A 240,524-nucleotide genomic window follows, 5' to 3' on the forward strand; every position below is an offset into this window, starting at 1 on the left:
GTCCCAGTACCGATCCTTTGCTGTCTGTGTATCAAAACAGACGCAGACTGACGGAAAGCGTGTATACCAGTTTAAGCTGCCGCGATGATAAAACAGTGTTTAATTGTTCTGTTTTCGGTTAAATATCGCCTGTAAAATGCCACCTTACCAACTTTTTTTTACAATGTCTCATTATCTTGTTTTGAGTGTGTACTCATTTGAAATATTGATATTAGTTGAGTAAAAATGCTTTGTTTAAATTCTTATAAAAATTTAATAAACCTTTAAAGTATTTTTGTTTGTTTCATCGTTTAGAACAACGCCAAACAAATACTTCTTTGAAGGTGAGAAATACCTTTACTCCGTGAAGATTTCAGCCTGAAATCCTGTCTGATCTATGTCAAGTGGGTCACGCGAGTTGTGTATCGTGTTATTTCTTAGAAGTTGACCCAGTATTTGTAAAAATATTGCAAGACATTTACATTTCCAGAAAGGAATTTCATTTATGCGTTGAATAAGACCGAAATCGTGAAAATCGCTGCAAAATTGGCGAAGTAATGGCTGTTCAAAGCGATGTACTCTGTTTTCGGTTGATTTCGAGTTGAATACCTTGTTATATATATATTTGATAGTGAAATTTGTTTTCAGAAAAGTTGATTTTTCGTTATAATATGATTATTTATCATTCAAAATGATGTTTTCACTAATTAATATTATAGCCACACGCTAATCACATGTGGTTATAACTTGAGAATCCATGGTGGTTCGAAAAAGTTCAGGAGCAATGAGCACATCAAACAATAGACAAATCGGCTGTACACTGATTATGCAAGCAGAACAATTTCAAAATACATCACCAAATTCTGATTACGGAACATCAGATCTTTCCAATGTCAGGACCCCAACGAACGCTGATAGCAGAATGTTTGCAAATGCTAATGATAGAGCTTCAGCAAATGATGTGCCTGATGACGAAATATCAGCAGCCGCTGCTATTGAATGCCGGAACAGTAACATATTGCAAAATCAGTATAACACCAACAAGTGTAGTATTTCCCTATTGATGCAAGTGTGGAGCATGAAACACTCTAATAGTTTAGTCTGTAGATTATCGTGGCTTTTTCCACATTCGATATTTGCAAGCGACACAAATCTAATACGTAAATTGGGGAAGCATTGAAACGGTTCCGGATTAGCAGAAAAGGTTTGTACAGCGCATTACCATTAGCCGGTCTCGGGAAATGACCTTTCGCTCGGGTGTCAACATTGCGATGGCGTGTCATATTGACCAGTGCTTTAAGGAGTGGTGACCAGAGAGGTACCACCTACCACCAACAGTTCATTCTGGGGCAACGGGAGAATGCAGCAGGCTCGAGTAAGCCGCTCTTCCGAAAATTGCGAAAAGTTATTTGATTGAAGAAACAGACCCGTTTCTTTTATGCCCCCTTTTCAATAAAATAATTAGCTGCTGTTTCCCTTTCGCTGAAGTTACCCTTTCTCCAGTGGCGTGCCTCAATACATTTCCATACACAAAATGACGTCATTAGTGTTTGCATCATCCTCCGCCGAAAGAAAAAGTCCAATATATTATAGTTTACGAGTAAACAAAGCTGAAAGGTTTTAACATTTTATTGCTCTTGCTTAAATAAGCAAACAAAGTTAAGCATAAAATACTGCTAGTGTAACAACAAGAGAAGTAAATCTTGATATGATAATCTAAAAATAGAAAAAGTAGTTTCACAGGTGAAAATAACAATTTGTTTAATTTCACCGCTGTTATTTCACTACAGAAATGTCATAGTTAATCATTTGGTATAAAAGAAAGATACTTGATATTGAAATTATTTGACGATGTCTGTTTTTTAATAATTTAAACACATTCTTTATTCAATTAATATACCATGTGATTTTCATGTTGTTTTCATTTTGTGTACATGATGAGAATGCTACATTTGAAGATGCAGCAGGTAAGTTCTTATGCAATATTCCTTTTTGCAAACTTTAATAGTAATCAAGCTATTGATGTTGCGAATTAAACAGACTGGGGTTCAATTACTGAATATTTAGCCTGATCGGACTATATTTCATTAAAATGAACAAGATTTGTTAGTTTTAATGATTTCTCTTTAAAAATATTTTACCATATAAGTAAACACCACCAAGTAACATACTTTTAACGAACATTCCTTTATACAGGTGGCTTCTATGTACATTTATATAAGGAATTCCATGTGTCGTATTCGAAAATTTAATATGATAAAATAGTTGTAAAGTGTATTATTAAAACTAACAAAACTTGTACATTTTTATGAAATATATCTTGATTGGGCTGCATTCAGCAATTGAACAATGCAGCCTGTGTTCAAGTACAACTTAATTTCAAATACAATATTACAGCCTGTATTAACCCTGCATTAAGATTCGTTTCAATATGTTTGTAAATTTTAAGTTTAGTATCAGTAAAAACAAATCGGGCATTATCATAACTATATCATTTCCGAAGTTAATAAATCACATTTTATATGCAAAATCATTGATAATCATTGTATATGTTAAATTATTTCAGATTTGCTGCAAATATCATAAGAATGAAATTCGCAAGGACTTTTGAATTGTTGAGTGTTGAAAACTGTGATAAAAAATACATATATTGTGAACACTTTTTTTACTTTTTAAAACAGAAAGATAATAGTGTGAGGAAATGTAATGTAAAGAGAACACTAAAATGATATAAAGGGGGAATAGACACAGTTTGCGGTAGTGAGGTGGTCAGTGTACAATCTATAATCAGGGACCTATGTATAGGTCCCTGCTATAATCAAATATATATTTGATTGCACAGAATCTTGAACATAATGTAAATTACTTGCCATTTGGTGTGAACAGGAGCTTGTGGGAAATCAAAAGAAAAACGAAGGTACAAAAACATAGTTTGACCTTTACCAGAAAATAGCAAAATTTGATATCAAACAAAAACAATTTCCAAATGAAAATATCAAAATAGAAGAGTTAATAATAGAAACGTAAGTAGAACACCATAAATCATCATTTACATCACTTGAGTGGCAAAAGTAATGTTGGTTCGAATACCACTTTATAAAATCAGCAAACTGTATATCGCGTGAGTATGAAGACGTTATTTCCCTGAAATGTTATAAGTTTGAGTGTACATTGGTATCAAAGTTGCCATGGCATTGTGCATTGAGGGTAACGCTTTCGTTCCAAAATGTCAATATATTCAACACCACACGGTACTGAATACAATAATCAATTCGCCAGTATACAGAACCGCACTACTTGGTCAGTCATGGAAGGGTTTCACTTAATAGTGATGTGTATGTGGCACTCGTGAAAGACCTCTATTCGCCCAAGAAGCTGCTATCAAGCCAATCTTCATTCGACGAGGTTCGCGCATTTACCATCGGCAAAAGGACAGACTCATCAGGAAAGATTGTTACCAATGACCCCAAACGATGGTTCCCACTAGCATCGTCATTAAAAAGACTGGCGAAACTTGTTCAACTACAGATTAACTACGTAGAAGGGACAAGCACGCACAATGCCAGTCTACCAAACTTTCTTGTAAGTAGTTGCTTACAAGAAAACAACTCTGGAGAAATAGAGTATAACTTCGGAAGTGATGCTCACTTCGATCACCTCTAAGAACTTCCAGTCATCCCCAGCAGAAAAGAAAACAAGAGGATGTTAGATACAACACCTCAGAAAGGTGGGCGCAAAAAGGCATCAAGGATACATGCATCAACACCGAAAAAAGTTACTGTGCGTAGTAGAAAAACTACTAACCTCAACCCCGAAGACATCCCAGCAATAAAATCAACTGTGCGTTTGGTAACCGCGTATTTTATGAGATTGTGCCGAATTGTTTTTACATGTTAGTTTTTAACTGAAGTAGTGTTACTTTTTACTGCTGTTGACAAACGGGTATTCAATATTTTGTATTTTACATAAAAATGATTTGATGATCTTATTTAGTTCAAGTCATATGAGAGGTGTTCAACATTTATCGTAACGATTTTGGAACCTGATTATCCCATAACCATATTTCTCTAGAAGAAAGTGATTCTTGTTTATGGTTCAGGGATGTCTTGACATGAAACCGGATGATACTTTTTTTTCAATTTTACTTGCAAACAATTTGAAAAAAAAATGCGTTTTTGGAAAGGTTGTCAAATAATTTTTTGGAGAATTTAAAACCCCTGTAAAATCTCGACTTCGGCTTATAAAAATAAAAAGGTACCATATTGATTGCATTTTGACGCCATTTTAATAAGAAAATATATATTTTCAAAGAACACTCTAATAAATTACCGAAACCTTGATTTCTAGATATGAGAAAATTGCATTATATTTTGTTACATTTTACAACAATGAACGTCATTTAAGGGCTTTTTAATTTACGCACAAAGAGGGGATTGTGCGTGTTCAAACTCTCAGACACACCATTGCTGGTCAAAATGTCCCAGCATGGACGCTATATGGCATTAACAAAACTAGTCCTACAGAAAATATGTTTTTAAATTGGCAATGATTATTAAAACATGCAGTTTTAGCATTTTGCAAATAACATGTCACTCTGCAAAATATGTCCATTTTCAACGATTTTCAAAAGGTTGTTTTCTATTGCTGCTTATTATGATTCAAATCCATACATGTATAGCACGTCTGCGTCCGCAGATATTTCAGATCAAAATCGTCACGATAAATGGTGAACACACTTCGTACAAATATTTCAAAGATTGCTGAATACAAGTGCTAGATACATGGCCAGCAAACGTTTATACATGAGAAATTAATGTGATTGTTAATTATTGTTCCTGAAATATGTCGCAATGTAAAATGTTTGAGGTATGACATGGAATGCTTTGTTTTGTCGAGATTATGTAAATAACATTGTTTTTATTTGCCAGTAATACATACTTGTGTACATGTATCTATACATTTGTATTATACATTTTGTATTGCACATGATTAATTGGCACCAGAGAAAAAATATTTGTATTCTCTCATCTGATTTTGAAAAAAGTAGATCTATTAGCGGGAAGGGCAGCTTTTTTTTGTAATTGTCAAGACTAAAGGATAAGGATGGACGTAGAAGGGGCCGTTTAAGTTGGTGACGCTAAAAAAAGTTCTTGCTCGCTTTATATGAGATGTCAAACGTTACAGTGCAGTCTCATTTGTGTTCATTTAAGACTATAGCGAATTTTGTAAATTTATATCGTCAATCACCTGTTATGTATAACTCAATCACTTTTGTGATATAATTTGGATTGAATAATGAACTACTAGTAGCTTGGAAAAATATTTGATAATATGGCACAGTGCATAGGTTAATATTGTGTGGTCTTTGCTAAATTCAGTTACTCTTACAACTAATTATAAAAAAAATTATAAAAAAAATTCAAACTGAAAATATATTTCACATTTTTCACTTCTTATGAACTAAATACAAGTAATCAAAACTTTTTAAATAATATGATGACTTTATTATTTATTACTTTGATGTTTTGAATCAATGGCTATATTGTCATTTTCATAATTATGAAACTGCACGTGCAAAATATAAGTTTTAATTATACTATAAAAGCAAATCTAAAAGCGCAAGTTTGATCATAAGATAATAAAACCAACGTAAATCACGAGTGCGTGATAATTACTTTACAAAATAACATGGAAATTAATACTGAGCTTTTTAAATAAAAATAACTTTACAGTAACGTACACGGAAATCGATGCGTCTACGAGAAAAACACTTGTTAATTGACATGTCTTACAAGCAACAGAGCGATAACATACGTATGTTTAATGTTGAAACGCAAATCGCTATTTACAATCACGAAGGTATATACATTACTCACTCCATTGTAAATATGCTGGAAAGTGTTTTACTTGTGCTTTTTTCGGTGTGTTCTACCTGTTTCTAAGTAAATTATTGTATATTAGGCCACGACTTTTTTTTTTATTGGTTTACAAAAATTATTTTGAAAATGGTCCATCGGGCGGTCGAAAAAAAAACAAAAAAAAACACATCATTGGAAAAAAAAGTTAATACTAATAACATCAGAACAAAGACAACATATCTTTTATAACCTTAACACAGAGACAAAAAATCAAATTATGCAATGAAACACATCTATATCTTCAAATGAAATGAGTCCTAACAGCACCTTATGTAACACCAGGCAATTTTAAACACTCCATTACATGACATGCGTTCTTCTCCCATTAAAACGAAAAACTGCGCTTCATTTCCAAAATTGGATGCGCACCATTACGCAATGCGATGCCCGTTGCATAAATCTTATATAAGATAAACTACTCATACACAAATTACCCGGTATGTGTTTGCTCTTACTCGACTTATGAGATCGTACATGAAAAAAAAAATCGAGGTAGATCGATCCATGCGTCGTCGCGGTAATGTTTGTCAAAGTTGTTGTTGTCATGAAAACTCGTTGATTTACAACGCAAAACGTCTTATTTGAACTGACGCGAATTAATTCAATCATATTTGTCAACTTCGCTTTTGCTTTATTTTGATAATTTAATCCAAAGTTTAATGTTAGCAAGTGTTTTTTTTTACTGGAATTGTAAACAAGGAGTCAGTTAAAGTCTTCCGAAAATGTGCAGTCTGTGTGAATTGACAGTTTGACGTCATCAAAGGAAAGCCGCTTTCTGTCGGAAGCAATTAAGCGACAAATTTCGCGCCGAAAAAATTGGCTTCCTTTGTCTAGCAATCAACATGCCGAACCAAGCGTGTGTTTGTTTCTCAATTGCAATCCTCCAATTTAATAAAAGCACGTGCATAGCTCCGCCTTCGAATCTTTTGCAGAGAACGGAGGCGGAGTTTAACGGTTAATTGAGCTAGTGTTTTACACAAGTTGAGTTCCGATTTGCCGAAATTACTCGGCCCTAAGCATTGAAACGACAAATACATTTATCAATGATTTTCCGAGATATACCGATTTGTTCCGATTTCCAAACTTTCTGTACAGTTCCTATAAACTATGGCGGACGTGTTTACAAAATTCCTAAACACATATATCGTAAATAATGGCAGTGTTTTATTGGATTATTTATACTAATTATCAAATACTATCGGGTTTGTTTAATATAATTAACATGTTAAACAATATAGTTGCGTCACAGACACGGAAATAAATTTTGATGGGGTCGACATTTGACTGACGCTGATTTTCTTATTGTCTGTAATTTTTACCCGAAATAAATTTTGAGAAGTGCCCATAAAAGGACTGGTACATAATGTGTCACATTGAAAAATATCCCGATCTCTGCAATATATGTGAACCAATGGTTGATTGTACTTACTTGATTTTATTCGCAACCGTACTCAAACCGGATCGTTTTTTTTCTCGTTTCGCTCGTTTTGCAGTGCGGTCGGGAATAAAATATTTAAAAAAAAGACGATTTTCCGATTTTATTTTTTTTCCCCATTTTCCAAAAATTAGGGTCGGCGGTTTTGTAAACCAAGAAATATAAAAGTCGTGGCCTTATATAACTAACAGTAATTTATGTTTAAACAGGTAGAACCCACTGAAAAAACACAAGTAAAACACTTTCTAGCATATTTACAATGGAGTGAGTAATGTATAAAACTTCGTGATTGTGTGTGTGTGTTTGAGATTTATTTACAGGTCGTCCAGCGTCTTCGCGACTACAGATGTATCGACCTTCCCCTGTGACCCTTCAGGGGAGAAAATTAGGTCATATTATACATCAGAGCACGAAGGCCAATGCGACCTTAATGTGTCTAGATGCTTTTTTTATGGATTATGTAGTGGTTTGCCTTTTATCGAAATGGTTTTTGCAGTATTCCTTTTATCTCTTGATTAGCATTATCCTTATTGGCATTAATGTTTATTCCTTATAGTTTGTGTGTGGTTTTAGTGCTCTCCGCCCCAAGAGGTGTTAGTGGGGGTTCGAAAGGGATACAGAGGGCGCCCCGATTCCAGAGGCGCCCCTGGTGTACAGCACCGATACACTGCACCCCCGTTTAACGTCCCTCGCGGAGGACTGGTTAGTACATAAACATAGATTAGTACAGATATTACTCTGCTGCCCTGTGTCTTGGTGTAAATTCACATGGGCTCTCTCTGTTGTGCTATTGGATATTGTCAGGTGTTTTAATGGTGTTGCAAGGGTAAGACTAGTTTTTAAAGGTAATTTAGTTTAATATAGTAGTAAAGGGGCTGCGTTTGTGTGGTTGGACCGAGATGCCTGGTTGTTGGGGGAACAGGGAGGACAATTTCTGGTTCTACACTTTCTTTCTTGGGGAGACAATTTTCACGCGCCTTTATATTGGTTTGTTTTTGAGTGATTGTAAATAGCGATTTGATATTTATGTATTGTCCTCGGTGGTAATGAAAAGGTCATAGACCGGACGGACTCGTATGACTTGAAGGAAAGAACAAACACAATATTGTTGATTGAAAACGGGCATTTATTATAAAATGCCATAAAAAAGATAAAAATAGAAAAGATTCTTTCCAGAAAGACATAATGGGTGGTAAAAACACGCCACACGCATATACACATACAAAAACATGAATTTGTGAAGTTGAATGTGATGACGGCGGAAAAAACACGCCCAAAATAAGTATAAAAGAAAAATATTTGATGCGTATAACAGTAAAATAAGAAACAAATGTGTTTTACACACGGGTAAAAACATATACGTAGTACGGGAGTCAAAACCTTATGGCGGAGAAGGGGTGGAGGTGGGTTGTTAATTTCGACCATATTGGATTGCCACGTTAGTCTAGAATGATCCAAAGGGCCACAATGGCCAACACTTAATTTGATTGGTCAAAAGAGCCCATGTGACCCCACACTGAGGTTATACACAAGTAATTAAATATAAGGCTTGAACCAATATAACGTTCAACAATTAAGAAATCGTACAATGACATAAAATCTTTTATGTGTGCATAAAATATTATTTATGTATTGTCCTCGGTGGTAATGAAAAGGTCATAGACCGGACGGACTCGTATGACTTGAAGGAAAGAACAAACACAATATTGTTGATTGAAAACGGGCATTTATTATAAAATGCCATAAAAAGATAAAAATAGAACAGATTCTTTCCAGAAAGGCATAATGGGTGGTAAAAACACGCCACAAAGGGGACCGGAACGGGAACCCCGCCGCCCATGAAGTTTTCACGCGCCTTTATATTGGTTTGTTTTTGAGTGATTGTAAATAGCGATTTGATATATATACCAAGCTATCGTATGCATGGTTTGTTGGGAAAAAACAATAATAAAAGCACGAAATATATATTTAGCACATGTATTGCACATAGGTTTGTCTTATTTCATGTAGAAAACACACGTGTATTTCAATGACCAATATTTATAGAAACTTAATAAACATAAACACGATGATATAAAATTTGTTAGTTGTTGCTTCATTGCAATCGGATATATATTTGGTTAAAACATATATAAATATAAGATAGAACTTAATAATAATACACGTACATTATTATTTAGCATGTTAGACAAATACTTTGTTGTTTGGTAATTGAATGAATTGCATTACACAATATAAGTCATTGAGACGCAATTTAGCATGCTAATTATGCGATCTTTACAAGTATATCAATGCTCCTGAAAACGAACTGTGTCTATGAAAATCAGTATACAACATACTGGACGAAACTGATGATTGCACCCAGATCTGGTCTGACACATCAGCCTTAACGAACACTTGCATGGTCACACACTGGTGAACGCTACTCCTGTCCTGGCATTTTCCGAAAACGTATTAATAACTCGTTAAAAATGAATTGCTGCGAAAATAAACACACATTCCATAGGGACATAATATGATTTGGGTGTAAATCGATTGCATTGTTATTGTTGTTTGATTCCATTATATCGTAAATGTTAAAAGCAAGTCCCGTTTCCGAGATCATATACGAGAATTGCTTCGATATGTTAACTGACAAGTACAATCACTGTTTTTACAAACGACACGTGCTTATCTAAAGTTTGTGTTTCGTAATACACAGGATATTTGATTATCGGTGCTTGATTGGGCAATAAAACAAAGACGCAGTCGGCGGTCTTCAATATGCCATTTGTACTGACCATCATAATAATGAATAGCACACGTGCTTATCTAAAATTTAGGGTTAAGAAACACGGGTTCTACACACTTTGTGCTTTTTTGGGTCATAAAACGCAATTCCGATGGATATTATCAGTAGCAAACGTGTTCAGAAACTAACGAGTTCGAGTAATAAAGCACAGAGATTATGATCTGAAAACTGCATGGAGCAATGGAACAAAATGACGACAAATCAAAAAAATATATCTCCTTCAATTAAGTCCTTCAACACCTCATTGAAAGAAACGTTTTATTTATCACTCGTATTTTTCTTGTTAAATGTCTTATTATTTATTTCTTTTATTTCAGAAAGCAGTACTTTACTTCAAACCCACATTGTTTTCTTCCATACTGCCGAATGAAAAGAAAGCATGGCTATGAGTGTATTTATTTTATATGTGTTGATTGTTGAAAAAAATATAAGTATTATAAACGCACGACTTTTTTGTTGTTTGCCTGGATCGCAAACGTATTTCTTTCTTTACGTGGCGAAATTAAAAAAATTGCACGAAGAATGTCATGGGAATGTGTGTTGAAATTAAAAAAAAAACAATACTAGTATTTTATTCATCCTTTTATATTTACAAAATTAGTAATTGCAATGCAAGATATCAAAGTTGTGATAGGAAAGTTATGCTATGTATAAAACATCGTTAGCATTTTTCAATACAAATTATATATATCGATTACCGGTTTTGAATATCGTCTAAACTCCACGCTCTAAATCGGGGACCACGCACACTTCTCTACATAATTATTAAATGTATTGGAACGTTTGGAACAGTGCATGAGGCGTTCATAAAATTCCATTATTAAAATTATAATGAAAATGCTCACGCTTTCCAGGCGGATAACGTGATATTACACAAGTTATCTTTATTTTCGCGAAAATTCTAAGAGAACTGCAGATTTACAAGTGTATTTAATTGTCACAATAATGATACTCTTTTGCGTCACAATATTATTTTGGTAGTCACATTTATGCCGCGTTTAATATTTCTATACATTGCCCGATATTTCCGTTTATTACGACTGCCATTTTTTAAAAGCAAATTCTGTCAATATTGCTGAACAGTTTGTTAAGACAAACGTTTTTCATTTTCCATCAAACGAATTGTACATGCGACTGTTTTATTTAATGGCAGACTAATCGATACGGCGGTATTCTCGGCTAACATGCGTATATCACCTGATGCAATGTGTAAATTTAAATTTAGATGCAACATGTACATGTCCATTTTTGAAAATCAGGACTAAGTGAAAGTAATCATGTTTAAATATAAACGAACATATGTTTTTATTAAAATTGTCAACATTATTTATATTTGTTTTCTATGTGTATAGTTGTTTGGTTCTCATGTGTATTTTCGCAAATCTTATGAAAATCAATCTTTTGTTTTCGATGTTTAAAGCAAGTCTCGTTTCCGAGATCATGTATGGGATTAAACAGTGTAAGGTTCATTGATATGGTTATAATGACCTACAAAATCATTTTGTATGAAGTTCCGTATGCAGAGAAGCTGACGAAAGGTTTACACAGTCACGCAGAAGTAAACATATCAACGTATTATTTGTATCTGTTTCTAATAATCGTTTATTTCAAAATTATTTAACATTTGTTATAGTTTAAAATCAATATTTGTATATTTTTTTCTCGGCGAACCTCCGCGTGTAAAGACGCGGCGTGATGCCACGGATCGATGCCGAGGCAGGAACAGACGCGGCGTAACTCCGCGAATTATCGCGGAGTGCCTCGGCATGATGCAAAGGGAATACTCGTTGTGGATGCGGAGTAACTTCGAAAACAAGAGTGTGTCCGCGGATTTTGTTGGTTTTGCGTGAGCTGTACTGTACACACGCTAAAAAAGGCGTAATATAAACGCCAAACTTAAAGGCGTACAAACGCTAAAAAGGCATAAAACGCTAAAAAAGGCGTACACACGCTAAAAAGGCGTAAATTACGCCAATTTCAAAGGCGTACAAACGCTAAAAAAGGCGTACAAACGCTAAAAAAGGCGTAAAAACGCCTTTTGTACTATATAAAGTGATGACTTCTTTGAAGACATTAATTCGAACCAAAACATTTAAATACAGTTTAGTTTATTGGATTTAAAGGGGCCGTCCAACGGACGGTAAATTGACAAAATAAAAAAAAGTTGTTTCAGATTCGCAAATTTTCGTTTTTGTAATGATATTTTTGAGGAAATAGTAATACTTACCATTTACCATGCTCTTAAATATTCATTATATGCATCTTTTGACGATTTGAAAACCTGAACATTAATAAGCGTCGTGCGAAGCGAAACGATTGAATAATTTGGAAAGTTCTGTTGTTGTCCTTATATTTTATATATTACTACGAGGAGTGCTTATATATGTAAAAAAATACATCCGCTCTAAGCATGGATGGTCGAGTGGTCTAGGCAGGAGACTTTTTACTCCAGGACTCCAGGGGTCAGTGGTTCGAGCCCTGTTGAGGGTTACTTTTTTTAGATTTTATTCTTGTTTTTTTTAATGGAGATTTTTAGGTTAAATTTTTAAATTGATCAATATAAAGCATTTAATGACATGCTTCAATACATGCCAAAATCTGTTGGACGGCCCCTTTAAAAGACAAATTCAGTCGTTCTGGAAATTGTCCTTGAAAGCAAGAATAGGCAACCTACATTTGTATGGAATCCTGTTAGTGCAATCGCTTATGAATGGGTCAATATTATTCGTATTACTCGACAGAACGACGATGTTGTTAGAGTAACAATCCACATAGGAAGGCGAAAGTACGTGAAATGAAGTCACATGCTCGGATGTACACGTTTGAATAATTTTTCACCCATGACTGAGATATTCAAGTTAAAAAAGTGTTGCATTAGAAAAGTCTCCAAGTGTACCTTTACGATAACTAATTTGTTTAGGATTAAATCGTCTATAACAATATGTGAAACCAAATATTGTGACGTGAAAACACTTTATTTTCTATTACAAATCTTTCTTTTTTTTGCCCACTGTTAATAAATTCAAATGTTTGTAATAATATGATACCTTTGCAAAGTATTAAACAATATTAATCAAAATATTAATTGATATGTTATATTATAGCTATGTTCCTGGATGAATAATTTAGAAATATAAATAGTGTTTCTTTAATTGGGCGTAGCTGTTTAACATCACGTTTGACGTAGATGACTGGCGATAATTAATGCAGCAGGAGCACTGAACACTAATCGAACAAGGAAAATGTTTGCACAAAACACAGGGTGATTAATATTAATATAAGACACGTATAATCGAGCTAGCAGTTACACAATTCGTGTTTTATACGAGACAAAAGACCTTAATGCTATTGGGTTGTTTTTGTTTGTTTTGTATGCCTCCGGATCGAATGATTGGGGGTATATTGTTTTGGCCTGTCTATCTGTCTGTCTGCCATTGTATGTGTGTGTCTGTCCCAAAACTTTAACCTTGGTCATAACTTTTGCAATATTGATGATAGCAACTTCATATATGGCATGCATGTGTTTCTCATGAAGCTGCACATGTTGAGTGGTGAAAGGTCAATGTCATCCTTCAAGGTCAAAGGTCAAATATATGGCTTCAAAGCGGCGCAATAGGGGGCATTGTGTTTCACAAACGCAGCTCTTGTTGTTTTTTTGAAAAAAGTGTCCATAATTATGGTTTTGTTAAATGCATCAAAATACTAAAGAGCACACATTTACATGCTGAACATGTGTATGTTAAGTCTCATCCCTCTAGCAAAACTACTTTTCGAGTTACGTGGTACATAGTTTAAAAGTCCGTTTTCGCTAAATATGTGCCACAACTGTGCATACGTACAAATGAACCAAAATTTTCAGAGATCAAGTGTACATGCTGGTTAATATATGTTTATACAGTCTGTTGCTCTAGCAGCATTACGTATCGTATTACGAACGACATAAGTCCAAATTGTATTTTAACTGTAAATGGGTAATCTTTATGTTGAACAAGAAATACGATTGAACGGGTTGATCTTAAAGGGATCTTTTCACGCTTTGGTAAATTGACAAAATTGAAAAAAGTTGTTTCAGATTCGTAAGTTTTCGTTTTAGTTATGATATTTGTGAGGAAACAGTAATACTGGACATTAACCATGCTCTAATATAGCCATTATATGCATCTTTTGACGATTTTAAAACCTAAAAATTATAAAGCGTTGCAACGCGAAACGATTGAATAATTTGGAGAGTTCTGTTTTTGTCGTTAAATTTTGTGAAACTACGAAGATTGCTTATATAAGGTATAAAATACATCATGAATGTGTATTGGCGGAATAGCTCAGTAGGCTAAAGCGTTTTTACTTCAGGACTCTGGCAGGACTCCAGGGGTCACTGGTTCGAAACCTGCTCCGGGCAATGTTCTTTTCCTTTTTTTATTTTTTTTTCTTGATTTTTTACTGGAGCTTTTATGATCCAATGTTTACATTTATCAATATAAAGCATTTAATGAATAAGTTAAAAAAATGCCAAAATCTGTGAAAAGGCCCCTTTAAACGCAATACTCGATATTACTACGATGCAAACGCGCAATCACGATAATGGTAGCTCGATTGCCATACCGAAAACGCGAAACTACGACGGTACGATCTCGATAATTAATGCGAAATTACTTTGTGTTGTGACCATTGTCTGTCGCATTTTTACCATCATAATGTCGTATCGCGTTTCCATTATCGTACTGTCGTGTTATCATCATCGTATTACCGTGATATTGCATTTTCATTATCGTACTTTCGCGTTATCGTCATTATTCTGACGTGTAATCGACATCGTACTGTCACCTTCCGGTGTGGATGGTTACAATAACAACATCGTCACACTATTGAGTATTCCGTATAAAACCAATCCATTCATAGGGGATGACAATAAGAGGATTCCGTACGGATGTGACTGTCGGTTGCCTATTCTTGCTTTAAGAGACGATTTCCAGAAAGACTGAAATTGTCTTTTCAAGCCAATAAACTCAAATGTAATTATAACGCTTTGGTTTGATTGTCTTCAAAGAAGCCGGGACTATTTCCAGAAAGACTGAAATTGTCTTTTCAAATCCAATAAACTGAAATGTAATTATAACGCTTTGGTTTGAATGTCTTCAAAGAAGCCATCACTTTATATAGTACACACGGCGTTATAACGCCTTTTAAGCGTTTGTACGCCTTTGAAATTGGCGTTATTACGCCTTTTTTAGCGTGTGTACGCCTTTTTTTAGCGATAATACATTCCTAACTAAATATAGTAACAAATTTGTACAGTTTTTCATGCCCGTATCACATATCGTTACTATAAATAGTAACAAAATGACGTCGCGAGCGGGCCGTTATTCATATCCGGTGGGCCGATATAAATCATATCAGCCCGCTTAGCCGGGCCGATTTTTTATATCAGAAAAGAATGGGATCGCGCGGCTAATTAATACTGAACAATATGGCGTCCACATTCAGTCTTAGCCATAAAGAAGTAAAACATCATCTACTGGTTATTGTTCTACTCACCAAAGTTGTGTTATAACCATGTTTATTTTCGTGAAATTTAATTTGCTTCCATGACGAAGTAAATTCTGGACACATTTCTTCATCACAATCCATCTTTTCCATTTAAAAGGACTGGATGTAAGCAGGCAATTCTTTGAGGATAGACATTCTTTGATCGACTGACAAAGGAAGGACGTATTCATCAAAGAAATCACCCTTTTAATTCAACATCGATTTCCTTCAAACAGTTAAAGAACCATTCACTGACGCTTATCTTAAATTTAGACATAATCCATCAATTGTTCAACAAAACATCGCGTTATTCGAGTCGACATTTTAACGAAATCGAAAATGCAGTCTCACCAGTTTCATTCCAGTTTTATATCCCAACACTGTTATTCACATTTATAATATTATATTAATCCATCGTAAACACACACACTTATCGTTCGATGCTTAACAAAATATTTAACTGTTAAATAAAACACTCCAACTTCCAAGTCCGATTTGTTGTTGTCCTAAAATCCAGAGAGTCATTGAAATGACGTCACATGAGGTACGTCATAAACTGCGTAATCAATTGAATGAAAATAAAAGTATGGAAAGCTGTTTCTGTATAAATTTTCGTGAAGGACCAAAATAGTATGATATGTGATATAAACGATAACACACGACAGAGCTGGGCCGGGCGTCTACAATCGACCCTTGCCGAATAATGGCCCTCGGGCCGTTATGTCGGCAGCGGGCCGATTATAGACGCCCGGCCCAGCACTGCCGTGTGTTATTGTCTAATTACCACCGTTGCAAGGTCATTATAAATATTCGGCCCTAGGGCCGATTATTTAGCATCGGCCCTCAGAATGTGTGCGCGTGACGTTCAATGGCGTCCACATTAAGTCTTAGCCACAAATCAACGAAAAAATCAATCATAATTAGATTATTTAATGACAGGAAGCACGCAATTTGGATAGTTCTAATACAAATATCGATTGAAACTGAAACTCTGCTTCACATCAGCATGATTAGCCTCTATTTGAGCTTTAACAGGATTCACAGAACAGCAAAATTCAAAAAGTAAAAGACACTCTTACCTAATTGACAACTTTAATCCGATACTTATAATAATAAAATAATAAGATGTGCAATCCGTTTTCTGTTATTATATCTGTTTATCTATATTTATTTTGAATCACAATTTTTTAAACGACTGTAGTCTGTAGCAAATGGTAACTACTGTCACCAAAAACACGATTTACAAAATCGAATGACTTGTCGGAGCGATAACAAGAATTTTATCAATGCTTCCAATGATGCACGACAAGTTTACACTCCGAAATACGTTTTTGTTTTCGTTCGATGCTTCAAAAATATTAAATAAAGGCCTAAACCTTTCACGTCCGAATAGCTAAAACTTGTGTTTTCGTCACAGATATGACGTCACACAAATACGTCATAAATTGCGTAATCAATACGAAAATACAAGTACGGAAAGCTGGTTCTGTAATAAATTTTAGAGAAAGAACAAAACAAAGATAAACAAAGCAAAGTAAGATATATATTATAGACGTTAATACATGGCTGAGCCGGGCCGGGCAGTGATAATCGGCGTTATTACGCATTTTTAGCGTTATAATGCTTTTGCTTGCGTAATTACGTGTTGTTTGCGTAGTTATGCATTTTTTCGCGTTATTACGACTTCGAACTATTTTTTTTTTTTAAATTTAAGTGGAACTAATAGGCTTTCTTAGTTGGTGACCTATTTCTCTCCGATTACAAAAATGTTTCCCATTTCATGAGTGTGAGATAGGTGTGTTGCATTTGTTTTCGTTTTCATTGATCAGGATGCAGGATCAACTGGGCTTTCAGCGGTTTACACACGGGAAGGAAAGAATGTAAACACACCGTTTCGAACTGTATCTTTGCAAGTTATTTCTCACGTTATTGAAATACCTTTGCAAAAATGTGCCGTGAATACCAGTTATGACACAAGCATGGTTTTGTTGATATTTCACCATGAACTATGTGTACCTCCTCATTTTGCAATGCTTTAAATTTGGTAACTAAGATTTGAGGCCCGTTTAGCGTATAGGCCGGTATGCACACTTCTTTTTTATTGTTTCCGTAACACACGTTTTGGTTAGGCTCTGTGAATGTTCAGACCAAATGTCACGAAGATGTGGCAAATAAATGTGCCTAGAGGGTGTACACAAGCTTAATGTTGACGACGCATGACTCATGACGAACGAATGACAAAAGCTCACCATAAGAACGTCGTGCTTATTGATAAAAGGAGCTATCACTTATATGTGCACGTTAGGTTATTATGATTGCATAAGAAGAGGGTCATCATAGACCTGAAGGGATAAATAAAGCTATACAAGAGCACTGCCTAGCGGGTGCAGAACGCTTATCTATTTTCTTTTTAAAGGACATGTGAAGGGACCTATCTTATCTCAATACTTCAATCAAAAAGGGTGGTAGGGGTAAGGATGGGTGTGGGTGTAGTCTGGGGTGTGGGCATTTATTACATTATCTTTCTAAAAATAAGGGAGAACAAGGGCTGTTTGTAAAACATGCATGCCCCCTATATGGGCTATAAGTTGTAGTAGCAGCCATTGTGTGAATACGTTTTTTGTCACTGTGAACGGTGGTGGTGGTGGTGGTGGTGTAGTAGTAGTAGTAGTAGTAGTAGTAGTAGTAGTAGTAGTAGTAGTAGTAGTAATAGTAGTAGTAGTAGTAGTAGTAGTAGTAGTAGTAGAAGTAGTAGAAGTAGTAGTAGTAGTAGTAGTAGTAGTAGTAGTAGTAGTAGTAAAAGTAGTAGTAGTAGTAGTAGTAGTAGTAGTAGTAGTAGTAGTAGTAGTAGTAGGTGGTGGTGGTGGTGGTGGTGGTGGTGGTGGTGGTGGTGATGGTGGTGATGGTGGTGGTGGTGGTGTAGTAGTAGTAGTAGTAGTAGTAGTAGTGGTAGTGGTAGTAGTAGTAGTAGTAGTAGTAGTAGTAGTAGAAGTAGTAGTAGTAGTAGTAGTAGTAGTAGTAGTAGCAGTAGCAGTAGCAGTAGCAGCAGCAGTAGCAGCATTACAATACCAATACTTAAGAATAATCAAATGGGAAAAGGTAACCTAGCACTGGCAGTAAATATGGGGCTCATTTACAGGTCAGATTTGGAATCTCTGCTGTAAAATGAGATTTTGAATGAATTAAAGGGAGGCGAATCTGTAATAAAAAGAACATGCATAAACCGTAGTTGTTTCCCTTGTTTGAACCATGCTAAATCCTTAAAATGCCTATTTCCAGTAACTGTGACCTTCACCTGTGACCTTTGACCTAGTGACCTCAAAATCAATAGGGGTCATATGTGAGTCATGATCAATGTACCTATGAAGTTTCATGATCCTAGCCCCAAGCGTTCTTGAGTTATCATCCGGAAACCACCTGGTGGACGGACGGACCGACTGACCGACCGACATGAGCAAAGCAATATACCCCCTCTTCTTCGAAGGGGGGCATAAAAATAAAAAATAATGCATTTTTTTTGGGGGGGGGATGGGGAGGGGGATTCGTGGGTGGGATGGTTGGATGGTTTCACAAATAAAATAATAAAAATAAATATTTTTTTTGTTCTTTTTTCTTGGGGGGGGGGGGGGGGGGGTCAGGGGGGGATGGGAGTGTGGTTTGAGAGGGGGGTATAGTGTGGGGCTGTGGTCATTTATTAGATGATCTTTCAAAGATAAGGAACAAAATGAAAAACAAGAGGACCGTGATGGCCCTGAATCGCTCACCTGACTAACCTTGCTACATCAACTTATATTTTACCATAAACAATCCCAAGACAGATTTCATCAATTAATACATTCTGACAAAATTTCATTAAGACGTGATGAAAACTGTGAGCTCTTTCATCTACACAAGGTTTTACTAGAATTGGCCAGGTGACCTAATTTTTGACTCCAGATGACCCATATACGATCCAAAATCAGATATTATCAAAATAAACATTCTGACCATATTTCATTAAGATCAGATGAAAGCTATGACCTCTATTGTCTATGTAACCGGGTTGAAATATTCATTTCAATTATTCTGTTCTTTTGTTCTGTTTAAATGTTCTTATTTCCCTTTATTTCATTGTGTTAACATGGTTTATTTATTAAGCTGTTATCCTGTGGCCAGTCTAAAGAATTAAAGTCAGTCAAGCATATGAGTATGTTCAGTTTAGGTAATTGTCCAGTCAGGCTTGACCAGTGATTTTCCCACTCTATTCTTATCTTCTGGTCACTTTCAACTTGGCCACAGAACTGTTCAGATCTACTTTTAATAGTTGCCATTACTTCAAAATAAGGTAAGTTCTATTTCTACCTTATCCATTTACCCTTTCTTGTATTTGCACTGAGTTATATTTATGTTGTGAGTTGATATAACTCATATTTGATAAGTAATGAGGTTAAATTCAGAAAAGCAGCATTGTCATCCTAACGTGCTAATGATTCCTATAATTCACAGTTCCCCATACTCTTCACATTTATCATTTTATTTGCAGCATAAGCACAGCACCCGCAGAGATTGTTCCGTACACATTCCACAAATGGTAAGCGAGAACGAGAAAGCGTTAAGATATAATGTATTTGTATGTTTATGTTGTATATGTACCATTTGACATGTTACCAGATCTTTTATTTATATTTCATTGTAACTTGTAAAGGCCACACATGATATTTTTAATATATTTGTTTCTTTGCATATACTGACATAATGTCTGATACCATGTTTATGGAATTCATATAAATACACAAGAAAACATATATTCAAGTGGCTGTTTTTAGCCGGGTACTGCCCTTTAAATAACCACAAAGTTTTTCTATGATTTGACCTAGTGACCTAGTTTTTGACCCCAGATGACCCAAATACAATCCCAACCCAGATTAAATCAAGATAAACATTCTGACCAAATTTCAAAAAGATTGGATGAAAACTGTGACCTCTATTGTCTACACAAGGTTTTTCTATTATTTGACCTTGTGACCTAGTTTTTTACGCCAGATGACCCAAATACAATCCCAACCCAGATTTCATCAAGATAAACATTCTGACTCAATTTCATAAAGATTGGATGAAAACCGCGACCTCAATTGTCAACAATAGGTTTTTCTATTATTTGACCTAGTGACCTAGTTTTTTTACCTAGTGACCTAGTTTTTAACCACAGATGACCCAAATACAATCCCAACACAAATTTAATAAAGATAAACATTCTGACCAAATTTCATAGAGATTGGATGAAAAACTGTGACCTCTATTGTCTACACAAGGGTTTTCTATTATTTGACCTAGTGACCTAGTTTTTGACCCCAGATGACCCAAATACAATCCCAATCCAGATTTCATCAAGATAAACATTCTGACTCAATTTCATAAAGATTGGATGAAAACTGTGACCTCTATAGTCTACACACGGTTTTTATATTATTTGACCTAGTGACCTAGTTTTTTTGACCTTGTGACCTAGTTTTTGACTCCAGATGACCCAAATATAATCCCAACCCAGATTTCATCAAGATAAACATTCTGACCAAATTTCATAAAGATCGGATGAAAACTGTGACCTCTACTGTCTACACAAACAAATTGTTGACGGACACACGCACAAGGGACATCATACGGTCACATAAGCTCACCATGTCACTTCGTGACAGGTGAGCTAAAAATGGGGAGGATTCTGGGGTGGAGCGTGGGGGATGGTTTGGGTGGAGTCCATTGTGGTATGTCAGGTAGTGTTCTTTTGTCAAAGTATGAATCAAATCTGTTCATAAATTAAGTTATGGCAATTTTAGCAAAATTTAATAATTTGACCTTGAGAGTCAAGGTCATTCAAAGGTTAAGGTCAAATTCAACTTGCCAGGTACAGTACCCTCAATCCCTCATGATAGTTAGAAAGTATTTGAAGTGTGAAAGCAATAGTCTTGATACTTTAAAAGTAAAGTGGATCTAAACATAAAATTTAACCAAATATTCAAAGTTACTAAGTCAAAAAGGGCCATAATTCCATCAAAATGCCAACCAGAGTTATACACCTTGTCTTGAACAGTCCCCTTATGATAGTTAGCGAGTGTTCCAAACCTGAAAGCAATCAATATGATAAATTTCAATTTTCTAAGTATCGAGGGGCCATAATTCTGTCAAAATGGCAGTCAGAGTTACATAACTTTGCCTGCACAGACCCCTTATGATTGTTAGTAAGTATTGCAAGTATGAAAGCAATAGCTTTGATACTTTATGAATAAAGTGGACTTTAACACAAAACTTAACCAAATGTTCAATTTTCTAAGTATAAAAAGGGCATATAATTCTGTCAAAATGCCGGTCAGAGTTACATAACTTTGCCTGCACAGTCCCCTTATGATAGCTCTTAAGTGTTGCAAGTATAAAAGGAATAGCTTTGATACTTTAGGAATAAAGTGGACCTAAACAGAAAACTTAAGCAAATTTTTAATTTTCTAAGAATAAAAAGGGCACATAATTCTGTCAAAATGCCAGCCAGAGTTATCTTACTTTGCCTGCCTAGTCCACTCATGAAAGTAAGTGTGCCATGTTTGAATGCAATAGCTTTGATACTTTATGAGAAAAGTGGACCTAAACACGCTGCAGAAGCTCAGGAGATGACAATAACTCATAATTAAGAAAAAAAAGATGAGCTAAAAATGAATTCAACATACGTCAATTTTCCAAATTTTGGGCCATAATAGACCTGAAGAGATAAATAAAGCAACAAAATGAGTTCAACGTACATCAATTTTCCAATTTTTAGTATTGAATTCACATGTAAAAGTCTTTATTAGTATATTTCTGAGAGTTTCAATGTTGACATTGTCTTTGAACCAATCATTTGCAATACCAAGTTTCATTAAGATTGATTCATAATGTGACTTAGCGGTTACATGTACAAGATGATTATAAGATTAGACCTGCACGACCCGGCGATCTTGTTTTACATCCCACTTGTACTAGGCCAAGATTATGTAAAGATCTACACATCACGAGTACATCTACTGTATTGCAGGTTTTTCTTACAAAAAGGGGTAACAACTTTGGTGCTCTCGTGAGCTCCTGTCCATTATCAACCTGATGAGTTCATTAATGATGTCTCCACTGTGTCTGTTGACCCATGAAGTCAGTTTTTGTAATTTCTTCACGACAATATTCTCAATAGCTACATGTATTGTGTCTGTATTTAAAATTGTTCAAGATCTTTTACCACTCAAAATGCGCAGCTCCATGAGATACACATGCATGCCAAATATCAAGTAGCTATCTTCAATATTTAAAAAGTTATGGCCAATGTTAAAGCTTTTGGACGAACGGAATATTTGACATTTGATCTTGAAGGATGACCTTGATTTTCACCTGTCACCACTCAACATGTTAAGCTTCAGGAGATACACATGCATGCTAAATATCAAGTTGCTACCTTCAATGGTGAAAAAATTATGGCAAATGTTAAAGTTTTCGGACGGACCGAATATTTGACATTTGACCTTGAAGGATGACCTTGACCTTTCACCACTCAAAATGTGCAGCTCCAGGAGATACACATGCATACCGAATATCAAGTTGCGATCTTCAATAGTGAAAAAGTAATGGCCAATTTTAAAGTTTTCGGACGGACGGACGCCATATATTAGACATTTGACCTTGAAGGATGACCTTGACCTTCACCTTTCACCACTCAAAATGTGCAGCTCCATGAGATACACAACCATGCCAAATATCAAGCTGCTATGTTAAATATTGAAAAAGTTATGACCATTAAAGTTTTCTGACGGACGGACAGATTGACATACTGACAGTGCAACTGCTATATGTCACCCTACCGGGGGCATAAAAAAGGCTCGTATGTTGCGCATCTTGTCCCATCCGCAATATTTTCTAGAAATACTTTATATGGTATTGGAAATTATTAACTACTAGTAAACATGCTAACACATTTTTTTTTCAATTCCTGATTATGATAACTACAAGACAATTGCACATTAATTTAAAAAATGAAACAGACATAACATAGGTTAGGTTACCTTACTAACATATGATGTCAGAGTATTTGAAGGATGTAACAACAAATATACTAGTTATGTATTTTTCTGCATAAAATGATGTTACAAACTTTTTATATACTTAACAGATAAAATAAGCACATACAAACAAAGATATTATACACAATGTATAAAATATTGCAATATACATTTGTATATATTTACATGCATATATATAATGTTTTCTTTGGTATTTTCGACAAACACAAAAGAATACATAATGGATATAAGTTGCTTGTTTGACATGTGTGTCCCAATCCCAAACTTACATTGATATTAAAATGATCTAAATAAGCCTAACCCACCGTTAAACTCAAATATGCAATCATATAATCAACAAGATAAGTATTGATGCAAAGGATCAAAGGGCGTCGGGAATTTCAGTGTAAAAGGCACTCAATGAAGTTACATGGAACGATTTTTTTTTACTGTAAATATTAATATATTGGCGGATTATTTTAAACAAAATAGAAAAAGATACTGGTATAACCATTATCTATAATTTGTGTTATAACCCCCAAATAACCATTATTTATGATGTTGTGTTATAACCCATAAATAACCATTATCTATGATTTTGTGTTGTAACCCCCCAATATTTCAAAGTTCATTTTATTTACATTGGTTTCCTTTTTTTTACTGGCATCCGTGTGCAGTTTTCATTAATGGAACAGAACTGTGTAGGTTTAAAAAAATCTGCTTCATCTTGTAAGCGTAATTTCATATTTTTCTCAACTTCAAGGGGAGATGATTCTGAACTTATTCTTACGTTGCTCATTTACGATAGGGGTTGAGTACTCATTGATAAAAACACTGTAAAAGTTTGAAAAAAATTTGAATGAAAACTGTAAATTGCATAAAGAAGCTGCATTTCACAATACTTTGAACTTCAGTAAAAGATCATAATAGATTTATTGCTCCGATAATCATCATTTTCAATAGGGTTCGAGTAATACTGATATAAAAACACTTAACAAGTTTGGAAAAATTCAGACGAAAGTTGTGAAATCTTTTAAACAAGTGGAAATTGTTTATTTTGTCAAATCTAATAGAAAAAATTCTGGACTTATTGTCCCGATGTTTCTCATTTTTAATGAGGGAAAATGCTCATTGATATGAAGACACTGTAAGTTTGGAAAGAATCTGATGAAAAATGTTGACATAATCACCTAACCAAGCAGTTTTTCACTTTTATTTTTAAATTAAGAGACATAATTATGGACTTATGGTCCGATATTGCTCATATAGAGAGTTTGGGTTGGGTCCTCATTGATAATAAAAAAACTGTGCAAGTTTGGGAACAATCGGATGAAAATTTTGGACTTCGATCAATGATTTCAAAATTTCTCAAATTCTAAGGAAGATAACTATGGACGTAATGGTCGGATAATGCTTCGCGCTTTATATGTGGGTCTTAAAAAAAACTCAGAGGAGTGCTTGACTCTAGGGAAACGGGTTGCTGGGACACAGCTCCTCCTTGATAAGCGGCTGCTTCCTTTATCGCAACTCATTGTTACTATCAATAATACGTGTCGCGCTTCGCGCTCTATACGTGGTAGGGATAGTACTTAGGGCCTATGATAGACAACCATAACAAAAAAGGAAAATAGATGTGTTGTTTGCATTTATTTGTTAATATAAAAACACGTGTATTTTTTATAAGATATTTAGGTGATGTAAGAAATGTTAATTAACGTTGTCACCACGCGGCATCCGTTAATTTTAATAAAACTGTCCAATTGTAGTAAAATGGATTTAAAAATGTCTACATTAAATAAAGCTTTATTATATTTATGAACCTGACTGAAAAAAATTGTCAGCCACCGAACTGTTCCGTTCGTGCCGGAACCCGGGATTGAACCGGGGGCCTTAAGATGATTGTTGCGTAAACAACTTCAGTCTTACGCTCTCCCAACTGAGCTATTCCGGCTGACATCATTTATGTACTGCTATTTGGTGAAGTTGTGTATAGCGATCGTAATTATATGTATATTAATAAACTAATACATTGTACGTTTTCGTACCACTACGCCTTCCAATAAACTTGCTTGCGCGATAGGTCGTCAAATATGGTACTACATTGATTCTCCACTAAATAAGCAAATTAGAAAAAACACAAAATAAATATATTTTGATTATGTTTTGTTTTTATACAACACCAGAAAGTTTCGCGTATTTGCCCAGTCCATGTGATCTTTCCCCTGTGATCAGTTGTGGATCAGTTATTAATTAAAACAATTAGCTTTGCATTATTGGCAATAAATGTTGTTATAAATGTAAAGGGGTAAAAATGCAGTACTTATTTACACTAATTTACACAAAAAATCACCACTATGCAAGATATTCTTAAAACAAAAATATATACATTGATCCGTTTTATAACTTCTCCTCCCATGAGCGAAAAAAAAATGCATTACATACTTGTCGCCGCTCTCCAGAGCGACGCCAATAAATGGATAATTACATTTGCCCCAATATGTTTTTGTGAACACCATGTTATACAGAATGTTTCTTTTCTGCAGACAGTACCATAATCTATCCAATAAAAGGACCTAATTAGGAATGTGGTGTCAACTGTTCAGATAGTGTTTTATCACAATGTAAAATCTGCCTAAGGAAGGGTTATAATGAGTATTAACGTTACCTAAAACTGACTGTGGTACATGGTTGTACATGCTAAGCTTCATGTGGATAATACCCTGTTATCTTGAAATAAGACCTGTTGACTGCAAAATTGATAGGCATCTTAGTTTAACCCTAAGTAATCATATAACCAATTTATTTCGACGATGGCAGGTTTAAGCATCCTCAGGATATCAAGCAGAAACAAAATGGTCTATAGACTGACTATCCAATTGATAGACAGACCGATGGATAATCCCCTGTCTTGGAAGGGGGCATAATCATCAACACTGGACGTGATGAGATGTCCTTGAAACATGGCACAAACACAAAGTGTATAATAATAAAGTGTTACGAGAGGACAGACCTTAAGCGCGGCAGCGCAGGTCCCTGTGTATGTCAATATATGCACAATTAAAAACAGAAACAAATATTCTTTAACAACTTCTGTATGCAGATGGTGTTCCAAAAATCACTAAAATTAAACCATCATTAAAAAACATACAAATGTTAATACATTCATATCATGTAATTAATCATTTGTAAAAAGGCTCGGAAAAAAATCACAGTCAAATTACCTTTACAATATACCCATGAGTTGGTAATAACAGCAGAACTTTTAATCATTGTAAAATTCTCAAAATCCTGTCTCAAAAACAAAAGGAAAACAATATTGTCAAAAATGGCGAGACACGATCACTTTAACAAATAATAAATACAATAGGGCCAAGATAGCCTATGAGCAGTGAGCCCAAAGAACAGCAATCGGAAAACACTTGGCCTGGTTTCCTTGTTTTTTGTTCAAACCTTGACATAGTCAAGAATAAAGTGTTTACCATGTGTATCAAGAGTGGTTAAGGTGGCCTCCAGAGCATGGGTTTACTTAAGCAGATGCTGGTCAAACATGTCTGTATTTATAAATTGAAATGAAGGACAGATCCTTTTATATAGACCAGCATTGCTACACCTAAACTCCATGTAATTTAGACAACCTATAAAAGTCATTCATGTGTATTTACTATTATATAAACAATATCAACATGAATAAAAAACAGTACATTATTAATTCTACTGTGACCTTCTAGGCACTTAATTATGTACAAATAAATATGTGTTTTTTTATATTCTGTAATATGGAACAATTATTGCTAGTTAAACTCCTAAAAAATAAAATATGTATTTTATAAAAATACCATGTATTGTCTAAAACACATGCACTATTCTGACTTTCAGAACTATACTTGACAACTAGTTTGGTTTCTCCCTTCTCCATTCCTTGTTACGAAGCTCTACTCTTCTTATTTTCCCACTTACTGTCTTTGGAAGACTGTCAACAAACTCAATCTGAAAAAAAGACCTATGAATAGAATAAATTTTCATGTGTTTGCCCAAGGCCATACATGTGTTATTTGCAAATGACATGTATAGGACTAGTATAAAATACTACACATGCCAAGTGAAATCAAAACATTTTGGGTAAGGGCATTGCTGTGTCAGAAAAAAAAAAAAGTATTTTTTTAAATTAGGTACCCCATACCATCCATTTGACCCTGGAGCACAAATAGACTGAAGGGAAACTTCTTGGTTGTGCAATAGAATGCAATAGGCCATGACAAATAAGATGCAGATTCAGAGCAGACCAATTCAACAATAAACTAAGTGTTTCCATTTCTGTAGCTTGAATTTGGTGATGATAAGAGTTGAAAATGAAGAACCTCAAGACAATCAACAAAAAACTATTTTACAGTCTATTTATATGTATAAAGTATAACCCAGTTACTTGTGGATGTTTGGAAATATATAGCTTTGAACAGCATTATTATGTCATGGGCACATAGTGTTAATGTGACCATAGAATGTTGTCAAATAGATAAATTGGTACCAAAGGCAACCTTTCTCACTTAATCCTTAAATATTATATACAAGTATGTACATATTTCAATGGTCGCCGTGGTGTAATGGATATGGTGTCCGCCTAGCGACCGGGAGGTCACGGGTTCAATCCCCAACATGGGAGCGTTCTTTAAATCTCCCCCAAAGACACTAAGTTTTGGTTCTAGGCCCAGGAAACGGACTCGAGAGCGTTTATATAAGCCATAGGCTTTCGATGCAATCGAGCTAAAATAAATAGGTTTAAAACTACATATTTCAGCTAAAACATAATGTTTTTAAAAATAATCTTACCATACTATCCTTACGAAGACCATATTTTAATACAAAACATACAGTGAGAAAATATTTGTAAACACTTAACACAACATAAGAAGTAAGAAAGCAGATGCATAGCATGTTTGGGATGGCTTTGGTAGACCATGTAGACACTTGTAGACAGTACACGAAGGATATGACAAAGTGTTTTGTACATCTACATTTAAATGGTGATTACATTGAAAAGTTTTTATTGAATCGCTTGAGAAATGTTGCAGTATGTTTGTTTTCTCCACTAACTGAGAGAAGTCATATACACCCTCCCTGAGGGTGTAAATGTTAAGCTATACGGTACCTTCCTTGGGTATTTGTAAGGAGCCGTGACACGCTTTGTGTGCTCCTGTAGTTCAAAGGTCAAGGCCTCTGTATCAGCATTCCTGAACGCTTCTGTCAGTATCACAAATGCTTTTACAACCTACAATAATTGAAATATAGTGGAATTGTATGGCTGCATAATGAGTGTAATTATAACATGATAATGCTTAGATCAATTGTTTAATTCAGGACAAAAACATTCTAGCTGCATAAAGAAGCACCTTTAATGAGCCACATGCATGTGGATGTACAGTTGACATAATACAGATAGTGAATGTCAATCATTGAATTTTTGTTACATGAGAAAACTCTTTGATAATACGAAGGCACTATGTGTTGTTAAGTCCGCAACTCTTGTTGTTCATGAACTATTGGTCAACTGTTATAAGTTATGGTCAATCTCTATGTGCAAAGTACTCAGTACCTGTACATTCACAACTGTGCTAAACTGCTAACTGTTCATCCAACTATTATATGAAGCTTTCTCAGTGATAAGGGGGTTTAATGCATGTGCGTAAAGCGTCGTCCCAGAATAGCCTGTGCAGTCCGCACAATCAGGGACAACATTTTAGTCTTTTATTATATTTATACTTTAAAGAAAGACTCTTCGTGATGAAGATCCAGTTAAGTTGGAAAGTCTCTTATCCTTGTGCAGTCCGCATAGACTTATAACGGATGACACTTAACGTACATGCATTAAACACCTTTATCACAGAGTGAAGCTCATATGTAGCCATGTATTTACCTCTCCCCTCAGTTTGTCTGGAGAGCTTACTACCGCTGACTCCAGCACAGCCGGATGCTCAATCAACGCACTCTCCACCTCAAATGGACCTATCCTGTAGCTGAACACAACAAACATGTACACGTATGTATTATACTAATACTGTCAGCATGTCTACATGTTGGATATATGACCTTTTGGTGGCACACAAAATCCGAGTATACTTCAGTATACATGTACTGTTAGTTCATGTTGTTTATATAATTTTCTGAGAACTTATATTTAAAGGGTACTGTAAAACAATAATGTTATTATTCATGTGACTCATATTGTAATGTATTCTCTGGTTGGACAGAACTTTCAATTTAAGTGTCCAATTATAGCTTGGCTGGCTATTTTTTACAGGGGCCAAATCTGTGTGCTCACCTAAAGCAGGAGCCAAATCTGTTTGCTCTCCTGAAGTTTTCTAGGATGCATACCTACAGAAACATAATATAACAAGATCTCTAGCTCCCTCCCCCCACACCCCCTCCCCTCCCTCCCTCCCCCCCCCCCCTCCCCTCCCCTCCCTCCCTCCTTCCCTCCCTCCCTCCTTCCCTCCCTCCCTCCTATCATGTTTTAATATTAGCTCAACTTCAATAAATTTGTGTGATCTATAAATAGGGTATACATGTATGTCAAATTAACACCATATTTCTAGTATAATACCCCTTATTTTAATGCTCTAAAACTTGGATTACCCTTTTTTTTAAATACTTGTGCAGGTAATGCTTAGGGGTTCAAAACATAGAGGCAATCGTAATTTATCGTTACCCAGAAGTGAGGATTACGTCATCATTGCGGCCCATAAACCACACATAGCCCTCATCATCCATAGTGGCCTTGTCCCCAGTCAGGTAGTAATCTCCACGAAGCACTGACTGCATACGGGCCTCGTCATCCTACACAGAAAAACATGTCAGATTGCACAATGGACAAATTAAGCTCGACTAATATCAAGAAAGGCCTTAGTCAGGTAAGTTCAAGTGCAACTAATTTAGAAACGCGTGGAATACTAAGCATGTAAAAAGTGTCTATACTTCGTGGTGATGACATGTTTTAAGTTTCAATTTAATCATTTGAGAAATAGGGAAGAACTTTGCTCAACAGATATCAAGACCGACAGACAAATCATGCAAACAAACTTCAATACATATATACCTCTTCCCTCTTGTGATAATGGTAAAAGGGGAATCACAGAGGCAAAGGTACATTTTATTTTCTTTCATATAACACTTTTTAGCCCTCAGGGGTGTGATTTAAGAACCACTTCAGGGGAGAAAAATGCCCTAACCACCTCTACAGGATTCAACAAACCTCAAATTACTATACAGATCGATAAACTATTTTAAAATTATTTAGAAATTGAAAGGGACGAAATCAACTAAAAGGAAGAGAAATCACTCCCCTGGTTCTTATGATTAATACTATGTTGTTATGACACTGAATAACATACCTCTAAATCGTAAAATAAAAACAACAAGAGGGCCTGAAAGGCCCAAGGTATCCCCCGCAACATATGCTTTGTTTGAGGATGGGTGCAAATTGGACGGATGAACATAATGATAGATGGACGGACGGAGGACAATAACACAAAACTAAGACAAAGGAAGGTTCTTAAGCCTTCACAATTTATTTAGCAAGTTTCAAAGAAATCCGCCAAAGCGCTTCCAAGATATGGCTCCTGACACAAAAATGCCTATAGTAAAAAGCATTTTTTCAAGATACAAAGGGCCATAAGTCTGTTTTTAACAGATGGTGTACAATGCCATTTGGCGTGCATCATCCTCTTATGCATATATATACTCATACCAAGTTTAAATGAAATCCGCCATAGCACTTCCAAGATATGGCTCCGGACACAAAAGTGCCTATAGTAAAAAGCATTTTTTCAAGATACAAAGGGCCATAAGTCTGTTTTTAACAGATGGTGTACAATGCCATTTGGCGTGCATCATCCTCTTATGCATATATATACTCATACCAAGTTTAAATGAAATCTGCCAAAGAACTTCCAAGATATGGCTCCGGACACTAAAAAGCATTTTTTCAAGATACAAAGGGCCATAAGTCTGTTTTTAACAGATGGTGTACAATGCCATTTGGCGTGCATCATCCTCTTATGCATATATATACTCATACCAAGTTTAAATGAAATCCACCAAAGAACTTTCAAGATATAGCTCTGGACACAAAAGTGCCGGACGGACGGAGGGACAACGCCAAAACAATATCCCCCCGCCTCTGGCGGGGGATAAAAATTAAAACTGATTGAAAGCGTGAGCAAAATCTCCATAACAATTCCAAAACCTAATTTATACAGCATGAGAAGTGTATCTGACTGTAATGACTCTGTTATTTGCAAATTACATGTTATTGCAATTCAGATTGCTTCTTTTAGCTTTTAAATGAATATTGTATATTTGGTAATGCTGCATAAAAATAATATAACAGCATTAAATTATAAACAAAATAATTACAAAATGCCGTGCTAAGACAAACACCAATTGAAAACAAGTTGGTGTCTCTTGCAACTCTTACTAATAGTACATCTATAACATTTCAAGCCTTAGTGTATACTGTTAAAGGACTGATAATACCGGTAATTAATAATTATTTTCATATTTTGTAAAAGTATAACATTGTAAATCTAAAATGCAATATTTCAGATTATTATAATAGCATATGTGTTAATTAAGCACACATTTCTGCTGATCAAGAACTGTATTATTTGTTGAATACTGAGATTACAGTGTGTTGTCATACACCTGATAAACATGCTCTACAAGTATTAAGACAAGCAAAACTCAAGAAATTAATGAAAACCCTATGATGCTGCCAAGATAATCATCGTCGCTAAAGCGTAATGAATTAAAAATACCTATAGTAGACAAGAGGACCTAAAACCTGGCAGGGTTATTTTCAAGATAGACATTCTGAACATGTTTCATCAAGATTGAGTCAATCAAGTCACTTCTAGAGAGGTAATATGATTTTTTACAGATTTGACCCGGTGGCCTAGTTTATAGACACACATGATGGAATGATGAATTTATTCAGATGTACTTACCTTTAAGCAAAATGTTAATTTTAGTCACTGGGATTTTGTCTCAAGCACATGAACATTAATGAATTCCAGCATAATGATAGATAAGAAATAATAATAAAATTTAATTAAAAAAATGCAGTGTTCCAATTAGCAATTTTAAGAACTGACTCAACAAATGTTTTGCGTCTACAGATACACTGTTTTTTCTTGATTTTTAAAAAACCAACATGTTTATAACATGTACATAAATATTTTCTGTAGATAATGACACATTTAACTCTGATAAGGTTGTTGAAAGAACAACTACCCCAAACTGCTGTTTCCATCACATCATTTGGTCTTGCATGCACCATTGTGCTATTACCTTATATAAGGATGGTTCAATGTACTGGTTTTGTAATTCAAGCCATGCCTTTCAAGGTCTCATACAGCACTGATAAAAATAAAACTTCCCAACGACAATCCTGGATTCATCCATCAGTGTTATTTTATATTTTATTTGACCATTGGAAGTATTATCAGAAATTGAAAATATATGACATAAAAATGTCCATTTTCCTAAGACAATTGGCAACTTTATTGTGTCCTTTGCGGTGTCTTCATCAAAATTAATTTCTTCAACAAATGTCAATACCAAAAAGTGTAACCAAACATGTTTGCAAACAAAATATCTACATGTATGCATTGGTGTTCACATTTGTCTTTAGTCTAGCTCTTTTCATCTTCGACTGACAAAGTTTCATGAAGATTAAACAATAAATGTGACTTCTAGAGTGTCAACAATGTTTTACAATACATTAAAGAAAATTGCCCCACCCTCTGGCAGCCATGTACATGTATTGTAACCAACCAAAACCATTTTCAAACCTATCCAAGAAACCATTGGAATACATGTTACTAAGCAAGTTTCATAAAGATTGGACAATAAATGTGGCCACTAGAATATTAACAAGAGGGCCAAGATGGCCCTAGTTCGCTCACCTGAGAGGAGTCGGTTCATTTAATCTTTACCAAACGTCAAACTTTACCTAGATATTGTCCAGACAAACATCCTGGTCAAGTTTCATCATTAAAACCAAAACTCTGGCGTATGGAGTGTTTTTGTTTTTGTAAGATTTTACCTGGTGACCTATATTTTGAGTTGACCCCCCTAACCAAACATCAAACTTTGCTTATAAAAATAAATATTTTTCATAAATTCATAAAATCTGAAACAAAATTGTGACCTCTAGAGTGTTTACAAGGATTTTGTATAATATAATGAAAATTTGGACAATCTAAGGTCAATAATTATGGCATTAATCATGTGATTTTGCTCATTAACAAACTTGACTGAGATCTTTCAGCAACTTTCATAAAGAATGCTTGAGAAGTGTGAATGCTAGAGTGTTTACAAACCAAATGTGGACGAACGGACGGCGGACAAAGACCAATTCTAAAACCTCACCTGAACAATCAGGTGAGCTAAAAAGTGTGTTTCACCGATCTGAGCCATTTTCCAACTTGTCCATGAAATCAATAAAACCAATGTATTGACTAATATTCACAATGATTAGGCAAAAAATGAGACTTCTATAGTGTTCGATCACAAGGTTTCTCTCTAGTCACATAAGGAAAACTCCCCCCCCCCCTCTGGCAGCCATGTTTTTTGACCGATCAGGACCATTTGCGATCTCATCTGAGATATATATAAAACACATCATTTCACCAAGTTTCATGATGATTGGGCAAAAAATGTTACTTCTAGAGTGTTCACAAGCTTTTTTTACTATATAAATATAAAAAAAACTGCCCCCCCCCCCCCGGCAGCCATGTAATTCAACTGACAGGAACCATTTTTTAACTCAACTCAAGGAAACAAATGTTCTGACCAAATTTCATGAAAATTGGACCAAAAATGTGACTTCTAGAGTGTTCACATGTTTTCACTATATACATAAAGAGAAAAATGCCCCGCCCACTGGAGGCCATGTTTTTCACCGATCTGGACCATTTTTGAACTCATCCTAGAAATCAATAAAACCAATGTTTTGTCCAACTTCTATGATGATTGGGCAAAAATTGTGACTTCTAGTGTGTTTACAAGGTTTCTCTATAGCTAAATAAGGAAAACTGCCCCACCCACTGGTGTTCATGTTTTTCAACGGACCAGAACCACTTTTGAACTCAACCAACATATCATTAAGACAAACATTTTGACAAAGTTACACGAAGATTGGGCATGAAATGTGACTTATAAAGTGTTTACAAGTTTTTTCCTTTTTTTGACCAAGTGACCTAGTTTTTGACCCGGCACGACCCAGTTTCGAACTCTACCGAGATTTGTTGAACCGACTTTTGTTTGGGTGACAAGTTGTTTTCCCAGTGAGACATGTACGCAGCCTTTTTTTGCTCGATATCCCCGATCGTCGACTTTCCTACCCCATATTTCTCCGACAGCATCTTGAGTGTAGGTTTAGGGAACATCACGGACTCTTTTATCAGTGTGATTTTGTCTTCTAAAGACAATTCCACGCGCCTTCGCTTAGAAGGAGGTTTGGACATTTTTAGTCTCGGTTATCTTAATATCTAAATGAAACTGTTTCAAGAACTCTGCAAATCACCCTTTTTATATGACACTAAATAAGCAATTGTAATAAACAATACAAAATTAAACAGCAATAAGATAAATAAAATTTAGCACGGCTTCCTATATCAAAAACAAAACACACTAAAGAACTCTATGTTTGTTATCAGTAATTATAATCAGTATTAACACCTCTATTGATCTATATGTACATCACAGGACAAGTATTTTTCAATTGTTTTGCTATTTTTACAGTTTGCACATTTTCAACCACCTTTATTAATTTCACGCATCTTAAATCCACTATTCACAACTTTTTGACACTAGGTCTGAGGTGCAATAAACCGACCCTGAACGGTTTAGAGCAGTACAATTACGTATGGAATGACCTAATTTTTATCCAAAGAATGACCGGTATTCGGAATTGAGGGGATTCCGGTTTTGAGGAGATATTTTACGCATGGTTTTATAGGGAAAAAATGGGACCGGACAATTTTTACATGTATCAATATAAAGCATTTAATTAGATAACTTCAAAACATGCCAAAATCTGTGAATCTGAGGCCCCTTTAATTCATTGAGAGAAAACTAGGATATATCTACATATATAATGAGATGGTCAGCCATTGTGACTGATAGTTAAAAAGTCTGCCTTGATTATAACACAAATGTGTGGCCCACCTCAGAAAACTGAAATACAGACTTTTACTAGAGTTATTCAATTTAGTGGTCAGGGCTGAGGTTTTCTAAGCTCTAAATTTAAATATGACATGGCAAATGGTATGGTCTTTCCCAATAACCACGTGTCCATGAAATGCAAACTTTCTAATCAACTTTATAACATAAATCAAATTATGGTTCTATAATTTAAAAGTGCAATTAAACAAATTTAGATAAAAAACACACACACAAAAACAAGGTTAAGCAATATATTGCTTAATTTTTATAAATACAATAGTTTACTTTTTCTTTTTTAACTAATCCAAATATAACAATTTTATAAAAACATATATTTATGGACATTTTTCTATAATCTATGAACAAGTCCCATCAAAATATTATTATGACAACGCACCCAGACAGGCGATCATATAGAGGGACCTCTTAATTGCTAGGCAGTGTAATTATTAGATTTCCAAAAACCTCAAGTACTATTTCTTCCCAGGAGTTGGGACTCAAGCATGCATACATAACATTTAGACTTATATAACTTAGTTTGAACTTACAATGTACCTGGTGAAGAGCCCTACAGGCCAGACAGGCTTGCACCGAATCCCAATGTTGCCCTCCTGTCCCCTAGGCAATACTGTTCCCTCATCATCTACAATCTGTAAAAGGGATCTGCACATTGTTCAACAAGAGACCACTTGATCTGTAGCATTTATAACGGGGATCTGCACATGGTTCAACAAAGACCACTTGATCTATGGCTTTTATTACAGGGATAAAAACATGTTTCAAAGAGGGGCCACTTCATATATTGGTTTTATAACAGGGATCAGCAAATGGTTCAACGAGGGGCCACTTGATCTATTGGTTTTATAATGGTGATCAGCACATGCTTAAACAAGGGACCACTTGATATATGAGTTTTAAATTGGTGATCAGGTCACGGTTCAACAAGGGACCAATTTTATGGTTGTTTTTTTACGGAATCAGCCCATGGTTCCACAGGTGGTTAGCGTGTGGCTATGATATTAATTCGTGAAAACATCATTTTGAATGATAAATAATCATAATATATCAAAAAATCAACTTTCCTGAAAAAAAATTCACTATCAAATATATATATATAACAAGGTATTCAACTCAAAATCACCCGAAAACAGGGTGCATCGATTTGAACAGCCATTATTTCATCAATTTTGCAGCGATTTTCACGATCTCGGTCTTATTCAACGCATACATGAATTTCCTTTCTGGAAGTGTACATGTCTTGCAATATTTTTACAAATACTGGGTCAACTTTTAAGACATAACACCATACACAACTCGCGTGACCCACTTGACATCGATCAGACAGGATCTAAGCTTGAAATCTTCACTGAGTAAAGGGCATTTTTCCTGCAAAGTTCACGGACCTCGATACCATAATTCAATAAAACGTATGAAAAAAACATTCTTAACGTGCTTGCTGTTGCATTATGCATCAAAACTAACTGTCCAGCGCCGTTTAAAACCTTTGTTTACATTCATTTCAACTAACTGACATTTTAAACACACAAGTGATTTCATTGGTCCAATGCGAAGGTGTGTCTTTACACCTGGAGATTTCATTCATAAATCCTGTCTGATTGCTGTTAAGTAGGTCACGCGAATTGTGTATCGTTTTATTTCTTAAAATTTGAACCAGCATGTGTAGAAATATAACAAGATATATACATGTCCAGAAAGGAAATTCATTTCTACATTGAATAAGACCGGGTTCATGAAAATTGCTGCACAATTGATGAAGTTATGGCTGTTCAAAGGATGCACCCCGTTTTCAGGTGATTTTGAGTTGAATACCTTGTTATATATATATTTGATAGTGAAATGTTTTTTTACTTAAAATTGATTTTTCGTTATAATTTGATTATTTATCATTCAAAATGATGTTTTCACTAATTAATATTATAGCCACATGCTAACCACCTGTGCATGGTTCCACAAGGGACCACTAGATATATGGTTTTTTTAACAGTGCAATAATTTCTTGAGTGTTGCAAAGTCAAATAATTGTGACAAAATGGCAATGTCTATTTTCATAATCATGAGCACTGACTTCAATTTCGAACAGAATGTTAAATACTGATATAATAAATATACACAATGACCATGAAAGCTCACCCTGGACTTCTTTTAATTTGAGGTCTTAGAGCTTCAGTTCAATGTTTTCTTTGAATGACAATGAACAATATCTACAGCCATTTCTGACCCTTTAACTGACCTCCACATCATACCCAGGTGCAGCCTTTCCCATGGAACCAGGTCGCTGTTCTATACTTGGGTAGCTACCACATACAAATGTCTGAAAGTGAAGAACATGACATAACCTTAGAGAAACAAAATTAATGAATATCATCTGTGCAAGTCCATCATAAGGGGGATGTTATAACAGTATATAATTTTGGACTTGATGCAATTATCATAAAGGCTCTTAGTTGAATTTTAAGAAAATTCTTAAATGGGTGTATGTTCAGGAAACTTCAAGTTAAAATCCTTAATCAATACCATCTTCTTTAAACATGTTTTACTGATCAATATAATATACCACAAACATATTTTACTAACAAATATATCTTCTTTAAGTATATTTTATTGATCACCATAACCTTCTGTAAGCATATTTTATTGATCACCATGATCTACTTTGAAAACATTTTAATGACCAATATTATCTTCTTTAAACATATCTTACTTATCAATATCAACTACTTTAAAAATGTTTTAGTGATCACCATGTTTTCCTTTAACATATTCTACATATGTAAATCAATTAAAAAAGACTGTCAGATCAATGTGATCTTCTTCAAACATATCTAACTGATTACTATGACTTACTTTAAACATATTGTACTGATCGTCATGACCTACTTTGAGCACATTATACTCATCAATATGATCTACAGTCAAACCTGAATTCAGCGGTCAGTCAAGGGAAATGATCAAAGTGACCGTTGTCCACAGGTGACCGTTGAATTCGGATCACACTTTTAAGAAGGTTGGTCAGTTGGTAGTATTACTACGTCGTTACCCCACCCAGTCGTTTGCATACAGTGTAAAACAAATGCTCATTGCATTAACAAAGCATAATAACAGCATTAACTTACGCGTGTACATTGAATAAAAGATAATAATATCTTTTAGATATACTTAAAAATACTTTACTATTGCACATGATATACTTTAAATATATTTTACTGATAAATATGATCTTTAAACATATGTTACTGATACAAATGATCTATTTTTAAAATATTTTACTGATAAATATGATATCGTTCAAACACACCTTATTGATCAAAATTATCTTCTTTAGCTTAAAACATATTTTACTAATCATTATGATTTAGCTTAAACATATTTTACTGATCAATATGATTAAGCTTAAACATATTTTACTGATCATTATGATTTAGCTTAAACATATTTTACTGATCAATATGATTTAGCTTAAACATATTTTACTGATCAATATGATTTAGCTTAAACATATTTTACTGATCAATATGATTTAGCTTAAACATATTTTACTGATCATTATGATTTAGCTTAAACATATTTTACTGATCATTATGATTTAGCTTAAACATATTTTACTGATCATTATGATTTAGATTAAACATATTTTACTGATCATTATGATTTAGCTTAAACATATTTTATTGATCAATATGATTTAGCTTAAACATATTTTACTGATCATTATGATTTAGCTTAAACATATGTTACTGATAAATATGATATCCTTCAAACACACCTTATCCATCAAAATTATCTTCTTTAGCTTAAACATATTTTACTGATCATTATGATTTAGCTTAAACATATTTGACTGATCAATATGATTTAGCTTAAACATATTTTACTGATCATTATGATTTAGCTTAAACATATTTAACTGATCAATATGATTTAGCTTAAACATATTTTACTAATCAATATGATTTAGCTTAAACATATTTTACTGATCAATATGATTTAGCTTAAACATATTTTACTGGTCAATATGGTTTACTTAAAAAATATTTAACTGATAAATATGATCTTCTTAAAACATATTTAACTAAACAATATGGTCTATTCAAAACATATTTTACTTATCAATATGATTTAGCTTTAACATATTTTACTGATTATTATGATTAAGCTTAAACATATTTTACTGATCAATATGATTTAGCTTAAACATATTTTACTGATCAATATGATTTAGCTTAAACATATTTTACTGATCAATATGATTTAGCTTAAACATATTTTACTGATCAATATGGTTTACTTAAAAAATATTTAACTGATAAATATGATTTTCTTAAAACATATTTAACTAAACAATATGGTCTATTTTAAACATATTTTACTTATAAATATCATTTACTTAAAACATTTTTTTTAAATAATCTTATGTCAGCATATTTAACTGATCAATACCATCAAATTGCACAATATTTTACTGATCAATATCATTAACCAGTTCTTTAAACAAATCACTATCTTCTAGTAAAACCTAACAATTATCTACGTTTTTTACAGAGCTTTCCAGAGACAAAAAGTTTGGTTTCTTCATCAGAAAGAGTTTAACTAAACAGTCTTTTTTTAGCTTTTTAATCTGAAAAAGCAATTATAAACAATCAGCTCACTGGGAAAACTTGGCATGCCCATAAAGTATTCTCCCAGATCATTGACAACACCATCTGCCTCCATTAGATTTTCATTTAAAAGTGACTTCCTTAAAATAAAAAAATTCCATAAAAGCATGGGCTGCACACGCTAATTGGAGACAATCCTTTAGGCACAAACATTAGGCCATGTTTTCCCAGAATGGGGCTCATATATTCACAGTAGTTGTCTGATGGTACTCACTGTGGCTCATATATTCACAGTAGTTGCCTGATGGTACTCACTGTCTCTGTTTGCCCATATCCCTCGTACAGATTCAGACCCGTGCCTTCAGTCCACTCCTTCAACATCTCTGGGTTCTACAGGGAAGAGATATATTCTCAACTCCAGATATTCAAAGTACCGTGAAAGTTGCAGATTTCAAACTAAGTATATATATAACAACTAAACATTTTGACCAATAAGAATTCTGGAAACTTGTTTCATATTCATTTAGTTTTTACTATTTTATAAAGATTATAACTCAAGTTTTGTTAACGAATGCCCCTTGGGTGAGGGTCTTGAAAAAAACGTATTAAAATCCTTTCAAAACAAGTACATATGTTATAAACTTAGTTAAATTGAATATTATAAGAGCAGACAAAACTACAGCTTCCAAACACAATCTTGTATTATAACTGGCAAACCTTTTGCATCATTGTTTAGTAGGAAATAATAAAGGGTACAACAAACAAGAGAGCCAAGATGGCCCTAAATCGCCCACCTGACTAACCTTGCTACATCAACTTAAATTCTATCAGACCCATATACAATCCCAAGCCAGATTTCATTAATTAATACATTCTGACAAAATTTCATTAAGACGTGATGAAAACTGTGACCTCTAGATTTGTTTTTCAAGATTAACAAGAGATGTGTTTGTCAAAAACACAATGCCCCCTATTGCGCTGCTTTGAAGCCATATATTTGACATTGACCTTTCACCACTCAAAATGTGCAGCTCCATGAGTTACTAGCAACCCCTGTTAAATTTTAAAATTTCTCATACATTAGTTTTATTAATTTAGCAAGATAGATATTTCAACAAGATATGTGTTTGTCAGAAACACTATGTCCCCTTCTGTGCCGCTTTGAAGCTATATATTTGACTTTTGACCTTGAAGGATGACCTTGACCTTTCACCACTAAAAATGTGCAGCTCCATGAGATACACATGCATGCCAAATATCAAGTTGCTATCTTTAATATTGCAAAAGTTATGGCAAATGTTAAAGTTTGACGCAAACACACAAACAAAGCAACAAACCAACAGACAGGGCAAAAACAATATGTCCCCCACTATAGTGGTGGGGGACATAAAAAGCTTTCCAACACAATTGAATTGTTAAAGTATCCCCACCGGAAGAGAAGTTATGACAATTTTTGTCATGGAAATTTTGTCGATTTATTGGAAAATATTGGTACTTATTACTACATAGTAAATGCGTTATATCACAGCACCTTCGCCTTATGTTATTACAGAGAAATTGACATAACTTTTGTTCTAAAGAAGATATAGAGTTCATATTTGGCAGTTTTATGTATTTTTTCATGCTCTTTTTATTTCTTTACTTAGTTTTTGCATAGTATGAACTATAATGAAGATAATGACACATTAATATCACAAAAAATATATTTCTATTTTCGACTTTTTTTCTCAAATAAAGACAAAATACAACAAAACAACACAACATGTCACTAATATAAAAAACTAAACATTCAATGTAGTCAAAGTCCATTTCATAGTGCAAAATCATGTTTAAATTTGCTAATTTTCTCATTCTGCAGATCACAATTGTTTATGTTCTGCTGTTCACAGAATGGTCCGGGGAACTCGGCCATTGTGTAATATCCTCAGCTGATCCTGAAAAGAACAATGAAATTGTGCTAAAATAAATATAACTTTAGTTTTTCAATGTTTAATCACAGAAGTTTAAAATTCTATCCATAAAGCTTATATTATGGCTAAATAAAAAAATATATACCTCTATATAATATATAGACTATACTATATAGGGGTATATTTTTTATTATTTAGCCATTAGATTGGCTTTATGGATAGAATTTCAAACTCATGTGGTTTAATGTAAATAAATATAAAATTCTAGGATTTGTTAAAAATAAATCTTTCAATGTAAACCATTATTTGTTTAAATTCCTTAACCACCAATTAGCAGTTACAATTACTTTGAACATACAAAACACTATAGTCAGTACCGATTCTGAATCAATGTATTAAAAAACAACAACAATTAAATAAAACTGTAACAAGGCATTATTCATTATTTAAAATAATGATTAACGTTGTTTATTTAATAAATATTTTCTAAAATAAAGAAAAAACGTTCGAGAGTCAACAAATTAAACTATAAAAAAATTAATGAAAACAAAAACACAATGCCAGTCAATGGTACGAACGTACCGAGTTCGAAATAAACAAATTAAATCAAGTATTTCATACACATTAAACATAACAATTATAGGTCATTTGACATTAAATATATACTTAGAAACGCATTAAAATACTTTGGTTGTGTTTATTTGCATTAGGTTTTATGTATTTTGCAACATAAATGCAATAAATAGAGGCATTTTGACAGCAGACTGTTGAAACTCGGTACGAATATCCACACGACCAATCTGAAAGAAATTTGATCATCTGTTTTGTAATGAATAAAGGGAAATCAACATAAAAAACGATATAATTAAAATAAAAATAACTTACCATTTGATTGCTATCGATTTTCTAGATTTATACTAGAGCTTTGTCACAGACGTGACGTATATCCCCACATGCCGCATTGACACAGACTATTTTGCATGCTGTCTTCATATTATATTCAATATATTATGCCATTATTATTTATGGCCATTGTGACCTTTGAATTCTTTAATTCTTTTGCATGACACGCTGTCCAATGACTGTGAACAAAATTAATGTACAGAGTCATTTTAAAATCTCACAATGAATGACATAGTTATGGCCCGGACAAGCTCATTTATGGCCATTTTTCACTTTTGAACTCCAAGTGCGACCTTGACCTTGAAGATATCGACGTAATTCTTTCGCAAGACACATTGTCCTATGATTGTGAACAAATGTACCAAGTGATTTTTAAATCTCATAATGAATGACATAATTATGGTCCGGACAAGATGATTTACGGCCATTTTTGACCTTTGAACTCACAGTGACCTTGACCTTGGAGATATTGACATAATTCTTTCGCGCGACACACCATCCAATAATGGTGAACAAATGTGCCAAATGCTTTTAAAAAATCTCACAATGAATGACATAGTTATGCCCCAGAGAAGCTCATTTATGGCCATTTTTGACCTTTGAACTCGAAGTTTGACCTTGACCTTAGAGATATCAACGTAACTCTTTCGCGCGACACACCGGCCAATGATGGTGAACCAATGTGCCAAATGATTTTAAAATTTAACAATGAACAACATAGCTATGGCCCGGACAAGCTCATTTATGGCCATTTTTGACCTTTGAACTTAAAGTGTGACCATGACCTTGGAGATATCAACGTAATTCTTTTCGAGCAACACACTGTCCAATGATTGTGAGTAAATGTGCCAAATGATTTTAAAATATCGCAATGAATGGCATAGTTATTGCCCGGACAAGCTCATTTATGGCCATTTTTGATCTTTGAACTCAAAGTGTGACCTTGACCTTGGAGATATCAACGTAATTCTTTCGCGTGACATACCGTCCAATGATGGAAAACAAATTTGCCAAATGATTTTCAAATCTCACAATAAATGATAAAGTTATGGCCCGGACATGCATTTGACCTTTCTTTGAACTCAGAGTGTGACCTTGACCTTGGAGATATCGACGAAATTCTTTTGTGCGACACACTGTCCAATGATGGTGAACAGATTTGCCAAATAATTTTTAAATCTCACTATAAATGATAAAGTTATGGCCTGGACATGCATTTGACCTTTGAACTCCAAGTGTGATCTTGACCTTTGAGATATTGACGTACTTCTTTCACACGACACACCGTCACATGATGGTGAACAAAAGAACCAAGTTTTTTTTTAAACGATAAATGACATAGTTATGGTCCGGGCAAACTTTCGCTTTAAAACACTTTAAGTGACCCCGTGACCTAGTTTTTGACAGAGCATGACGCATATTTAAACTTGACCTATACATCATCTAGATACAACTTGTGACCAAGTTTTGTGAAGATCGGATGAAATTTTCGGGACAGACAGACCGACAGACAGACAGACTGACAAAGTGACTAATATATAGCCCCCATTACCAGTAATGGGGGTATAATAAAGTAATTTTTGAAGAAATCACGGTTATCGATCATGCTATCAGCTTAATCAAATTTTCCAATATGACGCCGCTATTTCGACCTCGTTGAAAATTCCCCAACACGTGGTTTTTAATCATAAATGCGACATACTTAATATCGTTTCCTAGTTATACTTCTGGTACCAAAAGAAAGATCAGAGCTTATATTTTGTGATTTTCTATGTGAAATCAAAAAAATAACATTACTTTTTGAAGAAACGTTCATAGACGTTTGGACTACTTTTCGTTGCGTAGACTTAACATATCACAATTTTGTGAAATTCATCGGAATCGTTTTTCATTGGTGAACATAAATATATCAACATCATTAATGTTCAAATAACCTTGTCAGGTCACAAATGTGTTGTAAACAACTGGGGTCAGCGCAGATACTCGAAAATGCAGTAAACAAAGGAAATGGGACACAGACATTGTACTTGAATCCAATAAAGATTGCTAAGCAGCGAATATAAATTAAAGATTATTAAAATTTATATCATATTAAAGAGAATTAATTTTCTTTCAATCAACATTTTATATTAATTTGATTTTAATAAAGATGTTTTATTAAAATAACTCGTAATGGAACCACTATGCAGATTAGCTGATTTTCTTTGATCTTCCACTGATAAGATAAGACCTGCTGGGGTTGCTAGAGTTACACATGTATGCCAAATATCAAGTTGCTATCTCCAATAATGCAAAAGTTATTGCAAACCAAGGTTAAAGTTTTGGGACACACAATGAATGACAGACAGATCAGATTAAAACTATAACCTCTATTGTCTACACAAGGTTTTTCTATTATTTGACCTTGTGACCTAGTTTTTGACCCCAGATGACCCAAATGCAATCCCAACCCAGATTTCATCAAGATAAACATTCTGACCAAATTTCATAAAGATTGGATGAAAACTGTGACCTCTATTGTCTACACAAGGTTTTTATATTATTTGTCCTAGTGACCAATTTTGACCCCAGATAACCCAAATACAATCCCAACCCAGATTTCATCAAAATAAACATTCTGACCAAATTTCATAAAGATTGGATGAAAAATGTGACCTCTATTGTCTACACAAGGTTTTTCTATTATTTGATCTAGTGACCTAGTTCTTGACCCCAGATGACCCAAATACAATACCAACCCAGATTTCATCAAGATAAACATTCTGACCCAATTTCATAAAGATTGGATGAAAACTGTGACCTCTATTGTCTACACAAGGTTTTTCTATTATTTGATCTAGTGACCTAGTTCTTGACCCCAGATGACCCAAATACAATACCAACCCAGATTTCATCAAGATAAACATTCTGACCAAATTTCATAAAGATTGGATGAAAACTGTGACCTCTATTGTCTACACAAGGTTTTTATATTATTTGACCTAGTGACCTAGTTTTTGACCCAAGATGACCCAAATACAATCCCAACCCAGATTTTATCAATATAAACATTCTGACCAAATTTCATAAAGATTGGATGAAAACTGTGACCTTTACTGTCTACACAAACGAATTGTTGACGGACACACACACACACACGCACGCACGCACACATGCACGCACAACGGACGCCGGACATCACACGGTCACATAAGCTCACCATGTCACTTTGTGACAGGTGAGCTAAAAAAGACAGAAAATATTAATAAATAAGATTTGATTTAGTTAACAGATCTAATTATGAACGGATTCCATGGTAAAAAAAATCACACAAAGACACAAACTGGTAGTACTTACTAAACAATGATAAATGCTACAAAAAACGGTTTCAAGTGAAAGCTTGTGAGTCATGAATTGAGAACTGTCAAACAACATAAAAAATTAAAAAAAAGCTTTAAGTACAATTTATCAGAAATGCAAACAAACACATTCATGCATAATAACATTTATATACCACAGGTTCCCCGGCGCTCACACAGTGGAATAGAGCAGGAAATTTGTAGTTGTGCAGCTTCTCTTTGATCATAAATCGTACTGCTGTTGGTGGCGTGCAGAAATGTGTAATGGGGTTGCTTGCTAGTGTCTTGAAAATGATAAAACTGAACCTAAATACTACATAATTACAATCAGCAAACAAGTTAATTAGTAAATTAATATGCGTCTTTCTATGGCCTTCTATGAGATACCCAGTAAGTTTGTTAAAAAAGACGTATGTCTTTAGGGTACATAAGCCCCCATATTCCACAATTGTCGTAAAACCAATCAGTTTTATGGCCAAATTAATCTTTGACATTTGAGTGTGACCTTTACTTATGAGTTAGACAGGTATTACACGCAACAAATGGGCTTATAATGGTTGATATAGATAGGCTTATCAGGGACTGGATTTTCCACTATTATGATATTTTTCATTTAAAGAAAGTCTCTTCTTGGCAAAATCAAATTTAGGCAGAAAAAAACTGCTTTTCTTCACTTCAATTCCATATATAAGGACTGCAAACCCAATATAAATATCAATTTTGATAAATGATAAAAAATAGCCATTGCTTCAAAGAAATAACAAATGTAAATTTTGCTAACAATTTTCAATAAAGGAACATTGAATTCTAAATGAATTGGGAAACAAACCCTTTTTGTTTCAGTTTTAAGACCTAAAGTCCATTTAAACTATACTAACAGATAACACTCCTACCTGTAAAGTGCGGATGGGGTCAAACTTGGGAGCATCTTGAACAAACACAGTGGCCCCAGCAATCCAGGGGGCAAACAGACTGCTCCATGCACACTTGGCCCAGCCTGTGTCTGACAGGTTCCATAAGATTGACTTGCGACTCAGGTTGAGAAAATACCTGAAATATGACAAGGGACATGTGACATGTCTTTTGTCCCACGTGGCCATCCAAGTTCCAGTCTAGCCTGCGCATTTGCCCAGACCGGTCAATAGCTACCCAGTCCACTATAAAGTCACTCAAGGTTTGAATTCTGAAGCTACACTGGCTGTATAATGCATAATACCCATTTTTGCACGACCATCACTGACATGGATACCCCAAGACTTTTCTTTGCAAACTTGCAAAGGCCGTTTCATTAACATTCAATTTTATAAAACATTATAATTTGTTTTATAGTTTTGAATCTTAAATCTTGAATCTTGAAAAGTCAATGACAACCGTTTTATTCTTCCAACTTACTCTTGAACCCAACTGTGTTCTTCATATTGTCACTAATTGTTGTCACACTTTATTATTTGAGGCCATTTAATTAAAACTTGCCTAATAAACCATCGAAGTAACAGTTTGGGCAATCTTTAATTTGATCACCTTAGACCTTTGACCTCTGTGACTTACCTTCAATTTTGAGCACAGGACACAGTTGTCTTCACACCATGATCTTTTGTGTTAAGTCATTTAACAATGTCAGTTATGATTAATTTACAATTTGGAGAAGCATTCTGTATTTGAGCCTGGAATAGCAGTCTGTATTTGAGTGACTCAGTCATGTATTTAATCTCTGACAAGTGTGACCTTAATGTTTGGATACAGGCATGCAGTCTCCACACAGTAATTACTGGCACATTGTTTTACGTTATTGCCCAATAAAATCATGAAGTAACAATCCAGAAAATGTTCAGGGCCTTCTCATAGACAAGTGCATTGAACAATGCTTCCCACATCGTTAATTCACATAAAACAAAGTAAATCTGCTATCCAGCTGATATTCTCACTTTGCTGTTATGATATGCCCAAGGCCATAGCTGCTGTGCGTGTGCTCTGTCATCTTGGGGGAGCCAGTGGTACCGCTTGTGAAGAACACAGTCATCGGGTCAGTAGACAGCGAGTTGATACACTACAAATATACCAATTCACAAGTCGATGGGTCTCAATTTAAAAATTGCCAAACAATTCAGTTAAAGGTTAAAGTTCTGATATTGATGATGATACATCTTTAGTTGCCTTTCCCATGAACTTCCCGTTCACCAATCGTCCATGGTCTGAGCAGGATTCTAACCAATGACCGTCTGATTCCTAAACCAGAGTCATACCACTAGACCACTGTGACTATGCCACTCTTTGTCAGACACATTGGTGGCCTTAGAGCAGTATCATATGGGCTGATCAGTTAGTCCTAGATGGAGGGCGGTCAATATACATGAAGCATTTGTAATGAGAAAATTCCCTTTCCTGATCACTTAGTTTGCTAATATGATTGAGAACAGTTCCATCATACCATATAAAGATGGGAAGCAGGTACACTACTGTACTACATTGTTATGTATACCATGTACACTTGTGTACAACATTTTTATGTATACCATGTACACTGATGTACAACATTTTTATGTATACCATGTACACTGATGTACTATATTGTTATGTATACCATGTACACTGATGTACGACATTTTTATGTATACCATGTACACTGATGTACTACATTGTTATGTATACCATGTACACTGATGTACGACATTTTATTGTATACCATGTGCACTGATGTATGACATTTTTATGTATACCATGTACACTGATGTACTACATTGTTATGTATACCATGTACACTGATGTACAACATTTTTATGTATACCATGTACACTGATGTACTACATTGTTATGTTTACCATGTACACTGATGTACAACATTTATGTATACCATGTACATTGATGTACGACATTTTTATGTATAACATGTACACTGATGTACTATATTGTTATGTATACCATGTACACTAATGTACGACATTTTTATAAATACCATGTACACTGATGTACAACATTTTCTTCATTATATCTTAGGTCTAGTCTCAGACTTAATAGGGCAAGTGATTGGTGACACAATTACTGGTTCTTATATGCCTTTACATATAATTGCTTTTATGTCAAAACTATACTTGCATATATAACAACATTAATCAACATTTACATTAATTTGAATAACATCAATTGATTAATATGATATATTCCCAGATGTATAATAATTATTACTGTTTAAAATAATGTTCACAATACCCTATATCAACATGTTGAAAATATTAACACCTGTATGTTGTCTGTACTTCTACGGGTTAGCTCTTCATAGTTCAACCAGCCAGGCCTGCAAACAAATCACAGAGCACATCAGCATAGGCTGGAATTAATGAGTACACTTTGCACTGTGGCATTTAATTGACTGCCACCAGCCTGATATGGGTCTTTTGACCTGGTGCTTTAATCTGTTCTTGACCAGATAGAAGGCACAAACTCGGTACGTGAACCATAAAATAGGCCAAAATAAACAAGACATGTGTCAATAGGGCATGGATCAAGACATGTGTCAATAGGGCATGGATGCCACCACTTTCCGTTTGTTGTCTCAAAACTCTGCTTAGGTCAAACACAAGCTTATTTGACTTTTGACCTTGATCTTCAAGGACATGAATAGTGTGATATATGAATATGTAACACTCAGTTTCCTCATAGTAGTAATTTGTGGTATTAGTGGTCTTAAAATTTAATGATAAATAAAAACCTTACAATCTGGACAAACTTTTCAACAGCTGAAAATGACATTTGACTTCATGAAAAGCTGTTTCCTCATGGTTTTCGTAAGTTATAAGTTATCTTACAATAGTGTGATGAATGACAAAGATACACTTGATAAAGTATTTAAAGGCAAATTTTGATTTTGACCTGTAAGGTAGAGAGATGAGTTTAAAATGACACCGGGCATTTTATTAATAATTGCATATGTGCCAAGATATTTTAACTCCATCAATATGTGGCAAAGATAGGTCTGAGAAAGAAAATATCAAGCGGTTTTATTTGCTAAATTTGACTTGTGACCTCTAAGCATGAATAACAATAACACACAAATGAGAAACACAAGTAAACTGAACTACATGAATAACATTGCAAATAAAGGGGAGTAACTTGTGTACAACCTATATTCAATATAAATAAGAGTTGGCTAAGATGTTTATATATATATATATATATATATATATATATATATATATATATATATATATATATATATATATATATATATATATAATAAACTTTCAATTATTACTATCCTGATAACAGTTTTTCTAAGAATTGTCATAGGGACATTGTTTTTGAATGCACATGACACAAATGTTGTCAAGATAAACATTTTGACAAAGTTTCATCCTGATAGTCATAAATGTGTCCTCTAGAGCAGTAACATGGCTTTTCCAAGATTTTACCAGGTGATCTAGTGTTAAGATGCATCTGACTCAAATCTAAAATCACCATGAACAAATTAAAAATTATCATTCTAGCCAAGTTTCATCAACATTGAGTCATACATGTGGCCTCAAGAGTGGTAACACTTTTGTTCTTTTTTACTATGATTTAAATTAGGAAACTAGTTTTTTTTTAAACTTGACCCTTATTCATATTCAGTCAAGATGTTGTCCAACTAATTCATCAATAAGGCCTTTAGAGTGGATAACAGTTTTTTCTAAAATTTGACCTGGTGACCTAGTTTTTGGACAGCGGTAACTCTTATTCTAACTAGGTCTAGATTTTGGCTAGATAAACATAACGCCCATGTTTCACACCAGACACTGCATAACGAAGGACGCCAGGCATAGGGTGATAGCTCACAGGATGAGCTAAAAACAACTTGTTTATGGCAAAAGTTGACTTCTGACCTCTGACTGTGACCTTTCAGATAGATTGGTGATTGTCTGACCTCTGACTGTGACATTTCAGATAGATTGGTGATTGCCTGACCTCTGACTGTGACCTTTCAGATAGATTGGTGATTGCCTGACCTCTGACTGTGACCTTTCAGATAGATTGGTGATTGCCTGACCTCTGACTGTGACCTTTCAGATAGATTGGTGATTGCCTGACCTCTGACTGTGACCTTTCAGATAGATTGGTGATTGTCTGACCTCTGACTGTGACATTTCAGATAGATTGGTGATTGCCTGACCTCTGACTGTGACCTTTCAGATAGATTGGTGATTGCCTGACCTCTGACTGTGACCTTTCAGATAGATTAGTGAGCCTCCTTATGGTGGTAATTTGTGGTTAGTTATAATATGTGTCTTGTTCTGAGAAAACTGGGCTTAATGCATGTGCGTAAAGTGTCGTCCCAGATTAGCCTGTGCAATCTGCACAGGCTAATCAGGGACGACACTTTCCGCCTAAAATTGATTTTCGGTAACAAGGGACTTCCTTGAAACTAAAAATACCATTAAAGCGGAAAGTGTTGTCCCTGATTAGCCTGTGCGGACTGCACAGGCTAATCTGGGACAACACTTTACGCACATGAATTAAGCCCAGTTTTCTCAGAACAAGACACAAATATTGCATAATAAGTGACAAAATATAGGCTAAACTAGGTAATTTTTTTTACCTTTGACTTCTTAGTGTGACCTTGACCTTTGAGGTAGGGGTGTTACGATCAGCTCGCGGTTTTCTCACGGTTATCATAAGATTGTATTTTTTCAAAAGAAAGAATTAAAAAAGGGCTGTCTGTCAAACATGTATGCCCCCCAAATGGGCTGTCAATTGCAGTGGAAGCAATTGTGTGAATACGTAAGAAACCATTTTACTGCTTCAGGTCACTGTGACCTTGACCTTTGACCTAGTGACCTGAAAATCAATAGGGTTCTTCTGCCAGTCATGATCAATATATCTATGAAGTTTCATGATTCTAGGTCTAAGCATTCTTGAGTTATTATCCGGAAACCATTTAACTGGTTAGTCATTTTTTCCTTGACCTTTGAACTAGTGACCTAAAAATCAATAGAGGTTATCTGCCAGTCATGATCAATGAACCTATGAAGTTTCATGATCCTTGGGCAAAGCATTCTTGAGTTATCATCCGGAAACCATTTTATTGTTTTGAGTCACTGTGACTTTGACCTTTGACCTAGTGACCTGAAAGTCATTGGGGGGGTCATCTAACAGTCATGATCAATGTACCTATAAGGTTTCCTAAGTTGCCTAAGCATTTTTGAGTTATCATCCTGAAACCATTTTACTGTTTCGAGTCACTGTGACCTTGACCTTTGACCTAGTGACCTGAAAATCAATAGGGGTCACCTGCCAGTCATGATCAATGTACCTATGAAGTTTCATGATCCTAGGGCTAAGCGTTCTTGAGTTATCATCCAGAAACCATTTGGTGGACGGACCGACGACGGACTGACCGACGTGTTCAAATCAATATTCCCTCTCTTCTTTGAGGGGGGGGGGGGGGGGGGGGGGGGGGGCATAATAAAGCTAATAACTATCAGAGTGATCTTGACTTTGGTGGTTGGGAAACAAAAGTTACATGCACAACTTTGTCTCATCATAGTTTGCATTTGTGCTCAGTTATTATAATATCCGTAATTATACGGAAAAGCTATGACTGTGACAGGAATCTTTGACTTCTGGTGAGATTTGGTTGTGTATAGAACTTGGCCTCCATTTTATGCGAATAAGTATTTTTTTTAAAGATTGCTGACAATGAGATGATATCTTTCCAAGTAAGCGAACGAACCCGAAAAAGTGCAGATACACAGATGGGAAATGCTGAAACTATATGACTCCCTTAGCAGGCATAAAAACACTAAAAATATGAGTATTTAAGATTCTATGCACTTTGAAAAATATTTCCATAAATAAACAAATTCACATGGTTTTCATTATTCAGATATTCAAATATGTGGTGCTGTCCCTATTTGTATTTTGCTAAATATCATGATCTTCAAAAATGCATTGATATTACTCCAACCTTTTTCCTTCCTCCCCCACAATGACTTTAGTTTCAAGAGATGGGCAGTCTGCAGCAACCTGAAAACATATCAAAAATTAAACACCAGAAAAATTAATAAAATTATCACACTGTGAAACCATTTTATTTGTTGCTAAATATACTTTTTGGATTTTCATGGTTCAAATCTCCAATGAATTTAAATGTTTGACAAAAGTCATCTGTCCGAAATATATCTGTCCGAAATATATTCAAGAAGTTGTGACAAAACACTTAATGGGGGAATCTGTTTTGACATGTAGGTTAATATGTTGGCTTTCGTGATTATGATCTCATTGGGGAATAAGACCCTTCCAACTAAAATCTAAATTAGAGGATGTTTGAATAATAGCTAATTTTATGTATAGGAACGCCTTGTTGAACAAGAGTATAGGGTTGGAAAATTGTTATTTAAACATTAGAATAAGAATTAAAGCAATTACTGGCACATTGCATTACTAGTCTTGACTTAAATTAATTTGCTCTATTGTTAATTCTCTTACAATGTTTTCTTACATTTTTTCATCTAGAACAAACATATTGCGTTACACTGATTGGTACAGCTTGATTATTTGTCAGCATGTAATTGTTCACTGTTTGTTACCTTGTAATTACCATGCGCTTAACTGGAGTCATCTAAAACTATAAAAATAGCACAACTGCTTTTATTACAATAACACAAGACATTATTGCTACAACAATTTGAACTGTTAGTAGAAATGCTGGTTCATCACATGGATTATCTTGCTAGTTGGATGGTACAGTAGTCTTTAAAGATGACAATATCGCGATATTTAGACAACAAGAATCAGACACACATAGTTGTTTAAGCATGACTTCAGTGGGGGAATAGAGTTTTAAAATAAACAAAACAACATAGAAATTGCATATTAATATGAGATCAAACGAATATGCACAAAACTTCTCATAAATGAAATCAAATGAAACCACAGAAGATTTTTGTCTAACACTCAGTAAAAATATAAATGTATCAGTGATTTTTTTACCTGCGAGTCCTGGACTCACAAAAATCAGTGAGGATGCAAAGTTTCAAATTATGTGAGTCACAATTATGCATGGAGATTTCTAACAAAATTTAATTTTGAAGATTGCAGAATATCTTAATAATAATCAGTATGCCAGTTTTCAACAGCTTTAAGTGTAAAGAAGCCAGTTTTATTTCTGTAACAGGTTACTTTAATGTTTTTTATAAAAAAAGGTTGGACTCATTCTTTCCATTTTTGGACTACTTCATTTGCAAGTCATCAATTCCCAGGACTGGCAGTTTGTAAAAAAATCACTGATGTTAGAAAATGAAATAACAATCTAGGAATAGTCCTTAACACATGTGCTAATCATCAAACTAGACATCATGTATGTTGATGTCTCTCTATTACACTGATTGAAAGAAATCCATATGCAATTACTATACCCGAAGCAAAAGTTCATATGCTAATGAATGTGTCTATAAAGATTAATAACTCAGATATACTTAAAGAGTTTCATGCAAAGTCCAACAATGTTAAATATTATAACTGACATTTGCAATAATTATGCATCAAACCAACAAGGAACATAAGTAAATGAGCTAACAAATCTTTAGTTTAATTACTGTTGCACTAAAGCTGTAAGTACCAGGCAACAATTTGATGTATATTTACCCCTACATATTATTAAACAAGAGGGCCTGAAAGGCCCAAAGTCGCCCACCTGAGATAACAAGATATTATTGGGACAAATCTTCTGACCAAGTTTCATGAAGATCAAAAAATAAACCTCTTCAGTGTTAACAAGATTTTACTAAAGCCATATAAGGAAAAATGCCCCGCCCACTGGCAGCCATGTTTTTCAACCAACCGGCATCATTTTTTAATACTTCCAAGATGAAAATCGGACAGTAAATGTGGCCTCTAGAGTGTTAACAAGATTTTACTATAGCCGTATAAGGAAAAATGCCCCGCCCCTTGGAAGCCATGTTTTTCAAGCAAACATAATTATTTTCGAACTCATCCAAGATATCATTGAGACCAACCTTCTGACCAAATTTCATGAAGATTGGACAACAAATGTGGCCTCTAGATTGTTAACAAGGTTTTACTAAAGCCATATATAGCCATATCAGGAAAAATGCCCCGCCCCTGGTGGCAATGTTTTTAAAGCAACAAAAACCATTTTCGAACTCATCCAAGATTTCATTGAGACAAATCTTCAGACCAAGTTTCATGATGATCGGAAAATAAATGTGACCTCTAGAGTGTTAACAAGGTCATACATTTCAATATAAATTTTAAAAAAAGTTAAGAAGAACATGTGTCGAAAAATGCGAAATAAGCCCGATATTTAATTCTGAAATCAAAAATGTCTGTACAGTCGAATTCGCCAGAATGTATATCATGCATGTACGATGTGAATCTTAATTTAGTTAAATGGTTGTTTTTAAATTCCTGCAGTGATGTCTATTCATAAGACACACGAACACTTACTCAGATCCTAAAAAAAAGATGAAATCTTCGGTTATTGTAGGAAAATATGTACAAAATATCTTTGTCACCATCGGCTCAAGGCACTAATTTGTCGTTGCTGTATTTTATGAAATTCGTCTTTAATGTCTTGCCTATTTTGTGTTATTGTAATGTGTATTTATCAATTTATTTCAATTTAACACATATAAAAATCATATAGTCTCGCTTATTCAAAAGTTTGCTATCTTCCAGAATGTAAAACTATCATAAATAATTAATTCACCTTAATCTTCTTGTGCTTAAAAAAATATTTTAAAAAGGGAGACAACTCTGTTAATTCAACATAGTTTTTCAAAAGCCAATTTGCAGTTACTTCCCTTGACATGCTAAACTAATGTGTTCACAAGCTGTTTTTACTGTATAAATATAAGGAAAATGACCCCCCCCCCCCCCCCAGCGGCCATGCTTTTTTACCGATCCAAACCATTTTCGAAACCAATCGTCATATCCAGAAAACACATGTTCTGACCAAATTTCATGAACATTGGACCAAAAATGTGACTTCTAAAGTGTTCACATGTTTTCACTATATACATATAAAGAACACTGCCCCGCCCACTGGCGGCCATGTTTTTTTCACCGATCTGGACCATTTTTGAACTTGTCCAAGATATCAATGAAACCAATGTTTTGACCAAGTTTCATGATGATTGGGCAAAAATTGTGACTTCTAGAGTGTTCACAAGGTTTCTCTATAGCCATATAAGGAATATTGCCCCGCCCCCTGGCGGCCATGTTTTTCAACGGACCGGAACCATTTTTGAACTCAACCAACATATCATTTAGACAAACATTTTGACAAAGTTACATGAAGATTGGGCATCAAATGTTACTTCTTGAGTGTTCACAAGGTTTTTCTTTTTTTTAACCTAGTTACCTCGTTTTTGACCCAGCATGACCCAGTTTCGAACTCAGTCGAGGTATCAATGGGACAAATGTTCTGACCAAGTTTCATGAAGATCAGACAATAAATGTGGCCTCTAGAGTGTTCACAAGGCAAAATGTTGATGACGGACGACGCACGACGGACAAAAGGCGATCACAAAAGCTCACCATGACGACGTTGTGCTCAGGTGAGCTAAAAATTTATACATATAACATGTATATACCCACAAACCCATAATCAGTACTCTCCACAGTATTATGTCTAACCTCATCCACACTATCAGCACAGTCTGCATTGGTGATTAGACACTTGGCCCCAGATGCGTTCACTCTGTACTTGATGTCCCCTGGACGCAGCAGGGTCGTTCCAGGGCTAAGAATCACACCTACCATGGAGACAAACACTTGAATAGCATACGGCTAAATGGCATACATTTTATGGAAACAAATTCATACCTTAAAAAAACATGTTCTTTAATTTTGCATTTTTATTCAGAATTATTCTTAAGTTAACTCGGGCCTGAATTAACAAATCTATTCTTGGAATTGGGAATAGAGAATTTACTTCGAACCAATATATACAGGTTACAATTGAAAGTTATGTTGTTAACACAAAATTTTACTTAAAGAAAGGTGTACATAGAGGTTGTTTATGCCAAGTTTGACTCAAAATTAAAGCAATTCATGTATAGTCCAATTAAAAGAATATTTTTTATTCTCAGACTTTAATTGTTTGGTGAATAAGGGCCTTGGTACGATATTAAATTGACCATCCTGACCATTTACAAATTTGAATGAACCAATAGTGTACTTGTTTTCAGACAAGACACAAATAAGGACAAGACTATTGCCAAGCAATATATGTCCCCTACTGGCTCCATCATTGTCAGAATTATTATTTTTTGGTTGCCATGGCAACCAGAATTTTTGATGTAGGAACAAAATGAAATGATGCCCATAATGTCCATATTGCCATCTATCCATGTTTCAAGTTTCATGAAAAAATATGAAGAACTTTTAAAGTTATCGCAGGATCCAGAAAAATGTGACAAACAGACAGACTCACAGAGCGCAAACAATAAGTCCCATCCGGTGAAACCGGTAGGGGACAAAAATACAAGGTATGTACCTCTCTTACTCACAGCACTCACGCAGTGCCATTACGGCTTTGAGTGCTTTTGTAGCTGACACTCTACTATGCCTCTTCTATATATTCTATAGAGCCCTAACATATGTCCATACCTGCTCTGATTGCAGCAACGTTTATTGCCCACCACTGAGGAACCCTGGGAAGCATGACTATCACAATATCAGTGGGGTGTAGCCTGCATGGACCCAGCAACACATTGGCAACACTGGAAAAATGTTATTGAATATATAAAGATGATAAACACACAGTCTTCTTATGATGGTTATTTCGGACAATGATCATTTCTGGCCAGTTATTTTAGAAGAGAGACACGCTTTACAGATGACATGTTGTCTCATAATAGTTGTCATTACTGGTTAGTGATTTTAAATTAGCATGATGAATGACAAGTTTCAATCCAGAACAGCTGTTTTTAGAACAAATTTGACCTTTAATCTCTAAAATGAGACCTTGATGTTTGAGTTAGGGATCCCATCAAGTTGTCTTATGATAATTCAATGTTTAACAACTGGTTTTAAAATCCACTAATATCTGACAAAGATAAGGATGTGGTAGCAATTGCCAAGCTATTTTATTCCCAACTTTGACCTTTGATCTCCAACGGTGACCTTGACCTGGAAGTGAGATAGGTGTTACATGCCCAACATCCATTTATGATGGTTTCCAGTTGTGTCAAATTATAACTTGATGCAAACAAATAAATACTACACAATATTGGATGTAGCTTGGATTTACAACTTTTCAACACATAATAAAGACTTTGAGGGTTGAATGCAAACTGTTTTAAAGGTTAAACATTTCTTCATGAGATTCAATAGGCTCACACTTAACCAGTTTATTCACAGAGAGAATGAAATTATGTTAAAATCGAATAGAGATTGTCTTAGTTAATCATTTTAATCTTGAATTAAGAGGTTTGCACTCATGACTTAACCTGTATGTATCTAAACTTCCAGCTGTGGGGTATTAATCAACAAAGTATGACCTACAAGTATCATTTCTTTGATTATAATTAATTTAAACATCTTTGTCTGTATTATAGGCTGATATATAATAAAAAAAACATTTGGCTTATTTATTTGATGAAGATCTTTTTTACGGCAGACATATATTTGGTGAATGTGTTGTTTATGAAAAGTAATCAATGTTATTTACAACATTTAAAAAAGAATATCTTTACCTTTAATAAATTAAAACCATTAAAACAGATACTTTTGCCATAGAATAAAAAACAGGATAAGATGTAGTTGTAATTTTACGAACACAGATTTTAGTTTTGCAATTTTCTTATAAAATTGACTCAATTTATCAAGTGAATATATGCACAAAATGGAAAATGTTAATAACACTTTATAACCACTGATATATGAGCAGGTAGAAATATGATTGAGTATTAAAGGTACTTGGCCTTCACTTTATGCTTATTCACATATTCAGAAAGTTTGGCGAGACCACAAGTTAATAACAGGTCAAGTAAGAAACCTTGAGTTCTGAGACAATCAAGGTCCATAACTTCAAAGTTGCAGGTGTGATTTTGCTGTTATTGATATTTGCCATTTTATGGTAAAAATATCTTCAAAAATTCTGGCAACAATAAGATAAAAGAAGCAGAAACCAAAAAAGTGGGGACTCACAGATAGACTGGCAGACATCCAGTTCAGAAACTAAATGCATCCCTTTGGGGGCTTACAAATGTTGCATTGTAGAAAGAAACATGCATTGCTTCTTGAAAAATGTAAATCTTTATATGCTTATATGGGAGTTACATCTGTTTCAAAAAACCAAAGCTATAAACCTGCTTAATTGTTTGGGCACTAACTTAAAATATTAAAGGCATACGATAACGTACAGTTTTGACTGATGTGACACTTCCTGGAACGACCATTTGAGTTCCCTCCCTTTGTCATTCACCCACCAGAGTGCTGGGTTACCTCCACTCCTGCCAAACTATAATAACAAATCTGGTCATTTAGTCTGATTAACTTTGCTCATAGTTTTTATTGTTTGGGTTATACCTTCCGAAAAATATGAAATTGAATAAAAATAAGCAAATTTACACCAAAAGTGAGGAACTTATCAGACTTGTTGATAAAATTAGTTTGAAACATTATTTGGACAAGCGTTCTTACAAACTTTCACTTAGATTTGAATATAAATGTAGCCTCTAGAGTGTCAACAAGCATTTTCAAAATTTTGACCTAGTGATCTACATTATAAGTTAAGTGGCCCAGTTTAAAACTCAGCTGAGTTTTGACAAGCTTTTTCTTTACTTTGACCTGAAAAATATGATTTGACTCTACATGAACCAGTTTTGAAATGGTTGGAAAGTTTTATGAAGATATGACAATAAATGAGGCCCTATAGTTTTCCCAAGCATTTTCCTTAATTTGATCTAGATTTCTAGTCTTTGAACCAACATGACCTAATTTTGTACTGCAGCGAGATATCACTGTGACAACACTTCTGTTTAGGTTTCATAAAGATTACCATAGGCAATAAATATTGCTCTAAAGTGATCACAAGCTTTGGCAAAAAAATGTGACTCCTAGAGTAGTCACATGGTTTTACTATAGCCAATTAAGGACAACTTCCTTGCCCCTGGCAGCCATGTTTATCAACTGACATTTTCAAACTAAGTGGTTTGGATATAATTGGGACAAATGTTCAGAGTAAGGTTGATTAAGATAATACATTAATTAAAGCCTCTAGATTGTTCACAAGCCGTTTATTTAATTTAATCTAGTTTTTGTTTTTTGATCCCACATGACCCGACTTTAAACTGAAAGTCTGACAAAGTAGGATTGGAACAAACGTTCTAAGCAAGTTTCTAAATGATTGGGCAATAAATGTTGATTGAAACAAGGCGGATTGAAACAAGGCATTAGTTGAAAACTCATGATGCACAGTCTACATAAAAGATCACCTTGACATTGTAGTGCTCAGGCAAGCTAAAACAAAAGGGCAAAACAGAGTGAAAAGCAAAGCTTGTGAGAAATTCAGCACTTCAAGTTTGTGTTGATGACAAAGATGTATTAGAAGGTTTTTTTCTTAGTACATTTAAAAAAACTATTGAAGTGGATCACTTATGCAAGTTTGAAGTAACAAGACTTTTAGATGATGAATTTAGACTTGGATAAAGACACTCGAATACGAATCTAATTGACATATATCCTATGAATAAATGACAATAATAAAACATGTGCATACCTAAATTTTGATTTTGCCTTTCAACAAATTATTGAATTTCAATAGCATTGTTATTTAATTGTATTTCCAACATAAATATCATTAAAAATATTCAACGCTTGCTACAGTAATAACAAATCCTATTAATGATTTTCTATCACAGCTTTTGCCACAACCTTTTCAGTGTGTGCCCACTTGTCAATAACATCTCTGGCAAAGTTGAAGTGTTTAGGGCAGGTCAGTCGGAAGGACTTCTTCTCTGTAGCATAATCCCATTTGTCTGATTGATACGTAGCAAAGCTGGATGTGATTGGAGTAATTGACTTTACATCTTTGTTCAGCAAACGCAGTATACCAAGATACCTCATTTTTACCTACATAAAAACAATACATAAAAATAATTTTGTTGTCATAATTGCTTATGGACTTGCATTAAACAATATTGTGTATTGATTCTATTATGAAACATGATGTACAAAAAACAAAAATAACATGCTTAAATTTTTTTTAATCATCTATAAAGAAAAAGAACTAAATGTGTGTGAATGGCAAATATCAACTCCCACTTTACAGATGTAAGAAATAATTCTAAAAGGGATTTGTTCACAGTTTAGTAAAATGAAAAAAAGTCAAAATAATTGTCAGATTGATTCAAAAAAGAATGCATGCATTATGTTTCAACAAGCTAAATAACACTCTTTAAGAATTTATAAAAAATATGTGTGTGTGTTTTACAGAATGTGAAATAAAACCTTGTTGTAGTGAACATGGCAAGAACTTAACATGCAATAAGCTGAGGTAGGTCTGTTCTAGTGTTCCAATAGTAGATTCAAGAACCAAAGTGGGAAAACTTATCATCAATTTCTCAAAAAGACAGTTGAAACAAGAGCACCGCATAGCAGGTGCCAAATCTCGGCTGTGGGTGCAGAAGGGGTTTTCTGCCTATTTTGGGAAAAGGAGTCTGACAAAATTGAGAATTTTTTATCGACAAAATTGGCCATTTTGGGAATTTTTGCTTCAATGAAACGGCTCATTTGGGAAAAAATTGTGAACTTATCATGCTTAAATAATTTAGTGGTTTAACAAATAAATGTGTTTTTATTTGTTATTTTGTCTTCTTAATATAAACAGATGCAATATTTGGCATGTTCAACGTTTATTCAAGTACTGCAGTTTTGTTTTTCAGTTACAGTTACACTCTGAGATAAGAACTGAACAGTCAAAACCTTAATTATAGCAGATATTTTTGACAAAAAGAACACAGGTTAGTCACACAAGTTATAAGGCACTTCATTCTTAAATAATGTTTTTGGAAATTGGGATTTTTTTTATAATTTTGGTTTGGGATCGGGTCATTTGCTTTGTGAGTGCCTCCGTTTTCCGGAGGCGCAGACAGTGCTGAAAAACCCCTGGTGCAGTTTTAAATAAATGAAAGCTTGTCAGAAGAAAAGCACTTTAATTTTAGAGCCTAATTGTTAAAGTTTTATATTAGAGGTCACAGTGACCTTGATCTTTGACCTAGTGACCAAAAATGGTTGTGGCGTGTAGAACTGATGAAGGTGCATCTCAGGGCTCAACATTAACCTAAAAACCAACTTACCCTGCTGGGCAAGTACTTAGAAAATCTACTTGCCCTGAACATAATGCCACTTGCCCAAACATGAAATATCACATTAACTGTAAACCTCATATATTTTAATAAAGATCAAAATGATACACCAAAAAACTTTATTTTTTATTTTTGCACATTTTACAAAATGATCACAGCAATTAAAGTCTAATTAAAGTCTTAATCAAGTTAATGTCGATGTGTGCCATTGTTTGATTATTAATGAAAAAATAAGTCAATCTCCTCCAGGTCTTAGTCAGCAAACACAGGTCAACGTTGCCTCTGTCCTCCAGACTTACAGTTACTTCTAAACGCAAAGCTAAATAAACTAGAACTTTTCTAGTCTGCTAACAGTACTGTAAACAACACGTGAACCGTAACAAAAATGTGAATTGACGTAAAGCAGGTGAGGTATAAAACCCGGAAATATCCGGAAAACCCGGAAATCTTTTAGGTAAAACCCGGAACCGATATAAATGGTTATAACTTCATTATTATTCGTCCGATATTAATTATAATGGAACCGTTGTAAAGAAGATCCTCTACAGATTCTAACCTTATCAAAATATTTTATGGCAGGGTCGTAGTCGGCCTGTAAATCGCGGACAAAGTCGGCCTGTTTTAACGGTTTTTTTTTACACACGCAAATGCCGTAAAGAAAACCCGGAACCGATATAAATGGTTATAACTTCATTATTATTCGTCCGATATTAATTATAATGGTACCGTTGTAAAGAAGATCCTCTACAGAGGACTACGACCCTGCCATAAAATATTTTGATATGGTTAGAATCTGTAGAGGATCTTCTTTACAACGGTACCATTATAATTAATATCGGACGAATAATAATGAAGTTATAACCATTTATATCGGTTCCGGGTTTTACCTAAAAGATTTCCGGGTTTTCCGGATATTTCCGGGTTTTATACCTGCCCAAGCAAAGCAGGTGAGGTATAAAACCCGGAAATATCCGGAAAACCCGGAAATCTTTTAGGTAAAACCCGGAACCGATATAAATGGTTATAACTTCATTATTATTCGTCCGATATTAATTATAATGGTACCGTTGTAAAGAAGATCCTCTACAGATTCTAACCTTATCAAAATATTTTATGGCAGGGTCGTAGTCGGCCTGTAAATCGCGGACAAAGTCGGCCTGTTTTAACGGTTTTTTTTTACACACGCAAATGCCGTAAAGAAAACCCGGAACCGATATAAATGGTTATAACTTCATTATTATTCGTCCGATATTAATTATAATGGTACCGTTGTAAAGAAGATCCTCTACAGATTCTAACCATATCAAAATATTTTATGGCAGGGTCGTAGTCGGCCTGTAAATCGCGGACAAAGTCGGCCTGTTTTAACGTTTTTTTTACACACGCAAATGCCGTAAAGAAAACCCGGAACCGATATAAATGGTTATAACTTCATTATTATTCGTCCGATATTAATTATAATGGTACCGTTGTAAAGAAGATCCTCTACAGATTCTAACCATATGAAAATATTTTATGGCAGGGTCGTAGTCGGCCTGTAAATCGCGGACAAAGTCGGCCTGTTTTAACGGGTTTTTTTACACACACAAATGCCGTAAAGAAAATCCGGAACCGATACAAATGGTAATAAATGCATTATTATTCGTCCGATATTAATTATAATGGTACCGTTGTAAAGAAGATCCTCTACAGTTTTTAACCATATCAAAATATTTTATGGCAGGGTCGTAGTCGGCCTGTAAATCGCGGACAACGTCGGCCTGTTTTAACGGGTTTTTTTACACGCGCAAATGCCGTAAAGAAAACCCGGAACCGATATAAATGGTTATAAATGCAGTATTATTCGTCCGATATTAATTGTAATGGTACCGTTGTAAAGAAGATCCTCTACAGTTTCTAATAATATATATAATATTTTATGGCAGGGTCAGAGTCGGCCTGTAAATCGCGGACAAAGTCGGCCTGTTTTAACGGGTTTTTTTACACACGCAAATGCCGTAAAGAAAACCCGGAACCGATATAAATGGTTATAAATGCATTATTATTCGTTCGATATTAATTATAATGGTACAGTTGCAAAGAAGGACCTCCACAGTTTCTAATGATGTTAAAATATTTTATGGCAGGGACAGTGTCAACCTGTAAATCGCTGTGCGGTAAAAGTTGACCGAAAAATACCGTGTTTTTTTACACAGAACAATGTCTTGAGGAAAACACGGAAAAGCTAAAAGGGGTTATAAAAGCATCCTTTTTCCAACCGACCATACATTTTTGGTACCGTTGTTACGGTATTCTTCCACTGTTTCTAAATATGTAAAAAAGATTGTGAGAAAGCATAATATGAATTAAGGCGAAGCATCAAAGCGAAAATGGTTATAAATGCATTATTATTCGTCCGATATTAATTATAATGGTACCGTTGTAAAGAAGATACTCCACAGTTATTAACAATGTCAAAATAATTTATGGAAGGGTCAGAGTCCGCCTGTAAATCCCGGTCAAAGTCAGCCTGTTTTAACGGTTTTTTTTACACACGGAAATGCATCAAGGAAAACCCGGAAAAGGTAAACGGGGTTATAAAAACAGTATTATTGACTCGATATTAATTATAATGGTATTGTAGTACAGGAGAACCTCCACAGTTTCTAACCATGTAAAAATATTTTAAGGCAGGTTCAGATTCAGCCTGTAAATCGCGGTCAAAGTCGGCCTATTTTAACGTTTTTTACACGCGCAAATGCCTATAGGACTACCCGGAAAAGGTGATAAAACCATCACTTTCCCAACCGACCATACATTATTTGATACCATTGTAATGTAAACAATGCACCTATTCCTACAGCCGTGTTAATACCAATATGAAAAGATGCCATATCCATCCACAACCCCTGGGTAGGTAGATGGGCACCTTAGACCACTAAGTCACGGTAACTCCGTCTGTTACTGCTACTTTTGACATTGATATTACCAGTTAAATGTCAATTTGGTGACATGGTTCATGCAATACCCTGAAATTTTCCGGGGACACAGTAACAACAACTGCCAATTAAGGATACAATGGTCGCGATCACAGGTTAGTGCCACTTATGTATATCTGCTCTTGGCATGTTGTTCTTACTTACTGTCAATCGAAGATTTGTGTCTTGGGTAGATATACAGCTTGTTGTCAAACCGTTCCGATCCGAATACTTAAATAAGAAGTTTTTTGTTAAGAAAAAATCATAACTGCAATACAAGTCTAGCTTTGATCACGATATAAATCATATAAACATTTTATGAATCGATGTTGATATAAAGTGTGTTAATTGACCTTGTGTTCGAATTGTTGTGTTTGATTTTATTTACTAACAATGCCTTTAGTAGTGGGACATAGCCAGACAAAGTACTTGTCTGATTATTTGTGTAAGGGATCGTACACAGTGTTCTCCTATTCTGGATATAAAACGCTCCAGTTTATGTACGAGAGGGACGTTTTTGAAGTTGCGCCTTTCTTTTCGGTAAGTACCGTGCACAGTATATATAATTATATATATATATATAATTTCTCGCTATATATATGCAATATATCGTTTCTAGTGTGTGTTAACGGGTTTAATTAGTTAATTAATGGTTATATGATTGTATGTCTATACTACAAAATTGGATAAATATCGGCAATATACCGAGACCGAAATGCTTTTCCTATGAAGACCGAAATGCACTCAATTTCTAGCTATATATATATATATATATATATATATAGTTCCTATAAACGGATTTAAATTAAATAAAAGTTAAGAAAAAGATGTGTGGAAAAATACCAAATAAGCCAGATACTTCATTCTGATTTCGTAAATACTGTACAGATCTTAAATTTACGGATCATTGTAATTTCCTGCAACGATATCTATTCATACGACACACGAACACTAACACGGATCTTAATTAAGCAGACAAATGCTTCTGCTATTCACAAATTCACACGAGCCGCACTTTTATAAAGGATAATAACTGAATATACACTTATTGACAGAGATCAACGCAAATGTATATTATGTAACCTAAATGACATCGAGGATGAATTTCACTTTGTTCTTAAATGTCCTTATTATAATGATGTTAGGAATGCATTAATTCCGAAATATTAAAGAATCCGACCAAATATGTTCACGTTTATTAAACTACTTAATAGCACAAACAAAACTGTATTAAGAAAGCTAGCCATGTATTGTTTAACATGCTTTAAAATAAGAGAAAATGTCATATATATGTAGTGTTAAATAGAAATACATTTTTCACACAAAAATAAGGTCAGAAATATGTAACTGTATCTATATTTTTGTAAACCTATATGCATAACATTGTGTGACCACTGTGTATTAAACCCATCCATGTACCATTCTCACGAAATATGTTCACGAAATATATTTCGTGTTTATTTAGATTATTTATTCCTTAAAATGATGTGTGTTTTTGTGTGTACTTCAACGCATGCTGTTATTTATATGTATGTTAATAACGATGAGCTTCACATGCTTAAGTCAAAGTATGTATGTTAATAACGATGAGCTTCACATGCTTAAGTAAAAAATAAACTATTCTGTTTTGTTCTGTTATATATTTGCAAATGCAGCAGCATCATACTAAAACAATCCCAGAAAAAAATGAATATCAACCGACATAACCGACAGAAATGATTCGATGCACGATGTGAATCAAAATTTAGTTTAAGTAATACGACACAAAGAAACTTTTTTAGTTTACGGATCATTTCGGCTTAGAGTACTGAGACAGTCATGTAAAATATCAAATAAAATATATAGTTATAATCAACTGGTAGCAAGTTATAAATACATCGGCAATGTACCAACCGAAAAGCACTGCTGTTTATCATCTTATACGTAAATTGGTGTAAATGTTTTAAGTATTTCTAATTGACGTGAAACTCTTAAATAGAAATTGCAGCATGACTTTTAGTTAATGTGCTTTGTATTAATAATAGCGATTTTAATCGTTCCATTAAAAGCATTTATTGCGCGAGCATCGAGACACTTTTGAGTTATCGATGTTAGCACAATTCAAGGTGACACAATAGTATCAGTTTTTAATTATGTGTAATATCATTCGCACCTCTCGCTTAACTCAACGTTCAAAGGCACGCGCCGTCTTTAATCTGTTCTATCTCTATTTACAGAACAGATTGATGTGAACTTAATGAACACAATTATTTTAACTAATGCAAGTTTAGCTAGAATTAATATATGACTACTTGCTATACAATCATTATCATTCGAAAATGGATCTTATTTAATTGTGGTTCCTTCTTTGAACTTATGCTGTCCGCCGACATTTAGAATAGGTAGTGTCAGTAATAAATGTATTGCTTTAGATTCACGTGTTTGTTTTTTTAAGATATGAAAGATGCAAATGTGTCTAACTTATATTGTTTTCTGGTCTTTAAGCTATCTTATATATGTGACTACGTGCTATTTTGTTGGAGAAATGAAAGATTCAAATGTGTCTTATTTATATTCTATCCATGTATCATGTGTATTCAGTGTCATGCGAAAATATATCTTATTTCTTAATTTCCACCTTCGCACTTTATTAGCGCCGTCTTTAATTAGTTCATTAAATTAATTAATTTAATATACTGTGCAACGGTGAGGTGGATCAATGCTCGTTGTTAATTTAAATTACACACCACTTCAGCAATAAATGAAATCAGTTATTTTGGCTGTAAATCCAATTTTTTCAGTACAGTAGCCATGTTCCTGTTTATTGAGATGATAAGATCACCACAGCAAGTTGCTAATACACAGTGTAGACTTAAACGAAATTGGTTATTTTGACTGTAAATCCAATTTTTCCAGTACAGTAGCCATTATGGCCATGTTCCTGTGTATTGAGCTGATACACAGCAGGTTGCTAATACACAGTGTAGACTTCCCCTGTTTTATTGTCGTATTTGTTATTTACCTGCTTGGAATAAATGACGTGTATTCATTCGGGTCTGATGGCGTTTTGTTAAAGGTCATTTAATGCGAAAAGCTGGTTTTCTGACATAATTTTTCAATCATTTAAATTAAAAAAAAATGAAACAATGAATGTGTAATTTAATTCTCAACTCTCGCTTAACTCAACGTTCAATGGGACGCGCATAGTTCTGTTTATAAATTATGTACAAATATAATATGCTATACATTGTTGTTAATTTACTCAAGAAGTACCAGAAAGAAGCATTGTTATGTATAAAGCGCTTTACTTTTTCAAAATTCTACATTAAATAAAGAAATATCGTATTTTTTGTGTACGTGCTTGATATATATTCATAAAATAGCAGTTTTTTTAAACAATCGGACTTTAACCTTTAATTTGATGCAAATGAAAAGAAGAACTGCCTTTTTTATTTTTAAACTTAAATCAATATTTAACGAAGTCATTATTGACTTAATAAATATGTACATTTTTTCACTCCATTAAAATCGGCCCTTATAGTTTACTTTCATGTATATATAGAATAATTGAGTGCTTTTCGGTGATTCTATGCTGGCGCGATAGTGCTTTTCGGTTGCAAATAAAAATACTATTGTGCGTGATCTTTAAACTTAAATCAATATTTAACGAAGTCATAAATGACTTAATTAATACGTACATGTTTTCAATCCATTATAAACGGCACTTATAGCTTACTTTCATGTAAATATGAAGACATTGAGTGCTTTTCGGTGATTCTGTGCTGTCGCGGGAGTGTTTTCGGTCTTCATATGAAGTGCTTTTCGGTCGGTATATTGCCGATATTTATCCAATTTTGGGCATTAATACATCATAATAAACACAAGGTAGTATAAATATGCATGAAATATAACCATTTATATCTAATTTAGTCCATTTACACACAATAGAAACGCAATTTTTCATATATATAGCGAGAAATTGAGTGCTTTTCGGTCTTCACATGAAGTGCTTTTCGGTCTGTATATTGCCGATATTTATCCGATTTTGGGCATTAATACATCATAATAAACAAAAGGTAGTATAAGTATGCATAAAATATAACCATTTATAACTCATTTAATCCGTTACACACAATAGAAACGCAATTTTTCATTTATATAGCGAGAAATTGATTGCTTTTCGGTCTTCACATGAATTGCTATTCGGTCGGTTTATTGCCGATATTTATCCAATTTTGGGCATAATGTAGTATAGACATACATTCATATAACCATTAATAACTAATTAAACCCGTTAACACACGCTAGAAACGATATATTGCATATATAGAGAGAAATTGAGTGCTTTTCGGTGATTGTATGGACCGACTTAAATACCAATAGAGCGTGACACAAACACAGTACAATTGTTTATTTCGGCAAACATTTTGATATTATTTGCTTTTAAACATAGCTTTTAATGACCATTGATAGATGAATAATGTTATACTATTATTTGTAATTTCAAAACATGTTACTTGGTGATGTTATTCACGTTCAATAAATACATCAGTTATTCTAACCTGATGCCTGTTGTCTGCTACTGTTACAATACGACGCTTGAAAATGTGGATTGCATAAAGTTAAAGGTCAAATTCCGTTTGCACTATAATACTTGTAATAATGCATTATAAATATGTCAAGCATGTTCACTTTAACAAATACGATACTTCTTTATGTAATGTAGAATTTTGCAAAGGTAAAGCGCTATATATATGACAATGTTTTATTTTTTCTTGTTGATTAAAAACAAAAACAAAATATACCAATACATATAATATGTGAACATACTTTTTTAAACAAATATAATGAATCACGTGATGTTTTTATAATTTTGTGAAGCGTGCGTGGCATTGAACGTTGATTTAAGCGAGTTATGCGATTTAAAAACTGATACCACTCAGCTTGATTTATACTTCATGTTCCAACGCGCCAATGTATTTAATTAAATGGTTTCATGAAATTGTGTTTAAAAGCATAACGATTGAAATTATGTAAGAAACACAGTTTTGCACATAAAATGATCGCCAACAGACCCGAATTAATACACTTCATAAATGCCAATCAGATAAAAAACAATTCCAATAATAAAACAAGGGAAGTCTACACTGTGTATTAGCCACCCGCTGTGGTTATCCCTATTTATCAGCTCTATCTCAGGCACCTGGCTACTGTTAGGCCACAACAAATTGATTAAATGTTCGTCGGATTTGCCGCACCTAAAAATCTTAAAACTAAATAAAAATATTTTTATTTTTATTTCGCGCCCGCAGCAACAATTTTGCTCCGCATGTATTTGTTTACAGATTTAGTTTAATTTAGCCTACGTATTTTACGACTTTTATAACGCTTTGCGATAATAATGAGATTGGTTTATGGTAAAATAATGGCGGCGCTCGTCTGCATAGTCGTGTCGGCGAAAGACACCAATGGTAATTCATTTTTTTCTCCTGTGGCAATGTGTCACCGGATTACGGATGATTTTAGCGATTTATTCATCGCAGCCGCATCATCATCAGGCCTCGAAATGTCGCCCGAATGCGTGAATTCTGTAAATATCTGCAGTAAAGTTGGTAGTAGCGATAGAATAAAAATTTCGAACATCAACATGCAACTAAATGTCGCAGTAGAACTTGACAAAAAAATGGTCGAATATACAATTAATTCTTCACGACTTCCATCAACAAGTTCAAACTCCAATGCATTCACAGTTTTAATGAACAAGTCCAAGGTATACATTATGCCCAAAAAATATGAAGTAAACACAAGCTCAAAAGTAAAGAAACTTTCTGGTCCACAACACCTGTACTGCGACTTGATTGATTGGGCCCAAAGTACTGGGTGTGGATGGCCATCTAATATTGTCGAGGACAGTGGAAAACAAGCCCTAAAATCTCTCAGCAATGCCTTGTGGTACGTAGATCACTGCCATGCAAGACTGAAAGATGCCAGTTGTCATGTTCCAACTGAATTAAACAAATTTCAAAATTACAACAGCTACAAATTACTTAGGCACAGACCACCTATTGTAAAGGCAGCCAGACTTGGCGAATTGGTTGGTGATCTATACTCCGCCCTTAGTTTGCCATCATTGAGTGATAAACGAAACACAGTGTTAGCCAAAATCATGGGTGAATTAGCAGAATCTCTAAAACAATACAAAGACAGACTTGAAAATGATAACCAAAAACACCAAAACATAAGTCATAAAAGAGAAACAGCTAACTGCGGTGACTCGAACTCGGTTTGCATAGATCCTGTAACACCGTCCAATGTTAAAGAAGAATATAGTCATTTAAACCAGACAGTAGTGAAAACATCAGATTATACCTATGTGCACCTTGACAAGTTTTGTCCCGATAATCGTATTGAACGTCGCAAATTCATCAAAAACCTTCGTTTGTCCAAACCGATAATGTTGTATAGGGTTGCTTATGGAGGAAGCATAGGAACATTAAATTTCATTTGGAGTGTTCCAGTAGGTCAAACAGAAGACAAAACATCCCGCAACATGAAAGTTATCTCTCAAATTTCAGAAGAGCTCCGACGTTCTCAAGCAGGGCTATGAGACAAGAATTTATTGACAAGTTTATAAGTTATGTGAAATGCCCAAAGTCAGTCGTTAGACACATGTATTTTAGCCTAACAGGGCATGAAGAAAGTGCCAATTCTTCCAGTGAAAAAGAAATTAATGAAAGGGTGTCGAAGATCATAGGCGCAGATGACTCTCAGTTATTGATTGATTTACGAGCAACTAATGGCTCTGATACATATTATGATGCCTTTTTTGAAGAAATGGGAAAGTTTTTTGAAGAACAGGTTTTACAGGTCAGTGAAAGACGAAAATGTGATGAAATGTATTTGCCATTGGCAATTTCAATAGACACTTTAAAGAATGACATTTGTAAAAGAGTGCCTGATGGAACACCCATTCCTAGCAATGAAACGATCCGACTGCAGTTTTGTCCCAGTAATCCATTTCATAAGACTGCTTTAAGGTACACTGGTCAGTTCAATGTTAAATTCCGTGTGCAGACACGCCAGGCAAGAGTTTCACATCCTGATTCACACTATGCTGCAAAATACTTTCAGTATATGAAAGAATTTTGTGTGATGTTTAGAGACAGTGCTATGTTCTTATGCATGGACGACAAGGCAATAGTTCCAGTGGGAGAACCAGGAATCCCTATATCGACTGGAGTAAGAGGGCATAACAAGGTTCTAACACCTTCAGAGGGACCTGTATTAGTTGCCACTGACCATGATTTTCATCTTTGCGGTCTTGTTCCTTCAGTTGTTCTTGTCACAGAAATTCCTAGGGACTCGAAAGACAGCTTCTTTTCAGGGGACATGCATGTGACAACAAAAGAAAAGGTATTCAGCCCATCTAGCCCATTTAGACATGCTGCTCAAGTTATTGAACTCGTAAGATTAAATGATGCCTACTCTGCAGATGGATTAAATTTGAGAACCCCAATCATGTGCCTTTATACTGATGGAGGACCGGATCATAGAGTCACTTATGAAACGGTTAAGTTGTCGCTCACTCTTATCTTCATGCATTTAGATTTGGACATGCTAATTGCACTCCGAACGGCACCATCACATAGTTGGACCAACCCAGCTGAACGTTGCATGTCCATTTTAAATTTGGCCTTGCAGCATGTTGCGCTAGACAGAAATGAAATGGAAGAGAAGTATGAACAGATGGTTAAAAACTTGTCTTCTCTAACTGCAGTAAGAAACCAAGCCAGACTAAAAGATGGTCTGAAAGAGGCTTTCAAGAAAAGTATGGAACCAGTGGTTCATCTTGTGAACAAACGTTTCTCACAAATGAGCTTGAAAGGAAACCCTGTTAAAACTTTGAAAGGGGTATCAGATGAAGAGATCACATCCATCTTAGATATCACTGGTGTTGGCTTTGGAGTAGATAGTCCAGTAGCCACAGCTGACACAAAAAGCGCTGAATTGAAGAAAAGCAAGCATCTGCAGGTAAAACAAACTAAATTTATTTTTTAAAGAAAAATGCATAGATAATGTCCTGCTTGTCTGGAAATGATATAATAATTGTTGTTCTCAGTAAAATTATATTGATATAACTGTATATTGCCCTCTACTAAAATTGCTTATGGTCACTGGTTACATAATGCATATTTATATTAGTTTTTAATATGTCACTTCCAATTTAAGTATTTGTTTTGCATTAAATTAATATGCGCCAGTGCGTATACTATTATCTGACAGAAAAACAAATAAAGGTTTTTAACATTCAACCTTAAAATATGCATCTGGCACAGGCAAGCAATTTGTCTAGGTTATGGAAAGTTTAACTGTGTCGCTTTCTGAGAAAACTGGGCATAATGCATGTGCGTAAAGTGTCGTCCCAGATTAGCCTGTGCAGTTCGCACAGGCTAATCAGGGACGACATTTTCCCCCTATACTGGATTTTTGCTAAGAAGAGACATTATTTAAACGAAAAATTCCATAAAAGCGGAAATTGTCGTCCCTGATTAGCCTGTGTGGACTGCACAGGCTAATCTGGGATGACAATTTATGCACAAGCATTATGTCCAGTTTTCGCAGAACAATACACAATTATTCAATTTTAAAAGTTAAATGTTTACCGGGTAACATTATTCATTTTTTATTAAATATTGGATATTGTGAAGGCTATGCTGTCTTATTAACAATATTAATGAAAACGTGTGTTTATTATATTTTATAATGAAAAATCAACCTATGTATAAAGATACATCTTGTTTAAAAAATGGCAAAAAAACAACATGTTATTAATATGGAAGAGGGTCTATAAACATCAGTGTCCTTTCTTCTAAAGGATTTCTTTGAGAGGCATGCAGAATCCAGCCACTACTGCTTCCAGTTAAAGAAGTGTTCATCCGATGAATGTGGCTACTGCTCCGTCAACCCAGTCCGAGATCAGGATGTTTTTGACCGCCTCAGGTTCCTCCCTGAACCAAAGCCTGACGAAAATGGTGAACACTACCTACCATTCAGTGAGGTATATTTATCGCATTTGTATTCCATTATATGACATATTTATTGAATGGATGAAGTTGTGTAAATTACAAATATATTTTGGAAACTTACTTTGGCATTTGAAGGTTGTGTACCTGTGCAAATGGTCAATAGTTACAATTAAATTTGAATAATCAATTTACTCATGTTTACTTCATTGATCTGACAACATATTATGTTCTGCCTTTTGTTTAATAAAAAGGCATAAATATACTTAACTATATACCTTGTTGACATTTTAGTTAACTTAACTTGTCCAGCTGACATGTAGTTAATTTAATGATTTAAATGATAATGTGTGACTATTGTGTTTAGAAACTGGAAGCAACATTTGAGATAAGGTTTAAACATGCCAATTCAATTATATAAATTATAATAACATAATAATAATTCCAGTTGTTTGGGAAAGCCCTGACCCGTGACAAGTACAGACCCTCAACCAGACCATGTGGAACCTATGATGAGGAATTACAAAACCATGATAAAGAGAATCGAGAAATTTTGAGGGTAATGATAATTATAAAATTTTAGAAGCTCGCAAATCACTTAACACTTTATTTCATGTTTATATTATTATATTTAGGTCAAACTGTCAAACCTTATTGTAAGGTCGCCTTGGCAAAGTGGATATGGTGTCCGCCTAGCGACCGAGAGGTCACGGGTTCAATTGCCATAGTAGGAGCGTGCTTTAGATCTCCCCATAGACACCAAGTACTGGTTCTAGTCCCAGGAAAAGGACTCTAGAGCGTTTCAAAAAAGCCTAAGGCTTTCAATGCAATCGAGCTAAAATAAATAGGTTTAAACTAAACCTCATTGAATTACAACTGTGATATTAAAATAAAAATCAGAGAAATATTCCAAGTGCATTTTTGTTGCAGTATACATCCGTTCCTTCTTCCACCTGGCAATTGGCAACACCAAGAGAAAAAGTGATCATGTCAAAATGATATCATGTTGTCAACATTTTTGCAGGCTGGAAATTGAAGCGGGCATTTTGCCATAAAAAGCATTTTTAAAATATTTTTGCTTTCATTACACTATATCTTTCCATGTTGTTTTAGAATGAGAAGCTTCGAGATGCTGTCCTTTGCGGAGAATGTAGCAGGCCAAGATGTGTCTTCAGTCCAAACAAGCTTGACCGACAACAGGTAAACGTTTTGTAAAAATACAATCTACAGCGTGTTTCAACATTATAGGATCATAACATGTTGGTTACATAATTTTTAAGAGTCTAAATTAACATTTAAACATCACAGTTATACACAGTTTGGCAGGATTATAAAAAGACACGTATTGATCCAATAAATTGATATGAATGATACATATTTTTACAGATCAGCAAAAAGCTCTTTGGCTTGTTGGTTTGCAACTTAGAGCCCGAATATTTTTTGTTAATGTCTGATCAAACACGGTATGTGTTAATATATCACCAGATTGACATTGCAAAACATTGTTTTTTATTTCATACCATCAAAGGCCCATTCAAGATATAAATAGTTGTAAAACAAAAAATGCATTGGTAAATGATAATCTTAATATGAAGGAAATGCATTCGTTTTTGCTTTGATTTGAATAGGTTTCAAGTCTAATAATGCTGCAAACACAAAGGTTGGGAGGCAATTTATTGGAGTCACTCTGTCGGTCAATCCTTCTGGCAATTTGTTTGCATGCGAATCACCATGAAGTGTAGATTAACATGACACAATTTTCACACATATTGGTTCACTTATTCCTTAGTTACATGTATGTGCTCTTGAACTTATCCAAGACATAGCTGCCATCAATTCCATGTCTATGAAGAGGCTTTGGAGAAGTATTACAGTAATAGAAATTTAGTAATATGAGAAATTTTACTAGCCTGAGTCAGAATTTTCGAGCGAAGCCATTTGTGTACATTTTGTTCAAAATAACAGACACAATTTTTTTTAAATTTTATTTAATCCTTCAAATACATGGCAATTTTCTTCGTACTTTCATCTTTCTGAAAGTAAGCTTCTAATGGCAGTTGATTAAAGTTGCTTAAAGTTGCTCAAATTCTTTTTGGAAAAAAAAATAGTGAAAATAAAATTAGAAATTGTTTAATATCTGTTTTATGAGTTTTACAAGCACTTCAGGCTGGTAAAATTGGGAATTTCTATAAGCCTGAAAAAAAGACCATAGATTTTTTCTGTTTGGATAGGGCGAATAATGATGACTGTCAATTTTGTGAAAAGCTCCATAACATTTCACTTCCTTGCAGGAGGAATTCTTGCGGAACATTAAGGCATGCCATTTGTATATCTGTGGAGATCAGTTGGAAGATGCACCTGACCTGTATGTTCGGAGATGCGTGACCTGCAGCTCTGAGGTGGAAACAGCTTATTTCTCAGCCAAGTGTCGGCATTACCTACCACCAGTGTGCATCCACTGTGGATCTCCTGACTGTCTGTTAGATGACAACGATGCATATATTGCAGATTTGTATACAAAATATTCCATTGTCAGGCCAATTTGTGTGTCTTGTCGACATTCTGGAAAAGAGGCAAAAACATGGGGCGCCAAGAAGTTAAAAAAAAAACAAAAAGTCAAATGAACTCATTCAAGCCTTCAAAAGTTCTTACTTTGATTTGGTTTGTAAATGAGACCAAAGCAAAAGTATGTGTTTATGATGACCATCATCATCATGTTTATAAATGTTAACATGTTGTGATTGAAAATGAAAAATCATGGATTGGAATAAAGAGCAAATGCTTTAACTTTTAAAAATATTAGTGTTTCGTATTTTCCAGTTTAATTTCTATTTCTACAGATTTTAATTGTTTTGTGTTAAGATTAAAGTTGATACTAGTCATTTGTGATTGCACTTTTCTTGGAAAAGTATGTTTTATTGTAAATTGATGTGTTTTTTAAATAGTCACGCTAAATATTGTTCTACTACTATTGTTATAAATATATATTATAGTACTAGTCATTTAATAAATATACTAGAACTGATACTAGTCGTTTTATGCCCCCGGTAGGGTGGCATATAGCAGTTGAACTGTCCGTCTGTCTGTCCGAAAACTTTAACATTGGCCATACTTTTTGCAATATTGACTTGATATTTGGCATGCATGTGTATCTTATGGAGCTGCACATTTTGAGTGGTGAAAGGTCAAGTTCATGTAAAAAAATAAATATATATTTTCAAAGCGGCGCAGTAGGGGGCATTGTGTTTCTGACAAACACATCTCTTGTTTGGCACTCAAATTAGACAAATATATGTCACTGTGCTATGTTAAAATAAAGGGCTCCTACTAATCACATCTATAAATAGTTTTGATTAAAAGGCATGTGTTTTATATTAAAATAAAATAACTATCTGTTTCTTATTGTTCTTTCATTAGGAAGTTATGTTTTTTTTTACTTTACAAAACTGAAACTTCTCATTTCTAATTTTAACATTGCTAAACTAACCAAAGTAATGCATTTGAGTATAATGTATACTACTATAACCTATGATATTTAGAACTAATACAAATTGAAGATATTTCTTACGCTTGATGTTTAGCATATTATTTATTGTCATGCTATTTAACTTTCATTGACAGAAGACTGAGCTTCTTATATAACTTTGCTAGTGAAAAGTACAGTGTACCATGTTAACATTAAGTAGTCACTACCTGTTGTGAATAAGCAGAATAACTATTGGAGAATATTTTGTTTATCATACTTTAACAAACATTGGACTAGAGTTAAAATAAGTTAGTACTACTAAATGACCTTGTGTTTGTATTTTGAAGATATCATGCATTTATTTGGCAACAAATATCAATTTACAGAGACAATATATCTATTTTTTATTTTTCGCTCTTCGCTCGCCTGTGATTTTTTTAAAAATAGAATAAAAATTAATTTATTTTTATTTCGCTCGCTCGCTCCATTTTTTTTTGGCTAAAATCCGTAGAACAAATCATCAATTTGTTGTGGCCTTATGAACAAATTGGATTTACTGAAAATAACTGATGTCATTTATTGCCAAATTGTTATGTACATTTAAAATAAACAACGAGAGTGGACCCACATCATTGTTGCACATTAGTATAAACTTCACTGTAATCTGGGCGCCCCGTAATCTGTTCTTTAAATAGACATAGCCTTAATAAAGACGGCGCTAATTAAGTGTGAAGTTGGATATTAAGAAATAAGATCCATTTTCGCATGACCCTGGCAGTATAGCATGTAGTATTATATCAATAAGACACATTTGAATCTTTCATTTCTTCGAAAAAATAAGCACGTAGTCACAGGTAAAGAAGCTACATTAAGCGCAAAGATGAATTGGACACATTTGCAACTTTCATTTATTACAAAGCATGTGAATCTGTACAATACTTTTATTACTGACACATTATTCTTTAAGTCGACGGACAACATAAGAGGGAACCACAATTAAATAAGATCCATTTTCGCAGGATAGTTGTTTTTTAGAAAGTATTCACATATTAATTTTAGCTTGCATTAGTTACAATAATAAGTGCGCGTGCCATTGAACGTTGAGTTAAGCGAAAGGTGCAAATTAAAATCTGAAACTATTATGTCATCTGTACTAACAGCATTAACTCAATGGTGTCAAATCCTCTATAGTCAATTTAAGGGACATTTTCATTTTTTGAAGTAGTTAAAAACCAACTTGTAGTGAGTGATATTTTGATGCAACCAACTGAAACTTTTGACTTTAAATGACGAAAAATCGGATATGGGTACATTGTGTGTGCTATGTATAAAACATGACAGTCACTACAAAATCGTATATATAATATACTCTGTAAGAGACGTTACATATTATGACATTTCAAATTTAAACCACAAAATTGACAACTATCCAAAGATATATCATTCATTTTAGTGAAGGAATGATATATTATAATAACCATGAAAAGTTTTTCCGTTTGACTATGCCTTTAACGGAATAATTTTTCATAATAATATATATAAAATAAACGAGGTCAATGATACCTTCCTTTCATGTATAGTGTACATGGAAGACAAACAGATTCTTTCAATTCATCGCTGTCATTACAACAGTCTATTAGCATCTCATTCGCAATGAAATAATTTGCATTTCACGTGTGCAGAAATTGATTCATATTTTGGTAAAAGGAATTGTACTTCTTTTTAGCGTATCTTACAAAAGTATAAGCACGCATTGCAGAAAGCACTTTTTAGAACAAAAAAATCAACGAAAGACTGACTTGCCTTTCGCTAGTAGTAAAATCGTTTTAAACGTCTACTGTAAACAAGGCCACAAGCTGAAATAACTGCACAAAAATATGAGATTGTAAACGTATATTGCATTTAACACCAGAGAGAGACTTGAACGCTCCAAGGCTGCGGGTCAAAACTTGTACGAATTGGTCCAAAATCAACGAATTAGTATGCATAATGCATGTGCGTACAGTGTCGTCCCAGATTAGCCTGTGCAGTTCGCACAGGCTTATGAGGGACGACACTTTCCGCCTTACTTGTATTTTTGCTAAGAAGAGACTTCATTTAAACGAAAAATGTCATAACAGCGAAGAGTGTCGACCCTGTTTAGCTTGTGTGGACTGTATGTTAAATATTTTGAGGTTAAACTAGTTTTTTTTCGTCACTGAAATGACCACACACGATATACGTCACAAATCTCCTAATTTAATTTTAAAGCCACAAGGCAATGCAAAATTAATAAAACATTATCTTATGAAAATGAATGAAGATGTTTTGATTACAGATTTATAAATTTACAGAAAAAGATTTTATGTTAGTCAATTGTGTTTTGCTTTGAGCGGGGATTTGCGAATAACTGTAAACTTTTGCTGAGCAAGTCATTCATGCTATTATACAGAATTGCAGTTTACCTACATATTCTTCAAAAGGTCAGATAGCTTAATTGGTAGAGCAACCCAGGCCGGTATCATTAGATGGCTCATGGGTGGGTTCGGGTTCGAATCCCGATCTGAACTTCGTAGGTAAACTTGTGGTTGCAAGGCTGGAAACTGATAATGTTACAATTTGTTTTCGGCGGGGTTTTGGGCTAACCGTTCAGTTCATCAGTTCGTCCGGTCACATGAAACCGTTTAATATGGCCTGTTTGTTGTTTAATTGCTGATTAACATATTTGACACAAATCGTGCAGTTTCGCTTTAACTCCTTATTTATGTTGGCTATATTGCACTTTACCGGGACGCTGCCATCATGGATTCCGAAATTTGCGCAACTTAACACTAATTATAAGGGTTTGGGTTATAGTGCGTACCGGTAAAGTGCAATTGCCCCGGACTGTTTAGTTGCTCTTATCCGCAGTTGGTATTCGAACCATATGTACTTCAGATGTGTGCCGACATAAGGTGATTTTATCTATTTTACAAACAGCAGCTTTTGTGCGATTTTAAAACAAAAAAGTTACTTAGTTACAAGGACTGTTCTGTTGCTCTTATCTGCAGTTGGTTTTCGATCCATATATGTTTCTTCCAGATTTGTGCAAAATAAGGGTTTATATGAACTACACAGTCGGCAAATTATCACCATTTTACAAACGGAAGCTTTTGTGGGCTTTTCAAACATTGCCTCGTGTGACCTTTTGAACTGACAATATATCGTTCTAAATCATAAAACAATTTCAATGAAATGTACATGTAATTCTTTGGAAACGTTTTTCTATGCAAGTTAATCATGCTATTCAACAGAATTGCAGTTTACCCATATATTTTTCAAAATGTCAGAATAGCTTAATTGGTAGAGCAACCCAGTCCGGAATAATATCTTATTAAGATGGCTAATGGGTGGTTTCGGGTTCGAATCCCGATCTGACCTTCGTAGGTAAATTGTGGTTGCAAGGCTGGCAACGGATAGTATGACAATTTGTTTTGGGTGGGGGTTTGGGCTAACAGTTCAGTTCATTAGGTCACATGAAACCTTTTAATATGGCCCGTTTGTTGTTGAATTGCTGATTAAAGTAATAATTGAAAGTTCATTTCCTTATTTTTTATAACAGTCTTTACGAAGGTTCTTCTGCTAGGAAGTGCCTTTAATGATTTAATTCAAATATTATCTGTATATAAGTTGTGTGTTAGTTTCTTCACGGTGCGTATATTGTCATCTAGAGTCCGTGGTTTCTTCTATTACAGATTAATTGAGCTCGCTTTGATGCATCGCCTTCTCACAATTTTTTACATATTTAGAAACAGAAGAAGAAAACCATAACAACGGTACCAAAAATATATGGTCGGTTAGAAAAAGGATGCTTTTATAGCCCCTTTTAGCTTTTACGTGTTTTCCTCAAGACATTGTTTTGTGCACAAAAACAAAACGGTATTTTTCGGTCAATTTTGACCGCGATTTACAGGTTGGCACTGACCCTGCCATAAAATATTTTAACATGGTTAGAAACTGTGGAGGTTCTTCTTTGCAACGGTACCATTATAATTAATATCGAATTAATAATTATGTTTTTATAACCCCTTTTTCCTTTTCAGGGTTTTCTTTACGGCATTTGCGTGTGTAAAAAAACCCGTTAAAACAGGCCGACTTTGTCCTCGATTTACAGGCCGACTCTGACCTTGCCATAAATTATTTTATATATTATTAGAAACTGTAGAGGATCTTCTTTACAACGGTACCATTACAATTAATATCGGACGAATAATAATGCATTTATAACCATTTATATCGGTTCCGGGTTTTCTTTACGGCATTTGCGTGTGTAAAAAAAAAACGTTAAAACAGGCCGACTTTGTCCGCGATTTACAGGCCGACTACGATCCTGCCATAAAATATTTTCATATGGTTAGAAAATGTAGAGGATCTTCTTTACAACGGTACCATTATAATTAATATCGGACAAATAATAATGCATTAATAACCATTTATATCGGTTCCGGGTTTTCTTTACGGCATTTGCGTGTGTAAAATAACCCGTTAAAACAGGCCGACTTTGTCCGCGATTTACAGGCCGACTACGACCGTGCCATAAATATTTTGATATGGTTAGAATCTGTAGAGGATTTTCTTTACAACGGTACCATTATAATTAATATCGGACGGATAATAATGAAGTTATAACCATTTACATCGGTTCCGGGTTTTCTTTACGGCATTTGCGTATGTAAAAAAAACGTTAAAACAGGCCGACTTTGTCCGCGATTTACAGGCCGACTACGACCCTGCCATAAAATATGTTGATATGGTTAGAATCTGTAGAGGATCTTCTTTACAACGGTAGCATTATAATTAATATCGGACGAATAATAATGAAGTTATAACCATTTATATCGGTTCCGGGTTTTCTTTACGGCATTTGCGTGTGTAAAAAAAAACGTTAACACAGGCCGACTTTGTCCGCGATTTACAGGCCGACTACGACCCTGCCATAAAATATGTTGATATGGTTAGAATCTGTAGAGGATCTTCTTTACAACGGTACCATTATAATTAATATCAGACGAATCATAATGAAGTTATAACCATTTATATCGGTTCCGGGTTTTCTTTACGGCATTTGCGTGTGTAAAAAAAAACGTTAAAACAGGCCGACTTTGTCCGCGATTTACAGGCCGACTACGACCCTGCCATAAAATATTTTGATATGGTTAGAATCTGTAGAGGATCTTCTTTACAACGGTACCATTATAATTAATATCGGACGAATAATAATGAAGTTATAACCATTTATATCGGTTCCGGGTTTTCTTTACGGCATTTGCGTGTGTAAAAAAAACGTTAAAACAGGCCGACTTTGTCCGCGATTTACAGGCCGACTACGACCCTGCCATAAAATATTTTGATATGGTTAGAATCTGTAGAGGATCTTCTTTACAACGGTACCATTATAATTAATATCGGACGAATAATAATGAAGTTATAACCATTTATATCGGTTCCGGGTTTTACCTAAAAGATTTCCGGGTTTTCCGGATATTTCCGGGTTTTATACCTGCCCTTGTTGTCACAAAATATGAAATATATATATACCGAAGCTATTTGTTGTTGTTTTTATATAGTTATATAACTTAAGTAGTTTTCTTGTGACTGAAAACACCAACGATGTTATTTGTAACTTAATAGTAATAAAAAAGATAAACACAATAGCATTTGAAAGCCAACGTTTGGAATCCCAAGCCATTTACGGCGTTTCTAAAAATAAGTTTGGAAATGCATGTGCACCATGCGTAGTTAGTTTGGACTTCCGCAAACAACAATCGCCAAGGTAAATTCGTGCATTAGGCAAATCGTTCGTGATTATTTGTACTATTTAACCACAGAAACACATGTTTTTCTTTGTTTTTTTTTTTAACTTGTCCGGGCGGACAACTAGATTATAAAATAACTTGCCCGGACCCAATTTTTACTTGCCAGGGGCAATCGGACAACCGTTAATGTTGAGCCCTGCATCTACATATGAAGTTTAAAAGTTGTAGGTAGAAGCACTTTGATTTTAGAGCCTATGTTAAAGTTTTATATTTAAGGGCCACAGTGACTTTGAACTTTGACCTAGTGACCCAAAAATGGGCGTGGTGTGTAGACCTCATAAAGGTGCCTCAACATATGAAGTTTCAAAGTTGTAGGTGGAAGCACTTTGATTTTAGAGCCTATGTTTAAGTTTTATATTAGAGGTTACAGTGACATTGACCTTTGACCTAGTGACCCAAAAATGGGTGGGGCATGTAGAACTCATCAAGGTGCAGGTACGGTACATATGAAGTTCAAAGTTGTAGGTGGAAGCACTTTGATTTTAGAGCCAATGTTAAGATTTTAGCACGGCAGACAGCGGACAACGAGATGTCTATGACAATACCTCGGATTTTCTCCGAAAACAGCCAAGCTAAAAATAGCGTCAAAGATACAAACAAGAGGGCCATGATGGCCCTGAATCGCTTACCTGACTCATTAAGATCAGATGAAAACTATGACCCCTATTGTCTACACAAGGTTTTTCTATTATTTGACCTAGTGACCTAGTTTTTGACCCCAGATGACCCAAATAAAATCCCAACCCAGATTTCATCAAGATAAACATTCTGACCAAATTTCATAAAGATTGGATGAAAACTGTGACCTCTATTGTCTACAGAAGGTTGTTCTATTATTTGACCTAGTGACCTTGTTTTTGACCCCAGATGACCCAAATACAAGCCCAAACCGGATTTCATCAAGATAAACATTTTGACCAAATTTCATCAAGATTGGATGCAAACTGTGACCTCTACTGTCTACACAAACAAATTGTTGACGGACGGACGCACGGACACACGCAGGCACGCACAACGGACGCCGGACATCACACGATCACATAAGCTCACCGTGTCACTTCATGACAGGTGACCTAAAAATATGTGTCGGAGATAAACATGAACAGTTGTGGTTAAAATCCCATAGAAACAAGGGCTGTTTGTAAAACATGCATGCCCCCTTATATGGGCTATAAGTTGTAGTAGCAGCCATTGTGTGAATACGTTTTTTGTCACTGTGAATGGTGGTGGTGGTGGTGGTGGTGGTTGTGGTGGTGGTGGTGGTGGTGTAGTAGTAGTAGTAGTAGTAGTAGTAGTAGTAGTAGTAGTAGTAGTAGTAGTAGTAATAGTAGTAGTAGTAGTAGTAGTAGTAGTAGTAGTAGTAGTAGTAGTAGTAGTAGAAGTAGTAGTAGTAGTAGTAGTAGTAGTAGTAGTGGTAGTAGAAGTAGTAGTAATAGTAGTAGTGGTAAAAGTAGTAGTAGTAGTGGCAGTAGTAGTTGGTGGTGGTGGTGGTGGTGGTAGTGGTGGTACTAGTAGTAGTAGTAGTAGGTGGTGGTGGTGGTGGTGGTGGTGGTGGTGGTGGTAGTGGTGGTACTAGTAGTAGTAGTAGTAGTAGTAGTAGTAGTAATAGTAGCAGTAGCAGTAGCAGAAGCAGTAGCAGCATTACAAGACCAATACTTAAGAATGATCAAATGGGAAAAGGTAACCTACACTGGCAGTAAATATGGGGCTCATTTACAGGTCAGATTTGGAATCTCTGCTGTAAAATGAGATTTTGCATGAATTAAAGGGAGGTAAATCTGTAATAAAAAGAACATGCATAAACCGTAGTTGTTTCCCTTGTTTGAACCATGCTAAATCCTTACAAGTTTGGAAAGAATTGGATGAAAAATTTGGACTTTATTGCATAAACACCGTTTTCTCAATTCAAGGGGAGGTAATTCTGTACTTCATGGACCAATAATGCTCATTTTTTGTAGGGTTCGTGTCCTCATTGATATAAAGACACTGTGCAAATTTGGAAAGGATCGGACAAAAAATGTGGAAGATTTTTTAAAGTTTTCACAAAATAGGCAAAAACGAATAAACATGCAAAGTTCAACGAGCTCCTGCGGCCATGTTTTTTGACAAATCAAATTTCTTTGAACAACTTTTTCAGGGGAGCCTTCAAAGGTCATCCATGTGAAATTTTTTGAAAATCTGATGAGCGGTTTCTGACAAGAAGATTTTTTAAGGTTTTTACCATATATGGTCATGGCGGCCATCTTGGTTATTTGATCAAATTTTTTTTAACAATTCTTTTGTCCCATGACCTAGGGATGCTCCACATGAAATTTAGTTGAAATTGGCTCAATGGTTTAGTAGAAGAAGATGTTTACAAATTGTTTACAGACAGACAGACGGACGGACGGACGGGCGGACGGACGCCGGACGCTGAGTGATCACAATAGCTCACCTCGAGCTATCGCTCAGGTGAGCTAAAAAGTATACATTATGCTTAACAAGCCAAATAACAGTCAAAGAAAGATGTTACAAAAATTGGTTTCTTTATGGGTTATCATTCTTTGACACACTTTGAAAGTTTTCATTATGAATTTGAGAAACACATATTTTACACTTCGCTGATTAACACTGCATGTCCTGGGTTTGAATCCTGAGGAAGGCAATTTTTATTATTCAATCCTTTTTATAATTATCCAATAATCTGTAAAAAAGAAATTGTTTGTATTAAATTTATTCAATTACTTTTTAAAAATATGAAAATCTTTTAACAAGTCTCAATTTTTACTGTATAAAAACTATAAAAATAACAATTAATTAAGATGGCTTATTAATATTATACAAGCGAAATAGCCTTTCATATATATGGGTTAAATGGATTTGTTCACAGATTGTCACAATGACAATCGTCCAACTTTTTGTCACGATTTAAAAAAATCAACATCGGTGAACAAGTCCCTTTAATTCAAAATGACTTAATTTACTGTTTACAAAGACCTATATAAAAATACATTGTATAGGTCTTTGCTGTTTATAACAGACTGTCAAACACAAGTGTCAGTTTATAGTTTACTGTTTTCTTTTAAATAACTTAAAACTGCTTAAGTTAATGTTATAAGGTACAAATAAAGCAACATTGTACAAAACAAAACAACATAAGTAAATGTAAAAAAGGTATAAACAAAGCAACTTTGTACGAAACAAAACAGTCTCATACATTTAAGTTATAATTAGTGGTTTGTAACCTAAAGTAGACTTTAATTTCGTTTACTTAGTTATGCTTGTATGTTTACATTATAAATGCAAATTATCTTTTAAAAAATATGTACAATATGCGATGAAATATCTAAATTTAATTTTATTCTGCAATTTGAAAACAATCTTGTCTGACAACTTAACCTGTTCACTACAAAGAAGCCTACCGAAACTGTACCCTCTTCGCCAATCTCCGCGCAGAGTTGTCGTTCCTTGCTCTCACATACACTGTGATTCATTGTACGTGAATCGGCAAAACAAGGTTTTTCCTAGGGACATATACATCGTCCGGCGACCGTCTGATGGCCGGACGGCCTCCGCACGATGTCCGACGGACGCCGGACGGAGCTCGTCATGATACATGTACAACGAATACGATGTTGGGCGATCGTCGGGCGATAACCGGGCGTTGATCGTCCGATCTTCTTTCCATCTCTACTCGATCCCTTCACGGGCCCAAAGTCGGGTTAAATTTTAAGTGAGTCCTAAAATTACTCTGGACGCCACCCGATGCTACAAAATGACCCGGTGACCGTGCGATCATCGGCCAGGCGCCAGCCCGATAAGCGGAAAAAAATCGTTCGCTGATCGGACGGTGATCGGTCTTTATTTGTGACTGAGGTATTAAACTGTGACACTCATCGGACGGCGAACGTCTCCGACGTGTCCAGTCTTCCAGATGCCTGAAGATCGGACATATCGGCCGGCGACCTGATTCAATAAACCCGGTAAGCTCCCGTACACGCATGACCCACTGGAGTACTGTCTACCAGTGGGTACCATCTACCAATATTATCACAAACGTTCCGTATTTCTGCTCTTTTACTTCTTATGTTTGGTTTAAGTCTTGACCAATATTTTTTCACTGCAAATATTGTATAAAAGATCAACAATTTCCTTTATAATGATTGTATGGTACGATTATTTTTACAAAATATGGTCTTTTGGTCAAAATATATACACTGATTTTGATATAACTCCACAGTTAACAATCTGGTTTCCGCCAAAAGCATTCCTGTCTAACATCATTGATTCGCCTTGTAGATTCTTGGTTACAGTATATTGATTCTGGTCGCATGGTTGGTTTTCTGCCTCAAAGGCATAGTACAACCAGGAATAGTACAACCAGGAATATTTTCACTCTGTATTCACACCATTCATGATACTATTCACAGGTTTAGACTGAAACACAATGATATAAGATATCAATCAGATTCACATTCACACAATTATTTTAACGTTTAACCCTTTATATCAGTGACATTAATTTATACTATCAAAAAGAGTTTTCATTACATAAAAGTAATAATACTAGAACAAATGTTCAAAAAGCTTGGTACGTAACGTCACGTGTACGAAAACATCATCAAAACTGTAAAAATGACTTATACTGAATAAATATATGAAAGTGCTAATTTAGAATAACTGGCTTGGGGTATACAATAATTATACGTACACTGTTGTGGTATACAGCTTGTACAAACAGTATTATACGCCTGAAAAGGCTGCGAGACCACGCCGTTGAAGAACGGAAGCCAAACGATAAACTAAAGTTATGCCGAATCGAATTGACTCAACAAACAAGGTTACACGCCACTAAACTTAATGCGGTAAACCTCACACTCCCCGCCTGTTATTTCTCAAAATAACACTTTCATGAATGAATATTCTGCATTCTTACATACACAATTATCAGTTTAAGAACATAGTACATACATACACTCTAGACTTACAAAAATACAGCATTACACATGTAATCTTATGTTATATCCTAACAATTTAAATGCTAACATCTTATATGGATATACCTTATCCAGTAGTTCAATACACCTCAATATAACCATACTGTCAGTAAATGTTACACTTTTTCATAACTTGATGCTTAACTGGAGCCTGCACTAACAAGCAGCACCAACTCAACAACTGGTCTAGTATAAAAGACCTTCTGTTTGTCTTTAGCAACACAGACCTCCACTTTGCGGACACAACCATCTTGACTTGGAAATGTTCTCGTTACTCTGGCCATAGGCCAAAAGTTTCGAGCAACTTCTGCATCTCGTAGAAGTACGACATCGCCCACCCTAAGAGGGTCATGATCTTCATGCCATATCCTACGACCTTGCAAGGACTGGAGATATTCTTTTCTCCAACGGACCCAAAACTGATTAGCAAGATACTGCACTTGCTGCCATTGACTTCTGTACAAATCTTTAACATCCATGTTACCAAGGGACACTTGATCACACTCCAACTTTTGAGTGAGAAGAGCGGAAGGGCTTAACACATCAGGGACCTCAGGGTCATTTGAGACTGGCACTATAGGGCGCGAATTGATGATAGCTGACACTTCAGCCATCAAGGTCACAAGTACATCATGAGACAAGCTCTTCACTCCAAGTAACATTGCTTCTAAGATCCGACGTGCAACACCTATCATCCGTTCCCAGACCCCTCCCATATGTGAACTATGAGGGCTGTTGAATACCCAGACTGAACCAGACTTCTTAAGATATCCCTTTACACTTTCATCCTCTACATTAATGGCTGTAACTTGAATGTTATCAATGGCCCCAACAAAGTTAGTGCCACGATCCGAGCGATACATTTTGACCTTGCCTCGGACCGAAACAAACCTACGGAGAGCATTTGTAAAGGCTGAAGAAGATAAATCCTCTAAAACCTCAATATGGACAGCCCTTAAAACCAAACACGTGAACAGAACAGCCCATCTCTTGGAAGCTGCATGTCCACCCCTGGTCCGCCTAGCTACCACCTCCCAAGGGCCAAAAACATCAACACCTACATAGCTAAAGGGTGATGCTTCCTCTACCCTATCCTCAGGTAAGTCAGACATTTTCTGACATTCAAAACGTCCTCTTAGTCGTCTACATACTACACATTTCTGAATGACTGATGACACGAGACGTTTACCCCCAGTGATCCAAAGTCCTGCAGATCTGACTGCACCTTCAGTAAATGTTCTACCTTGGTGATGAACCAAATTATGGTGATGTTCTACCAAAAGTCTAGACAGGGCATGTTTACCAGGTAGGACTATTGGGTTTTTCTCTAGCAAAGGTAACTTGCTTCTACTCAGACGACCACCAACATGCAATAATCCATCAGAACCAAGCTTTGGATCTAGAGACAAAATGGTACTATCTCTAGGTAGGGCCTTACCAACTGAGAGACATTCAACCTCTTTACTGTAAAATTCAAGTTGGACATCACGGTACAATGACAGTTTGACCTCATTCCTTAACTGCACATCCTTAGCTGCAGGACAAAGGTGCCAACCTTTACAAGGCAGGTTCTTGTGGTAAGAAACTGCTATGTGTCTGAGAGTCGACAGGGCTCTAACTAACGTATCAAAGGTAGAGAACTTACTAACTTTTCTAGCAAGCGACTGCCCTACAACAACTTTGGTTGACCTGACTACCACTTCAGGACGAATTTCCTTATCGCAATCTGGTTCCATAAGAGGATAATGCTCAGGATTTGACAGACGTTCCTCTAGAAGGAAATTTGGTCCTACTAACCATGAACTCTGCTTTAGCTGTTCAACACTGGCTCCTCTACTCCCTATGTCTGCTGGGTTTAACTCGGTGGGAACATGGTTCCATTGATTTGGACTGCTAACATGCAAAATCTTTTGAACACGATTACTGACATACTGATAGAATCGTCTTGTTTTGTTACATATGTAGCCGAGCACCACCCTACTATCTGTGTAAAACACTACCTTGGTTAAACTGACGGCAAGCTGCTCCGACACACATTGGTACAATTGACAGGCTAACACTGCTGCACACAGCTCTAACCTAGGGACACTGTGACCATGCTCTGGGGCCAATTTACTTTTGCCCAACACGAAACCTATTTGTCTATCCCCGTTTGAGGCATTCCCTAGTACATACACCACTGCCGAAATTGCACTAACTGAAGCATCTGCAAACACATGCAACTCAAGTCCAGACATCTCACTTATTGAGCCCTCAAAGTAACTCCTACGAATGTCAAGAGACGTAACCTTAGCTACTTTACTAATCCAGTTTTCCCATTTCCTAGCAATGTCCTGGGGAATAGTTTCATCCCAATCTACCTTAGTAGATACTAATTCTCGAAGGATCAATCTTCCTTCAAGCACTACGGGGGCTAGAAATCCTAGCGGATCGAACAAACTGTTAATTGTTGACAGAATACCTCTCTTTGTGACAGCTTGAGCTGACATGTCTACTTTGAACATGAAACGATCATTTTCTATGCTCCACACAATTCCTAAGCTACGCTGAATTGGTAATTCACCACAATCAAGGTCTACATCTTTTAAACCTTTAGCTAAGTCATCATTGGGAAACTTTTTCAGAACTTCTGGACTATTTGAAGCGATCTTGTGCAAACGCAACTTACTAGCACTCAAATATTTTTGAGTTCTTTGAACTAGATCAACTGCTTTCTCTACTGTTGGCTGCGATGACAACCCATCATCGACATAGAAGTCTCTGTTAACAAACGATTTGACCTCACTATCAGACTCCTCAACAGACTTCCTAAGACAGTACGTGGCAATTGCTGGTGACGGACTGTTTCCGAACACATGCTTACACATACGGTATTCAACTAACTCTTTTGATGGATCATTGTCCAGGAACCAAAAGAATCTAATCAGATTTCTATGACTCTCTTCTACACTGAATGAATAGAACATCTGCTCTATATCAGCTACAATAGCTATCTTATCTTTCCTAAACCTGAGCAGGACCCCAAGCAAACTATTTGTAAAGTCTGGGCCTTGTAAAAGCACAGAATTGAGAGAAATACCCTCAAACTTGGCCGACGAGTCAAATACAACCCTAACTTGACTGGGTTTCTTTGGGTGATACACCCCAAATATTGGCAAATACCAACATTCTTCATTTGGACCTAAATCAGGGGCTAACTCAGCATGTTTGTTCTTAAACAACTTATCCATGAACTCAAAAAAGTGAGTTTTCTTACCAGGATCCTTCTCTAGACCTTTGAGAAGAGATTCTGTCCTTCTTACAGCCTGAGTCTTGTTATTGGGTAACCGAGGTCGGTCTGAACGTAAAGGCAAAGGCGCAACCCAACTACCATCAGAATTCTTATGGACTTTCTCATCCATGCAACTAAGAAACTCTCGATCATCAATCGATAGGGAAACCTTGTCATCTGAAGGGGTTCGAATGAACAACGGATCTTTCACGGACAAAACATGATCACAACAAGGCTGAAACAATGAGGTTCTGCCATCATCAAGTACATATGTCTTGTTTACATTTACAACAGTTGGTACATGCATTTGACCTAGACATAATTCACCAACAACTACCCATCCCAAACCTAAGCGCTGAGCAAAAGGTGCACCCGGAGGGCCAAGCACTTGATCGAACACATGGTGTGCTTCTATTACATCTCGACCTAACAACAACAATACATCAGTCTGAGCATCAAAATCTGGCAAATAATCAGCAATGTTTTTCAAATGATCATGACATCTAGCATTGTCTGGTGTGCAAATCTCATTTTTATCATTTGGTATGTCAGAACACTCTATAAGAGTTGGCAAAGTATAGGAACAACTACCATCAAGTGATTCAACAACAACATTGCTAGCCCTGCGGCCACTAACAACTTTGCTACCTCCACATGTTTTAAGCACATATTCATAATTGTCACCAGTAATGCCTAACAATGAGAAGAGCTCTGGTTTGATCAAAGATCTATTGCTTTGCTCATCAATAATACAATAACATCTAGTCATATGATCAGAATTGTTTTCAGAGTACACATTTGCAAGAACAATTTTTGAACATGATTTTGAACAAAACTGTGATCCACAGATTTCTATCTCTGTACATGAAGCAGACACTGTTGGCTTCTGCTCCCCGCCTTGGAATACTGAAGGTTGAGGGGTGACTCTTGGATTCTTGTCGTACCCTGATGCTCCTGAATTCCTCTTAATATCACTCTGATAGACACTATGAGAAAGATCTTTGCCACATTCTTTGGCCACATGTTGACTACTATAACACTTGAAACACAACCTTTTTTCACTGAGCAACTTTCTTCTACTTTCGTATGGCATTTCCTGAAACACTCTGCACTCTTGTAGTGTGTGTGGTGTTCTGTGTATGGGACACTTGTTTTCAGGAACCGATGTCTTCTTGACTGTTACTGGTGGTTTCTCGTGACGACATGAGTTTACGGCAGTAGACCTATTTGCAAACGTCGGACTCTCGGTCTCGTAATGGAAACTTGGGTCATTTCTTATCTTACTCTGTTGTCGAATGAATTTCGAGAATTCACTGAAGGGAGGGAAAGCAACATCGTTGACTTCTTTGTACCTTGTTGCTGCTGCGGTCCACTTCTCCTGAATGTTGTGCGGAAGTTTACACACTATGGGGTTGATACCTATCGCTGCATCAAAATATGATAATATTGTGGAAAACTTGGGGTTGGTTTTGAGTCCCTCTATCTCGGACAACAGATCCGACAGATCGTAAAGTAATGTTGGATTCCTTGGTGGTATCTTGGGAAAAGCTGACAGTCTTTTCATGGTAGCATGGTAGACACTTTCAAGAGAGCCAAACCTTTCATCTAGTCTTGTCCAAACCTTGTTAAGTCCTTCTACTGGATCAGTGATATATGCTGATTTTAGGGAAAGTGCTTGTCTTTTACTGGTTGGACCCAGCCACTTTATCAACATATCGATTTCCTCACTCGGCGAGGCACTAATTTCACTCATGACTGCTTTAAAAGTCTGTCTCCATGAATTGTAGTTTTCAGGTTGGTCATTGAATGAAGTTATTCTTGAATAGAGCAAGTCCTTTTTTAGCAGAAATTTTGTTAGATCACTTGCAGTTTCATTCACAACGTTTACATTATCTGGTAAATTGTTAATGAATTCCGCAGTTAGTTGTTTCTTTGTAGTTTCAGGAAGTTCAGGAATTTTATTAACACTTTCGCACTCTGCCTCTGTGAGTGCAGCCTCCCTTTTTTGTTGCAGAAGTTTCAAATCTATTTCCAGCTCTGCTTTTTGTCTTTCGACATCTGCTCTCTTTTTCTCTAAATAAGCTTGTTCTTCCGCGAAGGCCACACGTGCTTTAGCAGCTCTAAGTCTGGCTTGACTTGATGTTCTCGAACTAGACGATTTAGCGTCTGACTGATTGAGAGACCGTAAAAAGTCATTGGTTATTTGACGGTAACTAATTAATTTGTCTGCAATTTCACGATCTTTATCAATGCTTTCTTTCGTTCTTGTGTTTTCAAGAAATCTTCGAAATTCTGTGGCAATCCTATCAACTTCTCTAAAATCTGTCACAATTTGAGTCTTCAACGACTTAATTTGAATTTCGTCTAACTCGTCAATGTTTCCATTTTCTTCAATACTATCTGAGATGACCTTCCAATGTTTTTCAAGCTGAGATTCAAACTTGGTTACCTTCTCTTCGTAAGAACCCATGGCTTTCCACGTTAATGTTCTAACTCTGAAAGTCATTTAACTGAAATTACATCAAGTACATGTACCACTGTCATCTGGTCATCAGATTATTTACTTCGTGTAGGGATACACAGTTCATCTTCCTTGTACAAATTGTACGTGAACAGTTCTAAACTTTTCTGCCTCAAAGGCATAGTACAACCAGGAATAGTACAACCAGGAATATTTTCACTCTGTATTCACACCATTCATGATACTATTCACAGGTTTAGACTGAAACACAATGATATAAGATATCAATCAGATTCACATTCACACAATTATTTTAACGTTTAACCCTTTATATCAGTGACATTAATTTATACTATCAAAAAGAGTTTTCATTACATAAAAGTAATAATACTAGAACAAATGTTCAAAAAGCTTGGTACGTAACGTCACGTGTACGAAAACATCATCAAAACTGTAAAAATGACTTATACTGAATAAATATATGAAAGTGCTAATTTAGAATAACTGGCTTGGGGTATACAATAATTATACGTACACTGTTGTGGTATACAGCTTGTACAAACAGTATTATACGCCTGAAAAGGCTGCGAGACCACGCCGTTGAAGAACGGAAGCCAAACGATAAACTAAAGTTATGCCGAATCGAATTGACTCAACAAACAAGGTTACACGCCACTAAACTTAATGCGGTAAACCTCACACTCCCCGCCTGTTATTTCTCAAAATAACACTTTCATGAATGAATATTCTGCATTCTTACATACACAATTATCAGTTTAAGAACATAGTACATACATACACTCTAGACTTACAAAAATACAGCATTACACATGTAATCTTATGTTATATCCTAACAATTTAAATGCTAACATCTTTAATATATGGATATACCTTATCCAGTAGTTCAATACACCTCAATATAACCATACTGTCAGTAAATGTTACACTTTTTCATAACTTGATGCTTAACTGGAGCCTGCACTAACAAGCAGCACCAACTCAACAACTGGTCTAGTATAAAAGACCTTCTGTTTGTCTTTAGCAACACAGACCTCCACTTTGCGGACACAACCATCTTGACTTGGAAATGTTCTCGTTACTCTGGCCATAGGCCAAAAGTTTCGAGCAACTTCTGCATCTCGTAGAAGTACGACATCGCCCACCCTAAGAGGGTCATGATCTTCATGCCATATCCTACGACCTTGCAAGGACTGGAGATATTCTTTTCTCCAACGGACCCAAAACTGATTAGCAAGATACTGCACTTGCTGCCATTGACTTCTGTACAAATCTTTAACATCCATGTTACCAAGGGACACTTGATCACACTCCAACTTTTGAGTGAGAAGAGCGGAAGGGCTTAACACATCAGGGACCTCAGGGTCATTTGAGACTGGCACTATAGGGCGCGAATTGATGATAGCTGACACTTCAGCCATCAAGGTCACAAGTACATCATGAGACAAGCTCTTCACTCCAAGTAACATTGCTTCTAAGATCCGACGTGCAACACCTATCATCCGTTCCCAGACCCCTCCCATATGTGAACTATGAGGGCTGTTGAATACCCAGACTGAACCAGACTTCTTAAGATATCCCTTTACACTTTCATCCTCTACATTAATGGCTGTAACTTGAATGTTATCAATGGCCCCAACAAAGTTAGTGCCACGATCCGAGCGATACATTTTGACCTTGCCTCGGACCGAAACAAACCTACGGAGAGCATTTGTAAAGGCTGAAGAAGATAAATCCTCTAAAACCTCAATATGGACAGCCCTTAAAACCAAACACGTGAACAGAACAGCCCATCTCTTGGAAGCTGCATGTCCACCCCTGGTCCGCCTAGCTACCACCTCCCAAGGGCCAAAAACATCAACACCTACATAGCTAAAGGGTGATGCTTCCTCTACCCTATCCTCAGGTAAGTCAGACATTTTCTGACATTCAAAACGTCCTCTTAGTCGTCTACATACTACACATTTCTGAATGACTGATGACACGAGACGTTTACCCCCAGTGATCCAAAGTCCTGCAGATCTGACTGCACCTTCAGTAAATGTTCTACCTTGGTGATGAACCAAATTATGGTGATGTTCTACCAAAAGTCTAGACAGGGCATGTTTACCAGGTAGGACTATTGGGTTTTTCTCTAGCAAAGGTAACTTGCTTCTACTCAGACGACCACCAACATGCAATAATCCATCAGAACCAAGCTTTGGATCTAGAGACAAAATGGTACTATCTCTAGGTAGGGCCTTACCAACTGAGAGACATTCAACCTCTTTACTGTAAAATTCAAGTTGGACATCACGGTACAATGACAGTTTGACCTCATTCCTTAACTGCACATCCTTAGCTGCAGGACAAAGGTGCCAACCTTTACAAGGCAGGTTCTTGTGGTAAGAAACTGCTATGTGTCTGAGAGTCGACAGGGCTCTAACTAACGTATCAAAGGTAGAGAACTTACTAACTTTTCTAGCAAGCGACTGCCCTACAACAACTTTGGTTGACCTGACTACCACTTCAGGACGAATTTCCTTATCGCAATCTGGTTCCATAAGAGGATAATGCTCAGGATTTGACAGACGTTCCTCTAGAAGGAAATTTGGTCCTACTAACCATGAACTCTGCTTTAGCTGTTCAACACTGGCTCCTCTACTCCCTATGTCTGCTGGGTTTAACTCGGTGGGAACATGGTTCCATTGATTTGGACTGCTAACATGCAAAATCTTTTGAACACGATTACTGACATACTGATAGAATCGTCTTGTTTTGTTACATATGTAGCCGAGCACCACCCTACTATCTGTGTAAAACACTACCTTGGTTAAACTGACGGCAAGCTGCTCCGACACACATTGGTACAATTGACAGGCTAACACTGCTGCACACAGCTCTAACCTAGGGACACTGTGACCATGCTCTGGGGCCAATTTACTTTTGCCCAACACGAAACCTATTTGTCTATCCCCGTTTGAGGCATTCCCTAGTACATACACCACTGCCGAAATTGCACTAACTGAAGCATCTGCAAACACATGCAACTCAAGTCCAGACATCTCACTTATTGAGCCCTCAAAGTAACTCCTACGAATGTCAAGAGACGTAACCTTAGCTACTTTACTAATCCAGTTTTCCCATTTCCTAGCAATGTCCTGGGGAATAGTTTCATCCCAATCTACCTTAGTAGATACTAATTCTCGAAGGATCAATCTTCCTTCAAGCACTACGGGGGCTAGAAATCCTAGCGGATCGAACAAACTGTTAATTGTTGACAGAATACCTCTCTTTGTGACAGCTTGAGCTGACATGTCTACTTTGAACATGAAACGATCATTTTCTATGCTCCACACAATTCCTAAGCTACGCTGAATTGGTAATTCACCACAATCAAGGTCTACATCTTTTAAACCTTTAGCTAAGTCATCATTGGGAAACTTTTTCAGAACTTCTGGACTATTTGAAGCGATCTTGTGCAAACGCAACTTACTAGCACTCAAATATTTTTGAGTTCTTTGAACTAGATCAACTGCTTTCTCTACTGTTGGCTGCGATGACAACCCATCATCGACATAGAAGTCTCTGTTAACAAACGATTTGACCTCACTATCAGACTCCTCAACAGACTTCCTAAGACAGTACGTGGCAATTGCTGGTGACGGACTGTTTCCGAACACATGCTTACACATACGGTATTCAACTAACTCTTTTGATGGATCATTGTCCAGGAACCAAAAGAATCTAATCAGATTTCTATGACTCTCTTCTACACTGAATGAATAGAACATCTGCTCTATATCAGCTACAATAGCTATCTTATCTTTCCTAAACCTGAGCAGGACCCCAAGCAAACTATTTGTAAAGTCTGGGCCTTGTAAAAGCACAGAATTGAGAGAAATACCCTCAAACTTGGCCGACGAGTCAAATACAACCCTAACTTGACTGGGTTTCTTTGGGTGATACACCCCAAATATTGGCAAATACCAACATTCTTCATTTGGACCTAAATCAGGGGCTAACTCAGCATGTTTGTTCTTAAACAACTTATCCATGAACTCAAAAAAGTGAGTTTTCTTACCAGGATCCTTCTCTAGACCTTTGAGAAGAGATTCTGTCCTTCTTACAGCCTGAGTCTTGTTATTGGGTAACCGAGGTCGGTCTGAACGTAAAGGCAAAGGCGCAACCCAACTACCATCATAATTCTTATGGACTTTCTCATCCATGCAACTAAGAAACTCTCGATCATCAATCGATAGGGAAACCTTGTCATCTGAAGGGGTTCGAATGAACAACGGATCTTTCACGGACAAAACATGATCACAACAAGGCTGAAACAATGAGGTTCTGCCATCATCAAGTACATATGTCTTGTTTACATTTACAACAGTTGGTACATGCATTTGACCTAGACATAATTCACCAACAACTACCCATCCCAAACCTAAGCGCTGAGCAAAAGGTGCACCCGGAGGGCCAAGCACTTGATCGAACACATGGTGTGCTTCTATTACATCTCGACCTAACAACAACAATACATCAGTCTGAGCATCAAAATCTGGCAAATAATCAGCAATGTTTTTCAAATGATCATGACATCTAGCATTGTCTGGTGTGCAAATCTCATTTTTATCATTTGGTATGTCAGAACACTCTATAAGAGTTGGCAAAGTATAGGAACAACTACCATCAAGTGATTCAACAACAACATTGCTAGCCCTGCGGCCACTAACAACTTTGCTACCTCCACATGTTTTAAGCACATATTCATAATTGTCACCAGTAATGCCTAACAATGAGAAGAGCTCTGGTTTGATCAAAGATCTATTGCTTTGCTCATCAATAATACAATAACATCTAGTCATATGATCAGAATTGTTTTCAGAGTACACATTTGCAAGAACAATTTTTGAACATGATTTTGAACAAAACTGTGATCCACAGATTTCTATCTCTGTACATGAAGCAGACACTGTTGGCTTCTGCTCCCCGCCTTGGAATACTGAAGGTTGAGGGGTGACTCTTGGATTCTTGTCGTACCCTGATGCTCCTGAATTCCTCTTAATATCACTCTGATAGACACTATGAGAAAGATCTTTGCCACATTCTTTGGCCACATGTTGACTACTATAACACTTGAAACACAACCTTTTTTCACTGAGCAACTTTCTTCTACTTTCGTATGGCATTTCCTGAAACACTCTGCACTCTTGTAGTGTGTGTGGTGTTCTGTGTATGGGGCACTTGTTTTCAGGAACCGATGTCTTCTTGACTGTTACTGGTGGTTTCTCGTGACGACATGAGTTTACGGCAGTAGACCTATTTGCAAACGTCGGACTCTCGGTCTCGTAATGGAAACTTGGGTCATTTCTTATCTTACTCTGTTGTCGAATGAATTTCGAGAATTCACTGAAGGGAGGGAAAGCAACATCGTTGACTTCTTTGTACCTTGTTGCTGCTGCGGTCCACTTCTCCTGAATGTTGTGCGGAAGTTTACACACTATGGGGTTGATACCTATCGCTGCATCAAAATATGATAATATTGTGGAAAACTTGGGGTTGGTTTTGAGTCCCTCTATCTCGGACAACAGATCCGACAGATCGTAAAGTAATGTTGGATTCCTTGGTGGTATCTTGGGAAAAGCTGACAGTCTTTTCATGGTAGCATGGTAGACACTTTCAAGAGAGCCAAACCTTTCATCTAGTCTTGTCCAAACCTTGTTAAGTCCTTCTACTGGATCAGTGATATATGCTGATTTTAGGGAAAGTGCTTGTCTTTTACTGGTTGGACCCAGCCACTTTATCAACATATCGATTTCCTCACTCGGCGAGGCACTAATTTCACTCATGACTGCTTTAAAAGTCTGTCTCCATGAATTGTAGTTTTCAGGTTGGTCATTGAATGAAGTTATTCTTGAATAGAGCAAGTCCTTTTTTAGCAGAAATTTTGTTAGATCACTTGCAGTTTCATTCACAACGTTTACATTATCTGGTAAATTGTTAATGAATTCCGCAGTTAGTTGTTTCTTTGTAGTTTCAGGAAGTTCAGGAATTTCATTAACACTTTCGCACTCTGCCTCTGTGAGTGCAGCCTCCCTTTTTTGTTGCAGAAGTTTCAAATCTATTTCCAGCTCTGCTTTTTGTCTTTCGACATCTGCTCTCTTTTTCTCTAAATAAGCTTGTTCTTCCGCGAAGGCCACACGTGCTTTAGCAGCTCTAAGTCTGGCTTGACTTGATGTTCTCGAACTAGACGATTTAGCGTCTGACTGATTGAGAGACCGTAAAAAGTCATTGGTTATTTGACGGTAACTAATTAATTTGTCTGCAATTTCACGATCTTTATCAATGCTTTCTTTCGTTCTTGTGTTTTCAAGAAATCTTCGAAATTCTGTGGCAATCCTATCAACTTCTCTAAAATCTGTCACAATTTGAGTCTTCAACGACTTAATTTGAATTTCGTCTAACTCGTCAATGTTTCCATTTTCTTCAATACTATCTGAGATGACCTTCCAATGTTTTTCAAGCTGAGATTCAAACTTGGTTACCTTCTCTTCGTAAGAACCCATGGCTTTCCACGTTAATGTTCTAACTCTGAAAGTCATTTAACTGAAATTACATCAAGTACATGTACCACTGTCATCTGGTCATCAGATTATTTACTTCGTGTAGGGATACACAGTTCATCTTCCTTGTACAAATTGTACGTGAACAGTTCTAAACTTTTCTGCCTCAAAGGCATAGTACAACCAGGAATAGTACAACCAGGAATATTTTCACTCTGTATTCACACCATTCATGATACTATTCACAGGTTTAGACTGAAACACAATGATATAAGATATCAATCAGATTCACATTCACACAATTATTTTAACGTTTAACCCTTTATATCAGTGACATTAATTTATACTATCAAAAAGAGTTTTCATTACATAAAAGTAATAATACTAGAACAAATGTTCAAAAAGCTTGGTACGTAACGTCACGTGTACGAAAACATCATCAAAACTGTAAAAATGACTTATACTGAATAAATATATGAAAGTGCTAATTTAGAATAACTGGCTTGGGGTATACAATAATTATACGTACACTGTTGTGGTATACAGCTTGTACAAACAGTATTATACGCCTGAAAAGGCTGCGAGACCACGCCGTTGAAGAACGAAAGCCAAACGATAAACTAAAGTTATGCCGAATCGAATTGACTCAACAAACAAGGTTACACGCCACTAAACTTAATGCGGTAAACCTCACACTCCCCGCCTGTTATTTCTCAAAATAACACTTTCATGAATGAATATTCTGCATTCTTACATACACAATTATCAGTTTAAGAACATAGTACATACATACACTCTAGACTTACAAAAATACAGCATTACACATGTAATCTTATGTTATATCCTAACAATTTAAATGCTAACATCTTATATGGATATACCTTATCCAGTAGTTCAATACACCTCAATATAACCATACTGTCAGTAAATGTTACACTTTTTCATAACTTGATGCTTAACTGGAGCCTGCACTAACAAGCAGCACCAACTCAACAACTGGTCTAGTATAAAAGACCTTCTGTTTGTCTTTATCAACACAGACCTCCACTTTGCGGACACAACCATCTTGACTTGGAAATGTTCTCGTTACTCTGGCCATAGGCCAAAAGTTTCGAGCAACTTCTGCATCTCGTAGAAGTACGACATCGCCCACCCTAAGAGGGTCATGATCTTCATGCCATATCCTACGACCTTGCAAGGACTGGAGATATTCTTTTCTCCAACGGACCCAAAACTGATTAGCAAGATACTGCACTTGCTGCCATTGACTTCTGTACAAATCTTTAACATCCATGTTACCAAGGGACACTTGATCACACTCCAACTTTTGAGTGAGAAGAGCGGAAGGGCTTAACACATCAGGGACCTCAGGGTCATTTGAGACTGGCACTATAGGGCGCGAATTGATGATAGCTGACACTTCAGCCATCAAGGTCACAAGTACATCATGAGACAAGCTCTTCACTCCAAGTAACATTGCTTCTAAGATCCGACGTGCAACACCTATCATCCGTTCCCAGACCCCTCCCATATGTGAACTATGAGGGCTGTTGAATACCCAGACTGAACCAGACTTCTTAAGATATCCCTTTACACTTTCATCCTCTACATTAATGGCTGTAACTTGAATGTTATCAATGGCCCCAACAAAGTTAGTGCCACGATCCGAGCGATACATTTTGACCTTGCCTCGGACCGAAACAAACCTACGGAGAGCATTTGTAAAGGCTGAAGAAGATAAATCCTCTAAAACCTCAATATGGACAGCCCTTAAAACCAAACACGTGAACAGAACAGCCCATCTCTTGGAAGCTGCATGTCCACCCCTGGTCCGCCTAGCTACCACCTCCCAAGGGCCAAAAACATCAACACCTACATAGCTAAAGGGTGATGCTTCCTCTACCCTATCCTCAGGTAAGTCAGACATTTTCTGACATTCAAAACGTCCTCTTAGTCGTCTACATACTACACATTTCTGAATGACTGATGACACGAGACGTTTACCCCCAGTGATCCAAAGTCCTGCAGATCTGACTGCACCTTCAGTAAATGTTCTACCTTGGTGATGAACCAAATTATGGTGATGTTCTACCAAAAGTCTAGACAGGGCATGTTTACCAGGTAGGACTATTGGGTTTTTCTCTAGCAAAGGTAACTTGCTTCTACTCAGACGACCACCAACATGCAATAATCCATCAGAACCAAGCTTTGGATCTAGAGACAAAATGGTACTATCTCTAGGTAGGGCCTTACCAACTGAGAGACATTCAACCTCTTTACTGTAAAATTCAAGTTGGACATCACGGTACAATGACAGTTTGACCTCATTCCTTAACTGCACATCCTTAGCTGCAGGACAAAGGTGCCAACCTTTACAAGGCAGGTTCTTGTGGTAAGAAACTGCTATGTGTCTGAGAGTCGACAGGGCTCTAACTAACGTATCAAAGGTAGAGAACTTACTAACTTTTCTAGCAAGCGACTGCCCTACAACAACTTTGGTTGACCTGACTACCACTTCAGGACGAATTTCCTTATCGCAATCTGGTTCCATAAGAGGATAATGCTCAGGATTTGACAGACGTTCCTCTAGAAGGAAATTTGGTCCTACTAACCATGAACTCTGCTTTAGCTGTTCAACACTGGCTCCTCTACTCCCTATGTCTGCTGGGTTTAACTCGGTGGGAACATGGTTCCATTGATTTGGACTGCTAACATGCAAAATCTTTTGAACACGATTACTGACATACTGATAGAATCGTCTTGTTTTGTTACATATGTAGCCGAGCACCACCCTACTATCTGTGTAAAACACTACCTTGGTTAAACTGACGGCAAGCTGCTCCGACACACATTGGTACAATTGACAGGCTAACACTGCTGCACACAGCTCTAACCTAGGGACACTGTGACCATGCTCTGGGGCCAATTTACTTTTGCCCAACACGAAACCTATTTGTCTATCCCCGTTTGAGGCATTCCCTAGTACATACACCACTGCCGAAATTGCACTAACTGAAGCATCTGCAAACACATGCAACTCAAGTCCAGACATCTCACTTATTGAGCACTCAAAGTAACTCCTACGAATGTCAAGAGACGTAACCTTAGCTACTTTACTAATCCAGTTTTCCCATTTCCTAGCAATGTCCTGGGGAATAGTTTCATCCCAATCTACCTTAGTAGATACTAATTCTCGAAGGATCAATCTTCCTTCAAGCACTACGGGGGCTAGAAATCCTAGCGGATCGAACAAACTGTTAATTGTTGACAGAATACCTCTCTTTGTGACAGCTTGAGCTGACATGTCTACTTTGAACATGAAACGATCATTTTCTATGCTCCACACAATTCCTAAGCTACGCTGAATTGGTAATTCACCACAATCAAGGTCTACATCTTTTAAACCTTTAGCTAAGTCATCATTGGGAAACTGTTTCAGAACTTCTGGACTATTTGAAGCGATCTTGTGCAAACGCAACTTACTAGCACTCAAATATTTTTGAGTTCTTTGAACTAGATCAACTGCTTTCTCTACTGTTGGCTGCGATGACAACCCATCATCGACATAGAAGTCTCTGTTAACAAACGATTTGACCTCACTATCAGACTCCTCAACAGACTTCCTAAGACAGTACGTGGCAATTGCTGGTGACGGACTGTTTCCGAACACATGCTTACACATACGGTATTCAACTAACTCTTTTGATGGATCATTGTCCAGGAACCAAAAGAATCTAATCAGATTTCTATGACTCTCTTCTACACTGAATGAATAGAACATCTGCTCTATATCAGCTACAATAGCTATCTTATCTTTCCTAAACCTGAGCAGGACCCCAAGCAAACTATTTGTAAAGTCTGGGCCTTGTAAAAGCACAGAATTGAGAGAAATACCCTCAAACTTGGCCGACGAGTCAAATACAACCCTAACTTGACTGGGTTTCTTTGGGTGATACACCCCAAATATTGGCAAATACCAACATTCTTCATTTGGACCTAAATCAGGGGCTAACTCAGCATGTTTGTTCTTAAACAACTTATCCATGAACTCAAAAAAGTGAGTTTTCTTACCAGGATCCTTCTCTAGACCTTTGAGAAGAGATTCTGTCCTTCTTACAGCCTGAGTCTTGTTATTGGGTAACCGAGGTCGGTCTGAACGTAAAGGCAAAGGCGCAACCCAACTACCATCATATTATCATAAACTAAAGTTATGCCGAATCGAATTGACTCAACAAACAAGGTTACACGCCACTAAACTTAATGCGGTAAACCTCACAGTTGGATCAATTTTCCTGGATCTCGGGAAAGCATTCGATTTAGTAGATCATGACATTTTACATGAAAAACTCAGCATGTACCATTTTTCTGACAATGCTCTTGCTTTGTTGAAATCTTATCTTTCTAGTAGAAGGCAGTGTATTAAAATAGGTTCCAGACAATCGTCGTTTCAATATATCAAAACCGGTGTACAACAAGGCTCTATACTTGGGCCAATTTTATTTCTTATCTACATTAATGACATCCCATCCTTCGTTAAAAACTCAACAATTGATCTTTACGCAGACGATTCAACATTACACGTATCGGATTATAACATTCATAATACATGTATACAATATTACAATTAAATTTGCAAAACGATTTGGACAGTATAGCAACATGGCGTTCCTTTAATAACATGTCAATTAATCCAAACAAAACTAAATGTATGCTTTTATCAAAAGCTCGTAGTTCTACTGACAACCTTAGACTTAATATTAATGGCATTCTCCTTGAACAAACCAAAGAATTTAATTTACTAGGAGTTACGATTGATGAGCATCTTATATAGCAATCTCACATAAACAGTGTATGTCGTAAACTTAACTTTAAACTGGCCTTATTAAAACGAATAAACTATTTTATTAACTATGAAACAAAAAAACTATTTTACAACTCATATATATTAACGACTATGGATTATTGTTGCGCATTATGGTGTTCAGCAACACAGTCACACTTACGTAAAATACATTCGATACAAAAACGAGCTGCTAAAATAATACTGAATAAACCATATTCAACTCATTCAGCTCCCTTATTCAAAGAACTTGGTTGGTTGACATTCAATAACAGATGTACTTTCCTAATTGGATCTATTGTTCATAAGTTTGTAATAGGCGCAATGCCCTCTTATTTCAATAATGTTATTCATATCTCAAATAACAATGTGTACGCTCTTAGATCCATCACACACACTGATATATCATCTATTCCGTTTTAAACAAATTATGGAAAACGAGCGTTTTCGTTTCGGTCACGAACCATATGGAATTCAATTCCAATAAGCATCCGACAAGTGTCTTCGAATATTACATGATTCAAAATAAAATTTAAAGAATACAGGTCTACAAACAAATCATTGATATATAATGATGTATGCTCATTTGTTAATTTTTCTATGTTAATACTTTGTTTAATTTTATGATTTCCAGTGTATTATAGAGAAATATCAGTGAATTAAAACTGATAATTTCACTGTTTCAAACAGTGAAAATTATCAGTGAAAGTTATCGATAATTTTCACTGTTTACTGTGAAATGACGTCATTTTTTACGCCACTCGTGAAAATATTATTTTCTATGATCACTCTTGAATTAAAATCAATAATCCACCGAATCCAACAAATATCCTCTATGTGATGTGTCTGATATGATTTATTTTGAAAGATTGATTTTTTTAAGATTGATTTGTGTATCATATTTTGCATATTTTGTATTATCATAATCATCATCGTCATCATTATCATCGTCGTCGTCGTCTTCGTCGACGTCGTCGGAATTGATAAGGAAGTTATTATAAAATTTAACTGTAAAGTTCATTTTCTTTTTTCCCTTGTATGTTCGTATGCATGTTTCAACATATATACTTGTGTTTTGTTACTGAAGACCACATTGTAAAAAAGAAATTATTTCTTAATGTGAATTCTTCATGAAATAAAGTTATTATTATTTTATTATTATTATTATTATCATATGTTATTTAAGGATTAAGTAGGAAATGTTTACGTTTGGTAAAGTATACGTAAAAACATGAAATTACATTTAAACGACTATGTATTTTGTTCAACTTACCTTTATTTTTGTCTGTTAAGATAAAGTTAAAACTGAAATTTATTTTAGCAGCATTCCAGATTGGTTATCATTAATGCATTGGCAGACGGTACCATCACAACAAATAAAATAAAAGCTGGCCGGGTGTTGAATGTAGGCGATATCTGAGCAAAGATGCATCCACAAATCTAACTGAAAGTTTATTTTTGCATGAAAAAGATAAATTTGCGCCAATCTACGGAATCTGGATAATGTCATCTATAATCTCGCCCTTTTTTCATCAAGGGCGACACTTGACCCACGAAAAAAAGCGATAAACGGTATTTTTCGCGACAGTCGCGGCGACGCACGATATATTTAACACGATATATCGCCCTTGTGTAGGTAGCCCAAAAAGTCGATATATCGTGTTAAATATATCGTGCGTCGCCGCGACTGTCGCGAAAAATATCGTGTATCGCTTCGTGTGTCTAGTGTCGCCCTTGATGAAAGAAGTGCGAGATAATAGATGGCACTATCCGGATTCAGTAACAATATGATGTTGTTTCTGTCATGCATTTATTGAAAACAATGTATATGTGAGGACAAAGGCTTAATAGACTGGTAGACGGCATCACCAGGCTACTTTTATAACCAAAAACGCACCCTTTCCATTATGATACCTGTCATTCTCCTTAATAAATGAACACAAAGCACTAGCAGCAGGTTAACTTTATGCTCGTAGTAGTTCTTAAATTAAGTACATTCGAATTTTAGTGATTTCACGGAGCATAGTGGACATTTATCTTTATTGCAGAGACACGTATTTTAGGTGCTTTATAACCTTTATTACTTTTCTTTTTAAAATGCCGCTAACTTTCCGGCCATATCAGCAATAAAGTCATAACGTTTATTTTAATATTCGATCTATGACTCGAATTTACTCGCTACAAAATTTCTTAGCGAGGTCATACACTTACAGCTCCCGCTAAGAAATTCGTTGCGAGTAAATTCGAGATATAAAGCGCATATTAATACGAAAACAACGCTAATCACACTCTTATATGGCTGGAAAGTGGGCAGCATTTAAAAATTAAACACGTGCAATAAAGGGCATACAACGGCGAAAATTACCTGTTTCAGCACGGACGTAAACATCTTGATAGGTGGTAATTCCTATCTTTACATGAAAACGACCAGATCGCACTAGAGTCATAGAAGACACTCCAACACGAAGTATGTCAGCCGTTATGTCGCAGAATGTCGGTGAGAGATTGGATTATAAAAGATGAAGCTTTGGACGTCGTTAGAAGGTCTCTTGCGGCTACAGAAAACTGACAGCATGACCGTTGGCGGTATTTAGAGTTCTAATACAGGTATGACGGCGTATTAATGATGCAGGATCACGTGACTTTGTAGTGTTTACAAACGGGCGCTAATGGATGTAAACACACCAGTAAGTGATGCTTTTTCAAATCACTTTATAAAATAATTTTTCGTAAGAACTTCAACTAGTGCATAAAAGACAGTCGTTTTATTCAGCATACGTCAATGTAAAATACAACAGAAGTATTGTGTTTAATACGCCTGTGTTCTTGGCCACAAAATCGCGGTGTACAGCATTGATAATCACTGTTATGCTGAACGCAACGTGACTTTTCGACGCCGATTTCAGACGTATTCAATAATGTATTATTGAATCTATAGATATCGTAACAAAATGTAAAGAAAAACTGTCTTTTGTGCACTTAAGATTTTTGCAAATATATTTCAATACCTTGAGATATTAGCAAAAATAAAGTTTTTAACGGTGTGTTTAATTCTGTCCATCCCGTGTGTGAACCCCGTTAATTCTGCACCCTTGTATCAATTGAGAGATATATCAAGAACGGAACGTTTAAATATAGACTTCATTACGCACATATTGATCAGGATCCCATACTGTTTTCTGAGAGAGAAAAACACGGAAGAATGCCCGTATTTGAAAATTTCAAAGCGACCGAGTCATTTTTCCAATCTGTCTGTTAGATCGAATCCTCTAAGACTATGCATGTGCTAGAATAATTTTTAATTGATCCACTACCTTGTCACTAGCTTGTTCTTGGATAATTATCCGTACAACTTACATTGACTTTATCTCGTTCACTTCTTTGAATTAAGCCATATGAGTACTTAAAGTTCCTATTACTATATTGACGAAATCACGGACACATATTTTGACTTTATAGTAAGTACTGAGCTATCGTATCGATATTTATTAATTATCCTGTCACGTGCCTTTAAATCAGCCCGATAACCAGGTAACCTAATATCCCAAAAGATATTAGGCTAGATAACCACGTGACTTCGAATATCCGTCAGTTGCTGTCCGCGCATGCGCACTCCTGTACTATTTTCTATTTGTAAAATGTACTTGTTTTCAATTAAACAAATTACAACATACGTGTAAAGAACTGTTTGTTTAAAAAATATTATTTTAACAGCATAATTTCGTCTTTGTGTGTTGAATTAATAACGATTGACTCGATTTCTGTGTTGTTTAACAATACGGAAGCTAGCTTAAGCGTTTTGCATGACGTGACGTCACAATGTTTTTGCTGCGGCGTGTTTTTTCCCATATTAAATATTTAAACACAAAATACTGGAAAACTATATATAGAGAATAATAGGTTGGTGACGTGGATGGAGAATGGTTATCTGGCAAGTCGGAGGAAGTTATCGGCTCACCCGATAAGATCCTCCGACGAGCCAGATAACCATTCTCCATCTACGTCACCAACCTATTATTCTATTTATCCTGTCACATTCGTTGAAACGTTTCTAAAATATCTAGTTTTCGGGTATTTTGTGTTTAAATATTTAATATGGGAAAAAACACGCGCGAACAAAAACATTGTTACGTCACGTCATGCAAAACGCTTAGGCTAGCTTCCATCTTGTTAAACAACACAGAAATCGAGTCAATCTTTATTAATTCAATACACAAAGACGAAATTATGCTGTTAAAATAATAATGTTTAAACAAACAGTGCTTTACATGTATTTTGTTGTTGTTTTTTTAATTGAAAACAAGTATATTTTATTAATAGAAAATAGTACAGGCGTGCGCATGCGCGGAGAGCAACTGACGGATTTTTGAGGTCACGTGGTCATCTAGCCTAATATCTTTTGGGATATTAAGTGACCTGGTTATCGGGCTGATTTAAAGGCATGTGACAGGATAAATTTTAGAAACATTTCAACGAATGTTGTAAATGTGACAGGATAAATAGAATAATAGGTTGGTGACGTGGATGGAGAATGGTTATCTGGCTCGTCGGGGATCTTATCGGGTGAGCCGAAACTTCCTCCGTCTTGCCAGATAACCATTCTCCATCCACGTCACCAACCTATTATTCTCTATATCTCGTTCACATTTCTGTATTTATATTGATGTGAGTACCGAGGCTCAGATGAATATTGACTATATCAAGTTCAACGTTTTGAAATAAAAGCTATAATTACGAGAACCACTGCACTCATATATCTACATTAACTAAATCCCGTTAAACATTTCTGTTTAAAGTGGTATTGGTACGGATCGCTCATATGTATGTTGACAAAATCTCGCTCATATTTCATGATTAATGGTGATATGGGTGCCTAGGGCTTATATGGATACTGAAAAAATCTTTTTCGCAATTTTGCATTAAAGGGACCGTCCAACAGATTTTGGCATGTATTGAAGCATGTCATTAAATGCTTTATATTGATAAATTTAAACATTTGACCTAAAAATCCCCATTAAAAAAAACACAAGAATACAATTTTTAAAAGGAAAAAGTAACCCTCAACAGGGTTCGAACCACTGACCCCTGGAGTCCTGGAGTAAAAAGTCTCCCGCCTAGACCACTCGACCATCCATGCTCATGCTTAGAGCGGACGTATTTTTTTGGCGTAGCTGTTTAACGTCACTTTTGACCTTACCTAACCTATGTAAGTATCCAATAAAATTCAAATAAAATTTCCCGCGGCTAGACACGAATGAATACCTTTCATTTATTCCATTTGCTGATTTCACCATACACCCAGAACATTGGAAACATGACCGCGTCTTTGTAACACTGTTTTACTGCGTGTTCAGCATGAAACAATTTTATCTCTAATGAAAAGGCTTGATAGATAGAACAGTTTTACACTCAACTCTTGACATCAATACAGTTTGTGCGTGCACCTTTTATTTTCAGAGGATTGCCAGCGTCAGAGCGTTTGTACTTAAAGGTTATGTTCTCATATTTAGTAATTACTTCCATATTCATGTCTGTGTACTAGTATATTTAAGTTCATAAAAGTATCGTTTTTCCCTATCCTGATATTTGTTTTGGCCAAACCATTTTCAATTGATTTCAAAATTGAACATTTAACATGATGTCAAAGTATACAGTTTTAAACAAGCCGTCGTTCCAGCAGTGGAAGCGTGATCTCACTTTAATGCATTACATTCCAACCCGCAAGGTATCCGGGTCAGTTCGCGGCCAGTAAAATAATCGTTATATAATATAGACGCTTTCGCGTGAACTAGGTGAACTGCAATTTTCTTTAGACCAGAAATATGTTAAATGAAGATATTCAGCGATATAATTATGGTATGTCAATAATAGATTCTTAATGTGTTTTCAACTATACCATGATAAATATTATTTGTGATTAATTAAACAAGAATAATTCCACCATATTGACTAATGTATTAAGCATGAGCGCGATGATTCTCGATACTGTTAATAATCGAATCAAATAGCAATGCCCGACAAACCACTAAAACCGGTTTGTTCGAAGAACGCGCGTATAAATATTTTAGCTTAGAGTCATTTAGAGGCCAGACGCTCCGTTACGGGAAAGACGCCTAATTGAGACAGTGGACGGCCTCGTTGAAGCCTAAATCTTCTTTCAGACGAGGGGCGGCTACGTTAAAGGGGTATACATTGTGAGTTATATGTATAAATGCCCTTCAGAGGGCTTCGCTATAAAGGTCCTTCCGAGAGTTTCGCAAGGAGCACTGATATTGTGAGGCCGCGCACATATCGCTTGGTGGCGACCTCAGAAAGGCGGCATCGCCAGACACCGCCTTGCTGATTTTCGAATGTTGGACATTTCTTTTATCTTCAGTTGGTTTCATATCTTATGTGATTTAGGTTATTTACATTCCTTATATTCAACATGTTCACAATCATTCAAGATCGTCAATTGATAGTTATTGTTGCACAAAAGGGAAAATGAAAGGTTATGTTTAGGGTTAGGGGTCGGGTTTGGGTTAGCGTTAGCCTTAACCCTAACCTTAATAAAATCGGCCGATTTGATGTTGGTATATTTTCCCATTTTTGTTATGTGTCGCAGAAAGTGATTATGAGTCAAAATGTGAACGCATTATGTCAGATTTGCAAAAGATTTGGTCAAAATCGGTCAAGAAATGCCCAAAATCAGTACAAAGATAGGGCTTTTCAATTTCTGTCTATGGACAGAAATGATCTATATTTAAACACGCGCGGGTCACATGTAAAACCACGTGGTTCGCTCGAGGCATGGACTGAAGCATGAAAATAAATGCACAGACTCGGAGCACAGGAGTTGGGCGCGTGGCCAAGTCACTTAAACACTATCAATATGTCATAAAACAACATTTTTTATCATTTTGACAAAAAAGTGATATAATATAGGTATATACACACACAAGGTAGTTATCTCTTGACACAGGAAAATCACCTTCTTCAACACTTTTTAAGCCCTTAAGTGCCTAAATGACGGTAGATTTTCGTAAAATATGTACCATTTTGCTGGGAAAGGTTGCATTGTGACGAACAATGACTACAAACGGCTACTTGCCAATATAAACAACAAGCAAACACTTCTCGAACTCGTAGAAATGATTTGAGGTTGGCTCTCGTCTGACCGAACGTTCAGTGCCGATTTTATCAAGAGTAAAAGTATCGAAATAACCGCATAAGTACAATAAACAAATACGACTTAATCAACTAACAACACAGATTTGTCTTTTGCCCACACCAAACACTAATATAATCTTTATGTTTGAATGTTTATTTCAATCGTGTACGATGATCCGTCCTTCACCTAACACTATTTATCCAACTATTGGTTTCGCGCCTCAGAGTTACCGAATATTTGAAACCGAGAATCGTATTTAACTTGAGCGTCTGATCGACATGGAGCTGGACTCGAAATTAACGACAAAAAAATCCCGATTTACCACGATTTCGACGTAATAACGCAAACAAAAGGACAAATCTGTATTGTAAGTTAATACTCTCGTATTTGTTAATTGTACTAATGTGGATTATGTTCCATAGCTGTGATATTTCGATAGTTGTTTGCAGGTGATTTTTCTGTGTCAAGAGATGTCTACCTTGTTTATAAATAATATATCATATTTTTTGTCAAAATGATAAAAATGTTGTTTTATGTCTTATTGATAGTGTTTAATTGATTTGGCAACGCGCCCAGCACCTGTGGTTTAGTAGTTGTTCTTTGTTTTGAAAAGCGCCGAAGTGGAAATCACGTGAAATTGGCGCTCACGTGACCCAAGGCGTGTATACGTCACAGGTAAATAATAGTCTTGAGGATTCCGTTATGTACATGATTAAGTTTCGTATCTTTCATGCTTTTGGCATTTTTTGGCACAATTTTTTGCGAAAATCAGTATGGAAGAGTTAAGCTTTAGAATGTATCTTACGAATATTGATCAATTCTGGTCAGTTGAGAAAACCAAATTGTTGTGAGAACTATCAACTCGGCCGGCTTTAACCCTAACCCGACCACTAATCCTAACCCAGGGTTATCTCCCCTATACGAGGCCTCGCTCGTTGTCGTTGACCGCTTCCCACGCATGATGTATTAAAAATATGAAAAAGTTCCTTGTTGAAAAAATAGTAAAATAGAGTAAAGCGATATTTTAACTTATAAGTTTCATGTTGTGTTTGTTTTTTAATCTATTTATTTTAGCTTATTTCATTTACGCACTACTTATTTGAAACGATATCAAGTCCGTTTCCTTGGACTAGAACCAGTACTTGGTGTCAATGGCGGAGATCTAAAGATCGCTCCACAGTGGGGATCGAAGCAGTAACATGTTGTCTTAATGAGTGTACCGTATCTTCAGACTGTTGCATTTAATCGATTCTTCTCTAATTATCCATGGTTTGGAATGTATATTAACATAATGGCTAAACATGATTTTTTCGGCAACACTCAGAAACTACTGAACATATTTGAGTCCGCTCTGGAGAAAAACGGTGATTAATGGATGTGCGTGAAGTGCGTGAAGTGCGTGAAGTGTCGTACCGGACTAGCCTCTGCCCAGGCTAATCATGGACGACACTTTCCGCTTAAACTTGAGTTTCGTATTTAACAGTCGTCCTTTAAAGGGACCTTTTCACGTTTTGATAAATTGACCAAATTGAAAAAAATATGTTTCCGATTTGCAAATGTTTGTTGTAGTTATGTTTTTTTGCAAAGAAACAGTAATACTGAACATTTAGCATGCTCTAAAATATCCATTATCTGCCTCTTTTAAAGATTTAAAAACCTTAGTATTATAGAGCGTTACAAACGCGAAAAGTATCGTTATATATATTGTGACAGTACAAGGATTGCTAATATAAAGTATAAAATACTGCGAGTATCATGTTGGCACATATGGCAAAATGGTTTTTTAAAGGGCTAGTCTTTTACTCCGAGGGTAACTGGTTTGAAGCCAGGTGAGGATAACTTTTTCTTTCTTTAATTGTATTTTTGTTTTATACTGGAACTCTATTGTGTTTGTATACATTTATCAATTTAAAGCATTTAATGACAAACTTCCAAGCAACCAAAAATCTGGTAAAAGGTCCCTTTAAAAGTATTTATATTATGCATATAACCGAACAGGCTAATCATGGTCGAAACTTTACGCCGCAAATGCATTAAGCTCGGTTTTCCCAGAGCGATATTGATTATTTGAAAGAGAAAGAGAACAATCTAATGAAGTTGTACAAGGCAGGTCTTTTCAAGTCTGGGTCGTAGTGGTGGTCGTTGTTGGCCATACAGAGGGCGGCTTCCTTGTCACACTCGCACAGATGGGCAGAACACGCATTGTTCAGGTCAGCTGAAATATACATACACATCAATTATGGACAAAATGTGTCGTTTTTGTGTTCTTTTGTTCGTTCGTAACATTTAGCTATAATATAATATTTAGTAATATAAGTGCTTGTTCAACCTTAAAATATCTGGACTTTATAAGTTATGATACTGTGCTGATGTTCAAGCCATTAGATGTTTTTGCATGCATTGTATGACGAGCAAAATGTAATCCGAATACTAGTAAATTGCTATTTACATTAAAAGATTGCTTTTAAAATTTGCATGTTGCTGCTTTAACAAAAACTTTTTCTGGTCATCTACTCAGACATCACTTTCGTCAAATTGCCCTCATAACTTTCTTCCTCCTCCTCATCATCATCATAATCATCATTATCATAACCACCACAACCACCATCATCATCATCCTCATCGTCCTCCTCATCATCATCATTATTATTATCATCATCATCATCATCAAAAACATCATCATCACCAACAAAAACATTAAAGTACTTCGTCACGCGTACTAACTGCATTTTTTACAAAGAAAACCAAACATTATTCACAATTTTGGAAGTTCAGTGATTGCTTAAACATTCAAACTTTCCTTTCAAATTATTTCCAACGTCTTCTCTGCAATTATTTGCATTAAAGCATGTATCCTTCTTTCTAGTCAATCTTTTATAAGTATTTGCCAAATGTTTCTTTTCAGACAAATATTAATAAGCTTTGTAAGTCTTGTTTACGATGTAAGGTGATGACAGTTATAACAAATGTAGATGCAATTACAAAATTATATACATAAAACTAGATAACGCAACACCGGTAAAAGTACCCATTTACCCAACACAAATAAAAAAAGAACGCACAGCAGACGATTTGATTGTCGAGAACAGCCCACTTGTAGTCGAGCACGAAGAAGCCGACGTGGAAGAGGGCCCTGCACGCGCCCCTGTTCACCTCCGTCAGACATCGGTCATGCTCCCGGCAACACCTGCATGGGTAGCGTGTTCGTTAATGAGGGGATCTCTACATTAGTACTAGGTGAAAGCTACATGCGACAAAGTGGCTTTATGTGATGCGCTGAGTTTCACGCGGGTCAACGTTTTCGGCGGTACAAAGAAATAAATAATGACTTAGCCGTTATTTTCGCATGTGTTTAAAGCATTGTAATGGACACACAATTCAACCCATTCTCACTCAAATCGTACACATGCATGTTTGATCCTTTCTATACACAGCTGCATGATTTTCATTATCGATATGTATATGTAAAATATTGTTGCATTATATTATTCATAGTTGAAATTAGCAGTGGTCATATGATTTAAACGTACCACATACAACTAATCCATGCACACATAACATACTACTGTGCTAACCAGTCTATCTTGTCCTTCACTTCCCCCTTGCCCCCGAGGCCACAGAAGTTTCCATAGCCCACGAACTGGCGAGGAGCCTTTCCAGTCGCAACTCGGATCATGTTAGCAAAGTCCACAGCACTTCCTGCAATTCAAATATTACATCAAGGTCAATTAGAAGGCATCGAACTATGTACTAGTCGCACTGTTTAAACTGTATGATTATAATAAGTATACGTTCACATCTTCTTTATGTTAATAAAATAATCGAAATTATGCATATGGTCATACAATTCATACTTTTTTCATTATTTTTAAATAAAATAATACTTAAAATCCCGTATTTTAATCTACAGTGTGTTTTTTTCTCCATATTTAGTTATATGTTAAAGTGTTCTTACACATACAGTAAATGTATGTAGATACAACTCGTAGATATGTGATGTGATATATATGAAAGTTGAAATCGTTTATGTAAGGTGAAATTAATTTAAGTTTTGATTTCGTCGCAAAAAGCAACACAAAATGTAACTAGAAATGGCGCGGCAGAGGCCGACGCGTATCCCCACGCTGCATGTTTGACCCAGGGGCGCCCCAGGGTTGGCAGTGGGGCCATGCATAGTTGAGATTGTCATAAGAGATGTTCAGTATAAATTTGAAGTAATTCGGTGTAGAAATGAAGAAGTGAATGTAAAATAACCTAAAAAATGAGTGAAAATTTATACCCTAATTTCTCCTCCTCATCCTGCTCTCCTAACAAATCTAATACTGAACCAACTTCACTGACGTCCATTTTGTACATGTCATCCTCATTGGAATGACTTATGAGATGGCTGAACATGCTCTTTTATAGCCAATCTTCTTGCTTCTGTTTTGGAAAAGTTATGTTTTGAGGTTAAATGGTTGACTAAATAGTAGCGTCTCAGAAATTTTCTATCGCAATCGTGTATACAACAATGAAAATGTTGAATTTTATGTCTGTCTTTGATGTGCCTGTTCAAAGTCCATCTTGCTTTAAATTGTTTCTCACATTTTTCCCTCTTGAACATTTTGACAGATTTTCAGTAATGAGTCTAAGAGTGTAATTGAACAAATTGAAAGTTTCAGCCCTTTTATGAATTGTTGAGGCTATATTCCATGAGTTTCTCATGCTTTTTATGCTTGACTGCATTCCATCTCTTCTCTCATATACAGGTGTCCCTTTGCGCCAATATTTTATAATCCCTTGTATAAACATTAGATGGATGAGCTAAACCATTTCACAGATGAGTTAACACAAACAATTGACTACTAAATACATCTCTGCGCCACTACTGTGTAACTCTATATGTGTTTTCAATACACAAGCTTCATTGTTGAAAAATCCCTTTGTCCGATGAAAATGCTTGCACTTCTTCTGATTGGTTAGATAACCACATAAAAGATTTCGAAATCTAAACGCGGACCCTACTTTCAAGGTCAAGGTTACAGTGGTAAAAAATTTCATGCGCATGAAAAGGTCTTGTCGAAATAAACATGCGTTCCAAATATGAAAGCAATATCTGAAGGGACACAGTAGATATGAGCCTTTTTCGAATCGCAGTCTCAGATTTCAAAACCTGAACGCTGACCTTAATATCAAGGTCAAGGTCACAGGGGTTAAACATTTTATGCGCATGGAAAGGTGTTGTCCAGACACACATGCATACCAAATATGAAAGCAATATCTGAAAGGAAACAGACGTTATGAGCATTTTCGAATCGCGGTCGCAGATTTCAAAACCTGAAAACTTGCCCGAAGGTCAAGGTCACAGAGGTAAAAAAATGTATGCCCATAGAGTGTTGTCCAGATATACATGCATACCAAATATGAAAGCAATATCTGAAGGGACACAGTAGATATGAGCCTTTTTATACACGGTCACAGATTTCGAAACCTGAAAACTGACCACAAGTTCAAGGTCAAGGTGAAAAGGGTAAAAAAATGTATGCGCATGGAAAGGTGTTGTCCAGATACACATGCATACCAAATATGAAAGCAATATCTGAAGGGACACAGTAGTTTTGAGCCTTTTTCGAATCGCGGTCGCAGATTTTAAAATCTAAAAACTGGCCCGAGTTCAAGGTCAAGGTCACAGGGGTAAAAACATTTATGCGCATGGGAAGGTCTTGTCCAGATACACATAAATACCAAATATGAAAGCAATATCTGAAGGGACACAGTATTTATCAGCCTTTTTCGAATCGCGGTCGCAGATTTCAAAACCTGAAAACTGACCCTAAGTTCAAGGTCAAGGTCAGAGGGGTATAAAATTGTGTGCGCATGGAAAGGTGTTGTCTAGATACACATGCATACCAAATATGAAAGCAATATCTGAAGGGACACAGTAGGTATGAGACTTTTTCGAATCGCGGTCGCAGATTTCGAAACCTGAAAACTGACCTCAAGTTCAAGGTCACAGGGGTCAAAAAATTTATGCGCGTGGAAAGGTGTTGTCCAGATACACATGCATACCAAATATGAAAGCAATATCTGAAGGGACACAGTAGTTATGAGCATTTTTCGAATCACAGTCGCAGGAAAATCTCTGACCCGGCCACCCCCATAACTTTTGACCCAGGGGTCAGATCAAAATTCCGAATAGTGCACCGTCGCACATATGCTCATAGCTACCATGAGTGTAAGTTTCAAGGTTCTAGTGCAAATAGTGTAGGAGATAATAGTGGCCAGGACGGACAGACAGACAGACAGACGGCGGAGATAACCACAATATCCCCAAGCTTTTCAAAAAGCGTGGGGATAATTATGTTTTTTATTTTGCATCGAAATCTCATTATTACGTAATTTAATTACGGATGTACACATAAAAAATAAAGTTTCGCGCATTAATATAACTCAAACAGTCAACGTTCATTCGTAGGTTAACAAGAATATATTTTCATAGAAATTAATAAATTCAGAAACCAAATTGTACACTCAGATTTAAGCATACTTTTTGAACAGCTACTAGTAAGTTATAAATGACGTAAAGACCACGGAATCTTCGTTCGTGCATTAGGAACATTTACTTTAAATCTGAAAATGTAGAACACGCATGAGCATCGTCTGGCAAAAAGTGGTTTATTGCATGTGCGTAAAGTGTCGTCCTAGATCAGCGTTTGAGGTCCACACACGCTTATAAGGCCGAATTTCCGCCTTAAATAGATTTTCTCAAAGAAGAGACTAACTTTAAATAAATGATACTATACAAGCGAAAAGTTTCGTCCCTGATTAGACTATGAAGTCTACACAGGCATATTTCGCACATGCATTTAGCACCGTTTTTCCCCAAGCGATACTCATATTTATGAGCTAGATTCATGTCATTGTACGTACCGTGCACTGCATGTATCCCAACAAGGATCAGAAGACAGAGACCGGGTACCTGCAAGAGAAGGATGGCAATATACTGGTGCCCGACCTTTACTTCATTGGTAAAGGTCTGACGTCGCAGTTACACCGGCTAATTTTAAGATAATAAATTTAAGCTCTAGAAACTTATTGAACGTTAATTATTTTCACTGTTATGTTGTTATTTTATCCGATTATCCGCATGCTTGTTTTTTGTGGTATAATTTATTAAATTAGGTAAGGACGACTGATTTTAATTTTCACAACATTCCATTGATTTTAAAAGTACTATCAATGGAATATGAACATATGCAACAAGTTCACATGAAACATTTAATCTTCTGTAAGCATTGTGGTAAGCTCACATGAGAAGTGGTCTTGAGATATTGTGGTCAGATTGTGTTAGGTGTCCGTCGTCGTGCGTCGTGTATCTCGGGTCGTCTATGTCAAAATTTAGCTCGTTACCACCATAGAGGTCACAATTTCGATCGCGTAGTGATGAAACTTGGTTAAAATGTTTATCTTGCAAATTAAACGGCAAACTTTGAATATGGAAACATCCCTTCAAAAACTAGGCCACCAGGTCAAAGCTTAGAAAACCTTGGTCACCACTGTAAACGCAACATTGATGGCTCAGTATTGATGAAACCTTGTCAGGATGCTTATGGGAACAATATCTAAGCAGAGTAATAATCTCAGCCACGTGCGTCAAAACTAATGTATACCAGGTTAAATCTAAGAAAGAAACTGTTACAAGCATAGAAACCACATCTTTACCTCAATAATGATGAAACGTTGTGAAAATGTTTATCTTGACAATGTGTAGTAGGAGTTCAAATCTGGAATACGTGCGTCCAAAAACTGTGTAATCAGGTCACAACTTTGTTACCACTTTAGAAATTTATCTTCACAACATCTAGGTCGAGTTTGAACGAGGGTCAGGTGCGCCCCAAACTATTTCACAAGGTCAAATCTAACAACAAAATCAATGTTACTTCTCTAGAAGCCACATTTACGAGTCAAACTTAGTCAGTACAATTATCTTCAAATTTCTTATTCAATTTCAAATTAGGGTCATTTGCGTTCAAAAACTAGATTTAAGCTTAAATTTTAGACAGAAAAAAACACGAGGGCCAAGATGGCTTAAATTCGGTGGCATAAAGGTGAAAATTAATTCCTCTAATAATAATTTTTTTAATTGCACACATTTTTTCTTTCTGTTTCCCTTGACATACTTACTCGAAGGAACTACTTATTAAGTCGAGGGAACGAGTTAGCTATGTCATGGGAACTACTTACTTAGTCGAAGGAACGAGTTAACTATATCGTTGGAACGACTTAATAGTCGAGGGAACGAGTTAGCTATGTCGTGGGAACGACTTACTAAATCGAGGGAACGAGTGAGCTATGCCGTTGAAACGACCTACTAAATCGAGTGAACGGGAGGAGTGCAATGAAAAGAGGAGAGAACGAGTTATCTATGTCGTGGGAACGACTTACCAAGTCTCGTTACCATGAGTAAAAAAGTCGTTCCCTAGCGCGAGTATGTCGTGGGAACGGGAAAGGAAAACAAGAGGAGTGAATGTCACCTCTGCGCCACCGTAAATCTCATTGTTCGACTAATCGTAATCTTGTAATGTATGCTTGACCTTGTGTGCCAACGAGATTTGACATTTGACCTCTATGCTTGATTTTGTGTGCAAATGAGATTTGACATTTGACCTCTATGCTTGACCTTGTGTGCCAATGAGATTTGACATTTGACCTCTATGCTTGACCTTCACCATTGAGTTCGGAAGACGGTTGCTACACGCGACACGTCGTCGTATGATGGAATTTGCGGAAAGATAGTTCAAAATCAATCCTTATGTTTTACAAAGTTGTGATTTATACAAGAGATTTCGCACATATATACAGACGGTCAGACATACAGATGGACATTGCGACTGCTATATTTCCCCCTTTTTGAAAGGGGACACATGATAAATTGAACCACAAACGACAATAAAACACTAATGATACACACAAGTTCTAACATTTAATCCGGCGCACGCCACTCAGATTCAAGCTCACTCTAGATATTGTCCAAATAAACATTCTGACCAAGTTTTATCAAAATTGGATAAAAAGGTGACATCTAGATTGGTAATGAGCTAAATGTTGACCACACACCGCAAACCGGATACCGCATTACGACGGACGCCGTTCATATCATAATCATAATAGCTAAGACTGAGTATATTGTGCTCAGGTCTGCTAAACACATTGTTACATCTTAAGAGGCGACATTTATTACTCAATCTGGATAAATCTTTATAAAGAATGTTCATATAAGCAATAGATCTATATATTCCAAGTTTCAATCTTGGTAATGTGTGTCCAAAAAACTAAGTCACAAGGTCAAATCTTAGAAACACTTTTTTACTACTGTAGAGATAACATATGTTAGTCAGCATTTTTATCTTCACAATATGTTGGCCATGATTGATTCTTGGTTAAATAAGGTCAAATATGTCACAACTTCAAGTCTTTGGCAATTTGTTTACCATGACGTCTATTTCGTTATGTTCATATTCCGCAAGGGCCACAGAAAAGGGTTTCACAAAACGACGGGTATATCAAAACAATTACAAACAAACTATTTACCTAAGTATTCATAGAATTGTTTGTTGAAAAAAAACAACAACAATATGATAAAACATAAGCAACAAAACAAAGAAAATAATAAATTGAACATACATGTATATGTTAACATCATTTAAGTCATTATCTTGCATTTTAACTATTATTTGCAACAACGTTCAACAAAAGTAGTAACTAAATTATAAATAAGCCTGTACGGATATACAGGTATTGTAAAATACGAAAGTTTATACCTTCGTCATTTCTCTAAACAATCCCGAATGTATCACACACCTGCTACATGTATTTTAGTTAAAACTAATGTAAATCAGCGATTTCTAAACATCAATAATTGCGTTCTTAAGCGGAAATAAGAAAACCAATACTTTTATTGCATGTATATAGGCGCGCTCGGTTTGATTATCGATGTAAATTACACATTAATGATTTCCGGTTAAATGAAGTGTTGCACGTACACAAAAACGATTTGATTAGCAATAATTTAGCACAATACTACCGCACATTTTCTTTAAAATATTCTTCAATGAGTTCCCGAATGGGTAGTTAATATTTATACGTGTTTGTGTTGAATGAAAATTTAACTGAGCCTCGTTCTGGGAAATCTGGGCTTAATGCATGTGCGTAAAGTGTCGTCCCAGATTAGCATGTGCGGAACAAAATGTCTGAACGCGTAAAATGTATGAATTAGCACCATTAGTTCCAACCTGGCCGTTGGTCTTGACATGAAATTACGCCATTGGTATTTAAAATAAAACATGCTAGAGCATGCAGGTTAGTCCGATTTCACTGTCTTGTATGGGATTGTTATTCAAATAACAACCTTAGTTGTATGCAATTAAGTTAACTGTTATATTTGTATATTCACAAATGAACACGTACTTAGTACTACAAGAAAAACATATGTACTTTAAGAAAGACATAATTTGTGAACTGTTTTATTCTTGGTCACGCGTACGCATCGGTTTGATATAAAAACAGTACACCATAAACATAATAGAAATTATTAAAACAATTGTTGTTATCTATTAGTTGCATTACGGTTAACGTTTTACTGCATTTGCTGTGCACGATTTTGTGTTATTTGTAATAGCATTATCTGATAGCTGCGCAGCTGCTCAAGAACATGATCGCGAAGAACGTGTGATACATGTCAGGGGACTTAATTCATTAGGACGACTTTCAATATTAAATTTGCAGTTGTTTTTCATAATTACGATGCGATAATAGCTATCAAGTGTTAAAACATACGTAAGACATATCAGGATACCAGTTTAATTCAGTTTTAAGTTTTAAAAAAATGTATTGTTGAAATACAACACAAAGAGATATATTTAAGCACGCGCGTTGTTTATTGTTCCACACATTTTCTTAATCATGATGCGATAATAGCTATCAAGTGTTATTACATACGCGTAAGACATATCAGTATCTGTATTACATACTCTTAAGACATATCAGTATCTGTATTACATACGCGTAAGACATATCAGTATCTGTATTACATACGCGTAAGACATATCAGTATCTGTATTACATACGCTTAAGACATATCAGTATCTGTATTACATACTCGTAAGACAAAGCAGTATCTGTATTACATACGCGTAAGACATATCAGTATCTGTATTACATACTCTTAAGACATATCAGTATCTGTATTACATACGCGTAAGACATATCAGTATCTGTATTACATACGCGTAAGACATATCAGTATCTGTATTACATACGCGTAAGACATATCAGTATCTGTATTACATACTCGTAAGACATATCAGTATCTGTATTACATACGCGTAAGACATATCAGTATCTGATATACTGATACTTAAGTATAGTCTTACTTTTAAAAAAAACATGTCTTGTTAAAATACAACACACAGTCACATTTTTACGCACATGCATGGTTTATTGTACCCACAAAAACTTTTTATAATGTTAGAATACAGTTTAACTTTATGCATTTCCTTCAATTATACAATGATTTTTTATGTTCGTGGATCGCCTAGCATCGTACTACTCCTGTCATGTTTTTGTTTTACATGAGAATTACTTCCTCGTCGAAGTCTGTCATACTCATGTATCTAGTCAGTGCATGTTGCCGAGAGTACAGAATGTCTGAACCACGTTGTAATTGTAATACCCTATCATTGTTTTGTGGATTGGTTAAATAATGCATGTCATAATATGTTTATATTAAGAAAGCTATTATTGAACTTCCTCTTTACTGAAATAAAACCCCGCACAAGTGCCTGCATATACGCATATTTTTCTAAAAATTATAATACCGTAATTCATGTATATGAACGCGATAGTTGACATATTATTTCATCTTATAGAACTATAACAACGAGGCATGATTACGTATACAACGAATAATTCATTTGCTATTTCTTCATTTTTTATTTAAACATATATGCATTGTTAACCAAACGATTGGGTAAATTGAGATGCCCCGTGTAAATCAATATACTAATTTCACCCGTGCGTGGTAAGATGCGAGGAACTACTACTACTATCGAACATACTGCACCGCACAGTACATTATCCGTCTTAAATATAGTGTTGTGTTACCGACCGGTTTAACGTAATGCTTCTTTCATTGAATAAACTAGATCTATTGGAGCGTTTATTGTTACCAGCACGTAAAAGGGTTCTGTGTTGTTGATAGACTTAGCAAGGGATTTCGATATTGACTCTATTGCTTTATTCATTGAGTATCATTTTGTATGCTAAGGGATTAAAGAGATTAGCAAGCGATAGACAGATAGCTTGACGTTAAGTGTCTATCACTTGCGAAGTTTACTATTAGCGCAAGTTTTGAGAGCGCTGGCATAGCAGAGAATATTGAAGGTCTGTAATAATCTTGTATTGAATATATATATAGTTTCTGACCAGTGTGATACTTGCAATAAACCATGGAGGTACGGACGGGTTGGAAATTATTAATTTGTCAGTTTTCAACATATTGGATTTATGTGATATGTGACTCTACCGCGAGGTCTGGTTTAATAGAAAATGCACCAAAATATGGAACATATCCGCACAAAACATCAAACGACATATACATGGATCCATGCAAAGCATGTAAGTATACTACTCGCTACACTAATTGTGCTTCTACTATACTTCTCTAACTTCCCTCCTCATCTCCTTTTCATTTCTCCGCTAGTACTCGTACTTCAAATATTATGATTGTTGCCTTTCAAATTTATTTTTAAACTAGACCGACTACATGTTTAAGATTGTAACTAGATAATAATTATTGCATACGTTGCTGTTGCTGATGTTACTTTTTTCTACTTCTACTACTGCTTCCACGAGGATAAATATTACTTATCTTACCACAACAACAACAAGAACAACTACTACTACTACTATTACTACTATTACTACTACTACTACTACTACTACTACTACTACTACTACTACTACTACTACTACTACTACGACGACGACGACGACGACGATGACGATGATGACGACGACGACGACAACGACGACGACTACTACTATTTATTTTATTACTACTGCTTGCACTTCATGGTTGCATATTATCATACTTTGCACTAGAAAAACTTAACTTCAGCTTTGAATGCTTCCTGATATTGTTAACAATAAAGAATTAATTACCCATGAGCTCGGTTTGAAGGGCTTAGAATCGCTTCATCCGAGTGATTTCTTTCATGTGGAGTGAAATCTTCCATACACTGCAGTGTGCACATGTCAACTTTAATTAGCATTACGGTTGCACATTATATGTTACAGAGCGTGTAAACATATTCGATGTCAATAACCCATCTTTTTTTATTGTATATGTCGTTTGATCTCTTTTCTGCCCCTTTTTTCTACGCAGCTTTCGATTCCAAAACGCCTTACATAACGGCATGGCAATTGCGTAATTGCGTTCACACGGTTCTCATATGCTGGTTACAGACTATATACCGGGCTTCAAACAACACCCTCGATCGTGAATTGAAATATCAAATCCGCAATTTGACTAGCCAAAAGATGTCTGTATAGATTCCTTTATATTTTACGTATTACTAACATATGTGCAATATTAACTTATATGCAATATTATCCGAAAGAGTCTAATTTTGTATTCCTAGACACCTTCTAAATGGATAAACGCGAGTATTACATTACCATTTTTTAAACTCTCTCATGATAATATATAATTTGATGCTCATACTATAATCTTTTTGTCGTTTTTCATTTGTCCTATATATATAATATATATGTATATATATATATATATATATATATATATATATATATATATATTGTCCATCAACTGGACACATTTTGCAGTCATCCGTATAAGTCAATAACCCCGGTATAAATGGTTCAAGTTCAGTTAGTACTTTCCAGGGCCAATTATCGTGATTTTTTTTCATTTTTTAAGCTCAACTCGGATGAGATTTAAGTTTCTACCTAGCTGAGCATTCAGAATGTCTGTCAGCTAACGAACACCCTCCAATCTCTGTAAGCTATCAAACATATTCACCTATTCTTACTCATAGTCAGTGTTTAGTCAGACTCAAAACTTAAAAGAGCATATGTGAACAAATTTCGAGCATAATTGGTAAACTTGATGTAAAAATTGAGAGCAAACTCAAACTTGAGTCAGAATATTGACCAAGGTATTTTCGTAATACAAGGCCTAGTAGTTAAATACGATGTTCAATTATACATTCAAACGCGTATATAAGTTTTCCAATGTTACGACCCGTGTGTTTATCTCCGAATTTATCTTGGAAATTCGATTCACTTACGTACAGGTATCAGAAAATCATCAAATTAATTTGCTACAGGATATAGCACAATTTGTCTGGATTTCGCTTGAAACCACGTGCTACTTGTTACCGCGTAACCCATTAAGGCTTTCATTAATACGCAGTCCTTTGACCGAGCTTGTGATTAGAAACCAATTTAAAGTAAATAATGAGAAAATGCGTAATTAAAATATATAGTATTCTTTACTAGAAAGATTTTGTTTTCAGCGTGTACAAAATGTTCGGTTCAAAATTAGTATAGATCTATAGATAGTAGATTTGTTTAGCATAAGATCTGTTACATGAATTAATATTCTAACAAAGATTTCATGTACGAATAACTAAAGCGTGTTATCACTGAACTAGCGGTAGTGGCATCTTCGCTCTTCTGTCTGTCTGCCTAACGTCAAATACAAAACGCATGTACCCGATACTCATTCCTTCCTTTAAATTGTATTCTCCTATAATTTACGATACCATATGTTGATAGTTGGCTTCGTTACAGTCAATTTATGAACTTAGGAGCACATGCTTCAGACCCTGTACCACCTGGTGCACGTGGACACGTGCCCGGCCTGATGCGCCCTGCCGACTTTAATGTACTTCACTGATTGACCTTTGTGTGAGTGAAGTTTAATGTTTATCTGGAAACCGACCATTTTCAAACCGCATAAGTAGTGTTGGCATTTGCATGGATTTTTATTAAGGTACTTAATACCGAACGCGCGTTATTTCGCATGGGATTCAAACAGTTGTAGACAAAAGTAATCATGAATGTGCGGTTTACGCCCCGTCGGCTAATACCTTTCAATACATGCGAACATGTTTGGCCATAAAAACAAACTACTGAAATTGTGTCTGAAATATAAAGGTCGACACATCTAATGAAAGTGATAGTATGTTGTATCATCATACATGTTAAATGGCTGAGAATTTTCTTGTTACTGTCTTGGTGAATATCAATATAAAGTGAATTGTACCATAGAAAAGTAACATGAGTCTTGTCACGCAAAAATGGGTCTTATGCATAATGCGGCCTGTGAAGTTGCAGTCCAGCCTGCATATATACGTGCATAAAAGTTTGGAGCTACCCTGTGTGCTCTTCAGATCCAAAAACCTTTCGCGACTTTACAGCGGACAGGGTAGCCCCTGGCCAGACTACGCAGGCTGGTCTAAGCTACGCTGGCAGAATATGGCTTATGACCCATTTGTGCATGCCGCGGCTCAATTATGTGATGGAATTTATATATGAAAGCAAAGGCAGCCTCGATGAATTCACGTCTATGATACACTGACTGGCTGAGACCGTACTTTGGCATGTTTCAAAGTGCAGTATTTTTACACATGCATCGCTGTTATTTTGTATTTCGAAACAAATTTAACACTTATAGGCTGCTAGTATTTAGGCTCGTTATCATCATGAAACTGCACATGCTCACATTAAGTTTTCACATTTAAGATTTTAGGATCTAATGTAGCGATACATATTTTTTTCGCTATCATCCTTTTGGCTGCAGCTGTTCGAACATTAGAGGTAAGACAGGCAGGGCAGGGTCTCTGTTGGTGGTTTTAACCCCGAAGAGGAAACTGTAGTTTATCGACGAATAATCTTTATTTATGATGAGATAATTCAATGTTCGAACAGGTAACGATGAAGCGCAGTGATTGATGGGTTCCTTAGGTAAACGTATAGGTTAAACTGCACCATACACACAGTTAATAGAAAGTATCGTTACACTGGCGGTAGAATGAAATAAAAAGCACCAGACGAATGCTTATACATCCGCATACTTGACTCACGATCCCTGTCAGCATTTATTATACATGAACTGTTATGAATGTATACATAATATATAAGAGTTTGCGGTTCAGATACAACTGCGTGTCATACCTGTACTTACAGCCAAGTATGCGCAGGAAGAGCATTCACTGTCGCATTCTTTTCGAAAACGTGGGTTTACTGTTTTACAAAATGAATTTCATTATTAAACCTGACTTTAATCATTAAAGTACGACGTGAAACAGAACATTCACATTGTTAAATTAATAGGTATCCTTCGCATTTTTTTTTAATTTCCCAAGTGCAAACCCCTCAATCTATTGAGTTCTGTGGGGTCATCGCTCTGATCGCTTGAACCCATAATGGTCACTGCTGAACGTAACGTGTCCTTGATTTATGGAGCCGTCACGTATTTGCTGTTAATTTAGTTCTCTAAAAAGTTTTGTTTCATTTACAGATATACGTTTCTATTTCTCTGTATTCTCTAGCCCCAATGTGAAGTATTACTTTGATAGATAAAAATATTGTTTTATTTTTCTGTTAAATATATATATATACTATAATTATGTAAACGTTCACGGCTTTATGTACCGGTACGTGCTAATTTCAAGGCGCATCATATTAAGTACCGGTAGCATCAATTCGCCGATATAAAATATTAAAAACGTGTAAAGTTATGAACCCAGCCTTGTGATGGCAATAAATTGCGACATGAGTCAAGTCGGTGTTACAGAAGATATACTTCACTTATATTTCATAGAACTTTAGTGATTTATTTCCCACTATACAATTCTACCAACGAACCATGTATTCCCCTCTCCAACTATGTGTTCTGATATAAAATAGTTTTTCTCCCTATGTTTATGACACTTAACTACTATGACACACATACATCACAAGTGCATTCTAAATTGAGCAAACATATCTATGATTTAAACGAAAAGACAATGAAAACGCAATTCTTTTTTCCCCTGTGTGACCGCTTTTCATAAATCATGTTTGCTGACATCTTCATTTTTTGCGCGATAATGAAATGTGTTCCCTAAGGATTCTTACGACAAGTCCATTCATACCAAGAATACGTTTGTTTAGTCACATACACAGTTCAGTTTAAAAAGATGAGTCAGTGATCAAATAATATTTTATGCGGCACATGTTGCCGTTGAGTGCAAGTGAGCGCTCATTTACATGTATACATAACGACACAAGATGTCAAGATGGTCAAATTTAGGACTTTAGGCATTAAAAAGACTGGGGATACGTATGTATGACAGAGAATAATTCAGGGAATCGTTATTTTCGCGCCGTGTTCTTGTACGCCAAGCTGCATGTCTATAAATGTTGTACATTTACCATTTTGATATTAATGACAGAAAGAATGAATAGTGCATTGATATCAAACTTGATGTCCAGTATTTTTTTTAATTATTTTATAAATGGTTGTTCATTTCCACACAATTTGCTGGGGCCGTGTGCAGAGGGAAGCAATCAATTATATATTTGTGAACATGTTGAATTACAGCACTATAAAAAATAACTAACCAATTTCGAAACAGATGTACAGCCTCGTCTGTTTACTTTTAAAATAACAAACCTATTTCTTAAACGAAACCTAACACCGTGCTTCTGTTTCTCTAATCTTGAGGTGTGAAAGTGATGACCGGTTTCGCGATAATCAGATGTTCGCCGGGCCAATCAAATTGCCCAGTTGGGCGGAACAGTCTCATTCGGAACCCTCTATGCGTGAAATGAATGCGCGCGTCAACTGAATATGACATTCCCCTTTAGCTGTCTTACAATGATATCCGTCGAGTATCAAATGTGCCATGCAAGACACTTGATTTGTGTTGGCGAAATGTTCAGACATTGTTATTTTGACAGGGACTGTTCGGGGGTAGCGTGTCAGTCGGACTGCACGTCTGACAGATCGTTAGCTTTACATTATCGACAGCGGACCGCGCCATTTAGAGCCCGTCTACAATAGACCGAACTCCATTTATATTGTAATGGAGACAATATCGACTAAGTTCAATAAATGATCTGCCAAAGACAATAACAGTAGTGGTGTCAATATAGCGGCCTTTGTCACGACAAAGAGTTTCGTTCAATACATGTATCCTTCATGTGTATAGGAGACATATGCAGGGGAGATTATAAACGGTCCTTTTCGCTTTAAGTTTAACGAATGAGTTCTGTCTTGATTGGTACCTTTAGTTGGCTAGCATAACGTAAAAATGTCACATTTCAATATTTTTTTTATTTTCTGACTTTGCGCAATATAAAAAGGTCTTGAACCCGTTTGCTGAAGTTACTTAAGCGGAATCATTATTACGAGCAAATAACTCATTTTTCTGGTTTGCACACTGGAGTCACCTTAACAATCTCTTCGGGTGTTTCGTCGTTGTAAAGCAATGAAGAGTGTTTATTCCCGATGAAAAGAGCAAAATGTGCCCATCCACAGTTTTATGCTGTGATTATTCTTTTATGATTACCTTATGTGTCCATTCCATATGCCAGTAAAATTTCTTTGTTCCAAACTGCAAACGCATCAATCGATTGATCCCATCGGCGTCATCATTCGGAGTCTTGCACGTATATTGGTCACGGGATCCAGACATAAGCCCCCCAGGACAAAACCCCCCCAATGAAAAAATGAACATTTGGACAATTGCCCCCCAGAAGAAATGACAGGTAGGATATAAGCCCCCCAGTGCTTATTTTGCATCTGGACATTTGCCCCCCAGTGCTTATTTTAGAAGTGGACATTTGCCCCCAGTGCCTAATTTTAAACGACATTACTTGATTGAGCAGATAATCATGTCCAATTATCACCACCTTTTAATCCTTTTGATTGATTAAATACAGAAGCCTTTAATTTTCATTAACTAGTATATGATCAAAGCCACATGCAACACCACTAACAAGCTGATAATCCTTTTGATTGATTAATTAAAAATCAATTCAAATTCTTTAAGATGTTTGTTTTACCTAAGATTAAGCAATTAAAGTGAGTTTCTGGACCTTTTTTATTTCGAATTATAATGATCCAAGTTTCTATGATTATATATTTATGAGATATGAAATAATACTGAATCCAAATACAGAGATATACTAGTCTAATGGAAACAACATATGATATTAGCACTGGGGGGCAAATGTCCACTCCTAAAATAAGCACTGGGGGGCAAATATCCAGATGCAAAATAAGCACTGGGGGGCTTATATCCTACCTGTTATTACTACTGGGGGGCAATTGTCCAAATGTTCATTTTTTCATTGGGGGGGTTTTGTCCTGGGGGGCTTATGTCCTACAATCATTGGTCACTACTGACCGAGACGCGCTTTTGATCTACTGAGCCGCCCCTTGTACGAACCGATGGAGATGCTGGTCAACGAATTTCTGGAAAACTGTAACGTACAAATATCGGTATGTCAAATGTGAAATGATGCTGTCCGTTTGCGAAAACAAATGATTTAGAATAGAAAGGGCTATTTGAAAAGTTGTACAGAAAATAAAAACGCGTGTATACATTAAATGAAGTTAATTAAACAAGTGTGTGGCGGCATAAACTTGTATAAATTGTGTACATGGCACTTACAGATTAACTGATCAAGTCTTTATATAAATTAATAGTATAATGTAGAATGTACACGTAATTATCGGTTATTTTTAATTAAATTCTTATGTTATTTTGGAACAAACATTTGTTTGTTTTTTGTGAACCTAAATCACAACAATATTTAATTGTTACATTTTCTTGGAATATATATCATTTTCTTGGAATATATCTCATTTTCTTGGAATATATCTCTTTTTTTTGTTTGGAATATATCTCATTTTCTTGGAATATATCTCATTTTTTTCAAAACAAGTGAACAAGTCCTTAAATCGCTAGCTCCGATTTATTTAAATGTATCAGATTGGCGGGCATGTGTGTTCAACTGTCCGTCTGTCCAGATTTGATTTTCATTCTTAAACTATTTAATGTATGGGATAATTAAATATGAGTGTTGATCATAATTTCCCATATATGGCGCGAACAAAGTCAAAACGTCTCAGTCAATGCAAAGGTCACATTTCATGGAGAAACGTCATAAATTTTCATTTCTTTGGCAACATATCATTCGGGTAAAATCGTCACATCATTTGACAAGCCTACGATAGTCTGCGATAATTATTGTGTGATACAAATGTAATTGGAGTATGTCAGAAGTATATTGTGAACTATTTTAGTTCATGTTACTAGTTTCTAGCTAATATTTCAACAGTTTGCGTTTATTTTGTGTTAAAATATAAATTATGTCATTTAAACTGTACCGAATTGTGCGTGAAGCAAACGAAAAATCAATTCTATGCTCTATTGAATCGAAACTATGTATCGGCATGTATAAAATGCGCGATGCATTTCACTCGTGGATTAATCGATATTTAAGAACACATGTGCTATTTGTGGTTTGTTTATAGTTTTCAACTAATAATCTCAAACTTGACATTTTTTCTAAAATTCCACTCAAGCTATTGCTCTGCATAAATATCTTAGAAAAGTGTTGGTTTCCGATTGTTATATTGTAAACATGTTGTCCTTTTTTCTTAATTTACACGAAAACACTGCACCGAACTCGCTCATTGAATCTGATTATGAATCCAGGCGCGTAGAAGCAGGGTCTGAAGAATAATTAGAGGAGCATACAGATATTTTTTTTAATCGTTGGTACAGTAAGATTTCTTTTCAGTCTTCCACTTGTATGAAAGTATGCTCGTGGCCGCCATGAGATCTGTGCCGCGACTGCAATAGACACGGGTCCACAATAATGATCACTTTACATCTTAGGATAATCGGCGGAACTCTGATAAAATGTTGACAAAAACAAGAGGTATATGCTACAGTTATATAAAATGTTGACGGAAACAAGACGTATATGCTACAGTTATATAAAATATTGACGGAAACAAGACGTATATGCTACAGTTATATAAAATGTTGACGGAAACAAGACGTATATGCTACAGTTATATAAAATGTTGACGGAAACAAGAGGTATATGCTACAGTTATATAAAATGTTGACGGAAACAAGAGGTATATGCTACAGTTATATAAAATGTTGACGGAAACAAGACGTATATGCTACAGTTATATAAAATGTTGACGGAAACAAGACGTATATGCTACAGTTATATAAAATGTTGACGGAAACAAGACGTATATGCTACAGTTATGGGTTGAGGCTTCAGTCGAATGCCCATTTATATGTCAAAATAATAACCGAATACAAAACTGTCAACATTTAACATTTTGCGGATTACTGATTGAATTACCTACCTCCGAAAGTCGAATGAATATAAAGCTGGTAGGCGTCATTCCGCCCGTGTATGCGTGCGTGCATTCTTGCGTCCGTCACAATAGCTTTAATGCAGAACTTGTTCGTGCGATTTTTGTAAAAAAAAAATAAATATATATTTTATAATAATTATATATCCATATTTTCAAGGTTTCGCGATGGCGTTATTTTTAAGGAGTTTGTTTAAAATCACAAGTAAAGGTTCTGAGCGCAATGCCAACTTCTCTTTGTATGCGACTTTTCGTCATTTTTGCACAATATTCTATAGCATATAATGTGATTTTTTCACGACTGAGATATTGAAAGCAGTTTTTCAAGGACTTTTTGAATTACACGTAAAAGCTTCTCTACGCAACTCCTGCTACATTTTGAATGCGATTTTCGTCAAACTGTTTCAGAATAATTATCTTCAAGTGATAGAACGCAAATTGGCAGTGTTTCGCTATAGCATTAGTGTTTAAGTAGTTATTGGCCTTTGTTTAAAAGGACATTAAAAAGAAACTTCTGTTCGCAATTGCAAATTCCGACTAACTCTACCTTTTCGGCAACAATTAACACACTGTCTTTAAAAGCTTCTTGTTCTAAGTGAAACAAGAGGTAATTATTACAGTACATGTATTTATGTGAACTTAACATGTAACTACATGTAGTTAACTTTGCCCTTAGTTATTCCAAAGTTCATTTAAATTTATCTTCCAAACCAACATAAGCGTTTTTCAAATCCTTAAGTTAAATGGTTTGATACATGTCGTTTGACCGGCTATAATCAGACTGAAGACCATTCGCCCTGCATTATGTGCAAGTCGGAAATGAAAAGCGGTAATTTCGGCTACACCGAGTCCAACCCCGCATTCAAAATCACATTGTAAGGTCAATTTCTTTAACGCGTATACGTAAATTCTTTTGGTGAACCTGTGGTTTGATACCATTTTAGAATTTATCACTTGTGTTTTGAAACATCCAATATATTGTTAGTGTGTGAAAAGCCGTGTATGACATCGACAAAACCTAATACAATCGACGCAAGGTGATACAACTCAAGCACCCAACCCACCCTCGACCCCAATGATGCGGAGTCCGTAGATACATGGAATAAATTTACATGTGATAAAATATTAAATTGTCATAAACCCATCAATGCATTCAAATGCATTCAAATTTACATTTTGAATTAATGCGTTTGTACTAAGGTAATCTCCGGATCATCTTCGTAAACTGCACATTGGTGGCAAGCATGCGTTTACATTGATTTATATTCACACGTACCGGTATATATATAATTGACACAAACGATACATTCAATTGCACTAAGGCCATTTAAAATTTAATGTTTAGATAATGTCTTAACGTGGAGCGATATATGACAAACCAAGCCCTATAATGAATATCAATTACGGGTGGTAGCTTTGGCTTGGCTTTACGGGATGAAGATGCAAATGACGTCACGTCGACTCAATGTATACACCCGTTACGTGCGCATTGACACTTGTATTAGATGAGTTTGCACCAACAATCCGCCTCCTCATTGATGTACCCATATGATCAGATATCACTTCTTATATATGAATGCGCACATCATTGCGGTGACGGCATGCGTGTTTAACATTTGAAGGCGTCAGTAAGTACAGATTTACCAAGTTGACTTATGAAAAGAGATTTTCCTCATTTCCTCATCATTTTGATAATTGTCATGATACTCATCATTTCATATCCATGTATAATCATAATCATTGTTATTTATTAATTTTCAATTCCATCTACATCAACATAGACATCGTCGATGTCATAATCAACAATACAAACACAATTATCAGCAGCAGCAACATCATCAACACCAGCAGAATCGAATCGTCTGCAACAGCATTAAAATTCTCCTCAAGCATCTCCATTTGTTCACTATGTTAACATCGTAAGCGTTAACATTTTCATAACCAATTTGCCAGACTGATGCAAATGAACATGCGTAAAATAAACATTTAATAACTGAACATGTTTAATAATCTTGTAGCCTCTGCAAAATTAGTAAAATTGATACAATCTACACGTTAATTTTCGCCATCCTGCTGCAGTAGTGCGTGCACAGGTTAGTGTGTCAGATGTGATTTGTATCGTCTAACAACTTGTTTCTTTTAAAAACTGCTGACCTGTCAGAATTGATTCAATTAGCTAATAACCTGTGTTATTTAAGAATGGATGCTATGTAAACGAGCACATTGTTATCTGTCAAAATTAAAATGCCCCATAATTTAATTTGGGATATTTCATCTGCAGTCGACATGCCAGGCCGGACTGACGCTGATTTTTACGTATTGCCTCCTCATTCTCTTGTTTAAATTAATAATATAAAGTTAGTCGTCTTATTTAGTACACGCTGTTCCACAGTCGTCTTGATTGTTTTATTTTCATTTAATCACATGTAATATATGCATCCACCGGCTCTCCATAACCTATAGGAGTACACTTGCATACTTTTCCAATCTATAATGCATGTACTTCGGGTAGATGTTTTGTCATTTCAGATAAAATAGATGATTTTAAACGTTTGTTCTTTCTGTCTTAATTCTGTAATAATGTTTCTAATTTTTACGCAGCATCATGCACATCATTTTAGACGGGCTCAGTGGATGTTTTATAATTTCGGACGGGTGTCACGCATGTTTAACCATTTCAGACGGGTATATTGCATCTGTTATCATATTAGGCTTTTATGTTTCTCATTTTAGACGGGTACATGTTTCCCATTCACACGGGTACACTACTTGTTTCCCATTTCAGACGGGTAAATATTTATTATTTTAGACGGGTACACGTTCTCATTTCAGACGGATACATTAATTGTTTCTCATTTTAGACGGGTACATGTTTGTTATTTTAGACGGGTAACTGTTTCCCATTCAGAGAGGTAAATACTTATTTCTCATTTCAGACAGATAAATGTTTGTCGTATCAGACGGGTTTACGTTTCTCATTGCAGACGGGAACGTTACTTGTTTCTAATGTCAGCCGAATACACAACTTGTTTCTCAGTGGTTCGTGTTCCCAAATTAGACGGGTACACTACATGTTTCTCTTATCAGCCGGGTACACTTCCTGTGTCTGTAGACGGGTTTCCGATTCAGACGTGTACACTACGTGTTTCTCTTTTCAGACTGGTGCATTGCTTGTTTTTTCATTTCAGAAGGGTACACTGCCTGTGTCTCAATTCAGACGGGTACGAAACATGTTTCTCATTTCAGACGGGAACATTACTTTTTCCCCCATTTAAGACGAGAACACTCATGGTTCTCATTTCAGACGGGTACACTATATGTTTCTCGTTTCTGACCAGTTCAAGTTTCTTGTTTCAGACAGGTACTTGTGTTTTTATAAGACGGGAGCATATTACTCCTTTCAGACGGGCTACTGTTTCACATTCATACGGGTAACTACTTGTTTGTTCATTTCAGACGGGTACACTTTTTGGTTCTTATTTTAAACGGGTACACTACTTGATTATCATATCAGACGGGTTCATGTGTCTCATTTCAGACGGGTTCATAGGAGATATAGCGCTCTCAGAGGAGGAGTATAAGGAGTTTAAGCCCCACGGCTACCTTGAGGAAAAGATGGGAACCTCCATATACGAGCTACAGATCGAGGACCCCTCCACCATGCACGGGCCATCGCAGAAAGGGCCTTTCACGAAGTATGATGACCTCGTCGACAAAGAAACAAGTGTTAAAGACAATACGGATAAAAAATTGCAAAAAGATCTCAATAAGGATAATAAAAAATCAAGACAAAACTGTGAGAAAGGGTAAGTGTTGCTTCTATCAATTTACTTGCATGTAAGAGATGTTGTAGATAAAATCCTTTTTAATCAATATTCAATGTACATGTACATACCAATACTTGAAGATAGCGATGAGTTCCATGAATTTGTCAATAAGAACACCACGACGTGATGTTCATTTATGTTAACCGATGTAAGCAACTTATTACAATCGAGCTTTGTCTCCAAAAAAGGCTTTCATAAAAAGTTATATTTTCTGCATCCATTTACATTTATGTCTGGAGTAATCACCGTCATTCCATCTGTAAACCTAATTAAGTGTTGATGTCTGGAGCAACTGAGAACCCATATGCAGAATTGTAAATCAAACATCTGATTAATGTCAGATTCTGGTTCCGAGCTGAATTCTAGTGGTAAAATCACCCTAGAGAACCAGGTATCACGCTGGTACTTCGCGCGCTTGTTGTCTTCTGGCAATCTCGTCTGCTGCAAAATAGATACCTTGAAGAAAATCCAGTGCTCGTTTACCTTCATCAGTCGTAAAACTGGGTTTATGCAAATGTATTTATCGTTAAAATTGTGAGTGTAAACAACTGCACTTGGGTTGTCTGTTTTTGTCTCTAGCATTCCAATGCGTCTGGGGTAAATAGAGACATTTTGAGGAGGCCGCCAACACTTTCCAGTAGCTGTCTGTAGTTATTAAATGGACAATTTCAGTGTATTATATATGAAAATAATCAATAAATTATGAATTGATCCAAATACGTTAATGTAATTTATGCAAAAATATTTAATTCAGATGGTTAAACATCATATCTTTTACAATCAGATACGATAACTTAAGGCAAATAACGGGTTTTTCTATTCCTTTATAGTGACCACACGTGTCGAGAACTACGTAAGAAAGAAAAGGCTAAACGTAACTTAGAACGCGAACAAAAACGTCAACGTAAGGAAGAAGAAAGACGCCTCAAAAGGGAAAAGAAACAAAAGATGAAACAACTTAAACGGGAAATGGCACGTAAAGAAAAACGAGAAAAACGGAAAGAGCATAAGAAGGGGCATTTGCAAAAGGGAATTGATGCACGAGACAAAGTGGTGGCGAGAAACAAACGTGCAGCAACCGCGCGCCCGGAGAGAATCTGGGACTACGGAGTTATACCGTACGAAATAGAGGCTAATTTTAGTGGTAAGGTACATAAATAGACGTTCTATACCAGCGAAAAAATTATAACAAAACCATAGTCTGTTATTGTTCTTTAAAAATTAGTTAGGCGTTTAATTAGTAACATTAAGAAAGAATACGGAATATTTATATAACTATAGAAAGGTTGTTTATTTTTCCTCCTGTCAATACCAGACACACTCACCATGTATAATAAAGCGATATTTATATATAGTTAATACCTGTTAAACGTAAACGATACATGAATTACTTGAGCTTCCTGGGGTGATTGCAGATTGATATGAATTTAATTTCGTTTTTCTTAGAACCTCGGAAATGTTTACGCCACATTTTTATCTCTCCCTTGGATCTTTGACAGAGCCATACAACGCTGGAAAATTGTTTCACGGAATCCTGCAGTTTTAATTTCAGTTTTGATCAACACTTATTACTCCGTTCCAAGATGATTTTTCGCCCATAATTGAACGTAAATCCCGCCATCATTACGTGAAATCTGTTTTCATACCGCATCTCAAAATATTAGACGTGATTTCACAGTTTCCGGAATACGCTTTCCTGCTACGAATAACCTATAACATTAAGGCTAAATAGATGCATTAACCGAATCAGTATGTATCTATAATCAAGTCGTACCTTTGGAAGATTTCATTTTACGTTTATTACAGAACGCCCGCTGTACTAAATTAGTAAGAGCATTTGACGTCAGAGTGACTGTTTTGTTTTTCTCTAAATAACGAATCGGCTTATAGAAATGACATTATGAATAAAAACAATATCGCAGTTCATTATCATTGACGGATTTCCAAATGTTATTGAAGTTTGCATATGAGAACACACTTTTGACGTCAATCATCAATTATCTCTATCAGATTTTTTATCACAAAAAGTGCAGAAATCACATGAATCGATAAACATCATTAATATAGTATGACAATATATTAACAACGCGCGAATATGTTGTAACCTGTGTTCTGCATTTCTCACTGGTGACGTAATAATGTCGTATAGGTGCGCACAAGGCGCTTTTCAAGCTGGCGATGCGTCACTGGGAGAACTACACGTGCGTCACATTTGTCGAGCGCACCACGGAACATCAGAACTACATCGTGTTTACGGAGCGACCTTGTGGGTAGGTGGCACCACCAGGATAGTTTTCTTCACATAAACCCCTAACCAATTTCTCACCCCAATGGAGTTTTATAGAAACCCGTCACAGACTCTTTATAAAAACACACCGGGTCTTATAAATAGCAACATGCAAACCATGCATATTTAGCCTACCTTTTCACAAAGAGCTCCATGTGAGCAATTGGGATCTCCTTATGTCCGGCGTCCAGCGTCGTCCGGTCTGCGGTGTGCGTTATCCTTTGTGCGGTGTGCGTCGTCAAGTTTAAGCTCGTTACCGCTTTAGAGGTCACATTTTCCATCCAATCACTCATGATAACAATTATGAATGTTTATTTAGACAATATCTAGGTCGAATCACAAGGTCAAATCTTAGAAAGAACGTGTTACCAATTATGTGGACTCAATCTGCATATTGACAATACCTAGACCCAGTCTAAATCTGGGTCATATGCGTATAAATACAATATAAGGTCCCCAAATCTAAAAACAAACTCGTTACCCTTCTGGGACCACATTTGTGACTCAGTCTTGATGCAACTTGGTAAGAAAAAATAATGTTTACCATATGAATGCCATCTTTTATTCTGGATCAAGTATGGTCAAACACTAATTAAAATCTTAAAGTCTTCACCAATTGTCGTCAATACACTAAGGTGAGAACTCAAGACCATCGTGGTCCTCAGGAATCATTTTCCTGGAACCGAAAGATACACAAAGACTTCGTAAAAATAGCCGTACGTGTATGTCAGCTCGTGTTTTTATTCTAATGGTAATAAGCCTTTGTCATGTGAAAAAAATAATATTGATTTCTTAATTGACATTCATTGTAACATGCATTGATTACATTACCAGATATTAATATGTTAATCCTACACACGTCAAGTACTTCCTTGTACGCCATTTAATGATATCTCCATGGTTAAAACTATCGCTGTTTCCAGTTGCTGTTCGTTCGTTGGTAAGCGGGGCAACGGTAACCAAGCGATCAGTATCGGCAAGAACTGCGACAAGTTCGGCATCGTCGTGCACGAGCTTGGTCACGTGATAGGCTTCTGGCACGAGCACACGCGGCCTGACAGGGACGACCACGTGAAAATCATTTACAAAAATATCATGCCAGGTAGGAATTACCAGTACTTTATATTCAGTTATGTTTGCCTTAATAGCCATAAAACTCTTTTTGTGTTAAATAAAACAAATCATTGGAAGCTAAGAATTAATTTGGCTTTATAATATTGCCAGCATGTCCTTAATTAAAAGATAATTATGTAAAATATGATTTTGTTTTTATAAAATTATGCAATAATGTATATACCAGATCTTTATTAACCGAACAGAAAAGAAAGTTTATTTATATAACTTGAACATTTCCAGGTCTTCGTTCCATATACAAAACTGACAATATATAAGAAATAAGCACATGCATAGTAATGCGAAAGTGACAGTAAATAATAAGGTGTTAAAAATACACGTAGGCCATTATATTTCTCAACGTTTGCATTCAAAGCATCAGTTCTCATTTTAAAAGCATTTTTACAATATATCGCGAGTTTATTTAGGACTTACTTTAGGACTTTATTTACAATGAAATTACACCCGCTTATTTTCCCTACAACAATTGACATCTTGCCAATTGTCAATCATATTCTTATATAAATATCGATCGACCAAACAGCGATCAATAAATCAATTTCCAACACGGAAATGTTGCCTTGACAAGTGCGACTGGAAGCTTCAATGTGCAGTATTACCAAAATTTACAAATCCCCCTTATAGCAAATCAATTTATTTCAGACACTGAAGATGTCATTTAAGCAATATTAAGTATGAATTGTTTCACGTGTATATGTAAAATAATAGGGAATATTGGTATTTGCGTTACTTAACGAAATCAATGTGATAAATCGCGTTTCATGTGAGAAACAAGTGAAAACTATTGTATGTGTCTATTTTTAGAAAAACCCACCGTTTTGTTGTTCTGCACTTTCAATTATCATGATTGATAAATGTCCCTTAAGCAATGTTTAATATTATTAATATCACTTTTATACGTTATAACATGGGGGATTTCGGTACCCGCTCGGCGTCAGAAATCGTATAAAACGCTTGTAACTTTCTTGCTGATATGGCTGGAAAGTGAGCGGCATTAAAAAGTTTATCAAGTAATAAAGGGTATAAAACGGCGAAATATACCTGCCTCGGCATGGACGTCGCCATCTTGACTATCACGTTATTACCATAATTATCTGAATCCACTCAGTTACTTTTATGAAACGATATATGTTTGACAATAATGTATTGTAAACCGTGTTAAGAAGCCATAACTGGAGCGCCACATGTCCAAGAGAATTCATTTATGAGGCCGATTTCTAGCTTTCTGGAGAGGACTTGCTCATTTTATGACGTTGCTGCCCAATGACGTGTTCATTTTCTTCATCTTAATTTGGCATCTGATTTTGATCGAGACGCGTGGTCGCTGTTTGGGCATGTGTTCTGGACAGGCGTCCTGAAGATTAGTGCGTTCATGAATGCTTAAACCATGTGACAGACCCACATTAGGTTGAGTAATAGTAATTGAGTAAAGCTGTGGTAGCCAAGCCTTTATACGTGTGCTATGGGCAGCAAATTTCACCCAATTCACAAAAACAACAATGTTATTGACAGTACTATAGACGTATGCTGTGATAGACGTCCGTGCCTTATTGACAAATAAAAAATGAAGAGACGAAAACAACACGCTTGTTAAAAATCAATCGTTTTTCTATTCAACGATTTTTATATTTGTAACATTTGTATCAATTAATTATGCATACCGTGTTCATTTTACTACAATACTTTAGTTATTCTTTTATTCATGCATCCGGACGAATGTTCAAGCATTGTATACTTAATTACACATCACAAGGTTAAGAAGCTTTCTCATGAGAACATGTGCCATTGTTTTGCAATTTATTAGCTCAAACAAAAACGATACACAATGAATAATACATCATTCCGCCCATACACGATCAAAGAATAACTATGAAACTGGTATATTAATAGCTGAACAACTAAATAAACTGTAGAGAACTGAAATTACATATCTGATCATGTTTTCATTACCCACCCAAAGTCAGTGAACTCATCTGTAAGGTGAAGTTATTGGTTTCTTACCGTGTTCAATTGATGCGCATGTGTAACCGAAAATGCGATCCACTGCAGAACACATGTGGATGTTCTTCGAGGTTAAAAATCACATAATGGCTTTTTCCTTAGAGTCGTTAATTTCAATAAAATTATACCTCTTTTGCACTTTCGAGGTACTTGAAGAAATCTGTGTTTCCGCTGTTAGTGTATATAATAATATACGATGTAATGTGGATAGTCTACAGTAAAATGAGTTCGTGAGGTCCGCATTGCTCTTTTCAGATTTTATGGTGATGACATTCTTGATACAACAATAATTACAACAACAACAAGAAAACCACACTTGTTTACGGTGATAATAAGTTGTTGTTTTTTGTATAAAAAAACATTCAAGAGCGATATTAGACCTTAATTAGGATTGTGTTTTGTTGTGAAACTTAATATTAAAATATGCAATTTCGGATACCCTTATTTGTATACGTGATATTTAAACTATTCAAGCATCAAAACATATGATATATTTTTGTCCATTTTAGGTTAATTTGCAACACGATCATTAAATTATTTAGCAATGCATGATAAATAACAAGCTTTAAATAATCATAGTTCTAGTTATCGTTTAACTTAGTGTATAGGTTAAATAAAAAAAAGTAAAAAGAGACACTTGTAAATTGCGGGGTTTTCAAATGAGAAAAAGACACTGTCTAGGTCCGCCATTCCACCATAACATCATACATTATTATCCTTCCCCCATCATACCCGTTACGCCGACCTTGTTTTATAACTGCTCACACTGTTGACTTGTTTTGACTTTTGGTCACAATATACTAAATAATTATGTTCCTTACATATGCCAATGTAAAAGCGTCAACTTTAAGCGAAAATCAATGCAATATTTTGCACATACAGACCCACATAATCATACCCATTCATAAAGGGCATACAAAGCGAAATCGATTTAAGCAATAAAAGATGCATTATGCAGTGATAGTTTTACTAATTTTCTCATCTGAGTCCTGGGACTCGATAACTTGCAAATCTATGAGTCCTCGAATTGAAAGAATGAGTCCAAATATTAAATATTTAATATTAAGGAATGATTCATGTATATGCAATTTACAACATATTTTGTTGATTACATCATTAAGTGAGTGAAACAATAGTTACAGAGATTTATCACATCGTCTGTGGATGTTTCTGTTGAAACTGAAAGTAGATAGAGAAAGAGCGAGGTTCCCGGCCTGCGCGCGCATTTTAATAAGCGAGCGGGGTGACAGCGATTTAATTATGGATAAGGACATTCTATACATAGATGGTGACGTCACTACGTTATCTGAAAGAACGTTGACACATTGTGGATAAGGACGCATTCCGTTAGTTCAGAAAATGGCGAGTGTCTCACCTTGTCAATATCTATGTACATAGTCGAACTATCTTTTTTTTAAGAAGACGTTTTGTCGGAAGATTTTTATTGATTTAGTATGTGTATGCATTACAATAAAAAACGGGTAACTACAAAAATATTTACAAATAAATAAATAAAACATTGCCATCGAGCGCCTATGGACTCTAGATGACAATATACGCTCCGTGGCTTCACGTAACTCCATGCAAATAAAAAACAGCAATAAAATATTGAAAAGTAATGGGTAAGAAGATGTAAAATTGATATGATGAAGCAAGCAAGTAGTTGGTAGACCGACTCTTCATTTAGGCGTTTTCGATGAAACGATGAGAAACCATGGCATATTATTGATATCTTAGTCCGTCGTTCTGTCAAAACACCATGCGTAATCGTCCTTCCTCCGTCATTCCAATTATGCTCATCGTGTTTTATTACAGCTGGCATACGATAGGTGTATGATTCCGAGATACTTCAGGCGGGGGAGAATACGGGATTGTATGTTATATTCTTTCTGATGTTTTTCCGCTTACGTCAGCGTTCAGATAATCCGGTTAAGGCTTGTGTTTACATTATTCACCATTTCACCGGCATAAAACTTATAGCGTTGCACCATAACATCTTATGATGTGACGGATTATTTAAATTTATTTAAAATATCATCCTACAACAATTAGAAATGTTATGCTTTCCTCTCGCCCATGATTTATATGAGGTATATACCGCACCACAGCTGTTTAAAGCGTAAAGGAAAGTAAAATTCGTTGACTTGTAATTCCCAGCCTCTATGGGGACAAATGATATAAAACATGTTCGAACGACATTACTCATATAACAGTATACTCGTGTAGGTTTAAATGAATCATACCAACACTATATTGGCTTTTATGATCTATGATTACATTATCGTATATTGTTGCGTAATTTCCATATTTCTTCCTTCCCGTCAACAATCCACTATTGTTTGTTATCTTATCACACACTCCTCCGTTAACAGCAGGTCGTTTCCACAAGAAATACGCACTCAACCTGTTCAATATGAGACACACATGACGGGGTATTTTCGGTCGCATATATAAATGAACACATTTCTATATGAACCTATGTCTGCTTCACGTTATTTTACAACGTATAAAAGTGGTATTTCATTGGTTTTGGTTTGCCGAGTGAATGTAACGAACCACTAACACTTATGGACTGGAGTTAATAGGCGTCATCATTGTATGCCATGCCGTTATGCATCCAATGAGATTTTCTTAGAACATGTTCAAAATGATTACATACAATGAAACCTATGGCAATTGTTGATTACATTACTATGTTTTATGCCGAACATTCATCCACTTTATAACAATAGTATAACCGCTTTATAATGATACATTTACTTATATGAGCGGTCTGTTAAAACTTCGCTTAATGCATGTGCGTAAACTATACACCCAGATTAACCTGTTTAGTCCACAAAGGCTAATCAGGGACGACACTTTCCGCCAAGGCTAATCAGGGACGACACTTTCCGCCAAACTGGATTTTCGTTTGGAAGAGACTTCCCTTAAACGACAAAATCTGTAAAAGCGGAATGTGCTGTCCCTGGATAGCCTGCAAGGACTGCACAGACAAATCAGGGACGACATTTTACGCACACGTACTAAGCTCAGTTTTCTCAGAGCGCGGCTCATATAATGAGGTCGTTTTTTTCCAGGACAACAGTACAACTTCAATAAACTGACTTCCAATGAAGTGTTCTCACTCGGAGAGGAATACGATTACGGCAGCATCATGCACTATGCACGAAACACGTTCGCACGTGCCACGTACGTGGACACTATTCTTCCTCGGAAGAAACCGGAAATGGATGTCAGACCGGAAATTGGCCAGCGCGTGAGACTTAGTCCCGGCGACATCGCACAAGCGAACAAGTTATACAATTGTCCATGTAAGTTGGAATACCCTTACTTGACCCGCATTCGTGTTTGCTGGTCATGTCATGTCATTGATCATTAACATAAACTCATAATATTCAATGCGCCTAAACATAAGAAGTAGTTTAGTAAAATAAAAGTCACAATATCATGTGTTAACTCGATTTGCGGTTGTAAGAGCATATTTTCTAACCAGATTATTGCTCCCAGCTGACTCGCCTTACACAAATATGACCTCAAGGTGTATGACGCCATGGTTATGAACGGGTATTTTCACAATTAATTCTGTAAATAGGGTACGATCCGTGTCAGGAGTTTTCACATATATACCTTATGATCGAGGGGCCTTTTCACGGTTTGGTAAATTGACAAATTAAAAAAAATTGTTTCAGATTCGCAAATTGTCGTTGTTATGATATTTGTGAGGAAACAGTAATACTGAACATTCTATGCTCTGAAATATCCATATATGCATCTTTTGACGATTTAAAAAACGAAAAATTATAAAGCGTTGCAACGCGAAACGATTGAATAATTCGGAAAGTTCTGTTGTTGTCGTTATATTTTGTGAAACTGCGAGGATCGCTTATATAAAAAATAAAATACAACCCTCATTGTATGAGCACGGATGGTCGAGTGGTCTAAGCAGTAGACTCTTACTCCAGGACTCCAGAGGTCAGTGGTTCGAGCCCAGTTGAGGGTTACTTTTTTCTTGTGTGTTTTTTTAAATTGTATTCTTGTTTGTTTTTTTTAATGGAGTTTTTAGATCCAATGTTTACATGTATCAATATAAAGCATTTGATGGCAAACTTCAATACACGCCAAACTCTGTAAAAAGGCCCCTTTAAGATTTTAGCAATACCACTGCAAACATTAAAGGGGCTTTTCACGGTTTGGTAAATTGACAAAATTAAAAAAGTTGTTTCAGATTCGCAAATTTTCGTTTTGGTTATGACATTTGTGAGAAAACAGTTATTCTGAACATTTACCATGCTCTAAAATAGCCATTTATATATGCATATTTTGATGATTTAAAACCTGAACATTATAAAGCGTTGCAACGCGAAACGATTGAATTATTTGGAGAACTCTGTTGTTGTCGTTATATTATGTAAAACTACGAAGATCGCTTATATAAAGTATAAAATACCTCCTTCATTGCATAAGCACGGATGGCCGAATGGTACAAGTGGTATACCATTTACTCCAGGATTTCAGGGGTCAGTGGTTCGAGCCCAGTTGAGAGTTATTTTTTTTCTTGTTTCAATTTTATTATAGGTTTTTTCTGGAGCTTTTTTTACATTTATCAATATATTTAGCATTTAATCACAAACTTCAATACATCCCAAAATCTGTGAAAAGGTCCATTTAAACATGTATTTTATTATTTTTACCCGCTCAACATCTGCTTCGTATTTGTTGTGTCGATTTATCATTAATAAAACCATGCACTATTCATGGAAGGATGGGTTTTCCGACTCTTGACGGTGCCATTGAACATGTGAAATTTTGCTCATTACGATAGTTTGATTGTTTGCACAGCGTTCTGGAACGTCGTCCCTTCGTTACAAGTATGCAGCCGTTCATAAACCGTGATGATAGCACTTAAACGTATTCTAGATATTTGCAATTAACAAACAGGTTTTATTGTTTCGGCATATTTTGGGGCTTTATGCATTAATTAAACCATTACGAAAACTTAACAAAGGTAAGTTCCACCCACTTAAAAGGAGTAAATCTTCCGATCGTTGCATGTGGTTATCCCCTGGTGATTTTAAGCACCTTTACATACGATACAGCGTTTAATGGTGGTGCTCGAACTTTTGATGTACTCGCTATTTATTGTACAAAATTAGGTCTTGAACATTTTAAAGGTAAGGAAAACGAAGTCATAAAGTTCAATAAAGACACTTTATTTTTAGCCTCTTCCAACCAGGATATAACTTCATCATACATACTTTCTAGGAATTATGAGTGTATGCTTAAACGATTTAATTTCGAGGAAAAGGGCGCGTTGTATAGCATATTGTAGCTCTACGCATGCTAAATTTTATCGCCCAGTCGCACAGCTCGGAGTTCGGCGGGTCCGTGCGTCTGGCGTCCTCATCAAACAGCAATCTGCGTGCATGCTATCATACAAATTGAATTCGAATATCTGGAAAAGCTATTGAAATAAAAATATATCAGCGTTTTTAGTATTAACATGATTACCAAACATCTGTATCTAATATTAAGGTATCAGAGCAGTGCTGTTGTTGGTGTAACAACAGTGGTTTTTGAACTCATTAGCGCACACTTTAAGCGATCTCAGATGATATAAACAACGCGTTGTTCATAATGGGATTGCTTAACTTTCGCCGTTTGTAAATCCAAGATAGTGATGCAAAGTGTCTGTGGTTGTTTAATCAAAATCCAAGACTTGATGAACTCTTAAACAAAATGTGCATTTAGTATGAAATCCGTCTCGAGTGTTGAAAAATTCACAGCTGTGTGTCTATAAGTAACCTCAAACAATTATCACTGTTTATCCCTAGTAAGTGCTGCGTGACTGTAAAGTGAATTTTGAGAAAAACAGAAGTAAAAAACGAATATACTTTAAGTTTAGTTAAAAGGAGTTCAAACTTTAATGCCAAAAATATATCAGCTCATTTTGCAAACATATTTTTAGAATTATGTCTTACATAGAAAAGCATCGTGCCCATGCATAACACAATTTTAAACAATTTATGATTAGCGTCTTGAAAAAGGCCTTGGCAAACAACGTAGACCCAGATGAGACGCCGCGTCATGCGGCGTCTTATCTGGGTCTGCGCTGTTTGCTTAAAGGAACTTCTGTAAGAAATATTCTAAATATAGAAATCAATATAATAGACATCCCTAATTTTGGAAATAAATTGATCCAATTTAGAAGGATGGGTGAATCCACTAGGCATAAATGGGTTAAATTTAATTATAATCTTTATTAAATAATCTATAAATGTTAATGATTGTGTGGTCCAGTAAAAATTGATTTGATTCTGAAAGTCTACAATAACGATGCTATCAGAGCTGCACGTGTCCTTGTAGCGTGCGGCCGGACCCTACAGGAGTTCCTCGGCCACTTTTACCACTCTCCGACCCCCGGGAAGGAGGAGCTCTGCCGCTGGCGGATCAGCGCCACGCACGGGGAGAAGATCGTGCTCAACATCACCGCCTTAGACATCCCTGTCACTGGACATCCGGGCGGCCCTGAGCCATGCGACACGGACTACCTGGAGATTCGCGACGGCCACTATGTCCTCTCCAAACTTATAGGTAGGTGGCGTGTAGTGTAGTTCAGTCAGTCTTCCCGTGGTCGTTAAAAGCGTCGGTTTTCAAACTTCCGAGAACATTTGAGCTTATTTCACCAATCCAAACACAAAAACGGTAGCCTACGTAATAATGCACAGTAATAGCCTGTTTCCTTCAATCCTGACCAATGTGATTACTTCCAACTAAACGTGTCGGTTCGATGATTCCCTAAGTCCTGCCTAAACGTTTTTGTATAATGTTTTATAACGTGCTGTATATGCGCGGATCATGTTCTGTATAAGCGAATAAGTATATTGTTTAACCCATTTAAGCCTAGTGGATTCTCCCATCCTTCTAAATTGGATCAATTTATTTCCAAAATTAGGAATGTCGAGTATATTTATTTCTATATTAAGAATATTTCTTACAGAAAGTCCATTAAGCAAACAGCGCAGACCCTGATGAGACGCCGCAGCATGCGGCGTCTCATCTGGGTCTACGCTGTTTGCCAATGCCTTTTTTTCTAGACGCTAGGCATAAATCGGTTAAATTTGTGTTATGCATGGGTACGATGCTTTTCAATGTCATGTTCAAACGTGTCGTTTCGATTTTAAACTATGTTATATATCCAAACGTATCGATGGGATGTTAATTACTATGTCATTTTAAAGCGTGTTTGTACGGCGTTTTACGATGTAATGCCATTGGCTTTCGGAACGATGTTATACAATGTTATGACCAAACGTATTGTTGAGAAGTTCTCCTTTGAAATATTCAAACTTATCGATGCGGTGCTTGACTATGTCATGCACAATCATATCGGTGCAATATTTTACTATGTCATGTTTAATGTTCAAGCGTATTTGTACAGTGTTTTACTATGTACTGTCGTTGAGTATCGGAACGATCTTATACAATATTATGTACAAACCTATCGTTGTGATGTTTTCCTTAGAAATATTCAAACGTATCGGTGTCATGTTCAATCATATCTGTGCGAAATTTGTCCACGACATGTTTAAACGCATCGGTAAGATTTCGTACTATGTCATGTCGAAACACATGAGTACGATGCATTACTATGTCATATCTTAACGTATTGGTACACTGTTTTACTATGTCGTGTCTAAAATTATAAAACATAGTAGTACATACTACTTTGTTCGATATGTACTTCCAAACATATAGTAATAGTTCTTTTGTCTCGCTTGATTGTATTACATAGCGTCGTACGGTTTCAAGCAAGATTCCAATAGTCATTCATTACGTGCTGCGTTAAGTGCTTTTGTTAGACTGCAAGCCCCCTTCATATTGCTAGCTGTACAGAACAGAAGCTGAATATTAAGTCCTTAAAATGTAACAATTACGTTCAAGTTCGTTTTTTGTTATCCAAACTAATCCACAATTTAGTGTTTCTTTATGGTCAATGTGTGTTCCGTTAGAGGCTATTACTGACATTTTCATTGTTAGCTCAATATGTTTGTTTAAATGAACAGGTGTTTCTTTTGACTGATCATCTATTAGCTTTGTCTGCTCAGACATTGATGAGCACTTCATTGTTGGTTTATTATCCACTTGTGGCTCAGAAACTTACCAGAAAATAAAGTTTACAAGTCTGTTAATGGTAGCGCTTATCACAGTCTGGAATATTTTTTCGACAATCAATTTGTTGGGCGAGTGTACAAAAATTGTCTGTTTTAAACAACACTCGTTAGACATTTTAAAGATGAGTTCATTGACATTGCAGTTAATGATTGATATATTGGCTTTCATTATTGTAACGCTAGTTTGTTTCAAAGCAGCTATACTAGTATACCGAAGCTAAAACATGTCGTGGACAACGTATTGATGTGTCATTCTTCATTTACAAGGAATGGTTACATATGTTACGTGTCATTACAAACCGCTGTTACTAAAACAATTAAAAATGTATTTTTTTTCACCTTAAATAACTGAACACCACGAACATAAACTGCAATATGCATGGTTTTATTATGATGCTTAGACAATAACACACGGCTTTAGACGTCCGCTTCAGCTCGTACGTGTGTTATTGGCTAACTATCACCCGTTACGAGGTTAAGAGGAAGGATATACTGGAGTCATCATTATTGTCTGTTCGTCTCTTTGTTCGTATGTCCGTAAACACTTACTTTTCCGCATGCGTTTTCGTACACTTTTCAACGTAGAGCACTCAATATTGCAAACAATGGTCTATTAATAGGATGGTGTAATTTGTCAATTTTATCATCCTATACGTTAAGCATAACAAAAATAAGCTCCTTTTTCGACTGTTTTTATAAAACCATGAATTTTTATAAACTTGTTAAGTATGAGAAGATTATTTTCTCTGGTTTAATATTACGTATGCAACATCGTATTGTGCTGGATATATTTCGCAAAATAATATCTTAATTGTTAAGATTTACGTTTAATGTAGAATCTTCTCGTGCCTTGGTGAATCAACGCTGGTTTTACACACGGTTATTGAACAACTGATGACGCATTTGTGGAAAATTGCAAAATACTATGCATGTATCGGTCTATTACAAAAGTGCTGACTGAAGTATTAACTCTCAATATATTCTAAGTGATCAAATTAACTGCCTTTTAGGCTTACAGACCTGATTAGCACCTGATACTGTTTCTGGAATGCACCAATAACTTAATTATCTGCATGTTCACTGCACTGAAAATAAAATATAAAATAAAGTTAATAGATGTACAACAGACTAAAATGGTGATGTTTTTTACATGGAGGTATATTATCCTCATGGAAGATTGAGATTATTGTAATGCAAAATTACAACGGGTTAATGTGTATACTAATGTAGACGTGTATTTCTTACATGGAGACATATGATTTAAAGTCTATTTTAAAGACGGAACAGTGACTTCACGTTCTTGTAATTCGTTCATTTAGAAACGCTAATGACTGTTCGAAAATCACCCAGTAAATCACCCAGTCCCCTCATTCTTAAATATTTACATAAATCTACATCGAAATGAAAGACTACCCAATACGTATATAATGCACTAAAATATATACTAGTATATGCTTAAAATTATTTCCTTTCAGTAATAACTAGACACATCTCCGGGGGTCACATTATTCATTCAGATTTATTTATTAAAAAAAAAGAATTAAAGTATTTTTCTAATTAGCCTTAATGTACTATTTGGTATATAAACTTGTAAAACGGTAACAAAAAAAACAATAAATAAAAATAAATCGTGAACCTGTGGTCAAATCTCAACGAGGCGAAAGGTTCACAGTTGTGATGTAACGTTCTACATATGAGTCGCGTTCTGAGAAAACTGGGCATAATGCATGTGCGTAAAGTGTCATCCCAGATTAGCCTGTGCAGTACGCACAGGCTAATTAGGGACGACACTTTCTGCTTTTATGGTATTTTTAGTTTTAAGGAAGTCCCTCCTTACAGAAAATGTGCGGACTGCACAGGCAAATCTGGGACGACACTTTACGCACATGCATAAAGCCCAGTTTTCTCAGAACGCGACTAATATTAAAACGTGTGGCGTCGGGTGGAAGGGGTTGTATCCGTCGTCAATATTGTGACAATCTCTTTTATTAAAATATATATATCAATAACGAGCGAACAAAGGGGGCGATATGTTCTTACGCGATATCGGTCTTCCGAAATGCTCTGACGGTTCGCGTGCGTTTTTTTTACAATGCGCCTACGGTTCCCATTTATGTAAATAAACTTGTATAATGTTTGTATCTTCAGGGCGGTATTGCGGGAGCGTGATGCCGGGCACGCTGGTCTCCACAGGATAGCCGCATGTGGGTTGAATACCGCACCAGCTCCGGCGGCGGAAAGGGTTTCGAAGCCAAATACGAAGGTAACCAAATCACCTGCTTATTGCTTTAGTATAAATGTATGTAAGATGTGTTTTCATTGAAATATAGTATTGACATTCGAGATCCTCGAATATAGCAGTTTACGTTTATGTTTTTTGCGCGAGTTATTACTTGGCTTACAATAATTCACACTACTACAAAATTCACCATAGTTATTATTAATGATATACTATGTACTACTATATAGCGATATGCAATCTATACGTATATGATGCCATATTTCATGTCGACCAAATATTTTTAATGTTTTTTTAATGTCTTATTTTCACTTATTATTCTCTGTAATGTCTTTTAATGCAACTCATAAGTTAACAGTCTTTAAAACCACTTTCACCCATTCGCCCACTGCCTCATACATTACTATTCACCACCCGTGTCCTATTGCAGCCATCTGCGGTGGCGATATAGTCAAGGAGCAGGGGACGCTGACGAGCCCAAACTACCCGGATGACTACAAGCCCAACAAGGAGTGCGTCTGGAAGATCACGGTCCCCGATGGGTTTTCGGTCGCTGTCAAATTTCAGTCGTTTGAGGTATGTTCTGAGTCAATACTATTGTATGGCAGCCGATTTAGAAGCATGGGTGATAAAAATAACGTGTTGTTTTTTGTATTTTTGCGTTTGGAAACATTTTTTGTTTTTCGCGCGCAGATTTGGTTTTTGCGGCGCGCTGGCGGGATTCGAGAAAATTACGGCGTCAACGCGCTAGAGCGACAACGTCACATTATGGCGTCTTGGCCCTGGGTCTTTCTATACTTTATATACTGCATCTGGATATATGATGCTGCTCTCTCTGTACAGGATATGCGGACACAATTTCTTTAATTGTTCGTTAAACAAGGACATAATACGTCGCCCCATTTAACTCTTAGCTGTTCTAACGAAAGTTGTTGTTCTTGCACACTGGTAAAGTAATCAGCTGGTAATAATGTTGTGCGTCATTTCCTTAAATTAACATTTAACGAATATCGGTATGCCCCTTCATGTCTGTCTCAAGCCTGAAAAGTGATAGAAATGCTGGAATAAAACGTGTTATATTTGCTAGCCGATTCTTGTACTAAGTAGGTTTTATATATTATTTAGTCATATAAATAAAGAACCTATAAAGAATTTAAATTATGCGTAATTGTTGGACTGCACTAGTACGAATATTACGGTAATGTACGTGTCTATATAAGATGTAAAAGCTCACTAGTAGTTGATACCGGTTCCGTAAACCTGTGTCTTTGTAGCAGAATAAATAATGGTTATATTGTTGAATTATTTGCTATTCATACGAATATGATGCCGTAATTGTTCACGAGTTGCACATTTGTTCAATCTTATGTGGCATTTTGGTTGACGGTCACATGGTCAGAATGTGAAAATATCGACCCATTAATACAATATATCGTAATTTGGACGTTTCATAACCAACAGTACTCCCAGCGGGGCACATTAATAATGCCGGGAAATAACTTTCAATCCCGGATTGATTCTTAACTAACAATTATTGATGGATGAAGTTGCGAGAATCTGAGAGAAAATGAAATAATAGCTGCAATTTGTTGACCATTACAAGCTTTATTTACTATCAGCTTGTGTACAGTATTATATGCTGACTGCCTTTCAACGGGCAAACAAACGGGATCGATACAAGTTCTAACTGATTATGTAAGAGTACATAAAGTTCATTTGGTACCATTTACATGTAGCGCCTGTATAGTATGTATTTTATGTATGTTGTTTGCATGGTGCATTATTGGTTTGCTGCTAACGTCATGTCATTTAGTCAATGGTCGACAAGAAACAATAAATATTTAAGTCTGCTTTAATGGTATAGAATGTATGTTCTTATTGCCATAATAACAAAGTCCGTAGGGGAAACCTTGATCATCCGTCTATGATCTTCATGCACCACAGAACTGTAATTGAACATTGCGCTTTCAATTATCTCGTAGATTGAGAACCACGACAACTGCGTTTACGACTATCTCGAGATACGTGACGGTCATGAGGAGAACTCGCCTCTGATTGGTCGTTACTGCGGCTACAAGATCCCGGATGACATCAAGTCACAGACGAACAAGATCTACGTGAAGTTCGTCTCGGACGGTTCCGTGCAAAAAGCGGGCTTCGCCGCGAACTTTGTGAAAGGTAATAGTTTGAATGACACGCTTGTAGATAGAGTTGCTATTTACAGAAACAAGACGAGCCTTAATTAAAAGGAACAATTGCAACTCATTCCCACATGAAACTTAAACATGCATTAGTTAAAATTAACAGAAACATTATAACTATAAAAAACACACTGAAATATTGATTGCTAGATCATGCAACATATAGCATGCATTGTGAAAAAATTATATTCCTATAATTTAAAACGATATGTACTTGAATTTTGTTAAACGTATGCTGTAAACACACTAAATGCAAACTAACATTTGAATATTTGTCATCGCAGCACGAACATGTATTTAATTTATGCAAGAGTTTTCTTATACTTCAAAGAGAAATATATGCATTTTTTAAATAAATATACTAATCGCAAGTAAAATGTACACTTTATAATATTTTAGTTGATTTTAAATAACCTTCCAATTTGACTTGTAAATAACTTCAATACTACGTATAATAACAGCATTATCGCATTGACGATCTTCTTGTACTTATAGAGTACGACGAGTGCGATACTGGCGAGCACGGATGCGACCACGAGTGTGTGAACACGCTGGGAAGCTTCAAGTGCGAATGTAAGATCGGCTACGAGCTTCACTCGGACGGCAAGAAGTGTGAAGGTGGGTGAAGTTCATGCTGTGGGGCTTGGCGCGGGACTGTTGGGCTGGTGTACTTAACCCATTTATGCCTAGCGTCTAGAAAAAAGGCCTTTGTAAACAGCGTAGACCCAGATGAGACGCCGCATGATGTGGCGTCTCATCAGGGTCTGCGCTGTTTGCTTAATGGACTTTCTGTAAGAAATATTCTTAATATAGAAATAAATATACTAGACATCCCAATTTTTGGAAATAAATTGATCCAATTTAGAAGGATGGGAAAGTCCATTAGGCTTAAATGGGTTAACTGTGACATTTGTATAGACTGATGATTACGCTTTTGCATGTTTGTTATGAAAGCTAGACATCGAAGTCTGGTTACGTGCTACACTAAAGACTTTACTGCTGTATTAACGGCCCTTCAAATAAATTTATTTTTTAATGTAATATATTACAAAACCATCAAGACAAACTAATCGACGGTTCCTGAAACACCCATCAAATAGAATATATTATTGTGTTTATCATAACATTTCAATTTGACATTTTTAAATTGTTATCCTATTTGAAACATAGTAAGACTGGATAAAAACTCATTAAGTGATTGTGAAATTATATAACTAAACATTAATTCATGTTAAGCAATTATTTTTAGTGAGTAAATGAAAGTACTACGTTGCGACTTTGTCTTTTGTATCTTAACCTTCTTCCTACGGCAACAGACGCGTGCGGCGGCTACATCGACCAGACAAACGGCACCCTGCAGTCGCCCAGCTTCCCCGAGCTCTACCCGCCAAACAAGTTCTGCGTCTGGCAGATCGTGGCGCCTGAGCAGTACCGTATTACTCTCAACTTCACACACTTTGACCTCGAGGGCAACAATGTGAGTACGGTATAGTAGACATTGGGTCTGGCACACGTCCATATTGCACTTTCGTAACGCAAACAACGTTAAAGAGTGTTGTATGCTTGGCTTCGGTTGCAAAAACGTTGGTATATGGTAATGCAGAATTTCCTCCGTTGACTTCTTTCACTCTTTCAAACGAAATTAAGATACTGACAGTCCAGTCTGTTTTACAATTGTTTGTCAATACTTTGAAACTGAAAACAGTGCATTGCGTACACATGCCGTCATAAAATCATTGGTCTTTAAATATAAGTATATTGCATACGAAAAAGTTTTAATTCAATATTGTACGATAAGACAAACATGAAAAAAGAAGAAATAATTGCATTCCTAGTTGAAATCGATATTTTGAATCTTGTTCATCCTATAATAATTGAATTATTAAAGAAAGGCGTGTATTCAACTAATCGCTGACTTATTTGCAGCAAAACTGCGAGTACGACAGTGTGAGAATAACTAGTGGCACGGGGTCGGACTCTGTGGTGAACGGCATGTACTGCGGCTCCACCCTGCCGATGCCTATCACTTCCGAGAGCAACACACTCACGCTAGAGTTCAACTCCGACAACTCCGTTCAGAAGACCGGATTTATGGCGCTTTTCTTCACTGGTAATAATTGTTGATCAGGATGCATCGAATGTGCAATAGTATTCAATTTCCGCATTTTACGTAGCTGTTGAATAACTGCACAACAAATGCAATTACGTTAGTACATACAAAAACTACCACTGTCACTATAAAATGCAAGTTTAAAATCGCATAACACCTCTCTGCATGTTATGTATGGAATCCGTTTAAGAACGCAACCAGGATGTGGATGTATTGCAGGTTTATTATTCACAATACTACCCTGGATCTTAATGTGATGAGAGTTAGTTGTATGTGTCTAGTCTAGGTCCATGTTGTTCATTTTCAGACAAAGATGAATGCGCAGTTAATAATGGCGGCTGCCAACACATATGCAAAAACACGGTCGGAAGCTACGAGTGCGCATGCCACAACGGATTCACGTTGCATGAGAACAAGCTCGACTGTAAAGAGGGCGGCTGTCAGCACGAGATCTCGTCGCCAGTTGGCGAGATTAGCAGTCCAAACTGGCCCGACTTCTATCCGAGCCGGAAGGATTGCGTGTGGCACTTCTCCACGGTAAACGGACACCGGATCAAGGTAGTTTTCCAGAACTTCGAGTTGGAACAGCACCAGGAATGCACATACGATCACATCGAAATCTTCGATGGGGCCAACAACTACGCAAACAGCCTGGGCCGGTTCTGCGGCGTCAAGATACCGTCTCAGGTGATCTCAACCGGTAATGAGTTGTATATGGTGTTCTACTCGGACGCCTCCGTGCAAAGGAAAGGGTTCCATGCGCTGCATAGCACCGGTAAATGTTCAAAGACTGGAAGATTTAAACCTTATTTTTTAATGTTCGGCAAGCATTTTACTGTTAGTAATACATGTAACTTAGTTGTATAAAATGTAACACCCGACTACGCGATATCTGGAAAGCATTAACATAAATGTTTAGAAAAGTGTCATAATTAATTCTCACCATATCATTTTGCTTCAAATTTTGTAAAAAAAAAAAATTCTTTATCTAATCAATATAAAACTATGATACGGCGGCCCCATTTGACCTTACCGAGCCGCTTTTCCCTTTGTAGTATGCGGTGGCCGCCTGGCTGTGACGGAGAAGCAGAGCCCCCTGTACTCACACGCCAAGTATGGCGATCAGAACTACAACAACAAACTGGACTGCGAGTGGGTGCTGGAGGTGAGGGAGGGCTATCGCGTCTCCTTCTACTTCACCGCCTTTGAGATCGAGGACGAGACGGACTGCGGGTGAGATCACCTGACTACCGGAGACCTCAAGCGTTCTTTTGGGCCGTGAAATACTCGCGTGCAGTCTATCTTTTTGCAATTATTGGCGTTCTTAGTTCAATTAAGGCTCGTAGCTCAGGTTTTCCAAGCTTGGCTAAATAAACATGATCGTTTTGTGCTGAGTTTTTTAACGCTAATATAGGTTTCTCAATACAATTTCAGTATACAGTCATTTAGGCAATTAATCAATGGGTAAGCTTCATTTAGCATTACATAAATTTTTATTTTATTTTAAAAACTGCTGTTTTGATAACATGTTATTGTCGCCGTATTCATATTTGACCGTTGATTTTGCAGGTATGACAATGTTGAGGTGTTCGACGGGCCGCATGATACAGACACGCTCATCGGTCGCTTCTGTGGAGGAGAGGTAAGTTGTGGGAGTACACGTAGGTAACATTGCACTAATTGATTACAGGCACTCACATACAGTTTGTCCACCTCAACCTGTGAAGTAGCATGTTTAGTAGGTTTTATTCGACAAGTATGTGCCCCCGCAGTAATAAATTAATCATTTCATGATTATGGACATTATGTCGCATTCAGATTAAATACAAATTGATATAATACAGTAAAACAGATTTGATAAATTTTATGATATCTCAAGAGTAGCTCTTGTTGAATCGTGGCAAATCTTTTATGTATTGATTCTTTGATATTTGCAGAACATACCAAACTATTTAATAAAGGATTAACGTTTAATATACTACGGAATCCGGATAGTGCCATCTTTAATCTGGCACTTCTTTCATCAAGGGCGACATTAGACACACGAAGCGATACTTAATATTTTTCTTGACAGTCGCGGCGACGCACGATATTTTCTTGACAGTCGTGGCGACGCACGATATATTTTACACGATATATCGCCTTTTGGGCTACATACACAAGGGCAATATATCGTGTTAAATATATCATGCGTCGCCGCGATACTCGCTATTTTGCGCGACAGTCGCGGCGACGCTCGATATCTGTACTGTTCAAATATCGCTGTAATAATATCGCCTGTCCACTGTCAGGATTTTTTAACGGTGTTACAGTAAATTTTAACCATTTATTATTAATATTGCTGCCCAGTATGCTGCGGTATTTTTGTTGCTGGTATTGTTACACCTTTTAAATACCTTTTATAAGGCTTTATCAAATAAATTATCGGCATAAATAAAACTGCATACAGTGCAAACAACAATTTTATAATATTCATATTGGCTAACAAAAAACGCTTTTGAATGGCGAAAAACGTTGGTTTCATATTGCTTAACAGGGTTCCAGATATAATATAAATGACTATTATATAATTATATTCAGATAAAATTCACACTTGTTACTTTTGTGCATGTCCAATATGATTTAAACAAAAGCACGCAATGCACGTTGAAACGTAGTATCGAACAACTAATAACTTAACCTTGGGAACTCAGTCTGATATTCAAAATCGTTATTCCAAGCGATTTTCCTATCATCAAATACACGTTTATATAAAATATTTATGTAATATTAAATATTTATATATGGCAAGATTGAAGTAAAAGAAGCGAATAACTTGCTATATCAATCATTTACATTTTAATTGCTGATCAGAAATAAACATTATTATAAAATAATATTGTATCAAAAGATATATTATATATATATATATATATCCGACATGATGCACATGCTTGATGACGTGAAAATATCCCTTTTTTGTTTATCCTGATTTTTTTGAAAACCTGACAGTGGACAGGCAATATTATTACAGTGATATTTGAACATTACAAATATCGTGCGTCGCCGCGACTGTCGCGCAAAATATCGAGTATCGCTTCGTGTGTCTAGTGTCGCGGTCTGAAATTAGACCGCGATACACGAGATTCGGATAATATGGGCGATATTTGAAAAAATAATATATCGTGCGTCGCTTCGACTGTCGCGCAAAATATCATGTATCGCTTCGTGTGTCTAGTGTCGCCCTTTGAACGCGACACTAGACACACGAAGCGATACTTGATTATTTTTCTTGACAGTCGCGGCGACGCACGATAAAAAAAATTACAGTCGCGGCGACGCACGATATTTATTTTTTATAGTCGCGGCGACGCACGATATATTTAACACGATATATCGCCTTTTGGGCTACCTACACAAGGGCGATATATCGTGTTAAATATATCGTGCGTCGCCGCGACTGTAAAAAAATATCGTGCGTTGCCGCGACTGTCAAGAAAAATAATAAGTATCGCTTCGTGTATCTAATGTCGCCCTTGATGAAAGAAGTGCGAGATTATAGATGGCCTATCCGGATTCCGTAATATACGGTACGGGTTGGGGAAATCAACAATTGAATAAATTGTACATTTTTGCCCTGTAGGTACCTCCCGAGATATTCTCCACCGGCCAGTTCCTATTGGTCCGCTTCCGGTCAGACGACACCATTAACTGGAAGGGCTTTTCAGCCGTTTACCTGGAGGGAGGGCGGGCCTCCTCGCCAAACAACAACGTCAAGCCCGTACCGCTTAGAATCAATACATAAAAGCGCGCATGTGCAGCGTCGGTTTTAGTGGCAGCGTTGTGCGACTTTTAAGAGACGGTACCTCTAAAAGCATCAGGGGAATGATACCGAAAGAATTTTACTGCACGCGGTTATCGTGCACCATTTGTAGTGATATAATTCTATGAACAGCGTTAATAGATGGCGCTATGTAAATAGTGGACGTCTGACAATATAAGTTGCGTTTATACGACGGCTGGTGTTGTCAGCGTTAAAATATGTATGTCCCGAGGTATACACCAGTTGTTGTTTTTTTAACACCAAAAAAGAATCAAAGTTATACCGTTATACTAGAATAGTAGTAGTTGTTGACACATCCTGCGTGTGTACAGGATACTTCGCTTGTTAATACAACATAAAAATATACTTCGCAAGAAACTGTTATATTAGCGGTTTATTTGATCTATATTATCTTTTGTAAATGTTACAAATAGCATTTGGTATATCCCGTTATTTTGAAGCAATGATTGCTAATTAGTTTCACGTTATTGCAATTAGAGTTGTAATTACTCCGGTTTATATTAAACTGGCACGATGCTAGAAGTCCTATGCATCCCAAAATTCACAAGGTAACTTCTTGTAGAAACCAACTGATGTGCCATGCAAATAATTATCTATGTTTTCCTTTTAAATATACACTTTATTGTATTTTGAAATAATATATGTGTCATTCGGTAGTGTTACATCGATATAGCATGCACTTTAAACACATCCTTTAACGAGTTTTCTAGTATTATATACATGTATATACTTTCTGATGGTTGTGACTGTCTTGTAAATTTATTTAATTATATATCATTTGGTTTCAAAAACTAAAGCTTATATACATGAAGTAGTTTTTCACGTGATACCCAGCCGCTGAACTCTAGTGTTTAAGGGTTACAGACCGTGTTACAAAGGTTTCAGTATACCGGTAATCATTTACTTACATTATGAATGGTAATGTACACGTCTTAGTTTACTGAATGTACGTTGTGTCCGACAGTCCGATTTTTAGTATCCGTGTCCCACGACCATCTTTCTTACAGATTATCAGCTCGCTACGAGTATGCGGAAGTAGCCAGCCTGGATCAGCAATAACAAATAAACAGGCGGTAGCGAGGCCTGACACTTTGTGGAAGTGTATTTAAACAACAAATTGTTGTCCAGCTTTGAGTTCATGAGATAAGCATGATGGCTCAGCATCTTCGGATGTTATAGGGGATGACTAGTTAAAACCTGTTTTTGCAAGAAAAGCTTTAGATACTGAAAACAACTGTATTTTTTTCAATAGATAAGTGTTTATGAAATAGTTTTTGCAATATGTCGGTTGTAAAGAAGTAAATAAGTATGAGAATACTGTACTTTAAATTCAACATTGATCATCTTTTAAGGTACAAAACATCACTTGATCTTTCTCATAGTTACAAATAAGTGCAAAACAAGTAAACACACTACATTGCAAAATTTATCGTATCAAAACAACTGACAAACTATTTGTAATTTAGATGCACAAAAATATCTCTAGCACAATACATTATTTTTGCAAAAACAACTACCGAAACCACTTTTCTTTTTAACCAAACATTTGTTGTGCTTCTAAAAAGATGTGATAAATTGTTGTTTTTTTACTACCAAATTGTTCACATTTTTGACATAGTGTTTTTAAACAACTGGTACAATTTTCAGATTCACCTTGCAATGATATTTTCGATTGAAACAACAATGAAAAACTGTTAAAATCACAAATCTTTCATAATCACACAAAAATGAATGGTGTCCATCTGACAACAAGACGAAGGTCTTTGATGGGATTGCCCAGTTAATTGGGACCAATTTCCAGGCAATGTTACACAATAATCACATGTCTATTTAACAGCAACAATGCGAGCACAGTTATAAATTAGTTTTATAGAGAATAGGATAAGTAAATGAAAGGTCAAATAAGATTTATATGTAACAATTCTATTTGTTTTATTGGTTTTACCACTATATTTAATTTCTGCAAAAATAAAGATAACAAACTGAAGTAACGACAATAATTAATTTGAGTTATGAAATAATGATTATTAGATATTTGGGTTGTTAAATTGTTAATGTTTCTGAATCCATTTAAAGTATCATCACCGCCATCATCATGATCATCATCATCATGATCATCATCATAATCATCATGATGATGATGATGATAATGATCATCACCATAATCATCATCATCATTGTGCACCAACATTCTCTTTACAACTCAAGTGTTAACAGGGTTTTAATATAGTCATATAAGGAAAACTGCCGCTCTCCTGACGACCATTTTGGAACACAGCCGAGCTATCATTAGAACAAATCTTCGGACCAAGTTCCATGAAGATTGGACTATAAATGTGACTTCTAGAGTGTTAACAAAATTTTACTATAGCCATATTTGCGCTCATTGGGTCATTGTCGACCTAAAATTGCCTGAATTCACACTGGGGTGACCAATCTCCACGCAGAGTTGTCGTTCCTTGCTCTCACATACACCTCTGCGAAAGGCTCAGCATGCCAAATTGCCCAGAAACTGGGTAAAACCGAACAAACGCATTCAAAGTATATTTGATTTGGATTTTTTAGGATCAGATGCGTAAAAAAATGAAATAGGACTTTTAAATTTACGATACATCGTGAAAAAACTTGCGATGTTTAATGCAACTCTTTGGAACTATTTTATTGCCCATTTACGCAGATGGAATCATTCCACGCACTTCACAAATTTAAACAATTAAGGTTCATGTAAAGTCCCAAAATGACCCCACATAGATGAAATTGTAAAATATAAAAATGATCAGTAATACCCAAAATAAGTTAATGAAATTTACATATGGTTGCAATAATCACATTTTTATTCCATATATGTATACAATGAAAAAAAAAAACTCACAAATGTTAGTTATAATGTAATTATTAGCAAAAATATTGCAATGTATGGCAAATTCTCAATTTCATTTAAAAAACACAAATGCACCAAATAAAAACACCAACAGTATATGCAAGTTATATGTAAGGTACTCCAAGCATTGAATTGCGTCAATACAGCCCCACAAAGACACTATGCGTATTTCAAAATGAACATGTCAATGCCATGAGTCGCTATTTATAGATTTTGGAAAAATACTAACTTTCCACGCGCATATCATGCGATCAATAAGAGTTATGATCTTATAAAATAAAATTAATGAAAATATATCATTTTCATAATATCTCCATAACAATGAAACTTACTTGAAACGCACTATTTGAAAAGAATCTTGATATAATTGACTCTCCTCCCGATTTAATTTCATCGGTCGTCCATCTTGGTCAGAAATGTGTATTGATTCGTATTTGCGAATTTGTTAAATATTGCTTATATTAAATATTTACTTTATAAAATAACTAGAAATTACCTCATAAATAAATTATACAAATTTTAGAACAAACGGATTGTGAGTAATTTATAAATGATCGATTTTGAAACGAAATATTTTTCGAATATACTTCCGGCAAATAATGTCTACCTGAACAAGTAAACATGACAAGACAATAACAAATGCATTTTTTGATCGATGACAAGGTTTTTATAGAAATGTAAGTGTTCAGTTGTTTTAATATGTACGTGTGCCCAACATTTGTATAATTCATTTTTCCGATCCCACAAATATTATGCCCAGATCGTTAATTGAAATATTGTTATGTCGACTTCCTTGAAACCGGATGTTTTATGCCCCACATGTTTAACGAACGTGTATGGAGTTCGAGATGTGACATAAACATGTTGTAATTTGTTTTAAGGTAGCTAATTAGTCGTCGTTCCGAGTCCTTTATATTTCAAATGAACAATCAAAGTGTTTGCCTTTTGGTAATATAGTTTATTTTTGTAATTGTGACTAAAATGAGTACTGTATTGCGAGTAAATAAGTAATTTTGAAAATGAAGGTTCACTGGTAAGTCCACCATACTTAAAGTAGTTCCCAATTATTGTGTGAACTTTTTACATTTTTTTATGTTTTTCTTTTGCATATTTTAGGATTGTTGGTGTGTGTTGTGTGGACTTTTCATTTGTAGTACCTAACATTAAGTGTATACAATATTTTGACCAAAGGAATTTGTTCAATTTAACTCCGTTTGTTATTTTGATAATTTCATGCATGCGCTGTATATTTCTTCAAAAGCAACATTTTGCATCAATTTTTTTTATTAGCATTTTCTTATATGTTCTAAAAGTGTTTACGAGGCTATTAACTTATAAATTGAATTTATTGCCATAATATTTATTGAATTATTTCTATGTGAAGAATACGCCTTTTTAAAATTTACATGAACCTTAACATAATTTTTATTGAGTGACGTTAGGCATTGCTTCGACGTATGTATGTATGTAGGTTTGTTAACATCACTAACTATGTCAATTTTATAATAATGAATAAGATATTATGGTATGAGATGGGTTTTTTATGCAGTGAATGTAATGTAACTGCCATGCAAGAGATTGTTTAGTATACTGTAACCCCCAAGATGGAATGATCATGACATGAAGGTTACGCATGCGCAATTTATTTCCTTCTATATTACATATAAAATATTTAGTTTAGTTTAAACATATTTATTTAAGCTCGATTGCATCGAAAGCCTAAGGCTCTCGAGTCCGTTTTCTGGGCCTGGAACCAGTACTTGGTGTCTATGGGGGAGATCTAAAGAACGCTCCATCGGTGGGGATCGAACCTGTGATCTCCCGGTCGTTAGGCGGACACCATATCCATTACAACACGGCGACCTTTTAAAACTATAAAAAAAACTATAAAATAGTTGAAGTTCGATATCAATTTTTACCATGATCAAGCGCATACCCACTATATCATCATACATCATTGGAAAGATAAATGCATAATCTTTTGAAAAAAATGCAAGTCATTAAATTCTATACGCGCTAACTCAAAAAATTTACCTTAGAATAGGCAAAACGGTTTTGACAGCTGTGCAGACAACCATTTTGGGCTCAAATAGTATGACCTACTTTCAAAGCCGGGAACCATCAACACAAAGAGTAGAGCACAAAAATGGCTTATTTTCTTATTGCTTACAAATATACCTTCAGGTTGATACCAAAACTAACCATTTGCAATGTATTTTACAAATCCTAGGCAGCATGCACTCAACAATGTGTGCTAAGTATCAAACTGATTGCATGTAACCATAAAAACAGGAGTTCCGGTTTGGGGTTATGTGACCTGAATGAGACGCTTTCATAAAAAATAGTCCGTTCTGAGCCCATCACAGAGGTGAATGTAATGTAACCGTCGTGCAAGAGATTGTGGGGTGACTAGAAGCCGATTCATGTCACCCTGAGGTGACTTCAAGCCGATTCTAGTCACCCGGTTGGCTTGAAGACTCCAGGGTGACATAAATCGGCTTGAAGTCACCCTAGGGTGACAAGAATCGGCTACTAGTCACCCACGGGTGACTTCAAGCCATTTCAGGTCGACAATGACCCAATGAGCCATATAAGCAAAACTGACCCGCCCCCTGACGGCCATATTTTTCAGCGGACTGGAACCATTTTCAAACTAAGCCTAGCTATCATAAGAACAAAAGTTATGACCAAGTTTCATGAAGATTGGACTATAAATGTGACTCATAGAGTGTTAACAAGGTTTTACTATAGCCATATAAGCCATGTTTTGAAACAAATATAATCATTTAAGAAATCAGCCGATATATCATTCAGACTAATGTTATGACCAAGTTTAATGAAGATTGGACTAAAATAAGACTTCTATAGTGTTAACAAGGTTTTACTATAGCATTATATGGAAAACTGCCCCTACCCCTGGCGGCCATGTTTTTTTTAACGAACTGGAACCATTTTAGAACTCAGCAGCGATATCATTAGAACAAATGTTCGGACCAAGTTTCATGAAGATTGGACTAAAAATAAGACTTCTAGAGTGTTAACAAGGTTTTACTATAGACCGTTCCATAATCGATAAATTGACCGCCGCCATATTGTCAGTCACGTGACTGGCCGCTACACTGCTGCTAACTTGTCCGAGTCTGCGATTCCAAAAGTCAAAGACGTAGAGAATACCCGCTTCACAGTTGTCGGATAAATAAATTACTTAATGAACTAATGTGAGGCGATTATCACATTTTTGTTGTTTAAATGATTGTTTGAAGTTGACATTTGATTGTTACAAATAAAATATTTAAAATGCTTTCGTGTATTTGTTTTTTTTATCTGTAATCAAGTGGTAATCATCGGCGAAAATTTGCCGGTTCAGTCGCTCATACTATGTCTTTGATTAGACTTGTTACTTTTAACGTTTCACAAACAATTCACGCATGTATTGTTGTGTTGATTTTAATAGCCGCAACATCAAGCAGATTATATTTTAATTAATACTTATAAAAGATTATCGCGCAATTAATTACCGCTAATTGTTTGTAATTGGTCTCATTTGGTAAAAATCTACATTCCAAAATCATAACATATTATATTAAGTATGATATTTTTGATACGCCTTCCATTATTTTTCTTGTTCTAACTGATATCAGAGATAAAAAAATTGTGGTTTGGATTTATATTTTTTTTAGATCGAATTGTGTCACGTTAAAAAACGAGCTTTTTATCATGGGACAGTGATATTGATCTTGACGATCTTTTATGTGATTATTCGGAAGATGAAGAAAATGTGATCTATGTGATATATCTATATTTTCGTCTTTGAATCGTTTAACAGCTATAAAGCTTAAATACTAAAAAATGTATTTTATAGGTCTTTGAAGTAACGCAAAACATATGGATAACGACACCAAATGTTAAGTCAATTAATCCACACACAAAAAAATCCGAAAAAAAACAACAACACCTAAATAATATTTCAAAAATATATTATTAAGCGCCAAACGAATTTATTAATACATTTATTTGCAACTTTAAAAACGCTGCATAAGCATCAAATTAAAGATTATCTGAAGACTGAAAGGCCGACAATTTGACACAACAAAGAGCCGTAATATTTTTTTTTCAGAAAAGCTTCAATAAATTACAATAGTAATACATCTAATTATAAAAATATAATTATCAATGGCATGAGTACGCTAGTGTGATAAATAAATGAGTGTTAGAAAGTGTAAGGAGTGCTTTGAAAATAAACATACTACAAAGCCATATTAAAAGCAAAGGACATGACAGTATTTACATGTAATTTTAATTTGATGGGTTTTGTTCAAAGAATGACGCTATTGAGGAATATTAACATACAACTGAAAAAACACAACTTCATATGATGCAAATTGAACTGTGTACTCATGTATATTGAAAACTCGTTACTAGTGAGTATGAGTGACACATATCGAACATTTTAACACACATATATTTATATACATATATATATATATTTAAATATTTTTTACCTCTGTTTGGTGTCAAATGTAATTTCTTGTTTTTATGATATCGTTCGTGCATTGCCGTAACATCAAATCTTCATACGGAATGACGTAGTTTTAATTAACCGATACCCGCTATATACGTTAAATGTTTTATTTTTATATATTTTTTTAAATACTTTATTTTTTCATAAAATTTTAAACGGGCTAGTATCTTTACGGTGTACAATTTCTGATATTCTATATTGGACATAACTTTTAATTTGTAAAATATGTAACATATCTAATTTACGCAACTGTTAAGTATGTCGGAGGTAAATTATCTTACCAAATGACTGCTTAATACTACCAGGAAGATGAGACATGGTGGCATCATCAATTGTGTTTAATGACCAGACTGTCATCTGCCACCCAGTGTGGTTTATGACACCATGTGGTTAGTTAAGTTTGGACAATATCTGATCAAAACGAGATAATCGGATTATGCAGAACAAAGGGGCAATTAAACACTGGAATGCAAAGGCATACACGATTTAAAGATTGATGCAAATAATCAAATGGAAAATAATGCATGTAATTTAATTAAATGCTTTTTTAATGTGTCAATGTGTTAGTTTTCCAAGACAACCAAGACCATGTAATGACGACCTTAGAATTTAGAAAGAAATTCATCCGTGGAATAATCGGTGCTCTCTTACATATGTTACCGATTGTTAAGCAGCAGTGTAATGGCGGACGCGGAGAGAATTCAGGGGAGATAATTATGTAATGACTAAATTATGGAACGGTCTATAGCCATAAAAGGAAAACTGCCCCGCCCCCTATCGGCCGGCCATGTTTTTAAACCGACCGTAATCATTTTCGATCTCAGCTGAGATATTATTGGGACAGATGTTCTGACAAAGTTTGATGAATATTGGGCTATACATGTGACTTCTAGTGTTAACAAGCTTTTTCTTTAACTTGGCATAGTGACCTAGTGTTTGACCTCAAGTGACCCAGTTTTGAACTCAGCCAAGATATCATTAGGAAAAATCTTCTGACCAAGTTTCATGATGATCAGACAATAAATGTTGCCTCTAGAGTGTTAACAAGGCAAAATGTTAAAAGAACGACGGACAAAATGTGATCTCAAAAGCTCACTGTGAGCACATTGTGCTCAGGATAGCTAAAAAGGTGCCTATGGCGTGGCCAGTTTTGACAACAGGGGCATGGGTTAAAATAATGTATATGACCGTTTTACAATCTGATCAACTAAAATAGCGGACTGTGTGCCCTGAAAATTGGCATTTTGAAGTTATTTTATTGTACAAGTGTTAATATATCATTTGACCTCGAAGTGTGGCCTAATTCGACCAATGCGCATTTCAACAATTTATGTTGATTACCATAATACAGTGTTAGCTGCTAAAACTCCGAGCCTTGTGATTCCAGAGTAAATTTAACAAAAAGTTATTGTGCTATACGTGTCTATGGAAGTGCTTGAACCCCACACAGCGTGACCCGAGATAACCCCAGAGAATCACTAAAACACAAGGGACAAAATTGTCACAAAACCAGGTTTTATATATAAAAAAAATATAACTAGAGCTTTGTCACCCCCACATGCTGCATTGACACATACTATTTTGCATGCTGTCTTCACAAAAACAAGCGAAGCTAATTTATGGCGATTATTAAGAATTATTATGCCATTATCATTTACAGCCATTTTGACCTTTGAACTCTTGAATTCTTTCGCATGACACGACGTCCAATGACTGTGAACAAAATTAATGTACAGAGTCATTTAAAATCTCACAATAAATGACATAGTGATGGCCAGGACAAGCTCAATAATGGCAATTTTTGATTTTTGAACTCCAAGTGTAACCTTGACCTTGGAGATATCGACGTAATTCTTTCGCATGACACACCGTCCAATGATTGTGAACACATGTACTGAGTAATTTTAAAATCTCACAATGAATGACATAGTTATGGCCCGGACAAGATCATTTATGGCCATTTTTGTCCTTTGAACTCAAAGTGTGACATTGACCTTGGAGATATCAACATATTTCTTTCGCATGACACACCGTCCTATGATGGTGAACACATGTGCCCAATGATTTTAAAATCTCACAATGGACGACAAAGTTATGGCCCAGACAAGCTCATTTATGGCAATATTTGACCTTTCAACTCAAAGTGTGACCTTGTCCTTGGAGATATCAACATAATTCTTTTGCGCGACACATCGTCCAATGATGGTGATCAAATGTGCGAAATGATTTTAAAATCTCGAAATGAATGACATAGTTATGGCCCAGACAAGCTTGTTCCGCCCGCCCGACGACATTTGCCAATCTAATAACCAGTTTTTCCTTCAGAAAACCTGTTTAAAAACAAGGGCTGTTGGTAAAACATGCATGCCCACCATATGGGCTGTCAGTTGTAGTGGCAGCCATTGTGTGAATACGTTTTTTTGTCACTGTGACCTTGACGTTTGACCTAGTGACCTAAAAGTCAATAGGGGTCAGCTGCCAGTCATGATCAATGTACCTATGAAGTTTCATGATCCTAGGCCTAATACTTATTGAGTTATAATCAGTAAACAATTATACTGTTTCGAGTCATTGTGAACTTGACCTTTCACCTAGTGACCTGAAAATTAATAGGGGTCATCTGCCAATCATGATCAATGTACCAATGGAGTTTCATGATCCTAGGCATAAGCATTTTTGAGTTATCATCCGGAAACCATTTTACTATTTTGAGTCACTGTGACCTTGACCTTTGACCTAGTGACCTGAAAATCAATAGGGGTCATCTGCCAGTCATTATCAATGGACCTTTGAAGTTTCATGATCCGAGGCCTATGCATTCTTGAGTTATCATCCGGAAACCATTTTACTATTTCGAGTCACTGTGACCTTGACCTTTGACCTAGTGACCTGAAAATCAATAGGGGTCATCTGCCAATCATGATCAATGTACCTATGAAGTTTCATGATCCTAGGCCTACGCCTTCTTGAGTTATCATCCGGAAACCATCTGGTGGACGGACCGACAGACATGTGCAAAACAATATACCCCCTCTTCTTCGAAGAGGGGCATAACTAGACAGAGAACTCAATAGGATGTCTAAAAGTTGAAAGTTTAGAAGAACCACCCCAGACAAGTCCGCTTGTTACCGAATGTAAAGACAGATGTCCATGGTGATTCAAGTTAACCCCTTTACATCATAACAGGTGCTATTTTTATCAACTGGTTTTTTACTTGCCGATGTATTACTTAAGCTGAGGTACCGTAAAACTGTACACACGTCATGTACATGTTCAATTAGTAGCGAGTCGATAACAAGTGTTGGGTCATATAATATAGCAAACACATTATTACATGTATTTATTTTGTGTTCATTATACAATTATGTGTATCAGTTGCCTTCAAAGATATACTGTTAGCAAGACTGTCTAAATTTCATTACTTTATTCCATTGCAGTAATAACATCAAACCAAATCATCAACTTACAAATGTCATACACCTCAATATTAATGTACATTTGCAACATACAATAATGATCCATGTTAACAAATATTAAGTTACTTATATACACAACAAAAACATATTTCCTCCTAACAACGTACATTAACTTAAGCATCATTTGTGCATACATGTATATACAGGGATCGCTTCACCTTAATGATCCCATTTACATGATGACCAAGTAGAATCGATGTTGTAACACAAACATACTTGTTTCATGGATTTGCAGGAAAATGAAACAAGAAAATATGAAAATATACAGTTGCAGTTATCAACAATATTATATGTGCACAAATGTTCGTTTGATAATGTAATTACAAGAAAGAAACTATGCAAACTACTATAGGCATTCAAGTTCAACACGTCTTAAAATCCCGCAGAATATACTATGCAGATAACTAAATACGATGTTTATACCAAATATAATATATACTAAACAAGACTATTGTCAAGCAAAATGATCCCCTACCGGTGAAACTCCACCATTGTCAGATTTTTTAAAATTTTTAAAATAAATATGTGTTGCCATAGAAACCAGAATTGTTGACGTAGGAACAAAATGAAATGACGTGCATAATCTCCATATTGCCATCTATCCATGCTTCAAGTTTCATGAAAAAATATTAAGAACTTTTAAAGTTATCTCAGGATCCAGCAAAGTATGACAGACTGACGGACACACAGAGCGCAAACCATAAGTCCCCTCCGGTTTCACCAGTAGCGGACAATAAGCCAGTTTATACTCTGAAGCAGAGGTTGGGGTTCCATAGGACTGTTCAGCTTTATATGCCAAACTTCTACACAAATGTGTAGTACAGTATTCAAATTGGAATGTTAGTTGTACACGAGACATGGCTTGTTTAGTAAGTGAAACAGATACACCACACAAGTACACAAATAAGAGAGACTCCACAAACAATAAGTCTAGCCCCCCCCCTCCCCCACCATCACTTAACATTTAATATAATCTGAAAGTGATGAAAAAATTAACTCCGGCTTTCGGACTTAACTACTTTACAGTAAATTGTATACAACTTGCTCCCTTGGGATTTGAGGATACTGCCTTTTGGCCTATTTAAACGCCTCACAACAAAAACTAAATATGGAAACTTTAATATAAAAAAAATCTTCTGAAATACACATGCTTAATTCATCAAATTATGTCCCTTAATATTCATACATAAATTAAAATGAACAGCAACTTACAAGATGACAATAAATTTTACATGAAACAAAATGTGAATGTTCTGAACTCCTGTAAAACAGCTGTTATGATGTCCAAGTACCTCACTTACAAATGACAACTAATGTACAAAAATAGTAGGCCAACATACCTCTAAAATGCGACTAAAAAACGTCTGCAAACAACCTGACTGCATTAAGTTTCCAGAATTTAATTAACTAGTGTGTTAATGAAGCTTAAAGTTGATGAAAGTAAACGAAACAAACATTCCTCAACACCAATGATAAATGTGAGTTAACTGTGCTTAAAATTATGTCGATAGGCGAACATACTATTTTTCAAACACAAGAAAAATATTTCAAACAAAGCAAACCATGAAACTCCCTCAGCAAAAAAATCCTTGTTCTTATTCAATTACTACAGGCACTTAGAGTGTCGTAAGTGTCGAAAATATATTTAAAATGAGCAAATTTGTTGAATTGATAAAGCCTACCAAATAAATTGTGTTTATGGATGGATGCAAATCCCTTTATATACAGTATAATCATAAACAAGAGGGCCAAGATTGCCCTAGTTTACTCACCTGACAGGAGTCGGTTCATTCAATCTTTAACAAATGTCAAACTTGACCTAGATATTGTCCAGACAAACAGCCTGGTCAAGTTTCATCATTATTTCATCTGTGAGTCATGATCAATATACCTATGAAGTTTCATGATCCTAGGCGTAAGCATTCTTGAGTTATCTTTCAGAAACCATTTTTCTAAGTTGAGTCACCGTGACCTTGACAGCTATTGTGTGAATAGTTTATTTGGCACTGTGACCTTGACCTTTGACCTAGTGACCTGATAATCAATAGGGGTCATCTGCGAGTCATGATCAAATTACCTATGAAGTTTCATGAACCTAGGCATAAGCGTTCTTGAGTTATCATCCAGAAACCATTTTACTATTTCAGGTCACCGTGACCTTTGACCTTGTGACCTGAAAATCAATAGGGGTAATTTGCGAGTCATGATCATTGTACCTATGAAGTTTCATGATCCTAGGCATAAGCGTTCTTGAGTTGTCATCCAGAAACCATTTTACTATTTCAGGTCACCCCGACCTTGACCTTGTGACCTGAAAATCAATAGGGGTCATCTTCGAGTCATGATCAATGTACCTATGAAGTTTCATAATCATAGGCATAAGCACTCTTGAGTTATCATCTGGAAAATATTTTAAAATTTCGGTCACCATGACCTTGACCTTTGACCTGAAAATCAATAGGGGTCATCTACGAGTCATGATCAATGTACCTATGAAGTTTCATGATCCTAGGCCTAAGCGTTCTTGAGTTATCATTCGGAAACCATTTTACTATTTTGGGTCATCGCGACCTTGACCTTTGACCTAGTGACCTGAAAATCAATAGGGGTCATCTACGAGTAATGATCAATGTACCTATGAAGTTTCATGATCCTAGGCCTAAGCGTTCTTGAGTTTTCATCCCGAAACCATTTTACTATTTCGGGTCATCATAACCTTGACCTTTGACCTAGTGACCTCAAAATCAATAGGGGTTATCTGCGAGTCATGATCAATGTAGCTATGAAGTTTCATGATCCTAGGCATAAGAGTTCTTGAGTTATCATCCAGAAACTTTCATTGCTTTGGGTCACCGTGACCTTGACCTTTGACCTAGTGACCTGAAAATCAACAAGGGTCATCTGCAAGTCATGATCAATGTATCTATGAAGTTTCATGATCTTAGGCATAAGTGTTCTTGAGTTATCATCCGGAAACCATTTTACTATTTTGTGTCATCATGACCTTGACCTAGTGACCTAAAAATCAATAGGAGTCATCTGCGAGTCATGATCAATGTACCTATGAAGTTTCATGCTCCTTGGCATAAGCGCTCTTGAGTTATCATCCGGAAACCATCTGGTGGACGGACGGACCGACATGAGCAAAACAATATAATGAGAAAACTGCCCCCCTCCCAGCAGCCATGTTATTCAACTGACCGGAACCATTTTTGAATTCAACTCTTGTATCAAGGAAACAAATGTTCTGAGCAAATTTCATGAAAATTGGGCCAAAAATGTGACTTCTACTGTGTTCACATGTTTTCACTACATACACATAGAGAAAAATGCCCCGCCCACTGGCAGCCATGTTTTTTCACCAATCCCGACCATTTACAAACTCGTCAGAGATATCAATAAAACCAATGTTTTGACCAACTTTTATGATGATTGGGCAAAAATTGTGACTTCTAGTGTGTTTACAAGGTTTCTCTAAAGCCAAATACGGAAAACTGCCACTATATACATATAGAGAAAAATGCGCCGCCCCTGGTGGCCATGTTTTTTCACCGATCTCGACCATTTTCGAACTTGTCCGAGACATCAATTGAACCAATGTTTTGACCAACTTTCATGATGATTTGGCAAAAATTGTGACTTCTAGAGTGTTTACAAGGTTTCTCTATAGCCAAATCAGGAAAACTGCCCCGCCCACTGGCAACCATGTTTTTCAACGGACCGGAACCACTTTTGAACTCTACCAACATATCATTAAGACAAACATTTTAAAAAAGTTACATGAAGATTGGGCATGAAATGTGACTTCAACAGTGTTTACAAGTTTTTTTTCATTTTTTTTACCTAGTGACCTAGTTTTTGACCGGCACGCCAGTTTTGAACTCGACCGAGATTTCATTGGGACAAAGCTTCTGGCCAAGATTCATGAAGATCGGACAATAAATGTGGCCTCTAGAGTGTTTACGAACATATGTTAACGCACAGACGTACGACGGACAAAGACTGTTCACAAATTGCTCAGGTGAGCTAAAAATCATCCGACCAGAACCAGCTGATAATATGCACATCTCTTCTTGGTAGTGAAGCTTTGCATAAAGTTTCATTGAAATCCGGTCATTAGTTGCTGAGAAATAGCCCGGACAAGAATTGCACTATATGTACAGTTAATGGAAAATTTCAAAGGGCCATAACTCTGTGAAAAATCATCCGACCAGAACCCACTGATAATATGCACATCTCCTCTTGGTAGTGAAGCTTCTCATAAAGTTTCATTGAATTCCGGTCATTAGTTGCTGAGAAATAGCCCCGACAAAAATTGTGCCCTGACACTCGGATGGACAGACGAAGCGGCGACTATATGCTCCCTCCAAACTAAATTTTGGGGGAGCATAAAAAGTAAAGTATGCATTATATATAATATTATTTACACTTTTTTTTATAATTTTATATATGATGTTACAAGAATGAAACATCATTAAATAAATAAATATGCAAACAGAACTACTAATATAAGCCAACATGAAACAATTTTAAAACGAAACAATAATATGCACTCGAAAAATATACTATATACCTTATTATTTGGTAAACACACAATTCTTTTTAAAAATAAGCATCTATGGAAAAATGTCATAACAAGCAAATGTTTTAAAACACTTTGAAATAGAAACAAAACCACAGAAATTCTCTGTAATACTAATTTGTTAAAGATCTAAAAAAGATAGCTGTCAACAGAGTGTTCAACTTGTAATCATGTTCAATATGTATCAGACAAACACAGTGCACCAGTTATTCCATAGCAGCTGGCAATCAAAATGCCTCAAACCAACAAAAATGAAATGCATTGTGACTGTACCACAATGATATTGATACACTTATAAAGTACCAATGCATTTTAACCATAAGCATTGCTTATGTGGGACTCACACTTCTTTACATATAGTGTTTCCATGACAACCAGGTCAAGAAATGTCACCTGCCTAAACACACTTCACTGTAGTCCGGCATTCGGAAATCCCACACTTGCCAGGTCAATGCAATGGCAGTATGTCAGATATCACAAATACAATATTCACATCTGTCACTGCCACTACAACTAGTCGATCTTCACTGTTGAGTAGATTTTCCTCACAAATGAACTTGTACCTTGATACCCTAGCGTGCCTGGTAAGCAAAAAAAACACAAAAACATTTTTAATTTAGACACATTTTTTTTGCAAATTTAGATACATTTGGTTGCAAATCAAGCAGGCAATATTAAAAACATTTTATCAGGACTTACCAACTTCAAAATCATACATCGTTCCCTTTTATCTTAGTCTTGCATTGTTTGTTCCAGAATTTAAAGTACCGGTATACTGTTTTGTTTTTTCAGAGGACAGTTAACTAAAGGACATTTTTCTGGGTAAACTGGTTTACCAGTACTACCGTTAAGTGCGTATACTTATGCCAGTTACTGACAATAGCCCTACTTGAATGAGAAAGAAGAATTTCATGACCAATCTCCCCCATACAAGTAATATTGCCAGGCCAAGATTTGAAATCTCGGTTCTCTGATACATATAGTGCTCTACCAACTGAGCTAGCTGGCTGGGTTAAGAGTTTTAAGCCTTTACCACTTAGATACATTTTTTTACGCACTTGCAGTTCCTCAGAATGTTGAATTTAATGAAAGACCTTTCTACCTAGATTAAAATTTTAAAGGCTTCATTTGACAAAACATCTGACACTAATCTTACCACACATGATTCCGAGAGCTAAGCTGAAGAGCCACATGTACCCAAAATAGAACATGGTCTGGAAGAACCCATACATTCTGAAATGCAAGGACAGTCATACATAGCGCTATTAAAAAGCTGTATAGATCAAAGAGACATTTTAAAGGTCTTGGGTATTTATCTATTTGATTTTTTACTATCATCTCATACAGAAAGCTTTAAAAGAGAAAACAATAAATATGGAAATTCCATAAATAAACAACCTGTTAAGAGCATATTTAATTCTTATGTTATTAGCAGAAGCCACATCTCTAGTTTTCATTTTCTAATTAAGGTTATCAATCATCATCAGAATGGTGACCTATTTGAAAACAAAAGCCATCCAGTTTGACTCTCTAAAACTTCAAATCTATCCAAACAGGCAAAACTACAACAAGCCACAATTGTATCTTAATTTTTAAGTCTGGTTTAATATTGTGACTTAGCTGATAGCTTTATGACATGAACAAAACACGGCTTACTGCAAAATTTTCTGTTTGAAAAATCAAAGAAAGCAACTGATGACACCTACTTGGTTTTAAAGAAGAAGTAATAGAAACTGTACAGGTAGACATAGCATGCTGTGGAGGCTGCAGACAGGAAGCTGGTCCATTGCCTGTAATGTAGGACAGAATATGTGCAACTATTATCACAGTTACCTTTTAGGCTTCAACTTACAGTCCTCAACAAGTTTCAAACTCCGGGCTGAAATTCTCAAACTCAACACGTATATCTTTTCCTAAATGACAGCCTTAAATTCTAAATTTAAGTTGTTTTTTTAAAGTATTTTTTAGCAAAATACAAAAAATAACCATGTTTTTCTTAATACAAGGCGATTTTCTAATCCAAAGGGCCCAAGCTCCATCAGAAATGTTAAAAAACATTCTTACAACATTAACTTAGTGAACAATAAATTGTTGCTTAAAAGATCTTGCATTGCTGTGATATTAAAACTACATGTATCCTGTGATTCATACCAGCGATAATCTTCAGCGTTGAGCAGGAAGTAGGTACAGACGATGGTGACACATACTGTCACTACTGCCAGGATCAGGAACACCAGCAACATGAAGCCGTACACATAGTAGATCTTGTAGGCCCAGAACGAGGTGAATATGAAGTACCTGGAAGCAGGGAAGATTATTTATTATGAACATGAATAAATTACAGTTTTTTTCGATTAAGATTAGTTAATTAATAGATTTCAAATGGTTCAGATGAAATTTGTTATATAAAACTGTTAATTCATGGATTTAAACAATGTTTTACTGTGAAATGACATGATTATTATGAGGACATGATGTTATTATATCTGCAAAATACTACAGTGAAAAAGTTAAAATGAGAACTGCTAACTTGTCACAAAAAAGGTCCATTTCAATATGACTTTTATGAGGGTTATATTTATCTGCAAACAATATTTTAATTTGTTGTACACATGAGAGTACATAAAATAATGGATACAAGGCAGATGGCAAAGCGACGAAAACAGGACTTCAACATTTAACATGTTAGTATAAATTACTTTCAAAAATCAATATGCAATCTCAAGTGTGGTCTGCAGCTAAGCTATTTATGCAAACAATTTCAGCACCATACCTCCAACCAGACTTTAATAATTTAGCCTAAACTGCATTTTTTCAACTTTTAGAAACAGTGATTTTGAGCTTTATCAAACTGGCAAGAAACATCAACAACTGCAGCATATTCCTAGTCACCTTTTCCATACATGTAGGTATCTGTACGCTGCCTACACACAAATTGTGAATGCAAGACCACAATCCAAACTAAAGGTATTGAGCAGAAACTGTTTTGACCTTGACCTGACTGGCTCCAAATTTAATCCCAAGCTAGGTCTTGAGTAAATTACCAACAAACACTATTTTCCTACCTACCATCCTTCCACACTTAAGTGTTAGACCTGAAGCCATAGTTCTATTTTTAGTAACAGTGACTCAGACCTTGACATGACCAGCCCCAAATACAATTCAAAGCTAGGTCTGCATTAGAGCTTGCTATATCCAATATGTCATAACAATTTGTTAATGCAAACTAAAGTTATATTATAACAACAGATGTGTTCGTCAGAAACACATTTCCCCCTATTGCGCTGCTTTTTTGAAGCCATAAATTTGACCTTTGACCTTGAAGGATTACCTTGACCTTTCACCACTCAAAATGTACAGCTCCAGGAGATACACATGCATGCCAAATATAAAGTTGCTATCTTCAGTATTGCAAAAGTTATGACCAAGGTTAAAGTTTTGACACTGCTTTGAAGCCATATATTTGACCTTTGACCTTGAAGGATGACCTTGACCTTTCATCACTCAAAACATGCAGCTCCATGAGATACACATGCATGCCAAATATCAAGTTGCTATCTTCAATATTAAACAAGAATATCAGTGAAACTGATGGATGCTCCCCGATGATGCGCTTTGTCAATATAAGTGTTAATAACCACCTAAAAAATCTATTTTTAGCCTCGGTGACCTTGATCTTGACCCCAGTGACCTCAAACCTCATCAAAAGGTAGAGGTCCATGCAAGGTACCTACATGCCAAATATGAAAGACATCGGTAAAGAATTAAAGGTGCTATGAGAACTTGTATAAAAAGTGTGATGGAAAAATCTATTATTAGCATCGGTGACTTTGACCCCAGTGACCTCAAACCTCATCAAAATGGAGAGGTCCATGCAAGGTACGTATATGGCAAATATGAAAGAGATCAGTAGAGTATTGAAGGTGCTATGAGAAACTGTATAAAAAGTGTGACGGAAAAATATATTATTAGTCTCGGTGACCTTGACCCCAGTGACCTCAAACCTCATCAAAAGGTTAAGGTCCATGCAAGGTACCTACGTGGAAAATATGAAAGAGATCGGTAAAGAGTTGAAGGTGCTATGAGAAACTGTAACAAGTGTGACGAAAAAATCTATTATTAGCCTCGGTGACCTTGACCACAGTGACCTCAAACCTCATAAAAGGTAGAGGTCCATGCAAAGTACCTACATGCCAAATATGAAAGAGATTGGTAAAGTATTGAAGGTGCTATGAAAAACTGTAACAAAAGTGTGACGGAAGGAAGGAAGGAAAAATACAATATTTGACCTCTGACCTTGAAGGATGACCTTGACCTTTCACCACTCAAAATATGCAGCTCCATGTGATACACATGCATGCCAAATATGAAGTTGCTATCTTCAATAATGCAAAAGTTATCAAAATTTTAACCAAGGTTAAAGTTTTGGGACACACATATACAATGAATGAATGAATGACAGACAGACAGGCCAAATACAATATACCCCCCGATCTTTCGATCCAGAGCATAAAAATACCCAATAAGAAAGCAGATAACATTAATTTAACACATTTGGGATAATTCAATGGCAATAATTCATAAGTGCATCAGGCAATTTGGCTGATTCTCAAACTTGGTAGAGATTATATGCAAAGCAAACATTACAACCAAGTTTGATGATGATCCAGTGGTTACTATACGGAGTGGCAGAGCTGACAAGGTAATTTGGAAATGTTTTTATAATTCAAGAGTTATATCTCATTATTTCACATTTACCCTAATTGAAACTCTATAAGTGTTTCATACTTTTAAACATGGTGGAACCAAGAGATGTGTTTGTCAGAAACACAATGCCCCCTACTGCGCCGCTTTGATACATGTTTTTTTTACCTTTGACCTTGAAGGATGACATTGACCTTGACCTTTAACCACCCAAAATGTGAAGCTCCATGAGATACACAGGCATGCCAAATATCAAGTTGCTATGTGAAGGGACATAGAAGTTATGAGCATTTTTCGAAACCTAAATGCGAAACCTAAACCAAAGTGTGACGGAAAGACTGATAGTCTGATCACTATATACCCTCCTTTGGGGGCATAAACACAACAACAATAGTACACTTACATTTCAATAAATATAGATCCAAATGGTAAAATTCCACCAAGCACAATTATCACGCTAGGCTCCATAAACCTGAAAATGAACAAACAGAACATTCGCAAAGCATGCATCTTGTCATGAAATTGTATGATGAAATAAATACATAATATGTCACTATCAACATATGTCACTATCAAAATGTAAAAATCACTTTGTCACTGATAGTAAATAAAATCCTGCTCTGTAATTGCTATTAACTGGTAGTAAACAATTTTAAAGCCAAAATATTTACTTTGGGGAAATTAACAGTTAAGTCATTGAAGTAACATATCCTGCTACAGGCATGCAAAATAAGAAACATATATCAGTTCGAAATACTTAACTAAATGGTGTTTGAAATCAACATTGCATAAAGAAATGGTCAAAAGTAATAAATTGTAATGCAAAATGCTATAGTTTGAGGGGTGTCAACATGCCATTTTTTCTCTGGTATGGGTCTAGGTACAGCGTTGATCCTGCAGGGATAGTCAGGCTGCCCTGCCAGGTTCCTGCCCAGCACTGTCCCCACAAGGTTCAGGGGCAGGATTACAAAGATGCATATACAAGTCACAGCAACCTGTAGTAGACAAACAGCAATAGAAATCATTTATTGAATAACAACAGAAAGCAATTTAAATCAGGATAGAAATGTGTTCAGGCCAAAGATATAAACAACGCAACGTACATGGCAGAAACAATGGAGTTCTCAGTTTTTTTTAAGGACTGTCTTGCCTCTTAAAATGATTGTATTGAGCTAATTAAGATATTTTTGTATACCAGTTTGGTGTGTGAACTAAATATTGTTGTTAGTTTCATGTATATTTGCAAGGTTTGGGCATTTACATCTATAAATGTAAAATAGGTAATAATGTATTGAAGCTGATGTTTAACACTAAACATACGGTGTCAGAGAGATTAAAACATGGGGCTAAAATAAGGTGCATTCCCCTAGCCTATTTTGATTGAAAGCATGCTATTTTCAACTTGCATTTTCATTTTTTACTGCAACACCTGTACACATAAACTTCTCCAAATGCTAGTGTCCTAGCTTTCTTGACATCTAAAACAGTCCTGGAATCATGTTGTTTACCAGCATTTTTTTTTGCCCAATTTAGAAAAGTACCATTACCTGCCCAAATGGGAAAAATGTGTGCAAAAAAAACCCCGACATTGGGAAAATTTGCGTTGTTAATTCCTTTATATTGGTGTATCCAATTTGTTGCTACCAAATAATTTAAAACTGATAACTTAGTGTTGTCAAATTGTCAATATTATATTTACTTAGATTCAACCTATACAGCTGCACAGGGAAACTAACTAAATGTAGCATTTTATTTATAAACAAGAGATGTGTTTGTCAGAAACACAATGCCCCCTATTGCGCCGCTTTGAAGCCATAAATTTGACCTTTGACCTTGAATGATGACCTTGACCTTTAGTCACTCAAAATGTGCTGCTCCATGAGATACACATGCATGCCAAATATCAAGTTGCTATCTTCAATATTAAACAAGAGATGTGTTTGTCAGAAACACAATGCCCCCTACCCTAATGCGCCGCTTATTTTTTTTACCTTTGACCTTGAAGGATGACCTTGACCTTTCACCACTCAAAATGTGCAGCTCCATGAGATACACATGCATGCCAAATATGAAGTTGCTATGTTCAATATTTCAAAAGTTATTGCAAAACTTAACTGTAATATTAAGTTTTGGTGGTGTTTTTTTTACCTTTACCTTGAAGGATGACCTTGACCTTTCACCACTCAAGTGTGCAGCTCCATGAGATACACATGCATGCCAAATATGAAGTTGCTATGTTAAATATTTCAAAAGTTTACTGTAATATTAAAGTTTTGGGACAGAATGACAGACAGACAGGCCAAAAACAATATACCCCCGATCTATCCATCCAGGGGAATTAAAAGTTATGACCAAACTTTAACGAAGGTTAAAGTTTTAGGAACAAAAAATACAATGATATTTGACCTTGAAGGATGACTTTGACCTTGACTTTCACCATTCAAAATGTGCAGCTCCATGAGATACACATGCATGCCAAATATGAAGTTGCTATCATCAATATTGCAAAAGTTATAAAAGTTTAACCAAGGTTAAAGTTTTGTGACACACACATACAATGACTGACTGACACAATGACAGACAGACAGACAGACAGGTCAAAAACAATATACCCCTGATCTTTCAATCCGGGGGCATACCAATTTTTGTAGTGCCATTTTCCAGTACTTTATAAAGAAGGAAAATAATCAATGTATACATACCATGGTTCCAAATGGGATGGCCCTGGAAGCATGGTAATAGATGGCAATGAAGTTGATGAAGAATGCTGTGCCACACACGAGACTGGGCAGCAGGAAGGCTGACATTAGCATCTGCTTGATCCACACCTTGCCTGCAAACACAAGAAAACAAATCATGAATGGACTCAACAACATGATCAAAAGAGTTATAGCTCCAGATCAGCCTGCCCATTAGCAGAGTCTGGTCAGAAGCTACTCTGTCTGCTATAAAGTCATGCAAAGTTGTATGGTCTTATTTGCAGACCTATGCTGGCCACATATTGCATAAGAACCATTTTCGTATGACACAGCTTAATATGTACACTCATGAAAGAACATTAAACTGTTAACACAGATGTAAAACTCAACCAAAAACATAATTTAGATTTTTTTTTTCAAATGGAAGTTTTTCCACTTCAGTTAATTCCTGACACATTCAGCCATTCATGAATAAGACCTTACCTCCCATTCTGGCGTAGAGACTGCCGCCAAAATACCCATTGACTGGAGATGTGGCTGCATACACAAAGATGGCTGTGCTCAATAAAGAGCCACGTCTGTAAAATATTCATCCATAAGGCATAAAATCTATATGAACAAGCAAATTCGTTGAATTGATATCCCCCGCCAATATGCTTCTGGACACAAAAGTGTTATATCTGACACTAAAAAAAGCATTTTTTCAAGATACAAAGGGCCATAACTCTGTTATTATCAGATGGTGTACAATGCCATTTGGCGTGCATCATCCTATTATCCATATATATACTCGTACCAAGCTTCAATGAAATCCGCCAACACTTCCAAGATATGGCTCCGGACGGACGAACGGACAACGCCAAAACAATATCCCTCCGCCAATGGCAGCGGATAATTACTACATGTATATACAAGGTTTAAGTTAACAAATATTAATGAATGCAACAATATGTCAGTGTTAAATTAAACAAGACTATTGTCAAGCAATATGGTCCCCTACCGGCTCCACCATTGTCAGAAATTCCACCATTGTCAGATTCTTTTTTGTTTTGTCTGTTGCCATAGCATCCAGAATTTTTGACGTAGGAACAAAATAAAATGACATGCATAATGTCCATATTGCCATCTATCCTTGTTTCAAGTTTCAGGAAAAAATATTAAGAACTTTTAAAGTTATCGCTGGATCCAGAAAAGTGTGACAGACTGACGGACAGACGGACCGACAGACAGACGGACACACAGATCAAAAACCATAAGTCCCCTCCGGTGAAAACCGGTAGGGGACAAAAACAACACACTATGACTGCACATTTTTAACATGCTTTTAATATTGACACTGATTGCAGCTGAAATATGAATTAAATCGAAAAGTTACAAGACCCTTAGGTCAACAGTGTGCTATATTGTTTGCACATAGTTAATTTCAAGTAATAAAATTCATCAAAACTTGATATTCAAATAGAAGTCACAACTATACTCACTCTGTGTACAACTCGCCCATAATGGCGAAGGTGATGACGCAGACTACTACCAAGGTGATGTGGTAGCCTGTTCCAATGAGAGCTGAGAACAGCATGGGGTACGTGGCAGGGCGGAACACGTCCCCGTGAACCTGCTTCCAGCCATACTCATCTCCTAGGTCCTTCTCCTGTAACAGGGAAGACCAGTCACTCAGTGAAATAACAGGGGTCACAGCCACTGAGTGAATAACAGGGGGAAAAGTCAATCAAGTGAAAAAACAGGGGTCACAGCCCTTCAGTGAATTAACAGGGGGCACAGCCCTTCAAAGAAAAAACAGGGGGGAACAGCCACTCAGTGAAATAACAGGAAACACAGAAACTCAATGAAATAAAAGAGGACACAGTCACTCAGTAATATAACAGGAGGCACAGCCACTAAGTACAATAACAGGGGGCACAGACACTCAGTACAATAACAGGGGACACAGCCACTCGGTGAAATAACAGGGGGCACAGCCCTTCAGTAAAATAACCAGGGGCACATCCACTCAATGAAGAAACAGGGGTCGCAGCCACTTGTGAAATAACAGGGGTCACAGCCCATCATATAGAATAATAGGGGATAAAGCCACTCAGTAAAATAACCGGGGACACAGCCACTCAGTGAAATAACAGGGGGCAAAGCCCTTCAGTGAAATAACAGGGATCACAGCAACTTGGTGAAATAAAAAAGGACACAGCCACTGAGTGAAATATAACAGGGAACACATTCACTCTGTGAAATAACAGGGGTCACAGCCACTCAGAGAAATAACAGGGGGCACAGTCAATTAATGAAATAACAAGGGGCACAGCCATTCAGTGATATAACAGTGGGCACAGCCATTCAGTGAAATAACAGGGGACACAGCCACTCGCTGAAATAACAGGGGACACAGCTACTCGGTGAAATAACAGGGGGCAAAGTCACTCAGTACAAATGTTAAGTGTAACAGGAAAGTACAAATGTAAAGTGTAACAGACAAACCGACCTTCTGACCAAGTTTCATACAGATCTGACCATAAATTGGACTTGTAATCATGTTTTCCAACAAATGGAACCATTTTCCAACTCATCCAATCTATCTTTACAACAAATGTTCTGACTAAGTTTCATGAAGATTGAACAGTAAATGAGACTTCTTATAGTGTTAACAAGTTCTTTTTATAGCCATAAAGGGAAACTGCCCAGCCCCCTGGAGGCCATGTTTTTCAACCAACCAGATCAATTTTCAAACTCATCCAAGATATTATTGAGCAGGGCCTTCGTTTGACTGTTCGCCCCTCGGCCCTGTTCCCCTCTTTAAATATTATACTTTTTTCCCCTTTTTCAGCTAAAAATTCCCCCTTCCTTTTTTTACTTTTATACCTATGTTGCCAGCTGGTATCGTGCTATTAACCTTTGATTAAATGTATATTTATGTAAATTACCCTCTACATTAAAATATAGCAATTTTAAGTGTTGAATGGTTGGTGAAAAGATCTTCTAAAATATCCTTTTGCGCCCAAAACGGCACGAAATTCTCCGCTCTAAGGGCGCTGGACCCCATCCCCCAAAGTGTAGCAAGGGCCCTGTTGAGATACATGTTCTAACCAGTGACCAAAAATAATGCCCCCCTTCCCCCCTATTGACCTTATCGCGATGACGTCACAAAAGGGGCAGTCCCTTAGCGACGGTGAAAACAATGCCCTAGATACGGTCGATTTACTACGCTGATTGAGCACCTTTGCTGATATTTCGTCAATTGCATTCCTATTGGGAAGTCGATAGGTAATTAAATGTCATGTAATTGGTGTTTAAAATGTCTTTTGACTATTATGAAAGGTTAGATTGCACTTCGAAAGCCCGATACGATCAGAAAATAAAACTAATTGGACTTAATGAATGTCCGTACAAATTCCAAGCTGGATGTTGGAAAAATCATGAGTGGCCGATGATCGAGTACGGCAACATTCATGATTAACTTTCTCACTGAGACACCGGGTAAATTCGTTTATTCTGTAATAATGGGGGTATCCTTGTAGATGTTGATTTAACGTGTATTGTCGTTCTTTTCAGGGTTCATTCATCTTCGAACATTCTACTATGTCAATTTATCATGCTAATGTGAAGCTGTAAAATACGTTGGGACATCTGGTACATGACTTACTGAAAGCCTTAGTTGTGTTCATTGTAATGAGTGCGAGTGACAAATATTAAAATTAACACACATATATCTGTATAAATATTTGTTTTTCAAACATTATTTACCCCCCGTTGCTGTCAAACGTAATTTCTTTTTTATGATGTCGATCGTTTATTGTCGTAACATTAAATCTTAATACGGAATGACGTCTTTTTAATTAACTGATACACGCTAAATACGTTACTTGTTTTTTTACGTAAATTTTATAATTATTAAATACTTAAATAAATTAATCGGGCTAGTATCTTAACGGTGTAAATTTCTGATAATCTAAATTGGACATGACTTTATATTTGACCATATGTCACATATCTAATTTAAGCAACTGTTAAGTACATCGGCGTTAATTATTCATCCAAATGACGGCTTAATACTACCAGAAAGAGGAGACATGGTTGCATCTATCGTGTTAAATGACACTGTCTGGACCACCCAGTGTGGTTTATGACACCTTTTTGTCAGTTAAGTTTGGACAATATTTGATCAAAACGAGATAATCGGATTATGCAAAACAAAGGGGCAATTAAACACCAGAATACAAAAGCTTACACGATTTTAAGACTGATGCAAACAATCAAATGAAAAATATTGCATTTAATTAAATTAAATGTTTATTTAAGGTGTCAGCGTGTTTTATAAAGCAACTGTATATTCAATTATTTCGGCATTAAAAATTTGGCTTAAATGACTGCTCAGTATGACAAGAGATGACATAGAGGTATCATAAATTGTGTTTAATGACCACATGTGGTTTATGCAGAGCCACAAGTATAGGTCCCCAACTGGCTTTATGACACCGTGTTTTTCTTTGTCTGGACAGTCTCCGATCATAACGAGATAATCGGTTTGTGATGAAGAAATGGGCATTCAAATACCTAACATGCGGAAACAAAAAGTGTCGAAATTGGTGTGAATTAAATAAAAACAATAACATTTATCATGAGAATTTATTTAATACGTAACAAGGTAATAACGTAACAAATATAGAGGTTCAAAATTTATTGGTTGCTTGTTTTCATCCTTATTTGTGTTCGTTCATTAAATTAAATTTATTATGAAAGATTTTCTATTTCTGGGTATTTTTATTCTAAAAAATGGTCGCGAAGATGTGCCTTAACTGAAAAAAATTGCGAGCAGTGTTAAATATTTTAATGCAAATAAAATGGCGACAGCGCTTTTGTTTTCACCGTCGTCAAGGGGCATGTAACTCTAACTGACGCAAGTGCCCGGATGTTGCGATAAGGTCAATGGTGGCCATGTTTTTCAACACAGTGAATTTTTTTGCCCAAAATTACCGCCGATATTCGGCTGCTTCCCAATTGCAAAAAATGAAGTTTTTTCCCCAAAATCTGACCAAAATTTCCCAAAAAATGACCAAATTTTCCCAATAAAGCCAATAAGATTACAATGTCATTTAGCGTTAATTTCGTAGAAATAGTGCCAATCGAGCTTGTCGAGTCTTCGCCGAATGAAAACTGACTTACGAATGTTCGCGAATGAAGCTGAATACAATTTTACGTTGCTATCCACACATCTCTCTCTATATTGCGGAGGATACCGACGATAGTCGATGTATTCCGATTGTTAACGCCTGTTTTTACACACATCCAAGATGGCGGCAAGCAGACGAGAAGTTTGCGATGAGCAGCGAAAATGATAAATAACACTCAAATTAACAGCGGATATCACATGGTTATTATAAGATAATTTAATGTGTGTGTCAATTAACGCAAAATACTACATTTGAGATGAACAACAAATATTTATAAGAAATCTTCACAGTAAATGTGCGTCACGGAAATCAGTGTTGGAAAATTGGAGTTTAGTATAGACTACTCACAAAGTTAAAGCATTTAAGATGAGAATCGTTCGAAAATGGAAAGAGACAAACATGATTTGATTTATATGTTAGTGGATCTGTGTATAATCAGATTCATATGCATATTCTGCTTTATTATGTTTGTCACGCTGTATAGTTTGGTGAAATAGCATTGAACTGAGGATGTCAAATGTGCAAGATATTAAAAGGTAAACAAATGAAATGTATTATTTAAGCTCCATTTAATACAACAATAACAAAGCAAGAACACTAAAGTGTGTTTGTTAACATTTTTTAATGTTTTCACCATATCATATTTTACTTTTAAAAACATCATGAATTAAATTCATACTCTTAAAGAGAATATGATTAAATCATAATGGTACATGTATATTGAAGAATCTTTAGATTATTGCAAGTTTAATATGCATGTGGAAGGATATTAACTAAATGTTGTAAGAATACATGAAAGCAACACTTTATAATATAAAAATGCTGACAAACATGAACTTAGCAATTTTTATTCTGTTCTTATAATCATATTTATAATGTTTCCCAATTTCATGGTTTATGGCGTTAATTTTCCCAATCCAAATGCCACAGGCTGTAACAAAAAAAATCAAAAAAAATCACTGCAACAGAACCGAACCATTTTCAAACTCATCCAAGATATCATTTAAACTAATTGTTCTCACTAAGTTTCATGATGATTAGACAATAAATGTGACTTCTAGAGTGTTAGTAAGGTTTCACTTTAGCCATATAATGAAAAGTGCCATTACCTATGCCAGTCATGTTTTTAAACAAACCGGAACAATTTTTGAACTCTCCCAAGAAATTACTTGAACGAGTGTTCTGACAAAGATTCATGGTCAATCCATGTTCGGGTAGGGTCAAGAGTGTTAATAAGGTAATTGTTGCAGAGCTCGAATTTAACTTTTTTTCTACTTGCAAAACGTTGCGAGCAGCTTTAATACTAACTCGCAAAATAAAAACATCCTCGCAAATTTTAGTTTTATATTAAGTTCTTTTTTCCACTTTTAATTTCCGTTTTTTTTTTTAACTCAACGGTTAACTTTGCTTTATCTTCCGTATTGTTATTTCCGTCTGTGGGCAAAAAGAAACTTGTTATTTTTCGCTTCGACGCCATGTCTGTTCAAATTCAATGAACACGTGTGAATAATCGACTGTTTCACGTTCTCTGTACCAATACCATCCGCGTATCTGTACTATAAGTATACCAGTCTACATAAAAGGTGTGCGCTTAAGCATACGGGTATTCGGACGTTCTATAAATTGACCAACGGTTTAGCGTTCACGACGTCGAGCGCATTAAGCAACATAACTCTTTTTTCGGCGTAGCTGTATTAAGCCAGCTTTTCACCTTACCTGACCTTTGTAAGTGTCCAATAAAATTCAAATAAAATTTCCTGCGGCTAGGTACACATGAAAACACTTCATTTATTCCATTGGCTGATTTGAGTATACCACCAGAACATTGGAAACATATCCGCGTCTTTATAACACTGTTCTACTGCATGAAACAATTTTATCTCTAATGAAAAGGCTTAATAGATAGAACAGTTTTACACTCAATTCTCGACATCAATACAGTTTGTGCGTGCTTTTTTTATTTTCATAGAATTACCAGCGCAAAAGCGTTTATACTTAAAGACTATGTTCTCATATTTAGTGCTTACTTCCATATTCTGTCAACATGTAAACATGTAAAAGTATAAGAGCAGTGGAAGCGAGGCCTCACTTTAATGGATTGCATTTCAACCCGCGAGGTATCGAGTATATATACAGGTCATCACCGGAGTTCGCGGCCAGTAAAATAATCGTTATATAATAAAGATGCTATCCGTGAACTAGGTGACCTGGAATTTTCTTTAGACCAGAAATATTATGGTATGTCAATAATAGATTCTTAACATGTTTTCAACAATACAATGATAAATATTATTTTTGATCAATTTAACAATAATTATTCCACTATATTGACTAATGCATTAAGCATGAGCGCAATGATTCTCGATATTGTTAATAATCGAATCAAATGGCAATACCCGACAAACCACTAAAACAGGTTTGTTCGAAAAACGCGCCTATAAATACGGATACTTTGCGTGTGGCCGGTTGACTCATATGTTTTAATTTCACTTCCATTCTTCTTTTGGTTTTCTGTTTTGTTTCTATAGGTTTATGACCAGCAATATGTAATAATGTAAAATAAGCCGCGAAAACTCTGCGTAACATCCCATAGTGCGTGTGATGCAGCTAAGAACTGCATAGAAAGACATTTGCTATCCTTGATCTCATTCATTAAACTATCAACGCCATATATCTATTTTAAAGATATTTCTTGTTCTCTATTTCTTTACTCGCAAAAAAATACCAGTGGCTTAAAACTTAACTCGCAATCAGTATTTTTCACTCGCATTTTGCGAGTGTGCGAGTGTTAATTTCGAGCCCTGCTGTTGACTACATAGGACGCATGACAGACGAAAGGCGATCACAAAAGCTCACCATGAGCAAGTTGTGCTCAATGAGCTAAAAAGAACAATAATTTTCACAAAATCTCAAATATTTCAGAACTATCACACACAAATAATGTCGGAGATGGGTGATGCTCCCCAAGTTTTTTTTGTCACAATTTTGCACTATATATTCAGATAAAAGGAAACGTTTTGAGGGGAATTGCTTTGGACAAAATAATACGATGGATGGTTAAGCAACTTAAAAAATTCAAAGGGCCATACCTCTCTAAATAAATCATCTAACCAGAACCCACAAATAACATGCGCATCTCCTTAAGGTAGTTAAGCTTCCCATAAAGCTTCATTGAAATGCAGTCAGTAGTTGGGGAGAAATAGCCCGGACAAGAATTGCACTATATGTACAGTTTATAGAAAATTTCAAAGGGCCATAACTCTGTGAAAAATCATCCTACCATAACCGGCTGATAATATGCACATCTCCTGTTAGTAGTGAAGCTTCCCATAAAGTTTCATTGAATTCCCGTAATAAGTTGCTGAGAAATAGCTCGGACAAGAATTGCACTATATGTACAATGGAAAATTTCAAAGGACCATAACTCTGTGAAAAATCATCCGACCAGAACCGTCTGATAAAATGCACATCTCCTCTTGGTAGTGAAGCTTTCCATAAAGTTTCAAAGAATTCCAGTCATTAGTTGCTGAGAAATAGCCTGGACAAGCATTGCACTATATGTACAGTTAATGGAAAATTTCAAAGGGCCATAAGTCTGTGAAAAATCATCCGACCAGAACTGGCTGATAATATGCACATCTCCTTTTGGTAGTGAAGCTTCCCATAAAGTTTCATTGAATTCCAGTCATTAGTTGCTGAGAAAAAGCCCGGACAAGAATTGCACAATATGTTCAGTTAATGGAAAATTTCAAAGGACCATAACTCTGTGAAAAATCATCCGACCAGAACCGGCTGATAACATGCACATCTCCTCTTTGTAGTGAAGCTTTCCATCAAGTTTTATTGAATTCCGGTCATTAATTGCTGAGAAATAGCCCGGACAAAAATTGTGCACGGACGGACGGACACACGCACGGACAGACGAAGCGGCGACTATATGCCCCCCCCCCCCAATTTTTTGGGGAGCATAAAAAACTAGCCTACAAAAAAAACTGTTCCAGACACAGGAAATTATGTTTGCTTACCATGTCATCCATGTCGTCATCACGGCTGTATCGAGCGTAGTCCTTGCGAAGGGTGCGCATCAGTATCATGGATACCAGGCCTACCAGGAATATCACCATCATGAACGAGTTGAAGATGCTGAACCAGTGGATCTGAATACAAATACAGGCTCATGTGAACATTCATAACAAAACTATGTAAACATTGAATGTACTAAGTTTAAAAAAAAACTGCAAAACGGTCTGAAAATATTAAATATCAGTCATTAAAATAAGAATGTTGAACAAGCAACCCAGAATTTTTAGACTAAGAAAATGTTACAACCCTGAATATACTGAATAAAACTGAGAATCTGAACAAGCCCAGTTCAACATATACTATTGCAATGCTTGAGGCTTGTGCTAAATTTGATCACTAGCTTATAAGCAATGAGAGTCATTTATGATTTCACGTATAGGAATGATTGTTTTGTGTTTTTATCAGGTTTTTAAAATACCGAATAAAGTATGTTATATATTACTAGTAATAATCTTTGAATATGTACAAGTTTTTAAACACAAGAATCTGTAAGAGCAATAAGCTGGTATAAACTTCAAGTAACTTTTTACTACTGACATCCTTAAACAAGATGCTGCTCTCAATAAAGTGTCTTTGATTAAGTACATGAGCAGGTCAATAATAAAGGCAATATGATGAGAGTTTATTGAATCAAAGAATAAAAGCTTTTTAGTAAGTAGTGTTGCAAAATTGATGATAGACAAAACAAGTCTATTTAGGTTCACCAAGACTTTAGACCTTTTACATCAGTCCAAACGTAGGGTTGATAACGGGTTATAATTAGATCAGGTGATGTGGGTGTTGATAGTGTTGGAAGACATCGTTCATACAAGTATCAGAACTTAACACGTAATACAAGACAGATTTGATTTAACGACCAAAATACAATGACTGTTCATTACCCTGTGTTGAAAGAAGTTTGGGTCCAGGTACTTGTCAAAACGATCATGAAATTTCACTTCTGATGTGTGCCATTTCACCTGTGTAGAGACAATTATATTATTTATGCTTTGCATTAACACAAAATATCCTAGTAAACAATGTATTTTGCTAAAACTATTTTTAAAAGTCAAATTTCCTATTAATTTGATTAAGAACAAGATGTTGTATTTCACTGTTACCAGTATGGGATTCCAAAAAAAATATTGTTGGGTTCATAATGATGTTGTTATCAATCAAAATGTTCATATCTTTAAGATTTGATGCAATTGACAAATTTTGAGAATGGCAGAATAACCTCCCAAATAATTGCATGTATTCTGTACATAAATCCAACATTTAATTCCTCATTACAATGTAAGAGCATTCTGCACTGACCTCATAAGAGAATGAAATTTCTGCCCCTATTTCCAGCTTGACTTTTGCATCACTGGTGAGGTTGACATCCACAATCTGCTTGTCATTGTAGCCTATGTCAAACTTCTTGTGAGTCCATATGGCATATTCCTTATTTTCCCCAATCTCACCTACAATTCCTTTAGTAACACAAAATATTACACTTTTAGTATATACATTTATTTTCAGATTAACACTATAAAGCACTGGGAAGTACAGTTTGAAAGTGAACCATCATGTGGTAAGTACTAGACAACATGGGATTTAAAGGAAAATCACATAATAATATATAAATGGAATACTAATTAAACAAAGATGCGGCGTTCAATAAACACACCTAAGGCCATTCCACAGGCATCTATTTGACAAAGTTGTTGGTGTATTTATAGTAATAAGACATCATTCAAGCAAGTATTAAAGACTTGTAGGAAGTCTTATTTATATTAAGTGAAATGCATCATTTTCAGTTTACCAAAAGTTTGGACCTTCTGGATTAGTCCATACTGAAGTAAATATCAAGATTAAAGTGAGGTCAGGTGATATGGGTTGTTGATAGTGTTCAACAACAAAAAGTAGCAAGTACATGTATTAAGGCTTTGTAGAAAGAAATATTAATAGCAGAAATGTTAAATGCTTAATGCCTTCCAATTCTGTAGATGCTGGGGGCAAAAAAAGAAAAGTTAATTGCATAACATACCCCATATTGGGAGATCATCTATGTACATCTGATACCAATAATGGTTCTTCACGGCATACACAAATGCCTGGTATTTCTCTTCTGTCAGTTTCACATCGCAAAACTTCACAGAAGTCCGCTCCTCTGGAATAATTGTAAAAATATACAGTAGAAAGACGCAATGGCAATTGGTTTATTTTAAAACTACATCAAAGTCAAGACTCATTTCCTTCTTTGTTAAGTGCCTGTACTGTGTACATGTAAAAGGCACTTTCCCAAATAAGGAATAAATACAAAATTGCCATACAAAACATTATGGTTTCCAATTTCATTTCAAAAGCACAATATCTGCAAGGAAACAAATCAAATTAGCAATGAAACTGAGTATTTAAAAAAAAGGCCCATAATAAAATATTTAAATGATAATCAGTTTGTGCAATTATGTACCAAACAATCAAAAGGCCCATAATCCAATCTGAAGATTTAACCAGGCCAATTTTCCCGATTTCAGGGTTTTTCATGCTAATTTTTTCCATGTAAGCGTGGTACATGTACTGGTCCTTAAAAAAATGGCTGATGCCAAATTACTATAATTTATTGCCGAATAGAATACTTTGAATTCGATATGATGCTCTATGTTACAACACTATGTCAGAGGTCTAGGCTCAATTTGTTTGAAAAATGGTGGTTTCCATTAAGCTGATCTGTTGATTGCAAGATGGGCTGGACATGTTGATTGTTCTTCACTAACATGGTTCGATGTGTCTGTTAAAGCTTTGCTGATTGATCTATTAATTGCTTATCTAGACTACATGTATGTATCATAATGTTTGTTAAAATTGTATTTCTAAACAATGTCAACTTAAATGTTATTTAAAACCTTTAAAGTCACAGGTGAATACTATATCAGACTTTTTAATGTTACATTTTCAACAAAACCTATACTGCAATACATTATGATAGACAAGAAATAATTTATTTTATTGGTTAAAATTTGTTTGTAAGCCATTTAACCCTATTAATCCCTACCTGAAATGGGAACAAGCGACTAAATACCAGTAATTGTTCTTTCTTTGTCAGTTTTAATGACTTTTCCATGTAAAGTAAATTTTATATTCACTTTTTCTGAAAGGGCTATTACATTTCTCATGCATGGATGCCATGTCTTTTTTTTTGTTCTGCATTCAAATGATTCTTTAAGATACATTGATTCAGATATTATTACTACATGTACAACTTGTTGACCTAGTGATTGATTAATCACATTAAAAACTAGAAATGGCGCGGCAGAGGCCGACGCGTATCTCCACGCCACATGTTTGACCCAGGGGGCATCGCCCGAGTTGGTAATGGGGCCATGCATAGTTGAGATTGACCATATTGTCATAAGAGATGTTCAGTATCAATTGGAAGTAAATCGGTGTAGAAATGAAGAAAATAACATAAAACAAAAGATGTGTTTGGCAGAAACACAATGCCCCCTCTTGTGCCGCTTTGATTTATTAAAAAAAAAATTATCATTTGGCAGGTTCATTACTCACCTTCCTCTAAAGCTTATTACTTCCCTTGGATTTTTTTTAACCTTTGACCTTGAAGGATGACCTTGAAATTTCACCACTCAAAATGTGCACCTCCATGAGATACACAGGTATGGTCAATGCACCATACCGGGGGCATAAAAATGAGTGAAAATCTCTGACCCGGCCCCACCCCAACCCCCATAACTTTTGACCCAGGGGTCAGATCAAAATTCCAAATAGTGCAGGGTCGCTCATAGCTACCATGTGTGTAAGTTTCAAGGTTCTAGTGCATATAGTGTAGGAGGAGATTGTGGCCAGGACGGACGGACGGAAAGACGGCGGAGATAACCACAATATCCCCATGCTTTTTTAAAATGGATAAATACATTATCAGTTTACTTAATATATGTACCAGGTTAACAGGCCACCATCAGTTGCCATTAAACTTTTCCCTATTAAAATTTGGGGAAAGCATAAGTCATTACACATGTACTCCCTAATTTCGGCAAAAGAAAGTCACTTTTACCAAAAATTGTGGGGTCAGATGACCCCTATAATCTTTTATTATTACACTTACTTTTGAAGTCAATGTCTAATCCACTGAACTCCAGTTCTGTTCCCTGCAATGCTTCTCCAAGGGTTTCATGATAATGGCTTAAATCTTTCTTCGGTCCTTCACAGAACGGCAGGGAAAAATATGAGTATGTCTCCTGCCTATTATGATAGGGACCGACTGTGTTCATCCAAAGAACAACCTCCTCGGAATCTTCATACTAGAATTTAGAAATGCAAATTTGAAACAAAAGTTCCACGCAGTGATGTAATGGATTGATTACTGTACAGTAGTGGGAATAATATGATGATTGGTTTAGAACATATTCGTTTTGACTGACTTTTCCTGAATTTTAAACAAAAGCTATCCTGCCATAAATTTAAATAAAGTGTGACTGTCGGTAGATAAAACAAGAGTAGATGACCAAAACATCAATACTGTGTCATTGAGAAATAATTCTGAGATTGGAGAAACTTACTATGTCCTTGTCAAAATATTCAAATGTTATGTGTATAAATCCTAGAGTTCTTTATGCTTTACATGTGATGTTAGAAATGTGCTGATCAAAATTGAGCTTATTATCAAAAGTAATTCCCAGATCTGTCTCATTAGTCACAGATTCAACATAAACAAAATATCCACCCTTCTCTCTCATAGAGTATCTGTTCACTTCTTCATTGCTTTTTATGTGCTTAACAGTTATAGCAATACATTTTCTGTCTTGTATTTTTAAGTAATATGTTTTTGTATCTTATCTAGTTATTTACTAATGATTTGATTTCCATGTCCCGTAATTTTTCACACGCGTAACATCCTCGGCATGAGACTTGAACGCCTTTTTCCCATTTGATTGGTACTTGATCGTTTTGAAACAGACATAACAATATCATATGTGCTACCCGGAATGATTTTTTGTTTGTTTCTTAAACCAATCCCCCTATTTCTCTCCACGAGAGTCTCTTTCATGGAGCCATTCCCATCGCCACTTGTTTTTCACATCACTTTCAAGTCCTTTTGTGTCGAACCCCGGAAGAAAATACATGATTTGATCGCGTTTTTTTGGTTTCAGAAGTTAGGCCAAATAAAAAAATAGTCTTGGTTCAGGGAACATGGCCAGAAAAATGTAGGAGGGTAGGTAGGTTTTTCTTTTTTTTTTCTTTCTTTTTTTTACCAGTCGACTGATTTCATGATTGTTTAAACACTGACCAAATGATTAACATTGCACATGTGGTATTTAGTCGTTGTATATTATTCAATATTCCTAGCTCTTTATGCACTTCTTCAGGGCTAGCGCTGGCCCAAAATTTCTTTGAGCCAACCATTTTTTGTTTGTCTGTCTGTAATAGTGTGACCTTCATATTCAAAAGTGAACAAGCCATCTTTATCAGTCTCTGGTGTTTGGGGTGTGACCTTCAGAATTTTTTTCATCATGAGACCTGACCTAGTCTCCGACAGGTGCTCAAGAGTCTGAATAGTGGCTGTCAAAAGGAGGGTAACCTCAGAATAGCACAAGTCTTTCTTCTGGTACATTTTTTTATAAAATGGCAATGGGTTTGAGCGCATCGCACAGGAAGTGAGCAGTGTACATAAATTTGAATGTTGCTATTGGTTTGTACAGGCTAAGGGCGTCACAGTACATTGATTTTGATTCATTATCAAAGCGAAGCCAATTGTTGTCAAGTTTCCATGACTCTTGGAATGCTCTAGTGTTTTGTGTTTTAATTTATTTTTTTTATGACTCTTTTTCGTCCAACGACGCTTTAAGGTTAAAGACGCCATGTTAGCGACTGTAGAGACAAAGTGGTAAATTCCATTTTTATAGTAGACTAGATGAATGACTCTTCCTATGTGTTAAAAATACGAAACTTTAATTACAATTAAACCGCGCGTGTTTTTCACATTTTCATTTGATTAAAATACGCTGCTGTCAGTTAGCATAGTGTGCGAGTAAAACAAACAAATTAATTAATTATCATCTTTTCATTTGATCGGAAATTGACAGAAAGTTGTAACATCATCGACATAGAACTAATTATTTAATTATCACTTTTAAATTCAGATCAATAGACAGCTTGGAAATAATTAAATTATTGTCACGCTTCTTTTCATTTTTAATCTTTAATAATACGACATTTGCGACCGGCCGCTATTTTGTTTGCAGACGACAATTTTAACTGTGTATTCAAAGTGCACAGTGTCTGCGCATGAATTACCGAATATTACTCCATAGCTCCACCCATTTTTACATTTCATTCAACAAGGTTATTTCATGTGTAAGCGAGCTCAATGTTGATTGGCCAGCTAGCATGCGCACTTCAATAACAATAAGGTCAAGCAATGTCTCGTATACAGGTGCAGACCGGTTTTTGTTCACTGTTCAAATTGCGAACACTTTCATTGAAACAAAGAGAAAAATATAGAAAACCAATCCAGGTTTAAATGGTGGCTGTTTTCAATGAAATTTTACGAGATTTTAGCATTTTCGCCATCAGATTTTTTTCCATGGCCCAAAAAATCGTTAGGGTCGGGGGCAAAAAATAGGGTCGGTCGGGTTCCCTGAACCAAGACTATTTTTTTTTTTGGCCTTATTTTGATTTGTCCACCATATTTTTTTGAGAGATAAGACCATTTCATAACGTCTATTTCCATTGGTTGAGCGATTTACGTAAGCCAATCAAAAATGCTTTTTTGGAAACCGAGTCAGATTCCTGATTAACTTTGAGTTATTCCGTGCGGTAAACCATTTCATAGACAAAGGAATTGTAAATTATCGGCAGAGCAATATTCCCAGGGGATAGACTAATAGAGAAGCAATGGCTGCGTCAAATCTATAATTAGAAATGGGTAACAGAGTAGTGGGAAACCAATTTATCACGTCTGGAATCGAGCGTATTTTGTTTATTTTGTTTGTCGGCATTGCTGGACACATGGCCTACCCCCCCCAACAAAATCTCGTCGGATTTACATGATTCACGAAAACGACCTCTGAGAAGTTCAAAATTACGGATTTCTGTAATAATACGGAACACTTTCACCCATGCACCTAAAACGATCAATCATGCAACCTTTACTGAAGTCAGTAATCAGCTAACTACTTACAAAACCTCATAATGTTCTGGCAAATATTGACGATAAATGTTCTTAGAATTGCATGAACACAGACGTTCTCCATTTTCTGGAAGAAGGGGTTGAAGAATCCACTCGACCGCTCGCATATGCAAGTGAAGTGACCGGTCTGGCGAGTAAAATTTCTTAAATACTCGACAGACCGGGCGAGTGCTGTTTTTCAAGTTGAGAAATATAAATTCAGTTCCAGAACTCCTGCCATATCGATACAAATTGCGAACAATTTTTCGAACGAACAAAAAATACATTTAGTACACAAAAAAGTTGCACTTTCATTTTGACAATGAAAAATGACGTCACGGGCACAGTAAAAATAATTCTCGAAATCGGCTGCACTCTTTTCGTCGTTGTCAGTGCTCTTAGCTAATTGATTAAAAGTGAATAAAACTGTTAAATATATTGGTTATTCCGTGAATTTTAATGTAAATATCAATAAAACAATAATACATCACTGGTTAATTATAATACTTCTTATATTTAATTAAAAAAATACAGAAATAATAATTATTAATAAACAGAATAATTCCGAATTTCGTGATCAGAAGCCTTAGGCAAAATTTACCATATTGTAACCGTTTGTCAATCAAGCGTGTCTTTCAGTAAAAGTTCGTATGAAATACTAAAATGGAAAAGGGTTCTATTTTAAAATATCTGCAAGGTGGTCGTGACAGGGAACAGAATGAATTAGAAAGGTCGTCAAAACGAGAAGCAGAAAGAATTGAGAAAAGGAAAGAGGTGCAGAACACGTAAGGAAAGCAAATATAATCCATCAGATAATGTAGTTAATTTGTTTGCATTTAGTGTCACTATGTTAAGTAGGTTTAAAAGGTTCTGGTTGATCATAACTATAAATATAGATATCTATTTTTTTTAAATGCTCGGCGAGTAGATTAAAGTGAAGGGCGAGTGGATTGTCAGGCCTACTCGCCCTGCAGGGCGAGTCAGTGGCTCTGGAAAAATTCTTCAACCCCTGGGAAGTAAACAAACATGTGCACTATGCGGATGAATCCATTTGGGACTAAGGCAACGTTCAACGGGATGTGCGCACATCGAGCACTGTTTTTATTCAACCAATCATCTATTAACTCTAAATTTAGATTGATGCAATATGTACAAATCATTTTCTGAAAATCAGTCAAAAACGGAAGTAAATTTATGTCTCTGCTATCAGTCAGCGCTCGATTTGTTTGACATATACCGGTAATACACTGAATACCGCGTAATAATAGTATTTTTGGACTTTATTTAGGCCTTGAAATACAAAAGCAATCTGCTTAATGCACTACGATGCATCTATCACTAGCAATTAACGACCCTTATCATAAAAATACCCTGGTGTGAATGCCCGATAAAGTTAATAATTTGCCGATATATTGTTGATAAGTGTCAAAAACAACACTGGATCACTTGACCAGGGCTCCAAATTAACACTCGCACACTCGCAAAATGCGAGTAAAAAATACCGATTGTGAGTTAAGTTTTAAGCCACTAGTATTTTTTTGTGAGTAAATAAATAGTGAAAAGAAATGAGTAGGTATAAATTAATTAATGTTGCTCTACATCATAATCGCTAAATCTTAGGTCAATTTATAGAACGCCCAAGTACCCTTAGCATATATCGTTTTGTACGAATGTCGGGACAAATAGTGTCACATCATGACAAACACCCCAAAAGCAGGACTGTCCCGCCAAGATTGGGACATCTGGCAGTTCTAGGGGGGACAAGGTATCTGAGGGCGAAGATAGGGCAAGTTTATGCTCACAGATGGAGCAAGATTTTCATAACCCCGGATCAGACTAAAGAAGAGAGAATAAAGAATATGAATCTCAAAAGGGAACTGGAGAAGCGAAAGTTGGAAGAGAAAAATCATGATTTAATTATTTTTAGAGGGGAAATAGTGGAAAGAAGATCAGATAGTCTTGTGAATAGCACAATGGCGACACCGGGCATTTCAGAGCCGGGTCGGCCATTTCGTCTATGACAAATTTAAAGAAACTGTAAATAGAGTTAGTGTTCCAGTTTCAAGTGTTCACCACAGTTCTTTCGTTGACAGTTTTTCAAGTTGTGTTAATCACAGTTCTTTCGTTGAAAGTTTTTCAAGTTGTGTTAATGACTCTTTGTCTGAAAACAATGAGATTTTAAACAGTAATCAGAGCAATGATTTGCAATATAGGCATAAACAGTGTCAAGCAATTAACTCTAGTCTAATCACGTGTGATTTTAAATCAATAAGTGATCAGGAACCCTGTGATATTTACCGAAGTATTGATTCCACTATTGTCGCGAAAACAGTTTTAACAGAATCAATTGCAGAAAGATGTAAGTGCATGTATACTAATGCAGATCAGCTCCAAAACAAACTTGATGAATTGCGTTTGCAGTTGTCTATTGTGTCACCAGACTTTGTATTTGTTACAGAAGTGTTACCTAAGTATAATTTCGACAATATATCATGTTCTTCCACATTGTATCATATTGATGGTTACTCAGCTTTTCCTGGAACTGACCTTGGTAGAGGTGTCATTATTTATGCGAAAACAGAATTGAATGTTTCACCAAATACCACTCTTAATTCCTTTTATGGTGATGCTTCGTGGATTGACTGGATTAGTGATAGCAAAACAATAACATTAGGGTGTATATATCGGAGCCCCTCCAACACTAGAAACTGTGATGAAATTAACCATTTATTAAACATGGCAGTTGGACTCGCCGAGAATTTATTAATTACGGGAGACTTTAATATGAAGGACATTGATTGGGACACGTACACCACCACACATGGAGAGGATCATCATGAAAGCTTATTTATTGAGTGCTTAAGAGATAACTTTTTGTTTCAACATGTAAACCAATTCACAAGATGTAGAAATGATCAGAGCAAGAACATACTTGACCTAATTTTATCTAAAGATGAGAATGACATAGTGAACTTAGAATATCTACCATCCCTGGGATGCAGTGATCATGTAACATTACTATTTGACTTTTTATGTGATTTCAAAATAATATGTACTGGAGCTAGTTCCTATCAATACAGGAAATGTGATTTAATACGCTTTACGGAAGAGTGGGAAACAACAAACTGGCAGGAATATTTCCAACACAGCGATGCTAACAGCATGTGGGAGTCTTTTGTTTGCAAATTCAGAGCTAGTGTGGAAAAGTTTGTTCCAAAGTTTAAACCAAAATCAGGACACATGAAGAAACCGTTGTGGATGACACAGGATTCATTGAGATTTATTAAGGGGAAGCGTCATGCCTGGAATAAATATATGGCTACTAAAAGGACGGCAGACTTTGGAACATATAAAGTGGTGAGAAATGCGGCCAATGAATGTGTGAAGAAGAGTAAGAAAAACTATGAACGGACTATTTCGCTTAAAGCTAAAAGTGAACCAAAGCAATTTTGGCGGTATGTAAAAAGTAAAGTTAAGTCAAAAATTGGCGTTTCTAATTTGAAACGGGACGATGGGGGGTTTGTTGGATCGGACAATGAAAAGGCGGATGTTCTTAATGGGTTTTTTGCCTCTGTGTTTACAAAAGAAACTTTACATAATATACCTGATTTACCAGATAAAACTGTGGAAAATAATTTAAATGACATACATGTTTCTGAAGTGGAAGTCTTAAATTTGCTAAAGGATATTGATTCGTCTAAGTCCATGGGTCCGGATGAAATACATCCATATTTGCTTAAAAGTATGCCTGACGTTTTTGTCAAACCGCTTTCATTAATTTTCAAGAAGTCTCTGTCATCCGAAGAAGTTCCAAAAGGGTGGAAAGACGCAAGAATATCGCCAATTTTCAAGAAGGGTAACAAAACTGAGCCATGTAACTACAGACCAGTTAGTCTCACATCAGTAGTCTGCAAGATCCTTGAAAAAATAGTTAGAAAACATATCATGTATCATTTAAGTGTGAATAATTTATTATCAAATGATCAATACGGCTTTAGACCACATAGATCCTGTGCGTTACAGTTGCTACATGTTATGGAGGACTGGACAAAGTTCATCGAAGGAAGCGAAAGCTGGGACAGCATTTACTTAGACCTTGCGAAAGCTTTTGATAAAGTTGCGCATAGAAGACTCATAAGGAAGGTATCTGCGTATGGCATTAAGGGAAATGTTCTGGCCTGGATTGAGAACTTTCTGAGTCAGAGAAGACAGTGTGTGTCAATAAAGGGAAGTACATCTAGCTGGATAAGTGTAGAGAGTGGAGTTCCTCAGGGAAGTGTGCTTGGTCCAGTACTTTTTATAATATATGTTAACGATATCACCGACTCTGTGAGCTGTATTTCTAAAATATTTGCTGACGACACCAAGTTATATGCACCTGTGACGGACTCAGGCAGGCTGCAGGAGGATCTTGACTCTCTCAGCGAATGGGCACAAAAATGGGAACTTGCCTTCAACGTTGACAAATGCAAAGTTATACATTACGGAAACAATAACCCCAATCAACAGTATACTATGAATAATAAGCCTCTGCAGGCTGCAACTGAGGAATGTGATCTGGGAGTGCTCTTCGAAAGAGATCTAAAATTTAGTAAGCATATATCTACAAAGATAAATAAAGCAAACAGTATCCTAGCCTTAATAAAGAGATCTTTTGAGTTCATGGACAAATACTTATTTTTGAAATTATATACTGCCTTAGTGCGTCCGCATGTTGAGTTTGCAAATGTTATATGGTACCCATATTTAAAAAAGGACATTATTAGCATAGAAAAAGTTCAAAAAAGAGCCACAAAACTTGTACCGAATTTGAGGAATTCATCCTATGAGGAACGACTTAAAGAACTAAAATTACCATCACTTGCTCATCGCAGAATTCGTGGGGATGCCATTCAAACATTTAAAATAGTCAAAAATATAGATGATTGCGTTTTTGAGAACTTTTTCAATTATACATCATCAACTAGAGGACATAACCTAAAGCTTGAGAAACCAAAGTCCAGAACATCTTTTTGTCAAAATCAATTTTCCAGAAGAGTGATTAACATGTGGAATGACTTGCCTCAATGTGTAGTTGATGCCAAGAATGTATTAGAATTCAAGAGCAGGATTGATCTACATTGGAATGGGGACATAGTGTATAAGTTTTAGTGATCACAACTGTTGTTTGTCAAAAGGACATTCATTCTTTACCATACTTAAGGAACTATTTTTTACTGAATAAGGGCTATTTTTATTAGTTGTGAGAACACATACGGATACAGTACCATAAGACGTCGATAAGAAGAGGGGGTTAAAAAGGACTTGAGTCCTTACCACAGAGCCCAAACTCATCCTACAGGTATCCTATCCTACAGGTATGTATGCTATGCATCACCATTTCTTAATGAACTGACACATTCAAAAGTGTATAAAGTCTGATTGTAGAGGAACGATTATGTGCTGTCATGGCACGTACAAAAACGTTAAAGGCGACAGAATCTGGTAAATCTTCAGCATTTTCATATCCTGTATGGCTGTAGCTGTGTTTCTGTCAAATTTGACAGATGTGATCTCCAGACATTTAGGATCGAAATAATAACATTATGAATGGAATTTCTACATCACAATACTATAACATGGTTTGTTGGTATGCACTTAATTATCCTTTGGTATGCACTTAATTATCCAAGTATCTAAGATCGTATGACATAGTGCCAGCAAATAAATAATTTGTTGACGTTTGGATCCAGTAGAGAAGAGTAGGCTAATACTTACAATATGATTGTGCTCGTCTGTATGCGATACATCCAGAATACACAGTAGCAGAAGAAACGTCAATAGCATTTTAAACATCATATTACTGAGCGCAACTTTGTTTATAGGACGAAATACAACCCGATGTTTACAGATATAAAATCTGTAAATATAGCGGTGAAACAAGATGGCTTCTATGTAGCCACGTCAATCAGGGGAGATAAATGTTGAAAACAAACGAAATGCTCAGGTTAAAAAGCACTCTGTTTTTCACAATCATATCTTCATGTACATTATTTTCAATCTGAGATCTTGTTATAAAATAAATAACTTAACACTTAAAAAAATATGTACGATTCTAAGTTAACATATGCTATTTAATAACTAATTATAATAGTTTATAGACATTGGCGCAGGTCCGTTCCCATGACCTGGACACATCCCCCAGCTGTCTTTCGAGTAAGGATTTTTTTAATTATGGGGCTACTGCAAATCGTTATCTCATGCAAGGACCCACGGTACACTTTCCCTCAATACAAAATAGCAGATGTGTTTTATTTTTCCTGGTTCACAAGGGATTAGCGCTAATTTACTCGCCAATGGAGATTATCCCATAGGCAGTGTTTTCTTATCGCCTTGCACACACATCCGATCAGTGATTTACCCATGTGATCTTGAATGCTTCATCTATCGATGGTTGATGTAACACGTCTTTTGATTGGCAAAAGAAAAAGAAGCAGCGAACTGAAGCAACTGATACATGGGGTCATGGATATTGCTAAAGTAAATAACTTGTGAAAAACCAATAATGTTGGAAGCAACTAGACTTATGATATGGAAAATCGTTATAAATTTGAACCAGTAAGATTCTTTGTCGAAGTCCAAGGCCCAAAACCTCGCCAAAAAACCAGTCCGCTAGCCAATCTAATCTCGGATTTGTGGACAATTGTGATGATTTATCTGTGTTGATGATGGTGAAAGTAAAAATGTGCAGTATATGATAAACACTTTATTAGAAATTTACTTTGAAGCTTAAGGGGAGGTTTAAATTCAGAGACAATATTTTGTTATGGTGAAATGTCAATCATAATTTATGAAATATTTTAATAAAAGTTTTTTTATTTTCAAAGTTTACTTTCCTTCTTCAATCTAATCTCAAGCAGTAATCATTGGTGTGATTTTCATACAAATGTTTAAGGATTTGGACTTCAGAAAGGTGATGTTTTACTTGTTTATATTTAAAACATTTATATCACAAAATTATAAAAAATTTGACATTGAAAAATGACAAATTATAAATAAAAAATTGGGAGGCAAGATCCATCACGCACCCTACCCGGTTGGGCGACCCCACAGTAAAAAAATTCTGCGTACGGCACTGTTGCGTTAATCCGTATCTATGATGTGGCTAGATGCAAGTGTTGCTAAATGCCAAGCGGCTTCGCTTTCACAAAATTAAATGATTATCCGCGTGTCTGCTTCATAAACTTTTAAAATACCGATATAGACTTTCAGCAGTGATATTAAGCTGTCATGCGGTTTAAGTCTTTCATGTTAAGTTCCCGTTCTTGCCTTGCGCCTAGGTTACCCTGTTTTGATTCCCGATCGGCGCATGTAAGTGTGGTTGGTGGCCAAAGTGGCGGCACATTGATTTGTACACCCCCACCGTTCCATACTGCACACAAAGGTAAATTTTAGCTGTATGATATAACTTTGATGTTATTCGCAACAATTTTCGACGCGTCTAAACGTAAAATTACGCACGGATACCCGGAAACTCTCCCGAATATACTTAAGTTAGCGCTCCCGTAATGATTTCCCGCGATTTCTTCAAAGATCGAATAGCCTTTACACCTGTTTAACTATGGATATCTAATTTAAGCAAGTACTAATGTGAAGTTGTCGTGGCCGGGTGGCGGGTGGTTACGGCGATAGGCTGAAGTCTTTTGGGAATCTTCCCGCGCAGGTTCGAATCATGCCGATAACGCATACTTTTTGCGGCGCGTTTTATTTCTTCTCTAACGTAATTTGATTAAATATAGCATATAAGCTATGTTTATTGTTAAATATATTGCGATTTTTATGCACATTCTTCAATTTTTTAAATTAAAACAACGATATGGCTAAATTGGGTGATTTACTGCTGAAAATACGAATAATGAATGTTGCATTTTTATTTTTATTTCAAAAACTAAACGGTAAATCTATCTATTTCTTGGTATTTGTGCTGTATATAGTGTATCTGTAAAAACTAAGTTCACAATATAACTTAAATGATACTACTTTGAATTTTATGACATTTTGCTTTAACCAACCCAATTTAAACTTGGCTGAAATCACTTACATTTCATGGCGCTCTTCCATAGGTAACAAGTTATAACAAGCAAATTCATTGACTTGATATCCCCCTCCAATATGCTTCTGGACACAAAAGTGTTATATTAGACATTCAAAAAAGCATTTTCTCAATAAGCAAAGGGTCATAACTCCATTATCAACAGATGGTGTACAATGCCATTTTGCGTGCATCATCCTCTTCACCATATAAATACTCATACCAAGTTTCAATGAAATCTGCCAAAGCACTACCAAGATATGGTTCCGGACACAAAAGTGCCGGACGGACGGACGGAAAGACGGACGGATGGACGGACAGCGCCAAAACATTATTCCTCCGCCCATGGTGGTGGATAAAAAATAAATGTCTGTAAAATAATACTTATTTCATCTTGTTTAAACACCTTTACTTCATATGTACACAACAACTACATGCCCATATTTGGAAATCTGGATGAATTACGAAACTTTCATATACTCCAGGGGTGCAAATAAACTGGACAAAAGCCGAGCGTGGGGTGGTATTGAAAAAAAAATCAGTATATTTGTTTAAAAAGCATGGAAAGCCTACCTAAAAATTTTCATGCAGTTCAGTAAAATGATGCTGATTAAGAAAATAATGCATTAGATTATATTTGGAAAGGTGCCCATTACGGGTGCGCTACCTTAAATAATACAATGCCGGATCGGACGGACATCATGGAAGCAACGAACGCAACCATATTACCTTATTGTAACATGTCCACTCGCTTTCCTAAAAAATGATGGTCAATTTTTCTTTCGTGTATGTTTGTGACTTTAAGCACTAGATTTTACATTTATAATGATTTTAATGTTCAATGCAAACACTCACACAATTGTTAATTAATTATTAGCTTTTTAACTTGTTTACAAAGCCAATACGTCTGGTGTTTTATGGGTATACTACACTGATGATTGAAAGTAATATGCTTAAATATTTTAATTTCCAAAGGTAGTAGTAAAATCAGAGCTTATTGGGGCCTGATGTTAACGACGAAAACATAAAATAGCATCATACGTCAAGTTGAGGTCAGTTTTAGCTATATGTTTACACACAAAAAGCAGGTGATATCACCAAACCCTTTTTAAAAAGTAAAATCATGCGCCATAAAACTCTTTTTAATGGTAGTAGTAAAACCAGAGCTTATAGGCGCGTGATGTTAACGACGGAAGCATAATAATAGCATCATAAGTCAATTTTCGGCCAGTTTTGGCTGTATGTTATCACAAGAAGCAGTTGATTATCGCTAAAACCTTTTTTTCAATTAAATCATGCGCCATAAAACTCTTGTTTTCAGTTTCAATGAACACGACCATCTTCGTAATATTTGAGCAAGGCTAAACGTGGCCCTGGTACTAAAGCGAATATCATAAGGCGCACGCGCTATTGTGGGTAAAAAAGACATAACACGTACAATATTTTCAGAAAAAAAAGCGTTTGGTTGCGTTTAAGAAGATTTGGTAATGCGCAATATTTTATTAGTAATTTTCAACGGAATATCCCAAATGTCTGAATCTTCAAATACCATATGAAAAAAAAATCAATATATATATATATATAGGTATAGACTTATAATTGAACAGGACCCCGAGGATCATTGAACGCTTACCTGAGAAGCTGTAGCTCAGTATTATACTCAAGACCCTAGCTTTGGGACTTTGAACGGCTGCGGATATAATTTGAACATATTTTGATATGTTAGTCTACTTCAAATATTATAAACCAGAAAAATTGTACTTCAGAGGCACAAACTAAATAGAAAAGTTTTATTGTTACATACAAATATTACACCTTTAACCTTTTTACTTTTAAAGAAGAATTTGGTGAAGTGAGTATAAAACTAGTGACCAACAAGTTGCCCCACTTTTTGTTTAGCATAATTTGAACAAGCTTTGTAGACGACGATATGATGCTACCAATGCTATTCCAAACAAGAAGATTTTAAAGAGTTTTTCCTAAATGAATCTTTGTAAGAATGTTGATATCCAATGCGAGGCCAGTTTGGAGACGTTGGGCATAATGTAAACAAACTTTGTTGAGGTCCCATTGACGATATATAAAGGCCATGGGCTTTGCACTTTCAGGCAAGAAGATTGTTTAATGGTTTTCCCCATTGAAGTCTATGTAAAACTAGTGACCCCTAGGGCGATACCGCTTATGACCTGGAGACATGATATAAAACAAACTAGTTAGATAACCACTATACACGTTCCTACATAACAAATACTAAACATGTGGGCCTTGCGGTTTTAAAGGCGATATTTTAAAGTTGTCTCAAGAAGATATCAGGACAAAAAGTTACCCCCACCCATCCTTTCCCAGAACGGGGATAAGTTTGTCATATGGGCATGATTTCAACATACGTGCTAGATAACAACTACATGATAATGATGACAAGTATTTAACACATTGTCCATGCAGTTTCTGATGATAGAGATTTTTCGAGTTTTACCTAAGAAAAGGACCAATTTTGACATCGGGCTGCGATAATTTGAAAGAAAAAAGGAATACAAATCTATGTTTCATACAAAAAATTAAAAATATATGAGTCATGCGGCATTGGAAGAGAAGAATTTTTAAGTTTTCATGTTTAATAACCTTGTTTGCCCTGTTTCATAATTAATTAACGAACAGACACCATGTGAACAATTTATTTACAGAACCTTCCAATACAAATTTCAACTGAAGTCTGACCATGTACATTTGAATAAAAATAAAAATTTGAAGTAAGGACGCACGGTATCCCAAAAAGCTCACCACGATCACGTTGTGCTAAGGCGAGCTAAGAAATTGAAACGTTCAAAATATAAGTCACAAATAAATCTGCCCTGATGGGTCAGGCATATCAGTCTGGTGAATGTGGTTCACATTGTACTTCCACGTTGAGTAACTGTTGAACCGCATCTCCTCGCAGCGTTGTCGTTCCGTGCTCTAAATTTGATCCAGCTATGCTGGTTCCAGTCAAATCTCTGCGCGGAGGTTGTGTTGAACCACGAGTTCTTCCATGTTCTTATCTTCTTGCGCGGATTGGTGGCCCCACGACTTGAGTTTCCGGGCACTCACCAGTGACACAAGCGAGATTAGAACACCGACCAATCTCATACCTGAAAGTGTTTAAAAATATTGTTTGGTGTAGTTTATTTGATTAAACGAAACCCTCTTACTTAAAAATGATAATTTGATTATTGATTGAAAATTTAAAGCAAATAGGGGGTCTGCTCCCAAGATCTGTTCGAAGATGAGACTATATCCGATTTTAATAATATTTGATAAAAAAATGAAAATTGCGAGGTTTTTGTTAAATTCGCAACTGCACCAGCCCATGGATAAATTGGTAAACACTATTAACGTTATACTTTAATATAGTAATATTATCAATATTTTGAAATATTCCAACCACACACACATCAGTTAATGCGTTCATAAGCGATATGCATACAAATCATTTCATAACATTTTTCTGGAATGTCGCTCCTATCCATGTTACACTCTGTATATTCGTAAACGTGTGCATCTCTTATTGAAACAATATAAACCACAATATTGTGCAGTATTTAAGATATAAATGTGAAAGCGAGCGCCGCACGATGTGTTACCAATCATGGTGCCGTATAGCTTGTATCGCTGGTCTGCAATGTCGTAGTGAGCACAGAAACGAGCGGATGTGGAGGCGGTGTTCCAAAACAAACACGAGCTGTCAATCAACTTGCCGCCTATCACCGGTCCGGGCAGCCATGCTGGGGACGAACGAAGAATGGATATACATGTACGGGAACAATTTTGTTTATTATTAAGAAACGATCAAATTGTTTGGATGACAGTTTCAATTATCTCTATGAAATCTTAATGAGATTTTTTTTTATTCTACGTTGTACAAATATTTAAAACAAAATTACCACACATGTTATGCCAAAAGTAGAAATCGTGTAAGAACTAACTTAACACTGTCTATGAACTTATTAAGAGATTAAATGCACTGTATTGACATAACTACACGACGCTTGTGATAACTGATTAAACTTATGCCTGAACAGATTAATAGAAAAAGTATGGGTTGCTACGGAAGCATTGACAAATTGCTATTGAGGAAAAATCTGATTTACTTCCAGTTATTGTATAGAAACGACATCGAATTTTAAGTTGAATGTCTAGCTGGTGTTAAATGTGTGGTCAGTCGGGGTATTCAGTCTCTTAAATGGCTGATTATTAAGACATTAAAAATGCCATTGAATGAAAATCATCTACGCTTATAAATACAAACAAATACATGTCCCATTAAAATTGAGTTTACCATGCCTGGGGGATTTTTATGTCTTAACATTTACTGGACCTTTATAAGATTATGTCATGCGACGTAACAAAAATAATAGCAAAACCCTTTCCCTGCTGAAGCAGTAGGAATGAAACCCTACTTAGACGAAACTCGCCATTTGATTCCGGGTAGTGACATATTGTCAATAGGGCACAGCACGTTAATTACGCACAATGATCACAACATACACACACTTAAAGTGATATTATGGGCATCTAACAGTTTATAGGTGTCTATCGTAACCGTTGTTTATTGTTGGTGTTTCCACTTCGTATACACTTATATTTGTTAATGCAGCATCAGCATACTAAAACAATATCACGGAAATAGAAAAATAATACATTTTTATATCAACCGTACTTTCGTTTGACAACTGACCATGCATGTACGATGTGAACCTAAATTTAGTTTTAGTGAAGATTCGTTCATACGACACAAAGTCACAATTTTGTTTTACGGATCATTTCGGCTTAGAGGACTGGGTGAGTCACGTTAGAATATCGAATATAAAATATATTTTTTAAACAACTGGTAGCAAGGTGAGTTGCATATAACTGGTCCGTAACCACATTTTAACTAACTCTTTTGACCTGTTACTTCTTTTCAGCTCAATTCAACAGTGAAAAATGCTCATAATATCAATTGAAGTGTGGTTATAGAATGTTAACTGCATTATAAACTGCGCAACTGTATTCGCCCTACCTCCCAGCGAGATGACAGCCGCGCTCACCCCAAGGGCCAGCGCCTTCCGTTCTTCACCGGCAGATCTGAACAGAAAATTAACCTTTTGCATGCAGGGGGTACATTGAATACAAATAATTTCTCAGTACAAAAGCAAAAAAACCATATAAATCATTAATAACTATTGTTTTAATATGTCTAACACAATGTAAAAAAAACAGGGACATGTATTACCGTTATGTGTCTTTAAATGTACTTCGCATGACTTCTAAAGATGACGTGGAAAACGATGCTGAATGATTGGATGGGTCTTTATTCCATAAATATAATTGGACTTTATAATATACTTACATGTAGTATTTAAATATGTCGATGCTGTAGTGTAAGAAATCTGCTAAATCATGAAATTCCCATGTAAATGGGTACACAATACCTCAAGAACACGAGGAATATAGGGATTGACGCGATCGCATCTACGAGGTTCAAGACGAACTTGACCACGGAGTAGGGCCACAGCATTCCGCAACTGTTCCCGCACAAACCACCGACGGCCGACCCGCTGGGGATCAATGTGCATGCAGAAAACGCCTATAAGATGAAATCAAACATACACATTTATGTACTTGCTCACGTTATAACCCACTTGTTGAGTATCACCTTTGAGAATTGCAATTTTCACAGTCGGTGATGTTAAGGACGTATGCTTCAGTTTTAATGAAAATTTTTTATATCTAGGATTTGATAATTTTTGGTGTTAAGCTAAAATCATCTGTTGTGATATAAAAGTAAAATAAAAATCATGGGTCACCTGTGTTATTATTTTTTTATTCGCACTTTAACAACAAGCCTATTTCAGCATATATTTTTTTAACAAATAAGGTAATCGCATAACAAATTTAGTAAATTTAAGAGAAAACTGTTAAAAACCTCATTTTCTCTCAAAATATATCATACTGATTCAATTTGACTGCAAATTCATTTAAAAAATAACATCAATCAAATGGTTATTTTTGTTTATAAGTTTTTAACAGCAACTGAAACAACAAAATGTTACATTACGTATGGAAATTAGTAAAATGCACACAAGTCATTTTTATTTTTACATGCCTTCCCATATCTAGATTTTGTCCAATTTTAACCAAATGTTTTATTAATTATAACTTAATAATGATATAAAAAGAAAAACATGTGTCACCTCCTCACCGGGTCGTTTGTTCACAACTGCAGTTTTACTGCATCAAGTAAAATACAATTAAAAAACAGCATCAGGTCAAAACACATACTAGTAAATGTATTTCTATATGTCAATAGAAACGTAGATATAAATGTAAATGAAATCACACATTATGTATAGCAAGGTCAGAAAAGGTAGGTTATTAGAGCATCCTACTGAAATCAAGACCTTACATTTAAAGGGGAATATCGTCGATCTTTATTGTAATTCTTGACATGGCTTGACCAATATATTGCGGTATGCCAATGCAAAAGTAGATTTAAATGTAAATGAAAACACAAATTATGGGTAGCGAAATCAGTAAAATTAGAAGTATACACCCCCTCCCAAAAAAGGATGCATATACTACAAAATGTTTCCATGTAAAAAAAAGATATTAACAGAAGGCGATTATGACGTCCTTGTTCAATAATCATTCGCTTCCTACATGAGCTTCGTTATCTATAATAAGATATTGAAATTATAATAATCTAAAGTCTTTGACTGTATGTAACGTAATTATACTGGCCTAAGTATTGCTTTTTTTAAATCTTCATTTACTCAAATTGTCTAAAGCAATGAATACATTTGAAGGAGGTGCGTGGAAGTTTACGTTATATTTATTACACATAGAATATGTTTGATAGTTTGGTAGAACCATCTTTTATTGACATCAAAATGACATCAAATTTGTGGGTGACTGGTGTGATTGGTGTTGTTATTATATGTTTAATTTAATGGTCTTTCCAATTCCATGATACGGGCCTTATCAAGTTCATGTGGTTGCATGTCGCGTCTTAAGAAGTTCAACGTGCCACTATAATAGAAAGAAACACTTACAATATCAATGCTTCTTTAAATCAATTGCTAACCAAAAATAAACAAAATGTTTTTTTTTCTAATCAAATTCGCCCGAGAGAAAAACATATGTGAACAAAAAACATATGTGAACAAAAAACATATGTGAACAAAAAACATATGTGAAAAAAACATATGTGAACAAAAAACATATGTGAACAAAAACATATGTGAACAAAAAACATATGTGAACAAAAAAAAACACACTCATATTCGCATATATCAGGGTGCAGGATCACGTGACTAAGTGTGGTTCCACATTCTAACTTTATTGGATTTATACACGACGGTAAGTGGTGCTTTATTTCAAATAACTTTTAAAAACAAGTTTTCTTAAGAATTTCAACCAGTGCATACAAGACAGATTTAATGCTGCTTATGGCAATACGAAATACATCAGAATTACTTTATTTAATAAGCATGTGTCCTTGTTAAAAAATTCCATTTTTTAACTGCATTCATTTTACACGTTAAGTTTCACGCAACGTGAACTTTTGTCACCGATTTCAGGCGTAATCAATGATTTATTCTTATATATAAGATATCGGCACTGTCTTTCATGCACAATATATTTTTTTTGCAAATGGATTTCAATAACTTAAGATATTTGCAAAAATAAAGTTCTTAATGGTGTGATAACATTATGTCCAGCCCGTGTGAAACCCGTGAAAACCCTGTTGATTCTGCACCCTGTAAGTGCACGTGCGGCAAGATGCAACCCCACCCGCACATGGTCCAGACGTCGTGGATAAATGATTTTAAGTCATCAGGTATTCTATGTAGTGGTTGATCTCAAACAACAATTCATGGAAGTTGACACCTGTCTGAGAAATTAAAATGATAAAAGTGTTCCGATTTATTTTTAAGCATAACATTAAATGAATATACAGATTTTGATTATAATTTATATGTAATCAAATATATTTTTATGACATGTTTCAAACATATGATGATTCAATGCCAATTTGCTTAAATCTAAAAAAAGCTATCCGTTTTAAACAAGTATTACTTGCAACACAAAGATTTTAAATTGTAATGGTGTATTTGCTTGTCTGTGTGGTCTTAGGGATTATAACAGATTCGTATTGTGTGGTTTAGGGGCTACACATTGAATATCAATTTTCATTGCTTCATAATACTTTATTTTTTGATATTATTGATATAATTATTCTCTTATTGGACATAAATCCCGTTTTTAAACGACTATCCGAAAAAGCATACACATATTGCGCAACCGGTTTTACAGTAAAAACAAATTTGCGTGAAACTAAACTGCCTCGTATGTCCTGAAAAAGCGGTAAAATCGGAAACACGATGATTACACGAATGATTACAGGGATGTGACACATCTATACTTATTATGGCACTGATAAAATATTCTGATTAACATATTACATTGTATAACATATACCATTGTGACAACTAGAATGAATTAGGAGAAAAGCCAATCCTACCCCGGCGGACGTGTTTGTGCAGCCAGCATGGCACGGGGAGAAGTAACTGACCCCCTCGCTGCAGATCGGTAAGAACTCGGTGTGGTTGCATGAACACGGCAGTGCAGCGGCCAACCTGGGTCGAGCAACATGCCGTGAAATAAACTTTAATTAATTATAACAAAAATAAAAGTGTTATATTTGACGCCTGCTTGTTAGGTCAATCCTTTCGACTACAACCCACAAGTAAAGGCATCAGAATGGTAAGAACAAGGCAGTTTAGAGATACAATTGTAATTTTAGAAAATCGCATACATACGTGTCGTTGTTTAGCGGGTTAAAGACCGTCTGGCTGCCACACCCCAGTACCATGGCAACAGCTAGAAGCATGGTCACAGTGACCCAGAGGCCGATGATCGTGAGGATCAGTCGGAACGGCGTCGTGTTACCCCGGCGGGTGACCACTCCACCTAGCAAGGTGCCAATGCTTAAGGCGGCAATGCTCATAACACCTGAATTACGTGCGATATAATAGAAAAGTTCGTCACTGTTGTTATAAAATGAGCAAAGCCGAATCTTGAACAAATATTATGTTCTTGTAATCAAACGATAAGGTTCAAGAAGCATAAGGTAATGACTTTTCCGGTTTAACAATAAAAAACCGATACTTTTACTGTTAGGAAAATAGACATGTTTTCAATGTTACTGATTAACGTATACGTCTGAATGTTTTAAAATGATATAATTGTAGTTTGCACGAAAAGAAAACGAAGTTGATGATAACGATTTGCGTAACGCGACGTCAAAATAAGCAAACGTGAAACATTTCAGCGCTAGCCCATGTCTACATACATAGTTGTAAATAAATGTCGCACCAATGTGATTGGACTCCCGTTTCGAACTTAACAAAAATCATTATGAATCTATGATATAGATTTAAAAGTAATCGTTTGTTTAGGTACAGAGGCGTGTGTCACTCCCGATACATTTCTGGCTTTGTCTTTCAGCTTAGCTGTGTAGTATCGATGGCGTTGGCTGGACCCTCACGTCCTATTCTCCTTCTGGTTCAGAGATTATGGCCCGAAGCGAACATACTAAAAAGAGCGCCAGAACTTTTTAACGATGCACAGGTAGTCGATCTTAATTGCAGTTGACATTTCTGTTGACACCGTAGTTGCCTTGTGTATCCTTCTGTGGTAGAAAACACTCTCTCAGAAGAATGACGCTGTCAAGATCTGTGGTCTGTGCGCCGCCCACCCGATGAGTACTTTCTGAGCAGACATGTAGAGCAGCATGGCTTTTCCCGGGATACGTGCTGCTCATGCTCCAGAAGTCAGTCGCTTCTGTCCAGAACCGGTCAGTATTGATTCACTAATTTCTAGCGTGGTAACGTAAAACTTCATCATCTCTGCGGCCACTTACGCTGCCTTCCCGGCCTCGTGCATGGTTCGGACCTTCAATGTACCAATGGTGGTAGCAGTCCTGGTGGAGATGATGGTCTTTGGCCTGAGGGCTTCCAGGCGATTATCACCGCCCGACGTATAACGTCCTCCAGCTGGAAGTCAATCTTCTCCCAGGCCCGTGATGATTGTTGATATGGTGTTTGCCTTTTTTGTAAGTATGTATTTAATAGGGTCAAGTAGTGCGTTCAAGTACTTAAATAAAAATATGTGATTGTACATACCAACAAAAATGCTGGCTGTCGAAGACGGGACGCTGAACTGTGTCTCCATGTATTTTGGTTCGAAGCCCAGAAAAATGGACACTGACAGGACATTGAAGCATGCGGCAATCAAGGTGAAAACGTACACGATTGACTTTCCGATGGACAACAACGTCACGGCAACATCTACAACCATGCAACCGTTAATCATATGAAACATGTTTTAGCAATTTAGGAAAAATAATGCACGTATGAGTAATCATATGAGTTATAAACTTCCATGAACCTTTTCTTGTTGTATTTATGCGTGAAGTTCCATTAATTAAAGTCTCGTGTAGAATTACTTTGATTTTAAAATACAAGATATTTAGACTGATGTCAGATTCTGCAAAAGCACGCATACTCTGAAATGTTTATAGGGCTGAAATAGTCAAAATGACGTAACAACTTGTTAAATGGATTTTCTTATAAAAACGATTTAACATATAAATCATTTTAAGATAATTATGTTACATTTAAGTTCAGCCTTCAAAGTCCCGACTTCACGATGACTGCTGGCGGACGCTGCAACTTTCTGCATCTGATCGGTTTTGTCGTGTCCCAGACGCCTCGGAAAGAAGAACATTGGCACAGAAATAGCCAAAGTCGCCACGCCAAGGATGATAAAGCCCAGCCACCATGCGCCAATGTACCTCGGGTCTTTCGAGGACAGCGGCGTCTCTAGCGGTTTAACGCATAGAATATATTTATTTGTTGACATTTACCGTCATACACGAGCATCTTATAAGCAGGATGATTATTGTATGAACATGATTACATAATTCATATGTATTATTTTATAGATTAAAATTGTGAAATAGTATTTATTAAATGTTCATTTCGTAAACCGTTAATGCCTTCTCATTTAATTGAGTCGTATATATTTGTGGTACCTTTAAGTGTAACATGCACGTTGCTGATCAGACTTCCGGTTCCGTACCCAAGCATGAGCCCGAAGATGGCGATACTGGTAATGATTCCTATATGCAACGGTATTATATGCAACGGTACTTGAAAAAACGGACGAAATCTCGACTTGAAATACATAATCATGATGTACATACAGATGAAATAATAAATAACATATTTACATACGTATTAACTAGTATGTTTGTCAAGCACGAGAACACATGTATCATTCAGCATTTCAGTCGTGATTCTACAACCATTAACCGTTCTGCTGTGCAAACGAAATTCATAGTGTTTGAGGTGGATTAATCAGGGTTTTTAAATACATTGTACATGTTAACATGCAAGTAATTCAATAGATGTTTGCATTTTATTCTTGTGTTGTTGCAAACATTAAATCGATAATTTGTAATAAATAGAAATATCGAGTATTATGGTAAGAAAAGAATATAAAGATACAAATAAAAGTAAGTTAATTTATAATTTTTCAGAGTTTTCACTCGGTAAGCGTTGTTAAAGTGCCACACAATATGTATATTTTAGTATACTCTTTACATGCTATAGTCTTAAATGACAAAATATGGATAAAAACCTCATGAAAAAAAATGTACGCATGCGAGCATCTTTAATATAATTTGGAACAGCGTATACGTACAATATATACGGATAGTTTATGTGGGCTTTTTTAATAGGTGAAGAAATAAAAGATGAAGATAAATTATATATTAACAATTTACCGTGACGTTTTTTTCCGCTGGTTTGTTCACAAATTGTCATAAACACGCAATATCCGGTGAACGTTTACACAAAGTGGGTTAAAATAAGGATTTTTTCAACTGGTAAGCAACTATTATTTTTGAAAAGTTATTTAAGGAAAACCTTTCACAAATATGGTGTTCACTTACATGAACTTAGTAGAGAAAATGGATTTTCAAATATAATTTTCTCTCATATGACACAATAATTGTGAATTTGTCCAGTAAAATTATTACAAAAACACGGCACTTTATTTTTCCGGAGGCTATTGTATATGCTATAACTAACCGTCTGCCGACAAATATAAGTTCTATCATCTACCGTTTTGTAAAAGTCATTTTTAAGCACAGTACGAGACCTGACTTTCAAATGAAAGCACATACCTATTTAAAAGGCCTCTACACACTATTACTTCTTTTTCTACTGAATTCAACATGAATTAAAATGTATAAAGTAATGTTTATTTATATTATAAAAGTTTTCGATGTAAAATGTATTGCCTAATTTTTATCTGCAATAGTTTAGCCATGTATGATCCTTAAAAACTTGCATATTGTTTTCTTTATGTCTACACGTTGATCACATTCTCAACCATATTGTATAAATCTATCCATTCATGCGGTTGATTATTTTTGACTTACCTATGTAGAATCCAGTTTTCGCCTGGTCGACATTATCATCCACGTATTGAGCCGAGTACGGGTAACAGGGCGCCTTGCCAACGCCTTGCAGGATCATCGCAACGTTGAACAGCGCGAACGCAAGAACCTTGTTCGACTGCGCGGACACCTTCTTCTGGCCGAACCCGTCACTCATGTCCTTGTCAAGCGCAGAAGTGTTCTGGTGTGGTGCGCATAACTTATCCGCATTGAAGTCGTCAGTTTTCAGGCCAGTGCTTCTATTATGACCGTTTATGTACTCGACTCCGTCCTTAAACGCGACGAAGTGCGGCAAGGCAAAGAGGAATGCCGAAAGTCCGCACACGATATTAAAGAACCCAATAGCTCTGGTTTGATGCACCCTGGGTCCGAAGTAGCTGGCGAACACGGTGCAGATGACGTATCCGATCTCCCATATGGTGAAGAGCCACCCCGTCTCCGAGCTGCTGAGACCGAACGCCTTCTCGATGATGCTTACTTGACTAACGGTCAACGTCCACAGAGACCTGGTAACAAACACGGTTCGAGAGTTGGGTGATGACTTTGCGATCATGACATCATGACTCTGAATGTCACATTTCGATTGGGAGATAGACAAAGAAGGACATTCGTATGTGCCGTTCGAACTGATTAAGACATCAGTTATACATGCCGTTTTGCTTAAAACTAAAGATTAAAGTATTACAAGAAATTTCTTCTGACTACTTATGTAAACCACAGGTTTCATTTTGAATTAGAAATAATCAAATTATAACGAAAAATCAACTTCTCTAGACAAAAATCACTATCATATTTATATATTTGATAGTGAATCGGGCTTTATCTTAGCCTAATATTAACTTGTGCAGTCAACACTGGTTAATCAGGGACGACACTTTCCGCCTTGACTAGATTTTCGTGTAAAAGAGATTTCCTTTGAACGAAAAATTCCATAATAGTGGAAAAAGTCGTCCCTGGTTAACATGTGTAGACTGCACAGGCTATTCTGAGACAATACTGTAGGCAAATGCATGGAGGCCGGCATATATATTCGGAGACAATACTGTACGCAAATGCATGGAGGCCGGCATATATATTCGGAAACAATACTATAGGCAAATGCATGGAGGCCGGCATATATATTCGGAGACAATACTGTAGGCAAATGCATGGAGGCCGGCATATATATTCGGAGACAATACTGTACGCACCGGCGTATAAATATGAGCCGGACTTCATGCATTTGCGTACAGTAATGTTTCAGAATAAACTGTGCAGTCTACACAACAAATTAAATACATGAACATGTAACTTGTAGGCCGTCAGCAAGTACAAGGTAAATGGATTAACCGATTTATGCCTAGCGTCTAGATAAAAGGCCTTGGCAAACAGCGTAAACCCAGATGAGACGCCGCATGATGCGGCGTCTCATCTGGGTCTGCGCTGTTTGCTTAAAGGAATTTCTGTAAGAAATATTCTAAATATAGAAATAAATATACTATACATCCCTAATTTTGGAAATAAATTAATTCAATTTAGAAGGATGCGAGAGTCCACTAGGCATAAATTGGTCATTTTTTTCTCACCATGAAAGAAGGCTCAAAACTCCGAATACTCCAATGAAGCTGCGTATCCCTGAAAACATTTTTGGCTGATAGCTGCTTACTTTTGTCACATTTATCCGTCTTTATCTCAATGTAGTCAGGGACAGTATGACTGCTAATAACAATGCGTCAAATGAATAATACGTTATTAGCATAACTTTGCATAAATAATAAAAGTTAACTGTGATTTTCATAAACATTATGTTTTGTACACGAATGGAATACATGCGCGTGGATAATCAGTCTTGTGCATCGACGTGGCAATTACATTATTACTTTAGCTGATCTTCAATGCGTGTAGAGATAAAGCGTTACATCTATGCATATTGTAATACACGTTTATCTGTCAAATGACTTTTTACACGTAGCAAATTATTTATTTGTAGATCTATACGCATTTTATACTAGTAATTATGCATATCAAGAGAAGTTTGGTTAAATAGAATCGTTTAAATAAGTTCACCTGAACAACGTGATATATCTAGGCGGGTATTGTTAATGTACATTATTGACTATTATTTCTGGAATGTAATATCACGTGTACCGGTATTTGTAATGCATCTCTTTTATAATTATATATTTTCTCAAAAAGTTGAAAACAAGCTCGTACCTCCCGCACAAAAGCGACTTTGGCTTTCTTCCTTTGTATTTCATTTTGCCTTTAATAGATTTTGACAGGACATTTCTTTCTCCAAATGTTAACCCTTGTTCAGCTATCGTGCATTGTTTCAGGCAGCACACCCGCTGTTGTCTTCAGCACAACGAATCTCATTTGCTGTCCATAGCGTGACAATCTCACTCAGACAAAACTAACACGACTGATGTTCATTTGAGCGCTATTCTGAGAACACTGGGCTTGATGTATGTGCGTAAAGTGTCTTCCCAGATAAGACTGTGCAGTCCACACATGCTTATCAAGGAAGATACTTTCCGATGTTATGGTAGCTTTCGTTTAAAGAAAGTCTATTATAAAGTGTCATATCTGATTAGCCTGTGCGGACTGCACAGGCTCATTTAAGTCGACACTCACCGCACATGCTTTAAGCCCAGTTTTCCCAGAATGAGGCTCATATTTATCACGTGATTCTGAGCTGAAATATTAAGATTTTGAAGATCTGTGTAATGAGACCTTAGGCAGAGTAATGTTCGGTTGGAACAATGATCCTTGGTTATCATAAACATATCACTTCGCTATCCATGTCGAGGATAACGATCACTGCTCAATGATTGTTTTAAAGACTTTTTTTCGGCGTAGCTGTATAAGCAAGCTTTTCACCTTACCTGACCTTTATAAGTGTCCAATAAAATTCAAATAAAATTTTCCGCGGATAGACACGAATGAATACACTTCATTAGTCCGATGGCTGATTTGAGCGTACAAACAGCACATTGGAAAGTTTAACATGACCGCGTCTTTGTAACACTGTTTTACTACGTGTTAAGCATGAAACAATTTTATCTCTAATGAAAAAGCTTGATAGATAAAACAGTTTTACACTCAACTCTCGACACCAATACAGTTTGCGCGTGCACCTTTTATTTTCAGAGGATTGCCAGCGCCAGAGCGTTTGTACTTAAAGGCTATGTTCACATATTTAGTAATTACTTCCATATTCATGTCTGTGTACTAGTATATTTAAGTTCATATAAGTATCGTTTTTCCCTACCCTGATAATAGATTCCCAATGTGTTTTCAAAAATACCACGATAAATGTTATTTTTGATTAATTAACAAGAATTATTCCACCCTATTGACTAATGTATGAAGTATGAGCGCGATGATTCTCGATACTGTTAATAATCGAATCAAATAGCAATGCCCGACAAACCACTAACACAGGGTTTTTCGAAGAAAGCGCGTATAAATATTTTAAATATGTACGGATACTTCGCGTGTGGCTGGTTGACTCATATGTTTTAATTTCACTTCCACTCTTCTTTTGGATTTCTGTTTTGTATCTATAGGTTTATGACCAGCAATATGTTATAATGTAACATAAGCCGCGAAAACTCCGCGTAACATCCCGTACTGCATGTGATGCAGCTAAGAACTGCACAGAAAGACATTCGCTATCTTTGATCACATTCATTTAACTCTTTACCTTTTGTCAACTCCAACCACATTGTTGTCATAAAAACACATACACATTTGTCAAAATGTGTTGGTAAAAAATGCTATATTTCGGCCATTTCATCGATTATAATTTTTTTTGGAATTGAGAAGACTTCATTTTACAAAACGGCATGGAAAATTTCTGCCTTTTATAATAATAATAATAATAACTTTATTTCATGAAGAATTCAAATTCAGAATAATTTTTTTTACAATGTGGTCTTCAGTAACAAAACACAAGTATACATATTGAAACATGCATACGAACATACAAGGGAAAAAAGAAAATGAACTATACAGTTAAATGTTATAATAACTTCCTTATCAATTCCGACGACGTCGACGACAACGAAGACGACGATGATAATGATGACGATGATGATTATGATAATACAAAATATGCAAAATATGATACAAAAGTCAATCTTTCAAAAATCAATCTTTCAAAATAAATCAAATCAGACACATCACAACAAAGTATTTACATAGAAAAATAAAAAAAATGAGCATACATATATATCAATGATTTGTTTGAAGATATTCTTTAAATTTTATTTTGAATGTAGTATTCGAAGACACTTGTCGGATGTTTATTGGAATTGAATTCCATATGGTTCGTGACCGAAACGAAAACGCGCGTTTTCCATAATTTGTTTTAAACGGAACAGATGATATATCAGTGTGTGTAATGGATCTAAAAGCGTACACATTGTTATTTGAGATATGTAATTGTTAACAAGGGACTCGTTCACAGATTGGCACAATGACAAGTAAAAAAAATCAAAGATAAAAAAGAATGTAAGCATTGTATACAAATGAGAAAAGTATTTCTTCTAAATAAGAAATATGTTAAAATATCGTTCCGTTTAATAATCATACTCATGAATCGAAATCGATAAAATAATATATTTAGCGTGTGGCGCTTTACATCGTGATTTGCATAATACGTGTATTAAAAAGTATTAATACCACATAGCGTTTTAAATACATTTCTAAGTTCTATCGCCTGAATGGCCCAGTGGTAACACGTTAAAGTTGGCCCCATGTGGTCAAGGGTTTGAAAACCAGTGACGGAGAATGTTTTTATTATATATACTGACACCGTTTTTTTCTACGAAAATCTATGAACAATTCATTTTAAATGGATATTTGGTGTCACGTGCATGCAGTTATACCGATAATGCTTATCTCTGTACATAAGATAATATATTCAAATCAACGCGTTGAATATTTTACGAAATTGTATGAAGAAAATATCAGAATGTTAAAAAATATACCGCATTCGTACTAAGTACTAAATTAACACATTCTATAACAAATGGTTATGAATAAATCGAAATACATATATGAACAATGACCACGAGTATACATTGTGATGTCATGTCGGTATTTGGATTGCAGGATATTGGTTAAAGTGCAGCCAACCACATACATAATAAATGCAACAGCCGCGAACAAAGTATGTCGTATGACACTGGCTTAAACAGCAAAGCAATGTGTGTATTTCAATCTGGTATTGTTAAACCAAGTTGACGAGAAACTCAATCTATGGCTTTCAATCGATATAGGTAGTAGCTATTCAAGGGAACTACTAGACGTGGCGTTACGATAACCCATTCGGCTGAAGTTACGATATCGACACAGTCGAGTGAAGCTTCTCAAAAGAAATTCTTCGTTTTACATTTTAATCGCGACCGCTCCCTGCATAAAGTGTACGCCAAACAGAAGAATAAATCGCATTTCGTTGAGAGTTAAAGTGTGTACTGTACAGGTGAATCAAACACCTGTTTTAGTCGTGTTTTATATGTGGATTTATTTACAGTGGTTATTTTCGATATTTAGTGGCACACAATGGCACGACTTGGAAAGTATCATTTAGGATTGTTATTCACGGTACTGTGTCTGATCTTGGCATCGCTCGCGCTCATTGTGACGTCAATTACCACTGACTTCTGGTTCAAGGTTTCAGCAGACGACTATGCAACTCCGGAAGTGAAACGAAACTTCTCGTACTCGGTCGGCATGTGGAGGCGATGCTACAACAAAGAGATGCCCTTAGGTATGACTGTACTTTCATCTGGCATGCAAATTAAATGTCTGGCTCGCTCAGACCATGCTTGGCTAGACTTACACGAACATTATTCTTTCAGGACACTGGTTTCAGTAAAAGTCTCCTTTTGAGTCTTGACAACTTTTTAGATTGATAAAACTTGATCATATATTCGAAAGCATAATGCCATATAAGCTGTTACTATCACATGGATCTTAAAACAATATTAAATCAATGCGATTACTATTTAGATATGTTAATAGCATAACTATATAATATATATAAGGTATAAATGTCAAAGGCCCCTGTTGTGGGTGGATGCAGTCATATGAGCTTAATGTTGTATATTGAATTTTTAAAGAAATCTACAGTACATGTGATGTCATTATAGTTTATTCGATATTAACAATTACCACAAAGGTTAGTGAATAACATGCCACAATGTAAAGCAGATGTAGATGTTCATAATATTCATTGCGCGCAATGCACCTTAATGATGACGCATGAACACCATGCACGCTTTTCGTTTAATGGTTCGTTTGTTTGCTAATATACGTTTGATTATGATAATAATACCTGTAATTATCAAATACTAAAACTAAAACAGCACATGGTGATAAACTAGCGTTCACATGACATTACTAGTCAATGTATACTTTCTTTATTATTTTATATTAAATGAATTGGTGAATGAAGGAGAGCCGCTTGTATAGGTCATGTTTTTGCCACGAGGACTTGTTCCATACCCATCAGGCAGAAATAATGTGCACAATACGGCAACGTTAAGAAAAAAAGCTTTAAAGAAATACCATAGTTATTTGTCATTACTTTTCAACATGCGTACTCAGCAACCGCTATGCAAACACGTCTGTATTGTTTTTTTTTACGTAAACTTGGCAATGACAGATATGAGCGAATAAATGCATTTTACAGTGGTATACTTGTGTGATGACGACCGGAGCATTCGTCACATTATGTCATTCGACGCCGTTTATACAGCTTTTATGTGCGATTTATGTATTATTTGCTTATTTCATCAACCATGCCAATATCTGACGCTCATCGGGTTTGCAAATGCTTACAACGTAATATCAATTCCTGTTGTGTTCTTTAAATGAACGCATGAGGTAATGGTGTATGCAATCGAATCAAATTGGCAGATTTTTTTTATTCGGCCTCGTAAACTGAACAATTAAATGCGAAGGTGCACCAATGCAAACAGCATGCGAACTCGTCTTAAACATGCTAAATGTCTGCACTCTTGTTATACGAACTTGGCTCTGTGCAGCGACTACACATTTGTGCAAGAATATATTGCAAGCATTTAAACTACGATATTTAACAATACATAGATAAACAAGACCAGTGCTTGTGAAACACAATCCTCCCTACTGCGTTTTGAAGCCGCACAGCAGCTATTTTAGAGAAACTTGTTAGGTCAAAGGCCCTTAACTTCGCCAAAAATCAAAGTAACGGAACGAAGCTCACTCTTCATATGTAGGTCATGTCGGTAGACTCAAATACCCAAAATCAGCTAAATATATGAAAACGTTTCGTAAAAAAACTTACAAGGACCATAACTTCGCCAAAATTCAATGGACCAGAACGAAACTCAAACTTCATCCGTTGGTCATCTAGGTAGACTTTCAAAAATCAGCTCAATATCTGAAAGCGTTGCGTAAAAAAAACTCCGGAAAACGGAATGCCGGACAGACAGACTACCGGGGGCATAAAAGCGATTTTTTTTTCCAATCCAAAGGTTTTCAAAATGGTGCGAAAGAAACATTGGATAAAACGTAATACAAACAAAACCTTTGCTTGTGAAACACAATTCACCCTTCTGCGCTTTGACGCCTCACATCAGCTGTTTTAGAGAAAATTGTTAAGTCCAAGGCCCATAACTTCGCCAAAAAAATCAATGGACCAGAACGAATCTCACAATTCATCTGTAAGTCATGAAGGTAGATGCATGGAAAGAAACTATATGTTTCATAAAAAAAACTATGGAAAACGGTTATTATAGAAAAAAATCAAAGGCCCAAAAATCATCGATCGGAACGAAACTCACACTTTATCTGTAAGTCGGGTAGGTACCAAACATTACAAAATCTGCTCAATATCTGAAAGCGTTGCGTAAAAACCCTCAGGATAACGGTTTTGATTAAAAACAAATATTTCAAAATATCCGGAAAACGGATTACCGGACGGACCGTCCGACTTCTATATGTCACCTTACCGTTGGAATAAAAATTGTTTGTATGAACAACATAACAAAACCGGCATGCAGCGTAGCTCATCATCAGAATAAAGTTTCATTAACTGTTTGCGGTAATATTTAAGCTGGAATTACTATAGGGCAACTAAAGTAAAAATAATTACTAAATATTGTTTACACATACATAAACATCATTTACACGTTTGCTTCTCTTGAATGTTATTGGCTTATACCTAACGCGAGCTTGTCTTTATGGAAAGTTCGTTCTTAACACATTACAAAAGATGTTTACCAGTAACGAGCTTAACGGCCATATCATACATGTTTTTTTAATAATGTACTTAAGCTATGTTTCACATGATATGAATTCATATTCATTCATGACGGCGACTTTTGTTCTTTAAAACGAATTCAATGATATTCCATGTGCCAATGTATCTGATATGGTGTGTGTTCATCATTTTCAGGGGTAAAGGCAGAAGACAGGGCCGGTGACTGCGTATACACTTACAAGGACTTGACCAGACGGGCGGAGGACAACATGTCATCCGGGGAGTACAGATACCTGAGTAAGTATTCAATTCATGTGATGCCAGAGTTCAAGTCCGCACAAACCCGATCAAGTCCTTATTAAATGTGATGCAAGAGTGCAAGTCAGAAGTCCCCATTAACTCAAGTAAACCTCATACCACAAACCCGAGAACTAGTATGTCCTTATTGAATGAGATGCAATGGTACAAGTTCGCACACACCCGAAAAAAAACGTATTGAATGTGTTGCAAAGGTTCAAGGTCCCACTAACTCGAGTAAACCTCATACCCTATGACACAAAGGTGCAACCTCACAAGCCCGAGGAAGTCCTCACTAAATTGGCATACGATAGTAGGTAGATTTTCGCACGATGTACTACATGTAATAATAAAAGTGGGCTAATCACCACACACTGTACCTTGGCATCGGTATGTTTCGATGTACCAATTTTATGTAGTATTCTTTATAGTCCATACGAGTTGACTTTAAAATAAATGTCTAAAAGTTGTCAATGTTTCGTTTTTTAAAATACGTGAAACCCTTTGATAACCAAACCGTTTCACAACTAAACCACTTAATTCGCAATTTAAACTCAATGCTGCATACCGCCAGGTCTGGAGCGCAGCTGGGTGGCCCTGATGATCACAGCCGGTGGACTTCAACTGTTCACCATCATCACGCTGATTTTGGGACTGTGGCCCATGGAATCCGCGAAGGCTGTGAAGAGGTCCACTCTCTACTTGATAGCCGCCATCATGACCCTTTTTGCAAGCAAGTTAATTTTTGGTTGTCTCTTTGTATGCTCTTTCACTCTAAAGCGATAACTATGACATTTTTCTGGCGAAATGGAATATGTTTTACAGATGGCATATCAGAAGTCAGGTTTGGCAACTTAGTGTCTGAAAAGTACAGCGATACCTTAAGCGTTCAAACACATTGAATTTCGTTAAATATTTATGTTTGTGTCCCGAATTTTTGCCCTTAGTCTATTACAAAAGAATTACCCTTGAGGTGCGATATATATTATTAACATATCAATAACCTATTCTTAACACGTATTGGCTATTTGCATTGAAGCAATGGCAGCCATGGCGAGCGGGATATGCTTCATCGGCATGCAGGAATTAAACAAGACATCTCGAGCACTATATCCGGACAGCGTGAGCAAGAAATACGACTGGTCTTTCATCCTCGGCTGGGTCGCTACAGGTCTGTGCTTCATTGAGGGCTGCATGTTCCTACTGCTGCTGAAAAAGGACCACGAAGACATCCGGGAATCCGGAAAATACTCAACCATGTAACATAAACTTGAAGGAGATCGCAATATGTCAGTACTAACTTCCGCTATAAACGGTGTGGCAGTCGCCTACAGAATACTCGTCTCTTTGATAGGTTTATAATAAATATTAGAAGCTACAGACCACGCAAATGCTTTCAAGACTAAGTTTGGACGCGTAGCAACCGAACTATACCATTTTGCATGAAGGCAAACGTGTTGTACGTTAACCAAATCAAACGCCCACTTGCTATAGCTTAATCGTCATAAATCAAATCATAATTTTAAAACTATTTCTTTGATTTATGCAAATATCCGTTGGTAAGACTGCAACGGAATGTCTGATGTCATAACGGAACTTAAAACTGTTATCTGTTTAAATTGCTATTTAAATATATTAAATATCTTAAAGGGATCTTTTCACGGTTTGGTAAATTGACACATTGCAAACAGTTGATTCAGATTCGCAAAATTTCGGTTTAGTTATGATATTTGTAAGGAAACAGTATTACTGAACATTTGCCATGGTCTAACATAGCCATTATATGCATCTTTTGACGATTTAAAAACCTAAAAATTATAAAGCGTTGCAACGCGAAACGATTAAATAATATGGAGAGTTCTGTTGTTGTCGTTTAAATTGGTGAAACTACGAAGATTGCTTATATAACGTATAAAATACGCATCTTGGCATATGCTTGGCAGGATAGCACAGTTGGCAAATGCGTTTTTACTTCAGGATTCAGGGGGTCACTGGTTCGAGCCCTACTGCGGGCTACTTTTTGTTTCCTTTTTTAAATGTTATTTTTGATTTTTTACTGGAGCTTTAACAATTTTATGTTTACATTTATCAATATAAAGCATTTAATGACAAATTTCAAAATGGAAAAAATCGGTGAAAAGGCCCCTTTAACGCAAGAATGAATTAAATGCGGTATGTTCGGCTCTTTCATTCATCACAACACATTCATTTATTGTACATTCGGGCATGAATACAGCACGATTCCCACTTAACATGAAACTGGCCTATGAATATAAAACCTACTTTTTGTAATTTATAAACGAGTAATTAAAGTATTGCATTCACATTGTATAAGCGATGTGTTACATTGAAAATACGTTTTATCCTTTTCAACAAATCACCCCATCCTGGTAGGTAAGCCGGTAAAAACTAGTATTCGGATTGTGTGTATGGGTGGGATATACGTTCATTTGACATATACCCGCAAACGATTGACTGAATGCAACACATTATCAGATCAAGAGTGTAATAATTATGGGTAGAATGTGACAAGCAGTTTATGACAAGCCTAGTCTCGTGCATTTCTGAAGAAGCTTTAAAGGGGCCTTTTCACGTTTTGGTAAATTGACAAAATTAAAAGAAAAATGTTTCGGATTCGATAACTTTCGTTGTAGTTATAAAATTTGTTAGGAAACAGTAATACTGAACATTTACCATACTTTAACATATCAATTATATGCATCTTTTGACAATTTAAAAACCTGAAAATTATAAAGCGTTGCAACGCGAAACAATTTAATAATATGGAGAGTTCTGTTGTTGTCGTTATATTTTGGGATACTACGAGGATTGCTTATATTAAGTATAAAATACATCTATAATTGTTCAAGCACGGATGGTCGAGTGGTCTAAGCGACTTTTACTTTAAGACTACTACTCCAGGAGTCAGTGGTTCGAGCCCAGATGTGGGTTACATTTTTTCTATCTTCGATTTTATTCTTGTGTTTTTTTTTACTAGAGCTTTTTTGATCCAATGTTTACATTTATCAATATAAAGCATTTAATGACAAACTTCAATAATAAAAAAAAATCTGCGAATAGGCCCCTTGAAAATGTATAAGTTTAAAAGCATTGAAGAAAACTTTTAACAAACGTATACTTGTCTGACTCTTATAGCGGTGGACAAGTTGCTATGAAATTGCAAGTATTATCGCTATGGGCATGCTATCAGATCGTATCGATAGTTAGACGTGTTGGCCAAAGCATAGTTGGGCGTTTTGACCAGTGCATCATTTGTTAAAAAACCTTATTCATTTGTATCACGGTATTAGCTCGACATAGTAACAGTTTTGTTAATCTGTACATCTTCGATGTGGTTCTTTTCGTACGGTTGAATAAAAGAATCTAGGTGAAAGTATATACTTTCACGTCAGCATAGTTTACTATCACCAAAATAAATAAATTTTGACTCAAAGTTGCTCCTCGTAAAATATATTTAACACACTTTGTTTGATATGAGTGTTTTACGTAATTGTAATTGTTTGCTGCAGTCGAATGCAAAGTACCTGTTCATTAGTCAAAGATTTAAATCTAATTGACAATGTACCCGTATATTATATTAATTTTGTATATATTGAAAATTGCAGTACACACAATCGTACTGTACTTCTCAAGATGTCAACACATATGGTTTACGATTTATAACATTTTTATCAAGTTTTTATTAGCGCATTGTTATACAACAATAGTGTTTAACAGATTCGGCATCGTTTTATTGTTATACTATATTCTTATGGAGCTTGAAATTATAGTGGTCTCACGAAATATGTCTGCCTCAGACGACTAAACAGGTTAGAACATCATATACGTATGATACCAGAGGTATAACTGGAGTCTATTTCATTTTTAAACATTGATTTGAATTCATTATAAGACGTTTAATCAGGAACCTTTTGAGTAAAAAATAAATTAACATGTGCATACAAGTGTCATTTGTCTTATAATCTCTTTGCAAACAACACACTAGTCATGCATATGAATCTATGTGCAAGCAATTGCATTAAGACTTTCCAAACAAAAAAGAATCTTTTTGCTAACATTCATTTAGAGTTTTCTTCAACACATACCAAAACATGTATAACAATAAACAAAAGTTCAGATAGTTGGAAATAAATCCTTGTTTATGTGAATAACAATGTGTATAGTTCTCCTAAAATTATATACTGTGTACAAAACTCGACGATAAGGCAATTTTCTATCTAAAAGAAAAAAAACAATCTTGATGTATTCACTATTTTCGTGGAATCGTTTTCTTACCAAATAGTTTTAAACTGTCAGCCACTTAGTTCAGAGGGGTTCAATGAATCAGAATGGTAAAACAATGCATGTATTTATTGCTCAGGTACTATGCATTATGATTCAGTACGGGAGATAATTTCTGTATTATAAGTGTTTAAGTATGTTTGTAAATAAAGTTTGTAAATATTGTGATGTGTTGTTTGAAATAAACTAAAAATGTCTTAGAGCTTAGAGCTTCCAGTGGCGATTCCAGGATTTCTGGTTAGGGGGAGGGCGGGATATTCAGATTTGCTGGGGGTCCAGGGGACCGCTAGAGAGACAGGGGGGGGGGGGGAGAAGCTCCACGATTTTAGTGATTTTGAAGGCTTTGACAACCACTTTTCGAGCATGTCACGCCTTATGTACCTTCATCAAAATACCTTCCTATAATGCCAAAAAAGTGCATAGTTTATACGTAATACGGCTGGATATAGCCGGAAAAAATATGCTATAAAGAAGAACGCACTGACGGTTATCAGGCTTGTGGCGTTGGCGCATCCATCTTCGTTGACATAAAATGCAGGGAAAAGAGAATCAATGTGCAAAAAGAGGGATACATCAGAATCGCAAAGTTTGACTTGAAAAACCGTGCGACAGAGAATTTAGCGATTGTCAGTGATTAGTGGGAAATGTTGTGCACGAAAAAGACGCAAAATAAGTTTAAATAGGTGATTTAGATCTAGTTAAGTGTGAAACACCAAATGAATTGACTTTACTTTGGCGATTTTAGGGAGGGGGGGGGGGGGGGGGGCGGACGTCCGCCCCTCTTGGAACCGCCTATGGCTTCTGAAAATTAAAAAGAGGGCCAAGATGGTCCTAGTTCGCTCACCTGAGAGGAGTCGGTTCATTCAATCTTTACGAAATGTCAAACTTGACCTAGATATTGTCCAGACAAACGTCCTGGTCAAGTTTCATCATTATTTCATCTGCGAGTCATGATCAATGTACCTATGAAGTTTCATTATCCTAGGCGTAAGCATTCTTGAGTTATCATCCAGATACTATTTTTCTAAGTTGAGTCACCGTGACCTTGACAGCCATTGTAAGAATACGTTTTTGGCACTGTGACCTTGACCTTTGACCTAGTGACCTGATAATCAATAGGGGTCATCTGCGAGTCATGATCAATATACCTATGAAGTTTCATGAACCTAGGCATAAGCGTTCTTGAGTTATCATCCAGAAACCATTTTACTATTTCAGGTCACCGTGACCTTGACCTTTGACCTAGTGATCTGAAAATCAATAGGGGTCATCTGCGAGTCATGATCATTGTACCTATGAAGTTTCATGATCCTAGGCATAAGCGTTCTTGAGTTATCATCCAGAAACCATTTTACTATTTAAGGTCACCGTGCCTTAACCTTTGACCTAGTGACCTGAAAATCAATAGGGGTCATCTTCGAGTCATGATCACTGTACCTATGAAGTTTCATGATCCTAGGCATAAGCATTCTTGAGTCATCATCTGGAAACCATTTTTAATATTTTGGGTCACTGTGACCTTGACCGTTGACCTAGTGACCTGAAAATCAATAGGGGTCATCTACGAGTCATGATCAATGTACCTATGAAGTTTCATGATCCTAGGCATAAGCGTTCTTGAGTTATCATCCGGAAACCATTTTACTATTTCGGGTCATGGTGACCTTGACCTTTGACCTAGTGACCTGAAAATCAATAGGGATCATCTACGAGTTATGATCAATGTACCTATGAAGTTTCATGATCCTAGGCCTAAGCGTTCTTGAGTTATCATCCGGAAACCATTTCACTATTTCGGGTCATCGTGACCTTGACCTTTGACCTAGTGACCTGAAAATCAATAGGGATTATCTGCGAGTCATGATCAATGTATCTATGAAGTTTCATGATCCTAGGCATAAGCGTTCTTGAGTTATCATCAGGAAACCATTTTACTGCTTTGGGTCACCGTGACCTTGACCTTTGACCTAGTGACCCAAAAATCAATAGGGGTCATCTGCGAGTCATGATCAATGTATCTATGAAGTTTCATGATCCTAGGCATAAGTGTTCTTGAGTTATCATCCGGAAACCATTTTACTATTTCAGGTAATTGTGACCTTGAACTTTGACCTAGTAACCTGAAAATCAATAGGGGTCATCTGAGAGTCATGATCAATGTTCCTATGAAGTTTCATGATCCTTGGCATAAGCGCTCTTGAGTTATCATCCGGAAACCATCTGGTGGACGGACGGACCGACATGAGCAAAACAATATACCCCCTCTTCTTCAATAGCGGGGGGGGGGGGGGGGGGCATAATGAGAAAACTGCCCCCCTCCCAGCAGCCATGTTATTCAACTGACCGGAACCATTTTTGAACTCAACTCTCGTATCAAGGAAACAAAGGTTCTGAGCAAGTTTCATGAAAATTGGGCCAAAAACGTGACTTCTACTGTGTTCACATGTTTTCACTATATACATATAGAGAAAAATGACCCGCCCACTGGCGGCCATGTTTTTTCACCGATCTCAACCATTTTCAAACTCGTCCGAGATATCAATAAAACCAATGTTTTGACCAACTTTCATGAAGATTGGGCAAAAATTGTGACTTCTAGAGTGTTTACAATGTTTCTCTATAGCCAAACAGGGAAAATTGCCACTATATACATATAGAGAAAAATGCCCCGCCCACTGGCCGCCATGTTTTTTCACCGATCTCGACCATTTTCGAACTCGTCCGAGACATCAATTGAACCAATGTTTTGACCAACTTTCATGATGATTAGGCAAAAATTGTGACTTCTAGAGTGTTAACAAGGTTTTATTCTATAGCCAAATAAGGAAATCTGCCCCGCCCACTGGCGGCCATGTTTTTCAACGGATCGGAACCACTTTTGAACTCAACCAAGATATCATTAAGACAAACATTTTGACAAAGTTACATGAAGATTGGGCATGAAATATGACTTCTACAGTGTTTACAAGGTTTTTCTTTTTTTTTGACCTAGTGACCTAGTTTTTGACCCGGCACAACCCAGTTTCGAACTCGGCCGAGATTTCATTAGGACAAAGCTTCTGACCAAGTTCCATGAAGATGGGACAAGAAATGTGGCCTCTAGAGTGTTTACGCGCAAATGTTAACGGACGGACGGACGGACATACGACGGACAAAGACCGGTCACAAAAGCTCACCTGAGCAATCAGGTGAGCTAAAAAGTAACCGGACATTTTATATTGCTTGTTACACTGTTTCGCACATTCACACAGCGCCAACAGTATGGAATACACGATGAAAAGCATGGAGAAAAATATAAATGTTTAGTAGATAATTTTAATTGACCTTTAATTGGGCCTTTTCACAGATTTTGGCATGTTTTGAAGTTTGTCATTAAATGGTTTATATTGATATGTCATAAATGTCAACATTAGATATAAAAGGCTCCAGTAAAAAAATCAAGAACAAAATTTAAAAAAGAAAACAAGAGGGCCTGAAAGGCCCAAAGTCGCTCACCTGAGATAAAAAGAAATGACCTGTTTTTGCAGCCAAAGATATCAATGGAACAAATGTTCTAACCAAGTTTCATAAAGAATTAACAACAAATGGCACCCTGGCAGCCATGTTTTTCAACAGACCTGAACCATTTTTGAACTCGTCCAAGATATCATTGGGACAAATCTACTGACAAAGTTTCATGAAGATCTGACAATTAATGTGGCCGCTACAGTGTTAACAAGGCAAATATTCATGACGCACAACGGAAGACAGACAATTGACAAAAGTTGATCACAAAAGTTCACCATGAGCAAAAAAAATAGTATGCTCATAAAGATTGTCACCATGTTTGAAGATGATATTATTAAAACAAATTGAGTAAACTAAATCAAGATATGATAACAACATTTGTACTCAAGTGTCATTCAGATTGAACTAAAAATGTTACTAAAAGTATTCACAATGTTTCACTATAAACAACTGTAGACATACAAAAAACTACCACGCCCCTGAGAGCCTTGTTTATAAACAATAATGAACTATTTTCAGACTCACCATGCAATTATATTTCAAATTAAAAATTCAATAAATCCGTTTTAAACCACAAATCTTTGATAATGTGGGTTATTGTATTAAACAATAAAACCCAGTTTATTTTAGAAGAAAAGTGGACCCTTCAAGGGAGAGTATCTTGAGCAAACTAGTAAGTTGATGAATAGCGAGTTCCCTTAAATTCCTGAGTAAGAGTTACTGCCCATTCTATAAATTATATAAAGTTCTGAGATCACTTTCTTTCTGGCATTGAATTCCAAGGATTAAACCTACAGAAAAAAATCGAAATTAAAAAATCTACATTAATCTGCAGAGATATTTCATAGTTTTATAACAAAAGCATCACAAAATGTTGGAAGAGGTAAACCAGCAGGAAGGAAGAGGAAAGCTCAGACAAAACTGCCAGAAAATCAGGAAACTAGAGTGTTCACAAGCTATTTTACTATATAAATATAAGGAAAAAGACCCCCCCCATGGCGGCCATGATATTTTACCGATCCAAACCATTTTCGAACTTAACTGTCGTATCCAGGTAACAAATCTTCTGATCAAATTTCATGAATACTGGGCAAAAATGTGTATTCTAGACTGTTCACATGTTTTCACTATATACATAAAACTGTATATAGATAAAACTGCCCCACCCCCTGGCGGCCATGTTTTTTCCACCCATCACGACCATTTTCGAACTCGTCCGAGATATCTATAAAATTGATGTTTAGAAAAAAAGTATGATGATTAGGCAAAAAATGTGACTTCTAGAGTGTTCACAAGCTTTTTTTACTATATAAATATAAGGAAAAAGACTCACCCCACCCCCTGGCGGCCATGTTTTTTACCGATCCGAACCATTTTCGAACTCAACCGTGTCAACAAAACACATGTTCTGACCAGATTTCATGAAGATTGGACCAAAAATGTGACTTCTAGAGTGTTCACATGTTTTCAGTATATACATATAGAGAAAACTGACCTGCCTCCTGGCGCCCATGTTTTTTCACCGATCTGGAC

At 35.9% G+C, this 240,524-nt stretch overlaps 11 protein-coding genes, 1 long non-coding RNA gene and 1 other non-coding gene across 16 annotated transcripts in view; 5 read left to right on the forward strand and 8 right to left on the reverse strand.

Annotated features, from left to right (window-relative positions):
* Nucleotides 1–25,555: 25,555 nt before the first annotated feature.
* Nucleotides 25,556–25,645, reverse strand: Trnaf-gaa (transfer RNA phenylalanine (anticodon GAA)). Its single transcript is given in 2 exon segments — nt 25,556–25,591; nt 25,609–25,645. It is a non-coding gene; the product is annotated as a tRNA-Phe (tRNA).
* Nucleotides 25,646–26,951: 1,306 nt separating this feature from the next.
* LOC127866297 (acyl-coenzyme A synthetase ACSM3, mitochondrial-like) lies at nt 26,952–87,690 on the reverse strand. 2 transcript variants are annotated; one of them, XM_052406761.1, is made up of 18 exons: nt 87,628–87,690; nt 61,558–61,755; nt 60,045–60,142; nt 58,288–58,400; nt 57,313–57,431; nt 53,621–53,679; nt 51,827–51,880; nt 49,921–49,975; nt 48,609–48,730; nt 47,577–47,733; nt 46,839–46,967; nt 40,848–40,922; nt 38,168–38,248; nt 36,465–36,566; nt 30,398–30,525; nt 29,606–29,705; nt 28,841–28,960; nt 26,952–27,681 (listed from the first exon to the last, which is right to left on the reverse strand). In XM_052406761.1, the coding sequence occupies exons 2-18, from the start codon at nt 61,747–61,749 to the stop codon at nt 27,586–27,588; spliced, it is 1,800 nt and encodes a 599-aa protein (XP_052262721.1). In that variant the 5' UTR covers nt 61,750–61,755; nt 87,628–87,690; the 3' UTR covers nt 26,952–27,585. The 2 variants fall into 2 exon arrangements, with proteins under 2 accessions (XP_052262721.1, XP_052262722.1); XM_052406762.1 differs by lacking the exon at nt 51,827–51,880.
* On the forward strand, nt 29,609–58,442 carry LOC127866307 (uncharacterized). Its single transcript, XR_008042950.1, has 2 exons — nt 29,609–29,728; nt 58,303–58,442. It is a non-coding gene; the product is annotated as an uncharacterized LOC127866307 (long non-coding RNA).
* Nucleotides 72,514–78,340, forward strand: LOC127866296 (uncharacterized). Its single transcript, XM_052406760.1, has 5 exons — nt 72,514–73,957; nt 74,802–74,984; nt 75,398–75,508; nt 76,063–76,149; nt 77,241–78,340. The coding sequence occupies exons 1-5, from the start codon at nt 72,530–72,532 to the stop codon at nt 77,571–77,573; spliced, it is 2,142 nt and encodes a 713-aa protein (XP_052262720.1). The 5' UTR covers nt 72,514–72,529; the 3' UTR covers nt 77,574–78,340.
* A 1,571-nt stretch (nt 87,691–89,261) lies between the features above and the next one.
* LOC127866301 (uncharacterized) lies at nt 89,262–91,830 on the reverse strand. The gene is made up of 2 exons (XM_052406765.1): nt 91,284–91,830; nt 89,262–90,733 (listed from the first exon to the last, which is right to left on the reverse strand). Exon 2 carries the CDS (start codon nt 90,335–90,337, stop codon nt 89,366–89,368), a length of 972 nt encoding a protein of 323 aa, XP_052262725.1. The 5' UTR covers nt 90,338–90,733; nt 91,284–91,830; the 3' UTR covers nt 89,262–89,365.
* A 4,043-nt stretch (nt 91,831–95,873) lies between these two features.
* LOC127866302 (uncharacterized) lies at nt 95,874–104,524 on the reverse strand. Of its 2 annotated transcripts, none has more exons than XM_052406768.1 (2): nt 104,394–104,524; nt 95,874–97,290 (listed from the first exon to the last, which is right to left on the reverse strand). In XM_052406768.1, the coding sequence occupies exon 2, from the start codon at nt 96,892–96,894 to the stop codon at nt 95,923–95,925; it is 972 nt and encodes a 323-aa protein (XP_052262728.1). In that variant the 5' UTR covers nt 96,895–97,290; nt 104,394–104,524; the 3' UTR covers nt 95,874–95,922. The 2 variants fall into 2 exon arrangements, with proteins under 2 accessions (XP_052262728.1, XP_052262727.1); XM_052406767.1 differs by lacking the exon at nt 104,394–104,524 and adding an exon at nt 97,841–98,387.
* A 10,375-nt stretch (nt 104,525–114,899) lies between these two features.
* LOC127866305 (phospholipase A2, membrane associated-like) lies at nt 114,900–123,702 on the reverse strand. The gene is made up of 5 exons (XM_052406773.1): nt 123,311–123,702; nt 120,420–120,468; nt 117,086–117,209; nt 116,573–116,697; nt 114,900–115,725 (listed from the first exon to the last, which is right to left on the reverse strand). Exons 1-5 carry the CDS (start codon nt 123,317–123,319, stop codon nt 115,574–115,576), a joined length of 459 nt encoding a protein of 152 aa, XP_052262733.1. The 5' UTR covers nt 123,320–123,702; the 3' UTR covers nt 114,900–115,573.
* A 1,967-nt stretch (nt 123,703–125,669) lies between these two features.
* Nucleotides 125,670–138,777, forward strand: LOC127869599 (tolloid-like protein 1). Its single transcript, XM_052412255.1, has 2 exons — nt 125,670–126,164; nt 138,506–138,777. Exons 1-2 carry the CDS (start codon nt 125,996–125,998, stop codon nt 138,775–138,777), a joined length of 441 nt encoding a protein of 146 aa, XP_052268215.1. The 5' UTR covers nt 125,670–125,995.
* A 986-nt stretch (nt 138,778–139,763) lies between these two features.
* On the forward strand, nt 139,764–166,849 carry LOC127869600 (tolloid-like protein 1). Its single transcript, XM_052412256.1, is given in 16 exon segments — nt 139,764–139,938; nt 140,944–141,064; nt 142,005–142,183; nt 147,294–147,527; nt 150,580–150,807; nt 154,536–154,582; nt 154,584–154,650; nt 155,057–155,202; nt 156,609–156,804; nt 157,323–157,445; nt 158,144–158,304; nt 158,754–158,937; nt 159,245–159,712; nt 159,993–160,170; nt 160,507–160,579; nt 162,560–166,849. Coding segments are annotated over 16 exon segments (2,742 nt in total). The 3' UTR covers nt 162,722–166,849.
* Nucleotides 166,850–173,572: 6,723 nt separating this feature from the next.
* Nucleotides 173,573–207,983, reverse strand: LOC127866298 (transmembrane 9 superfamily member 3-like). Of its 2 annotated transcripts, XR_008042946.1 has the most exons (16): nt 207,792–207,983; nt 198,972–199,167; nt 196,896–197,018; nt 196,181–196,338; nt 195,766–195,843; nt 194,827–194,958; nt 187,106–187,272; nt 186,108–186,202; nt 185,628–185,758; nt 183,781–183,920; nt 183,329–183,397; nt 180,373–180,519; nt 179,928–180,011; nt 179,378–179,454; nt 176,232–178,802; nt 173,573–176,079 (listed from the first exon to the last, which is right to left on the reverse strand). XR_008042946.1 is itself a non-coding variant. In XM_052406763.1 (15 exons), exons 1-15 carry the CDS (start codon nt 207,870–207,872, stop codon nt 178,735–178,737), a joined length of 1,746 nt encoding a protein of 581 aa, XP_052262723.1. In that variant the 5' UTR covers nt 207,873–207,983; the 3' UTR covers nt 173,573–178,734. The 2 variants fall into 2 exon arrangements, 1 of the variants encoding a protein (XP_052262723.1); XM_052406763.1 differs by having other exon boundaries at nt 173,573–178,802.
* Nucleotides 207,984–212,832: 4,849 nt separating this feature from the next.
* Nucleotides 212,833–223,205, reverse strand: LOC127869601 (solute carrier organic anion transporter family member 2A1-like). The gene is made up of 9 exons (XM_052412257.1): nt 222,635–223,205; nt 220,803–221,009; nt 220,311–220,475; nt 218,946–219,138; nt 218,648–218,762; nt 215,556–215,710; nt 215,144–215,208; nt 213,726–213,866; nt 212,833–213,233 (listed from the first exon to the last, which is right to left on the reverse strand). The coding sequence occupies exons 1-9, from the start codon at nt 223,203–223,205 to the stop codon at nt 213,091–213,093; spliced, it is 1,755 nt and encodes a 584-aa protein (XP_052268217.1). The 3' UTR covers nt 212,833–213,090.
* Nucleotides 223,206–227,806: 4,601 nt separating this feature from the next.
* On the forward strand, nt 227,807–235,648 carry LOC127866304 (epithelial membrane protein 2-like). The gene is made up of 4 exons (XM_052406772.1): nt 227,807–228,407; nt 231,081–231,182; nt 231,757–231,915; nt 232,222–235,648. The coding sequence occupies exons 1-4, from the start codon at nt 228,200–228,202 to the stop codon at nt 232,443–232,445; spliced, it is 693 nt and encodes a 230-aa protein (XP_052262732.1). The 5' UTR covers nt 227,807–228,199; the 3' UTR covers nt 232,446–235,648.
* Nucleotides 235,649–235,986: 338 nt separating this feature from the next.
* Nucleotides 235,987–240,524, reverse strand: part of LOC127866303 (elongator complex protein 6-like) — a 13,291-nt gene continuing 8,753 nt past the window's right edge. The window contains exon 4 of the mRNA XM_052406771.1: nt 235,987–236,713. The gene's annotated coding sequence lies outside the window, so the exon portion shown is untranslated. The remainder of the gene's footprint in view (nt 236,714–240,524) is intronic.

This window comes from Dreissena polymorpha, chromosome 2 (assembly GCF_020536995.1).
Source record: "Dreissena polymorpha isolate Duluth1 chromosome 2, UMN_Dpol_1.0, whole genome shotgun sequence".
Classification (NCBI taxonomy): Eukaryota; Metazoa; Mollusca; class Bivalvia; order Myida; family Dreissenidae; genus Dreissena; species Dreissena polymorpha.

What these genes read in the sequence shown, in the direction of transcription:
- LOC127866297 (XM_052406761.1), bottom strand. Translation starts at nt 61,749, where the DNA reads ATGAGGTATCTTGGTATACTGCGTTTGCTGAACAAAGATGTAAAGTCA. An exon ending in GTGTCACATCAGTCAAAACT is followed by an intron (nt 58,401 to 60,044) that starts GTACGTTATCGT and finishes ACATTTTTCCAG; the next exon opens with TGTTGCCAATGTGTTGCTGG. An exon ending in TGAGCGCCGGGGAACCTGTG is followed by an intron (nt 40,923 to 46,838) that starts GTATATAAATGT and finishes TCTTCCCTGTAG; the next exon opens with AACCCAGAGATGTTGAAGGA.
- LOC127866296 (XM_052406760.1), top strand. Translation starts at nt 72,530, where the DNA reads ATGAGACAAGAATTTATTGACAAGTTTATAAGTTATGTGAAATGCCCA. An exon ending in AGAAAAGCAAGCATCTGCAG is followed by an intron (nt 73,958 to 74,801) that starts GTAAAACAAACT and finishes TTTCTTCTAAAG; the next exon opens with GATTTCTTTGAGAGGCATGC. An exon ending in AGAATCGAGAAATTTTGAGG is followed by an intron (nt 75,509 to 76,062) that starts GTAATGATAATT and finishes ATGTTGTTTTAG; the next exon opens with AATGAGAAGCTTCGAGATGC.
- LOC127866301 (XM_052406765.1), bottom strand. Translation starts at nt 90,337, where the DNA reads ATGTCTGACTTACCTGAGGATAGGGTAGAGGAAGCATCACCCTTTAGC.
- LOC127866302 (XM_052406768.1), bottom strand. Translation starts at nt 96,894, where the DNA reads ATGTCTGACTTACCTGAGGATAGGGTAGAGGAAGCATCACCCTTTAGC.
- LOC127866305 (XM_052406773.1), bottom strand. An exon ending in TGGGATACATGCAGTGCACG is followed by an intron (nt 117,210 to 120,419) that starts GTACGTACAATG and finishes TTTGAATTGCAG; the next exon opens with GAAGTGCTGTGGACTTTGCT. An exon ending in CGACAATCAAATCGTCTGCT is followed by an intron (nt 115,726 to 116,572) that starts GTGCGTTCTTTT and finishes TGTATATTTCAG; the next exon opens with CTGACCTGAACAATGCGTGT.
- LOC127869599 (XM_052412255.1), top strand. Translation starts at nt 125,996, where the DNA reads ATGGAGGTACGGACGGGTTGGAAATTATTAATTTGTCAGTTTTCAACA. An exon ending in CATGGATCCATGCAAAGCAT is followed by an intron (nt 126,165 to 138,505) that starts GTAAGTATACTA and finishes GTCTCATTTCAG; the next exon opens with ACGGGTTCATAGGAGATATA.
- LOC127866298 (XM_052406763.1), bottom strand. Translation starts at nt 207,872, where the DNA reads ATGATGTTTAAAATGCTATTGACGTTTCTTCTGCTACTGTGTATTCTG. An exon ending in CCCATACCAGAGAAAAAATG is followed by an intron (nt 183,398 to 183,780) that starts GCATGTTGACAC and finishes GTTCATTTTCAG; the next exon opens with GTTTATGGAGCCTAGCGTGA. An exon ending in GGATCTATATTTATTGAAAT is followed by an intron (nt 180,520 to 183,328) that starts GTAAGTGTACTA and finishes CCCTGCTTCCAG; the next exon opens with GTACTTCATATTCACCTCGT.
- LOC127869601 (XM_052412257.1), bottom strand. Translation starts at nt 223,205, where the DNA reads ATGATCGCAAAGTCATCACCCAACTCTCGAACCGTGTTTGTTACCAGG. An exon ending in GACAGCCAGCATTTTTGTTG is followed by an intron (nt 219,139 to 220,310) that starts GTATGTACAATC and finishes CACGTAATTCAG; the next exon opens with GTGTTATGAGCATTGCCGCC. An exon ending in AACCCGCTAAACAACGACAC is followed by an intron (nt 218,763 to 218,945) that starts GTATGTATGCGA and finishes TGCTCGACCCAG; the next exon opens with GTTGGCCGCTGCACTGCCGT.
- LOC127866304 (XM_052406772.1), top strand. Translation starts at nt 228,200, where the DNA reads ATGGCACGACTTGGAAAGTATCATTTAGGATTGTTATTCACGGTACTG. An exon ending in CAACAAAGAGATGCCCTTAG is followed by an intron (nt 228,408 to 231,080) that starts GTATGACTGTAC and finishes CATCATTTTCAG; the next exon opens with GGGTAAAGGCAGAAGACAGG. An exon ending in CATCATGACCCTTTTTGCAA is followed by an intron (nt 231,916 to 232,221) that starts GCAAGTTAATTT and finishes TTTGCATTGAAG; the next exon opens with CAATGGCAGCCATGGCGAGC.